Source organism: Chroicocephalus ridibundus, chromosome 1 (assembly GCF_963924245.1).
Source record: "Chroicocephalus ridibundus chromosome 1, bChrRid1.1, whole genome shotgun sequence".
Taxonomy (NCBI): domain Eukaryota; kingdom Metazoa; phylum Chordata; class Aves; order Charadriiformes; family Laridae; genus Chroicocephalus; species Chroicocephalus ridibundus.
Window position 1 is genome coordinate 124983865 of NC_086284.1, and position 288358 is coordinate 125272222.

At 40.2% G+C, this 288358-nt stretch overlaps 9 protein-coding genes and 1 long non-coding RNA gene across 35 annotated transcripts; 5 read left to right on the plus strand and 5 right to left on the minus strand.

Moving 5' to 3' along the window:
- Positions 1–4404: 4404 nt before the first annotated feature.
- CEP97 (centrosomal protein 97) lies at positions 4405–24356 on the minus strand. The gene is made up of 11 exons (XM_063349891.1): positions 24227–24356; positions 20858–21000; positions 19341–19499; positions 18829–18930; positions 18143–18256; positions 16878–17044; positions 15417–15581; positions 13579–13712; positions 12299–13064; positions 11169–11244; positions 4405–10494 (listed from the first exon to the last, which is right to left on the minus strand). Exons 1-11 carry the CDS (start codon positions 24279–24281, stop codon positions 9778–9780), a joined length of 2598 nt encoding a protein of 865 aa, XP_063205961.1. The 5' UTR covers positions 24282–24356; the 3' UTR covers positions 4405–9777.
- Positions 24206–31056, plus strand: RPL24 (ribosomal protein L24). Its single transcript, XM_063349903.1, has 6 exons — positions 24206–24631; positions 24759–24834; positions 26773–26883; positions 27845–27981; positions 28375–28438; positions 28995–31056. Exons 1-6 carry the CDS (start codon positions 24627–24629, stop codon positions 29073–29075), a joined length of 474 nt encoding a protein of 157 aa, XP_063205973.1. The 5' UTR covers positions 24206–24626; the 3' UTR covers positions 29076–31056.
- A 1215-nt stretch (positions 31057–32271) lies between these two features.
- ZBTB11 (zinc finger and BTB domain containing 11) lies at positions 32272–50665 on the plus strand. Its single transcript, XM_063349879.1, has 11 exons — positions 32272–32979; positions 35281–35516; positions 36187–36418; positions 37549–38366; positions 40785–40964; positions 41480–41716; positions 42094–42238; positions 43286–43403; positions 45204–45362; positions 45820–45995; positions 47388–50665. The coding sequence occupies exons 1-11, from the start codon at positions 32670–32672 to the stop codon at positions 47912–47914; spliced, it is 3138 nt and encodes a 1045-aa protein (XP_063205949.1). The 5' UTR covers positions 32272–32669; the 3' UTR covers positions 47915–50665.
- Positions 50666–52727: 2062 nt separating this feature from the next.
- Positions 52728–64502, minus strand: PCNP (PEST proteolytic signal containing nuclear protein). 2 transcript variants are annotated; one of them, XM_063349915.1, is made up of 5 exons: positions 64425–64502; positions 60699–60919; positions 58706–58780; positions 58169–58224; positions 52728–57201 (listed from the first exon to the last, which is right to left on the minus strand). In XM_063349915.1, the coding sequence occupies exons 1-5, from the start codon at positions 64477–64479 to the stop codon at positions 57072–57074; spliced, it is 537 nt and encodes a 178-aa protein (XP_063205985.1). In that variant the 5' UTR covers positions 64480–64502; the 3' UTR covers positions 52728–57071. The 2 variants fall into 2 exon arrangements, with proteins under 2 accessions (XP_063205985.1, XP_063205992.1); XM_063349922.1 differs by lacking the exon at positions 64425–64502 and adding an exon at positions 60943–64241 and having other exon boundaries at positions 60699–60867.
- Positions 64503–65885: 1383 nt separating this feature from the next.
- TRMT10C (tRNA methyltransferase 10C, mitochondrial RNase P subunit) lies at positions 65886–69956 on the minus strand. 2 transcript variants are annotated; one of them, XM_063350106.1, is made up of 2 exons: positions 69910–69956; positions 65886–67441 (listed from the first exon to the last, which is right to left on the minus strand). In XM_063350106.1, the coding sequence occupies exon 2, from the start codon at positions 67408–67410 to the stop codon at positions 66163–66165; it is 1248 nt and encodes a 415-aa protein (XP_063206176.1). In that variant the 5' UTR covers positions 67411–67441; positions 69910–69956; the 3' UTR covers positions 65886–66162. The 2 variants fall into 2 exon arrangements, with proteins under 2 accessions (XP_063206176.1, XP_063206167.1); XM_063350097.1 differs by having other exon boundaries at positions 69757–69916.
- On the plus strand, positions 68928–71719 carry TXNL4B (thioredoxin like 4B). 4 transcript variants are annotated; one of them, XM_063350144.1, is made up of 4 exons: positions 68928–69476; positions 70341–70502; positions 70815–70966; positions 71408–71719. In XM_063350144.1, exons 2-4 carry the CDS (start codon positions 70371–70373, stop codon positions 71571–71573), a joined length of 450 nt encoding a protein of 149 aa, XP_063206214.1. In that variant the 5' UTR covers positions 68928–69476; positions 70341–70370; the 3' UTR covers positions 71574–71719. The 4 variants fall into 4 exon arrangements, with proteins under 4 accessions (XP_063206214.1, XP_063206187.1, XP_063206206.1 ...); XM_063350117.1 differs by lacking the exon at positions 68928–69476 and adding an exon at positions 69926–70026; XM_063350136.1 differs by lacking the exon at positions 68928–69476 and adding an exon at positions 69937–69999.
- A 1894-nt stretch (positions 71720–73613) lies between these two features.
- LOC134520440 (putative protein ARB2BP) lies at positions 73614–79453 on the minus strand. Its single transcript, XM_063346227.1, has 3 exons — positions 79429–79453; positions 78818–79041; positions 73614–74951 (listed from the first exon to the last, which is right to left on the minus strand). Exons 1-3 carry the CDS (start codon positions 79451–79453, stop codon positions 73890–73892), a joined length of 1311 nt encoding a protein of 436 aa, XP_063202297.1. The 3' UTR covers positions 73614–73889.
- SENP7 (SUMO specific peptidase 7) lies at positions 78397–128020 on the plus strand. Of its 10 annotated transcripts, XM_063350034.1 has the most exons (25): positions 78470–78505; positions 79865–79911; positions 80410–80472; positions 82442–82549; positions 84869–84963; positions 96496–96693; positions 98309–98506; positions 102617–102729; positions 103480–103649; positions 104605–104965; positions 105535–105692; positions 106708–106854; positions 108359–108392; positions 109246–109419; positions 111869–112131; positions 113195–113328; positions 114536–114652; positions 116161–116280; positions 118485–118577; positions 119372–119583; positions 120011–120063; positions 120379–120416; positions 120645–120713; positions 122262–122412; positions 125521–128020. In XM_063350034.1, the coding sequence occupies exons 3-25, from the start codon at positions 80443–80445 to the stop codon at positions 125656–125658; spliced, it is 3174 nt and encodes a 1057-aa protein (XP_063206104.1). In that variant the 5' UTR covers positions 78470–78505; positions 79865–79911; positions 80410–80442; the 3' UTR covers positions 125659–128020. The 10 variants fall into 10 exon arrangements, with proteins under 10 accessions (XP_063206087.1, XP_063206111.1, XP_063206143.1 ...); XM_063350017.1 differs by lacking the exon at positions 80410–80472 and having other exon boundaries at positions 78397–78505; XM_063350041.1 differs by lacking the exon at positions 80410–80472 and having other exon boundaries at positions 78397–78505; positions 104605–104935.
- A 128-nt stretch (positions 128021–128148) lies between these two features.
- On the plus strand, positions 128149–193134 carry IMPG2 (interphotoreceptor matrix proteoglycan 2). Of its 9 annotated transcripts, XM_063349965.1 has the most exons (22): positions 128149–129292; positions 129438–129586; positions 130745–130957; positions 134182–134442; positions 144262–144428; positions 156663–156694; positions 156791–156814; positions 166304–166356; positions 166808–166899; positions 169854–170015; positions 172915–172973; positions 174811–174828; positions 176711–176955; positions 177833–177915; positions 181777–182101; positions 182666–184416; positions 185306–185525; positions 186713–186923; positions 188458–188646; positions 188834–189032; positions 189944–190023; positions 190914–193134. In XM_063349965.1, exons 3-22 carry the CDS (start codon positions 130861–130863, stop codon positions 190924–190926), a joined length of 4281 nt encoding a protein of 1426 aa, XP_063206035.1. In that variant the 5' UTR covers positions 128149–129292; positions 129438–129586; positions 130745–130860; the 3' UTR covers positions 190927–193134. The 9 variants fall into 9 exon arrangements, 8 of the variants coding, with proteins under 8 accessions (XP_063206035.1, XP_063206006.1, XP_063206017.1 ...); XM_063349936.1 differs by lacking the exons at positions 128149–129292; positions 129438–129586 and adding an exon at positions 132421–132521 and having other exon boundaries at positions 130813–130957; XM_063349947.1 differs by lacking the exons at positions 128149–129292; positions 129438–129586 and adding an exon at positions 132421–132521 and having other exon boundaries at positions 130813–130957; positions 166307–166356.
- LOC134522464 (uncharacterized) lies at positions 188465–208216 on the minus strand. 4 transcript variants are annotated; one of them, XR_010073063.1, is made up of 7 exons: positions 202229–202336; positions 202032–202130; positions 197107–197200; positions 194818–194966; positions 192472–192608; positions 189554–189619; positions 188512–188602 (listed from the first exon to the last, which is right to left on the minus strand). It is a non-coding gene; the product is annotated as an uncharacterized LOC134522464 (long non-coding RNA). The 4 variants fall into 4 exon arrangements; XR_010073062.1 differs by lacking the exons at positions 189554–189619; positions 202229–202336 and adding an exon at positions 208125–208216 and having other exon boundaries at positions 188465–188602; XR_010073060.1 differs by lacking the exon at positions 189554–189619 and having other exon boundaries at positions 188465–188602; positions 202229–202335.
- Between the last annotated feature and the right edge of the window lie 80142 nt (positions 208217–288358).

Here is a 288358-nt window from a genome sequence, read left to right on the forward strand (position 1 = left end):
TTATTAGTTCTAAATACTGTCAATCAGGAATTGAAAGCCATCTGGCTGTATATGCAGAACACTAAACATACAGGATCTTGAAAGATACTTGGTATTGATTTTTTTTCCCCCTGTATATATTAAGTCTATCAGTTTTATAGCAGTCTCATTTCTCTTCAGCCTTCCGTCATGAGCCATGCAGTGCATCAATTTCTCCCACAGGTTCTTCAGTTCAAAGTGAGACCCAAGGCAAAATGATCTAATTAGTGTGCTTAATGCCAGGCATAAGCCCATTGCTGTAATATAACTGGATTGATGTTGGGGGTGAGGGCTTGGAAGATGACAACAATGACAAAGTCTGTGCTCTTTTTACATGAAAAAGGCTACGCTATTCTCTGCCACATTTTACATTTCACCATTGCTCAATGACGGGAGGGGATCCCCACTACTTTTCTCCATAAATTCTTCAGTTGTTATTGTAGCTAGTCTTAATGAAGACCTAAGAATGAATCAAATGTGCTTTTCTAATCTCTAAAATGGTAAGACCTTGTGCATAAAGAGGCCATAAACTGATCACTGAACATCTGCCCCCACGCTCTATAGAAGGGGCCTTGTAAAAGGCTGTTTAGTTTTAAGCTATTTGAGTGTCAATGGCTTTGGTGAGGTCTGTTACACATGCAACATCTAGAGTCATTAGCCCCAAAAAACTACAGCTTCAGCAGCTGCCACTCACCTTACATCCCTCCTGGTTTATCACACCAGAAGCGCTCGGCAATTATTTTGAGATGAGTACAGAAAGATAGATAATGAAAAAGAATCGATCTTTCCTTATTTCTTTTTCCAGAATCACATGCAGTAAGGTGAAGTTATGCTGGGCCCTTGGCCCCGCTGTCCTTCTCTCCCTTACCTGAAAATAATCATCAGTAATACACAGTATATTAGATAATGCAACTGGGATTACTGAAACTGATTCTTAATTATAGGCAAGTGTTGGGAAATGTTTTGGTTTGCCCCGTAAAGCAAACTAAACACGTGTTTGTGCTGAATATGATGAGATTTAACAAACAACGCATTTGACAGTCCTGGACAGTCTGCAAAGAGCACAACCCACTCTGTTCCCTTCCTATACACATCTTTGACCAGTCCTCTTTTGCCACATTACCCCTGTATTGCTTCTCCAACCATTTTCCACTTACACAACCATCTGGTGTTGTCCCCCCACGGTTACTAGTACAGTGAGTTTCACTCTGACCTTGCATGCAAGTTCAGCATGTCCCCTGGTTTCAGGCATAGCAACAACTAAGGTATATTTGACTTGGTTGGAAAAAGTCTTTTGCTGATCTGGTGCTGCCCAGACTCTTCGTATCATCTAACGCTTGGTAAAGGGATAGAGCTTTTGCCAGAAGCTCTTCCAGCTTCCTCAAGTCCTTTTCCCAAAAGGTTACAGAGAAGCTCACCTACAGGCACCAAGCAGCCTTTCCACTTCCCTTCTGCACCAGCGAACCTGCTGCAGATGCTCCCTCAGGCAGCTGCGCCACACTCCCGCTCCAGGGACCAGTGGGAGCACAGCTTCCCACTGCCCCCAGGCAGTTCTCTTCCCCTTTGGGACTAACGGAAGCTCTTCCAGCACTCCCTCTCCCTTTCTCCATCAGACAATGGGCGCATCACAGCCATTTCGGCCAAAGGCTGCCTGGAGCTTACCCAGAGTTTAACATTGACACTGCTACACCAAAGAAGGGAAAGCATCAGGCAACCATGAGTTTGAGAAAGCGGGCGAGAAAGGTAGCTTACCTGACCTGCTAGCAAAAGACCGTGCTTCACGTGCTTAAGACTTTCCATGAGTAAAGGCAGAGAATCAAAGACCAAAAGGGCAGCCAGTCTGCTGTAGAAAAAGTGTCAAAACTGGGAACAAGCAAGCCGCAATGAGGAGGGGACAAGTGAAAGAACTTGAGACCCCCCCAGGGCCCTCAGCACAAGACAGCCGTGGACTGGATTTGAAAATACAGGCTCCGATAGCACATGCACTTGCCTTTAACTTCAAGTTGAAGGGGCTGTAGGATGGGTGGAAGGAACAAAAGAGTTCAGGCTGTAGGGTTTCTCCGTGTCCCTTGCTTCTCCTCAGGTCCCACAGCCTCTATGCACATAAGCAGCAGTAACCTCCTCAGCTTATTTTCCATCCGCTTCCCACACCAGAAAACGTGCTGCAAGTTCTCAAGGGACTGGAGAACTTCAGCTGGTGGAACAAATAATGGACAGGAAGAGACATCAAAGGCTGCTGCTTGAATGCAGTTTAGCACAATACTAACAAGACAGCCCTGGCTGCTGGACTGCTCTTCTCACAACCCCACATTGTTTGAGAATTTTTTAGGCTTTTGTAACAGTTTATTGCTTTCAGCCCAACACATGAACAATTTCAACAGAATGTGCACAGATTTTACATTTTCCAGGGCATCCTTCATAATCGTGGACTTCCCAGTTTTCACAGACAAATTACGGTCTTGGAAGTCAAAGGCTGGGACTGGTTTCATTTGGGCAACCCGTACACAATTTTCTGCTCTTTCTTCCTTTGTTCAATGTTGTCTTGCACATATCATAAAGAGTAAGAAAATGGGATTTGAGCAAGGAAAAAGGGGACAGACTTGAGCAGTCTCGAAGTCCTCACATTGCCAGAAATCACTTGGGCTGTACCTGAAAAGGTCCTAGCAATCCTCAAGAAGTCCCCGCTGGGACAACTGGCACAATCTCCCATGGGTGGCACGTTAACTCCATTGGTCTCGACACTCCTAGACCAAGGAACATGCTGGATTACTTGCAGGACTTGTGACAGTCACACACACCTGTCCAGATCCACAAGAAGTTATGATAGAGTGTCACAAGGGACATGTCTGAAAATACCCTTATGTATAGGCAAAACCTGTGCCAAGCTATAGAAAGAAAACGAACGAGCTCCATCAGTGACATGGATAAAGTTGAGGAAGCCCACGTGTTAAAGTCTGTCAAGATCCCTATGTGCTGTCCCATGTAGGCCAAAGTAATACTTCCTTCTACCTATACCCCAAATTGATGCATTATATGGCCACAGGTCCTTCACAAATGCAGCACTCTGGCTTGAAATCAATGATGTACTGATGCAAGCTACACTTGGACAGAGTAGTTTGTGCTTTTGCAACAGTAGAGAAAAATTAGTTTTCACACTATAACACTTGAGTGAAGGGGAAAAAAAACCTCGCCACCATCTGGACATAGCGTTATACAGAATTAACAGGAGTTTTTCAAACCACACCATCATACAGAAACGAAACTCCGCTGCTAGCACATACAAGGATTTCAGCCTGTAAAATTCAAAGTAACTATTTCCATTTGAACAAAATTGGGTCCATCCACTAGGTATGTTTATCCCTTTATTTTCCAACTCTAGCCAAAGATTTTAATGTCTGATCTCATTAAAAATATGAATCAAAAACAGGGACAAGAGGGACCTTCAACCTGAGCTCCTGATGCGTTATGGTTACTACCCCTACAACACACTGCATCGAAATTTAACAGTCCAGCTTTAAGGTCTTAACTCTACTCCAAGAGAAAACAGCATTGCTCTTCTCTTTTAAGACTTGAAGTCAGTTTAGCTATACCCATTTATCTTTCAAATATCTTTTGTAGAAAAGCAAGAAGAGTCTCAATTAAAAACCTCAGCTAATTTTTTCAGTGTAACGAAGTGAAAACACATAGTAAAGAGTTGAAAAACACCCACTAACCTCCACGTGTGAAATGAGAGTTAAGCAAAACAGTGTGGGCTTTTGCTTGGTTTTGCAGTTGTTTGTTGGTTGTTGGTTTTTTTTTTTTTTTTTTTGAAGCTTTGGCATGACTGTCCTGCAATAAAACATGACTTTCACACATGTCTGAGCTCCTGGATTGTTTGTCTGTGAAAGGCTGAAAGATGCTTAATTGGTGTTCATTTATTTAAGCACACAGCAGCTATCTGACCAAACCAAAATAGTAGGAGAGGGAACAACAAGCTTTGCAATTGTATTTTCTCTTGATGAGCCTTAATTCTCTTTCTAGAAAGCTCTGTACAGAATACCTCCACATTTTTTAATTTAAACACAGTAGGGAATTAAGAACATGAAAGAGAGGGCCAGTGACAGAAACAAAGGACTGCAAGTCGTGAATACCAATTTCAGTGGCATCTACTAATCAATTGGTGTACACATTTCAAGTACCCTACTACACTTCTACTATCTTCAGCACTGGAACAGTGGGCCATTAGATGCCTCAGCTGCGCCAAGTCAGGAGTGCTAATGTTTACCGTATCATCACTGTTTTGTATTTTTAAACTACTTCCAACAGAGCCCTCCAATTGTAAGACAACGAGTCTTAGCTGTAAGAGTCAGGATCGAGTACAAATTAACAATTTCGATAAACGTACAAATCATTTATTTAAAATTCAAAACTCAGAGGTACAAACAAAATATTTAAGAAACAATAAATCCAGAAATGTAAACACTTATAGAAAATATATGAACTGTACCAATTTAACCACCCACCATTCTTCACAGAAAATAGTGAGAAGCAGAAAGACAAATCAACGCCTAATTGTTATTTTTTTCAGATTCCAGTTTAGAGGTAGAATACTACTGTGAAAGACACAACAAAACTTAGTTCAGTAGAATTATGCTACAAGTGAATTTGGCCCATATACTTATAAATGTAATGAAGCCAGAAAAGAAGTTTCTTACTCAGAGCTCTTATACGACAAAATTTGGCATGGCACCTTCTAAGAGATAAAGCACCTTTCCTGATAAATACTGGTTTATGCTTTTGCAAGTGAAGGATCCTGTGCTTTTTGCGTTACTGACATAGAGAAAGCATTGAAAATAGATAGAAAGTCCCAGCTTTTTGGCAGGCTTATAAGAAAGCAAGTGTTTTTCAGTAGCTTGTCCTAGAAAGCCAAACTGGGAAAAAAAACCCCTGTAAATATGAAAAAAGACTTTTGAAAGACTTCATGAATACTTGATGCTTACTTATTTGGGTGGCACAGTCCTCAAGAGGGGAAAAAAAAAAAAAAAAGAAGAAAAACAAAGAAGTTAATACAATAGGGAAAAACGGTCTTTTTTCCACTAGCTAAAAGCAGGGGAATGGGCCAGTTTTCACATTTTATTGTCATTCTGTCAGCCTCCACTAAAGCTACAATTCAGTCCTCTCAGGAAAAAGTGTATCTGTGTGACACACTGTAACTTCAAGTCTGGTAAAAATTACCCAGGTAGTCTCAAAGGAATGTATCTTCCATTTTTGTTCATCAAACAAGTGCTACAAATAGAAATTAAGATTGGAGTTCTTCAGACAATATATACAAATTCATAAAAAACAGGAACAATTTGCAAGCTCAATGACATACAAACATTGTTCAGAAAAATCCCAAACTTGTTTTTTATATACAGACTAGCTGCTAAGTGCGTTATTTAAACTGATGCATGCAATAGTAGAATCTATGGTTGTTTACGGTACTTAACTATATACAAACTGTTAGGCTTCTGCAATTTAGTTTAACAAGGACTTTCTCACATATTTGCTGAAAGATATTTGTGTTTTAGAAGCAACAAAATAAAATTTGCAGTCTTAATGCCTTCTTGCTTTGTGGTCTAAGAACACTTCTGGAATTATAAATATGATAAAATCCCAATTTAGTCAGCCAGTTCATAAGGACTCAACTTAAGCACGACCCTGCTTCTTTTAAGGAAATGAAAGCAGAGTTAGGCCAACCTTCAGTACCTTTTAAAAATTCCATCCTTGCCACACATGCTTGTTTACAAAATAGCACCACACAGGAATAGTCGCCACAAAAGAGAGAGACATCCGAGTCGCTGCATTCATTCAGCAGCTAAATCTCCCATTCCTTTAAATGGCAGTTTTAGGTACTGAGAACAGACTTGTGACCATTAAGCTCAGTTCATGGAAAAAAGCAGAAACAGAAATTTACTTACTGTCACAAATGAGGCATTGCCTTGCTTTTTCCTTTTTTAAAGAAGTTTTCTAACAGAGAGGAATCGATACAATCCAAATACCTTTAAAAAACTTGAAATATAAAACGTGAACAGGCCTGCTTTCATAATATTCTTCTCCCTTTCCAAATACCATCTGGAGCAGTGTCTATCAAATATTATATACAGTAGAAAAATTGTGTTCTTGATTACATGAAAGATTGAAATTTGTAAGCCATACAAATAATTGGGAGAAAAATGAAACAACAATCATAAAAGCATTGGCGTTACCATCACAGACTGAACCTGAAAACACGGACAAATGCATTTCCACCTTCCTCCTTGTCCCTACCTTCAGAAAAGCAAGCAAAATAGTAATTCCTGCAATAGGAAGAGGTTTGCATGTGCCAACCACCTCATCTGGGGCAAAACTACTCATGTGGCACAGATTAAATTGTTAGTCTGAGCTATATTTAGCTGATTTTTTTCTAAAGAAAATTAAAGAAGCGCTTAAACTGTACTCACAGGAGAGCTGACAACACTGCCTGACAAATAACCATTACTAATCTCTTCCATCAGCACTGGAGGACCAGTCCAGGACAAAGCATAATGGACAAACTTTCCTTCTACAAAGTACATTCTTTTGTTGAATATGAAGCCTTGCAAAAGGAAAATGCCAAAAGACATACAATATTAATACAGGAAAGTTTCAGACATGGATTTTCATATATTAGGCCTTCCAATTCCTTTATGAAATTTACATGATCTCCAAAGGGAGCTGTGCATCCCTCTCCAGGTAAAAGAATAATACATACCTAGATTAAGAAAATTTACACAGACAATTAAGAGTAAATGTTACGCCATACATTAAACTATGGTATTTCCATATCATGATTCTTTGAGAGCTCAAAACAGACTGAAAGAAGCCATTTTTAAGTATACATCCAGTTTGATTCCATATTTTTCCACTCTATCCCCCATTATGTCTTTCCCTGTATTTTAATGGTCAGGATGAAAATATTTTGTGTATATACAAACTAATTACATCTAACCTTGTAAAAACTAATCAAAAACTTCATCACTTTGCAATTTCTGTATATTTAGACAACTCACCTTCTACACATGCAAGATACTTTTCAGAGCATCAGAATAAAAGTCTTTCATATTTCACAGCTTCCCCAACATGATAAAGCTCATTATATGTTGGTACACACTTTGCTGTACCTTCATAAAAATCAATTTTGGATACACAGGTTACAAGTTAAAAAAGCCAACAGTTGACGTAGGTATTAGTTAAAATAAGTCTTCTTGTATTTGTGTTTGCAAGCCCTAATAACAGAAGAAACGTCAAGAAACATCTAGGGCTTCCATGAAAAATTGTTTCACCAAGTTTTTGCCCTTTGACACCTCCAAAATTAGAGTTCTTTCTCCTCTTTCTAATTCTGCAGCAAAAGTGACAATAATACAAAACAGCAAAATATATATGGTCCTTCAGTGTCTTCAGTAAGTGAAACATTTTTAACCAGACAGTGGTCTAGTTTCTCCCAGGTCTTGCATACGCTAATACAGCACTCTGCCATGAAAGAGAACTTACTGTTTTATTACACCTAACCACTGCCTCCACAATGTACGGTTCAACAACTGTTTCACAGACAAATAATTTCTCTCTCAAAACCCAAAGAAACTCTCTTTAAAGGCTTACACGAGATCTTTTTAATGATGGATTGACAGTCAAAGAGCCAAATCCCATGAACTGCGGAGATCCCCAAGCATGGCAGATTTAAATACAAGTTGAGAACCTTCAAAGGACAAGGGTATGATCATGTAGCCCACACACTTCTTTGCACAGTAATTAGATGTTGTGACACATCAATGCACGTGTGCCGCTTTCAATACCAAGCACACTCATGCTCCAATTATGACTATGGTTATGCTACAAACGTGCTGTAACTAGACTGAGTTAGAAAGATAGCACATTAAGAATCTACCACCTCAGCTGTTGGGGTTTTTTTTAAATGCTCTTATGTATGAAAGGCACAGTCAAATGTCAGCTTGACTGCAATGACAGCTCTTTTGAGTAGTTAGTGCCCTAGAACTTTTTTTTTTTGGAGGTGGGGAAAAAGAGATGATGGCTACTCTATACGCAGAGGTAAGCTTTATTCTTCCAAGGTGAACTTCACCAGCAAGCAGATGGCTGGTACAAGTCCAATACCCCATTTACGTTCTAAAGAAAGGATGTTTTCAGGCCTCAAGCCAAAAACTCTTAAGTAGTGATAAATTTCAGCTCAGAACCTAAAGTAGACAAGCAACCAAAGCTTTTACAAAAATTAAATTATTTTACATGGTAACATACGAGTCATTTTAAAACAGCACTATTTGATTTCAATCACACCATAGCACCAGAAGTTAATCTGTGGATTCAGAGAATTATAATATGCAAGTGTCTTCCTATCTGAGAAGTTAATATTAGCAACTATAGAAACACTGTGCACGTTGTTCCAGTGCATGTTGCAAAATGCGGTATTAGCAAACTTAACTGACCCCCAGGAGTCACAACGTCAACTTTTATTTTACTAGCGTCCATTCCAAATCACATGGCAAAACCGATTTCCCTTGCCACTTTTGCGGTGTACTAAGATACCTGATCTTTTTCCATTAAAAAAAAAAACCCCATAGCAATGGCTAGGCAAAATACAAACCCCATTACTTGCCCAGTGTTTAAGTGGAAAGCATAACCTAAGTACATTTGCCAACAGGGAAGAAATACAGCTTTTTATCCGCAACTAATTAGACTGTCAAATACTGGACAGAGAAAAAAAAAAAAACAAACCCAACAGAGATGTCAAGAAGTAGTTTTAAGTCATGACATTTACTTTTAATATTTATACCTGTAGGTAGAAGTTGTTGTGATCCATCAAACACACTAATGTCTTGAAAGCCATGCAGATCCAAATCCCCAAATGGCATTAACATCGTTGTGGAGGCAAAAGGTATGTCACCAAGTCTGCTGTTGTAACCCAGCAGTGCAGTCTTGGAAACTATGTTCCCAAATCACATGCTCTTTTGAAATTCTTATTTAGTAAAGGCTGCAACTGGTTCCACTTTGAGTCTTACCTGAGAAAGCAGGAAAGTTCAAACCCAGGGCAAACAAAGGTCAAAGTTAGTTTGAAGCTCCCTAAGGTCTGACTCCTGTAAGTCCTTGTTTCAGTGCATATGCAAATGGCCTAATTCCTAGCCAGCAGCTTCAGGTAAATGATAAGAAGTTGTTACTGACTTGGGCACTGGTTTCATGGAATGCATCTTTGAAACCCTGACTGAATAACTCTTGTTAAAGTCAAAAAGAAGTCTGAAAGGCAACCGCTTTCATCCTTCTCATCAGACTATATCCATATGTGCACATGCTGCCTATGTTCACTCCGTTTCTTCCTATATTGTTTCCTTCTCTTTGCAACATTAAGAACTCAATCCTGATTTTTAGAAAAAAATTTAAAGACTTGCTAACACATTCACCGAAGTGAATTTACAGCAAACACACTCCCCCCCCCCAACACCCCTAATCTTCAGAATTAATTCAATGGAAGCCAGTTATTAAGATATCAGGTTTATGTTTGAAAATAAAGTGCATAATGACTGTCACTGAGAACTTTGCGGATTTCAGGGTAGCATATTTAGTGTGAGTCCTCAGCAACATCAATAAAACAAATTGGTAACATGAGTCAAAATCTGAAACAGCAGATATGAAGAATAAGTTTTGCATAAATGGGAAAAAGAAAGAGAAAGGAAAATGAAATGTAATCCCTAGTCCTTTGTGAAACTGAGCCTACTATACAGCTATCCCAACATGCAGCATCTGAAATGAAGAATCACAGTCTGTTTGCTTCCCTTCTACTATTCCCGAATTCAGTTTGCAGCTTTCTGATGTCTGACTGATTTCACCTCGGGCAGGGGAAGAGGTATCTTGAGGGAGATCTACAGAGACAGTGTCAGATGAAGAATCTTGGCCTTCTGCTGAAACAGCGATTTGTGGCCAGCTACCCTCTGTTTCATCATTGCAATTTGTCCCCTCATCAGCCTCTTCCAGCTGCTGAACGGATTTCAAATACTCTTGTATTAGTCTGTTGTCCTGCTCGTTACCAGAGCTATCTTTACTTTGACCACATTCCCCAAAGCTATCCTCTACATCTGAGGAATACGCTGAAACAGAGTTGCCGCATTGTTTGACAGTTTCCACTGAAAGAGAGCTCTCAGTTCCTTCTGTTAAACTTTTTTCAGAGCTACACAAGTCACTGGCATGAGTCTGATCAGCCATGGAAGAATGAAAACCAGAATCTGGGAACTGCAACAAAGACTTTTCCTGAAGAACATCACTAGCTGGAACTAACCAAGCAGAACTAACATCTGGTGGGGTTTCTTGCTCAAGTGTGGATGATCGAATAGATGGTTCGGATGGACAGAAAGTACTGGCTGAAGGGATTCCAGGTTGCAAAGTGGCACTTAAATTTTGTGTCACTGAAAGCTGCCATTGTTGAAGGGATTTAACCTGCAAAGTATAGAGAGAATTTCATTATGAGATGCAATTAATAAAGTACTTTGATTTCTAGAGTATTTCACACAATCAGCAACAAAGCTCTAGTATAAAATTTAAGACCCAGTGAACTAACAAGAGGTTCACTATACCATTAGAGAAAATATGTTCTTCCCACTGTTAAATAATGGCATTTAAACCTAGATGCCCAACACTGACAGAGCACGCAAGCCTCCCAGTTCAAATACCTGAAGAAAAAGGAATTTGCTCTTATAAATAGAAAGGGTGAGGAACCTTTATGAAATAATCCATGCTTAAGAAAACAATCAGCCTTATTTTTTGAAGAATAGCTAATTAGAAGATGTATTACTAACTTCTACTCCAGAAATTAGTCGCTCACAGCTTGTCGCCATTTCATTTGCCCTGGGCATCTAGCAGTCACATCATTCTTCACTCTTCTGCTACATTTATTTAGTTTCCCTTGCATTTTGTCCTCCTTCTCACACCAGGCTATAATTTAGCCTTTTGTGACAAAACCAGTGTTATTGCACTAATACTTATGAATGTTATTTCCCCCCAGAATTGGAAAAAATGAACCATATTGACCGTCTCTTTAGAATTTACAGTATGAAATAGTGTTTTTCAAATTCACGGGTAAGCTGAAAAATAAGACGACTAAAACTATTTACCTGGTTCCAAAGAAATCTGACTGCTTCCTCCTGTACAAGCCTCTGAATCTTATCTTCCTCTCTTTCTTTTCTTAGTCTGCAAGAACACATGTCCAAATTTTTGCAGCTTAAATAAGCAACATTTGGGTAACAAGATCAACAAGAATACATAAAAATGCCTACTTACATAACGGCACTCTTGAAAGATACAGCAGAGCCTAATATTAAGACATTACTGCAGTCTGGCTTGCCACCAATATCCAGCTGCTGACTTCAAGTTTCTTTTTCAGAGTTACATTAAGATTCTGCATCCTTTTGCTGCAGCACATTTATTGATTTGCTAATACTGTAAGTGTCTTTTTATAAACTGAACCTAAGCTCTTCATTTTAAATAGATGTTCTTCTTCATCCCGCATAAAGAACCAACCCAAAGTAGTGCTGGTTCATTTCAAATTATGCTCTCCCCAACTGATATCACTCAGACGTAGGCACGATGTGTAAGCATTGGGAGTTTCTAGAGGTTCACTGAGGGCTCAACTTGATTCACAGAACTTTTGTTGCTTGTTATAGCAAAGGAAAAGAACCTGTCAGACCATCAGTTCTCAGATACTAACTAAATCTGCCATTTCATATCTTACATATTGCAGAACTTTGATAATCATCTCCTCCAAACATGAATTCATACGATCAAAAAAACCACCAGAACCAAGCACAGAATTGCATTTTAAAATTGTATCATGCAAGGCAGAGAGAGAATCCTTCTTTTCACCAAGTAACAGAGGAATGACTCTCAATATAGACACATCATTTACACACCCTGTAATTGCTAGGAGACAAGCAAAAAAGTCACACTTAGCAATTTCTATTTTGGTTATGCAGCGAAATATGCAAGTTCTGCTAACAGAGGAATAGAAAGATTTATTCTAACCCAACCCACTTATAGAAGGCACTTAGAGTATGAACGGCTATGTGCATAACTGTGCTTATCTTACAGGAAGCAATCTTCCACTGTAGTCACAGTTTTATATTACTGAAGCTAGGTTCTACAGCGAGTAGTTATTTCAAGACCCATTTATACCAGTTCTGAAATATCCTGGAATGATGGTTACGTTCATTCAGATTTGAGAGCACACAGCATGACCCGAACTTACTTTTCTATTTCATCAGTTAAGCAAATGATGTGCTCCTGCATTCTGTTTAGTCGAATTTCATACCGCACTTCCTTGGCTCGGGGATGGTGGTTCCTCGTGTAAAATCCTCTCCAACAGGCTTGAAGCTTGGTAGCTGCTTTAGTCATTCTTTGTAGTTCAGCTGCACCTTGATCAACAACAGCTAATGAATCAGTACTTTCTCCTGCCATCTGGTCAGGACAAAGTGTTGTAACACCCGATCCAGCACCTACTGAGGTGCTGGGGTGATTGTGCAGAACTTGGTCATCAGAGGATGCTGAACAGTTGCTAGCATTAGCAGTCAGGCTGGCTTTTACCGGATCAGAAGGTGGCAACAGCATACCCTCTTTGATATTTTCTCGAGTTTCCACACTTCCCATTGTTCTGTTGGAGTGCTCTATTGTAATACATGAAGCTTCTTCCTTATTAGCTGTTTCTCCACTATTAACATCTCTCACACATTCAATCACTGTATCATTATCATTATCATCATCTTCTAGGCCCAAATTGATTCCATGTAGCTTCAGGTCTGAAGTAGGAGACACTGGAGACAATCCTGAAGCAACTGGCATGAAAGTAGACTCTGAGGATAAAAGGCTGCTGTTTAATTTGTCTTCATCTGTCTGTGTATCTTCAAGGTAAAGCTCCTTACGAAGACTTCTTTCAAGAAGAAAAGTGTTCTTTACTGCATAGGAATGATCATCGTTTGCACTTGGTCCAACCCAAGAATTCTTCTGGATGATAGGCTCTATTCAAAAGAGAAGACAGACATATTCACAAGCGTCATAGTATTTCAATAACATACCTTCTTTTGTTTCATAAGGATTCATTATTTGTTTTAGACAGTTAGAACCTGGGTGTGTAAGATCTAAAATGCTAGCAATGGTAAGCATTACTTCTATATAGTAAGGACAATAACTACTTATCACAGTAACATTCACAAACCTTGCAAATGCTGGGTACAGTAAATTACACAAACTGCCTCTCCCTAGAGAAGTTAAACTTTTATCAAATGGAACAGTCAAAGTAATAATTCTTCAGTTTATTGGATTATGATTTTTGCCTACCAATCTTACTAGCATTTCAAGACGTGAATAAGCATGGAATGTATTTTTAGAAAACAAAGTATAACTTGAATTGAAATCAGTATAATAAAGTAACAACATGGCTTCGCTCTAAAATTCTCTCCACAAAGTTATCTATGTTAAAAAAAATAATTTATTTCTACATGTTAGATCACAGGTGCAGATTAGCTTTCTTACCACTTTCAAGAACTATCTGTGGTGGCTGGGCTGGACTGGTGTGTTCATAAGTAACTGGCAGTGTTTTGTTGGGAGTAGACGATGTAGGTTCTCCTTCATTTTGGTTCTGATGCATCAACTGCCTCTGGTGAAGCCTAAGCACAGTTTTCCAACAGATTTTAAATTTTCTTTTAAAGTTTCTTGGTACAGAAAACATCTAAAAGAAACTATCAACTATTTTAAAAGAAACAAGTGAACAAACCATTCTAAAACAAGAGGCTAGTTAGGCAGAACCCTAGACCTACAAGAAACTAACAGGACTACTCACAAAGTAGGCGATTGCACAGACTACTCCTGTTGCCTCCAGCCCCTTTTTCTTCATTACATGAATCAAAAAAAAAAGGAAATCCAACACGTAGTTCTGACTATAGACTGAAAACCGTGAAGTATTTCTACACACAAGGAAGCTATGGAGCTATTTTAAGTGTCAGGACACATTACGTTTGTATGTGTAGAGGAGTTTGAGGAATGGAGGGAGCGTCTTTTACATTTGAAAAAACCCGAATCCTAATATGAATCAACAAACATTGACACAAACGTAAAATCATCCTTTAAAAACTGAGAAAACGCATTGGTTGTTTCAACCTAGCTAAATTCAAAGATCATGAGGTAGAGGTCAGCAAGTCAAACTGCCTTAAAAATCATATACGTGTGTATGGATATATATATGGGTGAGGACTTTGGGGGGTTGGCTTTTTTTTGGTGTGGGGTTGTTTTTGTTTGTTTGTTGGCTTTTGTTTTGTTTTTTAATTTTTAAACAGTTATATCTTGCAAGCCAACTTCCTGAATTTTCCCCAGAAACATCGCGTGAACGTCAGAACGCTTAGCCGGAAATTCCAACATCAATATGCTTTTATTGTACCTTCTACTCTGAAATGGCCCCAATATTTCTATCATTTCCTCCTGGAGATCAATCTACACTGACAAAGCATGCAGTAGCTCCTTCCAGATGCTCCCAGGTTTAAATCCTTTTTGATGAGATCCCGCCCTTCTGATTTCCACAAGGCTTTTGCTGCCCAACTTTCTACCCACACTAAGCCATTTACATAGCCTGCTCCTCTGCACCGAGTCCTCTGCTCTGATCTTTCTGCAAGAAAAGTTTTTTCAATAGGTCCTGGGGAATAGGGACACCTGTATTGTTACACTTTCTGGCTTTTAGTCACAATTAGTTCACCTTTTTATGGGAGGAAAGTGTACCATGGTAACTCTCCTCATCTGCTTACGTATACCTTACCAAAACAGCTACTGCTGGCAGAACCAGCAGGCTCTGTAGAGGCCTCTGCTGACAGACCTGAGGTGCCAGACAAAGAGATCGTCAAGTGCATCACTGGGAACAGTGTCCCTCAAAGAATAACCTTAAAACCAAGGAAGAACATGCTAACAAAAAACTGGCTAATACACCAGCGTACCACAATAGTCTTCATTTACAATTAGAACAAAAGTTAATCTGAGCTCCTTTTTGAGGTTTTCCTCGCTTTCTCTGTGGCAAAAAATCTCAGTAGGTAGTTTGTTTATTTTCATCACAGTCCTAACACAAATCACCTTCATCCAGACCACACACTGAAAACTACAGAGAATTTGTCCCTAGATGGTCCAGCAAGCGGGAAAACACTCCTGCTGCTGTCTTGCCTCTCATTCCCCTCCAGGACAAAACCTGCACCTCTCTTACTCTTCCCATCTCCAGCCCTCACTGTTGCTTTGAAATACTTAAAAGGAAATCTTCTATCTAACACATAATAAGACATATAATTATGTTCTCAATTACATTGTCTAAAAATAGAGAAACAAGAAGTTCTCACCTTTGCTTACTCAGTATTTTTTCCAGTTTGGCATCCTCTTCAGTCTGGAGACCGTATGTAGATATAAGAGGACAAACAGTAGCCAAGTACTGGACTAGCTGAACGTGCTGCCCAGGTCGATATGATCTTCCTTTACCTTGACTGTAGAGCCATTCTGCTTTCAAACTGTTAGGAAGGGGTGAAATGGTCACCATTAATGCATGGCATAAAACCCCTAACTCTCCTTTGATTACTGTTCTTCTAGTGGGTACCTAAGAGCTAATCAACAAATCTAATCAAAACTTAGAACATGCGCAGTGCCCAGAAGAACTGGAATTTCATTACCAGAATAATTAATACAGTATTCCCTCACATAAGCATCAATGAAACAAAAAACCTCTGACTAAAACTGTGAAAAACACAAAAACTCTCACCAAAACTGTGAAAAACTTTTATCTGTGTGTAGTCCTTGAGCACTGAAAACACATTTGTGTCAATGAATTTATCAGCAAAGCTTTCACAGAAACAGAAAAGTTCACACAAACATGCAGAATAGTCACAGGGAGTAAATCTTGCTGAAAGTATTCAACAATTGAAATCTGTTTTTAAATTAAGTGCTCTTCAGTCTGAGAACATTTAATATAATATATACAATTAATTTAATATAATAATACAGTTAATAGAGAAAACCCCTTAGTCGTTAAAAAAGTTTCTAGAATTCTCACAGGCGACTTTTCGGGCAAGTCACAACATGTTTTGGTGAAACAGAAACAGAACTAGTTTACCTTTGACCAAAAAGGCAGCTTTTTATTTTAGTAACGGGGAAAAAAAAGACATCAGTGTCCTGGAATATGCTAATTACTGGACTAGAATGTGTTTATAGTGGATAATATTTACACTTGGACTGTTCCTGATGTCAAGAACTTTAAGACGACATATCTAATGTCATACATATATAGTGACATAATGACCACAATGATACACTAACAAGTGATTTGAGTGAAATAGTATTTGACTAATTGATACAAGAAATGCCAAATCTAGAAATGCACGTGCAAATCAGGCCCTTTATAAAAGGGCACGCTTGAACTTCCTCGAAGATAATAGCTTTAGTATCTGCTGATTGTCTCATTTAGCAAAGTCAAAGAGGCTGTAAGCTTGGAAGGGGGTAACAGATCATTGATAAATTGCTACCCCAGTTTTGATTTCTAAAAGTACTACTGTGAGTTCAGTAACAAAAAAGCTTAACTTCATTATGTAAGATCACAAGTTTATTTAAGTAGAAGTATAATTTCAGTGTAACAGATGAAAAATTTAGCAAAAGCAACGATGTTAATTGTCCTGTATCTCATATCGCCATGAACAAGAAAAAGAGAATTTCAGATTGTTAGCGCCTTTCCTTGCTTTTATTATACGAAAATGCAATTTCAGCTTAGCCAAACTTTACTTAATAATTTTAGAGCTTTAATACTATTATGTCACCTTTCCTTCTGAGAAATCACATATCCATCAAGAACTTTAAGGTTCAGACACCAGCTGACAATATATGGCCTGTAGTCAAAGCCAGGGATAGATGGTGTGGCCATCACACAAGGATTGTTCATAATTGACAACTGTTCCAATTGACGAAGAGAGGCCAGGAAAGAAACCTTGAAAAAACAAGATATATTTGTTGACTGAACAGAACCCATTAAATGCTTACAAAACATACCACATTTTTCCAAGTTACAGCTACACATCTCACATAAAGCAATATAATTACAAATACACTGAAAAAATCACATTTCCTTTTTGAACATAAACAACTTCAAACTGCCTTCTATCAACTACTGCCATTTTCCTTTTAATTATCCTGTACGTACTATAGTTCTTGGAAAGTATTAGCTTCTCTTAAAATCTGGGAATGGGGCTTTATGTATAGAAAGGTTTAGTATTTCTATGGTCCCAGTTCACGACGACAGGTGTTGAGATTTTGATTAAACAGTGGCAAGCCAAAAAGCTGGAGAAACACTGTCCTGTTTTGAAGAGAAATACATAACCAAAATAAGATTTGTCTTCCAACACGGAAGTCCAATCGAGAGTTTTGGCTGCTATTTATACTTAAAAAAACCCAAACAAAAAATAAAGACAAAAATCACAGGCAGAGTATTTGTTTCTCTTGTATGGTGTTTGAGAAATAGATAAAATAAGACCCAGGCCCAAAAATGTTCAGTTACAACAAACGCAATTCAAACCTCTGTTCTAAACACAAGCAGCTGCAGAAGCCCTCTGCAGCAGTTAATCATCTCAGTTTCCACCCTTCAGACAATCACGAAAAGCTCTCTATGAATTTAGTCTTCAAAGAATACTTCTGACATCCTTGAATAATATGACAACATAAACAAAAAAAGGCAAACTTTCTTTCAAGAATGAATTTTAAAAGGTATCACCTAGCTTGTGCAGCTAATGCAAATATAGTTATTACATATAAAGTATTAAAAGTTACTTCTATCAACACCGGTTGTTTCAAAGAAGAGAGCCCGTTTTCAGTTACATGCTCAGAATCACACAGAATCACAGAAACTTCAGAATTGGAAGGGACCTCTAGAGATCATCTAGTCCAACTCCCCTGCTAAAGCAGGATTGCCTAGAGCACATTACTCAGGACTGCATCCAGGCGGATCTTGAAAATCTCCAGAGAAGGGAATTATCCAACTATTGGCTTTCGGTCTACCTAAAGACACGGTGATATATCTTCTATATCTTACCTCATTTAAGTCTCTGATTTCATTTTCTGCCAAAGAAAAAACAGTCAGATTCTGAGGTAGGCAAACAGGGGCAGTGCGAAGCGAAGTTATAATATTTCCATGTAGCAACAGAGTCTATAAAATAAAAACATGGGGATGAAACGTATGTTTGATCAGAACACACATATTTTTTGTTCCCTGCACATTACACACAAAGGGACTATAATTAAGGCTTTCTAGTGTCATCAAAACTATTTTTGTTTATTCAAGCAAGGGAAAACCAATTTTTAGATTTTAGAGAAAAATCTTCTCAATTTAAAATGCAGAGCTGAAGCATAGTCACAATTACAAAAAAAATGTAGAGAAAAAAAGTTTCCAAATACAGTGTTCATGCTGGAAGAGTTAAGACTATGTTTTGTTTTGATTCATGACATGAGACAAGAGAACTGAGAGCTATAAACAAGATCTCGCCATGTTATCTTTATTAGAATCATTAGAGTGGTTACAGAAAAATCACTGCCTCAGTTCCTGCAACTTGAAAACACAGAAAAGAATTCTTACGTGTTTCCCTCTAGAAATTGTAGTGATTAATTAAAATGCTTTAAGAGCTAGTGTTTGAATAATTAATGCTTTAAAAGGTAGCAATTTTCAAAGCAAATTTCTTTATGAAAAGAATGTAACAAAAATAGAGATAAAATAACACCTACCTTCAACGATGTAAGCTTGGAAAGATCACCTAATTGAGCTATGTTATTGTCTGACAAATCAAGATGCTGAAGAGACAGACAGGAATTGATTTGTTCAATGGCCTACAAGAGTAAAGTAGTCAATTACTCACAGGAACTCATTTTTAGTCACTAAATAGATATAATAATTATATCTAATTATAATTATAATTATAAATTATGTTGAAAGTTAAAAAGCAACAGATAAATAACCCAAAATGAAAGTCATGTTTTTCCGGTTTCATTTTAAAGATTCTTCTCCTATTTTGGGGACTATTTCCCAATTCTTATTATATTTCGGTATCAAACCTTTTATTTTTTTCCTATATAATTCTTGTCCAAAAGTTGCCCTCTTCTATTTCATAAACCAGTAGACACAAAACTTCAACATTTTTTCTAATCAAAGCCACAAACATATTCAGATTTCTTTGCAGCATCTTCCAAATTTCTACAACACTAGATTCTGGAAAACGTATAAAGACTAAATACTTTACCTTAAGGTTATTTCCTGCCAAATTCAGCCATTCCAGGTGCACCAAATCCTTCAGCCCTTCCACATACCCAATACTATTATGAGGCAAGTTTAGTACCCGGAGCTTAGTCAGTTTCGCTACACCCATCATTCGCACCAAACGATTGTTGGCTACAGAGAGCTGCAGATTGACACGCAAATAAAAGAAACAGGTTTAACTATTAAACTGCACAGATAGAATAGGCTTCTATTTTTAATAGTTAAAAATCTAATCCAACAGGAACTATTTCAATCTATGGATTCCATTTTCAAGCAAATAGCACACATACAAAAGACTACAAGAGGCAGGAAATAAATTACTGATGAAAAAGTAGTTTCCACAACTCGCTCTGCAAACTTAAGAGGAAATCTTCTCCCTACCAATAGTTAAATAAAAGAGAATGAATGAGGATTTGTGTCATATGAAAATAAGATGTTAAAATCAGAATTGCCAAATCATCGTGCAAATTGTTGCACCATTCCCGGTGTAAAATCATACTTACTGTCAATGGGTCAGAGGACAAAATACATTTCAAATGACTCTCAAAAAGAGTCCTGTGCTAACAGGACTGTAAATCACGAACTTCTTAAAGGATAAATCCTGATTAGACATACAAATTAATAACGTGACCACCAAGCTGGCAGACAGGTGAAAGTTTGTTGTAGTAACAAGCCCAACCTCTCCTACCTCTTGGAGAAATAGCTTGTGTCTAGAAGCTATTAGGTGACTTCAAGTCTATCTGGAGGCACTTTCAGTGATAATTAACATGGATTTGTACAGCTTTGCCCCAGAGGGATTAATACTCTGATTTTTGTGAGCACCATGCACAGGCTAGTGTTAGTGATAACATTGTTATCACTAATACCCTCATGAACTTAAATGGACTGCTGCTCGTATTAAAATTAAGAATAAGCACTCGCAACGTCAGGGCCTACATGAATTGATATGTTAACAAGACTACATAGATACCACCCAGTTCACTTTTTTTATTTGCTACTTGTACTTTAACATAATTGACATAGCTTTTTTTCTTCTTGTAAATTAAGGTTACTAATCCTTTTCCTTTGTGAAGCGTTCCGAAATTCAAATTGAGAAGAGAGTCCTGTATGTATGTCTGCATGTTTAAATTACACAGAGGAAGGATTAAAAAAAAAAGTTATTTTTAAAGTTACAAAGCTCAATTATTCAAAACGTAAGATATATCAAAAATTGGGTTATCTGTGACTTTTCTAAATGTTCTTATGACACAAATCCCATTAGGATTTATTTAGTTCATTTTTATTTACCTAGGTAACTAGCAAAACAGTCTCCCCCACTATGAACTGTAGAGCTACACTGAAAACACAGCTTTCTATTTTAGCTAGCCATTATTTATTTTCCTATGAAGACAGTAACTGCTAACTTACTTCAACTGCATAATATGGTCTTAAAGCAGAAATATTTTAATTTACATCACAGTACCATTATTTCATAGCAAATTCAAGTCAAGTAACACTGACCTGCATCAGATTCCTGCATTTCTCCAAGTGTTCCAATTTAATTATCTGGTTTTTGTCCAGAATCAGAGTGTGAGTATCAGCATCACAGGGTAAGGTTGGACCCAGTTTTTGCAATCCTTGACCTGACCAGTTGACTACCAAACCTTAGAAGAAAAAGAAGGTGGGGAAGCCAAAAAAAAAAAAGCCCCAAAGTCAACAATTTATATATGAGAACATGTACTGGAAAAGCAAAGCAACATAAACAGAATTGGTTTATAATGCATGCAGCTAATTTGCAAATACAAATTAAATTTCTTTTCCACATAAAGCTGAAGCAAATTACTTCAGACCAAACGCATTAGAGCAACTCTTCCAGGTACTGGAAGATATGGATTCCAGGCCCCATCCTTATCAAGGATTCTGGTGAAGTTCTGGGAAAGTCAGCAACAGATTCCTCTGAAGTGGGAAGCAGAGCAAAATTTTGGTAGCTAAATTTAAAGGCACAATCGTCAAAGCCCCAAATTTCAAGAGCCCCTAGAATTTTAATTTCTTCAAAGATTTCAAGTTTTGAGCAGCTTGACAACTACCTATCTAAATTCCTGCTTGTAGGCAAACACAGAACATGCCTAGCACACATATATAGCATCACACTTCACAAACAACAGCGACCATCCCTAACAAAAAAATCTTAAAAGGGGAGGAGCATCCCTCCTTTCATGAATCAGAATGTGGGAAACGTGATGAGGATGCAAACCTACAAACTTCACCTTCCTGTAGAGTTCCATCACCTTTCTAAAGTATTTGAAGATTAGGACACTTAACTTGTAAATGTGAAATATCCGTATGATAGTCCTCAGCCAGAGGAAAATAAACAGCCTTATAATGATTAAGTCCTCAAAAATCTAGACGACTGAATAAAAGCCTGCAGTTTTGTCTTTTACCTTCTCAGTAGTTCAAAGGAAAAATATTATTAGCCCCACCCCACCCCCTTTTTTTTTTTTTTTGAAAGTACATTCTAGGTACAAACTCAAAGCAGAACTTTCAGCCTGTGAAAACAAAAATGACACCTCTCTTCTGTCAGAAGTTGGATGCTTAAACTTCAAAGGAAACAAACTTAAGATTCAATCCCCCCTTTAAAGCTTCCTATCAGATATTTTACGACATACTCCCTTTTAGCAGTTTGGCTGCTGCAAAACCTAATCTTAAGTATTTAACTATCTTAACTTATTGGGTAGGGAATGTGTGCAATTCAGGGTTAAAGATTTCACTCTAGGACTTCACTGGCCAAATCCTTGAGTGCATCTTGCCTTGGGAAGTACCTAGTGAAAAGTAAAAACAAAGAACCTGCTCATATAGTCGTGCTACAGTACTGGTGACATTTGGGCAGGACCAAATTGTAAATAGGCTAGCATATAATTTAATTAATGGAACACACACAACTAGAGTGTTCCATGCAAAAACTGTTACTATATAAAGTTAAAAGGAAAACATTTGCCATCTACAGAGAACTTGAATCACTGGGTACCCATTGTAACACCTGATAATAATAATTTTCATACATTAAGCCTTTGCTGTGTGTTTTACATATATACACCATTCTAGTGCTTGTTCTTATCTTACTATCTGCTCAGTAAATAATGTTGCCTTTTTCAGCAGGACGTTCCAGAATAGTGTTCTTACCCTAACATGCACTATATATTATTATTCTTGCAGTTTGCAGGCTTTTAGGGTTTAGTTATGCTAAGGATGGAGACAAACATTTTTGGTGTACCATTTTGACAGCTACAGAATACGCTTTTCTAAGAAGCTTCTCTGATGACATGTATTACATTTACATTACTTCTCAAATCCACAGCCACCCAAAGAGCTCTGAAGAACCGCAGTGCAGAGCCAGCAGCACCAGAAACAGTCACACTCCTGTCTTTGCATGTTCAGGAATAAGGTACTGCATGCTTCTCACTTAAGTGGCCACCTCTGCAACCACTTGGTCACTTTAACTAAACAAAGAAATTTTGCATCTGCCTGTTTATTGAAGGACTTGTTATGAAAATTCACAAGTGGCCCATGCCAACCAAGGAGCAAGGCTAGAACCCACAGCATAGAATTACCAGAGTAAACCTTTTATTCATGCATATGAGGTGTCCCAGTCAAACTTGGGCACCCGGAATATGGCTTTACGTACAGTTCTTATAGCTTTCAAGCATTCAGATACAACATGATTTGACTAATTGCTACTTAAAACATACACTCTACCATTTGCAAAGAAACTATATTTCTATGGCATCATCATCCACCTGCTTCTCTATTGATCTAGGTGTCCCCGGAGTTAGTCTTGCTATAGTTACTTATCTATGATGCCAGACAATGGGAGGGTTTCACAGATGTGTTAGAGGAGCTAGGATGCTGGCACTATCCAGTTGTCTGAGGGTATCCTTTATCCTATGTGGGAAGCTTTAAGATTCAGAGAAAGAAAGGTCCCTATTTCAGGAGGGTCTGTCCTTCTCCTCCTCCTTGTGACAAGTGCTGTCCTTTAGTTTGCTTGCTTAAGCATGACTATTCAGTATACAGCATGAAAAATACATACATATATATATATTAAGAAAGTTAATATTATTTCATACTACAAAGACTCACTGGTATAATACTTCGTGAATTAGATTTTCCTAACAGGCTCTCAGTACTGAGGAAAACGTTTCAGAATTACTTATTACTTGTTTGGCAGCTATGAACATTAGTAGACCTCAGAAGCTCACAATTTTTGCTCAGGCCTCTGCTCACTCACTGAGCCCTTAAGCCTTCAAAGACAGACTTAGATTGTTATAACACACCGTCCTTTCAGACGGAGGCAGAGGGGCAAGAAACCGCACCCTCAGCGGTGGCGCAGTCTCCCAAGACCTCTCTGCTCTCCACTGTAGAAAAAAGGGGCCTTACGCCAACTCCCGGCCTACCTTCTACAAGGCTGCGGGCAAATCCCTCCTTGGGGGCCCGGGCCTCAGCAGGATGGAGAGCGCCCCCCCCCCCCATGCCCAGAGCCAAACCCGCTGCTGGAGGGCGACCCCAAGTCCTCAGAGCGGGCTGTCCTGACCACTTCCAGCCCCGCTCGGGGACCTCAGGTGCCGGCCGTAAGCGGGCAGGAGCGTGGAGAGGGGAGCACCCGAGACCTCCGGCCTCAGCGCCCCACACCGAGGGCCGCAGGCGCTTTCGGGACTTGTAGTCCGAACCCCGCGGCTGCGGCCGGCACACAGCGCGCCTCGCACTACAGCTCCCAGGGTGGGCTGCGCGCCCCGCCGCACACAACCGAGACCCAAACAAAACCCCCGCCGGCCCCCCACACCTGCAACCCGGCCGCCCGGCCCTCGGTAAGCTCGCTGCCTCCGGCGCTCTTCTTACCCCCTCCAGCCGGCGAGACAGCCTCAGTCCTGGCCGCAACCGCCGTCGCCGCCATCCTTCCCGCTTGCCGGCGCCGCCTAGCAACCGAGGGCCCGGCGGGAAAATCGTGCGGCTTGCTCTTTGTAGAAGGGAAGGTCCCGCGTACGGGGCCGTCCGGCGGGATTTTAACCGGACAGTGGGAAGCCCGGTCGGCGTGAGCGCTCCCGCGGGGTCCCCCGTCCACCCGCCGCCCCTCCGGCCGGAGAGGCGCTGCGCTGCCCTCCCGCTCCCCTCCCGTCAGCCCCTGCGCGGCGGGGGCCGTCCCGGCGTGCTGCGCGCGGCGCACGGAAGGCCGGTTTCCCGTCAGCCTCTCTTCCTCTCGGCCCCGGCCGCCGCCCGCCTCGGACCTACCGCCGCCATCATGAAGTAAGGGCCCCGGCGGCCTCCCCGCCTCTCCATCCGGCGCCATCCGTCGCGGGGAGGCGGCCGGAGGGCCGTGCCTCCCCCCTCCCCTACCCCGCTGCCTCTCCGCTAACGCTTCTCTCCCGCGCAGGGTCGAGCTGTGCAGCTTCAGCGGGTACAAGATCTACCCGGGCCATGGGCGCCGCTACGCCCGCACCGACGGCAAGGTGAGGCCGGGGGCGAGCGGGGAGGCCGAGGCGAGCCCTGCGGGGCGGCAGGGGCTGGTGGGAGCGGGCCCGGCGGGAGGGGACGGCGGTTAGGCCTGAGGGAGAGGCCGGCGCGATGCCGGCAGAAGTGAAGGCCTCGGCTGGGACGCGCGGTGGGGAAGGCGGCGTTGCCGTCTCCATCGCCTGACTGAGCGGTACGGGAATAGGACAGCTGTGCTTCCGGCTTCTGTCGCTGCCCAGGTGTCACGGCTGCTGTCAGACCTGGTCCGTGGGAGAACCGTGCTTGTGCTGTAGGTTGGGGTGTTGAGCTGGGTTTTAAATTGTGGTTTGGGGAGGGTGGTTTAAAGCTGGTCCGGTCTGAGTCGCAGAATGGCAGGGGTTGGAAGGGACCTCTGAAGATCGTCTAATCCAAGCCCCCTGCCAGAGCAGGTTTGCCTAGAGCAGGCTGGACAGGAGCGCATCCAGGTGGGGTTTGAATATCTCCAGGGTTGGAGACTCCACCACCTCTCTGGGCAGCCTGTTCCAGTGCTCCATCACCCTCAAAGTAAAGAAGTTTTTCATTATGTTCAGATGGAATTCCCCGTGTTCCAGTTTGTGCCTGTTGTCCCTTGTCCTGTTGCTGGGCACCACTGAGAAGAGTCTGGCCCCATCCTCTTGATAGCCGCCCTTTAGATATTTATAAGTATTGATAAGATCTCCTCAGTTTTCTCTTCTCCAGGCTAAACAGACCCAGGTGTCTCAGACTTTTCTCATAGGAGAGATGCTCCATTCCCTGGATCATCTTTGCAGCCCTGTGCTGGACTCTCTCCAGTAGTTCCCTGTCCTTCTTGAACTGGGGAGCCCAGAACTGGACACAGTACTCCCAATGTGGTCTCATAAGGGCAGAATAGAGGGAGAGGGTGACATCCCTTGACCTGCTGGCCGCGCTCTTTTTAATGCACCCCAGGAGACCATTGGCCTTCTTGGCTACATGGGCACACTGCTGCCTCATGGTCAACGTGTTGTCCACCAGGAGTCCCAGGTCCCTCTCTGCAGAGCTGTTTTTGAGCAGGTCAGCCCTTAAACTGTACTGGTGCATGGGGTTATTCCTCCCTAGGTGCAGGACACTACACTTGCCCTTGTTGAACTACCGAAGTTCTGTAGAAAATACTATTTAGACATACTGCATCTAATGCTGAGATTTGCTGAAGCAAACAACTGGACTTGCAAGTAATTTGGGTACGGATCACTGGGATAAAATAGGGAGGAGAGCCCTTTCAGGCTCTTGCATCTCATACAGATAGGACTGTCATAAATAGAAACACACTATTCATATCTACAGAAGGAGGGTTTGGGTGTAGGACATCCCAGTACAGTAGCCTTGGTGTACAGAATCTCCTGGGAGATCATAGCTAAGTAAATGGACTGATTGAATCCTCAAGTGTTCTCCTGGGAATTTGTTCATACTTCAAATTTAATTCTATGGCTCATAGTAAATCAGCCTGTTAATTCTGCCTGTTTTTCTAGGCAGGAAGGTTTGTTTAACTATGTAAAAAGGAATTGAGTGGAGTATTGGTCTCTGTATGTTCCTTAGGCCAAGTTTTGGCTGGCTTACACAGGAAGCACACAGTTACTTGAGGACAGGCAACTGCTTCACTGTGTTATGAAAACAAAAACTGTACCATTATGCTTTATTGTGAGAGAACTAAATTAGGCCTGGAAAATTCCTTATGCTGGAATGCCTTGTAAGACATAAGTTTAATCAGTGGAACAAAATTCCAAACTTTAAATTTTTTAAACTATGTTCTAAAATTTTGGTTTTTCAGGTGTGTATAAAGAAATACAAAAGCATCACTGTTGAAAAACACTGAATCAAAGAATTCTTTGATACGTTAATGTAGACTGTAATAGTGTCTTTCATAGAAACAAAGCTTACACAAAATACTTTTACCTTCCCAGGTTTTTCAGTTCTTGAATGCAAAATGTGAGTCTGCATTCCTTTCCAAGAGAAACCCCCGTCAAATCAACTGGACTGTTCTGTATAGGCGTAAACACAAGAAAGGACAGTCAGTAAGTATCCACCAACTAATGCTGCTCTGAGTTTTTCCATCAAAAGATCTGGTCTGTTAGAATAGAGGTAACTTGACTATGCTGGTGTTTAGCAGAAGCATGACCCATATAACCAGGATGAAGACTGGCCGGTAATGGTCAACATGTGAGTGCATTTCTATGAGTTTATGTGTTGCTTTATGTTTGAAAGCTAACCAGTTCAGCAAAAGCATTTTATTTCTATTGTATCACTTCTTTGAGGGCTCCCTCAGAACCATGGTAGGTTCAGTTGATTTTAACACTTATACAAATGGCATATGTTTTAAAAAATTAGTTTGACAGAAGGTAGGTAATGCTGTTTGATATGCAGAGTTTCTAAAAGTTTGGACTTGTAAAATTCCTGAATGGCAATAGCAGAGAGAGCTGAAAATCTGGTGGATCGTATTTCCAAACAGATGATGTGGGAGAACTTTGCACATACCCTTCTTGAAAACTTTGGGCTGTAACTTTGTAGGAGCTCTTTCCTATGTAGTTGTCATTTCGTTAAAAAGACAAATTAATAAGGCATGTCGCATTTTCAGCTTAAAATTGCACAGCAAAAAAGAATTTAGAAAGGCTTACATATGTATTAAAACTCAATGTTTTTACTAATGTGTTTGGAGAAGGAATGTTGATGCACGATGGCTTACACTGCTGCCCAGCACTGTGATCCCGTTTGAAACAGCTGGAAAGTGTCTTCCTTTCAGAACATTCAGTCAAAGCGGACTTTATCCCTCCACCCTTTTTTTTTTTTTTTTCTGGGAGTTACAGAAGGCTGAGCTTCTGCATCAGTTGTCTCCTAAGTGAGAAGTAAAATTCTACTTCTGTATACAGTTTTACAATAGCTTCAATCTTAATATCTGCTTGTTTCTAGAATTGTCTTTAGTCTTTCATTTAACGTCGTGTGATACTAATTGTCTGTCTTCATCTTCTGCCATTTTAGGAAGAGATACAAAAGAAGCGTACGCGCCGTGCCGTTAAGTTTCAGAGAGCTATCACTGGTGCATCTTTAGCTGAGATTATGGCTAAACGAAATCAGAAGCCTGAAGTACGGAAGGCGCAGAGGGAACAAGCTATTAGGTGAGAAATCAGAGATAAATGGAGCTATCCCAGGCTTTTCAGAGTTTTATGAATGCTTTTCATACAGGAGCTTAAACTCTACAGGAGCTCTGTGGTTTATAAGCTTGGTTTGTTGGGGTTTTTTTTCTGTCAGTGTATTTGCAGTTAATACTGAGTAAGAGAAAGTAGCAGCAGAGAAGGGTCTCTTCTTTGCCCTCTTCCTTTGTGAAAATACCGCTTTTGTCACACACAGTTCTGCTGTCTCATTAGTAGTCTCCCTAGAGGGTACTGAATGTAGAGGTTAAACGTGAAGTCATGCATTCCTTTCTTGATCTTAAGGAGTTCTTACAGTGCTGAGACAAAGAAACAGTGAATGACAGAGATGAATAACACTCTTTTTCTGTGAATTCACAGGGCTGCAAAAGAAGCCAAGAAGGCTAAGCAGGCAACCAAGAAAACGGCTGTTTCTGCTGCAAAGGTAAGCTTCAATAGGTGGATAGAAATCATGAAATGGAATATATTGTGTTGTAACACAACATTCTGTTACAGTGCTTAATTGGAAATTCCCATTTGTATTTGGAGGAAGCATTTGCTTATCTATTTTGATCTGGAAGCACCTTGAACAAACTTTAGTACAAAAGTTAAACATACACAAACACCTGAATAGAATGAACCTTTTTTCATAGAAGAAATAAATATTACAGTAAAACAACTTTCTGACTATATGTTGGAGATTCTTGATAGCAAAAAACTCGTCTGGATGTTACATCTTCGCTATCTAGGAACTTGGTAACAATATATTGATGAAGAATAGTATCTGTTTCATTATTACTTGTTATTACTAAATACCATATGTTGGAATCATACATGTTGTCATTTTACAGTGGTATGTGTGTAACAATCTAAGATTCTAAGATAATTCTCATCTGATTTATGTTGCCCGATTTCGGTCAAGAATCTTAAATACACAGGGGCACTCTGAGCACTGCAGATAAATTGCTTCCCTTTGCTCATACTTTATTATTTCTTTACAGGCTCCTACAAAGGCAGCACCTAAGCAGAAGATTGTGAAACCAGTCAAGGTTTCTGCTCCCCGTGTTGGTGGAAAGCGCTAACCTGCCAAACTGTTGGTCATGCTGAATAAACATCTGACTAACTTTCATAACTTGTGCCATGTTCTCTTCAACTGTGGGAGATAAACTGAAGAGGATTAATCTATGAAATAACCATGTCTGTTTTTGCAGACTGAAAAAGATCTTGTCGTAAAACATTTGGTTTCTTAGACAATCTGCTGTATTAGCACACATTTCATAACCCTTTAATGAATGAGCCAAATAGCAGGGAAGGTGGAGCTGATGTTTGAGAAGCTGTTCTTGCCTGAAGGACAAAACAGCACATGAATACAAGTTTATTCCGTGTCTGTCAAATCGCATAAAAAGAGTTTTCTAAGTTCTGATATGCAAATGAAAGGGTGGGTGAAGCAGTACCGTCTGTAAGTGACTTTAAAAGGCTGATGCTCTTCTCGTGTTGTGGAATGCACGTAGCAAGATATAAAAGAAGAAATAGGTTGAAAAAAAGGAATGGATGGTTTCACAGACCACGGGGCTGTTGCATGCAAAGGTTCAGATGCAACTCCTGGGTCACAATTGCTGGAAGCTGTCTTCAGGAAAAGGATGGCTGCAAAGGTCCTACCTTGCATACGTTCACTAAGCTAAAGGTGTTTCTTGACCCAGTATGGCTCTTCTTCTGAAATTATTATCTCATTAGCAGCACTTGCAACACTGGTAACAGGTTGACTGAGCTTCAAATGCAGCTGATGGTATATGTTTACTTCAGGCCCATTTAGGTTCATATTTAACTTGCAGAATGCAAGTGGGGTTCCCTTAGTAACTCCCCACCTTCCCACGCCTAGAGGGAGTGGCTACTTGCTAAATTCTTCATGTATTCATCTGTGTACTTAGACTATGTAGACAGTGTGCCCAGACTTTCTGGTAGTTTTGATGGACAGTCATAGCCTTGGCAAAGGGATGTCCTCTGACTTCTCTGTTTTATGGGTCAGATACTTCTCAAGATGCCACATCTTAATACCTGTTAACTTTGAGGAGCTTCGAGGGCTTGCTTTGTTACCTTACTACACTAGTCAAGAAAGCACCTGTCTTTCATAGTTTTGCTTCCTGCAGTTCTTCTAGGCTTCAAAAACAACAGCTGTAATGGGAAACTTGGGTTATATTTTGAGTTACATCATACTTTGGTTTGGGTTTATTAATAAAATAGATACAGGTCTGGATCAAGGTTACAACCTGTTTGAAATAGGTTTAGCTTGGTTACATTAGCGGAATTTGGACCGTTATCTTCCAAACAATTGCGCCTCTTGCTATAAAAAAAACCCAACCAAACCATAGGAGCTACTCATGTTTAGAATTAAATTGAAGGCTTTTAAACAGTTAATACACTTGAAAGTGAAGCTGCCAGAAACAGGAGGGAGGAAAGAGGGCAAGGAAAACTGCTTGGTGTTAGAGGGAAAGGAATTTTTAATCATTTAAAACTGAAGGCTGAAAACACCACTGAAAGTTACCTATGCTAGTGACGACTATATAAAATCCTGATTGTATTGGTGTCTTTTATCAGTCACCTGGTACACTGCTTATGAAAGTTTTCAGCTAAAAAGCTGAAAGTAAAGATGAGCTTTTACAAACAATCTCCTTGAAATACCATTAATGATATATAGGAATGGATTATCAGCTATGACTAATTAGTAAGTCAATACTTGTTAATGCTTCGAAGTTTGCAGGCTTTAGCTGCCTGCTGTTACTGCAGAAGTGCACAGAAGTGCTTTAAGATTACTTTTCCTTGCTTTTTATTCATGAGTGCTGACTGATGCAGTGAGTTGGAGTAACCCATCAGGTTACTTCTCACAAGTTATGCTTCAAGTGAGCAAGGCAGGCTGTTCAGGGTGTTAACTTGGTGTAACTGCACGTTATTCAGCTCAAACATAGATAGAATGCAATGAATTAACACTGAAATTAAGCAGTTAAAGTCCTTGTGTTTACCTAATGCAACATAATTGATTCTCTATTAAATATCACTAAAAATGGAGTACTTAAGTTTTTCATAGACCCACAGAATAATTTATGTTGAAAAGGACCTCCAGAGGTCATCTAGTCCAACCTCTTCCTCAAAGCATGTCTATTTAGATCAGGCTGCTCCAGGCTGTATCCAGCCGAGTTCTTGAACGACTCCAAAAACAGAGGTTCCACAACCTCTTCAGGCAACCTGTTCCAGCATTTGACCACCACCACGGTTTAAAAAAAAAAAAAAAATTAAAAAATGCTTATACATAACTAGAATTTCCTGTGTTCTAACCTGTGCCTGTTGCCTATTACTCTGAGAAGAGTTTGCCTCCATCTCTGCATCCTCTGGTGGTGGCGGACAGCAGCAAGGTCTCCACAAAGCCCTTCCTTTTTAAGGCTGAAAAAGCCCATCTCTCAGCCTTGCCTTGTCCCTCATGCTCTGGTCCCTGACCATCTTTGCGGCCTTCTGCCAGACGTGCTCCATCCAGCCAGTATCTTTGTACCTGGGGGAGCTCACAGTACCCCAGATGCTGCCTTGCAAGCACTAAGCACAGGAGAAGGGTCACTGCTGGCTACGCTCCTGCCTGGGCATGGGTGTCCTGTGGCTCCCGCGTTTCGTGTCTCCGGCACGGCTGTGAAACAAAATCGGGTCAGAGCTTGGACAAGGAAACCCAGCAGCTGATGTTCAGAAGATTTTCTTTCTTTTGTCTTACAAACAAAAAAAGAGCACACTCAGTGCATGGAGACGTCGCCACCCTGCCCGTGGTGCTGCCCCTGACTGCTTTGCTGATGCTGCAACACGAAACCACACGGCCCGCTTTCTCGTAGCTCCGGCTCCCGAGGCAATTTTGAAGCGGAGGCTGCTCGTTTCGCAGCGAGGGCGACAGAAATCATTTACTGAGGGGCGTCCCCTTCCTCCCACCGCCATGGCCACGGCCATAGCCATGCCCGCCCCCTTACAGGCTTTGCCCGGCTCTAAGATGGCCGCCCTCAGCCTTCCGCCCGGGCTCTCTTTTGCCCGCTTCCAATATGGCGGCTTTGCTTCCCGCCCCCCACCCTGCTCCAACGAGCTGCGCCTTCCCCGAGCACGCGCCCCTCCCACGCGCGCGGGTTTCTGACCTCACTTCCTCTTGTGCAGCAGCCATTTTGTCTTTCCGTTGCTGCTGCTGCCCGAGCTTCTCCCTCCCACCCGCCGCCGCTGGCTGCGAAACTCCAGTTCCCCCCCGGGCCTGGCTCCCGCCGGACACGCCGCCCGCCCTCCCCCCCGCTGGGCGAGGGGCCGGCGGAGGCCCCCCACCCTCCTTCCCCTCGGCAGCTCTCCCTTCCGCGGGGAGGCGCTTCCGCAGCCCCGCGGACCCCCCCGGCGAGGGCCGGGGCGCCTTTCCTTCACCCCCATCCCCCCTTCCCCCACGGTCCCGCCGCATGTGACTGGCCCGGGCGGGCCCCGTCCCGTGTGGAGACGCTGCCCCGCAGCCGCCTCCACCCCGTGGGCGACAGCCTGACCCTCCGCCCGCCCCCCCCGGAGCGGCGTGCCCGGCACCCTGCCCTTGCCCGGCGGCAAGGGGAGAAGCCCGGCGTGAAGCCCGGGAGGCTTCCCCTTCATCCCACCCCCCCCGGTCCTCCTCCCCCTGCCCCGCCATGTCTAGCGAGGAGAGCTACCTGGCCATCCTGCGCTACCTGACCAACGAGCGGGAGCCCTACGCGCCGGGGACGGAGGGCAACGCCAAGCGGAAGATCCGCAAAGCCGCCGCCTGCTACGTGGTGCGCGGCGGCACCCTCTACTACCAGCGGCGGCAGCGGGACCAGCAGCGCTTCGCCGAGCTCGAGGTGGTGCTGCAGGCCGAGCGCCGCGCCCGCCTCATCCGCGCCGCCCACCTGGCGCCCGACGGCGCCCACCGCACCCGGCTGCAGACCTGGCAGGGGCTGTCCCAGAAGTACTGGTGGAGAGGTGAGCCGGAGGGGGGCAGGGAAAAGGGGGAGAAGGTCCCGGGCCCGGCCGGTCAGTGGGGGGAGAAGGCGGCTGGGGGAGCCGGGGTCGCGGCCCCCCGCCGTCAGGTTTCGTGAGGGGGGCGGCTGTGTCGCCTCCCGGGAGTGTCGCTTTTGCTGACTGACCGGTGCCTTTCAGCACGCCCGTCTCCAAGCGCGGGGTCTGGAGGCTGGTCGCTCCTTAAGGTGCCGAGTTACACCTCGGTCAGCAGATTGCCCGGTGGCTTCTTATTGAGAAGCGTGACCGTCCCCACACAAGTGTTGCACGCAAGGTAGCGATTTCTCAATTTGTATGCTTTGTAAAAGGGCGATAACCCATCCCATGTGACCTAGCCCAGCTGTGAACCTCCTAATGCCTTTTCCAGTGAGCATGTGGGCAGTGTTCACGTTGAAATAGTAGAGCTGCCGGTGATGGCTGGCAGTCTTCGCTGCACTCACTGTTACGTTTGTCTCTTTCTTCCATTGAGAAGCTGAAAAGACCAAACTAATTCTCAGCTGGGCGCTGAGTGATGTCATAGCTGTTAGAAATGCTAGTGTACGAACAGCAATCGTTCCCAATCGGAGCCTTCTTTTGGCTGAGCCAATGACTTGGTATCTGTGTTCCCTTTGGGTTTGGTGTTCTACTTTTTGTCTTACGTATGCATTAAATAAATATCCCGCTTTTCAATTGCCTGGGCCCAGTTTCTGTTTGTACTGCTTCTCTTGTTCTGCTTGTTTGGTCGTCAGTCAGCACATCTGTCACTTCAGCTTTAGTTTTCCCTATCTTAATTTGGAGGCTTTTTGCTCTAGCTGCAGCCCATCCTTCCAGTCCAGATCTCATAGACTTGAAGATCTCTGATGTGGAAAAGGATTTGGTATCTCAAAGTTGATACATCCATTTTGGATGATGGTCGTCTTGTGTTTATCTGGGTTCTCATTGTCTGCCCAATGTTGGACTGTTCTAGCATCTACTGTCATCCTATGCTGGAAACTTCTATAATGGACCTCAGTATATCTTCTGTTCATCAGAAGAGGGCATTCTGTATTCTGCATCTTTTGATCTTATCGGTTACCTTTATTTGCACAACCTATATTCTCTTATTTCTCTCACACTGAGCACACTAAAATTCACACTCTGCTTTCAGTTCAAGCATTTTGGTTTTTATCTGTGTCTCCTTGAAAACGCTGTTTTCCTCTGCTATTAAAATACTCTTTTGCTACTAGTGGGCAGCAGCTTTGACCCAGTCATATCCTGAGATGGATGCCAGTCTTCTGTGCCTGTCTGCTCTGTAACTGGGAAGCAATGGGCTGGAGTATGGCCCAGTGACCAGGAAGGGTGTTAGATATGTGATCTGAAAACCAGAGACCTTCTGTCCTGAGAACTAGCCCTCTTTTCGTGTGAAATCAAGGAAATGTAAAAATGTTTGAAATGGGACATGAATGTCTTGGGGCCTGAAGTCTGTGTTTTTCGGATCCTTACAGAGATATGTATGTAAGGATAGTGCTCTGAAAAGGTGTGAGCAGTGCAAGTCTAACTCTCAGACAAGTTTTTGAGCTGTACTAGCTTTTGAACTATAGAGACACAGCTGTCGTTATGTATGGTTTTATATTTTCCTAGTGAAGAAAATTAATTTGGGATGAAAGTCACACTGAAAATGCCTTGGTACCTAGAAGAGGATCCTGAGTTTAGGGACTGTGGGTTATCTGAAATGATTTAGTTACACTAGTTAAAGTACTGGTGGAAAATGGATTTCTCTTAATTCTGAAATCATAAGCCGTTGATTTAAATTGGTGTTAATAGTATATATCAAACATCATTGCATGTGACACAGTTGGTTCCAATTTTGAAAAAGCCCTTAGGTGAGCCTTCCGATTCTTGTCCCCTTCAGTAAGGACAAGCTGAGATTCACTAGCATGGGCTAAATGCAGGATCAGCTTGCAGCTTTTATTGTATAGGGATTCTTAGGGTGAATGTAAATAAATACAAATATTTTTTCTAGCCTTAAAAATCTTTCTAGCAGGGTCTGCTTGATATAGTCATGTTCCAAATGTACTATCTCAAATTAATGGTGGATGACAGCAGTGACATACAGTATCATACAGTAGCATGAGAGAAGTGGAACTGGTAAAAAGAAGTCAGAGGAAAAAAGTGTAGGTGACTGACTAAATTTTTCTCTGTAAGTGTTTAATATTGTTTTGCTAATCACCTGCATACTTAGTTATGTGTTTAAGGTAAATTGAAAGAAGATTGGAAGACTAATTAAGCTCCATTAATTTTTCTTAGGTATTCTTAAGCAGGTTAAAGATTACATTAAAGAATGCAGCAAGTGCCAGGAAAAGCTAGATCGCTCTAGATCTCTGTCAGATCCTTCTGAAATGCTGGAGGAACTAGGACTGGATGCAAAATCTCATGAAGATAGTAATGAAACAGATGATGAATTGAGTAATACAGCATCAATCCCAGCTGCATCCCCAAAGCCTGTAAAGAAGAAGCCAATAGCAAAGCATGAGCTTGTATTTGTAAGTACCACTGTTAACATCTGAATGTATTTAAGATGTTTGTTAATGTGTTCTTAGTCACATGCTTATTTTCCATTGTTGTGATAATCTTGCAGTAATCAGATGACGTAAATTTTGCCAAAGATATTCAATGTGTGGAAAGGGGTTACTGGTATGTATGACATGAAATTAATTGTGGTATGTCATCTTTAGAAAATAAAATCACCCTAATTCCTATTTATGCATATGGGACCCAAGGGAAAATGAGTGGCAAAAGTATAAGTAAAGCATCACATACAAGATTCTCATGGAATCTGTATCTGCTCCTTAATAAAGAATGCTATATTTATTTATAAAATTCTTGGTGGTAACTGGGGGCTCATACGCATGTTAAGACACTTGAATCTAGAAACCGTTTCAGACTGTAGCATTGAAAAATACGGTCAAAGAACTGTTTGCATATCCATGTCTTCCCATTTTTCCAGTTGTCTGTTTTAACTGTGTTTGGAGGGAGGGTGAGACTTGGCGCATTTAAAGAAAGAAAACAATAGTAAAGTTAAGCTGTATATATTATATGTGCTTGAACTGATTGTACGGTTGCAGAAAGTAATCCTTTTCTGTGTTTCAGTGTGAATGCTTAAAAAGGCACAGTCTAAATGTAATGAAGTTCTCATAATGTTGTTTATGACAGGTTGACAGTAAGGGCCTTGTGAAGCAGTCATCTTCCAAACATTGTCTGTCAGTCTTAAACCAACTGAATCAGCAGAGGCTTTCCAATCAGTTCTGTGATGTGACTCTGCTGATTGAAGGAGAGGAGTACAAAGCTCACAAATCTGTCTTGGCAGCCAACAGCGAGTACTTCCGAGAGCTCTTCATTGAAAAGGGAGCTGTCTCTAGTCATGAAGCTGTAGTGGATCTGTCAGGTGAATTGTTGTGGGTTTCAAAGCTAGAAATCATAATATCCTAAGTAAGGTGTACAGTATTTGATTCGGTCTCTTTTGAGTGTTCAAGACAACCAAATATTTTATCTTGCCTTTTTCTCTCTTTTAATCTAAAAGTATTTTGTGTGGATTTTAATGCTAAAGTGATCGCTCTGGTTTTGTGTAATCTGATCTTCCATATTGAATGGACTATGGGATTTCATCTTAAAGTTTCTGAGAAGCTTTGGATTGATTTTTACCTTCCTTAGTCCTGTTTTCTCCTTGTATTAGTCACAAACATTAAAAAAGGGAACATAATCAAATGCTTGAATACATCAAGAGGGGATGTTGACTAGCTTCTCAGACAGCTGTTTTTCTGATCAAATACCAAATTGTTTCTTATGCCTGTGAAACACTATTAGACACGTTTCTGTTTATTTCTCAAGCCTTCTGGTACCTTAAAGATAGGAGATGATCCTAAAATAAATGTCCTAAAAATAGCTTTGTAGTGATGAAGAATATTGTACAGAACATATGCCTACTGCGTTGCTTTGTCACTAGTTTCTTAACTCTGTCTGTCTCTAGACATGCCTGAAGATTTCTTTCATGATGGTCCAGAAGGTCCCCCAAATTAAATGTGATTTGTGATTTACAGAACTGTGGAAAATTATACCAAATGCTTATTTTTAAGCATTTCTAGATATATATGCACATACCTTTTATTTTTTTCACTAGCCATTTTCTTATGTTTCTGCCACATGAATTGTTATTTAAGTCCTGACTGCTTTCTGGATGTAGCAGATTTGGAAAGACTTTGGTTAAATTAGGGTTAATCTGCTTCAAAAATATCGTGGCTTTCCTAGCATCTTGAAACATTTTTACTATGAAAATACGTCGTTTCTACTTACTTATTGGAAAAGTTGTCTGAGCTTACTTCCATGTAGAAAATACACAAGGAATAAATGTGTAAATGACAATTCAGTCCCAGTGGAGGGGCCTCAGTGTTACTTGCAAGTGTGTTTTGCTCTAAATTTCAGACTTAACCATATCAAAGGTGAACTATTGTATGGGATATTTTGGTGTAATTCGGGGTCATCAGTGTTTGATCTAATATCTTGTTTTATTCCTGGTAGGGTTCTGCAAGTCCAGTTTCCTGCCTCTCTTGGAATTTGCTTATACTTCAGAATTAACTTTTGACTTCTGTAGTATGGCAGAAGTGGCCATGCTTGCCCGGCATCTCTTCATGTCAGAGGTCCTCGAAATCTGTGAAAACGTGCACAAACAGATGGAAGAGAAACAAATTACGGTGTACCAAAAGGGGGATATTCAAACAGTAGAGTCAACACAAAATTTAGCAGAGCAGACTGAAGTTGAGATGCAGCCCCTGGATGGTGCTGAGCAACCAACTGAGCTTGTACCCAGTGAAGTGCCAGTAGCTGTGAATGGAGGTCCTTCCTCTGCTGGGACAGAGGAAGCAGCAGCACCCCAGCCTGACCTCCAGCCCCCAGAGCCTGCAGAGGCCGCTCCGGATGATCTTTCAAAACCTGTGGAGCAGTGTGAAACAACTGAAAATTACGTCAATACGCAGCTGCTGGAGAGCATTTCAAATAGCACGGTGTCTGTCGTAGAAGCTGAGCCATTGGCTGTGGAAGCCATGGACACACAGAGTCACACAGAAGTTGAGGCAGATCAAAATGACAATGCTAAAGCAAATGTGGACGCTGCTTCTGAAGACTCCTCAGAAACACTCCAGCAGAAACGGGGCAAGCAAAGTAAAGAACAGAGCGTTTCAGATTCACAACCAGAAAACCTAGCTTCCAGCCAAGATGACACTTACAAAAGCAAGCTTCGCCAGCGTTCTGTTAGTGAAGGGGGATATATCAGATTGCATAAAGGAATTGAAAAAAAACTGCAAAATAGAAAGACAAATCCTAAATCTGCAATACAGCAGGTATTCTATATGTCTTCAGGCCTGTTGTCAGTAATCGTCCAGTGTTTGGAGACCAATCTGAAAAGACCGTTTCCCAATTCCAAGCGCTGTCTGGCAAATACTTTTCTTTTTTGAGTGATTAACGTTAATGCAAACCAAAGTAACTTCTAAGATGTGGCAGTTGTGCAAAACAAAAAACAACACCGGCATCAAAATTCCTTCTGTATTGAAGATCTTTAGAATGCTCAGTGACCCTAGCCCAGCTTGAGTTTCTCCTCACAGCTTCTTATGGTTGGACAGAAAGTGTATCTTCTCCCTAAAATTATTAATGATGTGGGAATTTAATTCTTAACTAGCATGTGTGTATGTCAGTCATAAACAAATGTACTTATCTATTAGAGAAGTGAGACCCTACATTTGTTAACACTTCAAAACAGAGCATTGGGGATGAAAAATTTGGCATCCTATGTAGATCTTAAGACATAGTCATGAGTCACAGTAATGCAGTCCTGCTACCTTCGGATTGGGGTCAGTTAAAAAACAAAAGGTTCAAAGAGCACCGGTATTAAAAACTCAAGCGCTTAAACATATTACATGTTTAGTAATTGAACTAGGTGTTTCAATTATTATTTTTTCCTAATGAAATGGTCTTCTTACTCTTTTCCCCTTCAGGAGCCTTTCCTCTTTTAGTGCCTGTGGACAGCTGACGTTCGTGTCACTGAGCATTGATACATTTTGTTTTTGTGATAGAGTACACCTTGCCATACTCATTCCACATTGCCTAAATCTTACGAAGAACTGTTAATTTCCAGAGGTGTTTTGTGAGATATTTATGTACTAGAGCCACCAGTCCCACAGGCAGGGAGATAATTTGTTATGATTACAACAGCCTTGTAGATAGAAATTGTACCATTGGTCTCCTTTTATAGATGGACAAGTTAAAGCCCAGATGTCAAAACTAGAACAATCAAAATATTTAAGCAACTCATTTATGATGGTTGGAGGATGACAAGTTTTTGTTCTCTTTTGGGAAGGAGAATATCTGCCTTCAGGAACAGCTCCTGTTAACTTACTTTGCAGTTTTTAAATCTGGCCCCTTGATAGATGAGGTCTAGACAGCAGCCACCTATGGAAAACAGAAATTGGTTTAGATGATTGCTCAGAACTGGGTTCAGGAATAGGTTTCTGCTTCCCGAACTGATTTCATAGCTTTTAGCATTTTTGTCTCATGCATCCCTCAGCCCCCTTTCCCCAAAGCACTGGATCTTTTATAAGCCCTGGGAAGGAGACACTCCTTCTGGAGTTCGCAGTTTTGGTGCTGGAAGAATAAGATGAAAGAGAGTTTGCAGGAAAAATGCTGTTGACTTTTGAATTACCGTAGTTGCATGGAGATGTTGGGGATGAAGCATGCTTTGTAGGAATTGATTATTTTCCAAGCTTTTACTAATTATCTACTGAAGAAAATTATTTTTGTGGCTTCACAATGTAGCCAAGTTTGCATAAGTTTGAAGAGCAACAGAAAAATTTAAAAAAATTAAAATGTTGTCCCTGTGTTGACGTTTGGTTTTGAGAGGCATGGATGGGCTAGCATGTTTTCAAAAACTGTTAGATACCTCACTTGTTGAGAGAACAGGAGGAGAAGAAATGGGGATGCATTGTACTTTTTTCCCTTGCCTTATTCTCAGAAACCTGAAGGGGAGATACCTGATAGAGGAAACTGCAGCCTGATCGCTTACAATTTGGCTTTTAAAGAACTTCACAGCAAGTTTCTACAAAGCAAAACGAGATTATCGGCTCCAGGGAGCAGTGCCGGTACAGCCTAACAAAAACCCACTGGTGCCTAACAAAAAAAAACCACTAGTAAATATGGAATGCTCTTAACTGGAAAGAACTGCTTAAATACTGCAAATTTTTTTACATGTTATTAATAACTCAGTTTTTGCTGGCTGGTAAAAATTAATTGGGACACTTTTTTTTTTTAATCTGATGACTTGTGGTAAAGCAAGTGTAAATCCTGAAAAGGGAGATTGGAGTTTTGGATGGGTTGGAAACATCTGATGGAAATTGTAAGTGGCAGTACTTTGTGGTTCCTCTGTAACTATCTCTTAGCTCTCTTTTAGGCAGTTACTTAGGGCCGAATAGTTAGTTGTCTCCGAACTGGTAAGTCATTGTCTGCCTGCAGTTATAATCAGTTTTTGTTAAACCAAAATCAGTTTATGGTTTTAAAATGACCAGTTTTTCACCCACCACGAGATCTGTAGTTTTGCAGTGAACTTGAAAGGGGGTAACTTTCTAGCAACTAAGTAAACTGAACAAAATTAGGTGGTATTATAGTAACACACAAAAACATCCGCTTTTAGTACTAACTTGCAGAAGAAATATAGAATACAAAATACAGTGTAGCAAATTTCATTTAAGGGTTATATTTTTTCAACTTAGGTTGCCATGAAGCTCGTACAAAGAGGGAAAAAAATGAAACAGCCCAAAAGAGATACCACAGAAAATAACGAAGTAGAGGCTCAGCACAAATGCACTGAGTGTGGAATGGTGTTCCAGCGGCGCTATGCACTTATAATGCACACACTGAAACATGAAAGATCTAAAGATTATAAATGCCCGGTAAGTTGGATTTTTCTTCTGTGTGTTTGTAAACCTCCCTCTTTATGAAGATTCATTCAGTAATGACATCAGTAACTGTTTTTCTTGCCTCTGTTCATACAAATATTTATTTCTCCTTACGGATTTCAGAGGCGGCTGCAACCCTGATCTGGATGGGGTGGGGTGGAAGATGGTGCCAGCCACATGGCCTGACGGCACCCTGTGACATGGGAGTGCACTTGCTGATCATGACAGTGCTGGTGTGGGCTTTACTTTTAACCTTACTAGTAAATTTGTAACCGTGTTTAGATTACCGTGGGAAGTTAACCTCATTGGGAGATGATTGGTGGTTCTATCAGTAGCTATAAAATTCAAAATTTACAACTATTAATTAACCTGAGATGAAATGCCTACTGGAGGTAGGTTATAGACATAGCTAATCATATTACTATAGTTTAAACCTTTGTTTACCTTTTTTTGTGAAATAATTTTGGAGTATTAAATGCAAAGTAAAGTTGCAATATTTTCTTTTCCAGTTGTGTAAAAAAGAATTCCAGTATGGTGCCTCCCTGCGAGCCCATCTTGTCCGGCACACTCGGAAGACCGAAGTGAACACTGCAGCTGCTAGTGGAGAAGAGACAGGCGTGCCTTCGGTGAAAGGGAGAACTAAAAGGGAATTTATATGTGATATCTGTGGGAGAACTCTACCTAAGCTCTATTCTCTCAGAATACATATGCTCAAACATACAGGTGTGAAACCTCATGCATGCAAGGTAAAGAGAAAGTCCTTTTATTCTGTTATCAAATCAGTAAATTGTCTCGATATTTTAGTATTGACACTCTGTCCTGAAATTTAGGTCATTTCAGAATGGGGAAAACTACTGTAACATTCCTGATGAAAAGTCTTGTACTCCAAGACTGAGAAAACTAGAATGAAATTGAATCATAAAAGTTCATAGTCCTATATCGAGAAGAATGTCTTCCCTTGAGTATTCTGTTTTAACAGACCAGTTCAGCCACTGGTGCGAAATCACGGGCTCGGCCGTCCTGGTTCCTAAGAAATACAGGAGGTTTTGTTGTGTTTGAAGTTAAACACCTATTATATAATGAGTTTAATTTATTCTGTTTACTGGATATTAATTTTTTTTAGGTTTGTGGAAAGACCTTTACGTATAAGCATGGATTAAAAATGCACTTAGCTCTCCATGAAGTACAGAAACAGTTCAAGTGTGACTTGTGTGAGAAGTCTTTTGTCACAAAAAGAAGTCTTCAGGAACACATGAGCATTCATACGGGTGAGTGATGAGAAAGAGGGTCCTTTTACTTTGTTTGGCTATTGTATGCTGCTGAGCTTCAACATTGCCCTACGGCGTCAAAGGAACTGTTTAAAAAAAATAAATAGTAGTTTCTTCTTTTTCTTCAACTGGTCAGGCAGCTGAGATAGAGACTTACCTTTTACCTTATTTTCTGGGCTTATTTTACCATAGCTTAATGTTGTTATGCAGCTGTTCTGTACAAGAACAGGGACTCATGGTTGGTTTGTTCTATGTTTTTATGTACTTATTTACGCCTGTTATCATGTTAATTCAACAAAGATAGGCAACTGGCAGGAATGTTCTGTAGCACTTGCACTTCTAGCCTATCCTTCCAGAGGAAAACATGCTAAGTCTCTGAGAATCTCCATATATGTTTTACAAGACTTGCTCTACTAATACTGAAATTTTATAAAATCTCGTGATCTTAGTATGTGAAAGAGGACAACATAATAATTTACAAGTGGAGTTTTAAAATTGAAATGTGTAGAAACTAACTGTTTCTTGTTTCCTGAGTTGGGCAGAATGGAAAGTAAGAGACTGTTTTTGTTAAGACAGTTTTTGTTCCAGAAAGTAAGGAATTTATATTGAATTGGAGGAGAAAACTTTTATTTTAAGGTGTTGTTCCACAAATTCAAGATGTAAGTAATCCGTAAGCCATGCTGCATTGCTGGAGAAGTTACATATTATATGAACACAGGCAATTGTGGGGCTTTTTTCACAGAAGTGGGCAATTTTTTAGGCTGTTCATATTTCATGACTAGTTTGTGGGTGCAATGTTGTACCTGTGTTTAAAAACTTGCAATAAAGTAATTTAGAGTTGCTACTCCCCCCTCTCTGTATTATTACATTGGCACATCCAAGTACACTTAAAAATTCCATCTGTGTGTAATTAAAACAACTTCTCTTTGTAGTACTGCTCTGATTACTTAAGACGAATTATATGAGAAGAAAAAAAAGCGCTCTCACAAAGCACGCCAGAGATATGGAGGCCTGGCTTCGTAACATGTTTTGTTTTATTTTTGTCAGGAGAATCCAAGTATCTTTGCTCCATCTGTGGAAAATCTTTCCACAGGGCATCAGGACTCAGTAAACACATAAAGAAACACCAGCCAAAGCCTGAAGTTCGTGGATATCAGTGTACTCAGTAAGTTGGTTGGGGTTAGCTTTTTTGGTGGGCTTTTTTTTCTTAACATTAATGATCCTAGTAATTTTAAAGATTAAAAGCAGCTCCCTGTTGTGTAAAACTGTTCACTGGCCTGGAATAAGACTTTTAATACATAAGAGTAAAAAACCTACTTTTGTTAATACATGCATTGGAGAGCCAAAGCTTGGTTTTTAACTGTTACCTAGCTCTAACTTCATGCAGTTGTTTTCTAATTAGTGTGTTTGCACTTGTAGCCATAATCAGTAGCTATGTGGATTTAAAGCTCCCTTGTAGGACAGATAGAAGAGTGGTAACCTTGTGAGAGGTGAAGGGCCTTCAGCCTGTTCTTGCCCCCTTCTACCGTGATAGTTGATTTCAGTTTAACTTGAAAATTTCCTTTACAGTGTAATGTGCTTACGTGCACTGCAATACACACTGTGTTTAGCAAACAGCTCTGCAGGAACATCATAAATCAAGACTCACTGACTATCGCAGTTAACTTAATTGTAAAACTTATGTGACCACTTAAACATCTTTGCGTTATGGACTTCAGTTTAGCAGAAACTCTGTAACTGGAAAGACCGTGTCTCCTAGTGCATTAGCAAAACATGGATACTTTTTCCATGATCAAGCAGAATACAGGAGAACCTTTCAAGTGTGCTGCAAAAGCACAAATGACGCTTAATTTCCAAGCGGTCAATTAGGTCTTTGGAAGACTCTCTCAGGTATTAAGAGGGGTTGTACAGTTTATGTGATTGCCTGTATGCAACTCACCCTTTGAATGAAAGCTTTAATTTAAAGTATTGTTTACAGTATCTTTGGTAGTGCTGCGGCGTGCTAGTGAAAACAGTATTTTCTAACTGCTGAAAACTCCCTTTAATTCTGTCAGCAATGTTTTTATTTAGTGTTTTGTATTGCTAAAAATATCAATCTTAAAAATACAAAGAAAAGAGCTAATGGAGTCCACAACAGGGACAAAACTGTTTGAAACATACTAGGGAAGGCAATTTTGCTTTTGAAGGAGAAATATATTTTAAAAATAATTTTATTTTTTTTTACTCAAGGCAGTATAGTCATGGATGCAAAAAAATCACCTTGACAGGGAAGATATTTTGATTCCCAAACTCCTTCAAAACAGACACAGTCCTTGTTTCTTCTATGGTGAAGATCTCTACTAAAAATATAATTCATGTTGTCACAAACGGTTTAGAGAGTTTCACTAAGCAATAACCAGACTTCCATTTCTAGTTCGGTGGCTTGGTATGTAAATATCCCTGCCAGGCTTGAGTTTGAGCTTCTGGCTCAGTTGAACAAAGTTTAACATGACTTCCTTTCCTAAAATGTTTGTGGAAGACTTCCAGTGAAGTATTTGATAAAATTGTAGTAGCGCGTGACAGTGTCAGAGGGCGGCAGTCACTTGAGTTTTTTACTTCTCAATAATTAATCCTCTCTGAGGGAAGAAACTCTCCTCATAAGTTCATATGGTATAATACAGATTTATGATGTCTTCCAGTCAGTTTGCCTTTGATTATTCCCCATAAAAATAACAGAAAGAATACAGTTACCCATAACAGACAAAAGTGTTTCAGAGGTCCTCAAGTTATATTCCAGACTTTCATATAAGCTGCTGTTCATAAAAGCTGTTCCTTTTAATTTTCCCTGATTTGGAAAGGGATTTTGCTTTATGTAGATATTGATGACACAATAGGTGTTGTCTTCTGCCGTCATTAACCAGTGCCTTGGAAATCAGGGTCACCAGGATTTTTCTTATATGGGATGCTAAAACCATTGCTGTTACAGGTGCGAAAAGAGTTTCTATGAAGCTCGAGATCTTCGGCAGCATATGAATAAACATTTAGGCGTGAAGCCATTTCAGTGCCAGTTCTGTGGAAAATGTTACAGTTGGAAGAAAGACTGGTATTCTCATGTGAAGTCTCATTCTGTCACAGACCCTTATAGGTAAGAGGAAATTCATTTAACAGAAATGTAGTAATCAATATGAGGTTATACAGATCCACAGCCAGTCAACAAGGAACTGCTGGGTCCATTGTTAAAGTAACAATTGATTGATGTTGCCTGGGGTCTTGAGTACTTGAGAACGGATGTTTGACTTCAAATAGTGTGGTCCAACTGTTGACCTACTGCCACAATCCTGATAAATATAATTGATGAAGTTAGAAATGCTTTGTATGTGATCTCGCTTCTCTAGGGTGGTAAGTGGAAGCTTTGGGGCTATGACTAAGAGAAAACATAGCTCAGTCCAAACATATTATTTCTAATTATGGAACTACTTGTCATACAAGACAGTATTCCCATTAAACTCTGCCTACTATAATTAAAGTGCATTTTGGTTTTAAAAACATATCATAAGGATAGAATAATGCTTTCAATAGATTTCTCACTTAACACATTTTAGGTGTAACATATGTGGTAAAGAATTTTATGAGAAAGCTTTGTACAGAAGACACGTAAAGAAAGCCACACATGGTAAAAAAGGAAGAGCAAAACAAAATCTTGAACGAGTTTGTGAGCATTGCGGAAGAAAATTCACACAACTCCGGGAATATAGGAGACACATGAACAATCATGAAGGTATGTAGAAAACAAGTAGTCGTGACTTCCCTCAACTCCTAGAAAAATTATAGAGAAAGGGATATTTGTTTCTTTGAGTCTGCGTATGTCCTGTGTTGCAAGACGCATAGAAGTCCTTACAGATTCTCCAGTTAGTTTTATGCTAGTCCTGGTTTGCCAGCTTGCTTCCAGTGATTCCTAGAAGTGGCTGTTGGGATCTTCCTAAAACTGCCGTCACACACAGGGACAGTAACAACTTGTCCTTCTTGGAATTTTAACGGAAGAGGAACTTTTTTAGAAGTGATTAAAAACGTGCATCTGGCAAAGAATCGGATGTAGTAAAACATTTTCCAGTTTGAAAGGTGCAGATGGTTAACAGAATATTCTTCAAACAGGAGAGAGATTGTCCTGAATTTAGGAAAAAAAAAAAAAAAAAAAAAGACCACCGTTGGAAATTGGTCAACTTCTTGATTTATAACAAGCAGTAAACTATATGAAGTTTGGGTAAAATAGGAAAACATTTTCTAATTTAAAAAAAAAAAGTACGTGGATTTTTACTTTAGGTGTGAAGCATGGTACTGATTTTTGGAGCATTTGGTTGTTCCAGCTGTGTTGGAAGTCTATATATACTCCTATCTTGGGGCAAAACACACTTCTTTGAAGTATGTCTCCTTTTAAAGATCTGTTATGAATAAACCTAAGAGCTGTCTAACTACTGAGATAGAGATTTTGTGTTTGTTTCTAAACAGAGAAAGTGTCCTGTAATAGGTACCTAGCCTAAATCTGCAGTAGCTGCAAAACCCAGTATTGCCATAGTGTTTGTCGCCACCCACACGCCCCATTAGATACTACAGACCACAGAACTCAGCCGTTGTAAGGGAGAATAAGATTATACAAACATCAGGTGCAGTATTTGAACATATATGGTGTGGAGGAGGAGGGAAAAAGCTGTAGATGGTGTTATAAGCTAACTAGACTAAGTGCTGATTTGATGAGACTTGTAGTAACATTTACAGAAACGAAGTGGACTAGGAATGTAAGTGACAAATTATATTAAGTGAAACATGGTTTCAGAAAGGCATCACCGGCAAAAAATAATTAAATTCTATTAAGCGGTATGTACTTAAAATAGGGGAGAAACTGCATTAAAAGAAATTTAGAAAAGAAAAAATTTTTAAAAGGAAAATGTTAGGTTGGGCAGAGCACTTGGGGAAAATCTTACCGTTGAATGTATTATGCTTGCATTATATTGTAGTGCAGAAATGGCAAGCGAGCTCTCCTCCTTACATAGAAAAAGTTGCAGTGTTTCTTTTCTTCTTTTATACTGCTGTCCTCCCTGTCACTTCTCATCATCGCTCATGCATATTTATGCGTGCTGATGGTCATCTTTCCGTCCTTTCCCTTTGAGAACAGGTGTGAAGCCATTTGAATGTCTAACTTGCGGAGTGGCCTGGGCCGATGCACGTTCATTGAAGCGTCACGTGAGGACGCATACTGGAGAACGGCCGTACGTCTGTCCAGTGTGCAACGAAGCTTACATAGATGCCCGGACACTACGGAAGCACATGACCAAGTTTCATAGGGACTATGTACCCTGCAAAATTATGCTGGAAAAGGATACTCTTCAGTTTCATAACCAGGGGACACAGGTGGAGCACGCCATCAGCATTTTAGCAGCAGACGTACAGGAACAAGAAACGGAGATTAGTGTTGGTGGTGGTGAGATTGAGACCGTGGTCGTGACAGGAGAGACGATTGAAGCCATCGAAGCAGTTGCGGCTACTGAGGAATGTACATCAGTCTCTACTCTTTCCGACCAAAGCATCATGCAGGTGGTAAATTACGTATTGGCGCAACAGCAAGGACAGAAAATGGCTGAAGTGACGCAGGCCATTGAAACTGTAGAAGTAGAAGTGGCCCACGTTACAAAGACAGACTGAATATAATAGATGAGAGAGCAAGAAGGGTGAAGTCTTACGATCTCTGAGAGCTAAGTATTTAACTGGGTCTCTGAGGCTTACAGTGATGCCTGTTTTCAAACAGTTAATCCCCAGAACTGAACGTCTTGGTGATGAAATACTGCACCATGTGTTACAGGGAAAAAGTTAAGGTGCCTCAGTGTAGGCCAAGGCTTTGAAGGCTAAGATTTATGCACTGGCCATAACTAAAAAAGTTGGAATAATAATGTTTTCTGTGTCATGGAGTAAGTATCATGCTGTAACTTTTAAAAAACAAAAAACAATGGAAAGAGGCTGCACTAGAAACTAGAAATGCACTACGATTGGTAGCATTTTTTTTACTTTTGTTTTTGTGTGCATTTCATCAAGTTTGTGAGCGAATTACCTGCATGGGATTCTGTCTGTTTTACTCCCCAAGACACAGGGGATGGTAGAATGCTTCGTGCAGCGTGCACTTCATGCGACACGCAGAAAATCTGAGGCTTTTTTTTTTTTTTTTGGGTAGGTGCACTATTGACAGTTAGTGAATCTCAGTTTTGAAGAACTTATTTAAATTCCAGGTCAGTGGGCGGCATGTCCAAGGTTCAGAAAAAGGCTGTAAAATGTTTTACGGACAATGGGCAAGGGTCCACTGAAGTCTGAGGAAGTGGTTCTCTGGGACGGATGGTGACTTTAAGTTGACCAGAGGACAGCCCAGTGCAGGGAGACTTGCTTGGAGAAGTGAACTGCTTTTCATTTGTAAGCGAGGAGCTTGCACTTCAGCTTCTGTGCGCAGCCGTGTTTCTTGTAATGTTGGGTTGCGTAAAGGAAGCTATCATCGCCTGCGTTGTTGCACGTAGCCAAAGAAGGCAAGCTAATGATGGATGTTTCTAATTTTGCATTACATTTGATGTAGGAACTCTCAAATGAAAAAAGTGTAATGGCACACTTCTTTGGGAATATAAACATAGAGAAGTCGTCCAGCTAGTTACGATCTGATCTTGTCTTGTATCGTGTTGAAAGGAGGAGCCCTGCTAATTCCCAAATGGGACACATGGCAATATCAGGATAGCAAATTATGAAAATCTTAGTACGAGGTAAAAACTAATTTTTTTTTCCTTAAAATACCAGAGTCTCCAGAAGACCGTATTATTGCTGCTGTAAGAAAATACTTCTAGGGCAAGCTAATTCCTGGTGTTCCACCACATAGATGGAAAAATTCTCACTAGGTTTTCCTGCGAGTAAGCTTGAATCACAGCCATGCGTGGCCCAAGTTTAAATGTCTCTGATTCAATACCACAAACAGTGCACATCTTAATCTGTACAAGGTGTGGGTTCTTTCATCGTTGGGTTTTTTTTAAGCAAGAAACGTGTCTGTCAAGGTAACTGAACGTGCTACGCACAGGAACAATCAGAACTGTGTTCTTTAAACTGTTCTAAGTCTATAGTGTTATCAAACGTTTCCCAACTTTGCAGTAGCAGGACAGCCAAGGAGCCAGAAGCCTGTAATGTGACAGGGTAAAACTTCATAAATAAAGCTACGTTCATACAACTCTGTGCTACCGTGAAAGGGATCCCCTGAACAAAATTTAAGCAAAATTTGTGACAAAGTAACCACCTCATTGGAATTAGTATTTCTACCTTTCATCTTATTTAACTATTTGAGTGTCTGTCTACTAAGCTACAGAATGGACTGTTCTTTTTATACTTTGCAAGCATGTAGATAAGCAGCCATTGAAAATTTTTTAAGCGATACGTAGTTTGAGTTTCCTGCCTTGGATCCAAATTAAGCTGTAGATGACTATTTCAAAGGTCAGGGTCTTCCTGCGGAGAAGTGATGTAGTTATTTATACATCCTGCAGTCCTTTACAATTGTATTCTTTTCTAATTACCAAATGGAGTAAAATGAAAATGAATAATTTAAAAAAAAAAAAAAAATACTGCTAGCTGTAACTCTTGAATTTTTGTATGGTCAAGAATCTGGAGATAGCCATCCTGATGGAAAAAGATTTAAAAGAGCACTAGGTGAACTTTAAAATTTACTTCAATGTTTGTATCTTAAAAATAACTATGTATTACTAAAGTGAGGAAACGTTCAAGGAAAAATAGCTGTAAATAGTGCTAGAACGTTATTTGTATATTTAGTGTGTTACCTTACAAAAAGACTATTACCAGCACCTCAGTTTAATCTTTGGTGCATTTATTTATTTTCCCAACCTATGGAAAAGACCGGAGTGAATCTGATTTTTGGAGCCTTGTTACCCACTGTAAAAATGCTTTAACTGACTTGATGGCCTGCCATTTAAAAACAAAAACAACCAAACAAAAAAAATCACAAAAGGTTGTTTCCTAAACAAGACTCAGCCAGGAACATCAAAGCTGAATGTTGTGTCACCCCTTCCCTAACGCACTGTGCCTTACCTTTGCAGAAGGGCATGAGGTCAGTAGGGAGTGTCGCGCTGAGCTTTGCTGTTCCCGCACGCGTGAAAGTTGCCTTACGCTTCTCTTCAGATTTCAGCTCTTAATTTAAGGTGTTCACTACCCTTCTGCAATCTGTTGGAAGTCAGACTGCAAATACGCAATTGATATTATTTAATTTGATTATTTTTTTTTTAAAATAGAGTTCATAAGAATTATAAAGTATTCCTAGCGAATTCTTGTACATATTGAATTTGATCTGTACATTCTGCTGTTTTTATTTAGTGCTAGATGTATAAAGTTACGGGTTATTTCTGTCATTAAATAAACTGAGCTTTGCCATGAATTACTCTTTCAAGTAACTTTTCTTTTTCAGGGAAAAAAAAGCATTGCAGAATTACTTATTCCTCTTCGGTATTTCACCTTCCATCTAGAGATAGACGTGTGATGTGTATAGCTCTACTAACACCTTTTTTGCTTCAGGCTCAAAAAGTTAATTTGTATGAGGGAAGGAAACCCCCTGCCCTCCTAAATTGCGTCGCAGTATGGCTGTACAAGAGCATGGCGTTAACAAAACGCAGTGTAAGTTTATACTGGAATCACTTTGGCACCCGCTCAGCCCCTGCCACCCAGCTGGAACCCTTGTAGTTTGTCTCGGATGTCATTTCTCTTGCCTTGGGTTTCTGTACACCCAGAAGGGAGCATCACGCAGCACCTCTGTCTCAGCGCCCCTGCTCTGGGACGGATACTTGAGCAGGGGCTGTGGCTTGGAAGTTGTCCTGTGGTGGCTGAAGAATGAGCTGTAGAGCTGCCTCTACAGGAACGGATGGGGGCCTGCGCCCCTCCATTTGCTGTTAGAGCAACTTCAAGGCAAGGTCAGTGTTGGAGAAAGGCTGATTTCCCTCTTGTGGTTCATCCTGATTCCTAGGGGAAATGCTAGGAGATTTTTAGCGCATTAGCTCTTCTGTGAGCCCATACAGGTACCGAAGCTGAGTGGGAAGTACATAATTAAACAGAAACAGGCTTTTTAAAAGGCTGAGTGCTGAAGGAGTAATGTGGCCTACTGTTCAACAGATGCTATTCAAGAGGGATGCAACTACAGGTGAACAACAGCAAAGTGCTGTGTGGATACGATATTTTCCCCCACTTTGTTTCTGCTGGAGCTACAACCATGTCATTCCTGGCTGTTAAAGGAAGAGCTGTGAATTTCTACAGCACTGGAACGGTGTATACAGAGAATCACAGCATGGTAAGGGTTGGAAGGGACCTCTGGAGATCATCTAGTCCAACCCCCTGCCAGAGCAGGGTCACCTAGAGCAGGTTGCACAGGAACGCGTCCAGGCGGGTTTGGAATGTCTCCAGAGATGGAGACTCCACCACCTCTCTGGGCAGCCTGTTCCAGTGCTCTGCCACCCTCAAAGTAAAGAAGGTCCTCCTCATGTTTAGGTGGAACTTCCTATGCTCAAGTTTGTGCCCGTTACCTCTTGTCCTGTCACTGGGCACCACTGAAAAGAGCCTGGCCCCATCCTCCTGACACCCACCCTTTAAGTATTTATAAGTGTTGATAAGGTCCCCCCTCAGTCGTCTTTTTTCCAGACTGCAGAGACCCAAATCCCTCAGCCTTTCTTCATAAGAGAGGTGTTCCAGTCCCCTCATCACCTTTGTAGCCCTTTGCTGCACCCTCTCCAGCAGTTCCCTGTCCTTCTTGAACGGGGGACCCCAGAACTGGACACAGTACTCCATTTAATATGATACCACTCAGGAACCCACCTTTGACAAGGCAGGGGGAACCTAGTGCCTCTCAAGCAGCTCTTCACTGAGACTTGTTCTCAAGCAGAAGAGTTCTGGCTACTGAACGTGAGAGGCCCCAGGTCCCTTTGTCACCACCCTCAGGTGCAGGGCTGTTGGGGAATACGCTTACAAGTCTACTGTGACTTTGGAGGGACTTTTCAGAAAGTAACAGTTTGTCTTGTACCCCTCTGAAAGTTTTGTCCTAAGGGCAATATTTCTTGTCTTGGGTAAAGAGAGACATCATCTTGTCTTACAGCTGGCAACGTCAGTATAAACTTACTCAGCTTCTAGATATGTAATAGCCCAAGCTCTTCTTGTCGTGGCCTTAAATGTTACCGTGTTAAACAAGGGTCTGAGTAATAAAACTAAAATACAGCCCAAGATACATGATAGTTTCGCAATTGCTCTTTACGCTACACCGATGTGTTTGGTGCTGGCAGTTCTATATAATGGAGGCTGGTGTACGTATGCACATGAAAGCCTACCACAGTTATGCTTCTTTCGCAAAAACAAAGTCAGAATTAGGATTTTATAACAAGCTGCCAAGCATCAGCCAACACTTTATATGCAACTACTATATTTACAAATTACGGAAAGCTGGGGGAGAAAAGGAGAGAGAATTATCTTTTTATTACGACTTGCATTACCTTAAATTAATAGGCTCGTACTGCAAGGAAAACATAAACATAGGCTCATGACGTCAAGTTTCTGTGGAGCTCTTGCTACAAAACCACAAATGCTTTATTTGTGCATCCATCTCATCACAAAACCCAACCCCAAGAACCAAATTTAAGAGCTGTCACAAGATTAGCCAAGGTTTTTAAGATCTCACTATATGCCACCAAATCAAAAAATACATGCTGTAATTTGCTCGCTGTGACCACCCCTGCCACGCTCACCTGCTCCACCTCGCCTAAAGGGCAGCTGCCGTATATACTTATCTATACCACATCAAGTGTGCACTGCAGAGTTTAAAGGCTTGCTGTGGTAACTAAATCCGGGCTTTTAAATGGAAGTTCATAAACAGAAATCTAACAGGCTATATACAGAGTTCAAGTGTACTAGTTCACGTTTCATGCTTTTAATTCTACGGGTAACTACGCATCTGCCCTGAGGCAATGCCTCCACGTTATTAAACACAAGCCGCTTTCCTAAGTAATAAGCACTATACAGTTTTTAAGATGCCAGTATATCAAAATTGGAGAACAACAGGAGATCCATTTGTTAATAAAACCAGAAGAAATAAGGAAGGCGTTGATAGGATAAAGTAAAAAGCAACTTGTTAGTTGTCTGATTTTTATGATTGATGTTCTAGTGTCTCTTGGCAGACAAGCTAGACAAATTGTGGTGACGTTAGAATGTAACCTTCCCCTCTGCAGCTTAAGGACAGAACTACTCAGCATTCCTCAATTTGTAATTTCATAATGAATTAAAAAAACACGCAATCTCTTTTCGCAGAACACCTTTTAAGGCTACTAACTACAGAGATAAAAAGCCTTGAAATTCTGTCGCTTCTTCAAACAGATTTATCTTCTTACCTTACGGCAGCCTAGAAAGAGTTCTAGTTACACCTGTGATTTCCAGTAGTTTAAAACCTGTTTGCCTCCTCAGGAAGCAGAAGCCGCCACTTTCTCAAAAGCTGCCTTTTCCTCCAAGTCTCCTCCCAGTGAAAGCTCTGGTAAAGCCACCCCCAGCAGACAGAACTGACACGGGGGTGTCTCTACAGACCTGGCAGACGCAGAGATCAAGCGCACCAGGCCTGAACGCGGCTGTGGCTGCGGCCACGGTGATCACATCAGGACACGATAGTTGGTTTTGTCAAAGTTGGCTGAATACCATAGTTAGGTCATCTACGACACAGGAGTAAGCCCGTGAAACTAAAATAGCATCCATCAGTCACCTTACAGACAGGCGGGTTGGGTACTTCCTTCTGCTGATACAATAGATTCCAAGAACCTCCTACACTTTTAAAGGAATTAAATTAGGTGTGAAAGGGGCTATACCAGCAATGCCTGAATCGCTTCCACCACCAGCTGGACGCAGTTTTGTTTGGGGGTTTTTTTTTGTTTGTTTGTTTTTTAAAGTTATTTTAATATATTTGGCATCAGATGAGTTTGGATCCATTCACAACCCAGCAGGCTCAGAAGCGGCCTAGCTGCAGGGTGGCACGCAGAAGGTCACTGGATAACCACTTACAACTTCACCCAATGTCGGGAATGTTTTGCAAGCTGCTCAGGTGCTAAGTAAGGCTTTAGTGCTCAGCAAGCATAAGCCTTCTGAGATAAAACTGCACGGGCTACACAGACAGACATTTCAACCTCTATAGGTATGCATACCTTGCTATACTAAGCAGCTAAAGGTCTCAGCTAAATCAGGCAGTTTACCACAAGCTTTAGGACTCCTGAATATTCTTAGAAAAGGAACAAAAAAATAACACGCACCCTTCCCACGAACTACCTTCACGCAATGACAATGACTATTGTAACAAAAGCCTAGAACTTCAAGTGAAGTTCCAGCTAACATTTACCTTGTAACAATACTTTTCAGACCAGTTCTTTCCTGTAAGTGTCTGCCATTGAACACCGGCAGGCACCCTCATAGCTACAAGGTCAAGCTTGTCAGGGCTCAGTCCTGAGTAGATTCAGGCCATCCTGAACAATTTTCTTCTGTGAAGCACTGAGAAGGAACAGAACACAGACGCTGGCTGAGACAGGATCTCTGCTCACCTTCAGCTGAGATCTAGAAGCTGCTGCAGCCTCTCACAAGGTCTAGGATTACATTTATTGACCACAGGAGTAAGAAAGATAAATATAACTTTTGCTCTCTCACTTGCATGGAAGGTATTTCCTAGTGTGTCTGCCGTTCTGTCTACCAATGTCCCAAAAGATTTTGAAGCACCAAGAAATTATGCTGAAATGAATGTCTACTTCAGCCAAAGATGTGGAAGACATTCTTGGTGGCAGGCTAACTAAAAAAGAACGGGTCTCCAAGTCATCCTCTTACTCAAAAGTTCTCTTTTGCTTTTTCCTAATACAAGTGACCGAGAGCACATCAAGTAGCTACTAAGGAGCAAGATAAAATAGTTATTCACTGTGAATTACCGCTATCTGCAAGGGATTTATTTCCACAAACATAACTACGTGTGATGAAAATAAGTGAAAAGTAAATGCTTTGTTTTGCCTTGCCTAGTTCCAGTAATGCCCAAACCAGTTGTGGAAATCCTGAAAGTCAGTTTTGAAAGTGTGTTTTGTTTTAAATAAACCAAAGATTTCTGCTATGGAAAAAAAATAATGTATACGTTTTTATGTTACGTTTATAACAAGGCTTTTAAAGAAAATAGTTACAGGTTTTCAACTGCATCAGACTTCAAAAGAAAAAAGATTACACATACAATACAAAAATACAAAAAAATATTTTTTAGAACTTACAAACTCAAAAGTCTAAGTGGTCAGAGCTTTCCTAAAAAAAAGAAAACAAAAAACAAAACAAACCACTTCAAGATGCACTTTCCTTTCTGCGGTCGCAGGTTCAACTTTAGCATGAAGAAACATTTCAGAGGCAGGATGAAAGCAATTTAACATATTGAATTCTACAACCAGTTCCAGGCTGAAATTAATTTAGTGGTTGACACTATCAGGTATTCAACTTTAAAAAGAACCTGATGTTTGGGTGGCGTTGCTGGTAATAACTTTTTATTTAACCAGTTCTGCTAGTAAAATTTTTCAAAAATACGCAATATGAATTAGTCTGAAATTTAGACAGTCGTTACCAGGTCTGACATCCTACAACACTGTTCTGCAGTATGATAGTTAGGAAATTAAACTAACCAGTCTAATGTCATTGTTGAAAATTACTGCAAAAGGCAGACAGGTAGGAAAAGGTAGAGTTTTATTTCTGAAGCTGACACTCATTAGAAGCATTAGGACCACAAATACAGGATTCTTCTTTAACCTGATAGTGTCCACTGAGGTCACAGGCATCAAGGCATTTTGTTTTAAATGGCAAGACAGGGAAAGTGCATCTTAGATTTTTTTCATACTTAAGCAGTGAGTTACCGATTTTTGGTGTGGCTTTTATTCCTTCCAGGCATAGTAAAGAAAAATATTTCAACCAAAGGTGAAGCTTAATGTACAACAGCTTGTCTTTTTGGTGGTGGCTTTTGTGTACCACAAGGAAATGCTAACAAGCACTACTCAAGGCTAATGATTTAAGAGGAGCACACTGAAAATACTGATTTACCTTTGTAGTGAATATTCTTTACAGACTGTATCTAATATACAGACAAGGCCCATTTCCTTAGGATGAAACAGGCCACAGAAGGTTACACATCCTACATGAAGTTTTAAACAAAATTAGAGCTAAGTTAACAGAGCCACTCAGAGCAACACAATTCCTAGTTTGCAGAGACTTAACAAAAGATGACTGCAGGGAGAAAAAAAAATCCAGGTTCTTATTATTTCCTGCATAAGTTTATAGTCAAATTAATAGTCCAGTAACACTTCTAGCACAAGACAACGCTCACTTTCTTTAGCAGTATTCCTAGGAGTCAACTCTTTCTCCTGTCATGAAGAGGGAGCCAGAAGTGAGAATGCGAAAGCATTCAATGTTAACCTGATTAAAGAGACAGTAACCTTTTTCATCCACCTTAACTCATCACTGACCAAAAAAAAAAAAAAAAAAAAAAAATCTTAAAAAGGTACCACTCCAATTTCTTTATTATCTGTAACCTTTTGAAACTAATCACATGGAACTACAAAATTAGCAAATGCCTTGAAATCTGTATACAAAACATAAATTACCTCTAATTTCAAACTCAGTTATTAGTGTACCACTCAAAATCTTAAAAAAGTGGCTCCAAAGATAGTCTTATACCATTCTTAAAAAAGGAAACTGTTCCTTTAACGTTTCACCCTCCCCTCCCCCCAAACACCCAACTCTCAATCCACATCATTTAGTTATTTTCTTGGTCATGGACATTTCCAAGATGAGATTTTATATTTCGTTCCCATAGCTTCTGGTTGTCAGAAAAACCATGCTTTCCTTTATTGAAGGAATTTGGTCCTGCTGAGGTTGGCGTATCCCTGGGAAAAGTAAAACAAGATCAGTTGAGAAAGTCAGTTCAACTACAGTAGTTTGTGCAAGATGACACTGAAAACACCAATTTCAAGTCCAACCTGCCGCCCGAAGCTTCCACACATTTCTTTCTTTCCATTACATCAGGAGTCCTCATCATTAGCAACTGTAAACTGGCCACAGAACTGACCTCTCTGTAGCATGTCAAGACAGAGCAATGAGATGGGGCAGCAGCAGAGGAGGTGGGAGCGGCAGCAACTGCTGCCAATTGTGAGTAATTTGTTGCAAGGGCCACAAAATTGGGGACCCAAATTTGCTACTGGAGAAAAAAACTGCACTAAATAGCACTGAGCCTCCAGGACACTGACTTTAAAAGTCATCTATAATTATAAACATCTTTAAAATATATATGCTCAAAATTCATCCCTAACTTAAATGAAGCCTCCTCTGAAAATGTCTCTATTTTAGGATTGGCCCAATACTCAAATTTGTGGCAAGCAGAAGAATTATATATATTTGTTTTAAAAGTAAATAAGCTGTTCTTTGCCTCTCTGAAAGAAATGATTCTCATCTTCTCCTTGCACAGGAGCTTAAAAATCTGAGCAGACTACGCTACTTCAGGGCAATCTATAAAATGAAGACCTAGAAAGCTACAAAGTCTAGCAGGAGGCAGGAACTCCCACTTAGTACCTTTCCAAGAAGGTAGCTTCTATTTAATATAGAATCAATTTCTTCCTCAGAAAGAAGGCGGTAAATAAGATTCAAAGTGCAAAAGTAAGTGTAGTACTTTTAACGTGCAGCTGAAACATTAGAAAATACCTATATTAAAATATTCTTGTTTCTGAAGAAAACCTTTTTCAATCTATTCTATCTTCCCATATTTCTAAACCATCTGCAAGATCTGACCTGTGCTCAATCAAGAAGGTATTCTCACACACTCACCCTCCTCCAAACCATAGTTAAAAGCTGACCTACCTTCCAATGTTCTTCATGCGCATCTTCGCTTCTGGAGGCATTTCTTCTGGTTCACTCTACAGAGAGAAAGGAGGTTAGAGTGCGGCTCTCTTTGAACATTTCAAATACCTGACAAGAAAACCCTACAGGAAAGCAAAGTGACTTAGGACAAAACAGAGGTTCTACAAGGTTATAGAAAGAAATACAAATTCCTTTGTCCACCTCTGTGTAACGCACAGCAGTAACACAACAATAAAACATTTAGCAAACCAGAAGCATCACAACCTTTCCTCACCTCCCCTTTATCAAGCCCAGAGAAAGCAACCATTAATTCAAATTATGTTGTGCATCTCATTTTCAGGGAAAACTTATCAGCACTTCAATGATTTCTTGAACCAACACAGAGATACAAAGTTGTGCATTCTTAAACAGAAACACAAGATACATTTCTAGGTTGAAAATACCTGACATTTATGTAAACAACTTAAGTGACCCACTCTCTCTGCCTAATTCTAACCAGCAATGGTACTTTGAGTTGATCACTAGCTTATTACTCACATCTTCATCTTCATTGAAAGCTGCTGCTACAGAAAGGGTTTTTGGAGCAAGGGTTGGAACAGGCTCCTTAGGCTTCTGAAAAAGACCAAATGCACAAGTAAAGTAAGTCTACTAACTCAAAAAAGCTACCCTTACTATTCTAAATATTTTGATAAAATTAAGTCAAATGAGCAGTAAAAGTGGTTTTGTTTGAATTAAGCAGATAAAGGTTTCTCTCTAATGAAGATACACCCTGAAAAGCAAGCGAAGCACTCTCACGCTACAATTCCCCACAAGAACGTCTTAACTTTCTAGCCCACTGCAGGGGTATGCAGCCACTACTGCATGACATGAACAACTAAATCAGAACCTGAGTAAGTCATAGTATTCAAAATTTTACTATGTCACTGTTTCCATTACTCTTTTGGAGTATTCTTATCCATCAATGCTAGGAAGATGAATTTGTTTATTTTCTTGTCTTTTAACAACATAACAACTTTCTGGCTTAAAACAATTCAATACTTTTTAACTAGCATCAGTGTGCATTGCACAGCCCGAATAATAAAAGGTTCCTTTAAAAAGCATTATTTTGATTTCCAATAAATACCTTCCTCTATTTAAAGAATAAGAAGCTATCAAACTCACAATTGTTACATGCAATACAGCAGAGACATCAAAAGTAACTTTGAGACCACTAAGGCGGCGTTGAGTCATCAGTAACAGTTTCCTTCTACAGTACTAGATCAGTCATATACGGTGCTTCCTCCATTTTGACTTACTGGTGATCATGTCATATACACTCACAGTTTCGAAGCTGATACTGCAGCAGAGTCCTTATGCAACTGTCTACAGCTATTCCTCATCAATAGTGTGTAACATATAAATATTGTTTTTAAAGTGTCTGCTCCACTGGAAGAGGTAACATACTAAGGGAGTAAAAATGACTAAAAAGAAATAGGGTAAGTTTCAGCACCGTCCAATCTGGTACACTGTCAGTCACCCACCAAATTCACTGAGACAGAAATCCCGAGCCAAATTTATTGCCAAGGGAAGTATCTTTCTACATGAGAAATCAGAGCTTTCTAGTGGCTCAGAGAAGGCAGCTTTGTCAGTTCTTCCAAAGTCCGAGCTGACCTGATTGCATTTATACCCTAGAATGCTGCCAGCCCACACCTGCCTCCTACCTCAAAATAACAGAGCTCACTTTTCATCTTTTGCAGATCTGTAAAATGGTGGCATTGCAGGTGAAAGCCTTTCATGATTACAGTTTGAATTTAATCCAGACAAGGATTTATAACTTATCTACCACAGCGGTACACGGGAAATGTAAATGAACTGTATTAAATAGAGAGGGGGCGTCCAGCTGGTCCTTGCCCAAGCTAGCAGAGGACTACTTCAGCAGTAAAGAGAAGCATCAGATTCACATCTGAACAAGCACAGGGATGCCTTGTACCAGGACAATAAAGGGGATCAGAATTCCTAGGAACCTATGTAACATAGCATATAGTATAAATGAATCATACTGACCTTGCAAAGAACAGGCAAAGCCGTTGAAAAATCAACTATAACTCCCCATACTAAAATAAGATGTTTGGAGTGGAAGACGACCTATTAAGCCATCTAGGAGAGCACTTGCTTTCTTGTAGCTTTAAGCATCCTATGCAATGAAGCTCCCAGCACTCATTTCAAAGCAGCCTGAACAGTTTAACAAGTCTGCTCATTTTCCTCAGGAAATTATTCCAGACTTATCAAATGTCATTACAAAATTATTCTGTATGTTCAAAGATCTACAGTTCACTTCAATCAAGTCTTATGCTTCCTGAAACGACTGACCTAGTATTAATCACCTTGAAGTACTTACACATGCATGACTATCTGGCCCTGCAATGCTTTCTTAAACTTTATCCAAGTTCCCCACATTTAATTCAAGGGTTTCCTTCCGCACAGAAGCCTCCCCAATGTACTTTCCCTTTGCCACACTTTCCTTAAAATTAAAAGCCCTCAGACAACTTACGGTTGCTCCTAGTTTGATGGATATTGCAGATGCCTTCTTTGCTGTCTGACTGCCTATGGAAAATCCAAACTTGGACATTTTGGCAGGAGCAGGCTTTGTAGTGAAGTCTTCAGCTTCTTCATTAGCTGCCCGTTTCTCTGCGCTGCGACTCGAACTTTCTCCTCCATTACTGGAAGAAACAGTCTTAGTTTTCACAGGTTTTTCTGCCTCTTCTTCAGGTCCTGGTGAAGTCGAAACAACTTACCAAGATGAGCTATTTTTACTGAGCAGATTGATGGGAGCAGCAACCTCAAAAAGCATTATAATTTGGGTGCAATAGGTAAGGTGTTTTTAGTGACAGTAGTTTCCACCAATGTACATTTAGTGGACAGCAAAACACAAAGAGGAGAAGAAACTGCAAGCACTCCACTACTTGTAAAGAACTTCTTGTGTACGAGCCAGGAAAACAATCTTGAAGCACCATGTCTTTATTTAGTATGGAAGTCAAAGTTCACGTAGTAAATTAAATGTAGATCACTAAATCTTTTTAGGGTTTAAGTTGCCATAGATAAGCTTTCGTAATTGGAATCCCAATTCCAAATCTAGAGTAGATAATCTACGTTAAAATTAATTCTACTAAATTTCTACAAAAACATGTCCATGCCAGTCTCTAGGCTTGTCTGGCACAACTCTAAAATCATGGAAGTGCCTACAGTGAGGCCGGCTGTCTCAATCACGTTTCAAGTCACTGCTTGTCCACATCTCATCTGTAATAAATCTGCCAAGCTCTGCTTGAGGAAGGAATCAGCACTAGAAAAACATATATATAGATTTCATCTTTTCTGGTTTTGTATAAAGTCATGGAAAACATAGCAGCTGAACAACGATCCACCGAAAAAAAAAAAAAAAACAAAACAAAAAGAACTCAAATCACATTTTCATTCCTATACACTTGGCTTCTTCAGCTACACCAAGGGACTAAGGTGTCCTTGGCATACTCACACTGAACATAGTAAATGCTTCAGCAAAAATACATTTCTCTACTGCTGCAATAAGCAAATCACTGCAGTAGCAGAAGGGGAAAAAAACCAACCAACCAACCACGCATTGTGGAATGCACAGGAAAGTGCTCATACTACCACTCTAAGAAAAACCGGAGCTAGCACCAGTTCCTCGTTATATCAAGTGGAGAACAGGACCCTCTACACACAGCGAGTTCAGACCATCAGGGAAGAAAGGTCTTTGCATTGCTCTCTAACAGCAAAAAGCTATGAAGTAAGATACAGCGAGATGTAGCTCTGAGAAAAAAGGAAGCAAACAACATCAGGAGAAAGAAAAACTAGGGACATCAGTCATATATATTTTTTTGCTATTTCCCAAATTATAAGTAGTGGAATAGTCTTTCTACCCCACTCTTCTATCTATCAAGACAGTAAGTGATTGGAACAAAAACCGATTTATTATTTACCCTTGGAAATATGGCCGATCACAAAAAGAAAATAATAACTTTAATCAATCTCACTGTATTAAAAAAATTGTACTAATCTGCACCACTAGAAAATTGACACAGAAAGTATAGATATAAAAGTGAAAAGGAGGAAAGATAAACAAGTGACCTTGGGCACTGGTTGCTGTCTTAGCACAGTTTTCCAAGCAGCAGTCTGCAAGGCTGTGAGAAGCTCTTTACAGCTAGTCCACAAAATCACATTAAACAGAATATTCAATCACAAGTCCAATCTAGCAAAACTAAAGACTATAAGGTGATTTGAGGGCAGGTAGAAGATTCATTGACCTTAAAGTGTTGGCACCATGGGCCTAAAAGTCTTCTTTTTCATAAGAGACAAAACCCACAGCAGCCCAAATCTCAGGGCACACTGGACCAGTCTAGGCTCCTAAGTTAATGCTGGCTTGAAGCTAATTACACTTCAGTGTGCTTCTTTAATTGCAAATTCTAGAATATTGTTAAGCAGAAGATGAAGCCTAACACAATCTATCCACATCTGTTTTCTCATTAAAATACTTAATAGCTTCTCTCTCAAAATTAGTTCCTATCACCAGCGCCTTCTGAACGTTACTTCTACTAGGCTCCACTTAGGACATACTGCAGACTACTGAAAGAAATGCTCTTACTTGCTGAAGGAGCTATAAAGGGCATAGGACAATTTGGGTAGGTGGGGAGGGAGCCGTTGTGCTATTTCTGCAGAAAACTGTTAGAAATGCAGATGTATATTATCTTTTAAATAAGTTTCTCCCATACCAATGCTTATACATTTTTCAAGATTAAGGCTTCTTTATTTATTATTATTTTATTATTTCCTGGAAATCTCAAGGAGTTCATACTTGACCTATGGAAAACAGCAATACTATTTCAAAAACTAGTCTGACCAGTGCCCTTTTCATGTATCATGGTAATAAAGAGCTGTCCTACTTCACAGATGAGTTTTTCTCATGAGTAGCAACACGCTCTGTAAGTGGACAGCTTCCACCATCCAGGTGGTTTAAGTGACAAGACCGACAGTGCTAACTGCACAGCATTTCAGGATGTCTTGCCCCTGGGAGTGTCACCATTGGTGGTGGCAGCAAGAAACCAGTCACAACTAAGTTAACTTTCAGGTAAATCCCACTGATCTTATCAAAAGCTAAAGACTAAATTGCTTTCAAAAGTCATCAGAGAGAACTATCCTTCTTTAACAAGTTATGGTACATTGGCCTTAAGTTCATGTTCCAGCACACCAAACAGCATGCAAGACAGTATGGATAACTGACATACTGATGCTGTCCAGTTACTGTATTACTAATGCAACACAAAAAAAAAAACAACCAAAAAACAAAAATAAAAAATCCCAACAGAGAATCAAGAGTCAAGGAACTACCTAAAAATCAGGTATTACTGTTCCTGTTTTAGTGATTATCAGAAATAACATTTGCTGTTGAAGCTACCTTAATTGGTTTACAAGCTTGACTTACTTTTTCAACAGATCAAAGAAATGCCCTCTGCCTACAGGTATACTTAAACCACAAAAAAAAAGGGGGGGGGGGCAAAAACAAAAGCCACAAACAAACAGGAAAGGGAAGCTTTATCTTTACAAAGACACTATCTTCTCAATTTTAAGTCAGGGAAGAAAGAAGAAAAGAAACACTTGAAAAGAAAGGAAGGGCGATTAAAAATTTTGGGAGATCTGATAATAAGCAGTACAGAAGATGACAGGAATGTCCATAATATAAAACCAAGTAGAAAAACTTGCAAATTGCTGCCAAGCGAAAAAACCCAGAATGCTTAAAACAGCAGATAAGGAATATTCCCTGTACCCATTCCTGAAAAGGCACCACAGCTGTTAAAATCTAATCTTTAAGGCGTGTTCTTCATCCTTGCCAGCAGCAAGTCAAATTTCTCTCAACGCACGGCACAACTACTCCGTACGTTTTTTTTTTTACAGAGAGAGAAAAATAACTCATTAACGCGGACAAGGAGAAGCTGTTAGATTTCAAGGCCGAGGCCAACCCTGAGGCCTGAGGACAGCGGGCCCAAACCTCGGCCTCTCCTCCGGCGCAGCCCCCTCAGGGCCGGGCCGCCCCCTCTCCCCGCAGGGCCTAGGCACCGCACGGCCCGCCCCGCCCCGGCCCAGGCCTGCCCGCCCGGGAGCGGCACCCCCGAACCTCCACCCCCCTCACACACCCCTGGGGGGAACCTTCCCGGGCCCCCCTGCCCACCCCGCAGCTACGCGGCGAGAGGCGCTACGTGTTCACCTCCTGCGGGCTGCGGCCGCTTCGCCTTCTCCCCCTCAGCTCTGCCGTCCGCCATTTTCCCCCACCTCCGCCTCCCGCGCCGCGCATGCGCGCGGCCCCACCGCGGCTCCCCCACCCGCTGGGCCCTCCCCCGGCCATAGAGAAAGCGCGGGCGGATGCCAGAGCGGCCGCGGCCGGCCCCGCCTACCCACGGCGCGGCGGGAGTGACGTTGCCGGAAGCTTTGCTCTCTGAGCCGGCATGGAGGAGGCGGGAATGAGCTCCGAGTGACGCCGCTCTGACGCGCTTCCGGCGGGTAGGCCCCGGGCGCGAAGGGCTACCCATGCGGCCGCACAGCGCACGTGGGAACCGCGTCCCTCACCGGGGGCGGGGGGAGGCTCAACGTCATGTTCCCCCCTGACGTCACATGCAGAAGCCCCGCATCACCGGTGCTCAGAAGAACAACATCTGTGCTCAGCGCTGGCAGCCACCATGCGCCCTGGCACGCCCTCCCCGCCACTCGCGGTTGAAAAATTGTCTTCCACGTTTCACCAACTGGCAATGAAGTCAGCAATGACATCATTTTTACCCTCCCCACAGTGCAAACTGGTTCACAGCTCAGAAGAGGCTGCGACGCGCAGCTCCGCGCTATCTCTTCCCCGCAGGAGGAAGACAAGGGGCCACTTGAGCAGCGGGGAGGGCAGCCCTCAGCCGCGCCTGCCGCGCCATCCCACCACGACGCTTTGCACAACACCCAACCACGCGGTGGCTGAAAGGAAGGTCTTCCTCCGCGCCCAGAGGTCCCCCACGCTTCAATGGCAGTACTGAAGGGCAGCACTGGGGTCGTGTGTCCTCTGGTCTCCCCCACTCTCCTGTCAACGGCAGGCGGTACAAGGCGAGACAGGCAACAGATCACCACCAACCCCCTGTATATCTGCAGTCTGCGCCTCAAAAATTACATTCCCCGCTCATCATTTTGGAATTTTCAGGAGAAAACCCACCATCTGCTACTTTAAGCATCATTCAGCTATGAGAAATATTAAAAGGCTCCCTGCCCCTATAAGTATTTAGTAACAGGACCGCTTATCAAAGTTCCAGCAGTCTATGCTACACAGGCTGAAAACACGGACATTCGGGGATAAGAGTCTTACACAAAACTATGTAAGGTAGTTTTTTGGCAGGGTCAAGAAAATTTGTACTATTCCTTCCAAACAGGGACTTGATTTGTGACAGACAGAACACCCAGAAACAAACAGTGCAATTGCCCAAACTCATGCTAGGTTGCAACCGTATGTTTTTAGTTCAGTTATCAAAAGCCGATTGATCTCCACACCAAAATAAAGGGGAAAGGCCTCTTCTATTTTATCTCGGCTAACCTTTTAGAAGATGACTGTGGATGGCATCCACCCACTGCAAACCCAAAGCCCTGAGGTATTCTCTAAAGAAAAACCATTGCATTCAGTTACAGTCACCCTCGTTCCAGCAAGATTCAACTGACAGATTTATATTCTTTGTACAGATAAAATTTTTAGAACAGATTATCTCATTTCTCTTACATAATCTCAAGAACGTGAAGAAATTCAAACAGCCAGAATACTAAAGTAATTTTAAAAAAAAAATCCCTAACAACGGTCCTTTCAAACTTGAGCAACAAAGGCATTTTTAGAGATAAATAGCTGAATACAGTTCCAGAATTCCCAAGAAACTGGAGCATTCAAGGGCACAGTTTATCCGTAATAAATCATTCCCATCCCCATCACTCTACTTTTGCATTAGCTTCTTAGAGTAGTTCTTGGCAAACTGCCTTCGCACTTCTTCCTGTCTCTTTCCAAGTTTAAGTGTGTTGATCAGGTTTAAGGTTTTTTTCAGTTCATGCACAGGTTTGCTTACAAAGCCACAGTATTTCCTTTTGGGAACAAATTCCAGAGCCTTCTTCCAGTCTCCAGTATCTTTCAAAGTTAATAAAATGTGCATCATTTGATCCAGCGTGAGATTTTTGGCACCGGAATTCCAAAGCAAGTACTTCTCCAACGGAAGGGCCGCAGTCTCCAGCCCCAGTCGCTTTGCCCGTGCTAGAGAGACACCTGTTTTTATGCTCTTATCAACCATCGACCCGACAATATAGATTTTATTGTGATCGAATGTTTTCATTACTTTGGGAGAATCAGCAGTCAGATAGACAAGCTTATCCTTTGGAAAGATGTCTGTGTAGCACTGGTCTGTCACAGTGATAAGCAATTTGCCCCACGCCTCTCTATAATGCTTGATAAACTCCTTATGGTAGAGGCTGTCGTCTTTCAAGTTACAGAAGTGGACGTGGAATGGATCCACAGATCTTCGATTGCAGCCTTCGCTTAAGACTATCTGTCTCACTGTATTTGCAACTTCTCGGACGGACATATCTTTTTCATAAGACATGTCAAACACTAGCGGTTGGCCAAAGATCATAGCCTGAGCAGCCCTCCAGCTGTATGCTTTATCCATAGCGTTGGCCCACAAACATACCAATGAACTCCTTTTGGTCTCATCCGTTTCTGAAGCTTGCTTTTGTGCTTCCTGCTTCCTTTCCCTTTTCTCATCCATCTTTCTTTTGTCATTTTTCTTGTAAAGTTCTTTGAGGTGCAAATATTTTAAATACTTCTTTTTGGCTGACTTGGAAGGACATTCCATAAAGGTTTTTAGCTGTTCTTCACTGATATTTTCTGGAACTGATCTACCAGCTAGTCTCCACATCTCCAAAATCTCACGTGCAGCAGCCAAAGTGGAAAGCTCCTTATGCTCAGAGACCGTCTCACTGACTTCTTCTTGCAACCCAGACTTCATTACCTTCTTCCATGCATCTAAATCTAGTTTTTCTGAGGGACCGCTTGAATTGTCCTGCTTCAGGCAAAGTGATAAACTCAGAGTTCTACTGAGTGGAAACAAATCCTTTTTCATCCCATGTTGTGCAGCAAATGGAAGGACAGAACTTCTTACAATTTTTTTCAGGAGCACGTTAGTAGACTGCATGCTTAGACATGTGCTGTGTTCAAACACTTATCTGCAAAACACCAAAGAGAGGGGAAAAAAAACCTGTCAGAAATCATGAAGAAAACACACACACACATTTTGATCCTTAGTAACACTGACAGACAGTAACTTGCTTCTTGAAGAATACTAGAAATACCTGCCTCCACTTTTCTACTCTTTTCTCAACAAAAACTGTGTATGTCGCACTGCTGTGAGGAGACATGGTTAGCTCTGCTGCTTAGAACGGCTATACTTACTGCAATTCAAAATGTGCTCCAACAACCCTTAACTATTGTCTGAGATCTATTTAAATTACCTGTATCACGTGTCAAGAGCCTTCACGACCAAAGCACGCAAAATGCTGCATGGAGACCGAAAATATTTTTAAACACGTCCGGAAGTGCCTACCTAATTTACCTATACAGGGAAAACGGACAAGATGCTTCATCCTGTAACACTTTTCTGGGAAAACTCTATATCACAGAAGATCACATTTTTGCTTTTACCACTATATTTTGGGAACGCTCTATTGGCAAACTTTAATACCATGGCGGGGGGGGGGTTTGGAACTAGATGATCTTTAAGGTTCCTTCTAACCCGAACCATTCTATGATTCTATAATGCTGAAGTTTTCGCTCTTCTGTGCGTTTCCACATTGCCGGTCACTGGAACTACTGAAACTACCAATGCTATAGTTTTACTAGGCCAACGCTACTGCCACTGAAGGCACTCTTACGTCCCCTGAGCCCCTTGTTCCTGGTTCCCTCAGCAGTGCAAGCATTCACACGGCTGCACTGTGAGCCAAACAGAAAAGCGATCTTAGGGACAGCTAAACAGGAGGTGGAGAAAGGAAATAAAGCTGGTTATCATCCCACCCAAATGAGTTCCCATGTCTGATTCACCAGACACCTCCTAGAAAGAGGAGACAGAAGAATAAATAACTAGTATAGGAAAAGATCATCTTTTTTTTTTTTTTTTCGCTAAATTGTCTGGGAAGTTATGTTGGCACATAAAGGTAAGGACATGAAACACACAATCCCACGAACTTGATACACATTTGTATCTAAATGTAAAAGGTCTGCAAAAAGAAAAACACCAAAGAATGTTTAATATTTTCCTTGTCCTATGCCAACCTACTTAAGTAAAATCAGTGAAGTTTTGATGTTTGAGAAAACATGATTTGGCCAAAACAAAAAAATAAGCTCCAAATTTTAAAAGCAAAATTCATAAACGCCCTAATAACTTACCACCTGAAAATAATTTGATATACAGAACAAGTTAAATTTATTTTTGTGGTTTTATAGATGTACCTGCCCATATAAAGAGCCACAAAAAGAGCAGCATATTTTTAGGAAACAATACATAAACTAGCATGTATTTTATGATATTCTAATTGGTCAAACTGGTGAGTGACCTTTCACTTTCAACTGTTATCAAGACAAAATGAACAAAAAACCCCAACAACTTAATAGTGTGAAGTTAAGAGAAAATTTGTGTTACTATATAGATATTCATAATTTTACATTTAAGTGTTAAACATAGTATCAAAAATAATAATAAAAAAAGTATGTTGTCCAGCTTGGAGAAATCAAGGGATCAGTTCCTCAGTTAACTTTCATTACTGGAGCGCTAATTAAATCAGTAGTCGAAAGGCAGATTTACACAATCTGAATACTTGATGGCAGCTTTTGATAAAAGCCAAATTACCTTTCAGTGCGTCCAACACACACGCAACTGTCTCATTACTGCAAGAATTACCCTAAATCTCTCTGAAGAACCTAGATTTGTAGGACTGAAAATGTTTTTCTGATACTTTTTTTTTTTTTTAGCATGACTTCACTGTAACTAATCCCAGGAACAGGCAGGCCCTTCACCGATATTTCAGAGACCGAATAATTCCCCTTACATCCCGCAGCACCGATGCCCACGCGTGGCCGCGGGCAGGCCCGTACAGCGCACCAGGCCAGGGTGAGGAGCGAGGCGGCTCCTTCACACAGCGCGGTACCACACGATCTTTTTAACCATTTTTAAACCAGCCCACAACCGAACCCAACGCCACAAGCCAGGTAACACCTCGAAGCGCCGCGCTGCGCCCTGCAGCCCACCCGGGGACACCGGCGGGGGAGCGCGGCCTGCGGGTCACCGCGCCGCAGGCCGGGCCCGCGCCCGCCGAGGAAACCCGGGCTGGGCGGCACAGCGGGCAGGCGAAAGGGCGCTCCCAAAGTCCCCGGGAGCCACCGGCGGCCACCTCAGCTCCACGGGCCCGTCTCTCGCTGGTACCCCCCGCCCGCTGGCGGGAAACATGGGGCGGGAGAGGCCTCCCCCCTCCAGCGGCTGCGCCCGCACCTGCCCGAGCTCCGGCCGCGCTCCAACCCGCCTGGCCTCCGTCTCGTCCCGCCCGGGAAGGGAAGGGGGCGGGCGGGCAGACACCTCTGTGCGGCGGACGCAGCTACCAACCACTCCGCGGCAGCACCCACTCCGCCGCCATCTCCAGCTCACCTCAAGGGGAGCGGCCTGCGCATGCGCGGGCAGGGCCCGGTCCGCCGGGAGACTGGACCGCCCTCGGGGTTCCGCGGCGGCGCGGCCAAGGTTCCGGGCCTCTCCTCGCACCGCGGGGTGCGGTGATCCCCGGGGGGAGCCTCCGGGCCCTGAGTGGGGTGGCCGGGGGAGTCCCGCCGCTGCCCCCCGTGCGGGGCGAGGCCCTGCGGGGATGAGGGGGTCGGGTTGTGCCTGGGCCCTGCCGGGCTGGGGCGTGAGGCAGGAGCTGGAGCCCCAGCGGTTTGTCAGCCCGGCGTGGTGGTCGGTGGTTTATTTATCCTTTTTTTTATTTTGTCTTATTTTTTAATAGCATGGAGAAGAATCGCTGTTTTTTGACTCTTTTTTTTTAAATTTATTTATTTTTACTCTTTTTTAAAATTTTTTTTTTGTAGGGATTGTAGTGGAAGCCGTGGTCTGTCGGGATGAGTTTTCTGCTGCCCAAGCTGACCTGTAAGAGGGAAGTGGATCAGGCAATAAAAAGCGTGGCCGAGAAGGTTTTGGTTCTCCGGTTCGGAAGAGATAACGATGCTGTTTGTCTGCAGCTCGATGATATTGTAAGAGCATTTTTTTCTTTTTTAATCATTTTTTTTTAGTAAACTGTACTACTAATAATGCGGTGTCCCATAAAAATTTTGTTGACAAATGTAAAATGGAATAATACTATATTCATAAAACAGTTTGAAAATTAAGCGAATGTTTATGTTATTGTAGTGGGCGTACAAAGTACCTAAAGTAGAGAAGACATGATATTCTAGCCCTGCTTAAACTGATAAGATGTAAGGGAAACGGGCTTTATAAAGCTCACCACCCTTTTTCCTCTTGTGTCTCAATCCATTTGTCATATCCATTTTTCTCACTCTTTCCAGCTTGCAAAGACAGCTCATGACCTAAGTAAAATGGCAGTCATTTATCTGGTGGATGTGGACAAGGTTCCAGTGTACACCCAGTATTTTGACATCAGTTATATTCCATCTACTGTATTTTTCTTCAATGGACAACACATGAAGGTTGATTATGGGTATGTCATCCTAACTGTCATTATCTATTAGCTCTGTATGAATTATCAGTCTTTTTCTACGCTACCGTGTCTGGGAAAGGTAACGTTTGAAAACTATGACGTTGTTACCAGCATCTGCATTGAGAACTCTGTAGGATGCCAAAAGGACTTAAAATTAATAAGTATTTTGAAAGATGCTCAGATGCAATAAGCAGGCTGTGAAACATGCCTGACTCTGCAAAAAATAGTATGGTTAAAGTCTCAGACATGACACTGCACCTTTTTGGACTTTGCAGGTCACAGTATACTGACTTGGTTATGCCATTACCAGTGTGGTTCATTCTTTCATAATGACCAAATCAGAACCCCCAATTTTGTTATACATCTTTTCTTGTCTTTAGGTGCTTCTGCTTTGAACACTTTAACATTACAATTCTACCTTTATCTTATGCTTACTTTTAGGTCTCCAGATCATACCAAATTTGTAGGAAGCTTCAAAACAAAGCAAGACTTTATAGATCTGATTGAAGTGATTTACCGTGGAGCAATGCGTGGAAAGCTCATTGTGAGAAGTCCTATTGATCCCAGTAACATTCCTAAATACGACCTTCTCTACCAAGGAATTTGATGGGTTGACCTAAGATAAGGAATTACAGAAGTGACCAATGTTCTAGATCCCTTTTTTTCTTCAAGCATTTTTAGCCACTTCTGACACCGTGGGACAGTTTGAGCATTGATGTTGAAAGATTATATTGGTCTCCTTCTGAAGACACACATTCTGTGATGTCACACTTGCCTTGCAAATAGCTACATGTTCATGCGTAGAATTCACGCAAGCAACTATTCTTTGAGTTGCATGCTGACCAGCACCTACAAAACAGGCAGGTTGTATGCATCTGTGACGGAGAGAAAGAGACTTCACTGAGAGGTTCAAATTAACAATTTATTTGGACTTCACTCACAGGTCCGATACGCCACTGTTGCAAGTTCTTATGGATACAATGGAAGAATGCACTATTGCAATTTAAGGGGAAAAGAACAAAACAATTCACAGAATACGCTATTACCACCTAACAAGTGATGCCGAAAAGTAACAACACAAACCACCAGCGCACTAGATACGAATACCTTAAACGAGTGCACAGATCACGATCTTAGAGCATGCTAGATGTCATACGTACATTATTAAATCACTTACCCTCTCTCTGTCAGGTAAGGCCACTCAATCCCGGGAAGTTACCTTGCACAGCATCCTGGACAAGGAAGGGGAAGAATCTTACAGGCCAGCTGTATCTTTGGAAGATTCCCCCCAGTTTTCTCCCCAAAACTTTGGACTTAAATATCCTTTTTCAGGACTGTGCTTGAATGGATTACACTATCTGGGGTGGTTATCTCCGGTGGTTTGATGGCCTTTCAGATAGCAATGTTTATTTTGTGATGTCTGGTCTCACACTCACTGAATAGCGGTGGGACTTGACTCAGGGCATTTTGTTTGTCAAAGGCACCATTCGGGTTTCAGTTCTTATTGTAATGCAGTGTTGAGACCACCCCCGGCTGAGCCATTTCCACAGCTCCCCCCAAGTTATCTCTGCGTAGATAGAGACCAATAAGCGTCATCTGTCATCTCTGCCGAGGGGAGATGGAGCTGAGTTGAATGACAACTCCCTGCATCTCACCTTTTATGTTCTGAAACCGGTTTAGCCAGGTGCTCCCATTCAGCATCCTCAATGATGGCATCTCCAGTGCAACTTTCATAAGTGAACTAAAGCACCATATAGTCTATTTAATACCATTTTCATTCAGATGTGATAACAGTCTCTATTTAAAAAGCTATGCTTGCTCTCAAGAGCACTGAACTGACTGTGCCTTTCCAATGGAATTTTACACTTTTACCCATTACTGGATAACGGGATGGAAGCTTTTTCAAACATTATTAGAGATGACTGAAATGGATATGAACACAAAAGGGAAGTTGATACTCTCTTTTCTCTGGTAGCCAGTATTGCTGTTCAACAGTTTTTTTGACTGAGATGAGAACCGAAGGTGTAGGACAAGTTTTTGTCATCCTTCAAAGCTCTTTTGCAGACACTGAGCGCTTGTAATTCCCACAGGATTAAACTGGAAATTTGGAATAACCATTTTGTTTACATTCGCTTTAAAGGTTATCTGACCTTCTGCTTGTATAAACTGCAAACCTTGAGTATGGACACTTAAAAGCTATCTCTATTTTCTGCCTCTCTCTAAAATTAAACAGCTGAGATAAAACCACAACATTGTTCTTCTGCATCATCTTGGTAATTGCAGGTTGCTAGAGTATTGTATTTCTAGCACCTAGTAATCTCACTGGTGTAGCTGGCTTTCAAACAGAAGTTACTGTAGCTCACTGCATCATGTTTGGGTCATACCATTTGTGACTGGAGGGAAGGTAGTAGTATGTAGTTCCCTGAAGTATTGTTCAATTTAACAGTAAACATTTCAAGGAGGAAGGTGGATGTTCCAGCTTTTGAAAGATTTTAAACACTATATGGTATACAATGAGGATGAAATATAGCCTTTACGTGGTCTTCGTATTCCAGATTTGTCTTTTTAATGAAAGCTATGCACTTAAGTGTTTTCCTGATTAGTTTAATCTGATTATAGAGCAATTAACCACAGAATGTTTATTTAAAAAAAAAAATGATACAGATGAGAGTTGATATACCTTAACATCTTTATTTTATGCGACTTTAAATTTCACAGACAGCTGAAGGGTTGTGGCTTAAAGCTCTCAACAACATGCTTCTTTCCTCATAGTTAACTTGTATTTGTGTGTGTCTCAAAAACAAGCAAACTAGCGTCACACTTAGAACTGCTCCACAGTGAGAGGAAGGCCCTTAGATGACTGAAAGGCGCAGGGGTAGTTATGAAAAGAAGAGACCACTATCAAGAACAAGTCAGCGTACCTTTATTTATTGCCTCTCTTCTTACTTGTGCTGCTTCTGGTTACAACAGGTGAATGCCTAGTGGCTGTTGTGGTCTTGGCTTTCAGTGTCCTCTTCAGGTACTTAAAGATGGCGTGTAAGCAGCAGGAGGGTGCTAAACCATACTTTTCCGTTCCAGCAGAGACAACAGGACAATTCACTTTCATGAGAGAACCTACAGCTTTATCTAGAGGTTTATTGTTTGACACCCATTCACGGCAGTATTTCTGTATCCATTTTTGTATTTCTGGATCACTTCTCGTCTGGTGCTGTGTGTTGTGCACGGAGTCAATGAATGCCACGGAGTACACTTTATTCATTACCTCACATTTTCTCTGCACCAGCAGATCAACAAAAACCAAGCCACCGTAGCCATGGGCAATGAAGGCCACATTCTTGGCTGTGCTCTTTGAAATGAAATGATCCCATACATACAAGGTATGTTCCTCAGGGCTGCTACTGCCCCTTTTGGGAATCCACCAGACAGACTGCGTAGAAGGCGGTGATTCTTCCCCAGTAGAAAAACTTAGCCTCTCCTTTTCAGTCTTCAGATCAACAAAGTTGTCGTTGGGATTCAGTACAATCACTCCCCCATGGCTTTCAAGGGCCATTTTGATGAATGGTATTTGTGTTCCATGCTCCAGACCCTCACTGACAATCGTCCTTTGTCCCCACTGTCCAGCACGGAAAACTCCATGGTCTTGAAGAAGGACAATTAGGCTAGAGGAACATGTTAGTGCATTCTCACTCATGAAAAAGAAACTTCTTGGTTCATCCTCTGCAGCATCAGTAGGAATATAAACTTTCTGCAGCATGCAGGCTCTTTCCAGGAGCTCATAAACATACTGAGTAATCAAATGTCCCAAAACTTGATAGCGTTTATGATTCTGCTCATGTGAATTCTTGTAATAATTGAAAACAAAGGACTCGCCTGTATCCAGATGCCTCAGTTCCCCTTTTATATTGAAGTCGTACTTCAGTTCCTCTTGATACTCTGAGCCCTCTATCAGTTTCCTCAAGCTTAGTTCATGCTGTATTTGTAACGACTACAAATTAAGAAGACGATGTCAATGTAGTGATAGACCTCCATACAACACCTACATAAAGAAAACCTATTGTATTAGAATTCACATTTAAAAGTGGTTACAAACAGAATACTTGTTGATACAGACTGTCTCCTGGGGGTCTGTAGTAAACCAGCTGGTTGTAAAGCCTCTCACAGATTTTGGTTGCCAAATTCTAACAGCAGTACCTTAGTACTAATCTCTCCAGTTGTTCATTCATCCTTGCAAGCACTTGCTACATGGAAGTTGTGGAATAGACGACAGAATAAGCTAGCCACTGTGATCTAGGAACAGGAGGAAAGAAAGTCCACGCAGCAAGCTTTCATGAGATTAGACTGAGGTCTCTAGTTTCAGCTAAGATCATTTTTCAACTCATATGACTGATCGATCAACTGGTAAGAGTTATACCAGGAAGTAGTTTCCATGCAACTGAAAAATTAAGCTTATCATAACCTTATATTTTCCTAATAACTCTTCAATCCACTGCTGACTGTCCCTGGCTGTAGAATGGTAAACATAGGGTAAGCTTTGGCATGGTTAGAATCTGACTTTTACAGGATTTTTGTCCTAATAGCAGAGGTTTGCAAGCTTTAAATTCCCACAATTATCAGTATTTTTTAAATTAATTTATCATCTTAACACAGTAATTTTGTTTTGGCAAATGGTTTATATGAAGTTATATTTGGCAAATACATTGGTACAAGCTACCGTATACCTTTAAGTTTTTCTTGCTGAACTAACAGAGGTTTTTCAAACACAGTAAATCACATTCCAACTATATATTAAAACTCACTATACCATCTGATAAAGGTGATTATTAGGACAGAAAGTGATCATGTAAGCGTAACTCTTTTATCAAATGCAAGTTGCCTTGAGTAAGCTGCTTAGCATATTGAAAATTATTTCTTACACTTCCAAACTAAAAAAAAAATAATATTCTTTGCTTTTCAACAGAGTGACATCATACACGTTTTCCTTTTGAGCAATCTCCACTGGGTCCGAGATGTTAAGTCATCTCTTCAGGGTCATTTCTGTCTTCTGCTTAATAGAGAGTAGGCTAGAAAATGCTACCATCTCCTTTTTTATCTCACATAATAAGTACACATAGGAAAAAAAATATTAGATTCTATGATATATAAGCCATTTATTGTCTTGCCCGTTTCTTGGAATGGAGACAGCACGAAGTTGCAAGTAAGCACGTTCATCTATGATTTTCATTCTGCAGGAAGCATGAAGGACACAAAGGAGATGGGCAGACAGTCTGTTTGCTATACTACTGAAATACAGGCAATTCACACAAAAGAGGTCATATTTAGCAGGGAGGAAGATACCCATATTCATGCTGTTTTCCCCATGCAATGAAGCGAGAGAAAAATGGACATGATTTAAAGAAAGATGTCTGTGGAGAAACGCAGAGCACAGAGGAAGCATTCCACGACAACTAGGAATAGATAAATGCAGTTTCCTCAGAGTGCCACAATGTCCAACACTTGTCTCTGTCCCTTTCTCTCCTCACCCCTAAAAGGCTGGAGACCGTAGTTTCTCAACATACTATGAACAGGAATTACTATGCTCTTACCTCAGCTACTAGGACCAACATTGTTTTTTCCGTTCCAAAGCAAAACAAGGATACATGATTCCAAATTAACCCTTGTGTATATAATATTGAACGTCTACTTAACTATCTGCCTAACAAAGCACTGTGAAAGGCTTCTGAAGATTTCAGGAAGCAGAAACAAGAAAATACAGTTTTACATCAAGCATAGGTATGACTTCCCTTCCTAAAGTTTCCTTCAAGGTGTGAACTGAAAAGTTTTGAAGCAATTTATAGTAGGTTATCACTTAAGAGTTCACCTGACTAGCACCTTAGAATCATATTAGACTTATTAGTCCAGAGAACTGATTTTATTGTAATAACACCATTTATAGAATTAAAAAGCAGCAGTTATAGATTGCTCTAGATATAGCTGCATAATGCATTTACTTATTTTCTGTAAATATACATTCTAAATCAGTGTTGACTACTGCTTGTGCTTCATTGACTATGTGTAAATGCAATATTCAAGGATGTTTATTCCAGCAGCCTTTACAATTGCAGTTTCGATTTAAAAAATTACTGTTGGGAAAAAAAAAATTAACCTCTTTCCCTTCCTCCCACTTTTCTGTTTGGATAGTAAGATTCTTCAGCTATACATTCAGCTAGTGATTGTTACAGCAGGCAGCATATTTGAAACACTAGTGCAGTATAAGTATTACTTTTCATGACATTTTGTGTTTAAAAAAAGTTTCCTCTGTTCTAGTAAAGCCCGACAGTACCATATGCTCTCCTGTAGAATCTGTCATCATCATAGATGGAAATATTTTTCTCTCTGGGACCGTAGACAATTTCTGTGTTAAACAAAATAAACCCATCTTAGTTTGTATTTCATTACATTATATACTATATTCTCAGATGTATCTATAAAATGTATCAGTTGCTGATGGTTAAGGCCATCTAAGTGTTTCTGATAGTTGCAAGCTAACATCTCACATTTGTAATTTATACCTGACCATGAGTTACAGCTAAACCTCTTGGGTATGAAACCAAAAAGGTTTCAAAAGTAGTTTTACCCAGCTTCTCATTACTTGATGCAAAAGCACTACCAAGAGGACGAAACAGAAAGCTATACACAAAACTTACAATTCTGAAGCTACCCTGAAAAGCAAACAAACAAACCAAAAAACCCCCCCACCTCCCCAAAACCAAACCTAAACACAAAAACCAACAAACCAGCCTCAGTCTCCACTTGGCTGCGGGAGGGTTTCCAAGGCCGCTGGCTGGAAACCTCTGCAAACAGGGAGGGGGTGGTTATAGGGGCAGCCGAGCCGCCCTGAAATGAAGGCTAATGAGGAAAACGTGATTGGCAAGGTGCAATCTGAACCTGATTCAGCTGTGTTGCCTATTACTTATTTAAAAAATACTGAGGTTTTCTTGATTCCTTCCACAAATTGTAGCATTTCTCCCGTTTCCTTAAGTGTTTGCTAGCCTGAGCTTCATTTAACTATGATTTATTGCCTTGGCAGAACTATTAAACGTTGTTACTACTCGTCAGTTTGACAGGATGCAGAAAAACGTGTGTAATACCACACCCGCGGCGCTACCATTTGCCCCGCTCCATTTGCATTTCCACACCGCCCCCCCCCCGCCCCTGCCGTTCATTATCAGGTTAAACCCCTCGAAGTTAACACCCAGGGCGGCCAGGCCCATCTGCGAAGGAGAGGCGGGCCAGGAGGGGCCGCGCCCGGGCCCTGGCCCGATTCGTAGGGCCGATATTCGGTCAGGGAAGTGCGCGGCGGGGGACACGGCGAGGGGTACTGACGAGAGGGCGGGCAACGCCTCAGGGCTGGCAGAGGGCGGGGAGACGGTTACTGCCGTTACGGGGCGGGGCGGCCTTCCCGGGCCTGGCGGAGGCGGTGCTCAGCCCGGAAGTACTGGGGAAAGCTGCGCAGGCGGCGGCGGGGCCTGGATAAACAACAACGGTGGGGGAGCTGTGTCGGTGAGTGCTGGAGGGTATTGCCGGTATCGTTCCTTCCTCGCCCATTACCCGCCCAAGCTGGGGATGGGGGTGTGTGATACGAGCTGGCAGTGCCCCGCTGGGCCCTGCGGCGCCGGTGTCCCCGCTGGCCGGTGCCGGGCCGTCCGCCCGTGACGGGGTATCTATGGCGAGGGAAGCCGGTAGGGGAGGGCGGGTGAGCGGCCCGACACTGGGGACGGAAAGGAAGGGTCGTGGCGGCAGCGTTGCAGCTCCGTCGTGAAGAGGCTAAGGAGAGAGCGGGGAAAGGCGGGATGGCCGACTCTCGTCGCTTACCTCCTGTCCGTGAGAAGCCCCTTCTCTTCCCCGCGAAAGAAGCCGGCGGCTGGGTTCGGAGCCGGGGGTGCGGGGCGACCCCGCTCGGCGGCGGCAACCGGCGTGGCGGGGGCGGACTTGAGGGGGTGATAGCCCGGCTGTTTCTCCTTGTAGGCGTCGGAATAGGTAGTAGTTTGGCTTTTCTTTTAATAGACGTTGCTGTTTCCCACACCAGGGGACTGGGGCTGTGAGTTGAAAAACCGCTGAGTTAAATGAAGGTACAGGGGCTTAAAGGTTTTCTTGAGAGACTTCAAACTGGCTGTAAGGTTTGAAGGTCTTACACCGGGGTCATATAGAGTATTTATAAAGAGAATAAACCCCTGTGAATGCTGGAAGCTCTGAAGCTTCCTCTGAGGAAGAAGTGTATCTGTTAACAGGAATCCTTGAATTTTATTTCTTCTTGGAGCTGCTGTAGTGTTACAGATGTCTTCTGTGACTTCTTTTCACTTCCTAATCAAAGTCTGAATTGCTTATTAGTTGTGTACTTGCCAGGGGGTAGAGTTAAGCAGTAAATGCCTTCACTGAAGATAAACTGTAGTCAAAATTTCGTTAACAGTTCTGTCCATACTGACAATCTAGAGCCTTGCCCAAGTACATGTCTCTTGTATTGTGGCTGTCAATGACTTTACCAAGGCTTGTAGAGACAGAACAAGGGGCAATGGTTTTATGCTGAAAGAGGGTAGATTTAGGTTGGACGTAAGGAAGAAATTTTTTACGATGAGGGTGGTGAGACACTGGAACAGATTGACTAGAAAAGCTGTGGGTTCCCCATCATTGGAAGTGTTCAGGGTCATGTTAGATGGGGCTTTGAGCAACCTGATGTCCCTGCCCATGGAAGGGGGGTTGGGCTAGGTGTTCTTCTAAAGGTCACTATGAATGAGTTTTCTTTGCATAGCTTGGTCAAAAATTATTTTCTTGTTCTTGCTTAGTAGCTATTGTTTTGGTCCTGCTTCCCTCTGAATAAATAAAACACAAATTGCTAAGCTTATTTTATATCTTTTTTTTCAGTAGAGAAAATAATGGAAGGAAGAACCTCATCTTCAAGTCGTGTCAGTGTAAGTCTTCCTACAATTCGCAACAATTTACTTTGAGGCTGTGGGTATCCTAGGGTGTTCTCTGGTGGTCTAGCTTTTACTTTGCTGGAGCACTCTTTCTTGAGAAACAGTTTATTCTGGTAGCAGTCAACAGTAATGGCTGCTGTTGAACATGTATTAATACATGATAAGCTTAATGTTTGCTTTCACATAAATGTCACGTTTTCAGGGATATTTTAAGACCTAAGCTAACATCTAAAATATTAAGAGTAGTGCTGAAGTAAGTAGTGCAGCTGCATAATATTTAGTTATCTGCAGAGATGTGTTCAGAGACTATGCCAGTGTTTATTTTTTCTAAAATATCCCTACAGTAGTTTCTAGCAGTGGAAGCCCTGGTGAAAATAAATGATAGGCAGAGCAACTGGTTTCGTTGGGCAAGGACTGGACTGTCTAGTGTTTTAGAAATAAGCTGTTTGTGGCACCTTGTTTATGCGCTTTCTCTGACCCTTGCTCCTACAGGTGGGAACCTTCAGAAAAGTACTGCTGTTTTAGATGAGGAGTCTGCTAAGTGCGTATGCACATGTATGTGTTGAGTTAGTCACTTTCTATTAGGGAAAAGCTGAGGCAACTGCTTATGTTGTACTTGACATAGATACAGACCTCTGTTACCTCTTGACTTTGTGCTTATTCTGTAAGTTAATTGTGGGCACTGCAAACCAACATCTTCTTAATGAGTGCAAGCATTAGGAAGATATTGTACAGTGATGTGAAAATTCTGCTGATGAACGTGTCTTGTGCTTTTTGTCCCTTCCTGTCTGTTCATCTGTCTCTTTCTGTTTTCTGAGTCTGACCTTACCTGTTCTCAGTCTTATCTGTTATGTTATTGCAGAGGTTATCTGAATCTCTGTAACTTCATATGCATATTAAAATTTAGAGAAATGTGTTCTTAGGAAGCTCATAACAGAAACCACTAGTTGGGCAGCAGGTGGAGTTCTGAAGTAAGAAATTTGTGGCCGTTAACGTGCAGATCAGAAGAATGCATTCTGACTGATAAAACATGTTTTTAGACCACTTCTCAAAAAAAAAAACCAAATAAAAAAAAAACCCAAACCTAATTGCAGACATTCTTGTAAGAAAATGTCTATGTCAGTACTTAAATGTCGACTGAAAGGGAAGGGAGGTACGTGTATTAGAAATTGCTGCCTGTGTGTGATGTTTACATCCTTTATAATTTGAAGAATCTGTTATTAAAGGCATATTTGTTATTACAGCATCTGACCAGTAAAAGCAATTTGAGATACTGCATAGAAATTCAGCTCTAATTACTAAAAAAAATTTAAATCTTTGTTTCAAAGAAGTGTAGAGAAGGGGATAAGAGCACTCACAAACTGAAGAATTGAAGGATTATTTGACTGTGGTACAGTATGCTTCAGTTATGGTCTGTCTGAAGGACTACCTACAGAGCTAATGAGTGCAGTGTTCCCGTGTTAATAATTAAGTTGTTAGCGTCACTATTCTAGAGTCCGTGCTTGTAAACTCATGTTACAAGGTAGGGCATCTGGCAGCTTACAAATTAAGTTCATAATGCACTTGATAGTGGCCATCGTATGGAGCAGCTTCAGCTTTTTCCTGACTGAGGTAGACTTGGTTATCTGAAAGATGTAAATGTTCCGTTCCCTCTCTGACACATTCTAATCTGGCTGTATTTGCAGTGTAAGGTTTGGCTTCTCAGGATACCTTGATAAATGGGTAGGCTTGCACTTTTATTCTTTCAGTTGGTATTTTAACTGGTTTAACTAACCGATAGGAAATGTCACCCTCTTTTTTTTTATCTTGAGGAGTTGGTAGGAATTTAGTTTGACCATTTTTGTTTTGAATTTCAATGAATGAACACTATTTTCCACATATTTTTTTCTGAATTGGCAAACTTCTATGAATTACTGCTTTATATTTAAATAATTACTTTCAAAATGCTGGTTCTGGTTTTGCAAAGGTTGGCAATGACAATAGCTGCTACCATTTTGAGTACATTGTGGTGTATTGATGCTAAATTATCATACTAAAATACTTGTACTATTCTAAGATATAATTGCTTTTCATCCTGTTTGTTTTTTTTTTTGAGAGAGAGCAAACCTGGTGTGACATTCATTATAACATACAGTTATTTTGTTTTCTCTTTATCATTCTCTAAGATGAGATAATTAAACTAGAGAGTAAACAACTCGGAGGGAACTGAGGAAACTTGTAAGTGCCACCAGATTGGTTCCTGTCTTTTGGGCACATTTGGGGTAGTTGTAAAGTTAATGTAATAGGAAGAGCTTTTTCTTGCTTTTTGAGACGGTTCATATGTTAAAACATGTGGTATGACACGTGATTTAGGATCAAGCATCGGTGAGAAATGCATTTAAATTGAAGTCACAGGTCAGTGCTTCCCTTGGAACTTTGTTATTTTGCCTGGCAGTTAAGAAAACTTTGTACATGGCAGTATGTCAGCTCATAGCACCAGTGGATAATTTAGTTTTATTATGTGTGTAACATCATCTATTTTCAGTTTCGTATACCAAAGAAGAAAACAAACACCAAATCAGAGGATGTTCAAGTTCAGTCCCCTTTGTCAAGGCTCCCAGGCTCCCACCATTGGGACTACCCTTTAAAAGAGGTAAAGAGAAGTTCTTTGGAGTGTAAAGTGTGGAGGAGACTGTTATATGGGGTTTTTTTGTTCTGTTTCGGAGGCTGAATTTTTTTTCAATGCTGAGTGCTGCCTTGTGACCCATGTCTGACCTAGATTGTCTTGCAAAGAGACAAGTGTGTAGCTCTGAAATCTGTCTGCAAGCATACAGTTACAGCAATGGAAGTCAGTGCTGTATTGCCAGCCTAAAGCATTAAAATGCAGAGTTGGTCTTCAGGTGTAGTTTGAAATGATCTTGAAAATCATTCATTTAAAGGCAAATATAATTATTATTTTTTTATTTTAGGTAATTGTCTTCTGATTCCTGAACTCTTATATTATATTCAGGTCACTTACCAAAGTTTTTATTAAGATATGGAAATAATTTTTACGTTGAGTTTTCAGTTAGTTGTTATTTGCATCCAAGAGCTGAAACTTTAAGAGAACATATTAAATACTGTGTGACTTTGACAGAATTTTAGATGCTAATACAGAAATAACTAATTTCAGTATTAGACTGAAGGACTGTAAGTGTACTTATATGGTGTTTATCATAAATGATTGTCTTGATAATCTCAGTCACATATAGAAGCAAACTGTTGCCTCTATAAATCTGCTCCAAATTCAGTAAGCATTTTAAAAATGCCAAGTTTTGGAAACATATTTTGCTACTCTAGACTCCTTCAACTCAGCATTGAGAGTTTGTTGCTGGTTTTAGTGCTTTCAGAATCAGGGGGCTGGATAAACAGGCTTCTCCACAGAGGAGTTTTAAAAACCTAGTGAGGGAAGTTAGGAATTTTTCTTGACTTACAGTAGCAGTGATAATGTGATCCAGGTCTCTTGGTAGGCCTGGTCATTTGAGCATGCTGTAGTACAAACTCACTAGCTGGTTATGTTCTGTACTGTTATTCTTAAAGTGAGCTGAACATCTAATTACAGTCAGGTTTTGAAGTTGGAAGTAATGTCTCCTGTGGTTACAAGCAGTAGCTTCTTAGGCAGAGTCAGACAGCCCTTGCGTGGAATTCTTCCTGTCTTTCTCTCTGCCTCTACAAAAACAGTGATTAGACTGGGTGAACTGAAAAATCTTTTTTTCTTATTTCCTGTATATTGTCTAATTTTCCATTTCATATTTTTCTTACTGGTGTCTATATATTTCAGACTTTTCCATGTGGTAGAGGACTCTTTATGCGTTAAACACTGACTAGTCTTTATATTCTCCTTTAAAAAGAAAAGGTTACTCATGAGGTATCATAATTAAAAGAAACAGTACTGTTTTATCCATACAAAGGTCTGTCCTGGTTGTATTTAGTGTTGTCAGAGTTTGCTCCATGTTGTTTGAGAAATCTTGTGCAGCTTTCAGTGATTTGGGCAGATAGGTCTCTAACATGCTTGAAGACCAGTGTGATAAGGTGAACTAGATGATGTTTGAAGGCAGCAGGAGGGGAGAGCACGTTCAAGGCAATTTCTTGCTGCCAGCAGTTTTAATAATGAAGGTATTTTCTGTTACAGTTGGCCCCTGTGGTAGGGGAAAGATTGGTTTGGGGTGCACCTTTCAGACTTCACTAAGGTATATAAAATATGCATGGGCATGAATTCTTCAGATGCTCTTTCACCCCACGCTTAAACAGAAACAAAGATAAGTTTGTCTGCTTTCAGCCTGACTGGCATAATTTTCAAACATCTGTTTGGTTTGTTATCTTTAATAAGGAGGAGAGATTAGGAGGATGTAGTGGCAGAGGGAGATGGATTTCTGGGTTGTAGAATTAAGTATGTGTTTTGGTGGTGCTTCACATATTTAATTTGAAAATACAAGTGCATTCTGGTAAAGTAAGAGAACTTGCAAAAATTGAAGTCTTACTGTTCTGTGTTTTGCCACCTGAGTACCAAACCTTCAAATTTCTTTACCTTCTCATAATTTTATATCTTTGAGTGGAATATAATCTGGTTAACAACTTCTTTCTTTAACTCCGCGCATTTATCTTATGTATTTGTGATTCTGTAAAACAGGCTTAAGGTTTAAGTCCCTCTTTGGGATAGTCCCCCTTTAAATAGGGAAATAATTGAATTGTACTGTACTGTCGCATTTCTTTAGGAGAAAAACGTTCCATTCCAGATCAGGTGGTACACGGGTGTCCTAAATCAAGCAAATTAATTCTTTGCAAAATTTTTGTGTATACTCTTTGTGGATCTGCTTTATTTGATCAGTTGCATTGTTTCAATATCTGGCATTGTTCCCTTTTTCTATTGTAATACCCATTATAACATATTTATGTCTGTTGGAACCTACCAATTTTATTTATTTTATTTCAGTGGAACTTAAGTGCCAACAACAGAAAGTCTTCCACAAAAAGAAAAAGGCAAAAGGACTGTGACAGACACAGCTCTAATGATGAAGAATCAATTGGGTAAGAAGTCATCACAAAATTAGTTCTTCTCTGTTTGTGTATCCAGAGTTTCATAATCTTTCTTGAAGACGGGTATCACTGGTCTCCAGCTAATTATTTGTGTCATGCAGGGATGGTTTTCAAGCTGTTAGCCCACCCTTAAAGAATTCTGTTTCAGTGATTTAATGGCATTGTGAATTATGAAGCAACTGTAACTTTTTCTTTGTTTTAACACAATGCAAGACTGCAACGTCAGAATGGGAATGCAACACTTACTAGAGGAATTGCTGCTTGTTGACCTGCTTGGAATTGTGAAAGGTGTTCGTTACTCTCTAAGTGTAAATTGTCAATCTATCCCTAGATATTTTAGATATCTAAGAAATTTCTGAGATTATCTTTTGCTTGTCACTTCTTGCTCTCTACTCCACAGTCATTAACGTGGCTTTATCAACTCTTAAAAACAGCAAAAAAACCCCACTTAAGTAATATGACGATTAGCAGGGGAAGACGGTAGAAAACTAGAGGTCTTTCCACCTCTATGTTATAGTCAAGATACTTAACACTGCCGATGTGCAATCTTATTTACTCTGTTGCTTTATTTACTCTACAACTTTATGCTTTGTTGCTAAGAGCACATACCTTGGCTTCTTTGAGATTATGGTAAATTATTTAAAATCATCTTCTGTGAAGATGCCAGGTAGATAATTGTTTATCCAAGAAAACTTTGAAGCCATAGTTGACAAATGGAAACGAGAATGTAGAATTAGATTCACTGACAGCAGCTAGGAAGCATAATGACTTAATGATGAAATTATATTTATCTTAATGAAGCAATTGTTATTCCAGAAATCGTTTAAACCTAAACAAATACGAGTATGCATTCTCTGCCCCGTTTTCTGACTGGAACTTAACTTGATCAAAAGTGATTTCTTGTCAGGAGGGGCTGCTAAAAGCAAAGTGCACAGGTAATGAAAATGCTTAATGACAGCAGGTGACTTTTGACACTGAATTCGGTGGTTTTGTGACCTATGAATAGTCACGTTTTAGCCTGGGTTTTATATTCCGAATGCTTCAAACTGTTGCAAGGAAGAGCTGAACCTGTAAAAGATTCTGAATTTATTTTTCATACCTCCACAGCGGCGTGGCTGTCAGTTTATACCTAGTTACCTCAAAATGCTGCTCTCAGTAACCATAACTGAAGGAGTGGCTCATGGGATCAACCTAGCAGAATTTAAAAGCAGTGTTAATTGCAGTATCCTGGATTTTAATTATGCTGTGAAATGGCTGATATCTGATATCAATCTCTAAAGATGTTTCAGTAATCTTTGAATTGACCTTTCAATGTTGAGGAGCTATAAAAAAAGAAAAGCTACTTTTGGATCTGTTACATACATTAATTTTGATATGTGAGAGGCTTTCAAGTAGCATTTGTAGTTGTTCCACCATTTTTACCAAAATTCTTACCAGTACATTAGTAAGAAATAATTTAGACTGTAAAGAGACAGTAAATATTCAGATGATAAACCTATGCGTTTTTTCACTTCCTCAAAAAAAGATGTGTGTCTAGAGACTAGTTGGACGTTCTCTGTAAAATAAACTTAACCTACTGTCTGTGATAAAGCTTTTTCTAAGTATTCCATTTGCATACCTGGTGTTTCTCAGTCAAAATCAAAACACTAACCTCATTGCATAAGTAAAAAGAGCACATGGGGTTCTAAAGACGTGGTGTTTGTTGAGAAAAAGTCTGAGAACTGACAAAACTCAGAAGTAGTAAGTGTGAAGTGGCATGCTGAGAATATTTCTAATGCAAAAGTTTCTCTGTTCCTTCGTCCCAATAAGAAATTTTTCATTTGCATTGAAAAGCAGAAAATAGGTCTTAATGACAAACTCCTGTTAGTTCCTGATGTTTTAAAAACAGTCTTTATTGATAGGAGCTAACCTCAAATATTTAGGGAGGCATGTTTCATCTAGAATGTTGCTTGAGAATTGTTATTGCTGCTTCATTTTCTTCAGAAAAGGCAAAGTGGATGTTTTTTAACTGAAGTTCTCGATTACAAAATTTGGTATTTGATTGCTTCTGTCAGTCCTGCTGTGATGTGAGACCATGGGGACTGTAACCAGCAACCACAACTGCTCTCACTTAAACACCTCTGCTCATGGCCTTGTTGAAAGGTTGCGGTCAGGTCATTTGTTCATGATCCCAGATGGGGCTTTCAGAGCAGGTTAGTTCCCTAGTCCTTCTCATACGCTGTGGAGGTCTCTTAAGCATTCCTATGATTGTGTCACAAAAAAGATAAGAACCGTCATGAAATATGAATAGTTCAATTTATTAGTATCATTGCAGAAAGTCAGGTATAGTATTTATGTAATTGGTCAATAATGTTTTGTGTCCCACTTAGGAAATTTCTTTATTGTAGAAGTGGATAACACTATTTCAAGGATAACTATCACCACCTGGAAGTAAAGCTTAGAGGCATCCACTTACTTCAGCTGTATTACTCTTGCATTCTCCCAAGAGGGAAATAGGGGGAAACAACAACAACAAAAAAGAAACAAAATCATAGAATGGTTTGGGTTGGAATGGACCCTAAAGATCATCTAATTCCGACCCCCCTGCCATGGGCAGGGACGCCGCCCACTAGACCAGATTACTGAAGGCCCCATCCAACGTGGCCTTGAACGCTTCCAGGGAAGGGCCATCCACAGCTTCTCTGGGGAACCTGTTCCAGTGTCTCACCACCCTCAGAGTAAAGGATTTCTTCCTACTATCTAATTCTAAATCTACCCTCTTTCAGTTTAAAACAATTATCCCGCATCCTATCGCTACACTCCCTGGTAAAGAGTCCCTCCCCATCTTTCCTGTAGGCCCCCTGTAGCTACCAAAAGGCTGCTATAAGGTCTCTCTGAAGCCTGTCTCTCTCAGCCTGTCTTCATAGGAAGAACAGTGCTTCTGCCCTCTGATCATCTTTGTGGCCCTCCTGGACTTGCTGTCACAGGTCCATGTTTTTATGCTGGGGGCCTCAGAGCTGGATGCAGTACTTCAGGTGGGGTCTCACAAGAGTCCAGTAGAGGGGCAGAATCACCTCCCTTGACCTGCTGGCCACACTGCTTTTGATGCAGTCCAGGTTGTGGTTGGCTTTCTGGGCTGCGAGTGCGCATTGCTGGCTCATGTTGAGCTTCTTATCAACCAAGACTCCCAAGTCCTTCTCCTCAGGGCTGCTCTCAATCCATTCTCCAGCCACGCTGTATTTGTGCTTGGGATTGCCCTGACCCAGGTGCAGGACCTTGCACTCAGCCTTGTTGAACTTCATGAGGTTTGCATGGGCCCACCTCTCAAGCCTGTCCAGGTCCTTCTGGATGGCATCCCCTCCTCCAGCATCTCAACTGTACCATGTAGTTTGATGTTGTCAGCAAACTTGCTGAGGGTGCGCACAATCCCACTGTCCATGTTGTCCAACAAAGATGCTAAACAGCACTGGTCCCAATATGGACCCCTGAAGAGCTCCACTTGTCACTGGTCTCCACTTGGACCATAGAGGCACTGACCATAACTCTTTGAGTGCAACCATCTGACCAATTGCTTATCTAGTCAGTGGTCCATCCATCAAATCCATATAAAAACAGAACAGTGTTTTGAAATTCAAGTTTCTCTCTCTGGTCTGTCAGGTTTTCTCTAGGGGGAGGGTGGGAGGAGTACTTATGTAAGATGTGTGTGATTATTTCAGCTCAGTATTTTAAACATTAATTGAAATACATGTCATGGCTGAATCAAGTACTGACGCCATAGCAGTCAGGTTTTTGTGGCAATCATTTATATACTGGTTCCCTTTGCCCTGACAAGCTCATTTTGGCAGTTACACCTTCCTGGTCCAGCAAAGCAAGGAGGTTAGTAGGGATGTTCATGTTTGCTGTTAAAACATTGACTTCTAACCAGTTGATGGAAGGTCATGGCCTTGAAGTAGGCAGCAGACAGACAAAGGCTTTCTTCTCAAAAGGCTGTAGTCAGTGAATGTGGCAATCGGAGTTTCCTGTTAATGATAGTGCATTGCGTTATTCCTTTGGGCTCCGAAAGGCCAAGGACCTCCTGATCTGTGCATGTGCTGCAGAAGCTCAGGTAGGTGAATACATATCAAGTCTATCCGAGGCTTTATTCTGTAAACCCAGGACAGGTGTTTAGCTTTTGTGGGACCTGATGGGGCAACCTCTCCATGGTAGGTGGCATCCCACTGTGAACATACTTATTTCCCAAAACTTGGGTTTACTAGTAGAAGAACGTGGGTATGAAGATGTTGGTGTAGACAATAATTTACTCCAAAAGGAGTTTGTGGCCTCCAGGTCTCATCTTGATCGCATTCTCCAATACGAATTTGAACTGGGGCAAGTGGTTACAACACTGGTGTGTAGACAAATACAATCATTGAGAAAGGAACTGCATCCAGCAGCTCTGACAATTGAGTGACGTCGAAGTCAAACATTTTCCTCAAAGGAGTACAAACAATTAATAGCTTCTGGTCCTGTGCTTTTTAAGGCTGGGTTATACCTTTTTGCCCATGAAAAGTGATTTGAGACTCACCAGGAGCAGTTAACAGCATTTTTCATAATATGTATTTTTTTGTCTGTTCCATCCTTACTTGTGTAAGTATGTTTTCATTACCTTTAGTTGTGTATTTTTTTTCTCTTTTGTGGAGGTAGAGAAGAGAGGGTATGGTAGGTCCTTGCTTTAGAAACAAAAATAATTGCCTTTGGTTTTCCTTCATCAAGATGCCTCCAGTCTTACTGTTGTACAGGTTGCTTGCTGGGTCTGCCAGTGGGACTTGCTTTTAATGTATACTTTCCTTGCTATTTTTCTGCTTGACATTAATTTTTATCTTTTGAAATGTCTCTTGCATGACTTGCTCACTTTATTCTGTGGACAATTTAACAGGTAATTTAAGGAACTGTGTGACAACCGTCAGTTATGAATGTACAGGCTGGCTTAAGTGTAAAAGTTTTTCCTGACTCTGTTTTACACCCAGTCTTGATGATATTATTTTTCAAGAAATGCCACCAGATGCCATTCCCCCTTTGGAAATGGAAACCATTGAAAGCTCTGAAGCCCCCATACAGCTCTGAAGATCAGGTCATAACCAGCTGTCCTGTCAAGGTCTGCAGTCAAAAAAATGGTGCCACATAAGAAGTGATGCCTTAGCCTGTCACTGACATCTTTAGGAATAGCCAGATGTATAATGTTTTCTTCCTTGTTGGTTGAAGATTCCTCTGCTTTGCGCAGGTTTACAGTGCAAAGCTGGTTGTATGTGTGCTTTAAATTCTAAGGTCATTTTTGCAAAGATACTTGCTTAGAATGCATAAGCCACATTTAAATCAAGGGAGTGGGAAATGTTACAAATTCTGTGCCTAATAACAATCAGTAAATCAAATTAGGGAGGACCCTGAAGCCTGTCAAGGTCTAGCCTGACACAAATGTCAGCAAAGGATGTCAGATCCAAATTTACAACAAAGTACAGGTAACGAAATCCAGTTTCACCGGAAATTCTACTTCTTACTCCTTTACCTAGTGCTGTGGGCTTTCTCTGTCATGATGGCATTGTTAAAGACCCTAAAGGTCAGAATCTTTTCCATGATCTTTACAAGTCCTGATCATACAATTGACATAAAGAGTCTGTGATCAACTATGTTCCCACTGGACTAACTACCTTGCAAGTTCACACTAAATTTAGTAAAATTTCATTACGTTGTGTTTTGTTTGACAAATAGAAAGAAAAAAAACATCTGGCATTTCTACAAGATAGAACAATGAAAACTGAAAGAATTTACATTGGAGAAATGAACTGTTAAGCTTAGCATGATTCTAGCTAGGAGAACCGAAGTGTTCTATGGAGAATAACACATTTATGTTGTCTCATAGTGCTCTACAGTAATGACTTCAAAGTATTTTTTATTTTTTTTAAGGAGAAACAATTTCTGATTTGCATCTTCGTATTGCTAGGGCCCACTTCTGCAACCGTTCTGTATTGGGAGGAAAAATGCCATTTGGATACTTAAAGGTTTGATTTGTAACTTCAAGTCCTGTTAGAGGAAAACAAAAAGTATCTGGCTTAGTCTTTCGTTGCTTCATCTCTTCTGGCACCTCAAAAGATTAAATGTCTTTCTGCTACGGTTCTTTAGTAATTGTAGTAACTAAATTTAGTAACTGCACCTCTAGAGTAGTTTGGGTCTTCCTTCTCTTTGAGGAAATTAAAGCAGAAGAGTAAATGTCTGGTTTCATAAGATGAATTTGCACAAGTTACTTGATGACTTTTACCTTGAAATTGCCTTTAACTGCTTTAGTAGTTGTAAATTTTCTTAACACTCTAATAGGTTCTTGTATAGCTGAATTGTGAATTTTTATCACATTTCTTAAATGTATATATTCTTTATTTCCTTAGGTATTGCTTATATATTCCTTATTTCTAAAGTACCATACAGTTGGACGAACAATGAATGATATATAAGTCTGGTCACTGTAAGCTCATCTTATGTATTAAACGATGGTTAATATATCAACTCTGCACATTTGAGAAGAAAAAAGCTACAACTTCTGACTTTATAAAAAATAAGTCTCTTGCATCCTATGCTAAATCAAGAATGCTTTGCAGGCTTGGTATATGCTCGCTGGGCTCTACAGTTGGGTTCCACCATGTCAGACATTAGTCTGACTGTCCCTCACAACTTGTATTTACTTTCTAAGCTTTTCAGTAGCTAAAGCATATCTTTAAATGAAACACCAATATCTGGATCCTTGGAGTGTAGAACAAATCTTTTTTAGGTCTCCAGTATTCAAAGCACATGCTCAGACTCTGTCGTAGGTTCTTAAAAACAATTCTTTGCATTAGGAGTCATAAGGTATATACAGATCTGGGTAAAAGAATGAATGTGTACCTGCCTAAAACATTATGGAGCACTCCTGTGGTTTAGGTTAGTCTTCTGATGAGACCATCTTTGTACGTATGACTTCTCATTGCCTTCATAGAGTCAGTCTCTCACGTTGGAAACCCTGGTGTCCTGGTTCCGGTGGGGATAGGGTTAATTCTTCCCAGGACAGAGGTATTCCCTGCCATGTGAGCCATGCCCATCCTGAGCTGCCAGGGGAGTTGGGGAGTCGGCAGGAAGGGGGAGTCGGCAGGAAGTCGAAGCTTGGAGTGGGCTGGGGCAGCCCGGGTCCCTCAGTGGTTCTATAATTGTGTTTCTGTATTCCTCTATCAGTGGTGGTGGTGTTGTTTTCTTGTTCCCTTTGCTGATGTGTTAAACTGCCTTTGTCTCAACCCAAGAGTTTTGCCTTTTTCTTCCGATTCTTCCCGTATTGGGAAGGCCCGAGCGAGCGGCACGTGGTTCTTTTTTGCCGTCTGAGGCTAAACCACGACACCTGGTATCTGTGTTGCAGACTGGACCCAGTTCTCAGGGAAGTCTGCTGCCTCCCTAGGGCCCGGGTTAAGGATATAAAAAGAAAACTTCCCTCCCTGGTAAGCCCTTCAGATTACTACCTGCTACTGATTTTTCAGACAGGCAGAGATGAACTGATAATGAGAAACCCAGGGGTGATCAAGAGAGACTTTGGGCCTTGGGACAACTGGTTAAGGGGTCAGGAGTGCAAGTAGTGTTCTCTTCTGTAATTTCCAGTTGCAGGGAAGGATGAGGGAAGCAATAAGAAGAGCCAGCAGATTAATACCTGGCTCTGAGCCTGGTGTCAGCATCAGGACTTTGGTTTTTTTGATCACGGGTTGGTTGACATGACACCAGGCCTGCAGGAGATGGATGAAGTACACCTGTCTCAAAGGGGGAAAAGGATCTTGGCACAGGAGTCGGCAGGGCTCATCGAATGGGCTTTAAACTAGATTTGAAGGGGGAAGTGGATGAAACCAAGCTCTCTAGAGATAAGCCTGGGGGTGGTTTGCCAGTGTCTGTGGGATGGGATGCTGGTGAGGTCCCTTGGTCTGCTGACTCAGTGAAGGCAGGGGATGAAGATTCGTGCAGCAACAGAGACGCAAGGTCGCTGATGGGTTAGAAACTACAGCTGTGCCTGGGAATGGACAGGTAGGAGTTACTGCTTCTCCCAGCATAAAAGGTGGCAGGATGAATAGCCCAACTGAAGTGCTTCTACACTAATGCATGGAGCATGGGCAACAAACAGGAGGAGATGAAAGCCATTGTGCAGCAGAAAAACTATGATGTAGTCACCATCATGGAAACATTGTGGGATGACTCGCACAACTGGAGCACTGCATTAGTTGGCTACAAACTCTTCAGAAGAGATGGGCGAGGAAGGAGAGGAGGTGCAGTGGCTCTGTATGTTAGGGAGTATTATGAATGTCAAAAACTTAATGATGGTGACAATAGGATTGAGTGTTTGTGGGTAAGAATCAGGAGGAGGGCCAACAAGGCAGATATCATAGTGGGAATCTGTTACAGACCACACAACCAGGTTGTAGAGGCAGATGAAATATTCTACAAGCAGCTGGGAGAAGTCTCAAGATCACTAGCCCTTGTTCTCATGGGAGACTTCAACCTACCAGATATCTGCGGGGAATACAGTACAGCTGAGAGTGAACAGTCTCGGAGGTTCCTGGATTGCATTGGGGATAACTTGCTGACACAGCTGGTGAGGGAGTCCTGCTGGACTTGTTGTTTGTAAACAGAGAAGAACTTGTGGGGGATGTGGTGGTTGGGGGCTGTAGGCCGTCTTGGGCATAGTGATCACAAAATGGTAGAGTTTTTGATTTTTTTAGAGAAGCAAGGAGAGGGGTCAGCAGAACTGCCACCTTGGACTTCTGGAGGGCAGACTTTGGTCTTTTCAGGAGCCTGCTTGCCAGAGTCCCTCAGGAGGCAGTCCTGAAGGGCAAAGGAGTCCAGGAAGGCTGGACGCTTTTCAAGAAGGAAGGCTGGACGCTTTTCAAGAAGGAAGGCTGGACGCTTTTCAAGAAGGAAGGCTGGACGCTTTTCAAGAAGGAAGGCTGGACGCTTTTCAAGAAGGAAGTCTTAAAGGTGTGGGAGCAGGCCATCCCCAATGTGCGGAAAAACAAGCTGTCAGGGAAGAAGACTGGGCTGGTTGAACAGAGAGATATGATTGCAACTAAGGGAAAAAAGCAGAGTTTAAGAGGCAGACTGCTTAGGAAGACTACAAAGATGTTATGAGGCTATGTAAGGAGGAAATTAGAAGGGCCAAAGCCCAGCTAGAGCTTAACCTGTCTTTGGATGTTAAGAACAATAAAAAAAGTTTCTACAAATACATTAGTAATAAAAGGAGGGCTAAGGAGAATCTCCATGGGTGGTAACACGATGACAAAGGATGAGGAGAAAGCTTGAGGTACTTAACGCCTTCTCTGCCTCAGTCTTTAGTAGTAAAATCAGCTGTTCTCTGAGTACCCAGACCCCTGAGCTAGTAGATGGGGGTCGGGAGCAGAATGAAGCCCCCCTAATCGAAAGGGAGATGGTGGGGGACCTGCTGCAGCACCACTTCCGTCATTTACCATCAGTCCTGGCAAACTGGGGAGGTCCCAGTTGACTGGAGGCTAGCAAATGTGACACCCATCCACAAGAAGGGCTGGAAGGAGGATCTGGGGAGCTACAGGCCTGTCAGTCTGACCTCGGTGCCTGGGAATGTCATGAACAGATGATCTTGAGTGCCATTATGTGGCATGTGAAGGACAGCCAGGTGATCAGGCCCAGTCAGCCTGGGTTCATGAAAGGCAGGTCCTGCTTGACAAACTTGATCTCCTTCTGTGACAAAGTGACCTGCTTTGTGGATGAGGGAAAGGCTGTGAATGTTGTTTACATGGACTTTAGTAAAGCCTCTAACATGGTTTCCCACAGCATTCTCCTGGAGAAAATGGTTGCCCGTGGCTTGGACAGGAGTACTCTTTGCTGGGTTGAAAACTGACTGGAGGGCCGGGCCCAGAGAGTGGTGGTGAATGGAGTTAAATCCAGTTCACAGACGGTCATGAGTGGTGTTCCCCGAGGGCTCGGTATTGGGGCCAGTTCTCTTTAATATCTTTATCGATGATCTGGACGAGGACTGAGGATTGAATGCACCCTCAGTAAGTTTGCAGACAACACCAAGTTGGGTGGGGCTGTTGATCTGCTTGAAGGTAGAAAGGCGTTGCAGAGGGATCTGGACAGGCTGGATCGATGGGCCAAGGCCAATGGTATGAGGTTCAACAAGGCCAAGTGCCGGGTCCTGCACTTGGGTCACAACAACCCCATGCAATGTTACAAGCTTAGGGAGAAGTGGCTGGACAGCTTCCTGGCAGAAAAGGACCTGGGGGTGTTGGTCGACTGCCAGCTGAAGATAGAGCCAGCAGTGTGCCCAGGTGGCCAAGAAGGCTAACAGCATCTTGGCGTGTATCAGGAATAGTGTGGTGAGTAGCACTGGGGAAGTGATCGTGCCCCTGTACTCAGCACTGGTGAGGCCCCACCTTGAGTACTGTGTCTAGTTCTGGTCCCCTCATTACAAAAAAGACATTGAGGTGCTGGAGCGGGTCCAGAGAAGGGCAGCAAAGCTGGTGAGGGGTCTGGAGAAAAAGTCTATAAGAAACAGCTGAGGGAAGCTGAGGTTGTTTAGCCTGGAGAAAAGGAGGCTGAGGGGAGGCCTTATCATTCTCTACAACTACCTGAAAGGAGGTTGTAGAGAGGTGGGGGTCGGTCTCTTCTCCCAAGTAACAGGCGATAGGATGAGAAGAAATGGCCTCAAGTTGTGCCAAGGGAGGTTTAGACTGGATATTAGGAAAAATTTTTACATTGAAAGGGTTATCAAGCATTGGAACAAGCTGCCCAGGGAAGTGGTGGAATCTTCATTCCTGGAGGTTATTTAAAAGATGGGTAGACATAGTGCTTAGGGATATGGTGTAGGGATGTTTTTTGTCAGTGTTAGGTCGGTGGTTGGATTTGATCTGAAAGGTACCTTCCAACCTAGACAATTCTATGATAGGGAGTTTTTACTAACTTTATAATTTGTAATTGTATGTAATTTCTTTAGTGAATTGAACAGAAATCAGTTGGAGCTTCAAAACCGAGACATTATACTAGCTTCTTGATTTTTTTTTTTTTTCCCCAGCAAGATCATAACCTAATTTGTGATATGGGAACCAATAACATTCGTTGTTCTAAAATAAGATGCCACAATATGAGTGCTTGTTTTCATCCTGCAAATGTTCAAGTGTACCCTTTCAGAATAGTTTGTAAGGCCATAGTGATACCACTTCCAGCATTTTGCAGTAAAAAGATGCACCTGAATGTCCATGTTTTTTCACTGAAAGTTTAACTCTTCAGAATCACATATGGATGTGTTAGTTATTGATGTCAGAAGAATAAACCTTGAAAGGCTGTCCTGATCAAGAGAGACACTTGTGATTCCTCTTCTCCAAAGAGAACTGCTTTGTAAATTGTCAGGCAAGTGAACTTAATTCTACTGAAGATATAAGGTATGATGCAGAGACAGTAACTCATACAAAAGCTTTGTTGAATTCATGTGACTTAAGTTCTCAGCACCCTATTATTAATTTATTATTATATGTATGGCAGGCAACCCAAAGTTATCTTGACGAATGTCCTGAGGACGAAAATAGGAAGAAAATACACACAGGCGCAACTTAAAACTGGTGCTAATTTTTCTGATGCTGGCAAGCTGCAGTCAGATCAACCACCCTCATCATCTGCTGCCAGTCTAATGATATGGCAAATTTTAAACCCTACTCTCCAAAGCCTTTTTGTGTCTAAAAGGTACGTTGTCTTTGCCTCGTGTCACTCAAAAAAATAATTTTCCTTTCAGTTGTTTTTTTTCATGAGAAAGTATTCTTTGTTGTACCACAGCCATCTTGTTCATGAGCTATATTCTCATTCTCATGTCATCTGACTTGACTGAATTCCCTTGTACCTGGTTCCTTTTGATAATCATTGAGAGAGATGGTGCCAGGCACACTGTGGTGGGTTTTCTGATCAGATGTCTTCTACATGGTCCTGTACTAACAAGACCCAATTAATTCTGATTCAGCCATTGGACTCTCAAAATGTTTGGATTTTTTTATTCTTGTGAAAAAAGTACACCTGTATTTAACTGCCCTCTTTTCTCAGAGAAGGTGTCAGGATGTATTTTCACTGTTACTATTTCAGACTACTCATGAAAATGAGAACTGGCATAAAGGGTCAGAAGAAAAGCATATCAAGTCTGGTATCTTCCTCCCCACCCTACCAGGCAATGGTCAGTTGCAGATATCCAGGGAAAAGTATGGCTAGAGTGAATACTTTTTTGCGCTGTTTTCTCTCTGAGCTTCTGATGTTCAGAGACTTCCTTTATTGGAAGTTACATCCAGACTACAGTATTCTTTGATATCAGACTTTTCCTCTAAATCATATCCTCATTGCTTATCACCTGTGTGCCTCTGCAGCATCTTGTCTGTAAGGTAGTCTACTGATTGAAAGCAAATTTACATCTTAGTGCAGGAGGAAATCTGAGTGCTCCCCAGACGTCATGCAGTCAGTGCTGGAGTGTGCTTTGTAGATGTATACAGACAACAGGAGAATTATGTAGTCCATACCCAAAAGACAATGTTGTTCACAACAGCTTCAAAAAAGGCCATGACATTACATCCTAATCCAAAATAAATTGCAATGGAAGTGGTAGAATTTAAATCCCATCTTGAGAAACTAAGTGAGTAAATCAAGAGCTATACAGCAAGCTGTCTGCAGTGGCATTGCATGAAGTAAGTTGTGCTGCTCTTACACACTTGTGCTCAAGTTGGCAGTTGCATCTTTGTATTTCTGGTTATCTTATTTTTGATGCTTGTCTCTTCTAACACTTGCAGATGTTTTTTCTGAGCCTTGTTATTGCTACTCTGTAGAATGCCATCTGGAAGTTGAGGAGGGGAACAAAATCTAATGCTACCATTTTGGTGGTGCACTACTTTTCTACTTGTTTACGAAGTGCTTGAGAAAATCCATTCTCTTTTACTGGAGGCTTCTTGTTCACAGGAAAATCAACATTGTTTGCTCCATAGTTCTGAGAAATGTGTACAAATATTGTATGAAAGCTATTTAGAGATAAACAATTACCAGTTTTTAAGCAATACTTAGGTGTTAGAGGCAATACAGTGTGAATTGTATGTAGCTAAGGTGAAATTATATGTCTGGCATTTCTTACCCTGGTCTCTTGTTGCTTTTTTGAATTTATACACTTACCTTGGATTTTAAATTCCTTAGTGGGATTTTGTTTTGTCTCTAAGGGACTGAAAATAATGATGTTTGATTATCAAGCCTTTAAGATACGTGAATTTAACAAGAAGTTTCTTTCTCTAGATTTCAGTGCAGTATTTATGATTTACTGTTATATATGTGGCAGGCAACCCAAAGTTATCTTGACGAATGTCCTGAGGACGAAAATTGGAAGAAAATACATAGACAGCCACGTAATAATTGATGCAGATTTATCTGATGCTGACAGATTACAATCAGGTCAACTACCCTCATCATCTGTTGCCAGCCTACAGACATGTCAAATATTAAGTTCTCCTCATGAAAGTTCTTTTCTGTCTGAAAGGTATGTTACTCACTGATGATTTTGCCAGTCTTCCTGAAATGACATGACTTCACAATGGAAAAGAATTTCCCTGACACAATTTTTATTATACTCTTGCCTTGAAGCGGGAGATCGATTTCCTGAGTGCAAACTAAGATGCTGCTCCAGTGAGCCATTTTAACATTGCATTTATTCTGATTTGCTGCACCTGATATTAATAAGCTACTTTTCTTTCATAAAAGGAATTACCATTTACAGTAAATCAGTGTTTTGATTTGTGAAGATGGCCATGTAATTCAAACACATTTAAGTTGGTTTTGTGTCTAGAACCAAAATCTTGCTTTCCTGTTGTTGTTAATGTGTTCTAGTATGTTTTGAAGTAACCTCTTTTGCAAAATTTCTCCAAATTCGTCTCTGTGATAGTTCATTTCTTTTCACATTAATCCACTAGTGTTCTCAATCCCAACAGAAAGCCATTGTTTAAGGGCTGTATGTGTGTCCTCTCATTGCTTGACATCTACTTTTCGTCTTTTCTTTCTATGTTTAGGTTGACTGAGCATCACAGTAACACTTGACATATAAAACTGGCAGAAATCAGATCTTGTATAATGTTTGTTTTGGTCTAAGATGGCAGTTGAATTCAGAGTAAGCTTTTCCTCTTGTCTTTTATGGCCTCCTCTTTGCTTAACAGCAAAGTATCCAGAGGAACAAGTAGCAAGAAATTTGGTAGAACAACAGAAAAAGGAAGGAAGAGAAGAATGATTTGTGAGGGCAGGAATAATCAATAGTTACCAGGTTAAAGAAATTGTAAAATTCTTGAGGAAAGTAAGTCATATTCCTCATTCTGATATATGAACATCTTAGGGAATCTAAATTAGTAAGAATTCCTTTCTCTTTTTTGTTGGGATCCCCATTGCTGCTTAAATTAATCTGACAAAGCTGCAATTTAAGTGAGGGATTTACAACAGTTTATTATACTGTCTCATTTTAGAAATATTCAATTTGTTGCTAATAAATAGTTTTCCATAACTTTGGGATGACTAAAATGTGGGGAGCTTGTTTGAACTCTTGTATGTAACTCTAAATCTGAGGAAACATTTTGTGTATTTTTTCAAGCTCATATCTGAAGGGCAGCTGTTGAGTTTTATGTTAAGCACAAGAATGGTTTGAACTAGTCAGTTTTTTTAGTAGTTGGTGTACTCAACTTGTTTTATATTTGGAGTGGTTCATTGCTTGAAGGATTAATTTTCTGTTCCTGTGATATGCTTTTTTACTGGCAGGAACCAACATTTGGGGGATTTTCCACCCCTCCCCAGTGACCAGCATGTTAGCACAAGTTGTAATAGATATGGCATATGAAATGGAGATCAAACCACAGATGTGGTTTGATCCTTGTCACCTCTCTGTAACTAAGGTCTGCATAACATACACTTGGCACTGATTCTTTTGGGGTCTCTTCTTTCAGAGGAGAGTAAAAGCTCCCCCCTTATAATGGTTTTATATACATATATATGTGCACATGACCATATAGAGATTCTTTTGTATTGTCAGAGTAGCTAGAATGCACACTGTTTTACTGAAAATTGCGCCAGTTTTGTACTACGGAAATTTCAGATTAAGTCAAAGAATTCTGTGTGATCAGAACAGGGTGGTAATAAGTTAACCTTTCTCTATCAGCTAGAAGTTGCTGTGAGTTCCCTGTTTCCTTCCTTGCTTTTTGTGTTACAAAACTGGTGGATTTTTTTATTGCTTGTTCACTACAACCCAGCATGAAATGCATTTGCTTATGTCACCACTGACCTATCAGTATAACTAATGAATTTGAGGTAGGTCTTAAATCTAAAGAAACTTAAGGTTTTAAAGTGTGTTTTTTACTTGTTTCTCATGGCTGTTGAGAACACTTCAGTATGTACTGGCATAGCTTCTTAGCTTATGCATATATCGAAGAAGTGCATTTTAAACACTTATCAGCAAAGATTGGAAGTGAAAATAAAATGTGCAGAATTTGTGTATAGAGTAAATATGTTTAGGAAAGTCTATTAGCTGAAGTATTCCTATTGAAATGTTTCCTGTTGTTGAAATCATAGAATGGTTCGGATTGGAAGGGACCTTAAAGATCATCTAGTTCCAACCCCCCCTGCCCTGGCCAGTGGACAGGGCAACCCACTAGACCAGGCTGCTCAAAGCCCCATCCAGCCTGGCCTTGAACACTTCCTGGGATGGGGCATCCTCAGCTTCCCTGGGCAACCTGTTCCAGTGCCTCACCACCCTCACAGTAAAGAACTTCTTCCTGATATCCAATCTAAATCTCCCTTCCTTCAGTTTGAAACCGTTACCCCTCGTCCTATCATTACACTCCCTGATAAAGAGTCTCTTCCCCATCTTTCCTGTGGGCCCCCTTTAGGTACTGGAAGGCTGCTGTAAGGTCTCCCCAGAGCTGGAAATACCAGAATTGTGATATTGGTGTAAAACAAATGCTAAAAAAACACTTAGTGATTTAGTATGCTCTTTTAAGGCAGTCAAATCTATATAGCTGTTACGCGTACAAATATTTAAGTTGAGAAAGAGATGTGGGTTCCAAAACCAAGTTTTCTGTAGTGAGGTTATTCCAGAACTGGTGCTGCGTGATCTATGGCAGACTCTGTCTTTATCAAGATACAGAGTGAATAATAGTGCTTACCGAACACTTTTTCTGTATTATGGTCCAATTCATGATTCTTTATGAATGGAAAGATAATCAACCATTTCTTCATGATGCTTTTACACTGCGCATCACTGTAGTATCAGAGCAGTCTGGAAATCTTTATTTCCCTTTACAGTATTCCCAAAGAGCAGTGATACTCCCAATCTACAGATAGGGCACTGAAGAACAGGTGCCTGCTCAGAAAGTGTCCAGCAGTGTTGGCTGTTTAGTTAGAGATGTCAAGAATGTTCTTTCTCATGGTTGGTGATGTTCCTTATGGGTACAGACTCATCATCACAATGACTGAAATCACTGGCAGCTAGCTTAGCTCTTTGCAAATTGGAGACCGCAAAATTCTGTGTTAAGCACGTTATAAAACAATGAATGCAAAAATCCCTTTGGATTAAGTAAGGTGAAAAAAGGAGTGGAACAGATTTCCAGAGCAGCATTAAATTGCTTTATCTATGAAATCTTATTTCCTTTCTGATTTTCCAGTTCTCACAGAAAGTGAAACAAAGGTCATGAAGGTTAGTTTCTTTTATCTTGTAGCCCTGATAAATTTTCACAAGTCTTGCATACTGAATGTAATTAAGTTAATGTGAGAAAATACCACATGCACATATAACTAAAAGCTATCCTAATGCACACATGAGAAACCAAAATACAGTTATGTAGACTTTTGTGAGCTGTAACAGAGAAGTTGAGAATGTGTTTACAAGAGTAGACCTCAAATGTGAGCATGTCATACTGTTCAGTCTATCAGCACCTCCTGAGTATATTCTCCTATTTATAAAAAAGCAACTAAAATTTTTAAAAAAACAAATTACTTTCTTGCATGTCTGTCTTAGAATGAAACTACAAACTCAGCTGAACACCTGTAGGTTGCCTAGTTTCTTGTACTGTAATCTTTTTCTGTTTCTTCCTCATTCATGTCCTGTCGTGTCCCCCCCCCCCCCCCTTCAGAGTTTCTGTTTTAGGCCCCTTTGAGCAGGAATTTCTATTTCAGATCTTCTCTCATTGCAGGAATTTACTCAGTGGATTCTATTAGCAGTTCTAAATCTAAATTAAAAATACTACATTGCCTCATTCCCACTGCATTCATGGCAAAGGCAAGGATACATTCAACTGACTGTTCTCTCTTTTTTTTTTTTCTTGTTATGTGTTCTAGTTGCAGTCATGCTTTACAGCAAAATAATATTCCAGTGTCTGATGCAAATATGTCAGATTTTCATTCTTTGCACCTTTTAGAAGCATCTGTTTCATTAATAATGTCAGAGTATCTGTGTATTTCCATAACAGAAACCGAATTAGTTTGTTTCATTTGTCAAGCTCGCCATGCTTACGAGAGAGGCAGAAGTTTGTGGTCCAACCAACTCTTGTTTCTGTTGGGATTTTTATTCAGTATTCTTTCAAAATTAAAGATAAGTCATAGTTAATATTCTTTACAGGTCTGAGCATTGCCTGAGAAAGACAGATGATGATCTGTGTAAATTGACCAAGGCTTCTAAGGAACCAGAAAAAAATGTTTTCACTTCTAGAAGACAGAGGCTGCAGAAGAAAGGTTTGTAGTGAGCAATAATCTGGCATTTAAGTATGAATTTTGGAGGCGTTGGGAAACTTTCTTTATTTACTCTAGTATTATGAGGCGAGCACAGAAATAAAATAGGTGTTGCACGCAGTGTATGTGTTTCCTTAAAATGCAGTTCTTTTACAGATAATGGTAAAATGTATCAAATAGCTGTTTTTTAAATAGGAATAAAGCTATGGCTAATCAGATCTGTGGAAGAAAAAGGAAACTGAGGGAAGCCTCACTGCAGCATTATAATCCTGATTTTATAAAAAGTCTTTTACTCTCAAGAATGTAATACATTAAGAATGCTCAAACGGTTTGTGTGAGCCCTCCTAAAATGTTTATGCTATATGACCGTATTTGTATTTGCTGCTGAAAAAGATGAGTTCTATGCTGAGTCTCCAGAAAGAACATACTGGTTAGTAATATTTGCAGATTAGAACAGGAAATGGAGAATATTGCATCCATCAGAAGATAAAAACTGGAGTATGGAGTGCTAATTCTTACTTGGAAGTGAGGTACGAATTTGGTTATACCCTTATCTTAACTAATTCTGCAATAATAATGTTTCCTTAATTATTGTACAGAATATATTTTGGCAGCCACACACATTTAAAAAAGGAACGAACTATTGTGGAGGGTATCTAGTTCCATGCATTTAATTTAAGATATAACAGATATGAAGAAATACAAAGGTGTTTAAGGATAACCCATTAAATCACTTGGTTTTTCCTGACACAGAAAACCAGAACTATGATGAACTGGAAAAGAGGAGCAGAAACATGAACAGCACCACTTTTAGTCAGAAGGAAACGGGCTCTTTTGATTCTGAGAAAAGGAAAAGAAGATCTAGTGGCCATATTTCTGATGATTGTAATGCACATATTCCAGAAAAATCACTTCTGCTGTCTGTAAGTTGCACTTAAGTTTAACATATGTGTTTGTGTACACACATGCACGCACTCTTCAGTAGCAACATCCAAAATAAAAAAATTCTACTAATAAATAGGGTATCTAGGGATACTATTACACCTGTTGAGGGAAAGTAGTTCAGTGGTGCATCAAGAAGAGTGAGTATATGTACTTCCGTCCACAACATCAGAATATGCTTGTTGTAGCAGAAAGGTGGTGAGATATGAAAGACTGTGTTTTCCTTCAGACAGGAGCATGGAGTAGTACAATCTTGGAAATAAGGCATCTAGCTACTTAAGTGAGGCTTCTTTCACAGTCGGTATAGACTAATTAGGGACTTCAATACAAAAATTACAAAGTATACCTGGGGTTATTAAAATCTTGCAGATGTCATCTTTCTCCCTCCTCAGTCTGTCTTACCCTTCCCTAAAGTTTTATTCTTATCTGTTATTAAGATTTGGGGGGAGCGGGGCGGGTGGGGAGAAAAAAGACTGAGGGAACCAATCAGTAAAGTACAAACTGTGATTTATATTCAAGCATTTGAATACAATAAAGGCATCTCTGTAACCTGCTGATTAAAACACCACAGAAGTAGGTAGTTGCTGAGTCCTGTTCACCTAGTTGACCAAGCCACACATTTGCAGAGTAATGAACATCACTGGTGCTTGGTCTTTCAGTGTCAGGCAATGAGAGAGCTGCTAAAAAATCAGAAAGAGTTTCTTGATCAGTTTCAATGGGGGTCAAAGTAGACTTTTAAAAGGTGGTCCCTCATACCTTTATGTAACAACCTTTGGAACACAAGGAGGGAGAAATTACTCTGACTTGTGCTCTAAATGCAGCTGCATTAAGCTGTAATTATTTTGTCTAGCCCGTGGCTAAGTCTCAGTGGTCGCTGAGCTGAACCACCATATATCAAGAAATAAACATATATCCTGTCTGATTCCTGTTTTCTAGAAAGAGCAAAGATTGAGTTCAACTGAGTCTCCTGGCCGCAGAACACCCTGTGAGGATGGACAAAGTCACAGATCTAATACAATTCTGTTGCCGGACTGTATTCTGCAGCCATTGGAGAGAGAATATAAAGACGCTTCCAACCACAACCGCTTGAGGCCTGCTCACAGCTGCACAGAGGAACCTGGGTCAGAGTCTCCTTCCAGAAATTTGTCAGAGAAACAGCTTTCTGTCACCAGTGAGGACATGATTTCACCAGGGGTTAGCGCCCTCAGGAAATTAAAGATGGACGCATCACAGTATCTGAGCAAGCTGCGGAACAGAATCTGCAGGGGTAATCGGCAACTTGTTTCAGTTGACCCAAGTATGTACTGTGTCTGTGCTGCTGACAATTACTATTGGTACACCTAGGTACTGGGAGAACTCATGCGTGACTGCCTAGTTGAAACATATGGAACGAAAGATTGAAGACAGAGATCGTGCTGTTTGTAATGCATTGTGCAGGTTAGAGAACAGTGCCTAGTGCCAGTGTCCTCTGCTGGAGTGCAGAGGGTCCTGTACTGAGAAACAGGATAGAGGGCAGGATTTTCAAATTCCAGTCCTTATGGCTACGGAAAATCAAGCTTGTACTTTTAAATTATGCTTAAACTGAGGAAAAAAAAATTCTCTCTTCTTTGAAGCAGCTATGTTGTGGCCCGTTTCTTTTAATATTCAAATAATTTTGAGCATCTCGGGTAAAAAGTGTTAATATAGGTACAAAGCAGTACTTGTTGCATACACTTCCATGCACGCAGACCTTGTCTGGTTTGGGCAATGTACTTCAATATTACATGCTGCAAGAGAGAATTCTTTGCTCATCTGAAATCCACAATGAATGAAATATTCTCAAGTCTGCATCTTGTAGTATATGTATACTTATTTTTTCCTCTTTAGTTGTCCTTTCCAGTGATGATGAAGATGTGTCTTCTGAGCCAAAATGCACAGAGCTGCTGCAGGATAAGATCACTGACAATAAAGAAACAGACGAACAGTCTGACTTCTGTTTCTCAGCAAAGCAATTAGAAAACAAGATGGAAAGTCCCACAGAGCAGGTAGTCCAGTTTCTGGCCTATGTGTTGTTATGCCAACCCCTTAATTTATTTCTCCAATGTTTATTTTTTCTTGCATGTTAGCACAAAAGTGAAATGTTTAGAGCAGATATGTTTAGTTCCAGCAACCAGCTGTAGCTGCAGTAATTTATTTCACAGATAGAATATAGAATTCTGGACAGTCTTCAGAAAAGATCTGTGGCTCTGAAGCTTGAGTGTTTTTGCAACATACAATGCATTTCATATTTTGAAAATAAACATTTGGAAATGTTTAATATTACAAAACAGGAAGGATCAAGTAGTAATCTGAGCTAGAGGTTAACAGCATGAAGATACAGCTGTGAAAAGCTTTTTTTTTTCTACACAATGTTTTTTTATATTTATTGTAGTTAAAGTCAGTAGTTTCTTCTTGTCATCCAGTCCCCTGTTGTAATTCAGTGCAAGGAGAAGTTGGAGGATCTTTGTTGACAGCAGACAGGGATAGGGTGAAGTTCCCTTTCCGGTGTGGCTAGCAGTGGAATTTGAATCTGAAACTAGCCATAAAGGTTGTTGCCCCACTTTGGACTTGGTTAGCCTTGTGCTGCTTGCTTTGACCTGGATTTAAATTGTCTCTATAATCCTGAAACAAGCCAGAAGAGACAATGTTGCCTCTTCTCACAGATGCGTTGTTTTGATCATAAGCATAGAATTGGATTCTGTACCTTTGATAGGGTACCTTTGAAGAGGGGTATTTTTTGTTGCTTTCTTGTTTGAGTTTTTACTTGGTTCTAGATTAGTAAAGAGCACAGCTTATGTCTTGCCAATGGGAACTTCAGAGGTGCAGTAAGATACTGTTAGAACGTTGTCAGTAATGACTGTAATAACATTTACAGCTTTTTAATATGGATTTCTCATATGGAAATTGACTTTGGGAGTAAATTCTTAAAAACATAAATAAAAGATTCCTCAGGTTACAGGAGGGAAGTGTCTCATTTAAATCTTTGTGGTAAATGTACTTTTTTTTTTTTCCCCCCCTCAGTTTTTAACAGAACCAATTGATGATATGTGTCCTGTCAGCTTACCTTCTGGAAGCCCACCTAGAAAACAGATGAACCCAGCATTGGATGTTGAATTTGATAGTCTATACATTGGGAAATTTAAATGGTTATCAACAGGTCCTGCTAGGGTAAGTTGTTCTATTACAGTGATATTTTGAGAATATTAAAAAATTAAATTTCTAGTTAGGCAAAGTTAGTGGTACTTAGTGTGGAAGCACTGAGTTTGGAATATTTTTACATCAAATTGCTTTGGCTAAACGATGGGTTGTGTATTCCATTACCTCATATGCCTGGATTGCTATTATTAGAAAAGCTAACTGGGATTTTCTGTGGCCCCAGTTTTCAGAGGTAAAGGTGCTGTATAAATGCTATACTGGAACAGAAATCATACCGAGGAAGCTTTTTGTGAGTTCTAACAGAAAATAATGGCCATGTTAGAGTTCATGTCACTTGAGATAAACACCAATTACTTTTCTCAGAAATAGTACAGATACTAGAGTAAAGTAATCCATAGTGATAAGAGTTCAGATATATACTATGTGCTGATCTTTCCTTTTAAACAGAGAATTGCTTGTTTTGTAACTTTAAAGAGCAGAAAACCAACACTAAAAGCATTAGTGCATAAGCAACATGCTACTCATAGGGTGTAGAAATACAAGTGAAGGTGTACTTCAAGTGGAGTACCAGCTGCAGGAGTTTCAACAGGTCTTTGAGCAGACTCATTCTGTATATTGCAATTGAAAAATAAATGTTTGAACATGTAAATCTTTTATTTTTGCCTGCAGTAAGACATTTTGGAATCTTGGATTGTAATAATAGTTTCAGCTTTTCGCAAAACAGGAGTTTTGTGCAGCAGTTCTCATGCAGTAATGGAAACATTTCATGGAAACTTCCTAAATTAATATGCCAAAACCATTTGAGAAATGAGTTGAAGTACGTTTAGAATCAATGCTTTTAGGTGGAAAGTGAAATTTTTCCTTGGAAAAAACAACTTTGTGCTTACTGTGGTAACGTAAGAGAAATGTCTTTGCTCAATGTATATGACAACCTTATGTCAAAGTGACAATAAAGCATTCTTTATTTAGCCAAGTTGTCTTAACATAGCAGCAGTGTTAAGTGGAAACTTTAAATACTTTAATTCGAAGTTTAATATAAATAGCAAAGTAACACCCCAGTGTTGGACCATTTATATAGCATTCCTTAATTCAAATAGTGCTGCTGACAGTCTTTATCATGAGGAGTTTACAAATGAGCTGGTTTTGTCCCAAGTTTTTTATCAGTTTTGTTTCTTGTTAAGGAGTCTGCAGGCAGCTCTGCAACTTTCTGCTTATTTCTCAGTACTGAGCACCTCTGGAAGTCAATTTGCTGTCAATTACATTCTGCAATGTGTATTCAGGAGTGTTGTTTTCGGTAAAATAGGCAATATTAAGTTCTTAAATTAGGCATATCGGACGTGGCAGTGTTAGGTTAACAGTTGGACTCAATGATCTTAAGGGTCTTTTCCAACCTAAATGATGCTATGATATTATTTTCAGTTTATTTGGTTATGTGCAGTTAATTAAAATTCTTACTTGTGTTTTAATTATTTTGTAAAAAGCAAACTAATTTATATTTTTTGTAATCTTATTTCAGTTTACAACCAAGTATATTATGATCCCATTTCAAGGTAAGAGAATCTTTCTTTAGCTTTCTCTTAACTATCTCTTTAAAGTATTGCATTAAAATACTCAGTATATATTTATATTATGAATAATTTATAATCTTATTTGCTTTCACAAAGACATTAAATGATGTTAAAAATTACAGTTTACAATAATTAAAAATTACAGTTTAAATAAATAAGTGTTGGTGTCTGTAAGTGTAAGCATTAATAATTTATCAGCTTCTTACACTTACAAGGTGAGCTTGTAGTTTTAATGGCCTTGCCTTTAGCATCCCTGCGTATGTTAAGTGTTGAACTGTAGTAAATATGACTCTGTGTTTTTTGAGGTGAAGCGTTAATCTTTTCAGATTAGGGTTTTAGATGACTAGGTTTATTAAAGAAAAACGTATGAGTTGACTAAAGCTAAGAGGAATATAACTCTTAGATTTGCATTTGGTGCATTTTCTGAAGATGTGTGGTTTCTGTGTCTTGTAGGAGAAGGTTTGTGAGCAGTTCTGAATTGGATTGACTAAAGCAAATAGGAGTTCATGATTTGCAATATTTTTTTCTATATTTGTAGGTATTAACTTGGTTATTCTGAGAAAAAATAGAATTTTTTTCATGAGGAATTGTGTGTTTAGATGTTTAGCTTTTGGTGTTACAATTTGATAACTTTTTTTACATAGTTTGTTATAGCTGATTTAAGTATTACATTCTCAACACACTTTATGTAATGCCGGGAATAAAATCTACAAGTACCATTTCAGTACACTCTGATCATACTTACGTCTTAGTATGTAATTGCTATAACATGTATGACTTTATAGTTACCCGTGGCTGTGAAATATATGCTTATTTTAAATTCTGTTTTCTACAGTGGCTCTTAATAAGAATATTGAGCTGACAGTGGATACTCTGGATTTGAGAAGGTTTGGCTTGTGGAGAAGTGATGGTGACTGTTCTTCGAAAGCAATCATTTTCCTTTGGTTGTCTGTGGATTACCTAGAAAAGATTGAAGCCCAATTAGGAAAGTTAGTTATCAGCAAGCCATGTGAGTAATCTCTTTTCCTTTAATGTAATGAAAAGGTCTAATATATGGCATGTCAATAAAGCAGTTATTTTACAGTTATGCTTCTGGAATACTGAGGAAAGCCTATAGCTTTTTAAGGACGTGTTGGTCAGTTTTGCTTTTCTAAATTGCCTTGCTATACTTGTATTTGGAAGCAAAATCTAACTTAATGTGATTCAAAACCACTTAATAAAAGACCTTGTAACACAGGCCAATTGTAATCTTTGTGAGGAGGCCTTCTAAAACTAGGCTTGTATATAAAGTGTTTCTCCCTTTAAAAGAAATGGGATGTTTTAAGTGTCCTTACTCTTGAGTAACATATATGCTAGTTGAACGGCTTGGCAGATAAAGGTTGATTTGATCTTTGACAAGACTGCCTTGGCCATTGCATTATTACTGGAGAAAACATCCACTAAAGGCCGAAGGGGCTATTTAGTCTGTAGGGTCTTATGGACTGGCTCTGTTTATTTTTCTAGTGTGAAGCTCTGTAAAACTGAATATAACTTTTGCTCAAATATTCAGAGGGGCACAAGCATACAAGGTTTTTACGTTAGCAAAATCATTGCAAAATGACATCTAACAAAATGATGATGTCAGAGTTGCCTGTGTGAAATTTAACAGTATGTTTACCTTGTGTAATTAGCACCTGCATGAGGAAAAATTATAAGTAATGTTAACTTTAGATTAGGAGCATGAGTAGTTTGAAGTGAAATACTGAGTGAAATTTTAGCAGTGAGTTACCTTTACTTGATGTAGGTTTTATCAAAGTTACTGGTAGCTTCTATAGATGCAGCTCCCAGTGAAATGAGTGGAATCTGGGTATGAAGCTGTGAGGAACTTTTTAATCTTAGGTTTATTTATCTTGATTACATTCTTGTTGTAGGGGAAATCTTCAGTTGTTATTAAATTTCTATGCTTGAATGTTTTATGCTTTGTAAATATGTAGTAACGTAAATATTTTTAAATGTATGTAGAGACTTGTAACAAATCAGCGGTGGTTTTCCAGATTGTGGAAATAGTTGCAATGATTCTTCTCTGCCTTCTTAGTGTGTTAATATTAGATGAAAATACATCATGACAGATCTGACATCCTGAGAGTGGTGAGGCTGCTGCCGCTCCACGTCCCTGGGTGAAGATGTAGTCCCAATAGGTAGAGCACATACGTAGAGCACACACGTACACGACATATATACATAGCTGGCCACACAGATAACACAGACACATGTGTGCTCATACGAACATAGCACCAACAGCTTCATCCTGCCCCCCTCTCTGACTGAGCAGGATGGAGGCCCACTAGTGAGAAAATACATACATACATATATATGTGTGTGTGTGCGTGTGCATATATATGTGTGTGTGTGTGTATATATATATACACACACATATATATGTACAAGGTGGATCGCTCTGTCAGCTGGGCTTAGATACTCAGTCTGCCCAGTTGCTGGCCCTGGATGCCAGTCTCCTCAGTCGCTGGCACCTGGACATACAAACCACTGAGGTCACTGCCAGTTGCTGGTACAGACTGTCATGCGCATGCAGGCATGCAGCTGGCCAGGACTCCCCTGGTCCCAATAGCTGAGCCCCCTGTGCTCTCATCCTTCAAGATACACAGGCAGTTGCGGAGCCAGAGCTGTCCCCTGTGGACCTGCTCACCCCTCTGTCTTCCAGGGCACTTCACCTTTTCACCTCATATGGCTTGATCTTTGCTAGCAATCGCATGCTCCCTTGCACACAGGCACTCACTCCAGTTGCTGCACTTAGACCCCCATACGCAAACATCGAATAGAGAGTCCCTCACCCAGGAGGGAGTTAGAAAGGAATTTAATAAGAAGACAGGATGGACTGCGCCGATCAATGCACAGGGCATGGCCAGCAAGTGTAATGACCAGCAAAGTATTTAGATGTTAGATGGGACTGGTGTTTTTAATGCCCTTAGCCCTCTATTTTTGCGCACTTGTTCCCCCCCCAGTCACTCAAACCCCTCCCTTTGCCTGCCTTTGGTTTCTCCCCTAAACATCCCATAAATAGTCCTGTGCAATCCCAAAATGCTCTTCCCTTGCATCCCATCATGTGTGCCCTATACCACAGCAGCAACCCCCTCTCAGTTCAAAAGGTGCTCTGGCCTTGACTCATCTAGATGGGTTTCAGGTCTGGACCCTGGGCTGAGGCTTCCCTTGGACAGCCCTGGGAAGGGCCCAGAGTGGGTGTCCCTTCCTCCTAGTCCTTAATGCAGGTTCCTGTCCCTCTGTGCACCTCTTGTGCAGGTGGGTCTTTGGTGGGCTGATAGCCACTGTGATAAACCTGGCAGGGTATTATTTGGGCTCCCCCTCTTGCCATTGTCTCTCTATGCTCCTTTGTGAGTGTGCAGACAAGTTTTTATCATGTAACCTAATAATTAATACTACCCATTCTCTCTTTTTTGCAGCCAAATCCAGTGAATTTGTATTTCTTGAGCTGTCCCAACCGCTCACAGAATGGGAAGAAGACAGGCTGACTGAATTGATGACAGATGTGAGCAAGAAGAACAGAGCACCAGATCTCCCTGAGTTTTTGTCTTTGAAGCAAGCATTACCCTTGTTTAAGGACCTTTCTCCTGAAGAGAGCTCTTTTCTGAGTTCCAGTAAAGATCTACTAAAGCAACGTATGCCAAAAGAGAATACCTCAGATGCTCGTGAGCCTGCAGTTCAGGTTAGTGACTAGCTGTTGCTTGATTCGTCACCACCTGTTGGCATTCTAGTAAATTTTAGATCAGCCAGTTGCAGAAAATAAATTCTTTCTTAATCCATAGCTCAAAAAAAAAAAAAATCAGCCATGTTTGTTACTTTTCTCTGACAAAGGTTTGCCTGACAAAGGGCAAGGTTTGCAGTAAACTAGGTTGTGTCCACAGAGGGATAGTGTATAGACCTCATCAGTAAGTGGCAAATACTGAAGCTTTAGGTTCATGGTTGTATGTGCCTAGAACCACAGGGATATCCTGCCCTTGTGGTCTCCAGGGTAACAAATTGAGAGTTAATCAAATAGTGAGTGATGGAGCCACTTTTCAGTTAAGCTGGAAGTGAAGGAATGCAGCAGAGGAGGAGCTCTGTATCTTGATTGTTCCAGACACCTCTAGACATTTTTGTGGGGGCTCCACAGCTTGAAAAGCTAAATGATTCCTAAGGCGGCTGGGGAGATGGGGCTGTGGAAGTTAATGTGTTAGTACATCTGCCTCTGAGGGGTAAATGTCTCAACCCAACCCCACACCATTGTCGCTTCAGTTTGTTCCCATCGGTAAAAATCACAGAGACAACAGATCAATCTGGCCATGAAACTGAGAACTTAAAAATTGAGCCAGCCAGTTCAAATCTGTATGATTTTTAGGCAAATTGTTAAGAACTAGATTTTCAAACCTTCCAAGCATACACAGCTCCTAGTAAGACAGTCTGATACTTATCTCCATCCTTTCAGGTCCTGTTTCTTCTGCAAAACCAATTTTGTGTCAGTTGGCTGAATAATGCTTAAAAAGTTTTAGAGGTTATGAACAGATGAAGACCTGTCATAATTTTAAAAGGGGCATAACTTTTTTTATTGTCTGAGCAGTGGCACATTTGCCTAAATAATAATGTTTACATTTCTGCTCTCCAGCAAGATTCTTCTTCAGTGATGTAGTGTACTCCTGTGGGCTTCAGGCTCGGCTTTTGTGTATTCTGTTTTACATATCAAGCTGTTTAATGCCTTTTACTACTATTGTTGTTTGGATTTTTCCTGGTAGGAATCAAAACCAAAAGTGGTCAGGCCCAGTTATGCCCTTGCAAACAAGCAGAATAGTGGTTGCTATGCTATCTCTCTGTCCTCGGCACTGAATGAAGAATGGAAAGAAGTAAGAGAAACCGGAGCAGTTAAGAAGTAAGTATATTCCATATAAATGAGAAGGTGAAAATAAAACAAATTGAATAAACGAGTTGCTGGAATAAAAGCCCTGGCTTAGCTACCATTCTGCCAGTTGATTTGGAAGTGTTGTGTGAATGTAGTTATTCCTGTTTCCATCCTGGTAGGTAACAGACAAAATGGATATGTTACAGGGACACAAAATCTCACAGAAATTAGAGAATACCTGAATTGTGACTTCAAGTTTCTATCATGGATGCATCAATGGGAGGGTAGGGACCTCATGGCCTCTGTGAGTGTCCGTCTAAGTCCGTATCACAGCAAAACTATTGCTAACTTAAGCTGAGCTTTTTTTTTTTAAATCTAAACAATGGGGTTTTTTCACTGTTCTGTCACACTCAATCTATTTATAACTAGGTTGTCATAAAATTGACTAGTTAGTACAGGAGCTTGGTTAACAAAAGATGTTAGAAAATGAGAACATACAACTGTGTAATGCAGCAAGACACTCTGAGAGTGCTGACATGCCTCAGTTCTGTCTGCACTAGCCTGTTAGCCCTCATACTTCCAGTACAGCAAACATAAATGAAGTAAATTGCTCTTAAGAACTCTTGCCTTTTGCTGTCACTGTTTTTACTGACTGTATAGCAGTTGGTTTTGTTTCTGCAACAGCAAAAATGCTCGGTTTGTGGTTCCAGTTAAGTAATACGGTTGTTAATCTAGAGCTTTTAAAATGTATTTTAAATACTAGCTTTAGAAGTAACTTGAGCAGTTTCAAACCACTTACAGTGCATATGGTGCATGGCGTGTAAATCCAAATTTCCTGCTTGGAAATGTGGGAGTTGTTATTGGAGTCGTAATGAGTAGAAAATCAGGGTTCATTCATACCATTTGAGAATATATTCCGTAGTATTTCTTCCCATTTTACGTGTTCATTTATCAGTTACTTCTATGAAAAATAGAAAAACAAGATGAAGGTAAAAAATAATCTCCTTTTCAAAAGTTGTCTCAACATTTCATTGTGCAGTAGGGTGCATATTTCTTCATAACGCTTAACTGTTGGAGGAAGAAATGGTAAAGGACTCTTGAGTTAGTCAACAGTTCTGAGAACTACCGCTTTTAAAAGGTTTTCTAGAAAATCTTCTACATGTGGGACGGCAATATTAAGAAGGATGTCATGTAAAAGGCAGCTTGTTGCTGTTATAATGTGATTTGTGTTTTCTAGTTTAATTGTTTATCCACCCCCACCTGCAAAAGGAGGACTGGGAGTCACAAGAGAAGACCTGGCGTGCTTAGAATATGGAGAGTTTCTCAATGATGTCATCATTGATTTCTATCTTAAGTAAGTAACAACAGCCTTAATTGTATTCTTCTTGGACTTGAATGTTACAATAACTAATGTTACCGGTCACTAAATATGACACAATAATTTTAAAAGTAACAGGATGATGAATTTGTAACTTGGGACTTTTTTAAAGCTTTTGTGTATCTTCAGCAGTTTCATTTGTTTCAGTTCATTCTTGTTGCCTGTCTAAAGGGCTGTGATGTAACGCAGACAGAATAGCTGGGGGAAAAAAAGCCTCTTGGTGACCTCACAATGCTGTACAGATTTAAGCAGGCAGGTGAACAAAGTAGAGGGTCTGTACTAGGTACTCTGTTTACTAAGTTTGCATGAAGTGGAGCATCGCCTGCTATTCTGTGCAAGAGTTCAGGAATTCTTCTGATGCACAGCTCCTGGAGAAAGGAACACAGCTAATACTTCTTGAGGAAGTTGAGCTTGGCTCACCTGCTTCATGCCATCCTGCTAAAGTTGCTTGTGAAAGTAAGTTTTCCAGAACCAGTGCTGTGGGCCACGATTCCCTAAAGCTGAGGTTTATTTTCCCTGTGCTGACTCAAGCCTAAGCAGAATTCTGGCTCTTTTGAAGGTTGTCCACGTGGCTGCGGTAACCATGAGCAACAGGAAGCCAGTTAAAAGCTCTTTTCTAGAGGTGTGGAAAAGGAAAAGTGTACCAAAGTGTTTTGATGTGGTTTTACAGCAAAGCTGCTTGTATTTTGCTCTGAACTAGAAATCAGTCGTGCGGCATGGTCCCCTCAATAGCTGTAGCTTTATCTTGCCAGAAAAGGAAGATGAGAATAAAGGAATTTAAAGCAATGATTGCAGGAAACCCCTCTGCTTTTTAAACTTTATTAGACTTCCCACATTCTCAGTTTTCATTATGTGGCAACCTGTATCATGTATGACTGTGTTGCCCGAGTCATCATGTGAAGCTGGAGGCACCTTGTGTAGGATGATGGCAATTACAAAAGCTTTGGCCTTCTAGGATGACAGAATAAACACTTGAGCCGATGTTTATAGTAAAATGATCAACAGTAAAATCATACAGAATGAGTACCTGTAGAATATTTGTCTTAACTTTCACACGCATAACCTGTAGGAGTAAAACGGACAATTTATAGTACTGAACTGTTCTATGCTTTTTGTATATGCAGGAGTGTAACACTCCATAGGCTTACATTTGCTTAGGTTTTCAAGCCTGTCTTAATTACAAGGGATAGAAACCTAACTCTGAAAAGAAATTCAGAAGCATTAATAGTGGAGCACAACTCTGAGACAAAAAATAACTGCATTCTTAGTAATTGCTTGGCTGTTACATACGCTGATGATGTCCACCCATGTGCTTATTGAAAACACAGTAGAGAGAAAAGTCTGGCACAATTGGCAACTGTGAAGGCAACTGATAGTAAGCATAACCTGAGTATGACAAGTCATTAAAATAATTGTCTTTTTTTATCAGTAATGGTACTTTCTAGAAAAGGAATTTAATAATTTCCTTCTTTTTTCTTTGGTAGATACCTGTTGTTGGAGAAGGCGCCAAAACATCTTGCTGACCGTGTACACATTTTTAGCAGTTTCTTCTATAAGTGCCTGACCAGGACAGAAAAAAATTCTGAGGGGGATCTCAAAGTTTCGTAAGTTCATTTTCAGTGCTGTTATGACCAGAAATAAGCTATCTATTGATGTCACTTGGAAGTTCTGCAGATCATCACCTAATTAGCACATAAAATAGTAATCAGTGTTCTCCAAAGGATTAGTGGTTAAATGTTGTAACTCAGGATTTAAGCATGCTGGTGTTTCTCGCTAGAATCTGTGTGTGATTCATGCTGAATATTAATGAAAGTGTTATCACCTTCCTCCAACTTTATCTGAATCTTTACTTCAGACAATTATGTATGTATTTTGAACTTTTTATTATAAACTCAGCATTTTGCAAGGTATGCATCACTTTATGAAATTGCACTTCTAAAAATATTTTTAGATTTACTACATACTTCATTTTACATATTGGTAATAAATTACTGTCCAAAATTTTAGTAAGAAAATTTTCTTATACATCAAGTTTACAAATTTGTTTTTTAACACTTAAGCACGCTGGAATTGCAGAGTTTCACAAAAAGTGTCATTAAGAGCTAAATATCTCTATATCACTTTGTGTTTCCAACTAAGACTGTATAAACGGTAGGACCATCCCTAGGACACTTTCCATTCCTTCTCAGTATTGATGTTTGAGCATGGAGCTTGCCCTGCCCCACTTCATTTACAGTGATACCTGCCAGCAGCTTTCATTCTGTTTTCATCATTCAGCTTATCAAAGCTTTTTTTCCTCTTTCTCCGAAATGATTTTTCTTCTGTTATTGGTGAAGTCCCCAGGTTTTTCATTCTATTGGCAGATGAGGCCACCTGCACAAAGAGGTGTGCCGTCTTGTTTGTGTTGTAGTCACTGCTGGCTGAAAGCTATGTTAAAGGGAAAAAAAGGCAACTTCTTTAGTATTTTCAAAGATGTCTCAAAAATTCAAGAAGCTGTGCTTGAGGGAATGTCTTCCATCATTCTAATGTCTTCTGACCCTGAATCTTCTGAGGTGGAGACAAAATTATCCACGTTAAGAATGCTGTTGTATCTTGATCTGATTCCTTTTATAAGGCTGGATTGTCCATAACCTTCTTGAGGAACCAGAATGGCACTCTTAATTCACCACATTTCAAGCACTGTATCTGCTCCAGATCAGGAGGTGTCTTTGGAAATTTTAGTTTTGTATTTGGGCTTAGCTTACCTGGTGATTATGGGTAGTTTGGGTTTTGTTTGTTTCTGTGGTTTGGTTTTTTTTCGATAAGTGGATAGTGGAAAGTTGGTCTCCATAGTGTTGTAAATGAGATTAATCTCAACTGATACAGCTACTTAACTTAAGGACCCTTTGCTTCTCTTTCTTTGCACTGCTTAGGCAGTAGATTGGGAAAGCTCCTTTCCCCTTTTAAGTTCCCAGCGCTTCTAGAGTCATGTAGCAGGGGAAGTTTGCAGCAAGTCTCCACTTAATGCTGGCCCATCCAGAGTCCCACAGTAGCTTGTTTTTCCATTCCTCTCTCCTTTTCTCCCGTTATTCCTTCACTGAAGTTACGTTTCTTGATCACGGATGAGGATGGAATTGGAATGCTATTGGAATGCTGTATCTATTAGGGATGTCTCCTGAGTAGAGTGAATTTTGCTTTTAGATCATATTGGAGCAAAGTTCTATGAGCTGTTGGTTTCTATTTCAACTTGTGCAAACTAAGAAAGCTGAAAATCTAAATGTAGGTTTCTTCTCAGATTTTTCTTATTCTCCTAGTATCCTGTCCTCATGCTTTACGTCTCTAGGACTGGAAATTAAATGTGCTCCAGCATTTAAAGCTCAGGGTTGGAGGGAATCTATGACTCTATGCAAGGCAGTTAGCTTTTTCCTTCAAAAGATAAGGATGTTTAGACAGGCCTTCAAAAGCGGTATTGTGAAGTTTAAATTTATGGATGTTTATATATTGCTATAGGTCTGTTTTACATTGGCTGGTGTTTAGGTGAGATTTTTGCATTTAGTGTAGTAAATAATTACTGGACAAATAACTGTAGGAAGACCTTTCAAATCTATGGATGATTTTGTGTAGAAGAGTTTAAGATAGTTCAGAAATGACTTGTTAGCCACTTGGCCCCAATGGTGTGCTGATAAATCTTTTTTCTCTGTTGGGAAAATTTCAAGAGTAAATGAAAAACCCATTGAGGGATTGGGAAGATGTAGGAGTACTAATCCCTATACTTTGCTTTAACTAAAAAGAACAAATCTGAACAACAGTTGTCATTTGGTTTCTGCAGAGCAGCACAGAGAAGACACAGAAGAGTAAGAACATGGACTCGTCATATAAACATCTTCAGTAAAGATTATATCTTTGTGCCTGTGAATGAGGAGTAAGTATATGTTTTAGACACCTTTTCTGATATTTAAATATTTTAATGTTGTGATAAAAAGATTTATGGCTGTAAGTTTGGATTATCATAAATGAACACATTAGCTTTTGATGAAGTGTGAGGAATGAGTAATTTTGAAGTCTCTTCAAAAGTTAAACTTCTTATTTAGCTGTTTTCAGTAAACTTTGCATCTTTGTTTTTTGCTTTACTGTTGCTTTTATGTATTCTTCAAAATAGTTTGTGTGTCATTATGATGATTCCTGTGCACTTAAAAATATTACTACAAAGAAATCACAGTAATTCATAGTGTTAATTGATCAGGAGTAGTACTTCCATGGTTCTGTACCTTTGCCTGGCTGAATAACTGACCTGCACTTCAGTAAAACTGAATAGTCATTGGACTTACATATGCAAAACAGCTGCAGAAAAAGATAAGGCCATACCCTCAGCTCTATTCAAAACTGGAATTACCATCACAGAATATTTTATTACTCTTTTTTTTTTTTTACAGTGTGATATGGGTGGTGAGACACTGATATATTGCTGTAGTGGATTTGTTGGGTTTTTGTAAAGGAATTGATGCTTATTTTTTGCTGTTATGCCACAGTGCAAAGTGAAAAACGAGTGAGAGGATTAGTAGGAGATGCCATGAAGGAATGTGGCGACGATGGTTATGTGTCCCCGAACAGTTGTCCATGAGCTCTCGATGTTAAAGAACTTTTCATATCCTTTTCAGAACCAAATGTTATACAATTTTGACATTTTTGTCTCCCTCTCTTCGCACTGCTGCGCAGGTCCCATTGGTACATGGCAGTTATCTGTTTTCCATGGTTAGAAGAACCTGTGTATGAGGAGTGTCCCCCTCAGGATTCATTACATCACCAGCCTCATCTGTCTCCACTTTGGTCAGAGAGTGAGAACACTAGAACTCGTTCAGTGTTGGCCTTTCCTGGTAACTGCAAGGATGAAGAAGAAATGGATGCTAACAGAAGTTTATTCTCAAAAGGTTGGTAATCTAGAAGAAAATTATGTCAAGCCATATACAGTTCTAGCAGCATCTCAATCCTTGGAGGAGAGATATGATATCTTAAAAAAGTATCTTTGATGTTAAGACTGATGTAATATGTTTTTGTATTACCCTGTGTAGCAAGCACTGCACTGCATTCTTACTGTCTGCAACTCTGGGAAATACTGGAAGGGAAATGTAAAATCAGTAGCTCAGATCCCACCATGAGTGGGAGGTTCTTGGATTTCAGTAAGAATTTTATCAGAAAAGAAGGCCCTCAGTAACTCTGCTATTTGAACATTCAGAAAGGAAGCAAAATTAGTTTATACTGCACTATTGTATTTTGAATAAGAATAATCATGAATCTGAAAATATTTCAGTTTTGAAGTATTTTCTTAAGCCTTTTTAATTTGTCCTTTTGTACTAGGTGGCAATGAAATTGCTGATTCTGCTTCAGTCCTGGATTCAGGTATTTCTAAAGTAAGTGCCTTTTTGTACTGACAGAGGAAAAATATATTACTCTATTTCTGAAGGCTCTGAGACTTGACCAAGTGATTTTGCATCATCTTTTTTTGCAGCAGCTGTCAATGTTTGCATGGCCTGCAGCATGACCTGAAGTCCTCATTTGCCTACCTATATTGCCTATGCCGTGCTGTCATGTGTTGTTAAAAATTATTTATCAATTTCTCCCTTTCTGAAATGGGAGCCTCTTGGCTCTACCCTTAAATCTATGAAGACATTTGAGTTTATAATTGTAGGTTTTTTAAGGTTATTTTTATTTTTCTCTTCTCCCAGATCTCCTTAAGTAATTCCGAAAGGCAGATTTGTAAAAGGTATGTTTCTGTTTCATACTAATATTGTATTGTTAAATTATACTAGGAAACGTGCGGTCATTCAGTGATTTGTCATAAAGCCACAACTGTAGGAACTTGTCTGTTTTTTCCATGTTTGTTCAGATATGAATGCTCTTGTTAAGCTGTATTCAAACAAAATGTTTGCTTCAGTAGTATTCGTAATGAAAGACTACAGTGATGTTTTTCGGTTTTCTTTGTTGTGTACAGGCCTTGTATACTCATCTTAGATTCTTTGAAAGCTGGTTCTGTGCAGAAAACAGTTCAGGTTTTGAGAGAGTAAGTAACTACAGTTTCTATTTATTATAAAGACATGCTGCCTGGCATATTTCTATGTTCAAAATACTTTTCTCTATAAAGGTGTACATTTCTAACGCTAAAGGCAAATCAATAAAGAGCCATGACAAAGAAAATTGTAATAGCAATATGGAGGCTTGGGTGAAAAGCTTGTCTTTGTTCTGCAGCCGAGATACGGAGAAATTGTAAAGTGGGCAGTCTTTTTGAAATTTTTAAAAAAATTAAATAATTAAAAGTAGAGGGGGTGTCTGGGTTTTTTGTGTGTTTTTTTTATCCCATCCAGTTTAGTAATGGTCAGTGTTTTTAAGGGTAGAAAACCAGATTCTTTAAAATGAATACTTTGAAATTTAAATTATTTTTTTCCAAAGGGCTGTTCTTCATTTTTTTTGATGGTGCTTACAGAATTACAATGTTAAATTCACTCCTATGTGCAAAGAGTAGAAACTACACTGAAGCTTTCTAAAAGCTTCATGTGTCAGTATAGTTGTATCAGAATAGTATTATTTGTTTTGAAAAGTGAGAGTAAAAATACATTCAGTATTTTATGTAGTAAATGTGTAAGTATTGGAAGAATGTCTTCAAACTTTCACTACTTATACATGCTCATAATGACTTTAACATCTATTAACTTTTTTAAAAGTTGCTAATATTAAATATTTGAAGCCAAATAGAATTGTTCTTTTTGTTCTCTGTTGTGTTTGCTTCACTGAAAGGAACAACAATCTGTAAACCAAATAGTACATCCTTCTTGTAAAAGTAAATTCTTCAAAATACTATGTGAGGGTTAGATGAGACTCAGAAATTTTTATTAAACCTTTATTCTACATAGAGAGGCCTCCCCGCTATATGTGTCTTGGAAAAGTGAAATAGCAATTTCTTTTTTATTTTTTCTTTAAATCTCTGTGGGATGCATGAACTTAGTGCTCTATTCTTTGAGCACAAGAACAATAGAAAAGCCTGATAACAAATAAGTCATAATCATTAAAGAAGTGATCCTTTAAGGTTTTTAACAAGTCTTTATGTACCTTGTACACTCATAGGTTGCAAGAGTCATATTGGTGCAATTGTAAATGAAGTTGTTTGTAAGGTGGATTCTAAGGGTTTTTTTTAATAGTTTGCTTAGGTTAGAAAACCACCGCTGGCCATTTAGGATTAACCCAGGAAAAAATCTGTGTGATAGCTAGGAAAGATTACTTGAGTTCTTCCTTTAGTTAAGGTTTAAAAATGTCCTGGTGTCCTAATAGTTTGAAGAAACTCAGCTCAATTAACTGTTGTTTTTTGAATATCGTCGTGCATCTTTCTGTTTTGTATAGTGCATATTATGTGGTAGAGATGCCTCTGAGTGTGATAGAATATTGGGTAGTGGAAACTGTGTTGTTCCTTGTATGAATTTCTTTGACAGATTCAGTGAAAGAAATTGGTTAAAGCTATTTTAGCTTTTTGGCCAGCTCCAGAACAATATTGAGTAGTATTCCAAAATGCATTGTGCATTATTTCTCAAGTATTTAATCTGTTTGCTTTCTTTTGTAGGTACCTTGAAGCAGAATGGGAAGCTAAACGAAAAACTTATCGAGAATTTAATAAATCAACAATGATTGACCTGTGTCCCAGAGTGCCTAAACAAGATAACAGCAGTGATTGTGGGGTCTATTTGCTGCAATACGTGGAAAGCTTCTTCCAGGTACAAATGTAAACTAACCTCCCCTTTCCCTAAAATCACTTTAAACTCAAAAAAAAAACTATTTCTGAGAGAAATAGCCAGACACAAAAGCTTGTGATGCTCAGCCTCAAAAAGGGGTAAAGCCATTTGAGGAAGAGATGAAACCCATTCTTCAGGTAGTGGCAGGGCTCTTTGTATCTGGAGCACAGACAGTTTCTCATCTGTGTTTGTTTTGCAAACATTTCTGACCTTGTAGTTTAATGTTGTTTTTACACTGACACATTCAGTATCCGTAAATACTTGGATGTGTTTGGAGTCTACTTAGTTTACACATTGCTGGCCAACAGATGCTACAAAAGCATCTGTTTTGTGCATCTCTTCTTGTAGCCTCTAAAACTTTGATCAGCTTGGGCATTGGCCTTTGAGTGGCTCTGCAGGCTCCAGCTTCTGCAGAGAGAGGAAGGGGGGAATCCTTAAAAGCCAATGCACAGAGCTAAGGGAGCCTCTCTTTCCTGTTCAGCACATACCTTTAAATATCTGCAGATGCTGGGCTTCAGGCACTCTCTTTTAGGGTGTCCCCAACTCTTCCTCCCAGTGATCAGTGCACTGCCCTTTTGCTCTGGCCTTTGAATGGCTCCACTTGTTTGATGCTTATACATGTGCTCCATGTTCTTTCTGAGAGTCCTGTGCATGGAAGGTCTTGTGTAGGGCCTTGGCCAGTGGACAGATTTATCTTCTGTGGTAGAACAGATCATTATTCCAAAGTGCATGTACACTAATGCACACAGTGTGGGGAATAAATGTGAGGAATTAGAGATCTGTGTGCAGTTGCAGGACTATGGTCTTCTTCAGATCACAGGGATGTGGTCAAAATGTGCTCAGATGACTGGAGTGCTGTGATGGATGGATACAAGCTCTTTAGGAAGGACAGGCTGAGAAGATGAGGAGGTAGAGTTGTCCTTTATGTAAGAGAGCAGCTGGAATGCATGGAGCTCTGCCTAGGGTTGAATGAGGAGCTAACTGAGAGCTTACGGGTAGCGATTAAAGAGCAGACTAATATGGGTGATGTAGGAGTGGGCATGTGCTGTAGGCCACCTGACCAGGAAGAACAAGAGGACAAGGCTTTCTATGGACAGCTAGAAGCAGCCTCACGTTCACAGGCCCTGGTCCCTGTGCGGAACTTTAATGACCCTGATGTATGCTGGAGGGACAACACAGAAGGACATAAGCAATCCAGGAGTTTCCTGGAGAGCATCAATGACAGCTTTCTGACCCAAGTGATAGAGGAGCCGGTGAGGAGAGGTGCTGTGCTGGACCGCATACTCATAAGCAAGGCTGCAGTGACCATAAGATGGTGGAGTTCAGGATCATGAGAGGAGGAAGCAGGGCAAAAAGCAAGATCACAAGCCTGGACTTTGGCTTCTTCAGGGATCTGCTTGGAAGAGTTCATCCAAACAAGCAGGAAGTCAAGCAAAGATGCCAGGAGGGCAGCATGGATGGAAGAGCAGCTCCTGGCAAAACTGAAACATAAAAAGGAAGCATTCAGAAAGCAGAAGCAGGGACAGTTAACCTGGGAGGAATACAGAGATATTGTCCAGGCGTGCAGGGACATAATTCGGAAAGCTAAAACTGACTGGAGGTTAATCTGGTGAGGAATGTCAAAGGCAACAAGGGCTTCTATAATTACACCCAATGACAGGACAAGAGACCATGGATACAAACTGAAACAAAGTAGGTTCCTCTGAACATAAGGAAATGTTGGTTTTGTGGTTTTTTGTGGTTTGTTTTTTTTTTTTTTTTTACTGTGCGGGTGACCAAGTGCTGGTACGGTTTGCCCAGAGAGATTGTGGAGTGTCCCTCCTTGGAGATACTAAAAAGCTGTCTGGACATGGTCCTGGCAGCCAGCTCCAGGATGTCCAGCTTGAGCAGTGCGGTTAGACCAGATGACCTCCAGAAATTCCTTCAATCCTCAACCATTCCCCTCCAACGAGGGGAAACGGGTTCAAGTTACGTCAGGGGAGGTTTAGATTAGATATTAGGAGACATTTTTTCACTGAAAGGGTTATTAAACATTGGAATAGGCTGCCCAGGGAGGTGGTGGATTCACCATCTCTGGAGGTGTTTAAAAAAAGGGTAGATGGGGCACTGAGGGACATGGTTTAGAAGTGGCTCTTGTCAGGGTAGGCTAAAGGTTGGACTCGATGATCTTAAAGGTCCCTTCCAACCTCAGCAATTCTATGATTCTGTGATTCTGTGAAAGATGAGTTGAGCTCTTGTGCAGGTGGGAAATAAAACTTTACCAATGCTTTTGAACTGCCCATTCTCTAACAGTGGGGTCATGTTCTACTTGCAGAAGCAAGGCCAGGGCAGGGTGGTTGTAATTTGTCCTAAACATACCCCAGGGCTCATAGACTGCTAAAAAAGTGTGTTTTTCACTTTGCTTTTTCAATTTATCACGCACTACTTCATGCAAAGGAAAGAAGGTAAAATACAGGCATGGCAAAAGAATGAAGAGGGAAAGAGGAGAAGAATTTACTTTGGCAAATCAGATGTGGTGTTGTGGTCTTACTGCTAAAGTTGCCAGCATCTCTCAACCATTTCAGTTTGCTCTCCTCTTGTTTTGAATTCTCCCCCTCTTCGTGTCCTGCTAAAACTGTTAACAGCGTTCTTGATTCTTTGTTGTCTTCTATCAGACAGACCAGCTCATGACAGAAAAACACATGCCTGAGGCAGCAAAACGTCATTATGCTTAACTGGTGTATGCTTTATCCTTCCCTATATTGTGGTTGTCCGTGTGTGTTTTGGGGCTGAAGTGCATCTGTCCCTTCTTAGATAACAAGGGTATGTCTGATTGTATCATAGTACATGGATTCTGCCTTGAATATGTGCTTATACAGCTGTATCTTTAAGAGAAGTGGTGGTAACCTGTTTGGTGTTTACCATGAGTACCTTGTGGTAAGGGTATGTACATATGCGATTACCATGGAGGAACTGGAATTTGACTTGTCACTGTCTCATGGAAACTTGTTTGTGCCTCCTTGGTCTCAGCAGTAATAAAATGGTTTGAAACTTTTTTTGAAGGTTGCTTTAGGAAATTCATGCTGTAAATACTCCTTTTTCTGTTACCAGAATCCCATTGTTAACTTTGAACAGCCACTGCACCTGGACAAGTGGTTCCCTCGTCAGCTGATCAGAAGCAAAAGAGAAGAAATTCGAGACCTGATCTTGCAACTGCACTTTCAACAGCATAGTGGCAGCAGCAGCTAATGAATCTAATAAGCCTGGCAAAGAACATTGCTGTATAAAGTAACTGGAACTCTGCTTAGCAGGATTTGAGCTCTTTCTGCCTTGCAAGGAAGACCAAAAAAAAAAAAAAGAAAACCAAACAAACAAAAACAAAAAAAACCCAGAAGAAGTATTTTGTTTGTTCAGTCTTTATTTATTTGAAGATTTTTTGTTTCATTTGGGTTGTGTGGTCATAGAATGCAGTTGTGAGGGGAAAGGAGAAGGTTGTAGATAAAAGTGTAAATATATAAGTTAAGGCTAATACAGATGGCTTGCTAATTGATTCTTTACTTGGAATATGGAAGCTGCACCCCTGTGTGCTGCAAGGGTGCAAAAATATTTTAATCTTCTGGAGCCTGTTCTTTACAAATCAATGTAAACATGGATGATTATGTAGGGGTCAGGCCCGAAGACAGGATTTTGACCCTATGCTGTGTCTCTTTCAATTTTGCAGCTCATACAGATAGAATAAATACTATGTATTGTTTTAATTTAAGGATCTAATATTGACTCTCTTTAGAGATGTATTTTTTGTTTTGTTTCTGATTATATACAGAAGAGGTCTGCATGTGTCAGAAAATTCTGCCAAGATTTGTGGCTGCTGAGTTTTGATAATTTTTTTCAATTTTTTTCACTCCCTAGCATTTTCATCATAAAAATTTATTTCCATGAGTGGAACGACATTTGCTTTAGAGTGACCATTGAAATCTTTTAAAGTCAACACTGGATTTTTTTTTTTCAAGTATTTTTTATTATTTTTTTTCTTATCAGATTTAAGAAGAAATCTTGCTCTCAAAGTGCATGGCAATGCAATACATGTAGGCAATAGATTTTTAATCCTGTTTGCCTTATTTTTGGGAGTTATACCTGTGAATCTAATGGGATCACTTGCATTAGAAAGGCAAGCAGGTTGTGGCTCAACAGCTTCTGAAGTTTGAGGTGTTTTGCTAAAATAATACCATTTTCATTCAAAAAGGTCATTATGTTATATAAAATCACAGAATCACAGGATCTTAGTGGTTGGAAGGGACCTCTGAGATCATCGAGTCCAACTACATAAAAAAAAAAAACCACAAAAAAAAAAGCACCCACCTACTAAACTCCACACCCACAACCCCACAGGCAACACCCCACCACAAACCAATAATCTTGGGCACTAGAGCATGCCCTGAAGAGCCATGTCTACACGTTTCTTAAATACCTCCAGGGAAATATATCTCTAAGATATGTAATTTGGATATAAAACAAACAAGACTTATACTTTGCTCAGGAGAATTGAGTAAAGATGCACGAATAGTTGAGTGTTTGAACTCGGACTTGATTTGATAAACTAGCACAAGTTTATTGTTGTTTTAATACATATTTATGTAGGTTTTTTTAAACAGTGATTACATAAAACTTCAATAACACTTTGACATGTGCACACTTTCTTATGTAGTTACCGCATGATAGAAGGTGATTGTTTTAAGAGGATGCTTTCTCCTGTTCTTCACTGTAAGTAGACTTAAGCGTGATCACACCCTTGAGAAGGACCATCTGTCAGATAACCACCAAAACCACCTGTGTCATAAACCTATCTACAGACCCAGAGCTCAAAGCTGGAAGTAGGCTAGAGAGTTAAAATAAAAATTGAGGGCAACCCAAAGATGTGAACATTTTTATGGCATTGGAGGATTCTCAGGGCCCCTTCCCTCAAGACAACTCTGAAACCTGGCATTTGGAAAATCCAGTTACTACTTCAGGTTCTGTACAGTCATCCAAAAAAATCCCCCACGATTGTTTCTCAAACCAGGAAGCATTCTTTCTGGAGAAGAGAGGCAATTTTAAAACAAAATTATTTGGTGAGTGCAATTACCTTCTGTATAGCTGTGAGCGGCCTAGTGCAATTACTGTGTGTTTTTTGTCTTTGTTTCTACTTTAATTCTGTAGTTTGTCACTAACCCCCCGCCAACATTTGCACCCCTCATCCCAGAGGTTTTGTGGCTTTCATCACCTAAGTCACATCATCAGCATTACTTACAGCGATAATCTGTGTATTTATTGTAAGGCAGACGAAAGATGAAACGCAGAAACACGTGCCCTTTCTCTGCACCTTTTTCATTGATGCACATTTTCAATGTTCCCTTATGACAAATAGTTTGGGCTTTTTCTTATGGTAAAGTTAGTTTTTATCTTAAAGTAATTTTTCTTTTTTAAATTGACTGGTTTATAGATACTTAAAAGCAGAAGTCATGTATAGAATTTTCTAAATCGGTTTTATAACATTAAAGGATTGCCTTTGTAGATTTGTTAGATATGTGCTATGAGAATGCCAATACTTTTGATATTAAACTTATCTCCAGAAGTTGCTGAATGTGATTGTTACCATTCTTTTCCCAGCTGCCACAAGTAGCCAGTGAGCTAACTGTAAGATAGGCCGTCTTCCATCTTACTGCTTTTAAGGTATATACGTGGTATGTCTCTCTTAACCCAAATGTGTATCAAAGTGATGATTTGTTCTCCAGTCCTTAGAAAGGCATGCAGCTAGTTCACAGCGTCTTGTGGCAAGCGAGGCTGCTTTTTGACTCAAGAGCCTTACGGTCATTTTCGGTAGTCAGGCTAACAGCCTTGACAGCCTGACTGACTAGCCTGGGAAATACCTGGGTCCACCAGCTGCAACACACCCCATTCCAGCCATTTGCATTTAACAGGTATGTGGTGAATGCTAGGAAGTGTCCGTGGAAAAAGTTACACTCCAGGTACCTTTGTGCTTCCTTTTTAGTTGCTAGAACTCCCCAAAGATAAGTTTGAGCGCGTATAAGGCACCAGACTGACTTCAGGGACCTTTTTGTATGTCTCGTGCATCTCCATTTCCTGTATGAACTCTTGCTTAACTGAAACGGAGTGGCGTGATACTTTGGTTTCAAGGCAATAAATTGTACTCAAAGCATTAAATGTAGCTATCAGTTTCTTTAACAGAAACTGCTACATTCTGGCTATGTGGGACCAGAAACTGGCTTCCACGATGAAATATAAGTTATGGAGATCCATTTAAGGTAATGTTGGCAAGTATGACACAAGACACGAGGTGGAAGAGAATTAATTTGTAGGAATCAAATCCTCCAGGAAAAACTTAAAAAAAAAAAAGCCCCTAGTTATCATCAAGAACTGGAGAAGTGAATCATGAAACTGAAGTGTACTTTTTAAAAATTATCTGTGGACTGCTGTGTTTTTCCTCTGGAATTGCAGGCAAAGATTCATTGCAGTTCTTCTGTTCTTTCTGGGACGTCGCTCCTAGAATTTAACCCTGAAATGAGTTTACTGTACTCTTTAAGTACTACACCTTAGAAAATATTAAAGACTTAAAAGCCACAGTAGTAACACTTTTATCTTGGTTATAACAGGGAAGCAGAATATTGTTTCTGGCAACGCTCCCACCAAAAAAGACTCTGGTTTCTAGATGGAAAAGCAGGAGTTGTAAAATGAGACTTGAAAGGTTTCAGGATTAAAAATGTTTCCATTAGTGGTTGCATAAAACCAAGACCATAATTCTGTCCAACCAAACTGAAGTTGGAAACACTGTTGATGAAGTTGATGAAGCACAGGCCACCGGGATCATCTTTGACTATTGAACAAGGTAAGAGATACTTATCTGATCAACAGTTCAGAAAAGGAGGAATGCTGAGAATAGCCTTACGTTACAAGGACAGAGTAGATAATGAAGTGTTAGATTATTTAGGTTGACCTCACTTCCTGATTTTTCTGCTCCAAATACTTTACAGTACTACATGATGACAGGGGTGGCAGTACGACAGGCTATGGTGGGTTGAATTTGCTCAGCCGGAACGCTGAACAGCCTCAGATCTTGCTTATTCTTGGGAGCCGGTTCACCAGCGAACTCTCCAAAAGCGCAAGCAAAAAGTGATTAACGGTGAAATGCATGGCAACGGCAACCACAGAAACTGAACAAGTGAAAATAATTCATTTAAGCTAATTTTCTCTGCTAAACTGATTGGGAATTTTGTTGGAGAGTCCTGTCAAATGCCATAAAGTCAGTTGCTGGAGGCCAGTCCCAGGAGACAATTTATAATATTGGTATTAAGCCCTGTGAGCTTGGAGATAGGGAGTATCTGCCATCATATGGCTCTTCATTAGAGGCATTTTCATTAAGGTGTACCTTTATTTGGCATTATTAGAGATGAGCGGATTTAGCTTTTCTAATAAATTGCATTTGAAAACAATTAGAAAAGTATGTGCTGTAGCAGAATTTCAGTGACTTACTTAGTAGAGAACTGTAATTCAGCTTAATCATATCTGCTATATGAAAGCACATGTCCTTTCTTTTCAGAAACGCAAATTGTCAGAATTTTTTCTTTTTATTTTTGGAGGTACTGATGTGACCTTGGCATGTTAAGTCACTAGGATTATAATTCCCCCTTTTCCCCTAGGAAGAATATGCTTTTCCTAAGTACTTCTGAACAGATACAATCTGGCTGCTGGAAATGAAGAACTGTGCATCTTCTGATGCAAAGTATTACTGTAAAGGCTTCAGTTAAATCAAGGGAGGAGTTAGTTTTCCAAAACAACCTTGCAAAATTATTGCAAGAGTTGAGAAACTGCTAAAGATGATTGTGCTTTTAGTTAACGCATTGTGCTATTATAAGTTTAGGAGATTTACAGGTGTTGTAAATCTAAATGTCAGTGCTAAAATCGGTGTTGAATTTAAAATTGATTGCTTGAACTAATATTAATAAAATTTAATTTAAATGTTTAAAATATTTTATCACATGAAGCTGACATAGCCATTCCATGGAAAAAAAAATTTTGACAGCTATAAAGCAGGTAGTTTTTATACTATTCACATGCTGAGTGCCTTTGAGTACTTTGCTGACAAAAAAACTAGCAATGCTGTAAATCTGAAGACTCTCCTGGAAAACTTTTAATTTGGTTTCATACTCTTACTGAAGCAAATGTATTCTGAGAATTTTCTCTAAAAGAATTAGTTGTCATGCATTCTTGAGGTAAATTAGCCTTTGCCTTTATAAGCGTGTATAGTATTTCTAATTTTGATTCATTTGTATTTTTGCAGGGTAATGCAAAGGATTTAAAAAAAAAAACAAAGAAAAGGCTGGTCTGTGTTGCTGAATCCAGGACAGTAATAAAGGCACCCAAGCTGGCCTCAAAAATTGCTCTGTCTACCTAGAGATGCTGAACAGGACTTCGAAACAGTTTATGAGCGCCAGTGCAATGTTCTTCCTGCGCCTCCTATCATCAGGACCGTTCAATTTATGGCTCTGGTGGGGTATGTGGCACTTGGTGCTGCTGCTGGTATTGTAGTTAGCTTGACAGAGCCAGCCTAGGGGAACAGCACTGGTTTGATAGATCCAAAACATCTGATTCTAAAAAAACTGTCTGGGGGTGTTAGAGCAGCTCAGTGCGTTAACTTTAGTAGTTTTGTGGAAAAAGTCAAGGAAAATATGTTGTTGTTTTGAAAAGTATCTACTAGAGTCTGTTAGATGTCAGAAGATGGAGCATAAAAACAAAGGTGGTTTTATTTGATTCCTGCGAGTGTCCTGTGTGTAATATCAGGAATTACCAGTGTCATCTGAATTGTTGGAGATCAGCGGAGCAGTTCGAAGAGAGGAGTCAGCACTGTATACCTAAGGAGCAGTGCGTAAATGCTCTCCAGGCTGTTGTCTGGGAAGCCTTGGGAATCCAGCTTTGAAATATTTGTGCAAAACCGCCGGCAAAAATAGTCACTTCAGACAAACCCGCAGTTTTCTCAGACTGATCCAAATGCAGTAACCAGCAAGTCCTGAGTTGACGCCACCCAGGAGACAGCCCTGATGGGGGTTTTTCCTAGTGGTCCGAATGCAGTCTGACATTTCAGGGCTGCTTCCATACGTGTTTCCACAATGAGCTGACCCTGGACAGGAGGGGAGAGGAGATTGCTGCTGCTTTCCTGCACTCTGTCCTTTCTGCGGCTCTTCTTAGCTGATCATCTCTTCAGGTATCTGTACTAATTTGTTCCTACTGCTTATGTTGGATAATACCTGAACAGAGATGAAAGAATCCCAACTCACCCTGGTGTTGTCTTTAAGAGAAACCCCTCTTCTGGGATGCGAGGGACAGTGGTATAACAGCGTAAGATTTTCTTTAGCAGAGCTGAATTAGCTCTGTCACCAGAAGAAACAATCCTACAGAAAGATTGCTTCGGTGTTAGCTACATATGCATCGGTGTTTAAGCAAGTCAGTGCATTTTTAGACATACAAATTTGTAAAAGGAGCAGACAAAACACACTGAAACCTTCCACTGGAGACTAGTGTGTCCCCTTTGAAGTTTTGTTGTCAGCATGATTTTAAAAAAGGGCAGAAACTGAAGGGCCAATGAAAAAACGTGGTTAATTAAATGTGAAAGGTGCTGTCCTTGTTTGGAGTGTCTGTTAATGGTATGACAAGCTCTGGTAAAGAGCTTAGCTGGCCAGATTAAAAAATTGTCTCAGTCCATCTGCTAGCTCCAAGGAGTTTACTTCCATCACCTTTTCTTGCTTCTTCGCTGAAGTGGAGTACTGTCTTTGAAAAGAACATTCACAGGATGTCTTGGTTGACTTTTTTTACCTAATGTTTTTTCCAAAGATAATTATATGTGACGTCAAGGCATTTTCAAGAAGGGCAATGCACTTGGTTAGTTCAAGGATACGTTAAAGACAACAGCACTTCTGCTAAAAGGGATTTTCTTTTTTTTTTTTCCTTGCATTTTTTTAGTCTATTTTTTACACAAAAAAGTATGTCTGGCTTCATTTGGAAAATGTTTCTTTGCCTTCCGGTTTTGGGAGTGATTAAAGGCGATCTTCAAATAGTTGCAGGTAATACAGAAAACTTATTCATATTCTTGCTTTCAAAGTTTACCTATGGCAGTGTGTAGAAATAAAAATACCTCTCTCTTTTAATTACAACAAAGGGGGCTAATCTGTGCCATGATATCAGTGTAAATATGGAATACTTAATTTCCAGGAGGTATTACTGTACCTTTGTGTTGTTTCGAGTGTAGAATGTAGCTACAGGAGGCAAGTTTTCCCGACTTTGAGGGACATTAATTACTGATAAATGTTTCACTTGGTGCTTTTTCATTAATAATTTTGTATTAAATATTAAAAAGTGAGGTTCTGTCCTCTGCTTATGCACACTGAAGATGTGTCAGTTTGGGTAAAGATTGGGTTTTTGCTTTAGTGACCTTTTCTGATGTTCCCTTCTCCCTGTGATGTACCACCCTGGTGGTGGTCTTCTGCAGTAGACCTGACTATTAGTATTTCATCAAAATAACCATGTTTTTCATCTTTCAGTCATCGAAGTCAAAGGTGCTATTGACTTTGAGGTTGCAGAATAAGCTCATAATCTGTGGGATGAAAAATGCCATACGCTTATTACTGTTCTTTCTCTAGTAAATGATTCGTTGTGACTCTTCTTCAGTCATGTTTTCTCAGGGAAAAGTTGAAAGAAGAAAGTTGAATTAACTCATTTCAGATCAGCTGACTGTGGAGGATAGAGAATTAGACTGTCAGACTAAAATCAAATAGACACATTCTCCCTTCAGCTCTAAAGTTTCCTCTAGAGTGATGTGGAACAACTGAAATAAGAGGGGAATTTAAAAAAAAAAAAAAAAAAGAAAAGAAAAAAAAAAAAAGGAAAAAAAAAAGGCTAAAGCTGATGAGCCCTTTTTTTCTGTTTTCTTTTTTTCCCCTGCTCCAGTTTTGTAGGTTCTCATGGTGGTGAAAGGTCTACTTGCTAGCTGTCAGTTCAAGCAGCTTTCTTGATGCAAGGGTTATAAATGTTTCTTGTGGAAAGAAAATATGGAATAAAGGGACTTGTTAGTTAATTAATTACTTATTTAATTCCTGGCCCTGAAAGTTTTTAAGTACATGTTTATTCACAAATAAATTTCACTGTAGAGAGGTTGGTGCTGGTCTCTTCTCACAGGTAATTAGCGATAGAACAAGAGGGAATGGGTTCAAGCTGCAGCAGGGTAGGTTTAGGCTGGACATTAGGAAAAAATTCTTCACAGAAAGACTGGTCAGACACTGGAATGGGCTGCCCAGGGAGGTGGTGGAGTCACCATCCCTGGATGTGTTTGAGTCGTTTAGATGTGGTGTTAGGGGATATGGTGTAAGGGAGAACTTTGTGGAGTGGGGTTGATGATTGGACTCGATGATCCCAAGGGTCATTTCCAACCTAAATGATTCTATGATTCTATGAAATATAGTCCCATTGATTTAAGCCAAATCACAGAAGGGAAGTTAAAGACAAAACATTAGTGTTCAAAAGGTTAGGGCTTTAAGTTATTTTAACATTTGATGGGATGTTGTGAAGACATTAAGGTTATTTATAGTAGTACAGTCGTACAGACAGGTTTTGTTAACAGAAAAAAGCACAGTTACGTCCTTCAGAGACCAGAGTAATGGCATTAAGATACATGTGATTGCATCACTATCTCATCTAAGACATTTATGTGTGATTTTAATTTTACAGCAGAAGGTTATTCAGCTACAGGAGGAGGAGAGGCTAAAGGCGGTTCACCAGCCCCTCAGCTCAGTGGCTGGAAGTTGGCAAACCTTTCTTTGCCTCCTGAGTTGAAAAAGCTCACTGGCATTGTGGATGCTGAACAGGTCAACAAGCATGTGCTGTTACGAAGGAAGCGGTCCATTCTGTTTCCCAGTGGAGTTAAGATCTGCCCTGATGAATCTGTTGAGCAGGCTATTGCCAACCATCTGAAATATTTCAGACTCAGAGGTAAGTGATTGTGCTTCTCATGGGTAATTGATAAAGAATGTTCATTTACAAAAAAAAAAAATAGATGAAGCTTTTAGACATGATAAATACCAGGCCATAGGAAATACATTGTTACCCAAGAAACTTAGTTTTCTGTGATGATCTTCCTTTTGAGAGCTGTTATGAGCTAAAAAACCATCTTCTGGTTACACTTATACATTATAAAAGCTCTCAGTCCCTGAAACCACAGTTAGTGTTTAATAATTACTCACCCTTTCTCATAGAACAATTTGAATGCTGAGAAAAATAGGTGTTATGTACAGGTTAGCTAAATGGCAGAGCTTGTTGTATTTATTTAGTGTTCTTTGAGTGTTAGTAGAATTCCATGAGGGATCTTTTGGAAAAGAGTCAAGTCTGAGGCATGACTGTCTCAGCCACGTGACTTTTTGACTGTGGCTGGTTGTGCAAAGCGTGGTGTATTCTCTTGTCAGGAAAGCCAATCTCTCTGTTTCAGGCTGTAGTATAATAGAGATGAAGTCTTTCTTTTAAGATGTAGCAGTTGGTGTGACAGAACTTTCTCTGAAAAGCTGAAATATTCCCAGTAACAGCTTCTTTCATGTGATGAAATGTTACAGCAATATGATGTATTTTAAACCCTTATGTATGACAACACTGGAATGGGACATCAAGGTCATGCAGCACTTTCTGGTACTTCTGTGTGTCTGTTTTATAGCATGCAAACAATTCATAGTGTCTTAACATGTTTGTGTGTAACTGGTGGAATGGGAAGGAGCTGCTGTCGCTTAAAGGGGAAGGAAAGGTGTTTGGAGTCATGTGTTTAATTAGACTTTTTTGATTGCCTACAGGTGAAAGTCCCACTGGTAATTCAATTTATTTACTTAGAGCAGTGATAAAGAATTAAGACTGAGAGCTGCTGAGTGTCTGCATAAAAGTAAACATAAAGAATGTATTTGGAGAACAAAGTGGAATTATATGGGATCAGAGCCTCATTCAAATATGAATTGTGCCCAGCTTGCGAGGGGTGTTGACATAGATGATCACACAGAGAGTTTGATGGGCTTTGCACCCAGTCACACTCAGTAACACTCAACTGTTCATTGTTTTGCTCAAAAGGAATCTGTGCTATGTGCTTTAACTGCAGTTACCCCATAATTATCTGTGATAGGGGTATGTAAGGGCAAGTAAGCAAAAGTGTGAGCAATAACAAAGAAGAAAAATCCGTAAATTAGGTTGTAAATGCTTATCTAGAACTTGATGGTCCTAGGTTGAATCAAAAATCCACCTAGTCCATCTGCTTTCCTACTGGACTTCCGGCTTCCACAACCCACAAGGATTTCTTGAGCAGAGATGTTATGATCACCCCTAGCACTTTTAGCTTACAACTTCTGAAAAAGATCTCTGCAAGAAGCAGAGGTGACTAATTAGCAGCAAGTCAAGCAAGGTCTGATTCAAGCAATTTGTCATCTTCCTTCTGTTAGCGGCAATGTGCTGCACCACAAGTATTTGGTGATGTTTAGTTAATCACATCCTGAGTAAATGCACCTGAGGTAAGTGAGAGTTGATGATGCTGTTACTTTCATTCACAGTAAAGCTGCTCCTTGAGTGTTATTGAGTTAGATACTGGCTTTTTCTTGAAACTGTGTATTCGCTAGCTAGCTGAGTCGGTGCGGTGATAAAATAGTGAGATGGACTTTGCACTGACAACAAAATAGTCCTAGAAAAGAGGGTGGTCATCACAGTTTAGCATTCAGAGACCAGCTGCTCTCAGTGATTAGGAAAATAACTGACCCCACAAGGGAAGAAATATGAAGGTACACAGAATCAGTTGATTTTTCAGTCTCAGTCTGCATTTTTAGAATCTTCTTTGTATTCTCTATCTGTTGAAATAAGGAATAATTCTAATATCCCATACTTTCTCTGGAAAGGATGGTTTCAGTGCAGTCTATTATTTCCTTAGTTTTACTTTACTATTAGCAAAAAATTTTGCCACTACCATGGAAAGAAAGGTTGTTAGAGCTTGTTAGAAAAAAAGAAAAGGTTTGCATGTGCTGATTATCCAGGTTACGTTTGTTCTATCTATATCTGCCTTAGAAGGAAGCAGGTGGGAACATAATTATCTCTCTGTAGCTCCAAGCTTTATTTACTTTTGCTAGCTTGTTAAAACCTCTATTAGTGTCAGAGACTGACTGACGAACATTTCTGTCAGAAGCTTTAAGCAAGTGCTTATGTCATATAGCTGTAGGCTTAACAGTATACAGCTTCCCCCCCCACCCCCCAGACTACAACATCTGTATTTTTTCAGCCTTAGAAAGATACAAGACAAAGAGATATTACAAATATGTAATAAATCATTAAAAAAAAATCAAAGGGTGGCAAAATACAGGGATCTGGAGAAAAATCAGTATTTTATAAAACAGCAGTAGCATCCTTCCATATGAAAGTCTAAGTAATGATATGATTATTCACTGGCAGTTGTTATTATTTCTGTATTAGTCAGAAGCACCAGCCAAGAATAAGGGCGGTTTTGTACTTGTTTCTCTACACCTGCAAGTCAGATTTCTCAAGTGCTGACTTATGCCTACAGTCAATCACACTGCAGAACAAACTGAGTTTTGCATTAGCAGAAGATACTATTTTCAGTCTCTTTTGAGATGGATCTGGGATTATGATTGTCTCTATGGTCCCCAGTACAATATAGCCTCTGCGTCTCTTGTAGCCGTATATGGAGGTTGCTGCTGTGGGCTGGCTTTGTGTTTCATTTCTTAGAATATAAGGATGGAAATCAGGCATAGATGCTTATAGATTGGGCACTGTAGGTCTATGGGTTGGATCTTATAGAGTATTTTTAACACGTGTCCTTTTAAATGGTGGTAATGTTATGGTTGCTGCTGGAAGAGTCATGTAAATCTAGTGGTGGTTCATAGCTGGGTTGTTGTGATGAACACAAAGTGTGTCCAATGGGCAACTGGAGGTTTCGCAAAACAGATTTCGTGGAAATCTAATAGTGGTGTTTCAGATAGTGAGTGTGCTGTATGTGGCTGATTACGAATAATGATGTTATTTACTGCTGGCAGGGAGATGGTAGCCCAAGCCCCTGTTAAATAAATTTATTATATGAAAAATAGCTATACCTGCTCAGGCCAAAAGTCAGTTGGGTCAGACCAGTCACCTTATGTAGACAATTCAGTGAATCTGTCCAGTTCCTTTGGTGTAAATTGCCAGTAGATGGTTGAGGATTGCAATAGATTTAGAAGGGGAATTAGCCAGTAAAACAAAAACAAGGATTTGCAAGGTAGCATGGCTTGCACCATTTTCCCTGTCCTATGCCTGTTAAGTGGGTAAAACAAAGCCTGCTGGATTTTGACACCAAGGTTCAGAATACTGCTGGTCTCTGCCACCTCTGAGATGTAGTTACTCTGGTAGCTACCTTTCCTGAATTCTGTTTGCATTTTTTCCTACTGTGATCCACTGTCTTAAACAGTTCAATGTACGCTCGTGAGTGAGTACATCTTCTTTTCACAAGAGTAGACCAGAGAGTCTCTGCCAGAACCATTTTTGTCAGCCAGAGCTTCAGATAAAGCTGAAAATCTAAAGATAGTGTTTAAAGATACTGACCAAAAAAGGAAGTAGACCATATTCTTGTCTGTCATAGTTGATGACAGACAAGGACATTTTGGTACTTTGAAAAGAATAAAAGGTACTTCTCAGGAATGAACGCATGATTAGAATTCCTGGATTTGGTAATCTTGGGCATAGCACTGAGCTTTCTCGTTTTCCCCTTTCTTGGGTCACTTCAAATCTATTTACTGAAGCATTAGAAATAATGATATTATGTTCTGCACATGGACAGAGTTAAGAGTGAAGTTTCAATTTGATGCTGAAATTCTAAATGTTACAAATTTGTTCAAATCTTGCTGAATAATGATAAAAGCAAACAGTCAAAAGTCACAAAAAGTACCTGGCTAAACAAGCATACAATAAATAACATGTCTGGCTGAGTGAGCCTTTTCTCTTTGTTTCCCCCTCATCCCTGGCACGTATTATGCATCACTCATACTCAGCCAATACATTTTTGAAGTTTATTTGTAGAAGGTCTAATTCTCTCTCCCGCTACATTTGAATTATTAGATGTCAGCACATGCTTCTAAAAAGCTTGGCTTCTCTTCATGAAAGACACTCCTTTGTAGTTACTGAAATATTACTGGTGGGAATAGGTTGTGTGATAGAGTTTAGTATATGAGTGTTCAAAGAAGAAAAAAAATCTTTTATGTGGATTGGTTAATTCCCATTCAACTATTTTAATTTAAAATCCTGGTTTGTTGTGTATATTGCTTAAGGGTTGCTATGTTATAGGCCATACATAGCAGTATTTCAGCAACAGATGAAGTGAATTCTCTGCATGTGTGTATATTAGTCTGTTTAGCAAGTGCCAACGAGTCTGCAGGAAATATCTCTTAAGAGGTGTCTGTCAGTCTCCTGTCACTGTAGTCCTTATCAAAACCCACTGCAATTAAGCCATTCAGTTGTGCAGAAAGAGAGAAGGAGTTGGCCTTGTTGCCTCAAAATAGAATGTTCAGCCTGATTCGGTGCTCCTAGCCACTGTACATGATTCAACTCTTAAGAAGCACTAATGGGATTTAACTGGGATTAAGCTCCAGCACTGCCCACTTACACAAATGGCCAGAAAGCCAACCTACCCCCTATTAGGTGCCCAGTGCTGTCATATGGTGCCCTCTCAATTAACCTCAGAAATCCCTGAGCATTGACTGAGTGTAATAGGCTGATTGTCTCTCATTTGAGAGCTAAATGCATCCCGAATGGTAAAGCTGGAGCCACAGGGACTCTGTATCCTACCCAGGTGCATGAGAGGTAGCAATTTCAGAGAGAGACAGGGAGTCAGATCATCCATGTCACAGATCTTAGCTGGAGGTTTTGAAAAGAACAGTAAAGTCTTTTGGAAAGGAAGCTTCAAATAAACATTTTTCCACCCCTTCCTACAGATTTATAGGACTGAAAAGAGGTGGTGCCTGCCTGCGTGGAATTTCTTTTGGCTGAAACACAATTTATCTTAAGCTTTTCAGGATATTCACTATTATTTGTAAGTTATTACTTGAGTGTAAACACTGCATTTGAAGCAGATAAGCTCCCAAGGACTGGGCTTTTCGGCTTCCAGAGTAGATATGCTGGGATTCGCATGGTCTTACTACATGTCTGTCTTTCTGAGGCAGCCTTTGAAACCTGTTACAGCCTTTAAAAGTCAAGACCTTGCCTACTTTAAGTGCCTTTGCACAAGGGCACAGGCCAAATGTGCTGTTCTTTCCATTTTTGCTGCCTTGACACTCTCTCTCAACTTGAAGACAATTATCTCAGTGATGAGTTAAGTGACTTGAATTTCTGAGGCATTTCAGGATGGACTACATGCAAAATGTAGTAAGTGCATGCAAAATGTACTTTGGAGGAAAAAATGCAGAACAAGCTGTCTGGTTTGAGTTCTTGGTCTGAATTCTGGTTCATCATGTCAGTCAGTTACACATCTTCTGCATACCTGCTTCCTTTCCTGTAGACAGCTGGAGCGATCACATCTCTGTAGCAGGGAGCCTCTCTCTAGCTCATAAGTCTTCATTTTTTAACATTTGAATTCTTCAGAGGAAAATTACAAATTTGAGAGATCAGTTAACACTAAAATACACATTATTTATTACTGTAGCCATGGGGCGAAGGAAGTAATTTTCTAGAGGAGCTTACCTTCCCACCCACATGTAGCTTCAAGGCTCTTAGCTCACTGCCTTAAAAGATTGATCTCGATTTTATGATGCTTTTAATCAGTATTGTTTGCCAGGGATTAGAGGCCTCATTGCAAATCCTGTCTCGTCCAGGGCCTGGTGTTGCTAATGCTGTCCCACGTATCAGTGCCTGTGCCTACCCCTGTAGCAGGCCAGTGAAAGTCTGGCGTGAGATCTAGCCATAGAGATGGGCTCTTCCCACATGCCCTGAGGGCTGATCTGCGAAGCAGGTGGCATGTGGCAGCAGCGCCGCTGGGTCTGCTCAGCAGGTCCTTCCTCATCCTGGCAGGGCTGGCTGCTTGGTTGGTTTTTAAGGGTTTTTGCAGCTAGTCTTAGAAACCCGATTCCTGGAAAGATCATAACGCAAAGCCTGTACAGCAGATTTATTTTACTTCGTAGTTGGAGTATGTTAACACAGCGTATTGTTTGAAGCAAGCAGTTTCAGTCGTAACTCTGAACTGTTGGGTTCTTGTCAATTTATGGTAAGCTCCGAGGCTGCAATTTTTTTCCATTCCCTATCTACTTTAAAGATTTTATATTTAAAATTCAAAGTTACGTTTCTAGTCAAAAAGCTTACTGATAAATCTGTTTGGTTGTGTGTCCCCCCCCCCCCCCCCAACTCTGATTCTCTCTTATTTTCTATTTTGGTTTCAAGAAGTTTCTATCTTACATATTAGTCAAAAGCTGCTTCATTTATTGTCAGCATATGTAGATAGTATATGTGGCACAGATGCTGGCAAGTTGCTGGAGGGTCAGAAAGGAAAGACAGTGAATTGTTTTTATACAGTAAAATATAGTTACTTACTGAATCTTCAAGTCAAGTCCTGTTAACGTTGTTTACATTTTTGTCTCCAAGTTTTGTCTACAGAGTCTCAGAATGTTTATAATCTATTTAGGAAAAACATGTTTTTCTTATATGGGAGTTCTCAAGAATTTGTTGATAAGAAACTTTGGAAAACCTCCCTGGCCAGCAGATAGTCAAAAATCTGCCACAGGGGTGGGCTTCACCTTCAAGTTAAAAGAAGGTTAATCACATTTGTTGTGGAACTTGAATGCGCTCTGAGGGTGGTGTCTCTTCGGTTCCCTGGGTGGCCACGTCAATGAAGCCATGGTAAGAACTGTCTCCCTCTTTGGCATACCTGAAGCAGAGATGGGAGATAAAATCACGCTTGTTTCTTTCTTTACATGAGCATGATTTGAACCACAATGAAGAAACTGTGCTGTTCTTTTTCTGTGCTTGGAGTGGCAACTTTCATCTAACTACAAAGCATTGAAAAAGGTGTATGAGAAAGAAAGAATGAAACAAATTTGTTCCTTTTCTTAGCCAGGCTACAGATTTGCTCTTGAGCACCATATAGGTCTAAGCATGCCCAGGGCTGGTCTTGGGTTGAGCCCTTACAGGCTGGATTTGTTATCCAGCAAAGCAATCCCCTGCTTTACAAACTGGCCAGTTGGAATAAACAGGATAATGACAAGATGGGCTGCATGTCAACAAGGTTGCAGGGTGACTGTGTGTGGCAAGCGGCCCACCGTGGCTGAGGATGCAGTTTCCTGGGCAAGGCTAACAGAAGTGTTTAAATGGCAATTGCAGTACATGTTTGCCTGGGGGTTTTAATCCCTCCCTGTGTGTCAGAACTAACAAACTCTCAGACTACTCGGGAGGAAGAAATGGGCCAGCCTTTTCCTTCTGAATACAGGAGCAATTTGCACCATGTTGTCCAACTTGTTACTGCTCGCTGCACTGGAAATGGCTAGATAGGACACAAGCTCAAGAGGACAGAATGTGACTCCTTATCCGTGTCCCCTTTCCTCTTTCCACGGAAAATATGGCCCTATTCTGAGAGCTTAGGTCTGATTAATGGGCCTGGAGCCCCCAGATGGTACAAAGCCTTTGGGATTGGAATTCAGTGGGGTATCTAATTCCAAATGAAAGGACACACAACAAATCCTTAATCTATTGGGAGCTGATTGGGCCAACTGTTCATACAGCAGCAGCTTGTATTCAGGCAAGACAGTGTCTCATCACATTTATTTAAAAAAAAGAGATTAAATTTATTTAAGAGTATTAAGGAAAACTGCCTTTAATTATTACTGCCAATTATTACTTGTAACTGTAAAGCCAATCCTTTGCCTATTGCCATTTGAAAACTGTAGGATTAGACAGTCTTTTCCTGGATGCCCAGCTTTTAGGAGTGTGATGGTAGAGAGGATACCGCAGATGTCATTCTACTTTGGGAAGCTTATTAGCACTCCAGCAGGATTCAGAAATCCCAGAGCAGGATTATGGCTTCATTGCCTGAGGTCTGTGCAGAGGTCATATGGAAACGTGGTCCCTGCCTCAAAGACTTTGCTTCCTCAAAGAAGCTTCCTGAGGAAGTAAGCGTAACATAAACAGGTGCTTGTAAATTTGGCTATTTATTTCTGATTAATTGCGATGCATAAGCAAAGTTGATTGGAAGCATCTCCGAAGCTCCTTACCTAATTACCATCCCTTAAAAGTTAGCTAGCTGGAAGGGTGCTAGAGCAGTAATATACAACTGACAGTTAATAATGCAGAGTTTGAGGACTGTATTCTTCTCTAGTCATACGTATTAAATGAGCTACAAGGCTGATCTCCGTGTAGCAAAGCTGTCAGGAACGTGGCGTGGAAGTGAGAGATATCTGTCTATCTGTAGAGTTCCACAATGGAGAAATGGTCTCAACTGCTCTAATAAACTGAAATTCAGGGTGGAGTTCTGTGTGGTGGCATCCAGAGTGTCAGAATCAGCTAAGCTTTACGGATGCTACTGCATGTGAAACAGTTCCTTAAGGTTGTTGTTTATAAAGCCTTTGAATTTAAGAAAAATGTCCATCTCTTCGTTGAATGAAGGGATTTTTCCATATGTGATCTATGTGTTAAGTTTTACACAAGCAAGTACATTTCATAGATTTTCAAATTCCGAATACAGAGTACCAAGAAGAAATAGCAGTAAGGTACTGGTTTTGGCAACCTGGAGCTGATTGAAGAAAATGACTTTCCGAAGGTAGATTCACAGTCAGCCTCTTGTAAGGGTCTTGCTTATGATATCAAGACTTTCCCTGAATGCAAAGCATCCCTCTGCTGAACTGTATGTGAAATCCGATTAAGGCCAAAAAGCAGGTTTGTCTGCTACTACTCCAGGCTGGCATCTGCTGTGAGTGATTTTTAGAGTTGTTCTTCTTTTAGCGTTCTCTTCCAGCACACAAGGAAAATCCTATAAATCTTCCTCCCTTTCAGTTATCCCGGGTCACAGAGAGGTTCTTGCTTGAGCGCTATGTGACCAACTGCTCTGATTGGCAAAGAGCACATGCAAGATTGGGGTGTTTAAGCAGCTGGCGTAGTACAAGATAATTTAACCCTTAATTCACTGACTGTCTGTTCAGTCAGAGATATCTAGTTCTTTCCCAGTGCATACCTGCAGCAGCGTTAGAAGTTGACTTATTTGTTAGGATATTGTGTTATTGTGTCATCATCCTGCCTTGTTTTTCAAATTATTAGCGCAGTTATGATTTCTGAAACTTATTTTAAATTCTGTGTTAAAGGTGAGTCCAAAGGAATTGTTACTGATTGAGCCTCTAAAACTTTGATCAGTGCAACTATTATTCTTATAAATTAAGCTCTGTGAGGAAGTTTGCCGTGTTATTTTGGTTTTCTGAATTTTCAAAAAATTTGACCCATTGGTCAAGGTCAGTTTCACTCAGTGAAAATACTGTTGTTCTTGATGGTTGTTAGGAGACAAATGCGCTCTCTTGTTCTCTTCTTTTTTTCTTTAGGGAAGTAATTAATTACTTCAGTAAAAAGAATCAGGGAGGGAAGCAGTATGAGAGTGGGAGATCCACCAGATCTTCATTGTCAGTCCCTTCAACACCTTACACATTTACATGTAGGTGTATAGTCACTGTATTATATATATTAATGTACTGAAAAGCACACAACCTTTGGACAGTACTATCCTGGCCACCCATGCTATGGAAGCACTCCTGTTGTACTAACACCAGACCTTTCTTGTGCCTTCAGTGTGTCAGGAAACAGTCTGGGAAGTCTTCAAGACATTCTGGGATAGACTGCCAGAGCGTGAAGAATACCACACCTGGATGAACTTGTGTGAGGAAGGAACGATGAGTATCTTTGAAATGGGCACAAACTTCAGTCAGTCTGAGGAGCACCGGAGTCTGATTGTGAAGGTGAGTACAGCACCTGGTTGGTGTTTTCTCCTGAGAAAGGGCATAATGTCCCACTGCAACATGCAGCTTGCTATATGGCAGGTGGAAACATGTGGAGCACTTAAAATGTACAGGTGTAAGTATCCCAGCTCTGAGTACCTGTCGTTCTGAGAGCAGTTCCAAACCCAAAGTTGTAGCTGATCTGGTGGAGGCAAAAGCAACAACAATGAAGAGAATGTTGCCTTCAGTAGGTGTGTTCCTGACAAGTAGATGACACCTAGACTCCTTGACTGAAAAGGCAGCATGACATGAGGCAGGCTGTGGCGCGTTGCCCTCTGTGGCATGTAGCAGCCTTCCTGCTCTGAATTGCACGTGGAGGTGCCTTCTGCTCATATGGCACTCGAAGCAGGAAGTTCTGAACTGTGCTTCTGATGCTACCAAACTTGCAGAGGTTAAAATCAGAGTACGAGTGTGTAAAACAATTTAATAAAAAATGCTGATCATCTGGATATATTCTCTGTTATTTCAGTTGAAGCAATCTTATCTTAGCTTAAAGCAAATAAAAGAAGCATTAAGCTAAACTAAAGAAGCCTATCTCAAATGAAACATGAAGATGTCTTTTCAGGAGTTTGGGAATTTTAAAATTACGCCCTTGGTACAAAATAAAGTGCTTAAGTTTGTATGCATCTAAGATACAGTAGAATCTTAATTTCTCTGGATAAAAGGCTGTATTAAAATGTATGGTTTATGGATCTTCTTTAAGATTACAACATCTTCTGTTTTTACAAGCTAATGAATGAGTAGTTTTATGAAACTTATGATAGGTCTTAAATGTATGATCCCATAGAATTAGTAATGTTCTGCTAGTATGGATTTTTCCTTTCTGCTTTTTTATGGACTCCTATGCTAGGAACGTGGACTAGGGAATGTGAGTATGAAAACTGTTGTGGATAAAGGAGAGAGGGTTGTGGTTTTTTTTTTTTTTTCCTGAGCCTGCATGTTAGTCTTCACAGGTGGATGCCAGCCAAAGTTTGGTTCTCTGATGTCTGATGGTACTGTTTCCTTAGAAGACTTTGCAAAACGAAGGAGACAGATAAAATTCACATGAAATTTTTAAGTGCATAGTGAATGTGTCATTGCTTTATGTAATATTTTGGTAGTGAGATGATCTATAGTGGGAGCTTATTAAAAGAAATCAGGATGACTCTTGGAAGCAGGACAGTGCATCTAACTTCCCACTGCTGCTTTATCTTTTTGGGTATGACCCTTCAGTATTACAGTGGAGTCAGATACAGTGCTCTGTGTTTGATGACTTATTTAGATGGCTTATGTGTAATTTAGGTTTCCTTTCTCTTGTAAATGGATATATTCCCTTCAATATTGCAAATTCTGGAAAAGGACTGCTCATCCTTCTATTTGCTTTGAGCACAGTTGATAAAAGGTGACGGTTGCTGAGCTGATTTGATGGGAGACTAGTCTGTGTTAAGGGGGATCGAATGCTGTCACCACTGTGCTCCACATAAAATGTCGCAAATATATCAGGTGACTTTTTTTGAAATAAAAGCCTGAACTCAATTTAAATTTGAACCAAAGACTGAAGGCAAGAGCACTCTATACCATCCCTAAGTCAGACACCTTCAGAACGTCTGATGGTGTGTTTTTGAGTACATAGGTCAGAGCGTGGATTTAATTGCTGACTCTAGTACTGACCCACTCTTTTTCCTATGCATTCATGCACAAAATGCTTGTCGGAGTATGAAACCTCTTTAAAGCAGCTCTGACAACATTAAGTTCAAATAATTGCGGCCGTTACAATGCTGCTTTTAATAACATCCTTCCCCCTGCTAGTTGCTTGTTCCAGTCTAATGTGGTGGTAAGAACTGGGACTCAGCCTGTGTGACCAAGTGCGCTTTCTAAAGCACTGTGTCCTGCCCTCTTGTTCTTTCCACTTCCACCAGCTAAGTTGACCAAGTTGCTTTTCCCTTACTTGTGGGATTTTTTTTTCTCTCATTACAGCATGTTCATTCATTTGTTCATGGTCAGCTGTCGCCATATATTCTTTTTTTTCAACCCTTAGGTTTGATCTGTAAGGTGCTGAGCACTTCTCACTGAAGGGCTGCCGTCGTTTCACGGTGTGCACAGTGCTCTGTAGCGTCCATGTGTGATACATGTCAATAGTCCACATTCTCATTTGCTTAAAAGGAAGACTCACTTCTGCCTGGCACTTTAGAAAAGCAGCGTATGTGGTTGGCAGTAGTTCTTTGTCTGGCCATTACATGCCTCGTTAAATACCACTTGTTTCTGATCTTCCTCTGCTCTACAGTGTCTGTGAATCATCTGTGGTTAATTTCAAGAGTTTAGTTTAGAGCCCGCAGCTGATCAAAGTATTTCTGCTCTTCTTTTGGTATATATTGGCTATTGCTGCCATAGCATTGATCTGCCACCTCTTTTGTATTGTGCATGTTGGCAGTTTCTGGCAATCTTAGTCTAGAGTTTCTGTATTGCTTTTTGGTAAATGGCAACATGAAATTAAATACTTAGAAGTGTACATGCTGTGAATTTTCCCTCTTTCTCAAAAGGAGTTCAGCTTATCTGAAAATTAGGCAAAATAAATCTCTGGGGTTTGCTCTCAATAATTCATCAAAATGATTGCTGTCATGCTATTTTTGTTGTAGTGTGGAGTTTCTGTTTTGAGCAATGTAAGTAAATGACACTTAATTAGCCTTCCTTCCTGGTTTTATTTCTTACCTTTTCCTCTAATCCCTGGTGATCACTGTCACACACCTACAGATGTTGTACTATCTGCTCCAGTATGGCTTAGTTCATGTGAAGAAAAATTCTATTTCTCTTGCTTTTGACACGCTTTTTTACTGGATATCAGCTGGAGCTTAGACTAGCTCTTGTCCCAGCTCTCATATATTTTCCTTCAGGAAAAATGTTGTTCAGTCTCTAATAGTCCGTCAAAAAGACTTGATTAATTTGGTGGAGGTGAAGGCACATGTACATGGAATTGGATCTTTTGCCATCAGATGGCTTCTACTGGTAGGGCAAGTGTGCCTCAGAAGGCAAGGCTTTTGCTGCTCTTTAATAAGCAAGCTATGCACCACATGTTGTCTTGGAGAATTGAGGCCTGCCTCTGTGTGATTGCCTCTTGTGTTTATTGAATTTATTGTTTGTGTGTGTTTTTATATATATATATGCATGTTATACAATCATATATAATACATATACTGTGTTTTCATCAGGTTCTTAAAGTAAATCACCTGCCAGATTTTCAGAAAGAGCAGATGATCAGCTTTACAGATTTATGCCAACCAGAAATAATGATTTTAAATATTCTTTTTTTTTCCCCAAAATTTGTTCAATTTATTTTCTATGTGATTATGTTAAATAAAAGTACTTTACATAGGATGAATACTAGCCTAACTAATTTCTTTGGATATTAAGTAGATTTACAAAGGGTGGGATTGTTATCCCTCTGTCTCTTTTCAAATCTTGGCATAAATGAAAATAAATGGAAAAGGAGAAAGTAATTCTAATCCAAAGGGGAGTTTTGCTTGCAGTATACTTCTTCATGTAAACCTTCCTTCATGTAAACTAACTCTGCTTGTGTAGCTCTATTTCAGGTGAAGTATAACTCCGTATTATGTAGAATGTTTTCATTCATCCTGTTCAAGTGGTTGTTCTATGCTTAAGGTGTGTGTGTCTAGAATTCTGATATTGACGAAAATTGCCTCCACTCTGCTCTGCAACTGTGACCTTGTTCTTACTTGTGCTAGAAAATTTCTGAAAAATCCAAGAGGGGAGAAACACAAGAAAAAGTAACTATCAATTTCCCAGGAGCCTTGTACTTCTTGCTACGAGATCGCAGCACTGCTGGCAAACCAGCACAATCTGTGTTGTTCATGGCAGCACTTACAGCTGGTATATGATATTCTTTGTAACGTACCCACATAGCTACTGGGCACATTTTTTGACTTTATACATTTCTGAAATAACGCAGCAGTTCTGGAGTAGCTGGTCAAACTGTTTTGACACCCGCTTTTCTGCTTTTTCTGTCCTTTAGAGAAGACTTTTTTCTTCTGCGTGTTCTGAGGAGTCTTCAGGGAGGGTTTGTTTAGCTACAAAAAAAAAAGGCTTCCCTGCCTGTTTCTTTCTACAATTTTTCTTTAATTCTGTGCAGCTTGTAATATGAAATGAAACCAGGGGTTTCATTGAATTTTCATATGCAGCCTATTGTTATAGTAAATAAGAAGATTAAAAGGGAGTCAGTTGCCAGTGCTTCCCTTGTTTCTTCTTCTAACTGCTGGGACCTGCTTGACCAGGCGTGCAGTCAGGAGGTGGTCTGGGTGTGTGGTGAGCTCCCAAGCTACTCCACCAGTGCCCCGTCCTCACATCCAAGCTCTGCAGCAGAGCAATACAAACTTCTGCTTCCTCTGCGACCTGTTAGGGCTGAGCAAAGCTGTTGGGGACAACACTCGCATTTTTCTCCTCTATTTGTAATATTTCTAGGCAATGGACTTATTGCAGATTGAAAACCAAATGCTGTAACAGTCAAAAGAACTTTTTTTTTGTAGTCTAGTTGTCTACCCTATCTCTTTAGCATGCTGAGAGATCTCTTAAGGTTCCTGTCCAGTTTTAGGAGCATCTGCTGCTGACAATGATTAGGGATAAGTAATCAAGCTAGATGGACTAAAGCCTCAATTCATGCTACAGGTTTTTTCCTTTTCTTTTTTCCATTTTTCAATCCTTTGAGTTTCAACAACACAAAGCTCTGCTGCTGTTTCAGCCAGGATGCACCTGGAAAAGGTGTACCACACTAACCAGATGCTCTTCCAAAGTTTTCTTGTTTGAAGAGGTGCAGAAAGTTCAGAAAATTGGTGGCTTTGCGGTGCCTAAACAGTATTTTGCACATCTTGAGGCTCACTAATCTGTAGCATATACAGAGCAATTAACATAAGAGGTTGCAAGCAACTTTTTGTACAAATCGCATCAGAAGATGCTGCACTGAATGCTTAAGTGTGAAGGAACAAAGTTAAAAGAACTGAAGGTGTGAAAAATGTGGAGTGGTAGTGGGAACAGAGATATTCTCAAGAGCTTTAAAAAAGTAGATGTAAGGTCAAATGTAAAGTCAAGCACGTCCTTATATAGTCTGTGGTTCTTTAAAATAAAAAAGAAAACCAAAAAGCACATTGGGCAGAATACGCTGTAAACACTCAGCTTCTATTGAAAGATACTGGTGAGTACCTTTTAGTTTATAGCTACCTTGCAAGTACCTTGATTGCTTATGTTTTTTGTGGAGCTTCGGCTGATTTCACATTGATGAGTGGTATAGAGGCTCATACAACAAGAAACAATGTCAGGTCTTGTTATGGATATGATCCATAAGTGTACTGTGATTAGAAGAGGAAGAAAAAAAATACACTTTCTTCCTAGGGAATACAAAAAAAATCTTTATTAGGTTATGTTTATAAATTTTTTTACTTTATTTTTTTCCGTATTAGCCTGACATTATATAACCAAAACCAAGGGAATAGGACATACGTGTATGTTGAACATAGGACTTCTGCTGTTTTTTAATAGAAACTGTATTATAACATTTATTTGTAGCACATGCTGACATTTCAAAGGTGGCCTTTGGCTGTGGAAAAAAAAGTGGTGGCGATTTCACAGGCTCTTGTTCTGAGTGTGTTCTGAACCTAACTCTTGCTGATATGTCTATATCAAACAGAATATATTTTATTCAGCAAAACAAGTATATAGACTGCTGTGTGTGTAGGCCTAGAGAAAGAAAAAAGTAACAGTCAAGACGTAAAACACACCCGGTATTGCTGTGTAACTGCCAAGTTCCTGCTGGCATGTGAGGGTCTCCAAACTCCACGATTCCCCAGCCTTTGGCCATTTGTTGTTTGTGGCAGTCTCAGAATTTCCAAAAGAGAGAAAAAAAACCTAAGCAAATAGGGGAAATGTAGATAATGGTGAAGAGGTAACTTCCTGCTGGAACAAGAGACACGAGTCAGGCCCGTGCCTGCTACTTAAGCCTGGTTTCTGTCTGCATAGAGCTTCTTCCCACGTGGTGACGAGGCACAGCTCAGCAGTACTTGCCACCACAAAGAGCTGCAGGAGCCAGTCTGTATGAATTAGTGCAGTGGGTGTCTTGAAATAGGTCTGATAATATTCCTTGATGGGTGGAGAGGAGCTAAAATACTCATGGTCACATTTACCTGTTTAATTGTCACACATCCAGTTAAGTTGTGGTGGGCTGAGATAATTGTTGTGACCTTTCTGTTCACCAAAGTCCATAAAACAAGCAAAGAGGCCCACTGACTTCCTTGACTTTGTCATTGTTCCGTTGGTCATTTAATTTGGGGCATTTATTTTAATTCATCAAAATCCCGAAACTTGATGTTTTACAGTTCCTGGAGAAATTAGAAAATTTAGGTTTTACCAGGAGACTCTAATGGAAGTTGGATGTAGGTGGACCCTCATCTTTCCAACACAAGTAGAATCTCCTTCTTGAGTCCATAGCAAAATGCAGCATGAAACATACTGCACTGCTCCCATAGTAAAATTCTGTCTGCATCCCGCATTTCCAGTGTGGGCACATAATAGGGCAAATCCGTCCTTTTTGGCAGATTACATGTCCCGATCTCTATTTCTCCAAATGTCAATCAAATTTCAGAAAGTGAACTTTTAATGAGTTGCTGTTCCTTGTAGATCTGATGACAATCTACAATAATAAGGCACGTTGAAAAAAGCTGTCATGAGGAATGAAGAATTAAGGGAGCTCACCTAACTGAAATCATCGAGCAGATACTCAGCTATACCTGCTGCGGGCTCATGTACAGTGTTGGGCAAATGGGACACATGACAACATGGATTAGGTCATGAATCCTTTCCAAAGGAAGCAGGTGTGCGTGATTGTTGGTTGCTGGTAAGAGGGAGACTTGCGCTGTGTGCATCTTTTAGTGGAGCTGAGAGCCAAGAGTTAGCCATGGAAAAGGAGTTTGTAGCACAGCTTTGTTTGAGAACCAAAAGGCAGACGGTTTCCCCAGCACTCCCCAAAACAGTGACAGGAGGTGCTCACCTACCAAAAGTCAACTCGAAAAGCTCCTGGGACAAAACACAAAACCTGCAATTGTGTTGACTCAGCAGTACTTTTGTTTGGTATTGACTTCTCAGCCCATCAGCAGCTCTATCTCATTTTCCGTGTGTTTGGAGCACAGACTAGCTGCTCAGTGAGGGAGACTGGGATCAAAGGGGCAGAAGGCAACCCCGCCTTAAGGTGCCTTAATGCATAGCGTAACAAAACACACATCCTTAGCATGCTCAAACGGGCACTTAGCAATGTAAAATACATGATTTTGCCTGACTTCTGAGCTGTGTTCAAAGGGGGGATGTAGCACCTAAATGATGTGAGTCATTTGTAACCACTTACTCCTGGTGCTGTAGTTTCTGGCCACCTCACACAGTAGATGATTTTGTCTTCCTAAGGTTCTTCTGAGGCAGAAATGCCTCTTCTGTTATCTCTCCTATTCCTGTTCTGTGGTCTTCCTTGCTAACCATTGTCTTTCTCTATTTAATCAAGTGTCGTAATCAGTTTCCAGTATCTTTTTGATCACTGACTTAGGTACCTTAACATTCTTTTCTTTGCATGAAATGTCTCCAGTTTCTTCTAAATCTGGAAAAAAACAGATTCTCATTTGCTCTTTCACACCCCCACCCCTTACAGATGCAAAAAAAACCCCAGCCCTCATCTGTTGCCATCCTTGGAGCCATTCTGTGAGATTTCCTTCACTCCCTCTCGCATCCCCCCCCTTAATATTCTCCTATTGACTTTGGCTCTTTCTTTTTTGTATTGCAAGTTTTAGTTAGCTTCCTCTAACTTAAAAAAAAAAAAAAAAAAACAAACAAAAAAACAAAAAACAAACAAAAACAAACCTTCATCACACGTATGCAAATAGATTAATTAACTCCAGTTACTTCTCTGCATCTATCTTCATCTCCCTTTCATCTCTTAAGCTCTTTCTGTGTTAAGTCTTTCTCTGGTCACTCTCCTCCCATTATAGCCTAAATCTTCCTTCTCGGTGTCTCTATCTGTTGCCTGGCACAGCACAGAAACTGTCAGCAGTGAGGCCTGTGCTCATCTCTTTCTGGGAAGAGCTCAGAACCGATACTTCATCCTCATCATCCTTGTCTGATCAGCTCCTTTACTGTGCAAATCTGTAGTTCTTTGTTTTCCCTGTTTTTCACCTTGTTTCTAGATAGCGCTGCCTAACACATGCTGAGGAATGACTTCTATGTTGAGAGTTCACCTCTGCTGTGGAGCTGATTCCTCCTGGACAGACTGAACCCTTAGCTTGTTTCTGACACCTTACCATGGATCTTCAGCCTTCATTTCAAGTTGAACATGGCTAAAACAATTTCTGTTCCACTAAGCTTTCCATGCTGCCTCTCCTCTTGTGTACTCTAGAGCATATTTTCATTTTATCTGTCAGGGCTGTGCCTCAGAGTGCTGCTCTCCATCCTGGCCTTTCCCGCCAGCTTCAGTTCTGGACATTGTCGTTCATCCCCTTGGATTCCCCCCAGTGCTTTGGCCTTGCCTCCATGACAGCATGGTTCTGCCACGCACCGTGGTGGGGAATCGGGACAGGCAAAGAGAAATGATTTCTTGGTATGACTTTCCTGTTGGAAATCATGTGGACAGGTAGGTTAAATCAAACATGTTTGGTACAGATGGGATCCTACACAGATGGGATTAAATTAATATGAGATTAATTTAAAATCTCCTTGACATTTTCTTCCACCTTTTTTCTCCTGCCTGGAATTATCTCCAAGATATTTTGTCTTCTGTGCATAATGATTGTTTCTTAGGAGCAGACAAGAGTATCCTAAATAATTGCCTTTCTGCAAGTTCAAGAGTTGACAGAAGCTCATCCATCCCGGTGATACTGTATGTGATTTGTGCTAGTGTGGTAGCCTGTATTTAATTCTATGGACTTTTATTAAAATTTGTGATAACTTTGCATTATTTAAAACTAACTGTGGTTTGTTGAGAAAGGGAAGCAGTAACGTAACTGACACAAAACTCAGCCCCAGCTTTAGAAGAGCTGGTAGGATAATGTTATGAAGGTCTCGCTTGAAGAGAACTAATTTTATACAAAGCATCTGCCAGATGTAGCTTCACTGAGTAAAAGCCATCCCCTCGAGCTTTGGTGTGGCTGCTCCTGCTATGTAGAACTATTTATAGATCAAGTATTCAAAGGGTAAAGAAGTTAATTAATCCTTGCAGATCCTTGTGTGGTAGGTATGTTTATAACTCCATCTTGTTAATGAAGGAACTGAGCCAGAGAGTTGAAGTGATTTGGCAAGGGCTATTCTGTACTAAATGAGAAACCAAGCCAGTATTAGAACTCCAGAGCCCTTGGCTTCTAATTAGGGGGAAAATGTGCTTGTTTGCCGTGAAATTAAAATATGTCAGTGCTTGCCCCCACTTCAGATTGGAATGCAAGTTAGACGTTTAAGAGAGAGGAAGGCAATCGCACTACAAATTATAGCAGACTGTGCCAGCTTGGCAATAAGGGGATGCTTCATTCTCACATTCTCAGTTGAAAAAAAAATAATCAACCCATTTAACATAATAAAAACCCAAGTCTTTTATTTCAGTCTGCAGGAGTGATACAAAATGTGTGAATCTGTTTTTCAGCCCTCTGTAGACTGTAAGAAACTGAATACAGGATATTGAGATCATACTTGCCTTTCAAATTTACTGTAAAACCTGAGATATTACCTGGGACATAAAGCTGCAAAATCATAATAACCTCCATGCAAGCTTTGCACTAGCATCTGGATTTTAATGGATGACTGATAATTCTTGTATCAACTCACTTGTAATTTACAGTTCATGCATTTTTTGATGTTGTTTTCCCAATAGCTTCACAGCATTATGCAGCAACCAAATGTAAGGGTGACAATCTTTACCATTGTTTCTCAAAGGTGCCATTGAATTTAAGGGGCAATTTTGTCTGAGAAAGAATTCTGAAAAGTCAGGTTATTTTAAACAGCCATGTAAAGCATGTAATCCTTTAAAGTTACTTTGTTTCACAAAAGATGTGGTTTGCAACGAAGAGAATATTCTGTCCTGAACTAGCTAAATCAAGAAGTAAACCAGCTACCCCACACAGAGGCAAATTCAAAGCCAATCGTACAGTATTCGGCTTTGCTAGTTTACTACAAAATTGGATGACAACTTAGTAATGTGATGCCTTTTTAAAAAACATAAATGTGGAGATAGTGTGTCATGTTTGTTATTCTAGGCCTTGGCCATTAAAATAATAATTTGGCATTTCAGGTTTGGTTCTTATGATTTCTTTTTATAATATATTGAAGAGAAGACTTGGAAATAACAAGATACATTGGTTAAGTCCTGGGTCCCAGGCTCAGGAAAGCTGGGTGCCACCAGCTCCGCAGGCTGCCCTGCAACAGAGCTTTGGCCAAGGCACCCCCCACTGGGGCGTCTCCCTTTTCTTCCTCCATGAAATGATCAGGACTTTACTGACCTCTGCTGTCAGTAGCCTTTGTGGACTAGTGAGTAAAGCTGCTGGGTAAGGACTACGAGGTGGTATTAAAACGACGTGTGGGGCCCCTAATAGCACCTCCAAACTGCCTTGACTTGACTGAATATGGAAGAAAGTCTTTTTTTTTCTAATGAACAAGCACCTTTTACTATATGGGCTATTAATTATATATAACTTTCCAAAAGCTTGTAGAGAGGGAATCAATCTCTCTATTCCTTGTGTATCCCAGTGCACTAAAGCTGAGTACAAGCACTGTATAGAGCAGTGTAATGACCCCTTAAAAAAATATGGTCGAATAGAGTTTTATTGGCCCTGAGTTCGACTTTTCACTGTTAGACTACCTGGTCTTGCTAGTTTCTTGGTTTGTCCCTTAAAACTGGTCTTGCCGTGTCTTAGTTTTTCATACTAAAGTATTCATTTAATGGACTTGTACAATAAAGTTTGGACAAAGTACACGCAGAAAAGCAAACTGAGTGAAATTAGTATTTTGGCAAGCCCTCAGGCTGATATCCAGGCTGCCTGCCATTCTAGCTGTGATCGCACTTACTGTCCACATGTCCTGGAAAGAAGAGAAAGGTAGTCATTGGGGTGGCTCCAAACCAATAAAAACTGAACTTCCAGACTTCCTTAGAAACATAGGTGAAGAGAAAGAGCAGGCTACCCTGCTCGGAAAGTCTCTTTTGCCTTTCATTCCTCCTTCACAAAAAGAATCACCAGGATAGCTTAGAGTGACAGTCCTTAGGTCACTAAATACGTATGTGTGTGTTGCAGAGACGTTTTCAAAGTGGAAATGGTATGTCTTAAGTTTATTGTAACTTAACTTCAAAGTAGATATTTGAGTTGATCCACTTTGGCTTGAGTTTTTACCGAAAAATATATCTGCATTGATTATGTAAAGAACGCCAGCCCGATAAACAAACCACCAAACAATCCCTTTTTCCCCCAAACCAGAGAGAAACAGAAATTTTGTGTCTGGACAATAGTCTTTAAGTATTTTATATTCTGTTCAAATTGGTACAGCAGCAGGATACAGCATTATTCCTCAACAGCTATCATGCTGCAAACTGCTCAAGATCTCCACTTCTTGTGGAGTTCCTCACAGAAACTCCTGAGATGCCTCTCTAGAACCAATGGCACTAATGCCACAAGAATTTTGATGCAAAATTGTGAACTGCGTAGCCCTACCTTTAGTCTTTATACACCAATAAATTAAAAAATCCCATCCCTGTCACTTCTATAACCATAAAGTCATCAGACTAATCCTACTATGTTACTTTAAGCGGTAACTGTTCTTTCAGAAAGATGGTTTTAAATCTATAGACTAGTAGCAGAAGTAATATTGTATTTCTTAAGACTGCTTGCTAGCCTCCTCTGAGGTGAGAGAACATTGTTCCTGCAGAACAATGCAGGAAAATGCAGAAATGCGGAGCATCTTCTAACAAACCTAGTGCTCTTTACAGCATCTGTTCATTTTCAGTTTTATTTTGGAAATGTAGGACACATTTTCTTTTCAGCAGGGACTTTGTTAATAAATTTTGAACTTAATAAATGAACATAGAACAAAGAAAAGATAATTGTTTTGGCACAGGAGAGGAAACAAAGTGGTATAAACCACGTTTCAATGCCTTTTGCCTTATGATACTCAAATATACTTAGGGTTTGTTTGTTTGTTTTCCAGAAACTGTCCTATACAAAGGAAGCAATGGGCAGGTGAGTACGTGTTCACCTTGCGTTTTATTCTCTCTGGAGACAACAGCAGGGCTGAGTTGTGACATTTTGTAACTTTTTCTCTCTTTTTCTTGTCAGCTCCTGCACGGATTGGTCATGTGGGTGAGTAATTTTCCTTTTTTAAAGGCTGCTGATTGGTTCTTTCTCCAGTTCTTGCTGCTGCTCGTGTTGATTTGTGCACTGAAGATGAACAGAATTCACCTTTGTGCACAAGGGACATATAGAAAAGTGTGGTGGAGCAATCCTGTGGTTCTTGCATGTGAACCTCTGGCAGGCTGTCCTAGCATGCTTGGCACGCTCAAAATATCTCAGCCAATCTGAGGTTGTACTTTTGCTTAAGTATGTCATCACCTTGTCGGCCGTCGGGCACTGATGCAGGCTATTTACCTGAAGAGGTTTAGTGGGGAAAATCTATTTTGGGAAAGAGATGTGTCCATAGTTACTTGTGTTAGCATTCCGGTTATCCTGCGAACCTTTCCCAGAGGCTTTAAGGTAGTCCTGGTCATCATTACAACAAGCAAGAATGTGGAATGTTTCTGAAATGCTTTTTATAAAAAGCTTTTGACAGATGTGCTCTAAAAACACAAGGGAATTGGCTGCTTGGGCTCCTCACACTTTTAACAAGGCAATAAAAATGAAAACTAGTCTGAATTATGTCTTCTTTTTACCAAAGCAAACCTGAACTTGACCTGTTATTTTTGTGTCTTTTTTTGAGCTGAAAGGAAAACCAGTTAAAATAATTATTACTCCACTCCTACTCAGAACTTAATGTAAGCTGTTATTTTTAGAGCAATTCAAACCCAAACAACCCAGTGCTGAACTCATCTCTGAAAAATTGGCAGGTTCAATTCCCTGCTTTACAGACCACATAGAGCTATGATAAATATGAGTAAGTCATTTACTGGGAAGAGTAATTGCTTAAGAGACTCTAAAAAAACCCTAACTTCCCAAATTAGGAATCCTTATAATGATTTAATAACCACAACATTATATATTAAAATTATTAGCATGAGAAGGTAAGGGCAAAAGTGATTCCTAAGAGACTGGTTTCTCTCTGTCCTATTGAGCCGATTACTCCTCTGACATGAGCACTCCCCAAGGCCTCCAGGTACTCTGGGTAGCGTACACCTGTTCAGAACTTGCTCTGTTGAGAATGCAACATTGACCAAACTCTTATATGCTTTTCTTTTCAAAGAGCTAATAAATAAAAAAAAATAAAATCTTGTAAACTTTGTGGGTCCGATTCTTTCTTATTAGCATCTGTTATTCTCTAGACTGGCTCTTTACGTGAATGGAACCACATCTTATTTATCAGGAACTGTGAATTGAGAGATACAGTTATCTCAGTTTGAATGTTGAAGACTGAAAAAAATTCATCTTTCTGAAGTAGTTTAAGTTTGAAAACCTACTCTATCCCTCTATGTGATCATTCAGGAAATCTAGTAAATGTAGAGATATGTCAATACTAATTAATCTAGAGTTACTGCATGCACTGGGCTAAACAACCTACCAATGTAAAAAGCCCAACATGTGATTGAAAGGTGGATCATCAAAGTGATTAATGTTGTACTTGCACAAAAGCCATCTTATCAAGTGCTTTGTGACAGGCATTAAAGGGGCTCTAGTTGACAATTGGCAAGCTTTACCCAACTTGCATCACTCTCGAAAATACACTGCTTTTATTCCAGTATATATGACTTCAGATTGTTTATAGCGTTAGGATGGGATCTTTGTTGTCACTTTAAGTCAGTTTAAACTTTGGTTTTACTATATCTTTTCCTCTGAAAGTTGTTGTTTGTCTTGTGCTTGAGTGAATTTTAGACCATAAGGAGAGCGATACAGGACTGAAGCAGTGAGATGGAAACGGATTTGCTCTGGATAATGGAGTATCAGGAAGAAATAAGTAGAAATTATTTCTGCAATACTAAAACCCACAAACTTATTCTAAGAGCATTCTGGACATCATGAGATGTCCATTTGTGGTTTAAGATGTGAAGTTTGTAAGCCAGGGCCATATAAAAACAAAGCCATGAACGGCTGTCATGGGTAGAAGATGTTTCGTGTAACTTCAGATGTCTTCCATCGAGGAGTGAATGAGCCATCTCAGCATTGCCAACAGCCAACATTATTATTTCCTGCAAAAATATACTAGACCTCCCAGTACACATCAGAATAAAATGAAGACCTTTTTAAAATTTTCGGTCAGAAGTCAGAGTAAGCACCTAACCCAGGATCAACCCCAGTCCTTAAGGCAGATTGTGGGAAATCCAGTGTCAGGTCCCTCCTGTACAGAAGGATCTGCGAGTGCCATTCTGCCAGCTCCTGGGCAGTGCTGTGGTCACCTGCCAACCCACATGTGCAGAGAGAGGCTGGTCCAGTTCAGGGCAACAGACTGATTTGAACGTGGCTGTCTTGCCGCCCAGCTGTGCCATCTGTGTCAGAATGGGGAACTGGCTTGGTCCCATGTCTCCGGGGATGGCAGGACTATCCTAAGGCACCAGTTTTAGATATCTAGATGAAATGTTCAGGTGAGGCTCCCAAATCGCTGGGGAAGGACAGTCTACTGCAGAGGATGCCTCGAAGCAGGGGTCTGACAGAGGTGCTCTGACTCGTCCTCCAGGGAACTCTAGTTTCTCTGATGAATGTGCAGAAGCAGTCATTTCAGGTTGGAGAACTAGCATTAGGCATATTTCTCAGTCTATTTTCCCACTGATAAGAACATAGGAAATTTTGCAGTAGGTTCGTTCTCTAGAGTATAGCCCAGGCACAAGAAGTTAAAAGAATATTTTCTTTTCATGAGCTTTAACCAATTTTATTTTTGTTTCTGTGAAACGATTTCTTAATTGGGGGCTGATCTGGAACAGAAGACAGGCCCTTGATATCTGTTGGTCATTTTAGCTACACTGCCTTTCCAGATTGAAGTAAAACTGTGTTGAAAGCAATAAACAGCTGTAGAATTGAAACTGTGACTTAAACAATTTAACACATCTCATTTAATCCTACCTAGATGTCAATACTGTGTCTCTATCTAATTGGAAAAAGCTGGTTTCAGCTAGTTAAATGCCAGGATAGTTTTAGTGTAGCCTGCAGAAAGGTGGCTTGTACTTGTGTAATTTACTTCCCAGAATAACTCACAATCCGGCATTACTGGCAATTGCGTAACAGCAGGATGGAAGTTTGTTCCTGTGAAACAAGTGCGCGCATTTACATAGGTTAAACGCTCAGCTAGCCTGGCCTTTTAAGGAACTGAGGGATTAACCTAAGTACCACTGAGGAGAAAACCTCAAAGGAAAAGTAATAGATGGGACGTAATCCAGATGTGTATGGAACAGCCCAGTGGACATTGTGAAGTTTTGCCCCAGCTGGAAGCGTAGGAGTACTGCATCAGCTAGAGGCTTTTAATGATTGCTTTATTCAGTAGGCCACTGGGACTTTGCATAATGAATTTTGCTCTCTTGATATTGGACTATGTCTTGTGACAATAGGACAGCCGTTCTGTCTAATTCCTGAGGCGTCAAAAGCCAGATCATGAGAGTCAACTGAAGGCAAAGGAGTTGCACAAAATTGTTGCAGTAGGAAACCAGAGTTTTTGTGTCATAGCCTTGCTTGAATGCTGTATGCACAATAACATAGTGAAGAAAAAAAAGAGTATGAGGTAGTTGAAAAAGATTAATATAATACACTACTTTTTCATGTCTTCAGATGTGGCTATTGAATGAAATCAATAGAAGCACATGTCCTTTCTGACTGGTACTTGGTGATTCTGGACTCAAATTAGTCATAATAAATCATGTCCGGACCTCCTTTGTTCTGTCCATGTTCTCTGCTTTGACATACACTGGCAAATTTAGGATCCATATTTCATCAATGGTGGCAGCAATAGTTGATGATGTATCAACTCAATTTTTGTACCTTTTATCTAAATGTGTTTCATGAAAGAAAGAGTTTGACTTCTGTGCTGGGATCATTTCAACAGTTCAGCAGTTCTGCTTGCAGTGAGCTAGAAACATGTGAGAGCTCCTTTACTGTCTGTATGTGTATTTGGCAACGATATTACTCATTTCAGAAATTTTTGAGCATCTGCACAGGTTTACCCTATGTGAAGAGTTCCATGCTGCTGCTCTTCAGTTGTGTATTTCCTTTTGTGCTCTCTACTGTCAGATAACACATATGAAAGGTTTGTCGCTTTAATTAAAAACAAGAGGTTAAAATTCAAGAACTACCTTAATGAAAATTAAAATAAATGAAAGTACAATTTAAAAGGAAAAGAATCTGAATACAAGGCTCAGTCTTGCATTCTGTACTTGGATAAAAATACTTCTGAAATTGCATACTTCCTTAATTCAAGGATGCGTGATTAAAGTGGTTAAAAAGGAGAAAACCAGGCCATAAGATGATTTTCCCTTCTTTGCACAATATGAGTATTGAAATAATAATGTTTAAGAAAAATAAATGCTTGCCATAGCAAATTAGACTTTAGGACATTCAAATTGATAAATAAACTGATGGACATCTGGTATAGGTAGTATAAATCTGAAGACGGTACCTTCTTCAACCACAGAGTTGAGTTTGTGTTAAACCTTGAGGAAAGATGTAGAGAAAAATGTAACTAATACCTTTATATAAGGTGAAATTGTATCACCTATGTCCCATTTGACAGGTCCAGAGTGGTATTTCTCCTTAATAACATGGCATGGCTGCACAAAAGAACTTGTTTAGGCTTTACAGTTGCCTGTGGGTCAATGGGACACTGTGCTTTGGTGGACTGGAACCTGTTGAGTCTTTTCCTGATGGGACTGATGTCACACAGAAGTACTCACCATGGGGCTTGAAGAAGGAGAATATAGGCTGTATTTGTGAGCTGTGTTTGTTGTATTAATACGTACAGGCTGTCCGTAAGCACTGTTTGCTTCAGATCAACTTCTGAGGCCCTGATGGGTCTTGTCTTACACCTGCCTGGATCCAGGTGTCTAACAGAGCTCTGTGATCTGAAACCAGTTGTTTCTGCCAAGGAAACACAGTGCAGTGTCATTCGTTCTGCTGCTTAGACATCTGCTTGTGCATATTCCTTCCTGCCTCTCCATACACATGTGTATGTTTTTGTATTTTGCTTACTGCTCAGCCAAGGTGGTCCAGGGCATCACCCGTGCAGGTAGGACAATAGAAATAGCATTTCATATGTCTGTGTCTCAAATTCACAGTAAGCTCTTGCTGGAATACAGCCCCTCCACCTGGAGTGGCTTGCTTGTTTAGGTATAGTTAAAATACAAAGTCTGGGCCCTGGATTAATCCTGGAGAAAAAAAATAACAATAAAAATCACCCATATTTTAAATGGTGTGACTGAAGGGGAGTCTGAATCTATTTGAATCTGTGTTTACTTTGAAGAGCAGTGTGTTCAGACAAATTAGCGTACGCATTGTCCTGTGCTTTTTGAGTGGCTTCCTTAGAGATACCTAGTACTATTGCTGTTCTTTTAGGAGATTAATGAAGCGGGCATTTGAAAAATTAAGACGTTAAGGGGAAGCAGAAGGCAAAATGAAATGGATCAAAAAGAAAGGAAACCTCATCATTCTGGTAAAGCAATGAAAAAACAACGTGGTGCATAAATTGAGGTTGGTTATAGCGCAATTTCTTAAAACAGTATTTCTGTCCTCCTGAGAAAAAGTGGTAACTGTTAATTTGACCTAATTCAGTACTTGACTGGTCTTGCTTGGTTAGATTGATTAGGGTTTTACTAGGTGTTATTTAAGCCCCTGGCTTTTAATTTCCAGACAGCTGTGAGCTGGAATTTTGTCAGAAAATTGCTTAGCACCTGGAGGCTTGTAACTAAAAGCCCCTCAGTACCAGTAAGAACGCATTACCCAGCCTGGACAAAGAGCGTGTTCTGCTGCTGCTTGAGGTGATGGGTTTATTACGCTGCCAGTGACAGTGGCTTTATTCTCACCCTGCTTTTCAGCCCTCTCATGGTTGCCCTGTGGCCCGGTTCGGCCTGTGGTTTCCACTGTGTGGCCAGCCCAGTGTCTGAGGTGGCGCTGCTAACCGGAGCGCCATCTTGGACAGACAGTTGCCATTCGTTTCAGTCAGGGACAGTGAGAGGGCTCTGGGACCTTTGGAACCTGGCGGATTTTATTTTGATACGTTCTATAACCTGTAATCTAATCTAGAAGTAGTACTCTACTGAATTTTAATTTTTTTAATCGAACTTTAGGCTTTTCCATTTGCAAACTGCTCCTCTTCTGAAAGTGTGATTCATATTCTAGCATTCTCTTGTTTTTTTTCTGACCTGTTTTGAGGATTTTTCCTTCAAAAACTCAAGCAATTTGGTTGAAATTGATCTTGTGATAGTGGGTGCCGGTGCCCAGGGGCTGTTGACGGGGAGGGAGGAGCAGGGCGGCCCCTGTGAGGGGTGGCTGGGGCTGCCCCAAACCGGTTCCAGACGGCTCTGACCAACCCACCCTGGGGCACGGCCGAGGCCCGCGGCCATGATGGCGGCACCTCGGGGAAAACATGTTTAAGAAAGGGCAAAAACACTGCACAGGGAGAAGGGGAGGGAACGGAAAGAATTAGAAACGGCAGCATAGAGAAGGCCAAGGTCAAAGGCGGAGGAGGAGGCGGCGCTCCATGGCGGAGCAGATGTTCCCTGCAGGCTGTGGAGGACTCGTGCTGGAGCAGGTAAACATTTCCTGAAGGAACCGCTGCCCCTGCAGAGCCCACACCAGGCAGAGGAGTCAGGAGTGAAGTCGAGCCTGGGAAAGGGTGGAGGAAAGGTGGTGTTTTAATGTTTGTTTCTCACTACCCAAATCTATTTATATGCAATGGATTAATTTAATTTTCCCCAAGGTGAGTCTGCTTTGCCCACGGAGGTAATTGATAAGCAATCTTCCTGTCTTTTATCTCAGACCGTGAACTTTTAAATCTTATTTTCTCCCCTGTCTCGTTGAGAAGGAGGAGTGAGAGAGCGGCTGCGTGGGCATTTGGCCCTTAGCCAAGGCTAACCCGCCACAGAATCGGGTCCACAGCTCAGTTGGTCACGTGGCCTTTTAGGTCCTTTGGAGGTCCCCTAAGTTACAGGAGGCGTCTGCAGAAGGCTGGCAGGTATGATGTGGCATCTGTGGGCCACCAGTGCCTTCTGGGGCAGCAGCCGGAGGTCAGGAGTGCCCGGAGGCCCCTCAAAGTGCGCAAGTGTGCCAGGCACTGACCCGTGGGCAGCTGGATCGAGTCCTGTGAGTCCCGGGTTGAGCTCAGGGCATAAATTATTCTACCAAAGAAAATCACATTTCTTGCTGTCCGCTTCTCAAGAAAAGGGGGTTGATATAAGGCTTAACTAATGTTTATGTCTGGGTTTCAGCACTTCAGCTGAACAGAAGGTTACAAATCCTGTAGCAGAATTGTTTTTGCACATCACTTTGCTTTTGTTGAGTTTTTATTCTGACCTTAGTTAGCTAAACTGTTTGTAATAAGTAAAATCCCAGGTTGTTTTACCTCTTCTGAAAGTAGAATCCTATTTGATTCTGAACATGCCATCATTAAAGATGATGCACTAAAATGCTTTGTTTACCGATGCTGTGATTTGGTGAGACTCTGGTATAGACGTAATCTAAGGCCTATTGAAAATGGTAACTGGAAAATATTTAATCTGACCAATTAATAATTAAGCAATAGTTTTTATTTCAGGTCTAAGATGATAAACAAGTAAGAAAACTAAATCCCTCTAAAATATAACCAGCATTCTTAAGAAAATCTAAATCTAAAATGGGATTTTGGGTTGGTTTTTTTAGCAAAAAGAAGTTGATGTTTTTGAGTGAGTTATTTGTGACTCTTTATACGTGTGATGGCAATGGTAGAGAGCATATCTTGTCTAAATTATACTTGCTAGTAACATTCAGCTTTCCACTCTTGGAAATCATTCCAAGATTTACTGAGGCTGTCAAAGAATCAGTGGAGAGTTACCTTGCACTGTGCTGGCTGAAATCAGGTAGCAGTGTCCACGAGATGGAAGCAGACACAAATAACTGTACATTTCAAAGCTTGCATAGAATTCATTGACTTTATTTGTTCGGGAAAATATATGAAGGTTCCGTTTAAACTCTTGAATAAGTATTTTCTGCTTTGTTCATCTGGAGATTATTTTATTTTTCATTAGTATTTTATAATTGTTATGTAGATATCACCCTGCCAGTTTAACATTCCTTAAACTTACTATATTTTAACAACTACGTGCAGCGTTAGCCTGTGCCTCCTGAGAAAGGATGGGTGAAAAGATTCTTGGCTTAAATAGAAAATTCATCAGATTTGTCCTCATGTCTGTTTATATGAGAATGTTAAGTGTCTGTGAGAGGCAGGGGAAGAAACAGAGTTTGAGACGTTAACTCAGTGAATCTATCATATGTTTGATGATACAGTTGCGCCCCGGTGTCTTTCGTCTGTAACTTGGCATCTGGTTGTCTGGCTGGTGCTGGAAGCCTTTGATTTTTGGAGTGATACAGAGACTGATTCTAAGTCCTGAAGGAGGCAAAATATCCATCAGCTTTGACTGGAGTTTTGTTTGAGGACAGACTGTAAGACCAGTAATCTAGTATGTGAATCAAAAATCAAACCTGGCAAGGCTAGGAACCATGGCTCACACAGTATCAGTGCTCACATATATTACAGTGAAGTCTCGTTGCTGCAATGCTTACTTTATGGCCCAAGTATGGCCACCACTAAAAAAGGAGTTCCATGAGAAGTGACAGAAATATGTCAATGCAGTGAACAATGTTTTTTCTGAAGTTCAGTTTCTCTCCAGCACTTAAATTTCCAATCTTACAGATTGGGCTATGTATAATAAAATATAACAAACCTGAAAAATACTTCTTACTTCATTCAGGAAGTACTTGTTTCTGTCAGAGCGTGTGTCACACTCTTGGTAATTTGACAGTTGCTCAAGGCTTACAGAATTGGCCTCAGGGAGCTTGAGTTTACTGTAAGAGCCATGGCAAAGCTCTTAGATTTTCTTCGGGCTGACAGCCTCCATCTGATTTTTACCTGAAGTGTTTTTCTTTTCACATTTGGCCTAGAGTTGTTTTCTCTGTGTGCAAATGCAATAATTGGATTTGGAAACTGCTGCATTTTGAAGATTTCCAAATAAAAGTCGTAATGAGAAGAACCCATCTTTTTGCAGTGATTTCAGTACAGTTGTGATGTTTTAGTGCACTTGAGAGTATTTTAAAAACTGTGAGTGGTTTATAGAACGTTACAGGTCGTCTTTTTGTTTTATCTCTGGTCTTTGCATTTGCTTCCTTTACAGACTGGCTAGAAGAGAAAATGTATTCTGGGGGAGGACTCCAAGTCAGTTGGACTATAAAGAGGTTAGCAGCCTGGAGAGGCACATGATGGGTTGCGTGATGCAAGTGACCCGGTATCTAAGTTGCAAAAGATAACTGAAATATTGCAAAGCCTAATTTTTATGAAATTACCAGCAAAGTGGTATCATGACAAATTTATTCTGCAAACGTGCTTTTTGGTGTGGCAGCAGACTCACAGATAAATCAAAAACTAATAAATATATCTCACCATGTTCAACTTCAATTTCTGATTTTATTTTTATTTAGCAGTAGTGGGACTCCAACTCCAGCTTCGGATGCTGATGTTACCACATTGAGAGGTCAGTTTTCATCTAACTCCTGTTAAGGCTGATTCCAAATTGCTAGAAAATTGAGAAATTCGGTGGTGTTTGGATTTGAGAGAGAGATGTGAATTTTTGCATCTCAAATAATGCTGTTTGTGATCTGGAGATCATGTTACATGCTGATGTTATTTTGTTATTGTATGAATAATGAAATTAGTTCTGTGTACTTCTTCCTGCACTTAGCTTCATGTTCCCAAAAATACATCTGCTTAGAGAGAACATTAGCATTTTATTCTGATTAGTGCATTTAATACTTTTCCTCAGGCTCTTCAGGTGTTTCCTGTGTTATTCCTGTCATGATGATGGGAATAGGAATCAAATTTTACTGTTGGTTTATGCTTGCTGAGCTACTGCTGTGTTTATCTACATGTACATGGGTATAAAAAAAAACCCTAAACAAAATAATACTGCTCTCTTTCAAACGCAGATGCAGCTGCCAACGTTCCGCCCCCCCATGAGATCTCCATTGAGAGTCCTGTGAGTGGTACCATCCATGAGATCGAAGATGCAGACACTGCCGTGAGTGGTTTTTTTCATTTGGTTCAGCATTCTGTTGCCTTTCCTAAATAATATTTTTTGTGGTCATTTACATTTCCCAGTACTTAAAGGTGGTGTTAGCATAGTGTGTTAACATAAATTAAGATTTCATAAGAACAGGCCAGGTTTTTGTTGGTTTTTCTTTTTTTTTTTTTTTTTCCAAGTTTTAAAATAATTTCCTGGGTAGGTATTTTTTTGTTTGCAGAGACTTTGCAATGCTGCTTCCCCCACAGTGAGTGAGAATGCGTCAGTTGAGCTATCAGGTGAGGATTTTGCTAGTGACGCAGGACTAGACAGGGAATGCCTAGGGCTTTTGAAAGCTCCAAGAAGAATGTGGAGCACTATTATTTCTATGGAAAGACAATGCACCTTAAATTGCTGTAGTAGCGTTTCGAGGGTCCATGTGGTACATTTGTGTAGGACAGCTGAGAGGCGGCCTGGATAGCCTTGAAGATTCCTTCTGATTCTCTGCTCCTTTTTCTCTGCTGACATAGATGAACTTTTATTTATCATCTTACAGTCGCCCTTACCTTGATAGCGAAACAAAACTCCCGACACCGGGAAGCCTACCTCAAGTACTTAAAAGCTCTCTGTAAAAGCAAGCTGGCTTTCAGAAGTGCTGACCACCACATAGATCCCAGGGAAGTATTTGCTTCCAGGAAACATCTCCTCTGGATAAAAATTTAAGCCCAAACTCTAGATTCCGTCTGCAGTATTTGTGGGCCTACATGACTGAAGAAAATTTTGCAAACCAGTGGTATGAATCAGCTGGCTTTTGTTTTCTTATAAATGTGAAACTCTCAGTGGATTTACTGAGAAGCTTACAAAGTTGCACATGCTGCATATAAGTAGAGGCTGATTTACGGTACTGGGTTTAACTGTGCACTGTTCTGTAACCTAGTATGGCCATGAAACAAAGCTGGGCCAAACTGTACTTTCTTCTAGAGATTTCAAGGCTGACTGTGGAGCTCTGATATTATGCTTCCAAGAATAAATAGCGAATATGAAACAGGCAGACAGTTTCTGACTTGAGTCCAGGCCCTGACTTTATGTACCAAGAACACTTGTGGTTTGGTCCTATGTACACCATTATTCTTTTTTGAAACAGAACTGCCTGAAGTATTTCTGCCTGAGAGAGAATAGGACCAGTCAGTAAATCAGAAAGAAACCAGAATTAGATTGCTGCTGCCGCAGTGTTTTCAGTCTGTACAGTTACATTACACCTCATCATTGCTGTGTGCAGCCAAAATGCATTGCAGATTACGAGACCAAGAGTGAGCAAAGCTCATCTTCCGCACTCATATGTTGACCATACTTTTGGTTTTGGGGGACTGATAAATGACTGAAACTACATCGCGTTGCAAATAGACATATAGTAGCAGCACATATATGCCTCCTAAGTATGTATATCTCAGAGACTAACTAGCTTTAAGTAGTGAGTGTACCAGTCATTACTGTCCTTACCAAAGTTACCTAGTAAAAAAGGGATGGGGGGGAGGAAGAGAATTTAACTAAAAATTTTTAGAGGGTCCCTAAACAATGTATAAGTTGCTCACTGGGGGCAGCTAAACTTTCTGGAGAAAGGTTTTTCCATTTCCTGCACCATACATAACACAGGATGCAGTTTTGCTCAAAAGGTTGTTTTGTTGGCTCTCTTTTTTTCCTTTTTGATGGGGAAAAAGCAACAAACGCATGTAAATAGCCAAAGACATTTGGCTATTTCGCTAAAGCTAACTTAAGCCAGCCTTCCCTTCTCTCCCCCACAAATCTCAATTTTTTTTGTTTTAGAACAAAACCATGAAACAAGATGTGGTTTTTCTCATGTCTTCCAGTATACCACAAGGAATAGTATGCTGGTTGTAAAATACTAGGCAACTAAGCAGAAAGTGTTTTTCCTGTGTTGCTCAGTCATGCAAATTAGATTAAAACTTGTAATTCGCTGCTGCCCATGGCAGCCATGATAGCTACGTGCTTTCCTGATGCATTGCACAGCCACTGCTGCGGGGCTCCTTGGGAACTGCAGACCCCTACCTGTTGAAGCCCACCACTTTAGCTCAGCAGAGGTCCCCGCAGATCTCCCAATGTCCGTCGTATATCTGGGAGGATCCTTCACTTACTGAGGCTGAACAACACAAGATGTTGTTCTGAATGTAGGACTTAACAAAGGTAACTCGTCTTCCAGGTGGAGCCTTGTGATAAATGAGTATATTTTGGGTAAATCAGCCTATTGCTGACTGGGATCAAGTGAGCTGTTGGTGTATCCACAGTTGCACTTTAAATTGCCTCATCCCACACAACTGGATTTCTGTTTGTAGATGAGGTCAACTAGATGGCCTTCCACTAGAGTAAAGATATGCAAATGGAAAATAGAACTATCTGCAATACAAGAATTCTTAAATGTTCTTGCTTAGTAGATTGCCTCATTAGTTGCTGTCTCTGTCCCTGAGGCTTCATGAGCACCCCATCATAGTGCAAGGTGAACACGTATGCTCATAGCTCAAGTCAGCATGCTGTGCTTTGGATTGCAATTGTCACATCTCATTAAGCATACCCATGACCATCAGTGTGGCCCACCATAGTGCCCTGGGGTGTTCCTGTCCATACAGCATTTATGGGATGGGCTCAGGTTTTCTGCCCCATCAAGAGCCAGGGAAACTTCCAGGTTTGCAGCAGCTGGAGAACTTTCTGGCCCACATAAGAAAGATGTTTGGACCCAAGCTTAGGAATGTAGTGTGCTCTTGACTGATAGCAGACCGTATGTACCTATACATATCTAGGGATGCTTTTTACATGGAGTAAATTCAGGATAGGTAGGAATCTGGTCTCTGCTGGGTAATGAGGATTTATACCTTGGAAAAAACCCAAAGGGCAAAACAAACAAACAAAAAAAGGCATTAAATCACCTCTTGTTTTCTCCCCTATTCCTTCCCTTCCAGATCAATAATGAGATAAAGAAGCAAGATGAGAAGACAGCGAGACCTGCAACTGAGCAGATGATTGAGTTCAGCATTTTGATTGTTGGTGAAAAGTACAGTGAGGAGCTGAGTGACCCAGACACTGTGAGGCGTCAGCTGCTCTCTGAACAATTCATTTCTCAGGTGATTACCTTCCCTGACTTCCTTTTGCTTTTTGCTGGCTCTGCAAGGCAGTAGTAGCATGTAGCACCCGTGTTAGGACTGCCTTTTTCTCATGGGCTCTGCAGAACCAGCTTAGGGCTTTTGCTGCTGGAGAATGTGCACCCACTATGAGAATACTCTGTTTTGCCTGACATGCTGCCCTTTTTGAAGTGGCAGTGTGTCATACATTGTATGTAGCATACCAGTTGCCAAAGACCAATTACTCTAATTTTCTTTTTGTGTTTCTCATGAAATAGCCTGCTACCATTTTGCCAGCAAAAGAGGTAAAAATATGCTTTTGAGAGGATCAGAAAATTATGCTGAATGCCTGAATAGGGACATACTCTAAACAGGACCTTTCTGAAGGACTACTCTCTCTCTCTCTCTCTCTCTCCCTCCCCTTTTCAGGTTTCATTAATTTACTTTGCCTCATGTTAGCAAAAGAAACAAAGCCAGATGTTATTAATAAATGAAAAATGTTTCAACTTCTTTTATCCCTTTTAAAGACCTACTTCTACCAGGGCTAATTTTGGCCTTACCATCCTTTCAGAATTTTTCAGTACCTCTCCCTCTCAGTGTTATTGCAGAGGAGCTTTTAAACTCAGAGAGAACAACAAGATTCTTGCTTACCTCTTGATGCAAATTCATTAGTTCTTAAAGTTTTAGGACTTCAAAATCTTAAATTTTAAAGATATATTCAACGTCTGTCTAGTGACCAGTCTGCCTAGAGGTTTTTTCTGCATTTTCTAAGCTCATTTTCCAGTTTGAATTCTTCCTTAATGTAGTTGGTTTGAAACTGGGGAGTGAAAAAGATAATTTGAGGGTCCTAGCAAACGAGCCTGCCCGCGCTCTCAAAATGGCAGGACATGAGTCAGCTGCAATTCAGAGCCACCAACCTATTCTGAGGCAGTGCTGGAAGGTGGCTCGAATAATTCAGGTACAGCACAGCGCTAACGCAGAGCACAGGCAGAAGACGTGCAAGTCCATCAGCATCTGCCCATGTGGGCATGCTCTGGGTCTCCTACAGGAGCTGAGCACTGAAATGGGATTTAGCATATCTAAAAGATTACACAGTGTCCAGATTTTGGACTGTAGAAGAAACTCTGGCATCCGTCTAGAGAATCTGTCTGTATAGAGTAGGTGATAGGTGGGAAATTGGAAGAAGTTGCAAACGGCAGAACTCATTCATCATTTCTGTTCCGGAGAGACATTTCAAATGAATCATCGTGCACTGCAGTGAGATACTCTCTGAAATCTAGGCTGCCAAGACAACTTTTACTCCTCATTTATGCCCAGGATCAGCAGTGCACGTGAGCACATTTTAAAACCCTCCAGCGTCAGAAGAGTTGTTAAACACATGCTTGAACCCCACTGGAGTCAGTGGGAATGAGCCATAGTTTAGAGTGCTAGGCATCTACTTCAAAGAAAAATACATATGTGCATATAGATATAAATATATAAATATACGCATGTAGGTATGATTTATTAAAACTTTATTTCAAGTTAATTTAATTTTAATTAAAATATAATGTTTTAATTTGTATGGTATAAAGTTACTGGCCCACCAATATACAAATGCATATTTAAAATACTAACTTTCTTCTCCCTATTGCTTCTATTTTTTTTTTATTTTGTTTATAATGATGGTAATTTTATTACCATCGTTTTCTTGCGGCAGAGAGTTTGTCTTTCCTTTCTCTTGGGAGAGGCATCTAGGATGCCATACAGCAGCACATCATGCGGCTTATCTTTTCTCTAGCTTTGCTTCCTTCTTAGTCCCCTTTAGTTGGGGTTCTTTGTTGAATCCCTTTTACTGGGGCTAACCCTCTGCCAGATCCTGGGCCAGATGGGAAAGAGATGTACTCTTCACTGCAGCCAGAAAGCATCACCACAACTGTCACAAGTTGCTAGCGTAGGCTAGACATCTTAATTTTCCTAGTTGTGTGGCCAAGTAGCCATGCCATAGTGTGTGTGTGTGGAAGAAATGTCAGATGGGACAGAGTCCACCTGGCACATGGATGTTCCACTCCTTTGATCCCTTGCCTGGTTTTTCTCTGTCTTGGATAAAGAAGCTCTTGAAAAAAGAAAAAGTCGGCAGCACTTCGATTGTTTAAGTCTCACCAGAGACAGTTTAAAAATAGGGAAATTGGGGAGGAGAAGAAGAATTCGAGGAGTAAAGAGTAATCCTCAACTGGCAAGGATCCTCTGGGAGGAAAAAAATCAATCCTAAACCGGCATGAACCTGTCATATTCTGTTTCTTGGTTTTGTCTTGTGTAATACAGTTGACTATTGAATTAGGCCTGGATGTGCTGCCATTGTGCTGCCCCTAGTTGTCTTTTTTTTGAGTAGCACTGCCAATTACTTTTGAGACATTTGTATGTTCAGGGCAGCGGAGATGAGCCATGTTTTGCACTTTGTAATGCATTAGTGCCTCTTTGGAGTCTAAGAGGTCCTGTTCCTACGGCGGACACTGCTCTTCTTGTTTAACTTGCTAAGGTCCAAAGCTTTTTCCTGAACTCTTTTTAATCCAAAGAGGTTTGGGAGGTAATGGAAACCTTTTGGGCAGAGACCAGTTTGTGCTGCGTAAATAAGAGAAAGAATGTAGTCTGCAGAGTCTGTTTGAATTCTGGCCCCCCCCCCCATAGTTCTTGGGAATGCTGGATGTTGTTCTTCATACTTTTCTTTTCCTTTTCTGATAATGAAACAATGTCACCAAAACTCTTCTTCCATAAAGAGAGAGAACATTCAACCATTTTTCTCATCTTTGGTATAACAACTCGGCTACATTTTTAGAAAATGTTGAAAGTGCTTCCTGATTTTTCACTAAATGAGTAGGGTGGAGGAAATCTGTGTTAATTTTTTGTTTTCTCCTCAAAATAGATGGAAAGTGTATTTGAAGGACTACCTGGATACAAAAGCATCCATATCCTGGATTACAGGTAAAAAGATACTGATGCATACGTGGTGATTGAAACTCATCATGTATGATGGTGTGATATGCCAGCACCACTCTTGGAAGAATGTTGGGCACGTGCGTGGGGGTTCCTAGGATGTTTTAACCAAAGGAAAGTGCTTTCGTATTTGGTACCTCTATAAACAGAGGTTGAAATAGAAATACAGAACTGTATGTAAATGGAATCTTCTATTTTTGCTCCTGGCATCCACAAGAGAATTTCACATCATATGCTTGCCTTGATTTTAAGACAAGGCATTTTTATTCAAGATTCTGTCCTAAAATTAAGGTCTTTTCTAATTTAAAATTAGTATCAGACACTTCTTCAATACTGTTGACATGTCCTAATATTAAATGAGCAAGAACACAGAAACCTTTTTGGAAAAATTTAGTATATTTAAATTTTTTTCCCAACTTATTAATGTTAATTTGGGATGACTCTAAAGGTTGGCGTTTGAGATATGTAAGGGTCTTTCTCCCTTTGATCGAAGCAAAGGTTGGTGAATAGTTTGATAAAGGATTTGCAATGTTTTATCTCTCTTTATTCTTATAAATATTTTTTTTTAAAGACTAGTTTGTTCAAATCAATTTGTGCTTCAGAGTGACATTTTAAGTTATTTTGGGAAAAAAGGGGATCCTGTATTATGCGCCAAACAGCTGATGTCTGAGTTTTGGGGTACGTGGGTCACGAATTATGATTATTCTTGGATGGACTGGATATAACTTTCAGAATTTAGTGAGGCTGTTCATGAGTCAATGTAAATTGTGTTTTCTATGAGGTATTGTAGGCTGTATTTCTTATAATATTCCAGCCTATACTTTCTAGCCAGAATGCAAGTAACAAAGCAGCTCTAGTGAGAAAGGTTTTATGGTCAGAACCCTAGACTGCGTTCAGTTTCCAGTTTACCCCCCACATACTTCATTATTGCATACAAACTGTTTGTCCTTGTCGTGCCTCATTTCCTTGCAGTTGTCACACATAGAGGGGTGAGGTTGTTCCAACAATGTGTCAGAAGTACCAAAAAAAGGACAGTATAGAAATGAAATTATTAAATGTTTAAAACAACATGGCAGGAGGGTTCCCAGTGCTAATTGCCCAAATGGACTGACAAACTCCACTTTGTCATGGCCTGCTACGGGAGAATAATTATCCAACCTAATAGACTAGTTTGTAGATACGTAATAGTTATCCCGGTGTCAGCAAGGGAAACAGAATGCTACTGTCTTCGGCCCTTGCAGGAGCCCAGAGGCAGGTTTGACTTTTCGGTTCCTACTTTCACTTGTGGCTAGAACCACAGCAAACTGGGGTAATGACGTGGGAAACCCTGCCAAGGCTCTGCCTGGGAGGTAGCAAACCCTTCCATCTCAATATTTGCAGTCTAATACATTTGCGAGCTCTGGGTTCCTTTCAGAACACAAATAAAAGGTTGATATTTCTGGCAGAATACCAGAGCTCTGTGCTCTGCTGTGCATGACAAACCCCCCCCATGTTTGTAAACTAAACCTTTAATGTAGAATTAGTGAGCCTTGATTTTCTTGGTGCTGACAGCAATTTAACTGCATTATTTGCAGTAAGATGAGATGGCTCTGCTCTGCTGATTCCTTGTGATCAATAGGAAATATCTCAGTTCAGTGAAAGCAGGACAGTTTGTTATGCAGCAGAATGACCATGCAACTTATAACCATTTTGCTGTATGCTTTTTCAAATTTGTGCGCACTGTAGAATACCAAAGTATATTTGTTAAAGTTAGAAGACATAAAGTAAACTATAACATTGATTTAACAGATTTTTCTGTTGTGTTGTGTTTTGTTTCTATATTCAGCTCTCCTGAGGAGGACAGGTAAAGACAACTTTTTAATATATATTGTCAGAATACAGACGTAAAAACAGATTTAGCTGGAGGGCACTGTTTTGGGGATTTGTAGTTTTGGCTCCAGAGTGAGATAGTTATCCAGCATAAATATTATGTGAAGGGGTTCTACCAGAAACTGTGAGTAACTGCTCTGTTTTGATTATGGATAAACCTAATTTGGTTATTTAAGTCCTAATCATAAATAACTACTTGGGGAAAATCTTCCTAAACACAAGTCGGTTACTGGGCTAACTTGTGTATAGGAGTCTCTTTTGTGAAGAAAACAAAATTGCTTAATGATGACTCAAGGTCTTTTTACTTTGCAGCAAAGTCTTGGATAGATACAGGATGATTATTATTACAGTAATTAAAGTACATAAGAAAATCATAATTTTCTAGTAAAGGCAGTTGGCGTAGCTACTTCAAGGCCAGAGGTGCTGCACATCTTAGCATCTCTTTCTACAAACATTCCTTAAGAGAAGATGGGATCAGTCTGGACTTGGTTTTTGTTAGACAAATTTTGTGTATTTCTCAGCAAAGGTATAACCAGTTTCCGCAGTTTTACAGAGAATGAGCATTTTAATTTTAGAAGGTTAGCAAATACAAATCTCTTTACAAACAATAGCGACTTAAAGCCATCCTCTGCTACTCTGCACTTCTGCAGGCTAAGATGCACAAAGATTATGTTCCAAGTACCAGATGTTTTAGCCCTTTCCAGACAGATGATGGTGTTACAGTTACTAGTTCGGAATTATTAACTGCAACTGACAGCACAGTTGTATTAAATCTAAATGTTACTTTGAGGAGCATACTTCATTCTGTCTTTGCTGTGCCTTTTCACTACTGCAGTCCTCTGTTATTTCCTTTGCTGACAGTGCCCGTGGTGAGCCTATGGTGGGCTCATTTCAATGACAGAGCCAGCAGCAAAACTCCAGCAGGCTCCTGGTTTAATCAGTGTGTTTGCTGATTCTGTTCCTGTTGTATCTGGCGCTGGGGCTTTAGAGACTTCTCTGAACGGAGCCATTACTTTAGCAATCCAGTCCAGCTCTGTGCAATGAGGAAAACCTGTCTCTGGAGCACATTTTTCTAACACTTCATAGATTACTTCATTTTCTTGCTGTGCCCTGTGTACAGCCAAAGTATTTTATGTTTTCTAAAGCTCCCATGTGCTTTTGCCCAGTGTATGGTAAATCTGATGGCTATCTATGCGGTCATGTGGGAAAGGACATCCAGATGTATTCAGGGAAAGAAAATTAAGAAAATGGAGAAGAGTTAATATGAAAAAAGCTAAGCTTTACATGGATACAAAACTTTTTTAAAGAATAAATGATCGATAAGTCTAGAAAAATGTTCCCAATTATAAGCTGTATTAAATACCATTTATTGCTATTAAAGACATTATTTCAAGCAGATTGACACCGCACAGTGACAGTGATCAAGGCTCCCTCTTGCTACTGTATGTCGCTACTATATCCAGCCTGTTTTTCCAAGCTGTTTTCATACCTCAGAGCCATTCCCATTACTGGCATGATCTTAAAAATCATCACTCGCACCAATGCATGCCAGCAGGCCTATTAATAATGCTGGCAGAAAGCCACGCTTTTGGTCTGCTTGTGGTCTGTCTACCATTCACTAGTAGAAATACAGGGCAGGGATCAGCCCTTGAGAACTTTGCAGTGGTGGAAAGCACAGGCAGGCAGACATAAGTGTGAAAAGAATTATATTGTTTTTACTTAGAATCCTTTAAAGCAATATATTTTTATATTAAAAAAGGGTCTTGACACAGATTCTCATAAAAAAAAAATATAGTGCTTGCTGTACGTTGGAAAACCTTGTATCTCTGATCTGTATTCTCTTTGTACAACTGAAGTGGGGTGGAAGTTCGCTACGCTGTTACGTTTGATGGAAAAGCCATCAGCAATGCCACCTGGGACCTGATTAACCTGCATTCCAACAAGGTGGAGGACAATTCCTTTATGGGCATAGAGGATAATCCAACAGTTGTGTACACCATCAGTGATTTCCGAGATTATATTGCTGAAATCCTCCAGAAAAATGCCTTGCTTGAAAACACTTCCTTGTCTTTAGACCCTGACTCTCTCCAGCTTACTAACGGTGGGTATTAATTATGATGCATTGGTGGGCCATACATCCAAAGTTTTAGAAAATAAATCTCAGAACTGAGTGAATTATTCAGCTGCCCTCTAAATAATTAAAAAGAAGCAACAAAAACAATGGGCACAAGCTAGAACATAGGAAGTTCCGTTCAAATACACGGAAAAACTTCTTTACAGTGAGGGTGACAGAGCACTGGAACAGGCTGCCCAGGGAGGTTGTGGAGTCCCCTTCTCTGGAGATTTTCAAGACCCGCCTGGATGCAGCCCTGAGGGATGTGCTTTAGGCAATCCTGCTCTAGCAGGGGAGTTGGACTAGATGATCTCTGGAGGTCCCTTCCAACTCTGAAGATTCCATGATTCCGTGAAAACAACTGTGTTGTATCTTGTTTTGCACTGATCTTAACCAGGTCAAGTCATTAGCAGTAGTATCTCAGTCTTTAATCCATTAGATTAGCCTCTTTTCTTTGCCACCGAGGTTTGTGATGTGCAATTTCAGTAATACTTCAACAACTAACAGGAATAGAAGGGGAAATGTGGCTCACATCATGTGTGTTACACCAGGATGACCTTCTGCTTAGTAGCTCTGTGTTGGCCTTGAGCAGCACAAAGGGAATACCTGGTTTATTGTTGACCATTCACCAATCCTGCCAGAGGTGCTGGAGGAGTGCTGTGCACCCCCCTGTTCTCACCTTTCCTCTGTACTTCCTGTAAGTTATCTGAGGGCATTTCTGGAAACAAAATCTCTCTGGCAAACTTTTTGAAAAGATTTTATTCACCAATCTGAGATGAGGGAGGGTTTTTCAGTCAGTCTTCCAAAACAACTTCCTCACACTGCTACTGCAGGCTTCATATCCCAAGTATTTATATTTTCACAGTGAAGGAAATACTACACCCTACACCAGAAGACCCATCCTGGATTACTGAGCATCCAGTTGTGCTGGAGCGCCCAGAGTTCGATGTGAGTATGGTTCTGAGCAGTGGCCTTTGGACACATTTGAACAATTTAACTCAGCAAGGCAGAATTACAGCCAGCACCTAGAACTTCTCTATCCTTGTTCATTCGAAATAAGTAGTAATGAAGGCACACCATATACTGGAGTAAAACCTCTGGTGAAAACTCTCACCTGATAATTTCATATCTGTGGCACAACAGTTTTCTGTGATCATCTTCTATTACATGACGGTACTGTGTTCCTGGCTGTCTAGCCAGTTCTTCCTTTGTCCTATTTTTCATAATGTTTAGACTGTAAATTGCTCTAAAGACATGGTTCTTCCCACAATATACCTTTCTTTGGAAAGCGAGAAATAGATGTAAGTAGTAAAGCTGGCTGCTAGAAGAGATAAAGGGTAAATTTCATATGCTCCTTTTGTTACTGTATTGGGTTCACTGAAAGTCCTCAGTTCAGTTTTAAAATGATGTCCATCCCCTTAATGCCAGCGAAAGAAACACAGAAAAATAATAGCCAGTGGTTTCTTCCCCCCCCACCTCTTGAAATCAAAATTACATCATTGGATTACCTCTGGAACAACGCAGGACATAGACTAAAGTTCCCCGTTGGACAGGAGACTTAGTATCACTGACCATGCCTGTACAATGCAACGGGGATTTAAGCAGATACCAAGTGAGGTGCCAGCCATGCTGAGATCGAGTTAATTAGTTCTGCCAACAGCTACAATTTCTGAATGGTGGTGCATTGTCTGGGCTTAAGGATTTATCCAGGAGGTTTCTGCTCTGCACTATGTTGTGTAACGCAGATGTGACTTCCAAGAAGAAATGAGCTCACTTCATGCCACAAAATCCAGATCCACCTATGTGCTTGATGGTAGCTTTTCACTAAGTTCATTATGAGATAATGTTGTGAACACTGACACGTTTCGTTTCAGGCCAACTTTTGAAATCTTTATGGAAGCAAAATTCTCAGGGACTTCACTGAAATCACATATTCTTGTTAGAATGGTCACAGGTATAAAACCCTTAGTTTCATGCCAGTTTTCCCTGAGTTTTAAAAACTAATCATTGATGTCTAAAATGCAAATTCATATGGATCTGCCATAAATGGCTTAAACGTGGTGTGGATAAACATGACTAAGTTAACTTTCAGGAAAGGGCTTTCTCTTCACTAGAGCTATCTAACTGGATTAAAATCTTGCAGATATTCATTTTAGTAAGACAGAGAATTCTGCCATCTTTACATTCTATCTGTGGATACTCTGACAGACGTGCAGGCAAGAAGATTTTAGAGTAGAGGTAGCTTTTTCAATAATAAATTTTAAGCCAGTTTTAGGGAATAGTATATACAAGAAAAATTTCTGGAAGTTACATTTTTCTAATCATGGACTGTGAATAATAATGTCGTCTATGTCTTCAATCAAAACGTCTAATTATGTAAAAGATATTGAGTATATAAAAATCAGCTGTGTATAATCTGTAATACACATAATTTGGGAAGTAATTTCAGATAAATTTAAGAGAATCATAAACATGCTTAAAAAGTAAACAAGGCTGAAGTGGTGAGTCAACGACTCCCACAGATGTCGAACCTTTATGTTTCAAGTAGATACTGTTAAGTAGAACCATTACCTATGAAAAAGAATTTTGCTGTTATTTTTCTTAGCTGATTTGCGAATAAGTTGGATTTGTATTATCATGCATACTCATGACATAATGTGGGACTACCATGACTTCACCATCTAATTTCTAGCAGATGGTACCAACTAATCATTAAGTCTTTTCTTTGAGTTTTACAGCTCTCTTAAAAAGTGAAGGAAAAATCAAGTCTGGTTTTTGAAATCCGTATTTTCTTGTTATTTCTGTTGAGTTGTAACAGGTAGAATGCTCTGGCTTGTTGAATGCGATGCCTTTCTGGCAGCAGAAAATGGAAAATCAGGGAGGGGGTTCTGTGTTTGCAGTCATCTGTCATATTTGTAAGCCTTTCAAAAGACATTAGTGAGAACCAGAACTTGCCAATATGATATTAAACTTGTTAATATAATATATTGCAATGTAACAAGAATCTTTGAATAATGTTAGTTGTCATAGGAACATCTATCCACATTCAAATAAATGAAGTGCAATCCCTGGCAACTAAATGCTCACATACAAAAAACCAAAAAAGTATTGAGAAGCTATTGCTGGTATTCCTTATTCATTCTTTATGGAATTTATATGTGTAATTTGTTTCTAATCTTGCACAGTAACTTTTTTTACAACTTTATTTATAGTGGTCAATTTTGCCAAAAAAGATAAGTGCTGGAGCACGTGTCTAAATGGATATATACTTTTCGACTGATTGTTACCATATAAATTAAAAAATGCGAGGAGATTGTGGTGGCATAACAACTGGCTATAAAAATGTGATCGATACAGGTAGACAAATAATTTAATAAAAATAACTTAACTGGCTCGTTTCCAAACATTCAAATGCAGTTTGAATTCAGTTGAAAATTTAATTCACCCACGTTTCAACCAGGAATAAAATTTCAAATTGATAAGTATTTGGACCGTCCTGTTATTCATGCCGGAGAGGAGGAGATTAGACAGGAATGGTGAGCTACAGAAATGGTTAATATAGTCTTGAACTGTAATGCGTATTACAGAAACCTCTGTCCACTGCCCACTTAACTTTACTAGTTATCATCAGCAATTGGTTATTCTTCGTAATATTGCTGCTGCTTGAAATTGTTTGGCAGTTTTTGATACCCCAAGGGGTTTTTTCGTCCATCTCAAGACTATTGCACAGCGTTGATATGTGGGCATGTATTCATGTGAAGCACTAACTCCTGAGATTTAGGCAGTCAGCTTGCGTTTTTAGCCTTGACCAAATAACTTATTCTCTTCATTGCTTTTTTTCCAATATAATTACCTCATGAGACACCGTGGTAGTAGATTAATATTCAAAGATGAAATGTGCTAAGTATTCCAACTGTAAACCGAATAATGACTGGGTATGGAATAGTTAGTAAACGGTGTGCAAATTGGAGATTTAAAATCAAATTATTTTTTCACATTTCATACAATTGGCAAATTCATTGTGCGTACTCTTTGTTGTTCATTACTGCCGATAGATTTGTTTTTTTGGTTTTTGGGGGGTTTTTTTGGTTTTTTTCCACAGGCATCTCAGCTTTGAGACTAAAGTTATTCCGGGTTCTAAAGGTATTCCAGGCTACCTCTACCCCAACTTCTAGGTTCTTTACATTATGGTCTTTGCTTCCTTCCTGGGTTCTCATAGCCACATATTGAAAGATAGCACTAACTGACCAAAGGGCATGGATACATTCAAGTTCAGTTTCTAAACTGTTTTGTGTATCATAGTAACTATAATATTATTATTACTGTATTGACTATGTAGCTGATGAATAATAGCTGCGAAGACCTCTTCATGCTTTAGGAAAGCAAGCAGTACTGTGTGCATTTATCTTTGATTTAATTACAAACAGACAGACCCATTTTTTCAGTAAAGGAAAGCAAAGGAGATGGGGTGGGTATAGACAGTAAATCTCTTAATACCATAACTGAAGCTGCACTCCAGACAAACCTGAGCGGCTTCTTTCCCTTTTCAGTGGACACGACTGGACATGAAATGTAAGTCACAAGGATGTGCATTTCACATGTACGTTGCACATGATTAGCAAAAGGTGCATATTTGCCAGTCCTCCCAGTTTGGCCCCCCCTGCTGCTGTGCGTTGTGTTCTCACAGAGGGAGGAGTACCAGATTTTGCTGTTGGCTGCTGCAAACACCCTGTATGTGTTCAGCACAATGTGGACAGCCAATGCTTCCCCTGTAACGGTGGAAATATTAATAGTGGGTTTATGTTCCAGGAGAGCACCTTTTTAGCTGAACGGCCTTCAGCAGATGAATCAACTGTCAGCAATACCTTGCCCTTTGATTTCACCAAACCAGATTCCACTTCAGATATTGAACAGTCCAATGACAATGAAATCCGGCCAAGACCAGAAAATCTGGACTCTGAGGCCGGTTTGGCACCTGAAGCTCCGCTCTCCTCAGAGGCTGATGTCACTTCTTTGCCTGATGATCTGGATTTAGAGGATGGGAATTGGACTCCTCATTTGGTCACTGCACCAGAGTTAGGGCGCGATTCTGTGGACTCCCTGGAATGGCTTTCGTCCCCCAATTCTTTAGATGGTAAGTTAATGCCATTGACTGAAGCTTAAATTTGGATGCCGGTGCTTCCTGATACTTGCCAAAGGTATAGTTCACTGAAGTGACTTTTCAGAAAGGTCTGAAAAATTGGCTGTCTTTCCTTGATAGTTTTTACCTCTCTTGTGTGCATGTATCCAAGAACAATATTGTAAGGTAAAATGTTTGTAACAGCTAATAATGCCTGTTTATCCCTATAGGAAGTGGTATGCACATGATCTTTGTGTAGTTGCCTAGAAGTACTTTTGTATAGGGCACGTTTGGGTGATGCCATGCCGAGATACCTGATCTCTGAAGTAGACTGACTAGCCTAAGGACACGCCACACAGTTACTGCTTTGTTGCTTACTCTGCAGTCTTGACTTGGCTCATAGAATAGCTGAATGAAAAGTGGGAGGGGTCAACAGGGGTCCATCTCACTTCGGCATATAAAGGCTAGATTATATCACAGGAAACATACTGAATACAGATCTGCAGACAATAAAATGAATGGAATTTGACACTTTTTATCGTAAACAACAATTACCTGGAAATTTGTTTTTATTTTCAGTGTTTGAAGAGACTGGACTATCTGAAGACCTTCTTTTGCCTTCAAGTCCTCCTCACCTCGTGCCTGAAGAACCTCCATCTACAGATGATTCTGCAGTTCCTCTGCTTTCTACACCAACAGTGGCCTCTTCTTCAGTCGTAGAGACTGATATTAAAGAAACACTACCTACTGAGAAAGAAGAAGAAACTCAGGGTAGTCCTGCAGACAGTAACAATGCAGACTCTGTGTTGCATGAGTCTATGGAAGAAATTCCTTTTCCCTTAGAAGTACACCCTATGGAAGAGGAAACTGACGTATATCTTGGAGGTAGAGTTATATATGATGATGGGTCTGGTTCAGCTTTTGATGGTTCAGGAAAAGAAATGGAATCAAGTATTTGGCCTTGGGAAGAAGCAACACTGGAACCAGTTTTCTACCCTGGTCCTGATAGCTGGCTTGAAGATGACAATGAGTCTTTGTTAATTGGAACTGAGGATATTCCTGAAGGCATGATCTTAGACTATATTCTTAACTCTGGGAATAAATTAGATGATGATCCTTCCAAAGATGAGAATGAAGGTATGACCAATACAAAAGATGATTTCCTTGATGAGTCTGAAATACTTGTTTTTCCAGAGACTGCAACTCAGCAGGTACCTCTGTTACAGACAGAAGAGCCATCATCTGTGGAACCATCTACACAGACAGAAATACCAGGCATGTATGATTCTTCTTTTGTTAAACCATCCTTGGTTTTGGAGCCTTCAGTGGACCATTCCTCTGTAGACATGCCAACTGGAGAGAGCCCTGTCTCACCACACAATACAGGTCTGCCTGTGGAAGATAGTCTCCTTACATCTACAAGGACTGTCAGTATGGAGCAACCTGAAGAGTCCATTGTAGGTCAAAACATCATTTCTGAAGCAGCTGAACACCAAAGTGAAGACAAGACAGTGGTAGAAGAACTATTCACAGTGGGGCAGTCAGATGTAACTGAAGCTGCTACAATAGGCCATTTGGATATAAGCTCTTCAGAAATTATTCTGACTGCAGATCCTTCCACAGTAAACCCTGATGCTTCCACAGAAGAGCAGCAAACCCTAGATTCATCACTGGCAGGCCAAGACACTACTGGATCAGCAGTGAAGGAACCAGCTGATATTTGGCCTACTGACAGAGCACTGGAAAACTCACTACACCAGACAGAGCAATCGGCAATGACAACTGCCACTCAAGTTGCAACTGCAGTCCCTTCTGTAACAGATCAGACCACTGTTCTAGAGGGCTTTGCTGTGGAGGGTGATACAGACCATGGCACGGATGTTTCCATGAGCTTCAGCACTGTTACGAACCCTTATGTAACAGTGAGTGTCACAACGAGCACTGTTGAGCATTCGTCCCATCTCCCTCCTATGGGATCTACGGCATCGTCATCTGTGGCTACCTCAACAAAGCTGGAAGATGAAACGACGAGAGTCCTGGATGTTTCTGTGGACCTGGATCATGTGACCACTGTCCACTTTTCTCCTGAGCTGACGGAGGGGGGAAGGAGCGTGACTGAAAGTCACGTGGAGCTAACAACTCATGTCCACTCCACAGAGATGGCCAGTGTGGCTTGGGCCACACATGAAAATCGCAATAGCACGCCTATCCCGTCACGAGCTCTAGTCGTGTTTTTCAGTCTTCGGGTTACCAACATGATGTTTTCAGAGGACCTGTTTAATAAAAACTCTCCTGAGTACAAAGCGTTGGAGCAGCGATTCTTGGAGCTGGTAAGAATCTCTTCTATGCTAAATGTCCATTATGTGATAGACAAAAATTGTTGGTAAATAATAGTTTATCGGCACTCTCTTTTACAGAGAGCAACTCAAGACTGGTGTTCATGGATATTATTTGTGTCCCTCCATTATTTGTGTCCAGAAAATTCTATCTGGAAATGGGGGATTGGGTTTTGGGGGTTTTATTCAGTCAGTAGTCTCTGTAAAGTGTAACTTTTTAGGGCTACGGGCCAGATGCTCTGCTGGTGTCAATAAATGTAGCAGTGAGATGAAGTCACTAGGACACTCCCCTTGCTTCCAGGGTGCTCTGTATTTAGTCTATAGGGAGAGAGAAGTAAATACGTAGGGCCTGTGACAATGTAACTTTTCTGCAACACATTCAACCCATCTTAAGTTAGAGGTAATTCAGGGAAGTAAGCTGTTCCTAAACTGACTGATGGCTAGCAAAGCCTCACGGGAATTATACAGCAACAATTGTCAAATTTTAACCAGGAAATTCCCCTCTCCTGACTGAAATGAACTTTTTTTTTTTTTTAGTGGGAGATGGAGGGAGCAAATCAGCGAGAGGGAAGGGGGACATGCTTGAAGGAAATAGGCAGTGAAACGACGAGTATGCCTGGTACTTAGACCAAAGGAGAGCACTACGTATGTCCCGAGAACTGTATTTCTGAATTGTAGATGTTTGGAAACCATCTGCAAATTGGTATACTTCTAAGAACTGCATAAAGTACTTGGGCTTCTGGCAGGCTGACAGCATGGGCCTTAATTGGGTAAAGCTTTAATGCCCTTGCTGTGGGATGTGGATATCAGTGGATAACCAGTGCAATTGGCTTGAGAAGAGATTCAAAGATTCAGCTTTTCTCTCACGTCCCCTGTGTTGCAGCTGGTGCCCTACCTTCAGTCAAATCTGACGGGCTTCCAGAATCTGGAAATCCTGAACTTCAGAAATGGCAGCATCGTGGTGAACAGTCGAATGAAATTTGCCAAACCTGTGCCTCGGAACGTCACCAATGCTGTGTACATGATCCTGGAAGACTTCTGCAACACTGCGTATCACACCATGAACCTGGCCATCGATAAATACTCCCTGGATGTGGAATCAGGTAAGGATGGCAGGGAAATGTAGTTCGGAGCAAGGGATTTAGAGCGACTTCTGCTTTAAGAACTTACTAAGGATCCCAGCGGCTCAGAGACTGCCCACTGCTTTTCACAGGCCGGGCTTTAGAAAGACAGTCTTTCACAGAGTTCAAACAAACAAACAAATAAAAATCTGTTAAGGCACTAAAGCGAGGAAAATCAAAGTGGGACTCAGACTGAGCAAACTATATGGGGCCCATATAGAAATATGGGGACAAAACTGGCTCATGTAGCTCTCCATATAGTGCCATATAAGGCACTTTCACTGGGGAGTGAGGGGAAAGGCTGGTCAGGGAGAACACTGGTGCATGGGATCGTTCCCAGAGGTGGCAGCCAGTTTAGCTGCTAGGTATGCATCTGCACGGGTAACACCTGCTGCCTCACTCTCGTGGTAAGGTCTCGGTTGCACTCAAAAGTTACAGGCCCTCTTAGTTCACTCCTCTGATACGGAAGAAAGTTTTTTCCCCTGTCCAAGTTAGCCAGTAGTTTACCGTAGAAGCAACTCAGAACTATTTCCTGTTTTAAGGTTAGGGAAAAATAACAATGCTGACCTGTTGGCAAATGGTAGCTGTTCTTTTGAGGTCGCTCTTTTATAAAGATGGTCTAACTAGGATGAAAAATCTTCTGATATTGATCATTTAACTGTATGCCAGCCCTCTTAAGGTTGATACAAGTGAGATACCTCAAATGCTACAAGCTTGTGTTCCTTGCAGACAAAGGCCAATCGCCTCACAGTAGGTGCTGAGTGTCCAAAGTCCCCTTGACCTTCCCTCTACACTGCCTAGATTTTTCTATAACAAAAAATACTGGAGATCAGCTGTGTTTTACTCATTTGCAAAATATAGTTCCAGCAGACAAGAGAACATCTGAGGTACTGCACATTCCAGTAAGAAAAAGAACATTTTATACTTGGTTTTTCGATTGGCTTGTTGGGTGGTCCCTAGCTATACCACTGACATGCACTGTGCAGACAGGAGCACATCCTAGCGCTTGTTCACCTTAGCAGAACCTTTTTTACTCAGGAAAGACGCATGCCAGATTTTTGCAGATTATTTTAACTGAGAGACCATTAGAGAAAATGGCAGCAGACAGCCACTGCTTTGCCGCAGTTAAGGTTCTCCTTGTTAGTATTTTCTGCTTTGTGTATTCTCAGGTGAGCAAGCAGATCCTTGCAAGTTCCAGGCCTGCAATGAGTTCTCCGAATGCTTAGTAAATCGCTGGAGTGGGGAAGCTGAGTGCGTCTGCAATCCCGGCTACCTCAGCATCGACGGGCTGCCATGCAATAGCATTTGTGACCTGCAACCAAACTTCTGCCTGAATGATGGGAAGTGCGACATAAGCCCTGGGCAAGGGGCCATCTGTAGGTAGGTCATCCCGATGTTTGAAGTATGTGCTTCCTGTATGAAAACCCCTTATTGTCTCCTCTGTTGTAGCATTCGACAAGATTTTTGCAAATTTCCATAAGATAATGTGTAACAAATGAGATGATAGTGATTATCATTCATGTTATGCTGCTGAGTGGAGGTCCCAACACTGACATTTATTTTCCTACATATATATTGGAGATGAGACGGTAATACAGTTATTTTTAATGCCTTTAAAGCTATAAAAATGGATACTATCACAGATGTAGTATAAATTTTATCATACTTGTATAATACTGTTAATTAGAAGCAGGGAAGTATCTGAACTCAAGCAAGCTCCGTCCAGTATTTATTAAGAGCTCTTTGAAAAATTTAAAGTATTACTTACTGCTTTCAGAAACTATTTCAGATATTTATGTTCGACGACTTAATTTACTGATGTTTCTAAATAATAAGGTTCACTGCTATGAGTGGTCGTAATACCTTACACTTCCTTGAGTTTTTATAGCTAAAGCTCTGAAACGCACATAATGCAAATACATTATTTTCACTGGTATATTTTAAGTCAGTACTAACAGTAAAGTTCTCATGTTCAAAACCACAGCAAGGCAGATGCGCTGAATGCTGTTTTGGACAACTGTTCCAAAGACACCATCTTGGACACACACTTCTTTCTAGTAATTTATTTTATATATTTATTTAACTAACCACAGTGGAGTTCCCTAGACTACAAATATTCTGCTTGTTTAACGCACCTTCATTTGCATTTAAATAACAAGATGATTAAGACAACTGCTTTCTACCTGTACGGTGTTTGATATGTCACGTGCAAGTTTCAGTCGAGACATAACTTTTTACTTAATCTAAACACCTTCCAGTTTTAACACATCACAGGATACCCTAAATTGCAAAACCCCGCAGGCTTTTTCTATCACAAATGCATTATCCTATTATTATCTTACCTATCTTCACTCAATTCAGTAGCTGGGGTTGTTCAGCCTGCAGAAGAGAAGGCTCTGAGGAGACCTTATAGCAGCCTTCCAGGAGTTAAAGGGGGCCTACAGGAAAGATGGGACAAACTTTTTAGCAGTTGTTGCGATAGGACAAGGGGTAAGGGCTTTAAATTAAAAGAGTGCAGATTCAGACTATATGTAAGAAATAAGTTTCTTTTATGCTGAGGGTGGTGAAACACTGGCACAGGTTGCCCAGAGAGGTGGTGGAGGCCCCATCCCTGGAAACATTCAAGGTCAGGTTGGATGAGGCTCTGAGCAACCTGATCTAGCTGAAGATGTCCCTGCTTATTGCAGGGGGGTTGGACAAGATGACCTTTAAAGGTCCCTTTCAAACCAAATCATTCAATGATTCCATACCAAAATGGCTGTTCACAATAATAATAAAAGTCATTGCTTGAACATGCAAAGGTATTTATTGAGGTGACTTAACAGAGGGCAGGCACATCATAACAGGAAGTTAAATACATTTACATGAAGGAGCTTCTGCTGGTGTTTAATTTCCCCGTGTCTCTGCGTTGCAGGTGTCGTGTGGGAGAGAACTGGTGGTACAGAGGGGAGCACTGTGAAGAATATGTGTCTGAGCCTCTGGTTGTGGGTATTGCGATTGCTTCCGTGGCAGGGTTCCTTCTTGTGGCCTCTGCTGTCATCTTCTTCTTGGCCAGGACCCTTCGCGACCAGTACACAAAGAGTGACACCGAGGACTCACAGGGGTAAGTGACACCATCTAATATTTTAAAATGCATCTGCTACAATAAGGATAATCCTGTTGTAAGTCTTATATCACACAGTTGACACGCAGCAGGATGTACAGGTGCCTCCAAATGCCAGGCTTCCTAAATCTATCTGCTGCCCTTCCAGGCTGCAGAGAAGCTCACAGTTTGTTTATTGCTCCCCCAGGCAGGGTGACAGCCTCTCATCCATTGAGAATGCAGTTAAATACAACCCCATGTATGAAAGTGATACGACTGGCTACAGCCATTATTACCGGAGATACCCTCAGCTAACGTCCTACAGTTCTACCAGTGCAGAGACATCCACAGACTACAGCAGTGAAGAGATCAGGCACATTTATGAAAACAGTGAGCTTACTAAGGAGGTAAATGACCTTGTTTTCATAGCGGCATGGGAAAGATCATGCGAACAATAAGCTTATTCCACACTTGTAACCCAAGAGGTGAACCCAGTCTTTCCCCAGCGTCTATGCTCTAGATAGCCAACGTGCAACTATGGCTGTTGCCACTATTTAAGAGGAGAGAAAAAGGATTTCTTTCCTTGCTTGCTATTAGGTACAGAGAAAGGAATGGGTGTGTTCTGGCCTATAATGAATTACGCATGGTAAAGGAGCTGACTGCTTAAGGAACTTCATGGGAGTTGGGGAGGTTTGCTATGTTGCTCAGCACAGCTTGTAGCTCTTAATGCCAACTACCTTATGTAAAAGTAGTTATACAGTGAAAACCTGGAGCCTCCAGGCCTTTTTACAGGTTTGTGTTTTTTAAAAAATTTAGGTCTTTCTATAACCTGTAAAGTTAGTTCACATCCTTCTCCTTTCTTCCTGTGTACAAGTATCCAAGGTTTACTCAAAGGCTAAAGAGAAGGGATTTACATCCAGGAACTAACCTCAAATCCTTAAGCAACCGTAAGAGGTGTGAATCCAGCCTGTAGCTGGGCTTGTAGGCAAAGCGTCTATGAGAGAGAAATGGTTTTGTTAAAGCCTGTTGAAATGCCGCACTCTATCCAAAGCCTGGTTTTGATTTAAAAGTGAAGTATTGCTGGACTCCAGTGAAGTGCTTCACTTGAGGGGAAAACAAACAAACAAACAAACAAAACCTCCAAAAAACCACCACCCCAAAAAAAGGTAAAGAAGAAATTTAGCATTGGAATGCCCAGTTTCTACTCCTTGAAATAGCAAAGCATAGGAGTTTTATTTTCCAAAAACCCAGAAATCAGTTATTTCAGTGGTATTCTAATTTCTGTTATGTACTTTCCATTGTGTTTCTTGTATTCTAGGAAATTCAGGACAGAATTCGAATTATAGAGCTCTACGCTAAAGACCGTCAGTTTGCAGAGTTCGTTAGGCAGCATCAAATGTGAGTGAAATGTCTGGATAACTAATTCCTTTCTCATGTTTTCTCATGCAGCCTTTACTACATTACTGTATTTTTCATATGAAAGATCTAGAAATGCTGGGACACTAGAGGTTAAGATTTCAGCATTATTTCTGAAGAGGTTCAACCCTTTTAAAGTACCGAACATAATCGTTGGTAAGAGCAGATAGCCCCAGAAGGTATGTTAAAAGCAGCGAGGAGGAATCCCAAGTTAATGGGTGTCAGAGAAGCACTGACATCTATTCAGGTTCTTCAAAGCACAGATAGAGCCTTCTTACCTCTTCGAGTGTCGTTACTACAGCCTGGTGTTCTATTTAAAATAGAAGTTTTAAAAGCATGTTAGTTTGTCTTGAGTTCTCAAGACTTGGCAACTAACCAAAACCCAAGCGATGACTAGTACAGTCCTGTCTGGTACGGTGGGCACCTACCACAAAAAACCTTGCAAATCCAAACAATTAACCGAGGTGAACTGCGTGCTGGGATGAAAGTTAATCATGAAAAAGGTCATGAAGGAATTAATTATTAGCGTACACGCTCCTATGAGCTGTACTCTCACTGTAGCAAGCAGCAAATTACAGCTAGCTGTGTCAGTTTGAAAGATACTGTAGTAAAATTCCTTGGGATCCTATTAAAAATAGCTACAGTAGTGCAAAAATGTTGTGTTTCAAGATCATCAACTATATTTTTCTTTTAATTGAAAATAACAGCAGTTCACATTTTTCCCTGTCAGTTGTTCATTTTTTCGTCTTGCAAAGGATCAGCATGTAAATTTTCCACAGCTGGAAAGTAGTAAGGGCTGCCTCATATAAAGCCTCGAATCCAATGTTTGAAAGAGACTAACTTAATCATTGCTTCTCTGTTTTTCATTTCAGGAAGCTGCTTTAAGAAAAAAAGAAATCAGTAGAACACATGTGGGAGATAAAGACTACCTTGTTGCCATAGCAATGGGCTCAGATGTAACTGCAAAGTTACTTATAGTCTTAACATTGCATGGATGGATACAGATGTTTTCTAAATGAATGGCTAAAATGTACAGATGTCTGTTTATCTCAATTACTTCTGGCTTTTCTGTGTAAAGTGACATTTTTAAGAGGTGATCAGAAGTGGCAGAGGTTATGAAAGTTCGTTTTTCTTTAACTCTGAAACAGACAGTGAAAGTTTGTATACCAAGGCAAAAAAAATCTCCTCAGGTAAGAGAAGATACATGCACAACCGAAATAAAATGCACATTTAAAATCCCCGTCTGGCATTTATCCCCTCACTGGAGGCTACGGTAGCGATTTCACAGGTATAAAGCACTAGTGGAAAGAAACAGTTGGTTTGCATGCAAATGATTTGTAGGGGAGAACTATTGTACTAGAATGATGTTAGTATTATTTTAAAGCATTCCCATTATAAACACGAACATAACCTCACAGGAAAAATTGTTCTTTTTGTACAGATGTACGTTTTGTCACCTGGCATTAGCGTAACAGAGCACGGCACTGAGCCTGCAGGCCTCCTAAAGGCTCTCCCCACCAAGAAGCATCACCAGTGCCCGTCAGTGAGCACACGCGGCGCCTGCGCAAGGCGGGGCAGTACTTCTGCAGGGCAGTACGGGGGTTTTAAAGCCAAGGTGGTTGTTTCTCCAGCTGCTCCTGACAGACACACAAGCTGGGGCACAAAAGGGCTTCTATCATACAAATGTTCTGTGAAGCTTAAGTGACTAACATTGACTTTTTTTTGTATGTAGACAGTTCGTTTGCTATTTTATAAGTTAATACGTATTATTTATTTGTTGTGTCTTTCCCTGCCAGCTTATTTTCATAATAGATTTAATTGTTGAGCTCGAAAGATGAACAGTTTAGTGATGAAATACTACAGTGGCATTTGTGCCCATCCTTTTTAAAAATATACTTAGTGTTTACTCAATGTTGAATTCAGCCAAGTAATATTTGAATTTTCTTTACGGAACTGGGCAACAGCCTGCCGTGAGCTCTGTTTCAAAATCAGGCTGTGGTATTTAAGTGCATGCATATTTGGGATGGCAGCACTTTCCGATGGGGAAGGGAAAAAATGAGATTATTCTTGGCTTAGTGGAAGTCAGTGTAGAATTCCTTAAACAAGAGAAGTCAGCCTGAAGCATTTAAAACCAGCTGAATTGACATGGGGACCTCCCAAGGCACAGGAACAGTTTTATCTTCAAGTTTCAAAGAGTTGTTTACTTTGTTGTTACAAAGTGGGTTGGGGCTTTGTTCAGTCACCCAGTGTCTCCTGTTTGAGGCATTAACACCACTGTCAGGGTTAGGGAACTAATAGTCTCACACCAGCTTCCACTAGCAAACAAGGCCAAGTTATCTGTTATTTTTACGAAGTCTGTAGTTCTCGGCCCACACGTGCCAACAGCCATCTGATACTTTTTAGAGTTAAATGATAGTGAGAATTACTTACTTGTCTATAGGCGGCTTAAGCTAAACAAGTGACTGTTTCAATGCAATTCTTCTACGTGTTCTGGAGGACCGCACTGGATCACTTGTGTAGTATCTTCTTGCCTTGAGTGACAGGGAATGGGTATCAGAGCCACAAATCTGTCAAAGAAATGCTTACATAAACCACTGCAAGCCCAAATAACGCAAGACAGCAGAGAGTAATACGGTGCTGCTGAGTATTGTTGTGACCCGACGTTACAAGACAGAGGCCCCATTCTTCTGGGTGATCCAAGGGCTCTCAGCTGGGCCAGAGTTTCTGAGGCACAGCCCGCTCCCTCCTGCCCCCGCAGCAGCACGGCTGAGCCATCCCGTTACACCAGGGCCTTGTGATCACGGTGACTGTGCAACGCAGGGAAGTCCTGGGCTCAGGGCAGGCATCAGCCTGTGACTTGTTTCTGTGCAGCTGGGCTGCCGGCCCCGGCAGCTTTGGCGCCGCTCCTGCTAAGTGCGGCAGTGGATGGCAGCTGGGATCGGGCACGTTTCAAAGGTATTCTGCTCTTTGCTGTGCACAAGCTGAGGAGAGCCTTGGTTCCACTGAGTATGAGGTATTTCAGTGTATATACAGTGAATCTTTGGAATCTTTTCTTTGTTTGTGTGTATACCTATGAACATAACGTTATCTTATTTTCACTACAATAAAAAATTATTTCCAAAATACTTTTTTCTATAAAGTCAATGTAGAGACCATGAGATTGATATGAAGATAGAAGGTATCTATCTTAGCCGTGATGATTTGTGCATGTAGGATCAGAAAGCTTGGGGGTTTTTTTAAGCAGTTGGTTAAACTGTTAAACTCCTTTGCTAAAAAAAGTGACGAATGTAGTTCATCATCGCTTGCAGGGCTATATTCTGAAAATTCCTGCTGGAAAGCACATAATTGAGTGCTTTCCTCTCAGTTAAGCTCTTTGCCCATTTTGAAGATCACAGAATCATAGAATGTGTTGGGTTGGAAGGGACCTTTAAAGGCCATCTAGTCCAACCCCCCTGCAGTAAGCAGGGACATCTTCAACTAGATCAGGTTGCTCAGAGGCTCATCCAGCCTGGCCTTGAATGTCTCCAGGGATGGGGCCTCCAACACCTCTCTGAGCAACCTGAGCCAGTGTCTCACCACCCTCCTTGTAAAGAACTTCTTCCTAATGTCTAATCTAAACCTACCCTGCTCTAATTTAAAACCATTGCCCCTCGTCCTATCACTACATGCCCTTGCAAACAGCCCCTCCCCGTCTTTCCTGTAGGCCCCCTTCAGGTACTGGAAGGCTGCTATAAGCTCTCCCTGGAGCCTTCTCTTCTCCAGGCTGAACAACCCCAGTTCTCTCAGCCTGTCCTCATAGGAGAGGCGTTTCGGCTCTAATCAAAGAGCCGAAATACGTTGTTAGTTGTGTGATCTTGAAGTCTTAAAACCAAAAACAAACAACCCCCCCTTCAAACCTCTTCATCTAAACTGTTTGATGATGCACCTTTACAACACACCAAGAAGGACTTAATGAACTTACTTACTTTCTTTGATACCTTCCCAATCCAAGGCAGAGACAAAGACCTCTAAAAAGTCTCATAAAAACAAAACTCCAAACCAGCACTGTATACAAATCTACCAGTACTCATTATCAGTTAACATGCAGTTTTTCACTTGCTAAAAGTAAAAAGTGCAGGTTTGAATGACTTTGTTTAATTTAAGAACACGGACAAAAGCAGTTATTGTTTACTGAACACTGACAAGTCCATCAGGTTCTGTGGCCCCCTACAGGCTTGAAACGCAGAAGAAAAGGAGGCCCCGCAGGACACTGCCAGCTGCCCCTTTAACAGAGGATCTCAAGCGTACAGTAACCCATTTTGGACCACAGTGCCATGTAGTGTGAGTTCTGCCTGTACTATTGTTGGGGTCTCCCAAGGCCTTCCCTTTTACACCTCAAGGCACCAGTCCACAGTGGTAGAATTCTACCATGGCTGGAAATTCAGAGAACCTGCATTCAGAGCTGTCAGACTGACCATTTCAGGAACTGTGTGCTTGCCTTTTATTTGGCAGCTTTTTAGCAAAGGACAGAACCTTGCCCAGCAAAAAGCTACCCAGTTACTCCGTATCTTTTAGCTATTTTGTTAAGGTCCAGTCTGTGGGCATCATGTACTGCTGAGTAACAATTTAATTCCAGAAAACACATTTCTTCAGGTCCTCAGAGACAGCTGAAACTATGATTTTCTCCTATCTGTCTCCTCCAAAACAAGGATGCGTGGATAAAGTTTAGATTTTTAAGAACTTACAGCTTAATTGATAAAATGGAAAAAGCCTTTAACAATCAAGACTTTCACTCACGTTTCTCATCAGACCTGCTGGAATTGGTCATTGTTGTGAAAGGTTGCAAAAGGAACACGAGAGGACTCTCAGAACTCTTCCTCATGGAGTCAGCAAAGAGCAGGCATGCTAAGGTGCTAGAGCTCCATCGCACGGACAGTCATCTCATCCTATTAAAACACAAAGCAAAAATATTCACCAATACCAATTTACCTATCTATCTGTAAGCACTGTAGGACAGCCATGGACTGACTTTGTACAGTATAGGAAATGTGACGGGGCACTAGGGGCATTGTTACTATTTAAATATTAGTAGAAAGCTCACAGGAATTTAATGGCACTTTGTTTACTTGAAGTGTACTATAACACCAGCAGCAGTTCTGTCTTATCTTTCCACTACTTGATCCCGCTTGGGAACAGACACCTTATGTTCTACATAACATCCATCCATTTGCTTTGGTTTCTCAACTGCAAAAAAAATTATCCAAAGCTATTTCCGGGCCGGGAAAGGAAATTTTTTTCATTTGTCAGTTCAAGCGGGAAAGTTTTGGTTTTGCCACATTCAACACTAGCTGGCTCTCCTACTCCACATTATTAACGATCCCCAGGAATTTTAGTTGAGTTCCTGTCCTGTTGGACTCTCGCCCGTGCTGCCTCTCACCCTCCTTGCTGGGTCTCCCACTGCACTTAGCAGTAGGAAGCACGCTCTGGGCAGGCAGCTCGGCTTGGAGGATGACAGCAGGTTGCAGGACTAAAATGAGAGCTTGCCTGAGGTGCTACAGCTGTTCAGAAGGAGCCAGCTGAACACCACCTCAAAACCTCTGCTTTTAGTTTTCCCGTGTTTCCAACTCAACACAAAGCCAGATTTCAACTTTTGTTTGTTTCAGGATGAAAAATACCCTCAGTACTGGAATTTTGTGGGATACATGCCAAATTATTATTTTTAAAAATCAACTCTACCGTCAGCACAACTAAGGACTATGTTTCTGTATTAAATATATAAGTTGGAGTAAACTACACTTAAAGCTTGATCTTTTATTAGGGACTCCCCCCCTCAGCTCTCATTTATACAACCAAAACAACAAAAAATACTACCTGTCTCAAATCACTGGAGGTTGAAGTGTTATTCAAAAGTCTCATATTAAACACAAATCAGAGTTAGCGTTAACTGGAGTTGCGACTGCATCTCCACAGCTGATTACCAGATGGGGAAACTATGCCTTTCTGGAAAGGCTGACGTAGCTTGAACAGAAATGAAAGCAGGAACAATAATGGATACGGCCATACATCAAAACTTTTATGCAGTAATGTGGGCACATGGCTGGATTAAAGAGGGCACGGGAAGAGGCAGACTCCCAGCGCTGAGCATACAAGCAATCCCAAGAGCAAAAGACCTCCATCTACTCATGGGAGGCAGCTACAGGGAAATTCGCTCAGCTCCACCTAAAGAGGATTACCACAGAGATTAGATGATCTCTCACCCCAGAAAGGGAGGGGGATGCAAAGCACTTCCAGCAGCAGTGCAGGGCTCGAGTCTCCGAGCATGACCTACAGGTAACTGCTGGCTGCAGTTCACTCTCCACAGTTCCAGGCATCTGCTCAGTAAGGGAGGGGCTGTTGTTCCCATTCCCGTTTTCAGATGGGAAGATCAGAAGGCTTTGATCCACAAAAATGGTTTATACAGTTCTCCAGTAAACCAGAGACTGCTGCCACAGCTTCCTTTTCTCTTTTTTTGGTCTTTTGTTATGTCTTATTTAAAATTTTGATTAAAAATCCAAACCAAAACAATCAACACCAGCACCACACCACCCCAAAAAAACCCCCACCTTTCCACACTTACTTTTCTAGGGTTCACTTTGTACCTGCTCCCCTTAGGGATGGATGGAACCCCACAGCCATGGTGGGAAGGCAGTGTGGTTCTAATAGAGCTTCTCCATAAGGAGTTCTCACTTTGCCCTTACCACCACAGCGGCACTTATAATGTCAGCTCGTGCAGGCCTGCTTTAAAAACATCAAACCAACCAACCCCGCACTGAAATATCCTCCCAAGGCCTGCAGTGAACACAGCTGGGAGCCTCATACATGCAGAGACTGACCTTTCAAGAGAGTCAAATCTTTTGCATTATGCATATAGCTCCTCACAGGGACGCGTCACATCTAACCCAACACTGAATACACCAGACTAACAGAAAGCAGAACAGGCGCATAGAAGACTTAAAAGTAAGGCTGATGGTAAGTGTTTTGGGGCTATCTCTCAGGACTCCACTGACATTTTTCAAAGGGCAAAGCACGTAAGGGTTTTGCGCTTACCTGCCAAGAAAAAAGGAAACAGAAGCTGCTGGTAAGGCATTCAAACACAGTTTGCAGGCAGCACAAACCAGTCTCCAAAAAGGGATCATTTAGCCTGGAAAGAAGGAAGGAAGTCACGTTAGGAGCAACAGGTTATTATTTTTAAGGTTTTTTTCTATATATGGAAGAGGAGAAACATTCCGTAATACCTATGGTTCGATAGACATTCAAGTCAATATGCTGCTCCTGGCTAAGTATCCTTAATATTGCTTTGTGGAAGGGGAGAGCAGAAACCTGACGGTTTTACCCAGTCAGGCCCTCTGCAACCTGCCGCTGCCACATCCAGAGATAAGCAGGGAGGAGGCATTAAGTACAGCACGTGTATCTAGCAAAGGAGGTTAACTGGAAAATTTTACTTCTGAAATATTAGTGAGGGATGTGCGTGACCGAGTATGGCTGAGGTTCTGCCGTTTTGCTGCACAGCACCTATTTGAGAACTGTCTTGTATCGAGTACCCCCAGCTGTCTGTGAACAAACTTGTAAACCATCAGCCGTTCCTCTCCAGCTGGAGCATTGCACAGTGTCCCACGTCATGATATAAAAACTTGATTAGCTGTGCTGACCAGTACGTTCCATAAACATATAACAAAACTTCCCACTGTTTAATTATTTGTGTGCAAAAACCAGATGATTTTATAACACGAAAAACTTGAGCTGGCAGGTCGTGGGGAAAAAAAACCACCAGAAACCCCAGCAGAAATAGGAGAGCTATTCAGCCCTGTAATATAGAAAACCAAAGATGTGAATTCTTCAACCCTCTTGTAAATCTCTCGTGAACATTTTTTAAACCACCTCTAGTTAACTAAGCCTCTTGATGTACAAAGTCAAAATGATTGTGCACAGCCCCCGTTCTGCTCTGGGAACTGGGAAACCTCAAATCTAGCAAACAGCAGTCGGCAAATGGAGGATGCATTCAACGACCAAATTTGAAAACCAAAAGTATTTATCCAGTTTTAAATGTCAGACCACGCAAAAAAAACCCCAGGCAATTCATTATGAAAAACAGGCCTGATACAGCAAAATAGAATTACGTACTCTTCGATGGGATTTTTCTAAGATCATCAGCTGTCCACACAGCTGGAGTTACTGGATCATTTCAGGACTTCTGCTGATCTACACCATTCTTACCTCAAAACCCTGCCACTTTGAGCTTTCTTTGCTCTAGTTAGTGGAAACAGGATCAAAGGGCTTCAGCTTGGAAGGGCCTAATTAGAACTTGGTTCAAATCAAAGAAGCGTTCATCCCAGCCCACTAGCAACAGCAATACTGACTGCTCCACATCTGCGTCAACTGGATCCCACTTCAAGGTGCTTTTGGGGGTGGGAAGAAGTGGCAAAAGAAGGGGTGAAAAATGGGCAAAAGACAAAGTTTGCCTACAGTCTGGGTCAGCAACAACATGTCACAAACAAAAGTCTAAGTGAAATTGTAGCAATGGAAAACAATCAGTCCTGTCCACCTCTGGTTTTAAAGGTCCTTACAAAGCGCAGGATAAAGGACAGATGTGTTTTCACAAGAGGAGTGAAAGGAGCAGAATTCCTTGAGCTTTGGACGAAGCCTGGAGGGACACTTCCACTGCAGGACATGACAGACTCTAGGAAATACTCATTTCAATTTTGTGTCTGTTTGGTATGTGCACTGAAACATCTGCTCTGCTTGTCTGCGCACAGAGCTTGGTAAAACTGGAGTTAAAAATCTAACCTCTGAAATGAACTATGAAATGAACTAGAGCCAAGGCAAGGAATACCTTCAGACTGGGGGAGGAAGGGCTGAGGGGAAGAGCACTCGAGTTTCTTGCTAGTGCCAAAGCTCACAATTTGAAATCTCTCTACCTTTCCACATTTTTTTCCATGAATATATAAAGAAAAAGCAAACGCTGTTTCAGGTTTGTGTTTTTTTTTTTTTTTTCCAAAACATAGGTCCTTCCTTAACTTTGCAAATGAACTTCTCTATTTTTATTAACCTCTATCCATAACTACTGCATATTCAGACACCTACCCCCAAACTCCAATCCTCCATGCCACTATGGCAAAACTTTTATCTGTAGCAGCTTCCAGATACCACTCTGAATCTAAACTTCCTTTATTCAGAGGCTGAGAACAGAATGTCCTCCTACCAAGCCACTCATGTCTTCAGTTTCAATCTTTCTGTAACAAAATACTGCAAGAGCTTTTTCCAAAGCAGGTGTAGTGGTTTTTGCTTTGTTTTGTTTTTAAAATCAAAGTGCAGCAGAGGATTTCGCTAAGATACAGGACTGTTTCATCGATCACTATTTAAGATGCAGGATCTATACAGACTGTCATTACAATTCAAGGGCACGGCTGACAGTCTGCGCCTCTATACTTGTTGATCTGGGGCACAGATATTACACTTTCTCCACTTTTAATGGTACCAAAAGGTGACCAAATAGCCATGTCTGGAGTCTCATTCTCCATCCCAAGAAGCAAGAAGAGATATATCAGCCTACTCTAGTTACAAGGTTTTTGGTTGACTCCAACTCACTAAATCTCATTTGCAGCTGCCTTCAAAATACCGTATGGACATATGTGGTTCTCCTGAGCACCAGCAAGAAAGCCAAAAGCAACCACAGCCTGCCAAGCAACTGTCAGCTCAGTAAAGTTGCCATATAACATGCAGACCACAAACAGTCAACATCATACTAAAAGGGAAGACTATTAGCTTAGCTTGGACTCAGGCCAGCGGTCTGCGTGTAAAGATCCTGTGCAGGGTAGCACAGACTGAAGCTCAGTGTAAGTTAATTTGCCTTCTTGGGTAAGCTACTCCACATGGACTATGAGGCCACTCAGGCTGCTTCCGGCACTGTGCACGGCAAAGCTGGCTCCAAGCCTGTAGCAGGGGAGTACACAGAACAACACAAGTGATGGCTGGATGGTCACGCTCAAAGAGTTGCGGAAAACGACTTGATGTCCAAGTGGAGACCAGTGATGAGTGGAGCTCCTCAGGCGTCCGTACTGGGACGGGCACTGTTGAACAGCTTTGTCAGCGACATGGACAGTGGGATTGGGTGCACCCTCAGCAAGTTTGCTGACGACCCCAAGCTCTGTGGAGCAGTCGATGCACTGGAGGGAAGGGATGCCATCCAGAGGGACCTGGACAGGCTTGAGAGGTGGGCCCATGCGAACCTCATGAAGTTCAACAAGGCTGAGTGCGAGGTCCTGCACCTGGGTCAGGGCAATCCCAAGCACAAATCCAGGGTGGCTGGAGAATGGATTGAGAGCAGCCCTGAGGAGAAGGACTTGGGGGTGTCGCTTGATGAGAAGCTCAACATGAGCAGGCAATGTGCACTTGCAGCCCAGAAAGCCAACCACAACCTGGACTGCATCAAAAGCCGCATGGCCAGCAGGTTGAGGGAGGTCTGCCCCTCTACTCCATTCTGGTGAGACCCCACCTGGAGTACTGTGTCCAGCTCTGGGGTCACCAACATAAGAAGGACACGGACCTGTTGGAGAGGGTCCAGAGGAGGGCCACAAAGATGATCACAGGGCTGGAGCACCTCTGCTATGATGACAGCCTGAAAGAGTTGGGGTTGTTCAGCCTGGAGAAGAGAAGTCTCCAGGGAGACCTTGTAGCAGCTTTCCAGTACCTAAAGGGGGCCTACAGGAAAGACAGGGAGGGACTCTTTATCAGGGAGTGTAGCGACGGGATGAGGGGTAATTGTTTTAAACTGAAAGAGGGTAGATTTAGATTAGATATTAGGAAGAAATTCTTTAATGTGGGGGTGGTGAGGCACTGGAACAGGTTGCCCAGGGAAGTTGTGGATGCCCCATTCCTGGAAGTGTTCAAGGCCAGCTTGGATGGGGCTTTGAGTAACCTGGTCTAGCGGAAGGTGTTCTATGATTCTATGACCTTAAATAAGCTCCCAGAACCTCAGAACAGTCTCATCCCAGTCTAGTGAATTCTTGGCAGCAGTGACAGTAAGGCCATCGTTCACAATAAAACATTTTTTGTAGTAATTATTAGATATTCTCCACCAGAACACATACCACTTCCCAACTTATCACACTTATGTGCAGTCTGTCTCTCTGCTGAGGCTGCCAGTGACAGTCCGTATCCACTGGAGACTGCAATGAGATGACCAGCTCATTTCAGGTAAGCCCCAACTCACTGTCCAAGGACAGTTAATTTTCTACTTGGCTCTGAATCTCAGGAACACTCACATAAAAAGAACACAAACCCAAATACACTAACCTACACTTCATCTGAACATTGTCCACATAAATAAGCACGGACGTTAATGAAAGAGAGATGTCAACACTAAAAGGTGTTGAAAATTATTTTAGGAATAACGAATGCTTCAGGGATTAACAGTACCATATGGTACCTTTCAGCTCCAACTTCCTGGTACAAATCCAGCTAGAGCAGCTTGGATAAAAACCTTTACCATCTGGTGACTTATTACTTTATGGAAAATAAACAGGTGTTTGTTATCACACACACACAAAATCCACCACCATAACTGGAAGTCTTGTTGCATTTCTCAGTAGAGAGATCAAAGAGGGCCAGCATACTCTTCTCTTCCCCCAGTACAACTAGTCTATTTACGTGTGGAGCGAGGACAGCTGAATGCCAAATACTACTACCACCCACTATCAGAAATTAAAATAAGACATACCATGCTTCCAGCAACAGTCTTTTTCAGGGAACAGGAGGATTTATGGCTTTCAAACCGAAATCTCATCTGCTGCTCCCCCACACCCCCCATATCCCCTGAAGCAAGAGATGCAACAATATTCTCCTTCCCTACAAGCTTTATCTTGCTTGTTTTCTTAGACCACCACTGCTATAACAGCGCTGCTATAAAATATTTCACATTTAGCAGCCCTCATATCAGCCTTAACAAGGGAGCCTGTAGTAATCAGCATCCATACCTCAGTGACTTCATTTATCCTTTTTTATTCAAGAGTACTGTCCGAGTTCGAGTCACCTGGTTTGGTTATAAATTTGCTCTCCCGTGCTATAATTTCTTCCTATGAGTTAGAAAGGAGATTTTAAAAAAAATATTATTATCATCATATGAAATATGCAAGCATCTACTATTAGTTTTAAACTTAATAGCAACAGTTACCTAAGTATTCCCTGGGTTTCCTCTTCTCAATTTTCATGGAAATCACTTTTTGTATAGCAGAATTTACTGGCTATTTAATACCTTATCTTTCTTAGTGGCATACAGGAGCTTCTCTGAATAACTTGAAACTGGAACAGTCAGAAGATAATTTGTTTGCCTTCTTTAAAGCTCTATTTTTATCCTGCGGCAAGTAGTGTTTTTTTGGCTAAGGCTTAATGCAGTTACTTTCATATCCCATAATGACCAGGAGCACAAATCACATCAGAGAAATCTCTTAAGTTTCCTTGGCAAATCTGCACCTGTTCTTTTGTAGCCTCTTAATCAAAAAACCCAGTAAGTATTCTTATTTCATTACCCCCTCCACACTTTGAACACTACAGATCAAGAGCACGGTAATGCAGACCAGAGACTTTCTATTATTCCTCCTTTGAACGTTTTATCAGTATGACTAACACATGTCAAGTAAGACAAAGCTAGAAATAACTGAGAGAGACTTGTTAAACCAAAGATCTGCCAGAAACATCATCCTACAAATCATATTTTGTCTCTTCATACACCAGTAACACTAGCTCCCTGGTCTGACCACCTGTGTCTGGATGCACTGTCTGGCAGGGCTCCCCAGGGAAAATTTTCATGCATCTGCTAGACTTTTCCAGGTATTTTTGAGCTTTTTTATCCTTACTCTGCCAATTACACACATACTAAAATAAAGTATCAGTGACTACGAAGTTGCTAATATTCAGGGCCAAAAGCGGCCCTGTACGACAGAGAACAGTTTGCATTGGTTCAAAATGACCAAGCTCCAGCCCCTAGTTTAAACACAGCATGCACCCAGGTCTCACTTAACAACTTCTCCGTTCACTTCCAGTTCTTGTATGCTATTGATTATACAGCTGCTGGACCACAGTGGAGGTCCTGGGTGAATTAACGTGCAACGTTTCAAGGGGTGCTCTCCCCCCAGCTAAGTGCAATGCATGAACACTTACTGAAGAATTTCAAAAGGACCAGAAAGCGCACGGGCCCAGATGCTGTCAAGTCAGCCACTGCCTGCTAGAAAGGCTTAACCCATTTTAGGATTTGCTTGGCACTTATCCATTTAAGATTTTAATCCACCGCTTTTGTCCTTCAGATTCTTCTATGGATTTGTGGCACAGACAGAAGGCAAGACTGGCTAATTTGAGCCTTGCTTTCGGACACCTTCCTTGTCGGTCCTGACAAGTTTCTTGTCTCGTGTCAAAATGAATGGCCTCTCTTTGTCAGCTGGTGCACTAGTCCAGCATGCCTTCACAGGAGAACAGAAAAAAACAGGCAAAAAAAGCGCTATTTGATGCATGTTTAAATGCAATTACAAGACGGCTGAAACTCGACAAGACTCCTGAAAAAGAGGTAAAGGGACAAAGTCTGCTTTGAAAGGGACCACAAAACATCACCAGAAGTTTGCACTGCTCTAACAAAAGGTAAATCAGGAACCACAGGAGGTACCAGGGATTCTGTGTCATCCCCACAAAACCAGCCCAAAACAGAGTGCAGTGTCATTTGCAAGACAGAGCCGGTGGCTTATTGGAGGCTACATAAAACCAGAGCAAAACTCCCAAAAGGTTTGGTAAGCTGTCCATCTCGCAAAAAGGCCACAGCCTAAGCTACCAGTGCCTTCCCACAATTTCCAGCTTCTCTGGGACCATGCTTCCCAAAAGACAGAGAAATGCTCTTACTCTCAACTGAGAACTCATCATTGGTTCATCTGCACATTGCAAAGACCCCTGCAGTAAACTCAGAAGCTTTGCTGTCCATGTAGAAGCATACATCATCATACCCATAGACGCAGTAACATTCTTCTGGGCAAGCTTAAATGCAGATATCAGACCTACGTGCTGATAACTTGATTTACCTTTGTAGCAAAATACAAAGAAAACTGCCTCTAACTTTGTAATTAGGAGGGTCCAGATGCTACCTTTTTGGACCTTCACTTTCAGAGGAAGACTCTCGGCCTGTGGAACTGCCCATGCAACAAAAGACCCCTCAGCAAAGTTAGGGTGGAGCCTACAGGCAAAACAGATCACTCAAGCACTCAGTATCGGCCACCCTGGTAACTTTGGGTACCATAGGTGCAATTGCAGAGGCTGCTAAACCTACCTAAGAGTGTTGCTTCGCACCTCCTCCCTGTGCCCACCCGGGCACTTCTGCTGCCAGTGTGCCGTGGCTAGAGGTTACACGGCCTTGTGCTCAGCTGAAGCGGGGAGCCCAAGCCAGCAAAAAGCCCAAGGCCTAACAAGCATTTTAGCTATGTCATATCAGTTGGCTGTCCATCTGGCTTCATCAGTGCCAATGCTGGCAGGGGAGCAAGGAATGCTTTCTGAGGACAAGGGATGGTGGGACTTCTCTTTTTGACGGTGACCTACATGTTTAGGTGCGGTTTCATGATCAGTGTAAGTCATAGTGGGTGCTTGGTACCTGACTGGCAGACCACACAGCCTACTTTCTATATGAACACTACTACTATTTGCCCATTGGCTTCTTCAGTATTTTACAATATTCCTTTAAAGGCCTCTAAGTGGGATTCCTACGAATACTTCAAATTATCAGAATATCCGAGGAAAAAAATCAGACTCTCAAATCCAGCATTGTCCTTTTCTGTAGAGAGAAGGGAAAGTACAAGGGAGAAAAATACTTTCATGAGTACATGTTTGCATACATTTTGAGGTGGGACATCCTCTCTTTCTTTGTTATTGAAGACAAAGTCTGAAGGACTGCAAAATCTTTTAATTCATTAATGACACAAAAATATGGACGCAACTGTGCCTAGATTTTACATGTTCAGTTAACCATTTCAGCTCAGTCTCCAGGCAGGGAGGGGGGAATAAATAAATAAATGAAATAAAACCTCAAATGCAGACTTTTTTTTTTCTTAATGATACACCACTGCCTACCAACCATCCGCAGATTGCAGTGCTATTAGAAAAAAAAAAACCCACAGAAAAAAGGTGTGTGCACTAATAGTATATTCTCTATTTCTTGTTTGTCGTTTTCCCTGCCCCGGTTTCTCTTTTAGTTCCAGATTCTTTGCTCTCTCCTTTAATTTTCTCAACTTCTCCCATCCCTTAACTGCATTTCTTATAGTATGAATATAAGCTTTCATTTTCTCCCTTCAGACAGTGGGACTTGAATGAGTCTTGCCCACTGAATGGCACCTGACATGATTTTCTCATGCCTCATCTCAGGTGTCTCAACTGTAAACGTTACTTGGTGTCTGCTTATATCCAGTTGTCTTTCCTTGATCACACTGTTACGTGCCAAGTTCAACAGCATCAGCTTACAATTGAAAAGAAGGACTAAAAAGTGTCCGGCTTGCTATTCACCTGTAATAAGAGAAGCTGTCTGAAGCTGGAGGCATCTTCATCTTGCATACAAAGCCATTTAACAAGATCCAGTGACCTGATGGTGAACTTAGGAAAAATTGGACAACAAAAGAGAAGCAGTATTCCTGCGTTTAATCATGCAGTGATTCTGGAAGCGCTGCTCAGATGCTAGACTCACTCCCACTTGGAGTCCTCAAACCCAGATACTCTGCCCCCCAGCTTTCTAAAAAGGGATACCTGAATTTAACTGCCAAGAGAAAAATGTGATGGCCACTCTTGAAAGTATCTGACAGCAATACCTTTTGGCATGAGCATGGGTACTTCATCCTTGTCCTCATTTGCACCCCAGATGCAGCTGACCACACAAAACTAATAAACTGCTTCAGCCTTCACCATCTGTCCTCATTCGCTTTTGGCAATTCTGCCTTACGTTCTGTACATGACTACCATGATATAGATGAGCCTCAGGGTACAGTACCACTTACATGAAACTGGGTTTACTAGGCATAAAAATCAGGATCTCTTGTGTAATACGTGTACAAAAACATAACTTTGTACACAGACAGAGCTATTCCAGCCAGCGGTTTTGCACTCTCATGTTCTCTGAAACAGAGATGAAAACAAGGACCAAAGGGGTCAAAGCTACTGAAAGTTAATGCATGCACACACACAGACACCATTATGCTAGAAGTTTCCCCAGTGGCTCATATTCTTATTTCTGTCAGGTGCACAGGGAGCTTCTTCCCTCAAAAATTGTATCTACTCACATGGCTCAAATACAAATTACACAAACTGTTCACAAAGGAATTCACAAAGGGTTTTGATTCATTTTTTATCAAGTCTTGTATCCTGACCTGAGTTTCGCATCTTTTTTTTTTTTCCAGACATTCTGTAATGGTTTTAAATACAACATGGCCAAAAATAATCTCTTAAAATCTATGTATTTTTCTTCTGTGGAGATACCACACCTGTGATACTGACCACAGCACCTTTGTCTCTCTCTCCTCCCTCTATAGCCCATGCCTGCTATTTCTTTACCCGCAGTACCTACAGAACCTGATCTCTCTCATCAGCCTGATCATTTCTGATGCCAGCCCCATAACACTCTTGACTGGGACAGCCACCAAAGTCACCACTGGTCTTTCTATACTGACCTCATTTCCTGAGAGCTATTCAGCGTACTACTGCTTAGATGGTTACCCTAGCTGGTAGCTTCAGTTGCACTTCCTTCACTGATCCGCCACCCTCACAAGCGTCGCAGCTCTGTCAGGGCTCATTCTCTGTCTCCGGGAACATAGTTACCTGCTCTTCCATTTCACTGCTCCACTGTACCTCCATCCATCCTATCCCACGTTGTGCCACCATCCTTTGCTGTCCCACCGTCTGTACTACCCCCAATAGAAAACTATTGCCCACTACTGTCTGTAAAGATTTTCCTGTCCTCCTTCCAATCAGCTCTTTGAACCACTTTTAATCATGATTCCCCACCCCAACCCCACAAACAGACATGCTTCCCCAGTAGGAAACCTACCCAACAGATCTACCCAATTAGAGCTGCTAACTTAAAAAAACCCACCAATCCAAAGTTATCAAAACCTAAGAAAACCACTGAGAAGGTTAGAAAAGGAACTTTAACTTCTTTGTAATAATACAAAGAACTATACCCCATTCCCAGTTATATACAAATATATATATATACAGACACACAAACACACCTTCTCATAATCTGAAACTATCTCTGGGCTTGTACATTTAGTTTTCATAATCATGTTAAATTTTCTCTGCTCTGGGCCATAGTCCTAGCTCCTTCACAGGCTTTCTATGTTATCTTAGGCAAGTTACTAAATATCTGGAAGTCTGGAGAACTTGGTTCCCCTCCACTAGAATCAACAAAAGTAGTCAGCTCGCTCAGATTCATGAGAGGGCAAACAATTCTGACCTGTACGCCTGTCTCCCAATCTATTAATTTTGCTCCTCTAATAATTAGACAGGGATAACATTAGTGCCTCATCTGGGTGCTCAAGAGGACAATTAAGCACTTGAGGAAGGTATACACAAAAGCTGTACAAATGAATTGCAGTAAAAGAACAAAACTAAAACCCAGCAAAACCCAACAAATATGGCCAACAATAAACATAAAGCAGAGAAACACCTCAAACCCTAATTGTGGAGGACAAATAAAGATTTATGAAAGATCCTGTCAGCTACTTGACATGTATTACCTCTCCTCCAAGTTACATCTAAGAAAACTCTCCATGTTTATATTGTTCACCTTCCTAGGCATTTCACCTTGTGTCTCATTAACCACAACGTCAGCGTCTAGTAAGATATCAAGTGGCATTACTAATTGTTGTCGACTTAAAAACTGCATGCTGAACTAGCAGCAAAAGAGCTTATTAGAAAGAATAAAGGAGAAAACCTGGCCAAAATTCTCTTTAATTTTCATTTATCCTTTAAGGACAATCAGAAGAACAGATGGTTTATCATTCCTGCACAGCTCCTGAGTAAAGAGAGCTGATCCATTTATTTAAGAGCCTTACCTCCTGTCAGCCCTGTGTTTGGGAAATGGCATATTGCAAGGTTTCCCCTTATTACAAGACTGCTTTCCGAACAGGCCTGGAAAAATTTAAGCTTTCCTGTCAGTCAGATGAGCCCCTTTATCCCATTTGGCGACAAACCTTGGATAAAAATAGACTGCCATCTGACTAAACAACTGCAAGACACATGCTGGAATGCAACTGATCTGAATATTAGTTAATCAGTTGATGCCTCTCCAGCAACACGTTATGACTGCTCGGAAAGCATATGAGACTATCTTCAATAGTGCACTTGAAAAAAATTTAAATTAAAAGCGGGCATTTGGCTTTTTTTCTTCCCTATTTTAAAGAAGGCTTGTTAACTTGAGCCTTCTCCATGAGTTCCCTGTAGAAGTCTCATGCTGTTTTCTTTTCACCTTTTGTGCTTCTCTCTCCCTTTTCACTTTTTGGGACAGAAGGGAAAGATAACAGACTCAAAAGTGAACGTAGCTCAGAAGGCCTAAAAGACTTCTGCGTGAAGACTTTGATGTAACACATACCAGTCCACCAGTCTGGCATATGAGAATGACTGTTGTTGGCTATTGGGAAGGACAAATACAGATCAGTCTTTGTGACAGTAAAATATTCCATGGTACCCTGATGGTATTAAGAGTATTTTGGTTTTATTGACAGAAACGTCTTCTGTCTAAAATAAATTAAAAAAAAAAAAGTTTGAATCAATCACTAATACAAGTTAGAAAGAGTCAATAAAGTAACTGAAGTGAAAGAGACTCCTCCTTTCTGGTCAACACATACTTCATCAGTTTAATCTTTTGAATTGGGAAACCTTGAGGAAAGAAGTTAAGTGAGAGCAACTCTACTGACATGAATTCTGAATCTATTCTATTGCTTCAGGCTGATTACAGATTTATGGCAGCTCAGAATAACATGACTTTATAACTATCAAATTCAAACAATTTTAAAGCACAATCTCTGAGAAATTTTTGATGTATACGTACAGAGCATAACTCACGAAGGTTAGACTTCGCTACCTGAACTCCACATTTTGGACCACAGAAAAACATTCACTTGCCTTTCCAACACAGCTTCTACTCCTTCACTGTCAAATGTATTTAAGCAGATAACCTACAGCACACAGTTATCTCTGCTGGAATTTCTGGGATGGTACTTAACTGAGAAATTGCAATATTCTTTCACTTATGCTTTTATACTTTTATAAATAATAATTATAATAAAAAGTCTTATATTTTTGAGTGTTATCATTGTGCCCTAGAAGTGCATTAGAGAGGGTACCTGCACTTCAAAGAACCATCATATTATTTTAGTTAGGAAATAACACAAGTTTGGGTGCATGAGGGAAGGAAAATTTTAGGGAAATAGTCAATATCTACTGCCTTAAGGACACACGACAGACTAGACTGTTACCTCTAAACTGCTACCTCTAAATTACTATGGAAAACTCCACTTCAATGATAACTTTCAAGAAAAATGTAAACAAATGCTACATTAGATATGAGAGGAAAAGCCAGTTTCCCAGAGAAATGTGGAGATGCAGCGTTTATTTAATTCATTTATGTCACATGATGATCCACAATGAAGGAAAGAGTGGAAAGAAGAATGTCACCCACCCTGTAATTACTAGATTGCCTTGAATACATGTTATGGTCCTCAATAAGGGTAGGTGAGCAATTAATTCAACACATCTCCAGAAAACTACCATGTATTTATATTATCTCAGAGCAACTTGAATTATGGAGGAAAACATGTCTCTTTCAGTCCTCTACTGAAGCCTTTGAGGAGAGAAAGACATCTCCACGATGTAATTACAGTTAGTTTAGGGAAAGCTGACACTTTCTACTCAAACTCCACAACAGAAAAAGTCTTACTGGAAACTGTGCATCACTGACTGATCCTTTGAATGCTGCTAGAAGGCAAACAAAGCCATTTACCATTTTGCAACAGAGAAAAGCAAAAGTACTTCACACAATCCATTTGTCACCATGCAGGAAGTTTTGTTTGCTTGTCTGCTTTTTAAAAAGTAACAATGGCATCCTTTTGCAAACAAAATGGTAGCAACCAGCTTGATACAAACACTAAACTTAAATTCATAGAATCATAGGGTTGGAAGGGACCTCTGGAGATCATCTAGTCCAACCCCCCTGCCAGACCAGGGTCACCTAGAGCAGGTTGCACAGGAACGCATTCAGGTGGGTTTTGAATGTCTCCAGAGTTGGAGACTCCACCACCTCTCTGGGCAGCCTGTTCCAGTGCTCTGCCACCCTCAAAGTAAAGAAGTTCCTCCTCATGCTTAGGTGGAACTTCCTATGCTCAAGTTTGTGCCCATTACCTCTTGTTCTGTCACTGGGCACCACTGAAAAGAGCCTGGCCCCATCCTCCTGACACCCACCCTTTAAGTATTTATAAGTGTTGATAAGGTCCCCCCTCAGCCGTCTTTTTTTCCAGACTGAAGAGACCCAAATCCCTCAGCCTTTCTTCATGAGAGGTGTTCCAGTCCCCTCATCATCTTGGTAGCCCTTTGCTGCACCTTCTCTAGCAGTTCCCTGTCCCTCTTGAACCAGAGAGCGCAGAACTGGACACAGTGCTCCAGGTGCGGCCTCACCAAGGCAGAGCAGAGGGGGAGGATGACCTCCCTCGACCTGCTGGCCACACTCTTCTTCATGCACCCCAGGATGCCATTGGCCTTCTTGGCCACGAGGGCACATTGCTGGCTCCTGGTCACCCTGTTGTCCACCAGGACTCCCAGGTCTCTTTCCACCGAAAAGAGTGCTCTCCAGCAGGTCAGCCCCCAACCTGTTCTGGTGCGTGGGGTTATTCCTCCCCAGGTGCAGCACCCTACACTTGTCCTTGTTGAATTTCATAAGGTTCCTCTCTGCCTAACTCTCCAGCCTGTCCGGGTCTCTCTGTATGGCGGCACAGCCTTCCGGTGTGTCAGCCACCCCCCCAGCTTTGTGTCATCGGCAAACTTGCTGAGGGTGCACTCGATCCCCTCATCCAGGTCCTTGATGAATATATTGAAGAGGACTGGACCCAGTACTGACCCCTGGGGAACACCACTCCTCACTGACCTCCAACTAGACTCTGTGCCCCTAATCACTACCCCCTGAGCTCATTCTTCCTATTCTGCCTGCTCCTCATGTAATTTTATTGGATGATGAATGTTTCAGATCTTGCAGTGGACAGGCCCCTAGATCACAGAACAGATAGGCAAAGTTTGAACTTACTTCCTTTTAAATATGGTGATAAGTTCTTGGTCAACATATGTATTTTTTAAATTGGGATACCAAAAAAGAGTCCGTCAATAATTTTCTTCCAAGACTCATTTTGCTACCTAGAAGAGGAAAATCTGTAAAGAGCACATGTATATATTTAAAAAGGAAGAGACACTCAGATCACAGCAAAAATGGGAGCTCCCCATTTCTCCAAATGATGCTCTGATCTGTTAGAAGGAAGGTCATTTTAGGATTATTGTAGTATATACTTTCCATTAGCTGGGAGCCTCCTGCTCACCCATATGCTGCTTTTCCTTTTAAGTGCAGTAAGGCCTACTCATTCTAGTTGTCGGGATCCATGCAGTCAAACTAAATTATTCCATTTGTGTTGATGAGGATCAAATGAACACGTAAGGTCAAAAAAACCTGTGCTAATTATAGCAGGGGGTGAGTGTGTGCATGCAGGGGGAGATGAGAGCTGGGATGCTGGACTCGAAGAAGTGATGTGAATAAACCTGCACGAGTATAAATTGCAAGGATTTATTGCAATGCAAATGCTGGCATGAGGACTTGAGTCATAACTGTCTCCTAGCCCAAGAAGATAGGATATGTGAGCTGTTGATTCTAACATGTTCTCAGCTTTCAGCAGCATGAGTAAAAAAAGAGCATGTCCTATTGCTGATTTTTCTTCTTTTTTCTTTTAGCACCTATTTTTGGGGGGATTTTCTTTCCACCAGCTCTCAAAGCTGCCCTCATCAGTATCCTTTGAGAGGCAGCTGAGAAGAGAGGGGAAAGTGGGTGTCTGATGGCCATACAAGTAATAACAATTCAGAGAGTTTTATCCTATTCAAGCAAAAGCAAGCTTCTAGTTCAGACTGGCCTCAAATCTTTTTCCTCTCAGTTTGAGAGTGCACTGGCTGAACAAAAAGGTCTATTACAAGGAATACCTCCTGGGTCACTTTGTGATGTGCTAAAGTTCCACTACAGAATTGCCTAGGAGGCCTAAGTGGCATCCTGGCAATGTATAAGCCCCTGATTAAACAATGTACAGCTTTAAAAAATCCATTGGTAAACTTACCATTATTTCAAAAGGATGTGTTTGAAGTAAGTACTAGAGACAATGCCTTGCTGACCCATAGATCTGCTTTCCATGACAACTGGAAGACTTACTTTACTCTCCAAGAAGTTCTACATGTCTGTTAGTCATGCAAGGCCAATACCACCACAGAAGAAGCATTTAGTTCCTACATGCAATCACTGCTCCACAACCTCGTTCTGGTTTACATTTCTGCTGCTTTTCTTGAAGATTCTGGCAACCAAATTGTTCTTGTGACACATACATACACAATAATAATAATAATAATAATAATAATAATAATAATAATAATAATAATAATAATAATAATAAAAACACACACAAAAAAAAATCAAGAAATCTTGCTGTCATGTCCCAGTTAAAAGAACAAGAAATCCTAGTATGGCAAAGGATTCCATAGCACCTTTTTTTTTTCCACTTAAAAACGACTCCCATCTTAAACTCCACTCATTTTTATTGATCCAAGACATTTTTATGAGTCTCAAACTGTATTTTTATATATTCAAGGGTAATAAAAGGATTTCTGTTCACTGGACTATTCACTACGCCTGTACTGCACAAGAAAGCCCAATGCAGAAACACTTGGGCTGGCCCTTCTGGACAAAGTGGGGTTGTACCATGGCCAGACTGCAGCTCCCACCGAAACACAGAGACAGGACGGAGATGCACACCAGCAAGCTGTACCACCTGGGGCTTACTAACAGCGTGCTGAAACAGTGGCACTGCATACAGCTCCAAAATGGGTACAGTGTGTACACTGTGCCCCCATGGCATCATATACTCTTGCTTTCTGGGGTGCCAGGCAAATGAAGTGCCTCAGCACTCAAAACCTCTGGCCCAACTTGTCAAGTTATCTGTCATACCCACAGCTAAAAAGCCTGCGGCAACAAAGCACCGGAAAGAACAGAAGCCTTACGCTTCAGGTCTTAATCCAGTCCTAGGATTAGGGATTAAAAACACAGACTTTCAGGGCAAAAGCAAACACTCTGTTTTGGTGAGTTAAAACTTCACGTGAAGAACAGACAAACCAATATTGATTCTTGCCAGCTGAAGATACTGGAGTACCAGGAAATTTCTTCAGACAGTATCCATTTGCACAAAGAGACTAAGACTTCAGAAATACCTGTGTCGTGGATTATATGTTAAGAAAGGGAGGAAGTCCCACTCCTGCCACCTTGGTTAAAGACTCTCATCTCTTTTTGCTCCCTGCAGTTCCATCCATCAACTAACTCCCCTCCCTTACAACAGGGACGCTGTTGTAATTCTCAAAACCACCACTGTTCTCACTGCCTTCTCTCTGCTTCTCAAGACTGCTAAGTGGGTTAAAAGCCTTTGCTTCAAATTCTTTTCCAGGCTTTATTGACCCTGCTTCTGTCTTCTGCAGATTTAAAGCTCTAACATCTCCCACAATAAGATGAAGAGCCCTTCCTTCATACACATTGACCTTAATTTTGCCATAGTAGTTAAAAAAAAAAAAAAAGAAAAAAAGAAAAAGTGTTCTGCACACACTTCAGCAAGTAGTATCTTGTTCTCCCTACAATTTTTTGAAGTGCACTAAGCCCAACCAGATGTAACATTTTTGACAGCCCATAAAACATATTACCACAAGTATGCTCTCCCCATAAAAGAAGGCAGCTGCCTGTGTCATCTCCTGTTTTCGTCCCTTAAAATTAGCTGAATTACCCATCACTCTCTCACTTTGCCCACATTCATGAAAATATTCCCTGCGTATTGGTACAGACACTGCATGGATCAGGTTTCATTTCTTCTGGTAAAAAAAACAACCACTAAACCACCAAACAGAACTTCAGGGAATCCCTGCTTTGATTTCACTGAGGTTCTTCAGTGAGTAATCCTCACCTTAACTGCAAGGTAGTTAAGGACAATACGTTTGACAACTTGCAAGCACAGAACCAAGGAACACTCTACATGTTGCCGTATGAAAGCCAGCTGTGCACCCTATGCATTTCAAAAGAGAGATTCAGCCAACATGTAAACAGCACAGGAGCACAAACCACCGCAACTTTCACGCAAGTCAAAAGCAGGACAGAGCTTCTTTACCACAGTGTTGTCAGACAGGTGTAGTGCCAGTGCAACATGCTCAGCGGTTTTAACCCACAAAGTTGTAAATGAACTGTGACTAATCAGAAGACTCCCTCACCCAGCTGTGACACTCCTGTGAGTGACGCGACTAGAAAATCTTGGACAGGAAATTCCTGCGTTACTCTTTCTAGCCTGACAGCTTGAAACAAGGTCTTTTAAACTTGGTTTTCCTCTCCTAATTTAAGATTGAAAATAAGAAAGGCTGGAGTGACAAGCACTTGGGGATTCTGATATTAATATATGTGTATCGTTACCCTGTTATTCTGTCATTGGCTACTGGTTTGCTTCTGGCACAATTTCTGTTCCAATTACTGCTTGCCTTCTCATCATGTTCTATATGGAGCCGTGTCACACATACACAAGGCTATGAGGTAAAAACTTGTGTGTTAGAACAAATGCACACCTGGCAGCCATGCAAAAAACATCTACCCTCTAGCTTATCTGAGCCTGTCTATTAATTTGTACCATGTGGTTACACCAGTCACATCCAACACTGGAACCCTCTCTAAGTTACCTCTGCTACATTTGTGATCATGCTCTTTCCAATTCTGCTATAAGAGGGCAGAAACACCTTTGATTTGAACTAGGAATAGAATCACAGATTATCTCAAGTTGTAAGGGATGCACTAGGATCATCGAGTCCAACTCTCTCCCCCTTGCAGGACTACCTAACACTAAGCCATATGGCTATGGGTATCATCCAGACGTTCCTTGAACTCTGACAGGCTTGGTGCCATGACCACTTCCCTGGGGAGCCTGCTCCAGTGACCGATCACCCTCTCAGTGAGGAACCTTTTCCTAATGTCAAATCCAGACTGTGTGCTGGAGACACTTAAGTACATACCTCATTACTGCTGCTTCAATTACCTTTGAAACAAAAACATTACGCACACAAAGCTGGGGAAACAGCATGGTGTCCTCAGAATCAGAGACATAGACTCAGGTGTGCCTGGAAATGGCCAAGCCTGAACCAAATCTCTGGTCCCCTGCTAATGTCTGCCTGCCGGCTGCAATGCCACCTGGCAGGCACAGTCCCTACCGAGGCCAGGCAGTAGAATCATAGAATCTTCATGGTTGGAAAGGACCTTTGAGATCATCGAGTCCAACCATACGCACACAAAAAAACCCAAACGCCTACCCTCTCTGCCACTAGAGCATGCCCTGAAGTGCCAAATCTAGATGTTTCTTAAACACCTCCAGGGATGGTGACTCAACCACCTCCCTGGGCAGGCTGTTCCAGTGCCTGACCACTCTTTCAGTAAAGTAATTCTTCCGAATATCTAATCTAAACCTCCCCTGCCACAACTTCAGACCATTTCCTCTGGTCCTGTCATTATTCACCTGGGAGAAGAGGCCAACACCCACCTCTCTACACCCTCCTTTCAGGTGGTTGTAGAGGGCAATGAGGTCTCCCCTCAGCCTCCTCTTCTCCAAGCTAAACATGCCCAGCTCCCTCAGCCTCTCCTCATATGACCTGGTCTCCAGACCCCTCACCAGCCTGGTGGCTCTCCTCTGGACACGCTCCAGCACTTCAATGTCCCTCTTGCACAGCGGGGCCCAGAACTGAACACAGGACTCGAGGTGAGGCCTCACCAGTGCTGAGTACAGGGGGACGATCGCTTCCCTACTCCTGCTGGTCACGCTATTCCTGATACAAGCCAGAACGCTGTTGGAGCCAAGCAGCTGCCACCTCCCATAGCCAAGCAAGGGAGCAGGTTGCCCACGGGGAAACCACCCTTGCGGGGGTCTCACGCCCGCCTGGACAGTGCCCCGAGCAGCCGGGCCCGCCCTGGCGCCGAGCCCGCCGTGCCGCTCTGCGGCCGCCAGAGGGCGGCAGAGGCCCAGGCGCGGCGGAGCGGGCTGGGCGCGGCCGAGGGCGCCCGCGGGGTCCGGCCCGCTGCGCTGGGGCTGCGCCGCTTCCCTCCGCCCGGGCCCGCTGCCCTCCGCCCCGGGGCTCCCCCGCGCCCCGACCTGCTCCCCTCACCCCCGGGGCTCCCGGCCCTGCCCCCTCCGCCCGCTCCTCGGTGCTGGCGCCGCAGGGCAGGTTTGCCGTGCTCGCTAGGGAGCTCCACGTTCTCGGCCGCGGGGCTGGACAATCGTTTCCAATGAAAAGTACCGTATCTACTGCATTATATAAGTAATGCTAGCAAGCTCACACAATTAACCACATATTAAAATACCTCTTTGCACATAATTAGGCAAAACTAGTATATATTTAATAATTTCCCATGAAATCGTGCTTTTGTAGGAGTCAAAGCATCAACCCATTGAACTCCCTGTCCCACTTGTTAATTGGCAGTATCACCTGCTCCAGAGCAAAGTTTTTTGCTGGAAAACTTTTGGCACCGAGTGTTTTACAGCACTGAACTCCAGAGGTTACCTGAACTTGGTGAAAAGTGAATCGACGTGAAGTCTGCTACTTTGACTAAAAGTCTTTGCAACCGCATACATAAAGACGTGCAAACTCATTACCTATCTTCTTTCAACAGTCACTGATTGCAGGCGCTCCTATATGTTGCCCAAGTCTGGAAAGTTTGTATTCCTGTTTCTTTGCAATATTTTCATTCTTCTAAGCCACATGACATTTCTATCACCACTAGTTAATCAACTTTGTTTCTCTGTCTCAGGGAAGGAATTCTATTTAATTTGTTCTACCTGTGCAAAAGGCACATAAAGCGCTGCTGCTCAGTGCACACCAATGAGTGGAAGGGCTATATAAATATTTTTCATATTATAAAAGAGTATACTTATAAAAACTGAGTTGCTTGTGAAACTTCATTTGGTAAAGTGATTCAATATGTTTGCCTGTGACAGCAGAATTGAAAGAAGTGCTGTCAAGTAAATACACAGTTAACGTCACTTCAAATGACATTTCGCAAGGTACGATCCTCTGTACACAGTACTTTCATTCCCCCTTGCAAGGTAGGAAGCATTCTTTTCAGATCCCACAATTTTCAGTTGTTCATGCCCAAGCTGGGATATTGGACAAATGGCAGCAAAATCTCAGCCCTCACCTCACTGTTCCTTCAAAAGGAGAGGAGGACAGCTGCTCCCTCCAGTGAATACCATACATTCCTAAACTCTTTCAGTTAAACTAGAACTTAAGTTTATAAAACAACCCATGCTCAGTCCTAAATAACCCCAATGTAACACAGGAATTAAAGGTTTAACATGAAATTGAACTCAACATCACTCAGTTTTATAAATCTCTTCTACATTCCCTCTCAGTCGTATCTTTTGAAGATACCATAGAGAGGGAAGAGAAGCAGCGACACCAAATAAATGGAAGTTATAATTTAGCTGTGTCGGTTAACTTAATCCAGTGTAAGCTTCATATTTAAGATACTATTTTTCAGTCAGGTTTTAAAAACTTTTCTTGCAAGCAGGTAAAGATGAAGTAATAACTAACATATGCTGGAAAAAAACAAAGGATGACTCAAAACCACACACACATCAGAAAAGTATCAGGCAATTCTGATCCCACCAAAGAGGGGCTTTTGACATTTTACTTGAAGAAACAGCTGTATTAGGATGGCTGGACACAACTTAATGCAATTCAACGGAGCTAGATTTTCTGATGATTGTTTGCACTACCTCTCTTTCGGAAACCCGATCACTTACAGGGTATGTCTTCCAAGGGCTGAATTCATTCTGTATGTTAAACCTTGGATAAGAACCCTCATCACATCAGTTCAAATCAGCAACAGCGTCACTAAACTGGGAAAGAATTTATAAATAGGGAGGGGAGGATGTTCTAGGATTAACATATACTGAAATTGAATAAGGCAAAGCAGAAGTTTGCCTTGCATACTAGCCATGTCCCAGCACTAGAAAAAGGAGTTATTTAAGTTCAGTTTTGCTTTTATGCGCAGCACGCCATGCATTTGCAGGTCCATGTTGTAAGCCGGCATCACCCTAATGTGCCTGTATGGCCTGAGATACTATCACCTGCTTCCCAGAAGAGTGTGCTAGCTCAGGTTCATCTCAGCACTGCATGGCTTCCGCTCAGAGCTGGCCTGCATCCATCTGGCGCAGGACACAGGCAGAGTGAGCTTGTGTCTGCCTGCTCGATACCATGCAAATGACCCCTTACTTTACCGTTCTGGTATGAAAGGGACTACACTGTCCAAGAACATGCAATGAACAGAACATAACTGCACAATAAAAATAAAAAGACTATAGGTAGATGTTTCAGGATGGACAATATGTATCAGCTGAACTGCATTCCTGCTGGTGGACTGAAGGCAGTATGGGCTAGAGTATATTTTATCCTACTATTACATTGCACAACATTCGATGGACTCCTGTTGAAATTTTATAAAATTGCTATTAGAATGACACATAACCTCTATATAAACTGCAGCTAATAGCCTGAGGTACCTGTGGTTGACCGGAATTTAGAGGCTTAGATAATCAAACGGTGAGCTACGATGTTTGAGGGCTAACTAAAGGCATGCACTTGTCTAGCATGCTGGCAGGTTGCTAGAATTTGACCAACATTCTGTACTTGGTGGAAAATATCAACTCCATTAGCATGCATACAGCTCAGCTTCTGATGTAAACGCACTTCCATTTCATTAGCTGCTCACTGGCTAAGAGTAAGAAGAAAGACAAATTGCTGTGGATTGTGTTTAACATTTTCTTTCATTAATCTGTATTACTAAGGTCTTATACTTGTCACAGGTATGCAGCGTTTTAACTTAAGTGGTAACCGCACTGAAAACTGTGCAGAGTCAACTTGTTCCCTACAACATTTCATAGTAGTATTTCACTTTGAACTTACAAGCAGTTTAGTCTTTGGGTCTTCTTTCTTTCTCAGTTTTACACAGGAAATCTGTTTCACATCTTAAGAACCTTGAAAACCTCCAACTTTCTCCTCACAACCCCCAAAAAAACAACCCAATCAAAAAACCCCACAAACAAACAAGAGCTGCTTTCCAGGATAGTAGGCTGATGGTATTTTCCAGATTTTATAAGATGAGTTGCTGTTTTCAGGCTAGTCAGGGATAAAGCCGAAAGCCGAATAAGCAATAAGGAGTTGACAACAAAGCTGCAGTTCATAAGTGGTTTTCTCTGGAGTGGTTGAGGAACTTATAGGAGATACACTTCTTCCCCTCCATGACAAAACAGTCACCAACACATTTTTTTCCCCAGTCACTAATACTCATAAACAAGTGCTCTAACTGACATCCTGAATTACTAGCCAGAGATTACTTCACATGTTTGGCCAATGAGAACAACTTACTAAATTGCCACTCCTCTCTCCAACGAAGTTATTCCCATGCCCAGTTCAGACTACAGTCTCGAGAGTCCTATTGCTTATTCCCTCCTCACTCTGAAAAGTCTACGCTGCTTCATTAGGAAAACATCAGGTGCCACTCAAGGTTGTCATCTTTGCTGAAAAGTACATTTCTGCAGAGACCGTTCTCCTTTCCTGCCTGAAACTGCAAGGACAAGCGCCTTGTTACGACATTGCTTGTTCCTCTTCCTTTGCAAAGATAAGCTGTAGGACACACATCATTGCTATGTAACTATACCAGTGCTGGGGTGAGGGAGGTCTATCCCACTAAAAATTATAATAAAAGAGGAACAAATTTGTGTATGTTGGCAAGGGCCAAGTCAGATAGAAAAACATTCAATACCAGGAACTAGCTATCTTTTCTGCAAAAAGCAGTAATCCACTATGTAGAATAAAACCCCTCAATGCATTATTCAACAGCATGAACTGCTGTTGAGGTGGGTGGCCAGAGGGCTATTTTACACTCCTGTAACACAAGTTGTCTCAGAATTTGAGTTTGTTGCCTGTATCAAAGAGTTGGAAGACTGAGGAATTGGGCTCTCTGAATAAGAATGGTATTCCTCCTCATCTCATGTCTAGCTATTGTATGTTGGCCATGACAGCAGTTCTGCATGACTATATTTACCAGCTTTTAGAATATTGTAAGATGTACAAGCAGTATTCTCTCCATTCCAAAACTAGAAAAAACAAGAACAGAAAAGCAACTCGTGTAAGGTCAAGTTGCACCTGTTTCTTGCTAATCTAAAGACATCAGCTTGCTGAAGTGGCACAGCTAAGTTTATTCAATGTGTGCTTAAGAACACTATGCCAGCATCAATCCAAGTCCAACTGCTGTGGATAAAGTGTTCCTGTATTAATCATTATAAACCTTTTCCAGTGCAACACCTGTAGCCTGGCAAGATGCAGAGGGCATTAGTGTAAGTATGAACTGGAAATTCTTCACCTATTTTATAGCAGCAGCCAGGCTCTTCCTCTGAATTTCATTTTGTCTATGTCATTTGCTCAGGAAGAATGGGCCTTACTAAACACAAAACTCCCCCATTTCATTAAAAATCAATAAATTCAGCAACTTTCCAGGTCTCTGTTGTTAATTTGGTCTTTTATGCTTCTATGTAATAATAGCATTTGGACAAATTTGGAAAGGGTAAGTGAGGACACATTCTATTTTGACTAAAACTGTGAAAAGGTATTATGTTATTTATAATGCACCTATCATAGTGGTATCTGAATGCTAAGAACATTAGCAGACAGGCTTTCAAGGCAAATAAACAGAAAGGATAATTTACATTCCTTTCTTAGGCATGCCATTTGGATGTCCTACTCTTTCCCTTCTCCTACACACGTTAAGAAAGCAACCGCAGAGAAACCTCAAGTTCAGTTACCGCAATACTCCAGCATAATGTGCTTTCTGCAAGGATTATTCTGTTCAGATGCAATTCTCACTGATAACAGTGCTTTATGTGCAATGAACTCCAGATCATTTGCCCCACAATGGGAAGCAGGTAAAGACAGCTATCTCTGATCCCCGTATTTAAATCATTCTCTTCCTTATAGACAGGAAATAAAATGTGAACTATGAAATTTGAATTTAGTTCACATTAAAGTTCTTAAGGTGGTGGCTTTGAGACAGAAGTGCTATGGCTTAATAAGCAATGCAGCCAACCAAAACAAAAAGCTATATATAATCTTGGTTGATGTTTTAAAAAAAAAAAAATAATCCTGTCTGCTCTGAACAGGATCAGTTTCTTTTTTAAGCTAGAATAGTATTTTGGAAGCCAAACTACTTTCTGATCGACATACCACACCAAATGCAGTCAAATAAATATAGAAATGGGCTATTTAATCTGGAATCTTGGCTAACAACAAACAACCAGCATCAGAAAATTAGCAGAAGACAATAGAAGCCTCACATTTCAGAGATCAAATATGGGCAATATTTCAGTAAAATTTGGACCTAACAGTAAAAAACCAGCAAAACCCCCACAAATATAGACACAGATCTCCGCATACTCTGAGTCCTAACAGATCATCACTATGTCAGAAAAAAAGGAAAATCTACCTTCAGAAAGACATTCACAGCTGTACAAGTGTACGGCAGCTATGTAGAATAAGAATGTATTTATTTGTGCCTGAAAAACAGGAATGACTACTGTGAACAGCTTTCTGTTATGTCATTCCATAAGTCTGACAGCAAACATGATTATTGTCCCCAAAGTAATTGACTGCTGTAATAACTTCCCCTTACCTTCTACAAGCATACATAAAGAAAAACCCTCTCCCTCTACATAGCTGTGTTACTCTCAATTTTAAGATGGCTAATATCTTAACATGACTAGTTTTGGTTTTGTTATTTGAAAGTGTCAACCAGTGTGGCTGTCTCTGGAAATTACACAAGGGATAACATCTGTTAGTATTGCTGTTCCAGTACGAGTCATGGCCAATCCAGCTCAGATATATAAAAAAGTAACTTGGGACCAAATTCATGCTTTGCATTAAAGCTTACTGGAATCCTTAAGCTGATTCTCAATATTGTGAAAATGAAAGTTGTGGCTAGGAAATTTTTCTGTTGGAAATGTAGCAATCAGCTATGCAACAACAAATAAACACATACTTCTGTATCACAAAGGTCCAAAACTTAGCCAAGCGCACACTTAGAAGTCTGTATGATGAAGCCTAAACACCCAGTCCACAAACAATAACAACAAGACTTATAAGGTGTCTGGCATCTCAAGTCAGGCAGCTAATATGCTGAGACCATGCTGACCAGTGCTGCCTAATCGCTTTCCTGTGCTTCCCTCCACCTCCCTAAATCCACACTGTTCTAAGCCTGTACTTTCTACAATAGGAATATAACCATGTTTGTATCACTGTATTTTTATGCTAGTTCACCTCTGACAGGAGGAAACAAACTTCAAAAATTAAATGAAACACAAGAACCAGCTAGAAAGGGCTATGAAAACAAAGACGAGCTACCTAGGTATGACTATAGAAGGGGAACAAGTGGAATGACACTAATGAAAAGGTGATGGGAATCAAACAGTGGCCCCCGGAATTGTTTTTAAAGCTGCATTTTGCATTAATGCAAGCACAAAAAGACTCCCATCTCTCAGAGTCTGCAAAATGGATGTTCTAATAACTAAGACAAAATAAAGACAGCCTAGAGAAAAGCGGACCTGTGCAGCTGAATTAGGAAAGCTGTATCATAACAGAAAGAACTGACAGTGTTTAAATGTCAGTTAGACAATAGATTTGGCTTTCAATCCAAAATAATGAAGTAATTGCTCCCCTCTCACAAAGAAAAGAGACATCACAACCAGCAGGACTGGCTATATAAAAAGACAGACGGCAAGTTTCTGCAGGCCAGACACTATTGGTCTAGATAGCTAGTAGCCAGCTGTGAAGAGATTTAAAAAAAAAAAAAAAAGTAATTCTTAGATGTCACCTAGATATGATGTCCCGGGGAAAGGCTTTCACTGAAGAAAAATACCTCGACTGTGAAAGTGAATGACTCTCTTAGAGTCATTCTCTAGATTCTCTACAGTAACTAGAGAGGCGGTGGGTGAAAGACCTCAGGTTTTACGCATGTTTCTGCAGCCCATTCATGAAAAACCAACAAATAGAGTAAGATTTCGATATTGACAAGGACACAGATCTCTGGTCTAAAGGTAAATCCATGACTTGTCATCAGAGGGGGAAGTTAAGTTTGTATTAGAAAGTGAGACTAGTCAGAGAAAAAGCAATCTTCTGATGGAAAAGTGATTTGAGATGTAGAAATTCAAACGCCACAGTCATAAAAGCCAAAAGAATGAATGCGACGTTGCAGGAACACTGTGCTAACAGTATTAAAACCAAAAGATAGAACAAGAGTGAAACACTGCTTTTGAATTTTGACTTGGAAAACATCATGGCAAACTTTCTGAGAGTTCTTTCAGCAACGCTAAGTGAAGACAACAGATTGGAACAAGCAGTCACACCCAGTGGCACTGAGTATATAGAAAGACAAAAGATAAATTACTGCAGGCTAGCTGATACAGCTCTGTATAGCCAGCCATGATGCTCAGAAATAGCTGACAGGAGGATATTCCATATGCAATTTCCTATCCGAAGAGGCTTCCTGCAAATGAAATACAAGCCACTGTTTATATTTAAGTCAAAAGCCATTTGCTGTCCTAAAAAATATTCATCAAGTCTGCATATTCTCTAGAAGGCAAACTTCTGTTAACCAGAAACTGGCAGACTTCAAAAGAATTCATGTTGTTTTGAAGGGAATGCAAGAAAGGAAAACACATAAAGAACTAATTTTTGCTAAAGTAGTGAGGAAAGAAAGCAGAAAATATTCAGCAAGAGCCAAAAGCAGAATCTCAGAACAGACAGGTGTCAAACAGAAGAGGTGCAGGCAACGTCCAGGAAGATTCAAGAGGGAGTAAACAAAAATATCCACATGTCAAAACCGGGGATGAGGACTGGTTCCAATGACAGAAGAGATTCCATAGTATCCTTTTGGGGTATAAAGCACTATGTAAACAGACAGCAGAGATCAGACATGAAGTCATCAGGAATTTGATACTATAAACCGCAAATAATCCTGTCATTCTGTTCACCAACTTCTTTGACAAAAAAAGCAAAACCCCCAAAAATGTCTGCCTCAAAATGAACTCACAAGTTGGCTCAGAATCCAGAAGGAAATAGGGGCATGAGATATCTTGAATAAAAATCTCACAAAGCAGATGGCCGTTTTACACTTCATGGTTTGTTGTCAAAAGACTTGATACCATTGGATCAGACCCTTTCAAAACAAGGTGGTTTTTTCCTGAGAAGTTTTCAGTTTGAAAAAACAAAACAATAATCACACTGTCCAACATCTTCCCATCTGAGAAACCCAACTTTCCATCAAAAGAAGTTTAGTATCTTTTTTACTTAGCAGTAATAGAAATTTAGGACAATTTTTTTCTTTAGTAAAAACAGAAGATGTGCTCCAATCCAACTTCAATATTAATCTAATTCTTCAGTTTTGTCTTCATTCAACATCTCACGTTAACATTACTGTTTAAAAACAGATACTTAAACCAAAAGAAGTAACAAGAGACACCTACAAAAACCAGATGGTAACAGGAACAAATATGCATGAAATACAAGAAATGTGTTTATCCTTATACAACAATTCAGGACAAGAAATTAATGTGAAAACTGGAAATGTATAAGGCACGAGCAAAAGTCAGACATACCCAGAAGAGTTGGAAAAGGCCTTTAACACCTAAAAGAAAAAAAGTTGTATTTGGTATCATTATCCTAAGTTGAAATTTGTGAGACTAAAACATTATGTAGCACAAGCTGTTTAGCAAGCTAACAATCCCAAACTTGAGGCAAAAAAAACCCCACTCCATGGTTAAGTTTTACCAAAAGGCAGCTCTGATACTCTTTAAGGAGGTAAAATATCCTCTCCTTTTTAGGAGAGGATACTGGAATAAACTACTCAGCCCTAGAAGGAACCCTTAAATCGGGCAAAACAACAACAAATATCTCTGAATAGGTATAAGGCTTAACATGATCATGTTTTTAAACTATTTTGCTCTTCAACTTCAGAATATAGTATAAATATATTTCACAGACTCACATTAAGCCTTCATGGCCTTCTACATACTGTTTAATGCTTCATATTACATGACACAAAGTGCTACACACTGTATGTATATACAGAGATTAACTGTAATTAGTCTAGGATAGCATTAATTATTCAATAGACGGGTAAGAGGAGGGAAGACGCAACATAGGTATCTCATCTTGATATCTCTGTTTGATAGAATGAATGAATGAACAGAAGCAAGTGGTACTTGCTCTTTGGTGACTCATGAAGAAGGTATTGGGAAGGCTCATTATTTGTGTAGTATTACTCTATACTACTGGTAGCTCTATGAACTCAATACAGGTTTAGTAGCAAGCATCACAGGCATACTGAAAAGTATATCCTTTTTTTTTTTTTTGCACTTTCCTTGAGGAAACAAGCAAACACCCAATAGATTGGAAAGAAAAATTAAGTGGCATGTGAAAAGAAACGCCAAGTTGTTATCAGCCAATTGCAACTAACCTCACCACACACACACTTCAGAGAACTGCCACTAAGAGTACACTCAACCAAAGGTTTTTAAGAAGCCTTCAGAACCTTACCTTTGTCTTACACATTTCTAGAGCACCTACTAAAGAATTGACCACTAACGCAGTAAACCACAGAAATAAACTAGTAAAGAAGATTCCGGTCTTTAATCTATGTTAAGAGTTGCACACTTGCCTTCCTCCTGTACTGAGGAAAAAACTTTGTTTTTATTTCGGAGCTATCTGTGTCAGAAAGAAAACAAATGACGGTCCATAATCAATCCTCAATCTTCCAGTCTCTTCTTAGCCCTGACAACACCAGGAAGATAGTGCTTTCCTGCAACAGCCATAGACTTTCTAGAAAAAAAGATAAAGGCTTTCTGCTGAGCTGCTGGCAAGCCCACTGTCATCAGCAGCTGCCACTGGCTTACTATCAGTCCTTAAGTGCACACTGCCTTTTTAACAGTTTGTCACCAGATCAGTAACAAGTGCACTCACCTGGGAGGAAGGTGAGAATACCTTCCAGAGCTGCCTTTCAATTTACCCACTAACAAGACTGACAGAGTTCCTGTCTTTCACCATGCTACCATCATACTTGGTCTAATGGGGCTGTATTTGACTTGTCCTTAGTTACCGAAATGAAGCTCCAGAGCTTATTGCAGAGTGGCTGTGAAAAGAAGTGATCTCCATACTGAAACATGGTCCCTCTGTACAATCCTATTTCCATTTCTCAAAGTTTCCACTTGCTAGTTTCACGACCTCCAAACCTTGTGAATACATAATTAAATGTCTACAGTTACAGATGAAACAATTAATTGTTTGTGAGGACAACTGGGTGTTTTAGGAAGATAAGAAGGACTGATATTAGTCAGAGCTGGCATTAGCTGGGAGTGTTTGGCAACCCATTTGCAACCCATCTGCTATTTCTTGCTTCTTCCTCACCAAGTAAAACATCGAGGGGGTTTTACTAAGATAGTTGGAACAATGTCCTGGAATGCATTACTCTTCCCTGCTTAATGGCTTTTTTTTACTGGATCAGTTTACAAGTGAATATATATTATTTTTAAACTGTCAGCCCTAAAATTACAGCAGAGAACCTTGAAAGTCAAGCTATGATCTTTGCTACTCGTTTCTTAAAAGTCACAAAAAGAAATCTGCACCTGGAACTTACCTAACAATAATGAAAGTGGGAGCACATGACCACAATCTCCAATAAGAAATTACTAAGAGAAACATCTTTGTCAGTAAATCTGTGACCCAGCCCAAGCAGCCAGATGTTTTAACATGCACACCTTTGTGCATATCAAGTCTTTGCATGTCCAATATGAACGCTAATTGTCATTCACCTGGCTACCCATGTATGCAACTACTCTGTCGATATACCTGATTTTACGGCTTACTGGCTTTGAAATCCACCTCAGTTTAATACATAAAAATGCAAGCCTGTTACACTCCTAACTATTATCAGTTAAGTAACACTGCAGCAGGTCTCATGGCTAATTCTAGAGCACTTTGATCATCCACAAGACACCAAAAATTATTTCTGAAAAAGCACTACTTGCTCTGTCTGAAATAAACGTGTGATTAAAAGGTTATCCACAATTATTTTAAACTCTGTCCACCTTCAGTTCTATTCTTACACAGATGCCTATAGCTGTTACTGGCAGGAGACATGGCTATAGCACAGAGCTTTTCAAAGGATTTTGGTCTGATGTGGAGCTAAACCGTTCCCAAACACCTCTGTAATACCTGAAGATGTGACTCCTGGTAATTTTTAAAGCAAAGAAAAGGAAATATCATAGATCCCTATAGATAATAATGACTGAGTATCTGGTGGTGTTGAGCTCCGAAGTTAATTAAGACACCATTGTGTCCTCTCCACAGAATTATTCTTAAGAATGGGTGCAGAAAGTTATAAAGGAAATTTTAGAGATATGCACCAGTTCAAGCAGCTGATATTAAGTTTTCTTATAAAACACTAGCAATAGAGGTTATGTAATCCCTTTCAAACTGCCGGATATCAAGTTAACCCAATTTTCTTCCATGAGACAAGGAAGGAAATGACTGTGGCTTCTGATTTTGGATAAAGCCATGCTGAACTCATCTCAAAATTCCCTTGGTATCAGTAGATTCCAGCATATTTTTTGGCCTATTCAGCACCACTCCTGTGCAAAGCCATATATTTATCTGTTACTCCTTCATGGAACTGGGACCAAGGGATCCACTGGCTGTAGTCCATTCCTGGCCAACTCAAGATATTTCAGATGCTTAAGCATCCTCTTGAGGACATTTTAGTTTGCAAATAGCTATTCCATAGTTGTATTTTCACTAAAGAAAGTAAACAGATGGCCTTTGCGAAGGCTTCAAATAACATAACTGCAATATTGAGGTTTTGTTTCACTTAGCCAGAATATAGATTTTTCAGAATGGTGACTTTGGTAAGATGCCTTAACAGTCAACAGGTCTCAACAGTCAGTCTAGAGCAATGGGTTTTTACTCCTTATTTAGAGAGGATGCAATGCATCCAGAATGGATTCAATGGCTCCAGAATCGAACTCTCAGTCTTCTATGCAATTCCAAGTTTAGATGTAACAGACTGCCAGTGTTTACCTGACTTCAGGCTTGAAATAGTTTTAAATGGAAAACTGAAGAGAACTAAGTCACAGTATTACTCATATACATGAGTATATGAGTATACCTCAAAGGAATTTTCAAATTAATTTCCTATGTGGCTGTTAGCTTGATTAATAGAAACATTTTATTGAAACCACGTTGCTCAGCCTCCACTTGACAATATTTTTTTCTGCTGCAAGAGACAAAAGCCTTATAGCTGCCAATATAAATGCTGAAACAGAAACTTGCTTTTAAGTGTGTCAGCTGGCTTTCCAGATCAAATTCCAAGGAGCCAACACTTTCACAAGAATAGCCTTTTCTGTCAATAGAGCTATTTCCATAAAATTGCTTTTAATAAGTAAGAAAACGACAAACAAAAAACCCTCTGAATTAGGCTGATCCAGTTTATACATTTTGAATGGTATGGTCTTTGCTCCGTGTAGACAGAAATAATTTTTTTCATTCAGGGTCAGCCCTGCATAGTCCATCTAACAAACTGCAACATCCACATGCTCAAATACTACAATATTTCTGGAAAGACACGGATGCTGAAAGAAAACTTTTCGTAAACTTTCTGAGCTTACATGCTATTAGTATTATAAACTGCCAGAAAGTTCTTAAGCAGACCTTATTAAGACACAAATTAATAACTTATCAATTTATGTGCATCTGTTCTCTAATCCAATTTAGGTATTCTGTTTTAAATAATTGTCCCAATCACCAATCAGACAAATCAGGCAGGCTCTGATCCTCCCGATAAAAACCCCACATATTCAACATCTGACTGAAGCCATACAAGATTATAAGACAGATGATTGAAGATTGTGTGTTACTGTGATTTGAAAAGCTGGACCAAACAGCTTCCCCACTGTATTAAACAATGACATTTTTAGTTTTCAGACCTCTACCTCCTGCTTAGGCCTAAAGTCTGGGTTTAGCAACATATTAGTCTGCTTCAAAACATCTCTCTTTTAAGATGATTAGGACCGCATAGGACTGAATAGAACAATAATTTTACAAAATGTATAAAATCCACCTGCCAGGTATGGTGATGTCTAGTTAGGCTTCATTTAACAAAATCAGGATCTGAATTAGCCTTAGCACTTGCCTTTCTGGCATAGATGAGGTACTAAGCCAGAAACAACATATTAGCAGTCTCTCAGTTGCAGTCCTACTGCTAGAGTTAACCTGTGCTAAGAGTAAAATATTAGTAATACCTGTAGATAAAATATCCTGTAGATAAAATAATAATTGCTAATACTAAAAATAAAATTTCATACCCTTGCCCACAATTGCAGATCAAAAATTTATACACATATGTTGTACCCTTGGGGTTTTATATTTAGTCTTTACATTCCTGGATATCCACGTCAAAGAAACAACGGGATCAAATCTTAGTAGATAAAACAGAATTAAGGGAAAAATAGGTGGATGATTTTACCTTACATCCACAAAACAAATCCACTGCTAGGAAAGAAATCTGATGTACATACGGGAAACAGCTCATGAAGATGAAATTATTCATCATGATACTAAGCGTTTTAATAAAGACTGAATTGCCCTTTGACAGTGCGTCATGAATAGGTTTTGTATTTTTCACTGTATTTCAAACATGCAGTTAGGAACTGCATATACTGCAGCTGAACATTAGTCTTGCATCAAGAATGGCTAACAACTTCACTCACAGTACATATACTGTGTACATATACAGTTTGAAAGCTACACAAAAATTATCACTAATCTAATGGGCAAAGCAAGACAGATTTGTGTACACTTTTGCAAAAACATACATGGCATATTTGCTGAGATTTGTCACTGGATAGCCACTGTTAGTTGGAAAGAATACTTAGTTGTCATAATGGGTGACTGAATCATCCTTTACTCTTAGTTATTAATGTAAAATAAAACACATTTACTGAATTACTAGGTGTTTGAATAATATTTGACCAAATAACAGAAGGCAGTGCTAACCCTCCTACATCTCACATATACTGTAGGCACATCTTTGTTGTCTGAGATGCAGTAAGAACTAAATTACTGTCCCCAGCTCCTCATTATTAGACTCCCACTCTATTTCACTGTTCTCTCAAATCTGCTGGATGAATGGCTTGTCAGGTGTCTTTTTAATGCATTATGGATGAATCAAACTCTTCCGCCAATGTACAAGCAAATGGATTAGGATATCTGTCCACAGCCTGAAACTCTGAAGAGACTCAGAGCAGCAGAAGAGAACCAAATGTATGGAGCTGTCATTGCCCCTGGGCATCAGCCTCACAGGCTGGGGGTCATAGGTCTGTTGCTGAATTGCCACAGTTTCCAGCCTAACACAGAAAGACAAGCTATTCACATCTGGCAGTGACTGTTAGAGTAAGTATTTCAGAGCCAGCCACCTTTTAGCTGTCTGATTTTAACCCACTTCTGACAGTGTGTCGGATCCTTAATCATATAACGATAGTACTATCATCATAAAATCAACCTTCTTAAGTATTAGAGCAAAAACACATGTATTGCCTACTGGGCTTAGTAAGTACACTTAGATTTGATAATATGTTCAGTATGGGCACAAAAGTTTCACTGGCTTAAAGGAAGGACTTAAAATGTCCTAATTATGATGGCTTTCTCAGGCTGTGGGGAAAACTTAAAGCAGTATTAAGGTAAATGCTGAGTCTTCTAAATTTACAGTCATCGTACTGTCTTCTAATGAAAGTACTTTCTACCACTTTTTCTGATTTGATCATACACAGCCATCTTTCTGTGAACAACACGTCAGGGCAAAAGAACACAAAGGGCTAGGGGATAGTGAAGGTGAAAGGACAACGCAGGCACAGTATACAAATTCTCAGTGGGTTCAATAAATCCTGCAGATGTTGGAATCTCCATTACTTCTTCCAAAATCCTGCCAGTACTGCATTTGTTTGCTTCCTTTCTTATTGTGCCTGCCACTGAGTACAAGAGTACAGCTGCTCAGAAAAGACAGGGCTTGCTTTTCTGTAAAACTATACCAGATGGGATGCTCATTTACTGACTTTGTCCAAAACAATAAGGTTTAGTGCAAGACAGTTTTCCAGATATGTACATGGCCAAGTCTACTCTTCCTTCCTCTATTCTTCTGTTGTAACTCAGCTAAATTTTACATAAACTGTTGATTGTTAAACCATTTTGGAATAGATTTCTGCCAGGTCAACTAATTGCAAGTTCTGCTTTTAGTTTCTTTATAAACTAGTAAAGTATCACTACAGAGAAACAGACAGCATTTAAATATATTTTTATTATCAATAAATGTTTAGCCATTATAGTTTTGCTAAATATTTATTTAAAGAGTGCCTACTAGGGTCAGAAGATGTAAAAATGTTGCTCTAAATGCCTCCCTTCAAGTATTTGCAACATCTTTGGCCGGTATATCCACCAAGACCTCCAATTTATTATTATTAGAGGGAATCAGACTAATCTTTTCTAAATGATCTTCCCATAAACAAACATTAGCACTGTCAGTTGCATTTTACAGCTCACTGTGGATAACAGAACAAAAATACTTCCATAAGCAGACTCAAAGTATTTATTAGTTATTAGCCCCGGGATTTACAGCCTCCTATGGGAGAGCTAACCATAAACATGTGAGCAGTCCTGACTGATGTTGTAGAGAGCAGTGCTATGTATAAATACATTGATAGAGAAAAGAGGTTAATTAGAGAGACATTGTTAAAAAAAGTTAGTGCAATCAACATCTACAATAGCACATTTTAATTATGGTGGATTAGACAGTTAAACAGACCTTTTCTTGACCTTGTATTAATTCAGCATTTCTTTACTGGTTGCCAATCATACAGACTAAAAAATAACTTTCCCTAAATCCACGATAAGAGACATATATTTGGAAAGTCACTCGCTTATAAGTGCATTTAAAAAAAAAAATAAAATCATGACAATCTTAGATGCAGCTGCTTTTAAATCCCAGAGCCAGTCATGGAATTGAAATCCGCAGAATGACATTTCTAAGCTTTTCACAGCACACTACTGCCTGTCAGACTATGACAAGATAGTCAGATAACCAGGTGCCCACTAAAAGTGCTTGCCAAGCTCCATCGTGAGTTTACTGCGTAGTACTGTTAATACCAGAGAGAGTTTTCTTGTACCCAGGCCAGAATGGGGAGGCGACCCAAAGCTTCACTTACGGGCTGAAGCAGGCAGAAGTAGAACAAATCAGGACATGATGTGCTATGGAAGTATAAGAGCCAAAAGTCAAAGAGATTCAAAAGCAGAGAGACATTCCCCATAGTGTCTCTTCCTCCCTCACTGTAAATCTACATAAGTAGATATGCGCAAGCATAAATTCTTCAAATGATTCTCTGGATTTGTCTCCTCAAAGGGAGTCTTGTGGATTGATTTAGCATCATTACCACTGTCACACTTGCAACCTTCAAAAGTGTTGCAGCAGCCTGTGCTCTGGAGCACGTTGCCTCTGCAACACTCACATAGCTAGCTATACTCTGGCTATAGTTATCCTAACTGAACCTGCAAGATCTAATGGGTAATAACGTAATGCTCAAGCTCTCATTATTAGCATAAAAACTACGCCAGGTAGTATTCTAATACAACCTCTGTTACCTACGGTTCCCCACTCATAGGGCAACAGTCATTTTCCTGCTTAGTTCCTTCCTTTCCATTCTCCTTCTCTCTCAGCAGAGCACGTTCTCTGTTCATAACTGTATGCAATAGAGTTGATGGCCATAGTTGATGTGCCATAGATAGAAGAGATAATTTCAAGCATGCTATTGTCAAGTGTACAAGAATCAAGAGGGAAAAAATAAATGGTTTGTGGACAGATTGAGACAATCTTTGCAGAATGGTGGAAAAAACCCACACATGTTACATGGATATTGAGAAGTAGTTACTACATTTAATATAAACAGTAGTATTGCTTTTGTGCATTTTCTTTCTTTTTAAAGTACATTAGCTCATATACCGGAATTGACTGAGTTGTTTTATAAGCACTGTGCTTTTAAGCAGTAAGAGTGGGGCCTCATCGAGTTACTGAAGCTGTCTGGTGTTGCTCTGACAAATACAGCACATGTCTTTAATTTGCCTGTTTTGCTGTTCAGCTATGCTGTAAGTATATAGAACTCTGGTTGCACAAAGTAGTTTGACAGCGCAAATATCTGGAACACAATCCAATTTTTTTTTTTTTTTAAGAAAGGTGCTATTTTTCTTTTACAGCCTGCCTTTGTATTTTGCCCAGCATTCTTGAGGTCAAATGATATTGTTTAAGCACACACATTATTGCTTTTTTTCGTGCTCATTTTTCTTGTGCTTTCTCCTGTCATGAGTTTCTTTCTCAACCCATTTTGTTCCAGGTTCAGTGATTCCATGTTCTTTGCATCCTCATTTGTATCTCATCGCTGTTCTCATCACTGTTTCCACTTCTTTATAACAGCTGTTCTTTCCTCTGATGCAGACTCAGAGCCCACGTCACAGTAGCGTGATGCAGAGACACCCTATGAAAGCTCCCTAGGTGGCTGACAACTCTGAAAATCTTGTTTTGGTCCATTAAAGCAAATGAGGACGAGTTTATAAGAGAGGAACATGAGTACTTTTTTTTTCATATACAATCTGAGCTTCTATTTTTGAGATCTCAGGATTTTGAGAAGAATTTAAAACGTACATACAATCTCTGTAGTTCTACGGTTGTCTGACCAGTGTTTATAAGACAAATTGTACCATATTCTTGATATTGTCAGATGGCCTTAAAAAGCACGTCCCTCTACTCGCTTCCTCAAACACCTGATCATTACAATCATACTTACAGAAGCGTCTACCACAGTGCTATTGAAAAGTTTTATTTCATAACAGTATTTTCTTTTGAGACCATGTGGCAAATACGGGGATTGATGCCTGAATTCTAATTTTTGGAATGCACTATTTGGGTTGAAAGTATGATCAGTTTATTTACAGTTACCATCTTCTCTGTATTTCCAACTGCTATAACAATCTAAATGTGCTTTGACACATATTAGCTCGGAATCTTACTCGATACACTCAGTTACTTAAAAATGAAAATTGGCTTTGCAACTGCATATTTCAGTTTTTGGAAAGCTCCTACCTTCTCCTTATTCCCAAAAGGAGGTAGATATTTTATAACAGTACCCATGGAGAGAGTGGTATAAATTCTTTTCTAATTTCTTCTCTCAAACTACACAGTGACCATGTGGAAAATCTATTTAAGGAACAATTGCATGGCAACTAAAATGTGAGAGAAACTTGTTGTGACCTAACTTAGAGCACATATGTGTGTGTGTGTATAATAAGTATATTAACATTTTCTTAGGTCAATATAGTTCAGTTAGTTTCCATCTGACTGCAGTTTCTTTGTGGTTGCAATGTTTTATTTGCATATTTACATGGCTGTCAAAAAATCAAGATAAAGTTTACTCAACTATTGAGCAGTTCTGCTGCCGTGTCCTCAAACCAGGACATCTGCAAAACCCAGGTTCTATGCCATATCAAACTGCTAGCCCTATAAATTTAAGTGCAAGCCCTATAAATTTAAGTGTGATCAATTTACCATTTTCCTGTCTTTAAATAAAAGTAGTAAGAGGACCCTAAGAGAAGCGGAAGTGGGTCATACCCAATAGCATTTCGCATCTTTGCTAAAAATCACAGGCATGTCTGACTAGCATATTCCAAATTTGGCAAGGAATTAAGACAGTTATTAGCTCTTTGATTAAAGGAACTACATAAAGTAAAAGAACACTCAATATATTGTAAAAAAATCCTAAACTGATTGCAACATGTTTGTTATTCTTTCTCATAAGCTGAATATGTTAATATCAGGTATGCAAAAACTAAAAGATACCCAAGATAAATACTTAGCTTGATGTAATTTATATTTATGTTTATGTAGCTTCAGCTCAAGAAAACTGACATAATCCAAGATAAACTTGATTGTAAACTAAGAATTCCACCACTTTGGGCAAGTTTGTCTTGGAAGTTTACTAGGAGGCTGAAAAGGAATCAGGAAGAATTTAAAATAATTTCTTGCCTAAGTATATTTGAAATTTAAATGGTGACCTGGTGCCAGTGGGGCAAGTTTATAAAGAAGCAAAACTTACCTCCAGGAATGATTTGAATTCAGTAATTCTGAACTGAATTAACGTTGAGTAATTTGTCTAAATTCTAAACCACACAATTGTTAGACTAAACTGGTGCTAGACATCACTATCACTGTGTTAAATTTGGAAAACAAAAAGAATTTATAAAATTTCAAGAAGTCTAGTTATATGTAACAAAGTCATCTGCCAAGAAAAAGTATTGGAAAGTAAACTTAAAATAATTATTTCTTCCTCATTTTAGGTAAGGATAGAGATCCAAAAATAATGAGAGATGTACTAAAGATGACCAGCAGATACAGTCATTACACCAACTGTACACTTAGGCCCTTCATAGCAAGGTACCTGAAATATCAAGATCTGCATCCTGACTCTTGGACCTTAAGCTGACAGAGTAAGAGCTTAAGTTGAGAGAAGACATCCAAATGCCATAACTGTCCAGGAAGATGAATTTCCCTATGTGATTTCCTTTTTGCCTTATGACTTCACTCGTATTTTAGGAAAATTCACTGTGTGCCATTTTACCTCTTTATACAAGCATAGGACAGCCGCATCGTGAATACTGAGTGTACTTTGGGTTGCCATGTTTCAAGAAGGACATTGAGAAATTAGAGAAAGGTAACTAAAATAATGGGAGAATGGAACAGCTACCTTAAGAGAATGGCTTAAAATGGCTGGAACACCCCAGATGGGAGAGGATTGAGCAGAAGGGAATATGACAGAGGTTTGCAGATGCCACTAAGACAGTGGATAGAGTGAATGAAAAATTGTTCAACAAATCCCATGGTACATTAGTAGAAGGCACTTAATGGAATAAAACTGGTGTAAGATGGAGGACGAGGGAGGAATAGTACTTTTTATGCAGCTTCTGGAACTTACTGCCACAGGCAGCTGTGGACAGTATCAAGAGATTCAAGAAAAATTACACAGGTTAATGGAAAACAGGTTCAGAAATAGATACAAAAGGGATCAAGCAGGAATTTATCTTCCAGCGTCCCTAATACAACAATTGTCGATGCTGGGAAAGTAAAAGGGAAAGGACTGCAAAAAGCAGCCAGGCCTGCACACTCTCCCTATAAAGCATCCCTTTTTGGTACTGTTGTTTCCAACCCTTACATTGGGAGTACTGCATCACTCCATTTAGCAGTGCTTCTAAGAAGGCAGATACCATCTATAGCAGGTAGACAGAGCACAGCTGCTGGGTCTGTTGCACGAAGTTGCATTCTGCTTTATTACACTCATGCCATTTTACTAACTTATTTAGATGCTACCTGCTGTACAGAAAAAGACATTAAGCCCACATAAGCCCATAATTATAAACATAAGTAAATATAAAAAATCAGTTCTCGAGGGGTAGCATCTGTGAAGTAAAGCAGAAGTTGAACAGAGTTCTGCTGGGTTTTGCCCAAGAGGAAAAAGCAATTGTTGTGCAAAACAAGGCAATGCTGATCAGATATATAAGAGCTCACGGAAACAGTAACAGCAAAATAAATGATGGCCAAATAACCAAAAGCTCCAGATCTAATTTTTTATTTTTATATTTTTTTAAATAAAGTTACTAGCACAATTAAGTAAGTTTCCAAATAAAATTATTAACCACAGTGCATTTGTCCTTGTATGTCTTTAAAGACAGCTGTCTCCGATGATACTGAATAAGCTTGTGTATTTTATCTTATTTGGACTGAGTTGTTTTCAAGCATTCTCATTAACATAGTGCAGCAATATGTTGTAAAAATGTTTGAAATGGAACAAAATAACACTGTATTGGTTTTTCTTTCGGATATTTACCCCAGGCTTCAAGGGCCCGTATTGCTCACTCATTTCAACAACAAAAATTAACTTTTTGCAGTTTTCTTGCCTTGTGTTTCTTTCTTTCTTATCCCACAACAAATGGCTATATAACTAGGATTCTATGATTCTGTGACACTTCAGAATGTAACTGAAGCTTATAAATACATACTTGTGGTTTTGGCTTTCTCAAAATACTTCAGGGTTACAGTAGGACATTAATATTATAGGAGGACTGTATATTTACTCTTAGGCATTTTAAAAGGAATTCTTGCTGATGTCATGACACAAAAGGGTAATGGACTATAACAATTTCGTCATTGTCTTATCAAATCATTTGCAGTAGAATACCATTCAGCAGTAAAGTAACAATGAAGAAACAGAACACTGAAAACATAATCATTCATGTCAATAAAAGAGGCCTCCTATGACTTTTGGACTCCGGCATTCGAATAGCTCTGAGACGTATAGTGGGTAGATATATTCAAGCTATGTAGGCCATTTGTCTACTATTCATCTGCATGAATATCTCTCTGAAACTGCTCAACCCTGAAGTTTTCTCAGAATTCCACATAAGGGCATTTACTTCATGGCAGGGGTGGTTAAGCCACCTAGCCTATTTTTTCCTCAAAGGATATTTTTATTGTTTGCACCCATTTGGGATTTTTTTCTAGTTTGCACAGGAACAAGATTGGAGAAATACAAAATTGGTTATTCGAACCCTTACATGATGGATCAGCCTTCATAGACAGACATCTGCAAGTTTCCCATGTTGTTTGTGTGTAGATTTGATTCACAGCTGAAAAACTTTATAATAATCATTCAAGCAAAACAGCTGTAGTTCACTCATAACAAACCCAAATTAGTAATTTCATTAGTTTTTCTTCTCTAAAATGTATTTCATTCACCACAAATGATCTGCAATTTGCAAATTTGTATGTTGCTTCCTCCGGCCTGTCTAAGTATTAACATTTGGACATTCCAGAGCAGTTTTAAAGCCTCCAATAAAGCTTGGGTTTTTTAATATATATTTTTAATATTAATACTAAACATAATTTAAAAATTGCAGTGATATCATGGTATTATAGTAAATCCTAACTTCTTTGTAAAAATATAATGCATGTGCAAAATTCTAACACTTAGCACACAAAGCACATTTATGGAGTATTCCTTCTATTCTGAAGATTGCCAATGACATTCAGTTCTATTCTTCCCAGTGGACAAAAACTATGTATATTAAGCACAATGAGGTTAATTATACTTGTTATGCTATAGGCTTCAAAGAGCTGCATAATCAGAATTTAACTCAATACACGTGAGTGGAGGCTTCTGCTTTTACATTGCACCAGACACCATGCATGCATTGGTTTGCCTGTTGGGAACATATATAGCAGAAACAGACATGTAAAAGAAAAGACACATTCAAGAATATAAGTGATCTACAGCTCAGTTAAGACAGCAATATTAAAAAGCAAAGCAGAAAAAGTGTTTTGATTTTTAAAAGCACAAATGTGCTATTCACTTCTACCTTAACTTCTTGGAAAGTGTGGCTGGCTTTCAGGAATACTGGCTGGACTTTTTCCTGACCGTAGTGCTAATCTCAGCATGGCAACTTTCATGTGCATTCCTTTTTCATGGGTCAGAAGCATCTTGTTACAATATAATAGAGCAGCAACGTAAAGCCAGGAAATTCATGACTTTTTACTGGGTAAGGTAATAGTTCTGAGCAAAATACTGATACAGTAATCTTGGGGCATGGAAACACCAAACTGGTCCTAGAAAATAATTATTGATTTGTGCCTGGATTTCTTTTGGCAGAGACTGTAACACATGGATGCTGAATAGAATTTCCTGTAGTTTACGGCCTCTCGGTGGTAACTAGATCAAACTATCTTTAGACATTGCCAGTGGAGCTTTTAAATGCACTAAGAAGAATTTCTATAGAACACCACAAGTCTTTCACCTTACCTCTACAGTACCCAAATGAAATCTTGATTACTTCCATATGATCTTAATTTTCATTACAGAAATCTACTTGAAATGGTTTTACATATTGTGAATTGTCATAAAATTTAGTTGAAGAGACCATTAATCCTCCACAGAAGCTGCTAGAATAAAACTATTTTAAATATAAAATCTAAATATATTTTTAAGAATTATTTGCAGCAAATTTGTCTTTTTTAGAATACATAAAATATCATAAATAATTTGAATTGAAAGAAAAGACCCTATATTAATATTTAGATAAAGAACAACGTGCTCTTTACTCACTAGATTTTGTAAAAAATATACTGCTGATTCATAAACCACCAATTACTCTTAAAACCCTATAGGTCTAGAGTAAAGAAAAATGTAAAAAATAGCTCAGGTACGCTGGTGACCTGCATGAGACTTAAGTTATATTCTCTAAACACTGTGTACTGTATATTCAAGTTTTTAAAACACTACCTATTGAGGCATTCAAGCGAAGAACTTGCCTTCCAATTAAGAGTTGCAGTCTGTATCAGCTTACAGTAACAGCTTATTTTCAAAGACTCTTGTAAATGTTTCTATTGAACCTGCATTTTATAAAATGGGTAAATATTTTATAGGCAGGCATCAGAAATCTCAGCATTCATCTGGAAAAGAAAAATACATTTTTAAAAAATCTATTTTTTTAAATATATATATATATATGTACAACAGGAATATGCCTTTCCATTTCAACCACAAAAGCACATATATGCATTCAAATTTAAAATACAGCCTGAAACACCTTAAAAAGAAAAGAGGCCTCTCAAGTAGGTGATGAGAAAGCAACTTCCCTATCAGGAGGCACATAGGGCACATCTTCCAGTTTCTACTTAGTTCTGTCTTCTCAATACTTAGTCACCTCTCCTGGCCTCATTTTTCTTTCTCCTTCCTCAAACTGTACTCTAACAGTATGATAAGCCTCCCTCTATCCCTACCTCTGGTTTTATTCTTTCTTTTTGATTTTCCTTCTCTCTTCACCTCTCATACAGTGTGTTTGGGATTTCCAAATCCCCCAGGCTCTGCTCCAGCCCAAGAAGCTACTAAGAAACAAGCTCAGATCTCAAATTCAGCATGGTTTCCATCCACAAGGAACATAATGGAAACTAAATTTGCTCCTAAAAAGAACACAGAGAGCAGCAGCTACTGGGATTATGAACAGTTTGGCTTCGGTACCATTGCAAGCAGAAAGAAAAAAAGTATTTTGAAGTAAGGGAAATTCAGAAAGTTGAATATAAATAACAGCTATATGGAAGAAAACAAGTGGGTTCAGAATTTGCCAAGCACACTATAAGCACTGACTGAAACAATTCTTGAAAATATTTTTCTGTCAGAATTATGACATCAACAAAAAATATGGTACCTGTAGCAATATTGTATAACATACAGCACATCACAGAAAAAAACACAACCCTTCACCCATTCCCCAAACTACATGCTGAAGCCACTCTCCCTTTCCTATACAGAGACTAGGAAACACTCTGATAATCCTGAAAACTGGAAAACATTGTGTCACACAATCAGAAAAGTAAGATTACTCACCTAAGGACTAACAACCAGCCCCAGCATTCCCTATGCAGGCATCAGTGTGCCATGGCCACCTCTTTCCCAGCATGCCCTGGCACAGCCTCAGTCAGCCATCTTGCAAGGCTCTGGCAAGACCTGCTTCCTTCTGCCTGGTGAGTGACTGCTTCTCGTTTTCAGCTTCCTTCCCTCTCCTCATGGTGCCTAAAGAACAGCAGCAATGATAGCTGCAACTTCACACAATCATACACATCTCAAAACAAATGCAGGCTGTCAGATTAATTCCTGCTAGCAGCCAGCTCTTTGCAGGGTGACGCAAGGGATGTTAAATTAGTTGCACAAGCTGTTAAAAAGCTCACCTCGGTTCTTGGACTTCTTAATCCCACACTGCTCAAGCTGTAAGGAAGGTGTTTTTCAAAAGTGCCAGGGAGAATCAAAAAAGCCTACGCCCAGCTAGGGGAAAGCAGGATTGGGAATAGGTGCTGGCAGGGGAGGAAGTGGTGCTCCCTCAGGGTGTGCAACATGGCGGCAGGGTGGTGGGGGGGTGGGTGATCACTTAAGGGAGAAGAGCTCAGAGAAAATGATGGCAGAGTGAGGAAAAAATGTTTTGAAGCTGCAGATGATCCCCCCAGCTTTGTATTTTTGGAAGGTGAGCGGCCCTGCAGAGCACAACCCCTCTCCTTGGCAGCGACCACTGAGGCCACCCTGCCACAGGCGTCACTGCTCGCCTCTGAAATGGCCGCCCCTCCTGCCTCTCCCAGCAGAAGCTGCTCGTGTGGCTGCCTGCCCAGGCCATGAGGGCAGCTGCTGTCGTCGTCCGTGGTTCGTGTCAGACATATCGGTATCTGAGGTGTGAGAAAACTGTAAGTTTTATGTCAACTTGTTTTTAATCCTGGCAGAGAGTTGTTTTAATGAGAAAGAACAACAAGCTGTCACTCTTGTCATTTTTTTCTTTTTTAAAAAAAAAAACAAACAAGGAAAGACTGTTGACCAGCAAACTTCTGTGTTCAACTACTTTGAGGGGAAACAAGGCACCTGAAGACTACTGTATGGATGACTTTTGCTCGTGTATTCTCAGTTAACTTCACTGAAAATAGCCAGGGGGCTATACCCAAGCCTTTGGTATAGAGCTGAATAATGTTTCACAGGGAATTGGTTCAGGTACTGTGAGGATGTCTAGTCTTCATGTGCACTGCTCTAATAAAACAAAGCACATTTATTTTACTCATTTTATGCTAGAAATACTATTTAAAATAAGGGTCACTGCCATGCCAGCAATCCCAGTGTGCTTATGGACGAGGGAGAAGTGGGTAAAGAGTCATAGGAGCATACATTTGTGTATATATATGAGGCTAAACAGCCACATCCCCAAGATCGGTGAAAATTTTCAGTAAAAAATTTTAAAGTACAAAATGTAAAGGACAAGTCTTTTATCCATTTCCTAAATGTTATGAAACATGGGCATTTCACCATGACATGAAATTACTGTCATGGTGAAATGGCCCACTGCTTATGGCAGAATCATCCAGTCTTGTAGTAGTTGTGCTGGCATCTGGAGTAGGGGGAAAAATAGTCCTGCTTTGTGAATACGTGAATATAGTTTTCACAAATAATCAGAGCTGGAATATGAGTAGAGTTGTAGCGTAAGTTAAAATACAGGTGTCTGAGTGGCATTGTGGTTGAAAACAGCTTCTCCAGCTCAAAGGTAGAAGTTAATTTATTGAGTACAACAACTGACTGTCTACTGACCAGAACCAGTCCTGAAAATGACCAGAAACAGTTCTTGAGCTACTTGTTAATGTGAATAAAATGTTTTTGCAAGTTACCTAAGGTGTCTTTACATCAGGGACTGAGTTTAGGGAGAAAAAGGGTGAGGTTACGTGTTTTATAATGTCATGGAATTTTGTAGCTTTTTTATCGTCTTGGGATTGCAAAAGTTCCTAATGCTTAGCAGGGAAAGTGTGGATTTTGTGGAGAGATGATAAATTACAGAGCACAGTAAAACTTTTTTTTCTTTAATGTAAATATCAGAAACTGGCAGAAGGGTTAACTCAGAAGTGTAGACTGACTTTCTGTACTTAATTATATAGAGAAGTTGTTGAGAGATGAAATCTCTAGCTTTTCCCTTCAACAGGCTGCACAGGCGTATATGTATCATGTTATTACCCAAAATGTCTTTAGGTTAGTGTTAGACAACAGCTCTAAAAAGGTGCTAATAAAAGTGCATTTATAGCACAGCCATGATGGCTTTTTAATGCTACCATTTAGTGTAGCTTTCTGTGTGGTGCTGAGATTTCCAAAAGTAACACTGCTATTGCTGAAATTATTTGAATCAACTCAGAATGAGAAGTGTCAACTAATAGTAGTTTCAGGGCCTGACTTAATCTGTCACACTTTTTTGGATAATATTAGGACTTGAAGCTGGCTTTTGTCTTGTACTACCAGTCACTGATTTTGACAAGAAGAATATTTATATAAGAATAAGACTTCTTTTTAGTCAATGCAATGTTGAGAAAGCCTTGGTGAGAACTATTTCCACTTTTTTTCTCTTTTTCCAAAATATTTTATGTCATGCCCCCGTGTCATACTTATCAGCAATGCTCTAACTGAAACATAGTTATGTGATGTCTCATTATTAATTATTGGTACAGGTTGTATCCAAGTATATTTTATGAAGGTAGCTTCTTAGATGAATTCCAGCAAGGAAACTTGTCTGGTTTTATTTTGTAGACTGCATCTTCTAAGTACTACGCAGTGTACATTAAAGTCTGAAAAATTACTGTGTAACTTCAGGGATGCAGATTTGGTGTTTTCTGTACTAGTCATGGACAGAGCAATTTCAAAATTGTGAAAAAGGCATGTATTACTTGTATGATGAGCTCCATTTTTGTGCCTGTGTGAGATTTTACTGGAAACTTAATTCAGAGAAACTGGAATGAAAAAAAGGAACAGTGGAGGACTGACACTCCAGCTGCAGTGACCTGTAATGTCTTGCTAGTAATATGACAGTTATTGGAATCTGCTGGACTTTGCTTCTTAAAACTACAAAGACAATAAATTAGAGGGAGTGACCAGAAAAGCATCAGTGCAGAACTGCAAACTCTAAAGAGATTGCTGCAACAGAGATTAATCTGGTGAGAAGGTTCATCAGCTGTCACTGTATAAGGAACAGTAGAAACAATCCTATAAAACGAGTTGAAAAATAGTTAAATATTCAAGATTATTTTCTACAGTTGTTTAACTGTAGAAACATTACTGTTAACATTAACTGGGAGCCTCCCTGTTCTCTGAATTTTCATGGTGTTTCTGACAGAAGCTTGCTTATACAAGCTTGCATGGTCGCACTGTTTTCTTAGATCCAGTCTTCCTTATGCCAGTTCCATATGACCTGGCTTACAAACTAATGGCTTCAAAGCCACCAATCACAGTACAGAATGCTGGGTCTTAAGTGACTTTATTTATGCATGCCCCAATAAACTATTTTCTTTATGAGCACAGTGAATATGATACTATTAATATGCAGGTATTAAGGGGTAGGGTGAGACCAAAACAACAGTGTTTTTCATAAAATTTATTTCCCGAATCCTTTTTTAGCAGAAGAGTTATCTGTGTGTGCATGTTGGTAGTCCTGGCATAGACTGTAGTGTATCTTTAGGTTCTGACTTAGTACGTCTGTGCTTCAAGTTCCTATTTTATCTAATGAGAATGAAATTAATTAATGATTGCATGTGGGGACACCAATATTTGTAAAGAGTCTATAAAATCTCTACGATATTTTTTTTTTAGTATAGTATGTCAGTATAAAAGTCTGTATTTGTTTGGCCTCAAAAATTGGTTGTATGGGAAAAACTGTAAAACTAAATTGCAAATAAAAAATTTGATCTTGTTATACTGTAAGGATCCAAGACAGGTTTTTCCTGGAGTATGAAATGAAAGGAATATCATAGAAAAAAAGAAAGCAAAAGTATAAAATGAATGTATGACAGAGTTTATAAGAATTCAAAGGCTTTGGTGTGAAAAGTGAGAGAGAAATTCTGGTCCTAAGAGCGTGGTTTTGCTATTCTGGCTGGTGAAGGAAATAAAAAAAGAGCAGTTCTTTTGTGTTTGCATACAGTTTCTGTAAGGAAGCTTGATAGAACTACTGAACTCAGTGGTGTGTGTTCTCTGTCTGGTACAGTATGCCAGCAGTTTATTCAGCTCATCTTGATGATGGATTGTCTGTAGTATATAATATCCCTAAGCTGTTTTGCGTCTCCGTCTCTACTGGATATTTGAGTTATTGTTTCTGAAGTTGAGCATCTCATCAGCTTTGTTTATAGGGCTGTATTTCACTTCTCATTTACTCTTACTTCAAATACATCTCTCTGTTTTTCTCATGTTTATATGGGCTTTTGATTCTGTATCTAGGAATAGCATCTTGCAACTTAGTTTTTGTTGTTGTTGTTGTTGAATCATTGAAAAATGGTGTCTAGGATTATGTGTTTTTGTTAGTTTCCCCTGGTTTCTATTCCACTGCAGCATGAACAGATGAAGCGGTCACTGCCCTACCCATTTTCTGGAAAATCCTCTTTATGTAGAAGGGATGACTAACTGGGGGAAGTGCCATGGCTGGGCTGCTGCTTCGTGTTAGGTGTATGAAAGTTTTACTTTACTGTAAAACAGCTGCTCTTTATTGGTTTAGGCATTGCTATGTATTCTACTCATCTGTTCTTCCATTCATGTGTCTACATTTGAGTCAACATCCTAAGGGACGCAGGGTTTTCCTTGTGTGCTATTGACTCTAACAACAGGGTACTGAATGAACATGATCCGTGTTATTTTCACTTAGAATTATGTACTTATTTATAAAGGTGCACACAGCACTTCTGTTAATGACAAAGTTTATTTGTGTGTGTGTTTTTTTTCTCTTGGTTTCTGTTTATCCCTGACATTCTGGGGAAGTTATTTTGTCATGTGGAAAACACGGAGTTCTTGAGTCAGAGGTGAGCTCACTGTTTAACAGCCTTGTGTACCTAATAAAGTTGACCACTGGGATAAAAGTATTTTAGTACATAACATAATTCTATAAAATAACTGTGCTTAAATAAAATACTTACTGAGTAGTTAATAATATGCAAGCTTGGACTCATGCAAGTACTTTCACTACTGTTGTATGTGTTGGTTTCTGGTCAATGTTGGCATAACTGTAATGAATACAAAGTGTGCGATCGGATGTGAGGAAACATACTTTCTAAAAAAATATGGCATTTTAATTTTAAATAGCTTATAAACACAGACTTACATATCGACTACTGACCAAGTCATGCTGGATACAAATGTTAATTTGTTTACAGCGTGGTAATCTTTGTAAATAGACTAAACCCTTAAGCCTCTGCCTTAAAATATTTCATAAATATGTTTAAAGCGAGCATCATAAATGCATTTTTCTTTGGTAGTTTGGGCAGTTGAGCTATTAAACACACTGATGAAACAGCTGGGTTTTAACAAATAATCACTGATCAAAATTTTTAAATATTGTGCACTTAATTCAGAGTTCTATCTGGCATTTCTACATTGGACTGTTAGAAATGCTGGGTCAAATGTTGTATATCGATACTTCTTAGCTTTGGGTCATAGAGATCAAATATTATTAGCATTGCTAGTTGTAGATAAAAATCTGAGGGGCCACCAAACCATTTGATAAATTCCATTTAACTGCCAGTAAATAGTGATAAATTTCACTTTTGTCTCAAATTGCATTTAATCTGTTTATCAGAAAAAAAGATATAGTAACCTTAAGTACATTTTCCTGTTCCAGAAAGATGACAGTCCAAATACTTCATTATAGTTAGCACTTGTGAAAATGGGTTAAAAGATAATGAATAAACTTCCAAAGCTTTGTTTTTCTATTTATTGGCAAAATATGATCTAAACCAGCTATGTAATCTACAAGAAATACACCATTCTGCCAGAGGCATGCAAGTGACAAATAATAGTTTGGATGTGGCTTTACTTGAAGAGCTGACTTGATTTTAATACCACTTCTTACTACTATTTGTGAAATGGTGCCACCACTGCCCCTCAACCCTTTTGCATATAACTGCTAAATCATATAATAATTTGGGCTAGAAGTGGCCATCTGATTCAGCCTCTCACTCAAAACACAGCCAACTTTGAACTCAGTTTGCTCAGGATCATATCTAGTGGCACAATGTAATAGGTTGTCTGGTAGCTTCCTCTACAGAAGTACAATGAAATGTTACCAGGGGCCGTTAAGTAATATTCCAGGAATTGTGTATATGGACCGGAGCTTGTGTAAGTACAGAAAACAGGCCTTCTAGAAGCCTCCTTTGAATAGCTTTTCATATTCTATATTTTAACATTGTTCTTTTTCAGAGACCAGAATTCAGGTTAGAGAAGAGTCTAGGTAGGGTGCCAGGCCTCTGCCCAGTGTCAGCCTTCTAATACTTTTGACATTTTAATGGTACTCAGTAGCTATATAGTACCTAATAACACAAGACCACATGGCTGATGAAAGGAGAGAAAGTGCAAGAGACACATATTATAGCAAGTTTAATGTTTGTTAGGAGAAGCTTAAAAAATTGTTTTTCTTTCTAAATCTATGGACTCTCTAATTCTACACTGCTCATAAGCTCAAACTAAGATCTTGTTATTTTCACTGTCCTTGAATGGAACTGTTGGTTCGGTGGGTGCAGGGACAATGACTGACAGACTCTGGAGAAGTGTGTGGGGCTTTCTGTTTTGCACAGGAAGTAGTGGTAGGTCCTGTCTCTTTCCCATGAGAATAATGAAAGGTGGGTTCTCTTCTGAGCTGTTTCTGTGTTCGAGCAAGGAAGAGAACAAGGGTGTCTTTTAGGAGGGGAATTGCCTTGCTTCCAGAATTTCTGGTTTGCTAAAGGAGTGAAGGGTCCAATTCTTATCTTCTAACTTGATCTAAGGAACTTAGGGCTAGTGCCATTGCTCCCAAGCTCTAAGGGAAGTCTTGTACTTTAATCTCTTTTTTTTTTCTTTTTTTTCTTTCTTTTTTCTTTTGTCTCTCTTTTTTCCCAATTCTACAACCTGATGTGACTAATGCTTTCCTTGTAAGGCAGGGATAGAGCTGTGGAGTAGAAGGAGCTGCTAATGTTTGTGAGTAAGAAAGAAATAAAGAAATTGTATAACTTGTCCTGGTACATAGATGTACCAGCAGCAATTCAAGACTGGGACAAGTGGTGAGAAATAAACCTAAAAGTATACTAAGGAGCTCTATGCTGCTGAATATAGAGTTCCATATGTTCTTTACAATTTTCTTGGAGCTTAAAGGTACCTGGTCACAATTAGTTTTCAGTTGGCAAGCACAAATAGAAAATTTTCGGATTAAAAGTAAGGATATAATTATGTGCTTGAAATAAACATACTGAATAAGTACGCTAAAAAGTATACACAGTGATATTCAGAATATTCAGTATATACAGGCTATTGCCTGGTTTTATGTTCTGAGAATATATTCATTAGATGGAAACTGAAACAAAAAGCCATTTTGAATGTTTATTTTCTCCCTCTCACTTTGTTTCAGGCAACTGTGACATTCATTACATGCTACTATCTTTATCCATCTTTACATGAGCAATCTATTTCTTGCTTCAGCTTCACTAAGGAAAAAAAAAACAGGAGAATACTTACAACACAGGTTATATAATACAAGAGGGTGAAATATGGAAGACAAAAATAAGAAATAAGACTGGAATACCTTTAACGTACATCCTAAATCACAAGTAATAATGATCCTGCAAGAGGGAAAATTTCTTGAATTTATATACTGTGGTTTGAAATGAGAGCATTGATATTTCAAATACCACTGGACCGAATTAAACCTAAACTCTGAAAAAACAGGTTTAGATCCAAGATCAATGATGTTTTCGCATTGTCGTAATTTCTTTAACGGGAATATTGCATGAGCTGCCATTGCCAAGGAGTTGAGTCTATTTTAAAAAGCTAAGCTGAAATGAATACTGTACTGTAATAGCAAGATTCCTTTGCAGGTGGAGGAAGTACAATACTGTGGCTCCATAAGTAAGGATTACCTTAAGATAATCAGCTTTTGAAGGGCTGCTTATAAGCATACAGAATAGACCGATTCTTATAATTTCTGCAGCTGATTTTTCAGCAGATTTTTCTATATGAAGAATGATGAAGTCCCTGAGGTATACTAAATATATATTTTCCCAGTGGGAAGGATGCAAGAGCTATTCCTACAGATCTTTGTTCTTAGTATTGAAGCACATTAAAGGCTCTAAGGTGATTAAAAATAAATTAAATCTCTGTTTATAGTACAGGTCTCCTGACCTAATGGGAATCTTGTTAAATTGAGTGATTTGTGCATGTGTGTGCTGGTTTTGAGGCCAAACAAAACTCATCAAGCCTGATGTGTTCTTCTGACTTCCTCAGGTCATAGCAAATTACTATGAAGTGTTTCTCAGTGACAATGTAATAAGCCTAAGGATGCATATGGTAGAAAGAAATCTTATTATTTGCATTTAGCATCTCTAACCTTTAGAGGGTTTCTCTGAACATGTGCTTGCTGCTCCAGGAAACTTTGCGGAATGAAATAATTTTCACAAAGTGTCAACTGAATTAATTTTTAATTGGGCAACAAATCACCTTGTGCTGCGCCATTTCTTTTTTTTGTAAAATAATTCTGAAATTCCAAGAAGAGGGCATTTTGCAAAGTTTTCACTGTCCATGAACCTGGTTAGAAGATACAGCAGAATAATACTGTTTCGTGTTCAGGATGATGTTTCTAAAGAGTTGATCTTAGAAAAACACACCCAGGCCTATTTGCAGTTATAGTTTTCAGGGGCAAATAAAGCCTACTTCTCTTATTAGGGTTACCATCAGAGTTGTGGAGTAACTAATCTACTCAGTTTCTTCTGTCACTGGAATAAGATTTGCAATATTTCGACCAGCTTGCCCCCTACCCTTTTTGCTTCTTGAAAACAAAAATTTTTAATGGGCTTGTCAGGAGGTAGTTTGTACTTGACTTTTTTTACTCTCTACAGCTACTTGAAAGGACACTGTAGAGAGGTTGGTGCTGGTCTCTTCTCACAGGTAACTAGCGATAGAACAAGAGGGAATGGCTTCAAGCTGCAACAGGGTAGGTTTAGACTGGACATTAGGGAAAAACTATTCACAGAAAGAGTGGTCAGACACTGGAATAGGCTGCCCAGGGAGGTAGTGGAGTCACCATCCCTGAATGTGTTTAAGAGTCGTTTAGATGTGGTGTTAGGGGATATGGTGTAGGGGAGAACTTTGTAGAGTGGGGCTGATGGTTGGCCTCGATCCCAAAGGTCTTTTTCAACCTAAATGATTCTATGATTCTATGATTCTATGACTCTATGATTCACTGTCTTTCCCCAAGAGTGGGAAAAGAGGGTTCAGCGGGGAATGGAAGACGTCTGACCTACCTAGCCTCTCCATTTGGATGCTTTTGCTTATCCCTTCATGTGTTTCAGCCGAGCTGCAGTGATGGAACTTGCATCTTCTTTACTGTTAATCTTCAGCCTGAAAATCAGAACACGAATTTTACAGTTAGTACAGTTTTAGTAAGGTTAATGTTACTAACATTAAAACACTCTGGGCCCTTTTCTCTTAGTAAACTAAGTCATCTAAAGGTATATGAGCTAGATGGAGGGTCTCAGAGGATGGGGCAAAGATTGTTTTATTTACCTGTTCGGTCCTTTCTTTTTCTGGGACCATCAAGTTAAGAATTCCTTTCAAGTTGTACCATTTGTAAAGCAATCTCCAGAAGGTTGTTATGTTCACTGAGAATTACTGTATTACTGTAGTTGTTTTGAACAGTCACTGTTCATGGTAGGATTTGCAAGCACATTGGTGCTAAACTAACTGAGAGAGAGAGAGCTGAGGATCTCAGGATAGCTGAAGACGTTCATATATGAGTGTTCCTATTTATTCTTGCTGTAATATAAAGGACTGCAATTTGACACAGATTCTGGATAGTCATAAGCTATTAATGGAAGTATTCAGTGTTTTGGAAAGCAAGTAATCATTACTGGTGGGGGTTTGTGTTATAAGAACTGATTATTTACGTTCATCCGGTTCTTATAGAAATGGACGAAAGATAAGATGTCTATCCATTTTCATCCTCATTAAAAGAGAGCCTAGAAAACTAGCTATAAACTAGCTGGACAGGTTTTCTTCCTCATTTGTGAGATGTCTGATTGAAATTTCCTTATGGTTGTTATAAGAAAACATCTCTGTTATTTAAGTAACTATTACATTTGTATATTGGAAAGAGAAAACAAGAATAAGATAATTTACTATAAACTCTGACTTTCACATAAGCACATTTGAGAAGACAGACAGGAGCCTGAATCAGGGTATTGAATATCAGAACTATTGGTTGAATTTCAACTTCTAGCCCGATTTATATACATATATGTGCATGTGTATGTATAAACAAAGAAAATCTTTTCTTAAATGCTGTGCGCTCCCTGCTCAGAGTATTGCATTTTATTCACTTTGGTGATTTGAAACAGATGACTGAATCTAATATTGTTATCAGTATGGTAGCTGATTAGTTTAAAAATTTCTACAAATGAAAGAGTTTCCAAAGAAAGCTGGAAGATATTTTGATTAAGGCAGGCTGTGGAATGCAGGGATACAGCTCTGATTTATTGCTCTGATTGATTGCTTATGAATTTTTCAATTTTTGCTTTAGCTATGTCTTAAAAAATAAATAGAGTAGTGAGAATGTTTAGAATAGCAACAGTTTGTTTTTTCCCTTCTTAAAGGGACAGTTTGGAGCACTTGGTCTCAGGATTTTAAAAATTAAATTCTTTTTGGCAGAGCTAAAAGGTTTCTTAGCTATTTGTGTACAAATGAGACTTAGGCGTGCCTGGTATTTAATGATGGCAGATGGCCCCTCTGCTTTCTTGCACTATTAGGACCAATAAATGCACCAAGTTTTGCATTGGTATTTATATACTCCCCAGGTTGATAGTTACCCTCTCAGGAATTGTTCAGAAGTACATGTCTTACCATCCCAGGTGGTACGTGGAACTTCCAAAGGATAATAACTTACTCTCATCTATAGTTTCTGGCCATTAAATGGAAGGGTTTTTCTTTGTTTATCAATAAATGTGATAGTCTAAATCTGATGTGTAGTTTAAACTGGTACGATATACAACTGTTCAAGCGCCGCTCTGTCTGATTTTCAGGTTTTGGGGTTTCTTTTGCAGTCCCTGGGTTTTTTTTTCTTTTTTTTTTTTCCTTCCCCTCCTGTGTTATTAATTGAGCGTAATTTCTTGAATAGTGTCACAACTGTGTATAGGCTATTGAGAAAAAAAAAATCTAGTTAAATTCCATGGGTAAACTTTCTAAATTTATCAAATCATCTCTCATACTGTATCTAGAAAATTCATTCAGGGAAACTTCTCAAAAATTGTCCAAAAAGTGCCCACATTGAAGCAAACAAAGTCTGAGTTTAGAGGCTTTTGGGGTACTTTTAAAAATATTAGAAGTTTTTTTCTTTTAACTGACTTCAGAAATACTACCATGCAGTTGTAAAACCATACACGTTTATGTTGTTCAGTGACACACAGGAGAAGCAGGTGTGGCCTCCAATGCAATACCCTTTTAAGCAGTTTCTGGTATGATTCCAGCATAAAATCACCATGCAGTCTGATAGATTATAGTGCTTTCTCCGCAACTTTCATAATTCTGTAATGTCTTTTTTTTCTTGTCCCTTTGATATGGGTATAAAGTTGTATAGTTAACCACTTTTAGACCCATTCCTGCCTTTCTTTTCTGTAGCTGCCCTGATCATCAAGAAATCCATTAAAAATCCTAGCAAGAGGCCAACAGAAAGAGCTCACCCTCTAGCCCATACATTTCAGGCAGAACACAGTGATATTTGAGAATGGCACAGCATAGATTTATGTTACTGGTGTAGCTGTCTGTTCAGTTATTCATCTGGAAGAAATTGGAGACTGCTAGAGGTCATTGCAGAGTACACTGCTGAGAACTAATCAGTGGTGTTTCAGGATGATTTGTGGTATGCTTTCTTGGATTAAATTTGAAAGATGATCACTTGCGTTTATTAGTAGCAACATGATAAGGTCAGTGAAGGCAATTACAAGGATCTAAAAACGATCACAGAACTGACAGAATGCCTTCTTCAAATAATACTCAAGACAACATTACAATGAATTAATTTAAAGAGCAGAAGGTGTTTTATAATAGTTCTAAAATGGCTCCAAATTTGAAGAATTGATCTAGTGTGGCTTGCAGGGAGGTTTTTTAAGGGCAGCATTAGAATATTTTCAGTGCTATCTAGGACACTTTCTACATTTGGCACTCTGCTTTGAGGCAAAGCCAGCAGCAGTGATTCAACTAATGGAAATCTTTGAAAACTTGATCATGATTTTACTTTTTCTGTCATCTTGCTTCATTAACTGAAGTAATGCAGAAAAAACTGTGCAAATGCAGCTGTTGCTACACTTAAGATGATGTAACATGCTTTCTTCAAGAGTATGGTACAGTGACAAACCAAGGCAAGATCCCTCTCACCATTTGAACAGATTTTCAATGCCTGCAGCATGCTTCCAGAATCTTTAAATGATAAGTAGTGCCTGCAAGAAGCACTTCAACAGAAACACAGCATAGTGGCATACCTGTGACATGACAAATTTTTGATGTGGAGATGTGCCGTTTTGTGATGATGGGGGGATCACTTTCTGTCGTTCTAGTGACTTTCTAGACTTGTGACTTACGTTTTGCTTTGTAACCTCTGTAGAGATGGTAAAACTAACTTTGTGAGCTGCTGAGAAAACAAATCTTGCCCAGTTAACTTGTTTGGGGTTTTTTTGTTTGTTTTGTCTGTTTGTTTGGTTGGTTGGTTGGTTGGTTTTTAATACAATATGCTAAAAAAAGCCATAAGGTTTAAAAACAGGAGAGGTGAGGAACACCTAAGGGGCCTGCTTCCTTCAATGCTGTTCTAAAAACTCTTTCAGCTATTCTGTTGACACATAATGTGGCCAATTTAGATGAGAAAGTTTGTGCCAAATACGGAGAACATCTGTTCTCTGGGAAGTAATTTTTGTACAAATATAGTACAGATGATTAATCTAATGTCTTTGGTGTGTCCCAGTTGTTGATAGGGAAGATAGTAAAAGAGCCAATTCATCTTAAGATTCTTCTTAATGCTTTTGCTGAGATTTGTCTTGCTTATGAGAATATCCTGCACATTGACACCCTCCAGTTTTAATACACTTGAGCTGAATTTACCAGCTGCTTGCTCTTGCAAGAAGGCATTTGGACATCAAAAACTTAACAGCATTGATACTTCTCATCTAAAGATGGTGTATGATGTTTGGGCCAAAATATAAACTGCAGTGAGAAAGGACTCAGTTTTCTCCGTTCTTTCCTTATTTAATAATCAATAGTTAAATTTACTCCAAATGTAAGCTACGCTCACATTTGGATTCCCTCTTAACCAAACAAACTAGTCTGTAAAGCAGTATATTCCTATCATCTGAGCAAAATGCTGACAAAGCTGCAAGTAAAGAAAGTTCATTTTGTTAATGGCTTCTGTCAAGGGTTTAGAAGTACAAAAAATGGTGGAAAAAAGACGGTAGAAGCAGAAATAGTTTTTGCCTCTCTGTTAAGAATTGGTGCCTTTGGCTGAATTTAAATGGTAAAGTTGAACTTATAGAAAAGTTATTCTTTTATAGATTTTGCATGTTATTTTAGTTTGTGCTTTTGAGAGTGAATTTTGGAACACTTTACTCCACCTCAAGAAGCCCTAACCATTGAACCATGGTCGTCCTGTAATATTTTTGGCTGTAATATATGAATAATAGAATTGGGGCCACACTGTGGCAAAGAAAATGATGGATGTTGATGCTAAAAAAACCCCACATGGTAATGATAACATTTGCCATGCTTTGTAGATTGGAGCTGTTAATGTGCTCTAAATGGAGTAAGAGGTGACATCTTTTTCTGTTTTCCAACTTGATTTCAAATAGCTTCAAAACCTTAAACTTATTAAGTAATAACTCAGTTTTCAGTGAAATTACGGTATGGTGATGTACAGTGATTTGGAAATACTGTGATATTATAGGTAAGAGAAAGAATTGGTGTCAGAAGGATTTATGCATATATATTCTATTTTTGGACACTGCCCTTATCACCACAGCCACTTCCTTTGAGAACTGACTGAACTAATGAAGAAATAATTCCTTTTATGTTTGTTTTTGCTCTCTTAATTGTAAGGTATGTCTTTGAGTTTTGTTTTAAAGCCACATAATCATTTGATTATAAAAGCAATCCTAAAATAACATAGAGGTCTTGTTTCTTTTGGGAAGGACCCGAGGTTCCAAGGCTTGATGGCCATTTCTTACTGTTCCAAACTTTGTTCTCTTGACACGCTGAACTGATAGAAAAAAGTCCTGAAGGAATAAGTTGCAGCCTTAAGAAAGATGAGAGATCAGCCCAAAGTGGAATGTCTGACTGTTTAGACTTGTTGGCTCACCACCTAATGGCAAGCTTCCTTTCCCTCTGCTTCTCTCATGACTTGTTCCTTTCTAAGCTGGCTTTGTAGTAGCTAGCTTACTCCCCAGATAGGGCTGTCCTGGTTAACTTCTCTGCTACAGTCCAATATGGTGCCAGCAATGGTCATAACTTCTTCAGTCTTTAAGGACTCAATGACTTTAACCTTTGAGAGACTTGCAGTTTTCTAGAGGCTAACCTGGGCAGTAATCTTTTTTTTCCCGCCCCTTTGGCATGTAAAAGTTGGATTATGTATTGTGTTTGTGCTCAAGTGCTTGTAGAATGTTTTTGAGACAATATTAAAATAACTTAATCAACAGTTAACTCATACATTGTTAACTACATGTATTTTAATGAGAGCAAATGAAATGTGATCAACAGATATGGAGAGTACATTAATTGGAGAATACAAAGATGTGCATACAATTACCAGCTGTAAATTAAAGATTGAACTAATTCCATCTCCTTGGTTACTGTCTTGTGTCTGGTGAACTTCCATAAACTATTAATGTTTGCTTTACCGCATCTTGGAGTGTTGAAATCCCGTTCAGCATTGTAATAGCACTTAACATACATGTAACCCCATGCAAATACCAATTTATATCTAAAATTGGCTACTGATGGTTGTTTCATAGTCTGTGTAATGTCTGTTTGCATCAGTTCTGCTCCCAGTGGGCAGCTTTCCAAACTGCACAAATAGCTACTGCTAATGGTGCCGATATCTTTGTTGGCAGCTTTTGCTAAGTAATGAAGAGGTGAATTGGCCTGGGCATTAAACTCGGCTTGCCTGTAAAACAGGTAGTGCTGTGATGAGACATTCTGGAAAAGCTTGTACTGACACTCTATTTGTTCTTTCTGTATCAGCTTCTCTGCTGTTGTGCACCTTTATGCACATGTATCTTCTCGCAGATGTCATATTCAGCAAAACATATTAATGGAAAAAGAAGCTAATCCGTGTACTCTGATGGATTCCACCAGTAATCTGACAATCCTGCGTAATGTAAATTCAACAGACCTTTTAAATGAAGTGCGTGGCCAAGGGTTGAAATGTGGTTGTGCTTGATCTATCTGTAGTTTAGCTATTGTTTATTGTATAATTGTATATTGTATAAGTATATTGTTTATTGTTTTATATCTGCCATCAAGTGTATCAAATCCCACATTTTCTGTATTCTGAGAATTATTCTAATCCTCAACTGGGACAATTGTAGAAATTGTGATTCTTTTTGTGGGAAATAGTGCAAAAAGATGGCTTTGGAAAGTCTAGAAGCTCTGAGTCTCCAAGAATGGAGACTCCTCTCTCTGGTGAACAGTGATAGAACATGAAGAAATGGTATGGAGCTGCATCAGGAGAGGTTCTGATTGGACATTGGGAAGGGGCTCTTCGCTGAGAGAGTGGTCAGTCACTGGGGTAGGCTCCCCAGGGAAATGCTCAAGGCACCAAGCCTGTCAGAGTACAAGGAGCATCTCAGCGATGCTCTTATTCATATAGTTTAGTTTTAGGTAGTCCTGAGAGGAGCAGCGAGTTGGCCTCGATGATACTTATGGGTCCCTTCCAACTTGAAGTATTCTATAATTCTATATTTTGGCATGGAGGAATTTTATAACGTTTAAATGCTTTACTTATTTTCCTGCAGGGTGATAGGAGTCAAGCGAGGTATTTCACCTCTCTGATTTGGTAAGTGAAATCTTGAATATAAAAGTATAAAGTATATTGATTTTGTCTACAGACTTTGCTAATTACATGTAGAAAAAATTGAATTAAAAATATGTTTGGAGATTGCAGAACTTTGAGAGTTGCAAGCCCTGTTTGTCTTGTGAATAGACAGATTTTCTGAGCAGCCTTATTCCTTCTTACAGATTGCATCCTGCAAAACCCACATAATAAGAAGAACAATAATATGTTTGTAATTCCAGAGTAGGTTAAGCAGATTGTTGCTGGTTTGTTGTTTTACTAGTCATTGTGAGTTTTAATGCATGACAGACTCTGATGCACAAGAAAGGTCTAATTAAATTTTTCCCAGGGAATTTCTGCTGAGTTGATTTGCTGTTTGACTAAGTAAAGTTTCAATCTTAATTTGAAAAAGAGAGCTGGATGGATGTGTTCTCCTTATTCAATTCAAACAATAGAAGATAATTAATGTGGTGTGATGTTGAGTTTCATACTTGTATTGCTTATCAGTCTGAGACTCTTGTGATCCTCATTATTATCAGTACACTTTTGTTGAAATTAATCTGTTTTATTCTTGGTAATTTTTCTTTGGGGTGAAGCTTCCTCTGTCTTCTGTTTTTTCTATTATTACACGTGTCAGTTCTAACTTTTCCTTTTTTTGGACAGTGCTGTCCACTGTAGTCAGGCCATATGTTATGTTTATAAATATTATTTGTTAACAACAAATCTGCTTTGGGGCTTAGGTGTTCTAAAATAAAAGCTGGTATTGAATCATCTGCTTAGTTTGAATGTATATTGCTAGATCTGGTGAGGAAAAATTGAATGTTTATTTGTACCGCTAGAAGACATTCGTTGCGATTAGACTAATATATATATATAATTTTTATTTTATTTTTATGGCCTAGGTCTTCAATAATTCATTTTCTTTTAAAATGTCATGGACGTAAAACGCAGCTGGTTTCACTCTGTCTGACATAGCCTACTCTATTTTACAACTTTGGCATCCTCTGAGAACTTGTCTTTTGGGTCTTTGCTCCTGGTGTCAGATTGAAAAAGTGTCCAGACTTCTCAGTAATGGATGTTTTACTAAAATAGATCTGTTTCACAGTGTGAAATGACTTGCACTGGTTTCTTGTCTGCATTCATCTCTGAGCTTAGCATCTGGTTTCCAGATGCTAAGAAAGAATCAGGAGCTGCAGGTTACATTTTGTTGTGGGTATTAACTACCTCTTGCATTAGAAGCAATATGGCCTTTAGGTTATTAGGATTATTTACTTGGAAGACTGACCGTATAAAAATATTGCTCTTAGGTACACAATTCACCCACAAAGTAATGTATTCTGTTACTCTCTAAGGATGCTTAAAAGCATATATTATAAGAATTGTATCATGCAACTTGACTTTTGTGTCTCAGGACTCTGAACGTAGTGTAAAAACCCTATCCATATGGCAGTTTTTCCCAGGTGCAGAATTGTTTTAATGATTGGTTCCTAAAAATAATTTTGACAATATTATTTTGCTGGATATTGCAGATGGGGAGCAGTGAAGTAAGGTTTTCTTTTTCCTTGTTTTTTAAACAATCCTGTTTAAATAAAAGTGAGCAGAGATAATTTTCCACATGAAATCTGTTTACAACCATACACTGTTGTCATTTCCTGTTCTCTCTATTTTTATTGGATTGTTGTGAGGTCTGCCTCCTGTCTAGGTCCTGTAATATGTTTGTGGGGTTTTTTTTGGGGGGGTAGTTTTTTTATTCCTGTGACTCTCCTATCTGTATTTTGCTAAAAATGGCTTTCTAATCCATGGTTCTGTTCTATAGAATGGTGTGGATTGGTTACCAGGATCCAAGCAATCGTGCATTTCATAGAGGTAAAAAAAAAAAACAAAAAAAAACCAAAATCAAACCAAAGATATCACTAGCATGAAATTTCTTTAGTTTGATATTGCATATTGTTAAATGTCCTCATAAGGATAACTTGATCTTAATTAAGTCTGAATGGAGGAAGAGTTACTTGAATTCTGATTTACAAATCCTGTTTCTAATGCCTTAAGTATAATGCTATTTGTCATACCTGAATTCCTGAAAAGCATGCTCAGGAAGTGGGTAAGGCATTAAACTTTTAATCTGAGTTTTGTATGAAAGGGGGCAAAACAGTTTCTGCTTTTCCGTGTTTATATGTAACCTACAATATGCTTGTTCTTGCCAGGTACTTTTTTAACTTCTTGTCGTTTCAGAAACTTAGTGTACCAACTTAGCAACCAGAAGAGTTTTATCATCTTCTGGCTAAACAAAGTGTGTAGGAGCTTCTCTGTGGTCTTGCTTACTCCTGTTCTCTGTCCATGAGCCCTGTTACTTCCTCGCTTCCTATGCAATTGTAACTATTTAAGAAGAATCCATAAATCCCTGTATTCAGTTTAGTTGTTCCCCCAAACTGGAACCCTTTTGATACATAACCATTTTCCTCAGCAGGCTGCAATTTGTAGGGTAGGGAAATTTATGATGTTAAGTTTCGAACTCAAAAGTATTTCTACAAATATATACCGGTCATTGATTAACCTTGATTCTACTTAAATGCAAAGATTACTGAGTTCTTGAGGCAAAATAACTTTGGTGTTTTAACTGAGAGTTGATCATTATTATTCAGGAGTATCTGCTTCCCTTTGTCATGGTGTAATATGTTGCTTCTTAGAAATTTACAGCTAGAACTTCTTCAGCATAGAGTGGAGAACTTTGCTAGCAATATGAAAATTATCATCTAAGTAAGCTCTGGTATAGCTGTGCTGCTGCTAAAACAGATATATGGGTGGGAGTACTGCCCATTAGAATGAAGTGGAGGAAATGCTTGTTACTATTGAGCACTGACGAAGTGAAATTGTCATAGGAGGTCTCCATTGTCATAGAGTGGCCATGTCTGTTAAGTATGCTGTTGGAGAATGTCCTCTTGAATGGAATTTGTCTTTTAGTATTTTAATGGGAAGCAAAAAGGAGAAAAACATTTTTGAATGGTTAAAGTATGTTAATTAGCACTGATTGTATGCATATATTTTTGGGAGATTTTGGAGGTTGACAGGCGGCAATAGAAGGCAAATGAGTAGTTGTTCTTAGGTACTTCTTTCTGGTTCATTAGCATCTATTGTTTGAGGCTTACCTGTTTGTTTTACTGACTGGCTTGGATTTGCAGCTGACGTTTTTGGAGTTGCAGTTGTGTGTTCAAATGCAGAGTTTTCCACTTTAGCATTTGCTGCTTTGGTTGTCTTCTTGTTGCTCTTGCACGTGTGCATGCAGGACTTCATGTGGAGTCATCTTCTTGTTAATACATGTCAGGTGGAAAGAATGCTCTGTGCTTACGCACTCCTCTAGTTAAAAGATGCTCGTTCTACCTTGGAATCGTTGGCCTTTTCCATAGCCAAAATTTCTCTGCTGTAGCCCATCTCTCTTCACCAGCACTCTTCGGTCTTGCTTTTAAGATCCTGTTCTGTTACCTTTTTTGATTTGGACTTTTGCCTTATTAGCGATTAACTTGATCGGAGTTGTTTTCCAGATTAGGCACAATGATTAGCATGGTCTTTCAGAGATTAAATGTACTCATAAGGTTCACAGTGTTTCTTGTTCTGTATGTTCTTCCAAATACTTAGTAAAGCCAGGGTTCCACAATAATTAGTACCAAATACCACTGCTGTAGTCCTCAGTTGTACTAATTTGGCCTACAGCGTGCGTAAAAAAATACAAATGTTGTTACTGAATGTATGTATCAGTTAGGAAATTAGAGATATCAGTAATCTTGTCATTTTTGATGCTCAATAAGAGATAAAGTTCATAAGACTGAAGAGAATTCAAAATTTGAGGAAGACATTTAGATGATTTGTATAACTTTTTTCCCCAACTGTATATGGGGAACCTGTATGTGGGGTGGAAGAAATGCAGTTAAAAGCAGTTTTGGAGGAAACAGTGCAAATGTGAGTATTTCAAGAATGATTAGCTGTCATGAAGTAGATTGTCTATAAAAATGTAAGATATAAAGAGTAAACAATATTTAGCAATAATTGACATACAGAATTGACATTTCCTTGGTAGTGTGATCAATCTAAAGTTATGCATGTGAAATCTCTTAGCTAATAACTCTGTAGTCATTGACTATGTATTCTTCTCTAGAATCAAATTCCCTTTATGCAATTAAGAGGATTTTGTGTATAAAATTTTAGACAGGAGATACTGTTTAAGATGGTGGTATGCATCTTTGAGTTTTTATTCTACTCTTATTTAAATATCTGATTGCTGCATAGATGAGCAGCCTTCAAATGCTAACTTCATGATTCATGAATGAGTTAAAGTACAATTATAAAATGAGATATTATTTATTTTATGAGCTCATAACCTCAGTCTGATTCAAAATTACTTCCATTTGTGATCCATTTTTGGCAAGTGTTCTTGTCACTAGCCTCAAGTAAGTTTATCCTGTGCATGTAAATAAGAAATTGTGACATCTTGTGAAAATTCCCTGCCATTTATAACAAGCTTGGTGTATTCATAAGCAACAACTGGGTATAGCGTGCTCTTTATTGTTGGTACAAGTTGTTATCCTTGTTATGTAACAGTTTGTTTTTCCATTTTGGGATCAAAGAATTTGCTGTGTTTGTGTTTCCCTTCTCTAAAGACCTTCATATGTAGGTAACAGTAGGCTCTACATTCTATTGAAGCTTCCATCACTGCTTTTCTGTGAATCTCCCATAAAAATATTTCTTTTATTAAAGCTGCTTTCTACTATCCCTTTTTGCATATGTAATACTCTAATCTTTTACCCATACTTCCTCAGGAATATTTGAAAATTTCCTTTTCTATTAAGAATATACATTTGTTTAAACTGAAATTGCTTTTAGGAAAGGATGACAGATGAATTTATTAACTTCAAAAAAGTAAGGAATAATTCAAAGCTATGCATGTGTATATTACACAGAAATAATTATTAACATTTTTAAGTTTTCTAATGAAAATTATGCTGAAATAATCAGTATTATTGTTGCTTGAAATGGTTGCTTTTGATGTTTTCTAGTTTAGGTAAATGATACACTCTTAGATTTCCTTTCCAGCTTTCTTTGGATTAGATCCTGCTTCCCATCCCCAAAAGACAAAGGTAAAAACCCACTTTGTATAGTTTTAGAGGGTATGAAAACAATCCCCCTCTTTTTGTCCATATCCCCTAACTCACAGCTTTGTCTCACAATCACATTTTGTTTATGTATGTTGGTTGTATTTTTTTCTGAGTCTTTCTTCCTGCTGGCATTTATTTAAGAGCCATTAAAAGTGTGAATATAGAACAGCTATGTGTAAAAATAGATTTACTCCTATCTGTTCCTGTCTTTTTCTTCCCCCCTCCCCTGTGGATTTTTTATTTAATACATGAATAGATAATCATAGTAAGCGAGGCCAGCAGATTGAGAGAGGTGATTCTCCCCCTCTACTCTGCTCTCATGAGACCCCACCAGGTCAAGGGTGGAGCATCAAAGGCATGGAGCATCTCTCCTATGAAGGCAGGCTCAGAGAGTTGGGGTTATTCAGCCTGGAGAAGTCTCCAGGGAGAGCTTACAGCAGCCTTCCAGTACCTGAAGGGGGCCTACAGGAGAGATGGGGAGGGGCTGTTTGCAAGGACATGTAGTGATAGGACGAGGGTCAATGGTTTTAAACTAGAGCAGGGTAGGTTTAGATTAGACATTAGGAAGAAGTTCTTTACAAGGAGGGTGGTGAGACACTGGCTCAGGTTGCCCAGAGAGGTGGTGGAGGCCCCATCCCTGAAGACATTCAAGGCCAGGCTGGATGAGGCTCTGAGCAACCTGATCTAGTTGAAGATGTCCCTGCTTACTGCAGGGGGGTTGGACTAGGTGATCTTTAAAGGTCCCTTCCAACCCAACACATTCTATGATTTTATGATAATGAGAATTTATTTTGTTCATTTAAGACCATCACTGTCCACAGTACTCTTGAATTCAAACCAGATGGAGCATGGAGGAACAGAAAATGGAGGAAAGCTTATTTGAAGCACTGAAGATACTGTCTGAGTACCAATGTACCATTGTCAGTCTGATTTTCTATGGCAATTAAGTTCTTATGAGCATATTATTTTGCTTTTGTGTTGTCCATCAATGGTTTTTTTTTGTTTCAGCAACACTAAATTTCTGTAAGCCTCCTGAAAATACAGGTTTGAGTAGGAGAGAGAGATGTATGGAAGGACAGTAGTGTGAATTGCCTGGACAGATTGCAATAAGAAAGCCATCATTTGAGGCTACAAACTTCAGAAAACTCCACGATCAAAGCTCTCATTTCATTAGAGAGCAGGGAATCCTCCTGCTAGGCACATGGCTGCGTTTCGGTGTGCATCAAGTACTGGGTGCTGGTGCCCAGGGGCTGGCAGTGGGGGCTGTCTGAGCATGGCTGAGCCCCTCAGCCGAGCTTGTGGGGAGCTTCTGCAAAAATGTATTTAAAGAAGGGCAGAACATACCAGACAGGTAAAGGAGGGTGGGGAAAAACCACCCCAAACCAACAAAACAAAGCAACAGAGGGAACCCCAAGGTCAGAGGGCAAGGGGGAGGCATGCGCCATGTAGCAGAGATATTCCCTGCAGCCCGTGGAGGGCTCAGGTGGGAGCAGGTGGGTGTTCCTGGAGGAACCGTGGCCTGCGGAGAGCCCTTTGTTGGAGCAGTGTTTGTCTGTTTTTTTCCCAAAGAACTGCAGTCTCCCGGGAACTCATGCTGGAGCAGAGGAAAAGTGTGAGAAGGAAGGAGTGACAGAGAGAAACTGCTACGTACATCCAATGTCTTTGAATCCCACATGTTTTTCTTTTTTAAAGAAGTATTTTAGGAGAAAAAAAGAAACAAGTAGTATGTTCCATTTCTGCCCTTATTAGTTTAGTTTGATACTTTCTGGCCTCATGTTTGGGGAAACAGGAAACAACTGCTTCCCATTCACCTTTTCTATTCCATTAATGGTTTATATATTTTTAGTGTAGGAACCTTCAGTGGCTATTTCCCTTGCTGAAAAGTTTTGGTGTTTTGGTTTTTTTGTCGGTTGGTTGTTGTTTTTTTTTTAAAATATTTATAATTGTTCATGTAGAATCCACTTTTTAACTTTGGTCACTGTTGCTTTTTTCTTTACATTTTCAGTTCTGCCATCTCTTTTTTATTGAGTTTGGGGTGTGGAGTAGGGATCTGAACTGGGCACAGTTGTGTCAGTTATGCTCTGGCTTTATACAGGGGCACAATGATATTCTTTGTTTTGTTTTCTGTTTCTTTCCTAATGATTTTTAGTCATTCAACCTACTTTTTTTTGCTGATTTGTGTAACTAGGTCCTCAACACGCTTTGTTGCATTGCTGTTTGTCTCTTTTTCCAAACTCATATATGTGTATTTTGAGCAGCATAAGCTGAAGGACAGGTAGATGCAAATGGTACACTAATGACTTCCTTCCCCTGTAAAAAAAACCAAACCAACCAACCCACATTGGTCCCATTTGTTGCCTTTTTTTCCCAGAAACCTGCTTCTAGTTTCCTTAGACTAATTTAAAGAGACATATATCCAGATATTTAACTTGGAAAAAAGGTGGGCAGAGTTTTACAGGTAACATTCTCTAAATAGGTAAAAGTAGGTGTCAAGGTATTAAATATTTCCATTTGATATTAAGGGTGTTCAGCTTTAATTTATGTATTCTTGTTTGTAATCCAGTTAGTGTAATTCCTGTTTGTCATGCTTCTGACATTCTGGTTTAATTCAGTATTTTTTCAGTCATTAGAAATAGGCAAAACAAAAAACTTAGTAGTAAATCTGCTCTTTTAAAAAAGACATTTTAAAAATTCATGTGGGTGTTGGCTTTTTTGGGATTAGTATTTTGGCATGCTCTGAGGGGAAAGGGTGTTTGAGGAACTTGTGAGCCTTTGAACGCAGTGTACTGTGTCAGTAAGGGTGTGGTCTGTGAGAGACACATTGCACGTGCCTCTGGGAATTTGTGATTTTTCCATTTGCAATAATAGTTCTTTGTTAAATTGCACATTGTACTGACTATGAACCAAGGTGGTGCTGGCTGAAAAGTAATGACTGCAGAGTTAGCACAGGGCTTGGCCAGGAGAGATGATTGGGATATTGTTCTCCGCTGAGTTTGTGTGATCTGATTTAAGCAAAAACCATGAATGGCATTTTTCAAAACATGTTCAAATTCACTTTAGAAGGGCTGGTGCGCTGTGTTGTGGTTTGGAGATGCAGTGAAGCCCAAGAAGTTAGTACCAAGAGTTTGATTACTGTGTGTCCAACTCAGTGTTGTGTTAGGTGATGTGCCCTCTCCTTGTCCTCCTAGGTAGATATCGCATAGGCCAAGCTTCTGAATTCTTTATGAAATAACCTTTTCAGTGCCTGTTTGCAGATTGATCAAAAGCTTAGGATTTCATGTTGTTAGTGGATGATAGTAAGGAAATGACGTTATGGCTTGAATAAAAAAATTGTTTGGAATTTGTAATTTCTTCATCACCACCCCTCTGTTTTTCACAACAGAAGGACAGGAAGAGAGTATTCAAAAGCACTTTTGATCAGGACAGCATGTTTAAGAATATGAATTCTGCGTTGTCATTAATAGGCTTTCTGCCACACTTTCAGTCACCATCAATTTCTGACATTGATTAGGTTACCACTTTGTCTGGTTTGGTAACTTTGAAGTGGCTCATCTCAAGACAGTTTCAGCTCCTTTGTGAATAGCAGAGCTTTTAATTCCCAAGCCTATTGTGCTATTACCAGTAAATTGCATTACAACATCAGTTTATTTCTTTGGTTCCTAGAATTGTAGTTTGTTCTTGGAGTAGCCTGCATATACTAGATGCTGAAGGATGTCTATTTCATATTTGGTCTGTATACTACTAGTATCCTAATAAATAGATTAATTAATTCATAAGAATGTTCAGAATTGACATATAATACTTTTCACGATTTTTCATTCTCTCAAGACTGTGCCAATTCTACTTCACTGCTCTGTAGCTAGAAGATTTCACTCTACTTGATAGAAGAATTAAAGAGGCTTTGTCTACCAAAAATTAACCACTTGCAGAGCTATTAATGGCTTTTCCTTGTTGTAAACCACTTAAATGTGTTACCAGCTTATAAACAGAAGTGTATAAATGTACAGAATACTCAGAAGTTCTAAGTGGGAGGCTATAGTGGCTTAAAGAGTCCTCTGTACATCAGAGAGCAAAGAGAAACACAAGTCCCGATCATCCTCACCTTCTTTGCCCCCCTCTCCAGAAAGAGACACCCTTAAACGAAACTCCTTGGGGTTTGTTTGGTATTGTTTTTCTGATTTTTTTTTTTTCTTGTAATGTATCTGGCCAATTCCTAGCCAGTGCCAAGAGAGACAAAAATGCAAGCTATTTGTATGCATTCTGGATGCTTTTGGCACTCATTATCATTTTACCTAAAGGCAAAAACCTATCAACAGCTTTGCACCTGTATTTTTCCTTGAAAAATAAAATGGGAGAAGTTATGGGGAATATCTTGTTTCTTTTGGAGTTTGGCAACACATCCACCTAAAATAGTCAGGAATGAAATTAAAAGGTTTCAGGAATGAAAATTAAAATGTTGCTAGTGTGGAAATACTTTATGAGAGGAAATAATTTCTTTATGTCCCCAAAATCACATAATGCTAACACAAAGCTTGTAAGCAGAAATGGAGATGTAGGCATATTCTGTTAAATATGGACTTGCTTTGTCCTGCCATCTCTTTAAGGAAGTGACTTTAAATGGTGTAAATTTTACCGTGGATCTGGGCCGGACTTCAGACTTGTTTTCTGTTGCTGAGGGGCATATTTATTTAAAGGACAGTTGGGTTAGGAAAATTGTTGGACGGCTGAAACCTTGTAGCAATGGAAAAAGTATAAATCATTGAAAAACTGCTCAGCCTAATCAGCAAAATGTGACATTAACTAGTATTCATTTGCCAGTAAAAGCTATGTCCGCATTAGGACATTTTGGAACTATAGCTATGCCAAATATTGTGCATTTGAGTCTCTGCCACAGCAGAAAAAACGATTTTCATATTTTCTCCTCTATTCGTGCTCCTGGAGGAAGACAAAGATTAATTAAAAAAACCTCAACGAACCAACTGAAGAAACAGGCAATTCTGCTTTATGTAGAAAATAAACTATCACTGTGGTATCACAAATGGATGTGAATGAGCTTTGAAGGACTCCGTGCTTGCCTCAGGCTGAGTAAACCACCGGGCAATTGTCCAAGCATAACAGGCTTGGTAACTCTGCCTAGAGTTGAAAGGGGAGCAGTAAATGACGAAACTTTTACTCTGGAAAGTACTTGGTCTCTGCCAAAAGGTTCTTTCCTTCCCCATGTGGAAGTTGTATAGCAATGGAATTATGTTGTCAGTGTTTTAATCTCCAAATTGTGGGATTATTCTAGCAATTGACCCTTCTTAGTGTAGGACTGAAGCTGTGGGTACTGTCAGGAAATATAAATGGAGATTTGTAGCTCTCTGCTTACGGCACTGGTGTGAAAAACTTTTGGGGACACTCCACTGTGATTTTTAGCCCACGCCAGTGGCAGCAGTGATGAGGAAAAAGAACTAGGATCCTGCTACCTATACTTAAAGAGAGATTAGCCATGTGCAACTGGATGCAATTAGCATTAATAATTCCAATTAAATAAAAGAATTAAAACAATATCCTTAACATCAAATTGTAGTAGTTTAAGTAGTTTATTACACGCAGTTACTGCAGACAAAACTGTTGTGAGTTGAGACAAGCTAAAAGGAGGGAAGCCCTGTTGATGCTAGCCTAGAGTTAGAGGGAAATCAGTTTTCCCTAGGAAAGTGGTTATTGGTGTACTTACATTTTTATAGGTATATTTATGTTTGGATAAATTGTTATATTTATTTGTGATTTTTAAACACGCATTGTCATTCTTGCACATAGTATCTTCCAGACTAATGTAATTTTCTGAATAAGCACGTAAAATATGCATATTAAAGCGGTGGCCAAATTTTTTGGCACATCTGATTCCCCTGTGGTTTAATTTCTGCTTGCACATTTTGACTTTGACAGAGTACTGGGACCAAAGAGCTTCCCACTTCATTTTAGTTGTTCAGTGTGTTCCTACAGATATCTTTATTTGTGAAAACTTTGTCTAGGTCAGTTTGGATATGTAGCACTCCCCTCCAAATAGTGGAATCCATCACTCTCTAGGATACAAATGTTACAGCATGAAAATGGCACTGATTTACAGAACTGCTACTACATCTGCACAGGACAGGACAAAAGTTGTGGTGTTTTGAATTAATGATGCATATAGTTCCACTGCTGTGGACTTTGAATGAAATTTTTCGAATATCATACCCTCTCTGTTTAGATGAGACACACTAGCAAGTTTATGAACCCAAAATACATTTCCCCCCCATACAAAAAGGATGTAAAGAGATGATAATAACTGTGAATTTATTATAAGCTGTTTTACTGTTGTCGTACATATTACTTGAGAAATATGAAAGCTGTGGAATTGCTAGTTTTTGTGATTTAACAATCGTCGTAAAAGACAAACCAACAGATCCCTAAACTGAGTGCACAAAAGGAAACAAAATATCTTCTGTGAACGTGCTCTACTTGGAGATTAGATAAATTTACTCATTCTACTTTCATTCTACGTTAAAATTATTCTATCAAAACACAGGTTTCCCAAATTTGTCATGCAAGGTTGTTAAAATAAACAAACATCTTTTTCATTTTATCTGAAGACTTTGGCTCCCTATCCTACTCATTTTCTAGGTACTTGTTTCTAAAATATTTGCAGTTAGCAGTCCTGAAAGCAAATTTTGAAAGAAGCAAAACTCTTTCACATCTGTGCTTACTGAAAAGGAGCCTGAGCTTTGAAGACAGAAACACTACCCTCAGTGATCACTGTATCTTTCTTATTTTGACAGTCTGTCATTGTTCTCTGTGCAAATCTTTGCAGAGCTTAAGGTCCTGTAGTGCTTCAGAACTGTAGTCCACAAAATGCAACGAAAATGTGGGCCCTTGTCAATGACTCATTCTTTTTCAGCATTTTCTTTGAGGAGTGCAGCTTTTTGTAGGCTTGACCGAGAACAAAATTTCCTTTAATACGTGTGATGCTATATGAACATTATTCAGATGTGACTTTTTGAGATGTTCATTTCCTTTCTATTTCAACATACCTTTTCTCTCTGAGTTTTATGTCTGATAGTGGATATTATTTTTAAATTGCATCTGGGTCAACTGCTTGAGTATGAGGTCTTAGTCACTGGCAAGAAGATTCACTGGCAAGAAGCTGAGTTTGATGCTAGACTAAACAAGACTTGGTGACAGACCAGTCAGATAAGCAAACAGTGATGTCAGCAAAATAAAGCAATTTTTATTTCTTTTCTCATCCTCTGCTTTCCTATCAAGCTTCAGCAGTATTTTAGTCTGTGTAGTGAAGATCATTTTGGTGTTTGAACTTCAAAAGTGTATCAGTGAGGTGCCTACACTTTTCAAGAAAATCAGTGTGGACAGGCTTTCCAACTACACAATTACTTATGATGCTTTTTTTTTAGGATTCATTAAGATGAACATTACCCAGTGTGCTTCCCCTGGTTTTCATCTGGTTTGGTTTACTTGCAGAAGTGGGAGGTGTGTCAGAGGTATCTGCTTGGAAAAAATAAATAAATCTATCTCAGTCCAACGTAGAGGGTATTTTTTCAGCTCTCAGCTTTTAGGTAGTGGAGCTGTTAGTCATTCCTTTGAATCAAGAGGATACGCAGATGCTCTACAATGAGTTTCCATGCTTTTGACAACTATTTTCTTGCCACTTGATGACGATGGTGATTCTAAATCTTGTGCATTGTATGGCACTGTGCATGAGTAAGCCACAGTTAAAGGATTGTGGAAGCAGATGAAAGACTGATGTTTAGCCCTCAGTATGTTCATAAAAAATAGAATTGCTAGAATAATTTCCAGTAAGCTAAAATTCCCTGACTTTTACTGTGGCAATGCCGAATGACTTTAAGATAAGAAAAAAATGACTTAAGATAACAAAAAGGAGCAAATGTAATGAAATAACTATCTAAAAAAAAATCTTATGGCTTAATCATCTATGATCACAACTAGCAGACTTACAAAATAATTTTCTTGTGGTAATACAGCATACACTGGAATTTTAGGAAAAATTAAAATTTATTTTTAAAATAGAATTTTTTTAACATAATACTGATATAAATGTTCATGAGCTTGGACAGGCATCACTTCACTTTCTGACTGCATAACAATACGCTTTTTTAGTGCTTTCTTTTTTTGAGCCTATTTTTATCTGGGGAGGACTGACTGCTATTCTTGTATTCTGTGAGAAGGGGAGAAGAATCTTTCTGTAGTTCCAACCTAGGATGACACTGCTTCTTTTCTGTCTATATATGTGTCATATTTAAAGCTGGTTGGAAAATGGATGTCTCATTGGAAATATTTGATTGTATTTGACACAAGAAGAAAGCGATGAAGCCAGAATGGACAGTTAAAATATAGCATTTCTGTGTAGTTTTCAGAAAAATTCTGTAAAGATTTGGAGGCTTTTTGATTGTTTGGCAGGCTGTGGGGGAAGGCTTACAGTGATAAGAGCCATCTAATCTGTTTTCCTCTTTTTGGTATTCTGCCCACCAGAAAAATGGGGACTACGAGTGTTGTTATGGGACTGATGAAAACTTTCTAATGTAAAATGTATAAGAAAAATCAACTAGAAAATCCTTGACCAACTGTTAATACCATGCCTCAGAGAAACGACATCATGCCAGTGTGTCTAGCACAGCATTTTAACAGGGCAGGTTCTCCCATTGACAACTGGGAGAATCGACTTCTGATGGTTCTTCAGAGGTCTTGTTGAAATAGTTTGGCAAGGGGGAAGCACAGACTGTCAAATTAATTGGTATTTATGAAATAATAAAATATTTATCAAGAATTGTGCATTTTTGTGCTTAATCACCTTCTACCTTTTTCTTGTCTTGCGTCAGGCATAATTAAGACACTGTGTCTGCTGGTGCTCTTTTTTTTTTTTTTTTTTTTTTTTTTTTATTCCCCCAAATGGAATTCCCGGGTATTTTTCTGTACTAAGTTTTTTAACCTCTCTTACCAAGCATTTGAGGATAAAATATTCCTATTCCCAGGGTGATTTTACTTCTGGTTTAGAAGTGATTCATTTACTTAAAAGGCAAATTGGTGTTGAAGGGTGAAATTAGTTTAGCTGAAGTTTATTCAAGAGGGAATTTGGACATATATATTTCATATATATGATTTTCCACTTGGGTTATTGTTTGCTAATAAAAATATTTTTAGTCAGTGAATATGTGGCTTATGTGAAAGTAAGCTGCTATTGAGGTGAGAAAAGACTCTAATTTAATGCCTTTGCAAAAAGTAGGCATCAGCATGGACTGAGTGATTACCTACACTATTTAGCCTGATGAGAAGGTAGCCAGCATGCCTAGAAGTGGGCCAGCCAGCGCACATGTAGTTTGGCAACAGCAACAGAACTGCGCTGCCTTTCACGCAGCTGGCTATAGGAGGACAAATGAGAGAGCTCCAGCTTCATTTGAAAATTTAAGAGCATACAGGGAAGAATTTGATACTTTTTTTTTTTTTTAATTTGATACTTGATAGCAAGACTTCAGGAAACAACAGGGTTATAGAAGCGACAGTTGTGTGGAATGTAGGGTGCAGATTGTGCTGAGTTAGTTTTACTGTCACTAGAACAACTTGGTCTTCCCAGCCTTGCATTTTATTTGGCGATTTTTCATCTTTTAAAATCAAAGATAGGCTGTTTTTGCTGGTGTTTTGAAACAAACAATTACCACAGTACTTATTTTCAAAGAACTTAGTTGTCTGTCATCTCTTTAGTAAGTGTTCAGGTCTTATAAAAGTCTTCAATATTTGCCATTTGTTCTTTCTCCATAGTTACTTGGATGTAATGGTTCTCTGCAGAAAAAAATAACAGCCATACCTGCTATATACCTGTAGCTTAGTTTTCTTACTAAGCAAGTGCTCACTATATGTTTAAATACCAAGAAACATGAGTTATTTTTCTGCTGGTTATATATTTTTGACTACTAGATAGGTTTCTCCAAAGAATTTATTGTTGCTTTACAGCTGCATAATAGATGATCTGAATGGCCATATTCTTGCTGTTCCCATAAGATGTCTAACAATAGTTTGTACTGAACTCATAGTATGCAAGTTTTTCTTCATTTTGACACTTGGTAATTCTGTTTTGAGTGTAATAGTCGTGTTTTTCTTTTTTATTGTTTATATAGGATTTCGTAAAATTTGCAAGAAGTATAATGTAGGATTCGAAAAGCCTGCTGTTTTAAAGGTTTGTGATAGTAAATTTGCATGGAAATAAGAGCAGTATGAGTAATACACTTTCTTCAATTGTGAAAAGAAATTCATTATCGGCATGGGTCCTTTCCACGGGCTGCAGGAAAGGAACAGACTGCTCCAGTGTGGATTCCCCACAGGGTCACAAGTCCTGCCAGCAAACCTGCTCCATCATGGGCTTTCCATGGGGTCACCGCCTCCTTCGGGTATCCACTTGCTCTGGTGTGGGATCGTCCATGGGCTGCAGCTGGATATCTGCTCCATCATGGACCTCGATGGGCTGCAGGGGAGCAATCTGCTTCACCAGGGTCTTCACCACGGGCTGCCTGGAGCATCTCTTCCCCCCCTTCTTCACTGACCTTGGTGTCTGCATAGTTGTTTCTCACATGCTCACTCCTCTCTCCTCTGGCTCCTGTTGTGCAGCAGTTTTTTCCCGTTCTTAGGTATGTTATCACAGAGGTGCTACCACCATTAGCGATTGGCTCAGCATTGGCCAGCAGCAGGTCCATCTTGAAACTGGCTGGCAATGGCTCTATTGGACATGGGGGAAGCTTCTGGCATCTTCTCACAGAAGCTACCCCTTTACCCCACCACTACCAAAACCTTGCCATGCAAACCCAATACAGCTGTAAACTGTGTAAAAATAGATGTATAGATTGAAATTGTGATATCATGGCATAGAAACAAGGGTGGTTTTTTTAGCAGCTCATTTATTGGGAAATCTTCAGAAACAGCTGTAGCTGGAAATTCATGTTGTTGACGTTTAATGAGAATTTCAACTTTTCTAGTAAACATCAGGTTGATGTATTTTTAATTCCGAGCCAAGTTGATGAATGAATGAAGTCTGGTTTCTTATAGTGGTGTGTTTGATCTTACTAAAATGAAAAAAGAAACTCTAATATGTCTTTTATTATTGGAAAGAGACCTTCATACACTGATCAGGCTTGTATATATGCTAAGTAGATTGATTTCCATTTAGATGTAAAGAACATGAAGAATATAAACTGTACTAGATTAGACTGGTGGTCCTGACCAGTTTCTTGTCCCCAGTTGTGAGTAGGACAAGCATATATAGCACTTCAGACTTGCATTGTTTTCTGATTGAATGTACTTCCAGAACTAGATGTGGTTTTGTGAAACTCTCTCTTCTCTACGTTTTCTACTCTTTGAGCCCATACTAACTGCTAGTATCTATGACATTCCCTGGCAGGCAGTTCCACAGACCAAACACCCACTGCATAAAAACCTGCGATGCTGTTTTGGAAAAAAGACAGTAAAAGTCAATCCCAACTGTCATTCTTCAATGTAACCATTTGGAAAGAATCAGCAAGAGTGCTTACAATTAAAAGATTTAAGTCAGTCTGATAAAAGATTCTTGTCTCTTAAATATCATTGAAGGACCTCCTATATTATGCCATGGTTTCAAGTCCTTTAACAGCCTTAATGAAGGAATTAGTGAAGGATGTCTGGAAGTAAAAGCGTGCATGAACCACATCACCATTACCCACAAGTCAGCAACTTCAAAGCTTTCTGGAGAGATTATAGTAATGCATTGTCCTTGCTTTATTACAGTGCCTCATGATTTTTCTGTTACAGAAGCCAGGCTTACAGGCCTGTAGTTCCCTGGAGCTTTCCTGAGTTCAGATACTAAGGCAGTTTTGGCTACATACCACAATTAATAGTTTAGCCTTTTCATCCTTAAGTAATTTTAGAACTCTTGAGTGAATGTAGTTTCGTTTTGTTGATTTGTTGCAGTTCATTCTGTCATGTTCTTTGATGAGCCCCTAAGAGAAGGGCTGCTGTTTGGGAGTCCCCAGTGAAAATCAATTCAAGTCATTTAGTTTTGCTGCAAATGGGTGTATCTTCTCTAAGTGTTCCTTTTATCTTGATCATCAGTTGGTCCTACATACTTTTCTGGCAGGCTTCCTGTTCCTGATGTGTTTCAAGAAAGATTTGTTACAAGTTCTGCCTCCATTTGTTGCTCTTCAAATGTTTTTGGCCTGTCCCACTGTGGGATTTTTTACAGCTAAATCAGTTAGATTTTTGTATGTTCAGAGGTTTTTTTGTTGTGTGTGTTTTTTTGTTTGGTTGTTTTTTTCCCCAAGTGATCTCAATATTTTGTAGCATGTTGCCTTGGTTTTAATACTTTTATTTACCGTATAATTTATGAATGCAGCTTTCTTTTGCTAGGCAGTATATATGGACCCTGGGCTTTTTAGTATAGCGTAGTATGCTTAAGTAATTTGTGCTTTGCATATACTTCTCTCAGCCTGCATCAGTGCTGTTAGGTGTTGAATAAGGCATGTTATTGTTGCTGTTACATGGAAGCCACTCACCTGTAAGTTTTAAAATCGGAAAGTGCACGCAACCCAAGTCAAAGAGTCACATCATCTTCTCTTGTGGCTTCCCTGACTGTTTTTCCAAGAAACAGTCATTGATATTGTCTAAAAATGTAGTTACTGTGTTAAATACATGTAGAAGATTTATCCAATCAAAACAGAAACCACTGAAATCTGATTGCTATTGTATTTTTTTCTTAGATTGAGACCATTTAGGAACAGGTATCTGTGACAGCATTTTGCGTTGATCCTGTGCTTAGATGACTTTCTGCTAGTCAAACAGAGGATAGAAATTGGTTTTTATTTCATTGTCTTGAAGATGTGGAACTTGTCAGCATGACACTCTGAACCATGCTGTCTTCTGCACCTGATGGTTTTCTCACATTCTTTGATTTAAAGTCTTGTTTGTGACATTTTTGATTTTTATATGGCACCAAGTCAGTTCTCCCAAGGTTCAGATCAAACCTGTCTCTTATACAGGATTGTGTTCCAGAAGCATTCTTAGTTTCTGGAATGAGTCTGAAACCTGGTTCATCAGATTTCTGGAGTGAATCCAAAACGTTGTTCCTGACATCATAATTTTGGCCAGATGTTAAAACTGTGTATTCTGGTCATTTTCATAGAATCATAGGGTTGGAAGGGACCTCTGGAGATCATCTAGTCCAACCCCCCTGCCAGAGCAGGGTCATCTAGAGCAGGTTGCACAGGAACACATCCAGGCGGGTTTTGAATGTCTCCAGAGTTGGAGACTCCACCACTTCTCTGGGCAGCCTGTTCCAGTGCTCTGCCACCCTCAAAGTAAAGAAGTTCCTCCTCATGCTTAGGTGGAACTTCCTATGCTCAAGTTTGTGCCCGTTACCTCTTGTTCTGTCACTGGGCACCACTGAAAAGAGCCTGGCCCCATCCTCCTGACACCCACCCTTTAAGTATTTATAAGTGTTGATAAGGTCCCCCCTCAGCCGTCTTTTTTTCCAGACTGAAGAGACCCAAATCCCTCAGCCTTTCTTCATCGGAGAGGTGTTCCAATCCCCTAATCATCTTGGTAGCTCTCTGCTGCACCCTCTCCATCAGTTCCCTGTCCCTCTTGAACCGGGGAGCCCAGAACTGGACACAGTACTCCAGGTGCGGCCTCACCAAGGCAGAGCAGAGGGGGAGGATGACCTCCCTGGACCTGCTGGCCACACTCTTCTTCATGCACCCCAGGATGCCATTGGCCTTCTTGGCCACGAGGGCACATTGCTGGCTCCTGGTCACCCTGTTGTCCACCAGGACTCCCAGGTCTCTTTCCACCGAGGTGCTCTCCAGCAGGTCAGCCCCCAACCTGTTCTGGTGCGTGGGGTTATTCCTCCCCAGGTGCAGCACCCTACACTTGTCCTTGTTGAATTTCATAAGGTTTCTCTCTGCCCAACTCTCCAACCTGTCCAGGTCTCTCTGTATGGCGGCACAGCCTTCCGGTGTGTCAGCCACCCCCCCCAGCTTTGTGTCATTGGCAAACTTGCTGAGGGTGCACTCAATCCCCTCATCCAGGTCATTGATGAATACATTGAAGAGGACTGGACCCAGTACTGACCCCTCGGGAACACCACTTGTCACTGACCTCCAACTAGACTCTGTGCCCCTAATCACTACCCTCTGACCTCTGTCTTTCAACCAGTTATCTATCCACCTTACTGTCCGTTCATCTAACCCACTCTTCCTAAGCTTCCCTATGAGGATGCTGTGGGAGACTGTGTTGAACGCCTTGCTTAAGTCAAGGTAGACCACATCTACTGCCCTCCCCTCATCTATCCATCCAGTCATGCCATCACAGAAGGCTATCAGATTAGTCAGACATGATTTCCCCTTGGTGAATCCACGTTGAGTACTTCTGATAGCTTTCTTTTCCTCCACATGCCTTGAGATGACATCCAGAACGAGCTGTTCCATCATCTTTCCAGGGAGGGAGGTGAGGCTGACCGGCCTGTAGTTCCCCGGATCTTTCGTCTTGCCTTTTTTGAAGACTGGAATGACATGGCTTTCCCTGAGTCCTCAGGCACCTCGCCTGTTCTCCAGGACCTTTCAAAGATGATGGAGAGCGGCCCAGCAATGACTTCTGCCAGCTCCCTCAGCACTCTCAGGACTCCCATGGACTTGTGAATATCTAATTGATCTAATTGATCCCTCACTCCATCCTCCTCAACCCAAGGGAATTCTTTCCCCATTACTTCCCCCAATGCCTGGGACTCTTGAGGGCTGGGCCGAGCAGTAAAGACCAAAGCAAAGAAGGCATTCAGTAACTGTGCCTTCTCCGCATCCTCCATCACCATGGCTCCTGCTTCATTCAACAGTGGGCCCACAGGTCTTCCTTTTGCTTACAATATACTTGTAGAAGCCCTTCCTGTTAAGCTTGACATCCCTGGCCAGGTTTAATTCCAGGGCGGCCTTGGCTTTCCTTGTTTCATCCCTGCATGCTCTGGCGGCATTCTTGTAATCCTCCCAAAGGGTCAGTCCGTTCTTCCACTTACTGTAGACTTCCTTCTTCCACTTGAGCTTTTTCAGAAGCTCCCTGCTCAACCATGCAGGTCTCCTGCGTCCCTTCGCTGATTTCTTTCTCTTAGGGATGCACCGATCCTGGGCTTGGAGGAAGTGGTCTTTGAATACCAACCAGCTTTCTTGAGCCTCTTTGCCTTCCAGAGCCCTAGCCCACGGGATCTCTCCAAGCAGTTTCTTGAAGAGGTCAAAGTTAGCCCTTCTGAAATACAAGGTTGTAATTTTACTTCTTGATGTTTTGTGCATGGTACCCATGATCCTGAACTCTGTCATTTCATGATCACTACAACCTAGGTTGCCCCCAACCTTAATGTCCTCCACCAGTCCCTCTGTGTTTATCAGTACCAGGTCCAGAAGTGCTCCTCTCCTTGTTGGCTCCTGCACCACCTGTGTCAAAAAGTTATCATCAATGCACTGGAGGAGCCTCCTGGACTGTGCATGCCTGGCTGTGTGGACTTCCCAACAGGTATCGGGGTGATTGAAGTCCCCCATTAGAACCAAGGCCTGCGATTGCGAGGCTACCTTCAGCTGTCTGTAGAAAGCCTCATCAGCTTCCCCATCCTGATCAGGTGGCCTGTAATAAACACCCACAACAGTGTCCCTCATATTTGCCTGCCCCTTAATCCTTACCCATAAGCTCTCAACCCTCTCTTCATCCACCCCAAGTGGGAGCTCGATGCATTCCAAATGCTCTCTCACATAGCACCACGCCTCGCTGGTCTGTCTTTCCTGAAAAGAACGTAGCCATCCATGACAGCATTCCAGTCATGTGAGCTGTCCCACCACATCTCAGTAATTGCAATGAGATCGTGGCCCTGCAACCGCACACAGATCTCCAGCTCTTCCTGCTTATTCCCCATGCTGCGTGCATTGTGTATAAGCATTTCAGAGAGAGAGTCGTGTGTGTAGTTTTGACTCTTGAGATGTGGTGTGCCTTCTGGCTTTCAGAAATACTGGCACACCGGCCCACGAGCGCTGAGCAACTATGCCCTGGCACCTCACCAGCAAGCCCAGTACCGTCCCCACCCCCCTTCAAATCTAGTTTAAAGCCCTCTCAATGAGCCCCGATAACTCTTGTCCGAGAAGCCTTTTTCCCCTGGAAGTCAAGGTATTCCCGCCTGTTACTAGCAGGCCAGGTGTTTTGTAGATTAGGCCATGATCAAAGGTGATCATGATTTTGCCATGTCTTGTATTGTATAAGCTATGTAAGATCTCTCAAATCACATTGCTTTACATCTGTGTTGTCGTACTCTGGTGGAAGCATTATAAGGGATTTTGTTGCACCAGAATAAGTGAACTACTATACCTGATCATGTCCACATACTTAGCTTACCCCAACTGCAGAGTAGAACATACTTAAAACCCTCAAACTTTGAAGTATTTCCATAAGAACATTTTTTCCTGGTTGCTTTTTGGATTGGTACATTCATTGCAAATTAAAATCTTCAGTGTTAATGCTTATGATACGGTTAATTCTCAGTGAGAATGAAAGGAATTCTGAACTGGCATTGGTAGTGGAATTAGAATACATACATCAGTACATGCTAAGTAGGTCTTCGAAACAGATTGTTTTACAACAATTTGATGTTGACAATTATCAGGCCCATAATCTCCAGAAGAGGCAAAGTGGAACCTCCACATCCTTTAGAACTCATTATTTTTTCTGATGTTAAAAAATCATCTGAGATCTTGAAACTGATGTTTTGCATTTTGCTTGTAAGTGTTCCTTATTTTAGTAACATGTCACTAGACTGTGACATGAGATTGTGCTAGTGTTATTATTTCTGGAATAGTTTAACATGGAGACAGTAGGCTTCTTTCCAGTTTCAGGACTTTCAGAATTCTTTAGAGTCCTTCAAGTTCCAATCTGAATTTGCTGAGATGTTTGCTGTTTTTTTCCTTTCTTAGAACAGCTGCTAGTCTTTCTGTTCAGTACCAAGTTTCTAACTATAAAAGCAGGTGTTGATATTTAAAACGTTGGCCTTATAAAATTATGGATTGTTGAATTGCTCTGTAAACTTCCTAAGGTTCCACATTAGTTGTATTGCCCCTCATGACTTACTATTGATGGTTTTCTTATGCATGGATTTTAGACCTACTGAGTACCAGTTTTAAACCTGGGAAGACCTTATAAAGCTTGGAATCGTCTCAGTCAATGACAAAACCAGTGTTCTCAAAACTCATTAATAGTGACTTGCAGCGCAACATGTAATGCAATTATGTGTGTGTATAAATAAATTGCTTGGTTTCTGGCAAATACTCTGATATCCCTGTCTTGCTTTCTGTGCTGTCAAATTTCCTCAAGATGGTTACAGTTTTTTATTTTTTTGCTTTTAATATTCTGCTTCCATTCTAATTTCTGTAAGGAGTCTGCATAACAGTCATGGGTCCATATAATCTCATGCTAGCATTTCTGGTAATTGTCAAAATTCTAGGCACAATATATACTGGATTTCAGGAGTGGTGTGCAGAAAATTTATAAACATTATCACAGTTGTTATGGGCAGTAATATGGTCTCTAAGACAACAAAAGACTATTACATCATGTAGTCTTACCTCCTGTGTGTTGCAAGCCATTTTCAATTTCCAGTAAAACCCAGAAAAAGGAAAGGGTACAGCTTGTGTGACCTTTCTTGTCTGGACACCCAGACTGCAGTAATTACATCACAATTTAAATTTGTTTTAAATTTCCTTTTATGAAAGCTTTTCGAGCGTCAGGGTCCTACTCAGGTACTCTTTGAATCCCAAATGGTGGGGTTTTTTTTCTTCTTTCATTTTTTTTTCTTTACACTAAAGAGCAGAGTATAGCTATAGGTTGGTCTGGATGCAAAGGAGAACTCTACTGCTTCCACTTTCCTCTATATTGTGCTTGTTCAAGGTATTTGATCCACGAGTGTGCAGTTGTTTTAGTGTTGCCTTGACATGCTGGATTTTGTACGTGTGTGCAATAAGACTGCATAGAAGCCCTGCACCATTGAGAACAGGATCTGGAAATATGCTGTGGCTAGCAGACCTGTTCACACAGTCCTCTTCGGTTACTTGAACCTGTGTGTGGGGACAGCCTGTAGATTAGAGTGGGACCAGTCTTGCCCTTGGCCGCTACTTTGGTAGGAGAAGGGACATCGATCACCTGTAAAACTTGTCCATCTGTTGGGAGCTGTGGTTACTGCTCAACTAGTTCATTAGCTTTGACCCTCGGAAGAAGCTATGCGCAAGGGAGCATGGGCTGATAAATTGTCCTGACAGGTAGCCAACAGCCTGCAATTGATCATGTCTCCCTGAAACTGAGTGTGTGGTTAGATTGCGCTTGAGGCAAACTGTTCCTGCCTCCCACTGGCATCCCAAATCATCCTGTGTTTTAATTAGGGTGGCTGAAGCCTCCTTTGAGTGCCAAACAGGAGGGATGTAACTCAGAGAAATGTTAGAAGTAACATATCAGTTGATAGAGGCAGACTATATTGATCTCTGATGTGAATCCTCTTCCCTCTTTCTTGATCCTCGTAACTATAGTCTGATGTTCCTCCTACCTAGATTTTTGTGAGACTTCTGCTATTTTTTTAATTGCAAACATACTTTCTAGTAGAATTGTAAGGGCTAAGCAAAAATATACAAGTCAATTCATATTCTGTCACTGTCTCAATATGCTTCTATTGGGAACTTTTGTTAAGTCTCTAAGATTAAGCTTATAAGGATTTGACCAAAACATTATCATAACATTCTTTTTTACAGTAGTGTCTTTCTCTATATCTGGAGCTTTTCTATGTAACTAATTCTAATAATGTTTTAATAACATGAATCCTAGCAAATGCTTCTGTAAATTAGGTTTAAATTATCCCTTAAGTAAGAAAGATCTTTGATAAGAGAGCAGAAGAGGCTAGATGAGGTTGCTGAATGCCCATGAGCTTTCATATGTTTGTATATTTATATATAAAGAGGACAATGGTAATGCTGATAAAATATTTACCAGAAACACAATGGAACTGATAATAAAATCAAGTCTTGATACAAAGAAGAGAGAGAGCAAGGAATACTTAACCACAATGGAAGAGAATCAGTTTAGAGAATATTTAAACTGAATGTAAGTAAGTCCAGAGAGCCTGACATAATGAACCTGTGAATGCTGAGGAAGCTGGCTGATGAAATTGCAAGACCACTCCTGAATACCTTTGAAAGGTCGTGGTGATCAGGAGAGGTTCCTGATGATCAGAGAGGAAAGCAAGTGTCACTCCTGTCTTCAAGAAGGAGGATCTGGGGAACAGGAGGCCAGTCAGCCTCCTCTCAGTCCACAAGAAGGTGATGGAGGAACTAATCCTGGAAAGAATTTCCAGATGCATGAAGAACTAGAAGGTTATTAGGAGTAGTCAACAGGGATTTACAAAGGGGGAATCCTGCTTAACCAGCCTGATAGCCTCTACAATGAGGTAACCAGCTTGGTAGGTGAGGGAAGAGGAGTGGATGTTTACCTCAACTTTAGTAAGGCTTTTGGCACTGTCTCCCGTGAAATCCTCATAGACAACCTGACAAATTATGGGTTAGATAAGTGGATAGTGAAGTGGATTGAAAACTGGCTGAACTGCTGGGAATTTTTATTTTCTGGCCTTCAGTGTCTTAAATAATGAATATTCTTGTATTGTGTGTTTACCCTACATTTTATGAGAGACAGGAATGAATGTGAGTGTAGTCGGAGGAGAAGAGTTCTTTTGCAAAAGCCTTAGTTGTTTCAAAGCCAGAACTGCATGTATTTTGACAGTTGCTCGTTAGATGAAGGCAAAGGAAATTAAACATTGTGTTCTAAACCAGGGAAATCTTTATTGCAGTTTGTTTGGATCATTTTGACCTTTGGCAACATGCAAGGTCAATACTCCAAGTTTGCTGCTTTTATTTTATGGAAAACCATCTCCTATACTAAATTTCTTCAGCACAGCATTAAAAGGAAGGTAACAAAAGTTTCACAACTGGACAAACATATTGTTGCCATAATGTCAATAAAGCAGAGCAAGCATAAAATGAATGCTGTAAATACAGCCCACAGGGGACATGCTGGTGACTAAATGGATTTTTTTTCCTGTTTTTTTTAGATAAGGAAAAGAGAAGATGAATGAAAAAAAAAGATTAACTTGGTGCTCACCTAACCAGGTGGATAAGAAAGTTCCTTTCACATTTCTTGTTTATGAACTGCTCATTATTGTTGATTTTCTTGTTGTTGAAAACAAATATGGTTTGTTTGTTTTCAATAGAAAAAGTAGCAGAATAAGTTCTTCCCTCAAAAGCTGCAAGCCACTAAACAAATATATCCTTATCCATGGAAGATTTTTGCTTCCTTTTTACTGGTCCTTCAACAGAACTGGAGGGGACTACCTCTTGAGCCTGTCAGCCTGTAAACTGTTTGCAGGAGTGTCTGTCAATTACTGTGTTTGTGCAGCCTGTAGTACCATGGGGCTTAGACTAGTTTAAAACCTTAAGTCCTACATGTCTTTGCAAGCATATTTTTTAAAGGGAACAATCGGGATTGTGTCTCTTCTGATCTGTGATATATTCTGAATACTCAATTGCGATGACCAAGCTCATGTACAAAATCAGAGTCCAGGTGGTAGCAAATAACATCGGTGCTAAATGCCACTAAGTGATAGTGCTGTTCGCACTTAGCTTTCTATAAACTCATCATGATAGAAAATAAAAAAAGAAAAAACCCATCTCATAATCACTAGATTTGCTGAGGAGCATGTGAAGAATTGTCTTGGCCTCCTCTCGACTTTGTAGAATTTAAGTGGAATTTTTGATGTAGGATGTTACAATCAACTAGGAGTTGCAAGAAACAGTAGTCTTCATACAGGGTCTGCAGTACTTGCTCCCTCTTCTTGATCTTCATCCACAGGATTCTTTTGGTCTTACATACTACCAGGCCTTTCTGTGGGAGGAGAGAAAGCGCATCAGTTAAACTTTGTCAGGGTAATATTTCTTTTTCTTTTTTTTTCTGTCTTTTTAAAATTTTTCTCCATTTTAAGTTAGTGAGACATCTGATCATTCATTCTTTTGCTGGGAATACACTTTGAAGAAAGGTACCTAAAGCCTTTAATGGCATATTTCTGTTGTTATATGTGTAAAGGTATATTCCCATATACAAAGATTTTAGAGAGTAAATGGTATAAGTATTTGTAGTGTTTAAGATTATCTGAGAGATATTTTTTTTCAGTTAGATTTCTCTTCAGATTCATTTAGAAATGAATTTATAACAAACAGTAATTTCACCAAAACCAGACATCCTAAGTGTTAATAGCAAACCATTCATGTCCATTAAATGTAGTTGTTGAAGCACTTCTTCCGCCATTGGTTGTTTTTAAGGCAGTAAGTGTGCTTGTATGAATGGTAGATGACATCAATCAGCCAGGTATTCTATTTATCTTGTCCAATTACTATAAAGTTAAAATACAAACACTCTCTCATTCTCCCTCCCATTTATAATCTTTGCTTTGAAAGGTTGTGCTACCAAGATCTCAAGGCACTTGCTTCATGCAGATTTTTGTGTACTGATTTTAATATTCATCCAGCCATGCACTGCCTTGCACGAGAGAACCCTGACCTACATCTGAATTCTTTACTTTTAACTTCACCATTTGGGTCAGTTTGTAGACAATAAAAAGCGCTCTCTGTCTCTCTCCTCGCCCCCCCCCGAAACCCGTTAGCTTGATGATGCATTGAGTAACAGTTGGCAGCTTTGTTAGTTGTTTTGAAAGCTAGAAAAACCCTTTTTGTACCTTAGAGACTAAATGCTGTTTGGGAAATAAGTGATGTTGTGTGCTTTGTGAGTTTATTGGCTGCTTTTTTGCATGCTCTTTTGGAAATCCCTGTAGTCCTCATGCATTTCTTCCCACCATTCCCTTACCCTACTTTCATACTGCAGAAGATACCTCCAGTTTTTCTATTGTCATGTTGCTTGAAGAGTTTTTGTCTTTTCACATCCAAGTGCTGTTCCCGGAGGACCATCTAGAAATTGTTCACCCTGACTCATGTGAAACTGAGATAAATCTCTTCTGATCAAAAGAGTTTAAAACTGTTTTTCTCAGAAAATAATGTCTGACACTGTAATTTCCACTTGAAAACAGCTAACATCTGTGGAAAGTGCATAACAAATGCCTGAGGAATTTTTGCAAACTAAAGTCCATGTCATATTTGACTTTTTTCAGTTCTTCTATAGCGGGGAAGAGAGACGTCTCTGACCCAAGACTAGAGCTAATTTTGGTTTCTGCGTCCCCTTTTTTTGGGACCACTCTGCACTTGCAGCACATGTTCCCTTGTCAATGGTTCACTGTGGCTGAGCCAATATCTTGAATTGAGTGATTGAGTTAAGGATTAGTTGATTCAGTACATTAACTCCATGTTTGTATTGCTCACACATCATTTAATGATACCACTGGCGCTGTGGGGTTTTCCCCTTAATTACTTTGACTCATTTTATAAATGGAAGGCAAATTTTGAGGGGAGATGACAGATGACAGAACAGTTCATTGTTATAGGAAAGGCTTGTTACAAGAGGTATGCTTTGGTACATGTATAGTAGATCATAAGGTTTATTTCCATCTAATAAATGATCCCAGTAGTCCAGACTGGGTGGTAATTTGGTACAGTAGCAAAACTGATGTGCATAACGTTAGTCTGTAGTATGTATATACCATTCCCGGAGTTCTGTTCGCTGATATCCGAGAGCTTTTTATGCCCTTTTATGTTCCAAATTTTCCAAACTGAATCTCCTGGTATTATCAGAGTTGTTATAAATTATACAGGGGAATACAAACTCTTTAGCTGCTCTTCTTCTGATACTATCCAAAGGCTAGACACATCCCACTAGGAATGTCAAGTTTTGATTACTTTCCCAAGTTGGCTAGCAAAACTTGCATCCACAGGGAAGCATGTACATTGCTTTATTGATAAGTGATTTCAGTACGTAATGAGAACGGGATCCATTCTGTTTGGACAAACCATGATTTCTGTGAATATAAATTATTTTACATATCCACCTTTTCTCTTTTTCATTAAATTAAGAAAAAGTATTGTAGTTCTTTTCTGCCTTTAGAGTCTTAAGCATTTTCTTACCAAGTTATATTCTTTTCTTTTTAAGTTTTGATGGTTCATCTTATGTCAGACTCAAAGTAGGAAATATCCTCTCTTCCTCAGTTTTTATTTTTTTTTAAAGCTCCTCTTTGCAACAGCATGTTTAATGTCTGCTTGTAAAGATAAGAACAGGTTATGAGATATCAGAATATGTTTCCCTTTTCATAGGTATATTACTAAGAGCGAAAGGAAGTTTAGATCTGTTTGAGGACCCTTACTGCTCCTGATCTGCAAGTAGAATGAGCAGCTTTGTAGCTAAGGTTGAGAGATTTGTTTTCTCACAGTACACCAGTAAGTAGCTTTTAACTAGAATAAAAAGGGAGAATTTTTTTCCAGTCCACTGGAGAAGGTATAGCAAGCTCTTTGGAAAGGAACGGAAAGGATAGCACTTGAATGAATCAAACACTAAAATTGGCTTCATATTCTCGCTTACCTTTAATTATGAGATAAAAATTGAAAATCAATGCAATGGCAAGTAGGCATATGTAATGTTTTGTCCATATGTCTTCAACTAGTATTTCTTATTGTTGAATGCTTTTCATGCTCTTCCATTGCTGTAGCAGATTCAGAGCTTATTTAAAAACAAACAAAACCCAGCTTGTATTTTTAAAATATTAATTTATGCAAATTTATTTGGAACAAATGTAATTGGGCATCTATGAAGTGCTCCAAATTTCTCATTTTCTTGTTAGAGGATAAACGTATATGCAGTTATTATGTTGCTTCTTGTACCTTGGCTTATGTTGTAGCAATCTTATCCATAAGACTTGCTTTTACAGTGTTTTGTATTGTTTTTAATTTGAGAGTAACTTGGGGTCCTCTGCAGACATCTCTGTGGTGAACCAATAGCAGCTGCAGACAGGTGTCAACACAGTAAAATGCTCAGAGTTCTCATTAAACTTGTCTACAGTGGTACCAAGAATCAATGGTTTGGAAGAGGAAATATCTTCTCTTGGAGAATATCCTTACATTTTATGACTGATGCAAACTGGCAGAATACTGTTATTGAACTAGTAATGTATTTGTCTTGTGACTGAACAGGAATTCATAGTTGAGGGTCATCTGGCACTTTGTGCTTAATTCAGGAATGCTCCAAAGCTGTTTTAGTCTGTCCTGTTGACCTATCTCACCTGAAAATACAGAAACAGAACTTTTGAGGGAAGAGGTTTTGAAATGAGCTCTGAGTTTGGGTGCAAGTTTCTGTGTGTTTACTTGTGTTTGGCACAGATGCTGATATTATTTGATAGATAGTAGTATCAACTCTTTAAAAAAACCTGTACACAAGAAGAGACTTTCAAAATGTACTATTACACCTGGCTGTACCCCAGATTCTGTCCATGCCTCTGTAGCAGTTCCCAGCTTTTACAGACTATCTCAGTTATTGAAAACTTGCACTTTGGATACCGTATCTATGTTCCTTGATAGTTTTTCAAGATACTGAGGCACATGAAGTTTCAAGACGTTCTACATATCTTACTCCACAAAACAAAATCCAGTTTAATGTGAAAAAAAAGTATTATAAGCTTTTAAACAAGCAAATAGTTCATAATTCAGTTTCCATGCATTCCACATCAAGAAACAGTTCCCAAACTCTAGGTCTCCCAAACACTAGGGATTTTTTAAGGGAAACTGTGGTAAATTCAGTGCATTGGTATTCAAAGTGCATTGGTATTCATTGGTGGATTCATATCACTTGGTGATTTCACTGATGCTATGGGATGAATTAGATGCTGTTCTTCATAACATATGGCTTTTCACAGAATCACAGAATGGTAGGGGTTGGAAGGGACCTCTGGAGATCATCTAGTCCATCCCCTTTCTAAAGCAGGTTCACCTAGAGCAGGTTGCACAGGAACTCATCCAGGTGGGTTTTGAATATCTCCAGAGAAGGAGACTGCACAACCTCTCTGGGCAGCCTGTTCCAGTGCTCTGTCACCCTCAAAGTAAAGAAGTTTTTCCTCATGTTGAGATGGAATTTCCTGTGTTCTAGCTTGTGCCAGTTGCCCCTTGTCCTGTCACCAGGCACCACTGAGAAGGGTCTCGTAACAGAGATGTTCCAGTCCCCTAATCATCCTTGTAGCCCTCTGCTGGACTCTCTCCAGCAATTCCTTGTATTTCTTGAACTGGGGAGCCCAGAACTGGACACAGTACTCCAGATGTGGCCTCACCAGGGCAGAAGAGAGGGGGAGGATGACTTCCCTCGACCTGCTGGCCACATTCTTTTTAATGCACCCCAGGAGATCATTGGCCTTCTTGGCCACAAGGGGACATTGCTGCCTTATGGTCAATTTGTGGTCCACCAGGACTCTCAGGTCCTTCTCCGCAAAGCTGTTTTACAGCAGGTCAACCCCTAACCTGTACTGGTGCATGGGGTTATTCCTCCCTAGGTGCAGGACCCTACACTTGCCTTTGTTGAACTTCATTAGGTTGCTCTCCACCCAGCTCTCTAGCCTGTCCAGGTCTCACTGAACAGCAGCACAGCCTTCCAATGTGTCAGCCACTCTTCCCAGTTTTGTATCATCAACAAACTTGCTGGGCGTACACTCCGTCCCCTCATCCAGGTCATTGATGAATATGTTGAACAAGACACACCACATGTGACAATAATAGCATTTTTTTTGTGAAGTCATTGCATAATAAAGGATTAAATAGTGTTACACAATGAGCAAATTTGGTTTCTTCTTGAACATGTGGTATTGTAACTACCTTGCATTGAGCAATCTAATCTAATGTGATACCTTTTCATTTAGGGGAAGGGAGGCTTCTGAATTTCTTTAGCTGTTACAGTATTTTAAATTTAGGAAT

Bases quoted from the DNA above. Each gene is read 5' to 3' on its own strand.
- CEP97 (XM_063349891.1), bottom strand. From the start codon at position 24,281: ATGGCGGCGACGGCGGTTGCGGCCAGGACTGAGGCTGTCTCGCCGGCT. The intron at 11,245-12,298 runs GTAAGTTCGGGT...GTGTTCTTGCAG, and splicing joins TTAACTGATGAAATAGAAAA to ACTAAGAAAAGAAAGAGAGG. The intron at 10,495-11,168 runs GTAAATAGTTTT...TATACTTTGCAG, and splicing joins TCAGATTTCTTTGGAACCAG to GTTAAATCCCTTCAACAATG.
- RPL24 (XM_063349903.1), top strand. The intron at 24,835-26,772 runs GTGAGGCCGGGG...TTACCTTCCCAG, and splicing joins ACGCCCGCACCGACGGCAAG to GTTTTTCAGTTCTTGAATGC. The intron at 27,982-28,374 runs GTGAGAAATCAG...GTGAATTCACAG, and splicing joins CAGAGGGAACAAGCTATTAG to GGCTGCAAAAGAAGCCAAGA.
- ZBTB11 (XM_063349879.1), top strand. From the start codon at position 32,670: ATGTCTAGCGAGGAGAGCTACCTGGCCATCCTGCGCTACCTGACCAAC. The intron at 40,965-41,479 runs GTAAGTTGGATT...TTTCTTTTCCAG, and splicing joins CTAAAGATTATAAATGCCCG to TTGTGTAAAAAAGAATTCCA. The intron at 45,996-47,387 runs GTATGTAGAAAA...CTTTGAGAACAG, and splicing joins ACACATGAACAATCATGAAG to GTGTGAAGCCATTTGAATGT.
- PCNP (XM_063349915.1), bottom strand. From the start codon at position 64,479: ATGGCGGACGGCAGAGCTGAGGGGGAGAAGGCGAAGCGGCCGCAGCCC. The intron at 60,920-64,424 runs GTGAACACGTAG...CGACTTCACCAG, and splicing joins GCGGCCGCAGCCCGCAGGAG to GACCTGAAGAAGAGGCAGAA. The intron at 58,781-60,698 runs GTAAGTTGTCTG...GGTCTTTTTCAG, and splicing joins CCATCAAACTAGGAGCAACC to AAGCCTAAGGAGCCTGTTCC.
- TRMT10C (XM_063350106.1), bottom strand. From the start codon at position 67,410: ATGCAGTCTACTAACGTGCTCCTGAAAAAAATTGTAAGAAGTTCTGTC.
- TXNL4B (XM_063350144.1), top strand. From the start codon at position 70,371: ATGAGTTTTCTGCTGCCCAAGCTGACCTGTAAGAGGGAAGTGGATCAG. The intron at 70,503-70,814 runs GTAAGAGCATTT...CACTCTTTCCAG, and splicing joins GTCTGCAGCTCGATGATATT to CTTGCAAAGACAGCTCATGA. The intron at 70,967-71,407 runs GTATGTCATCCT...GCTTACTTTTAG, and splicing joins CACATGAAGGTTGATTATGG to GTCTCCAGATCATACCAAAT.
- LOC134520440 (XM_063346227.1), bottom strand. From the start codon at position 79,453: ATGTACTTGGGCAAGGCTCTAGATT. The intron at 79,042-79,428 runs GTCAGTATGGAC...TTCAACTCACAG, and splicing joins CTTGGGCAAGGCTCTAGATT to CCCCAGTCCCCTGGTGTGGG. The intron at 74,952-78,817 runs GTAAGCGACGAG...CTTAATTTGTAG, and splicing joins GGGCTTCTCACGGACAGGAG to TCGTTACAAATACAGCATGA.
- SENP7 (XM_063350017.1), top strand. From the start codon at position 79,876: ATGGAAGGAAGAACCTCATCTTCAAGTCGTGTCAGT. The intron at 84,964-96,495 runs GTAAGAAGTCAT...TATGTATGGCAG, and splicing joins AATGATGAAGAATCAATTGG to GCAACCCAAAGTTATCTTGA. The intron at 113,329-114,535 runs GTAAGTATATTC...TGTGTTTTCTAG, and splicing joins GAAACCGGAGCAGTTAAGAA to TTTAATTGTTTATCCACCCC.
- IMPG2 (XM_063349936.1), top strand. The intron at 134,443-144,261 runs GTAAGTGATTGT...TTGTGCCTTCAG, and splicing joins GAAATATTTCAGACTCAGAG to TGTGTCAGGAAACAGTCTGG. The intron at 188,647-188,833 runs GTAAGTGACACC...TTGCTCCCCCAG, and splicing joins GACACCGAGGACTCACAGGG to GCAGGGTGACAGCCTCTCAT.